The 284,278-nt window shown below is 38.1% G+C and overlaps 5 protein-coding genes across 5 annotated transcripts in view; 2 read left to right on the plus strand and 3 right to left on the minus strand.

The window, feature by feature from the left end:
- prkacbb (protein kinase, cAMP-dependent, catalytic, beta b) overlaps nucleotides 1-7,651 on the minus strand; it is a 14,113-nt gene extending 6,462 nt beyond the window's left edge. The window contains exons 1-8 of the mRNA XM_062428639.1: nucleotides 7,346-7,651; nucleotides 3,346-3,407; nucleotides 1,845-1,973; nucleotides 1,465-1,563; nucleotides 1,293-1,375; nucleotides 997-1,123; nucleotides 817-912; nucleotides 1-85 (exon numbers count right to left, since the gene is read on the minus strand). The exon at nucleotides 1-85 is cut by the window's left edge and continues 38 nt beyond it. Coding sequence (XP_062284623.1) covers nucleotides 1-85; nucleotides 817-912; nucleotides 997-1,123; nucleotides 1,293-1,375; nucleotides 1,465-1,563; nucleotides 1,845-1,973; nucleotides 3,346-3,407; nucleotides 7,346-7,391 — 727 coding nt within the window. The 5' untranslated portion in view covers nucleotides 7,392-7,651. The remainder of the gene's footprint in view (nucleotides 86-816; nucleotides 913-996; nucleotides 1,124-1,292; nucleotides 1,376-1,464; nucleotides 1,564-1,844; nucleotides 1,974-3,345; nucleotides 3,408-7,345) is intronic.
- A 22,580-nt stretch (nucleotides 7,652-30,231) lies between these two features.
- zgc:113531 (uncharacterized protein LOC541359 homolog) lies at nucleotides 30,232-32,426 on the plus strand. Its single transcript, XM_062428208.1, has 3 exons — nucleotides 30,232-30,588; nucleotides 31,904-32,033; nucleotides 32,236-32,426. Exons 1-3 carry the CDS (start codon nucleotides 30,232-30,234, stop codon nucleotides 32,424-32,426), a joined length of 678 nt encoding a protein of 225 aa, XP_062284192.1.
- A 7,258-nt stretch (nucleotides 32,427-39,684) lies between these two features.
- On the minus strand, nucleotides 39,685-184,715 carry b4galt2 (UDP-Gal:betaGlcNAc beta 1,4- galactosyltransferase, polypeptide 2). The gene is made up of 7 exons (XM_062428799.1): nucleotides 184,367-184,715; nucleotides 124,813-124,931; nucleotides 123,589-123,705; nucleotides 73,694-73,881; nucleotides 68,061-68,183; nucleotides 48,962-49,066; nucleotides 39,685-39,835 (listed from the first exon to the last, which is right to left on the minus strand). Exons 1-7 carry the CDS (start codon nucleotides 184,713-184,715, stop codon nucleotides 39,685-39,687), a joined length of 1,152 nt encoding a protein of 383 aa, XP_062284783.1.
- A 30,277-nt stretch (nucleotides 184,716-214,992) lies between these two features.
- On the minus strand, nucleotides 214,993-222,889 carry atp6v0b (ATPase H+ transporting V0 subunit b). The gene is made up of 8 exons (XM_062428800.1): nucleotides 222,632-222,889; nucleotides 221,744-221,792; nucleotides 220,305-220,388; nucleotides 218,652-218,729; nucleotides 218,311-218,380; nucleotides 218,046-218,097; nucleotides 217,373-217,563; nucleotides 214,993-217,165 (listed from the first exon to the last, which is right to left on the minus strand). The coding sequence occupies exons 1-8, from the start codon at nucleotides 222,714-222,716 to the stop codon at nucleotides 217,139-217,141; spliced, it is 636 nt and encodes a 211-aa protein (XP_062284784.1). The 5' UTR covers nucleotides 222,717-222,889; the 3' UTR covers nucleotides 214,993-217,138.
- A 21,163-nt stretch (nucleotides 222,890-244,052) lies between these two features.
- Nucleotides 244,053-260,559, plus strand: kiss1ra (KISS1 receptor a). The gene is made up of 5 exons (XM_062428641.1): nucleotides 244,053-244,308; nucleotides 246,351-246,475; nucleotides 258,190-258,325; nucleotides 258,471-258,709; nucleotides 260,179-260,559. Exons 1-5 carry the CDS (start codon nucleotides 244,053-244,055, stop codon nucleotides 260,557-260,559), a joined length of 1,137 nt encoding a protein of 378 aa, XP_062284625.1.
- The last annotated feature ends 23,719 nt before the right edge of the window (nucleotides 260,560-284,278 follow it).

Genomic DNA, 284,278 nt, shown 5'->3' on the forward strand with positions numbered 1-284,278 from the left:
GATCTGCAAAGAATGGAGGGTAGCCAGCTGCCATTTCATAGATGAGGACTCCGAGGGCCCACCAATCCACAGCTTTGTTATAACCCTTAAAGAGTCAAGTTAGACAAAAGAATGAATGAGAAGACTAAAAAATGTAAAATGATGCTACTACTTATAAAACTCAAAAGTCATTCTTGACTTTGACCAAGATATTTATACTTATTACTTCAATTTGCTTCTCATGTATAACTCCCTCCTTCAATTTTAGTTGAGAGGAATTTCCAAATACCTCCAACATGAAGTGAAAGAGTTTGTTTCAGCAAGCAGTCGTGCTCTTTGCATTACAACAGCACAAACCTGCCATAGCATAGCATGAGTTTCCAGTTGATAAAAAGTTAAATTTATAGCCCCTACACAAAAACGCATCATGTCTATTTGCTGTGTTACAGGTATAGTCTACTGTGACTGATAACGGTGACAAAATTAGTATTAGTATTCTTGTCACTTGTAGAAAGACTTTCTACCTTTATGTTTAGCTGTGGCTGTAGTGAAGTCTGTAAAGAAACCTGACTCTTACTGTTGGATGTTATTAGTACCTTAACATAATATTGTTGCCAAAACTTCCCTGTAGCTGCACTGGAAAGGGTCAAAATTGTCAATGTTTAACCAGTTATCAAGTGGAGGAAGAAAATGACACAACCAAACTACAATGTGCTTCCAGTACAATACAAAAAGAAAACTGTTAGGGTAAACTTTTTTTGGACATTTCAGCATATCATGGACATTATCACATTTGTATATTTATAGCAACCAATCCACTTATTCAGAGCTCCGTACTTTGCTGAGAATGATTTCTGGCGCCAGGTACTCCGGTGTCCCACACAACGTCCAGGTCCTGCCTTTTACCCGCTTTGCAAATCCAAAGTCTGTCACCTAAGAATCAAACACTACACGTTGGCAAAGTGTGAACATGTAAAACGCACGGCATTAAGTATTTATTGTTTGCGTCTTGCTCACCTGAATGTAGCCGTGGTGGTCAATGAGAAGGTTCTCAGGTTTCAGATCTCTGTATATGAGATCTAGTGAATGGAGGTACTCAAATGTCAGCACTATCTGGGCGGCATAAAACCTTGCATGTGGTTCACTGGGGAGGAAGAGGAAATGTGTTACCATTGTAACCACTCTTCAACACTAATCGATGTGTAAAATAAGACATATCAAAACAGAAATGAATAAACTATGGGTTGATTTAATTATAAAACACTGTTTTTGATCTGTGACCAGCTGATGACAGGTTTAATACAGTTTAATACCTGAACCTTCCGATTCGTCTTAGGTGTGAAAACATCTCTCCTCCGGGAACATACTCCATCACCATGTACAAATTGGAGTTGTCCTAAAAAAATGACAGTAAAAAGACTCTAATAACTTCTTCCTAACTTAATAAGGGAATTCCAATTACTAAATTAAAAGAAAATATCATACCTTAAACGCATACTCAAGTTTGACGAGAAAGGGGAAGCTCACGGCCTGCAATATCCTCTTCTCATTTAATGTGTGTTCTATTTGCTTGAGTTTAACCACCTGACAGATAAAAAAAAAGAGAGATAAGAAGACCTTGTCGGGTAAATCTCACTTGCACTAGCTACAGAGATAGCAGACGCTGAAAGGAAGTTGGCTGCTAAGATATTTAACCCTGTAACGCAACACAAACAAGTTTTTAGAGCGATAAGCATTTGTTAGATATATAAAGTGGCTGCAAACTTTTATGTCGCTTACATATTAACTATATTGTTCAGGCCTGATATAGTACATCCTGCCGCATTTTTTTTTTAAAAACAAAAAAACAAAACATGTCCACTGACCTTCTGCTTGTCCAGTATTTTCATGGCAAAGTATTGCTCTGTTCCTTTGTGTTTCACCAGCATGACTCTTCCAAATGAGCCGGTACCCAGAGTCTTTAATCTGTCAAAGTCATCTAGGCACGTTGTGCTCTGTAAAAATAACAGCATGTTAGCTCACAATGTATGCAGTTACCGAAAACGTTAACTTGTTGAACTTTTCATCTTTAAGCTTTTGGTTGCGCTTTATCTTATAAGTCTCTTAACTTCATACTAATTTCCTGTGCATTTTCTCTGCAATTGTGTGTATGATGGTTCATTTCCAGGATGGTTTACCATTCTGGTGCAATTTGGTACAAATGACAAGGAAATGGTAAAAAGAAAAAAGTTGGCTGAATTGTAGTTCATAAATTAGATTCTTAACTATTCTTTAACAGACTGAAAAACATTCTTTTCAGTGTATAGTTTTGTGTTTCAAACAATGTATTACTTATAACAAGGGAGCAAATATATACAATTGTGTTGCACTTCATTACACAGATCTCTTTCTTTCCTATTAAGGACATTGATCCAGCAACTTCCTCAAATAGCTTTTGTGTAAAGTTCTGTTAATACTAAGGATATTTCTTTGAAAGGGTTATGTAATCTGGTTGTAGAGGAGAAATGTGCTTATTATACATTTTTTAAGAAACAATCTAATATGCTGATGTGTAGTTTGACACATACTAAAACTGAATATTTTCTTTCACTTTGAGAATTGTCAATAGCTTAATTTGTAAAGAACATTTGCAAATAAGCAAACAAGTGGGCAATTATCAGATAAACCAACTTCACACTTTTTTCAGTTTTTTCATATAATTTGTACCAAATTACAACAGTTAAATACCAACTAACACCACTCAACTATCAGGCTCCTTTCCTGTGGGGCCATCTTCCAGTTTCGGTCCAGAATCTCTACATTTAATGATAAACTTAAGTTTCCTCTTTGATAAAGCTTATAGTTAAGGCCTGGCTCAGGTTTGCGCGGGACTTCCCATGATGCACTGAGCCCCTCTATCTCTCTCTGTATGCTTTCATGCCCCATTAATGCGTGTTACTAACTTGGCTTCTTCCCCATTTTTTTTTTAACTTTCTTGTCTCACAGGTTTCTGTGGATCGTCTAGTTGCAGGTCTTGAGCTTCTGTGGGTCATGGTTGCAGACCAAGGGGAGGTTAGCTCTGAAGTTAGCAACGATGGATTAGCCTAACCGAACCAGGCTTACTTCAGGTGGACCAGCTATTCTCATTTTAGTGTCAATCTCAGCCACTTCTAAACAATAAATGGAGAAATGTGTGGAAATGTGCCACCCCAAAGCAATCAACCTATCAGAAACACTTAAGTGTCATGAGATAACTTTTGTTGTGATTTTGTGCTAGGTGAATTTATTTGACTTGACCACTGTTTGTCCTAAAATGTCCTAAAAAGTATCGGTCAAACTCAAGAGACTTGTAAAATAAAGTGCTACCAATCTTGTCTTCTATCTGACCTGTGGTGGGCATTCCCATTTCCGTAAGAAATCTTCTTTGGCTTTGGCTAGAAACTCTTTCACTAAAAAAAAAAAAGAAGAGTGCAGACAAATAGTTAGCATACACTTCTTTGGCAACACAATTTGGATTATTTTCAAAAAACACACATTTGGGTTTTTAGGCAAAAATACTAAATGCTATATTACCAGAGGAAAAAAAACAAGGGAAAGTGTAACTTAAATTGTAAATAAATGAAGAATAGGGGCAAAGTCAACTCTCATCTGGATATAAATTAAATGGGATGTAAAAAATATAACGTATTTTTTTCTAAAGATAAGAAGATACAACTCAAACACAACACAACAACATCCAGGACAGGCAGACTAGTGATGCATGCCAAGACACTCAGTCTAGTTTTCTTTTCTGTTATTAAGCCTTACTCAAAAGGAAAGGAGGGACACAACACTCAGAAATTATGGGGCAGGTTCATCTGGGCATCTTGTTCATCACTTGATAGTTATTAGGGAAGGTTAACAAACACAGCATAAAAAATGGTATGCAAAGACAAACCAATGTATGGGAAACACATCAGACAGCAGATATCCAGATTGAGAGAATGTGGATAATAAAAACACTGACTTATTATCAAAGCACACACCAAAAAAAAAAGCAAGCACATCTAGCAAGTTTTCACAGTGAGACCAATGCCAATCGCCATTCTGGTCATCTTTTGGAGGAATAAGCATACCAAAAGTCTCTATTGATCACCAAGGTTTTGCAGGAACAATCACCCACATGGATGGGATGATACGGAAGAGAAGACAGAGAGAAATATAGAGTTCATGTACATAACAACAAGTATAACACATCAACAAACATGAAACATATGTAGTGAATAAAGCAACAGGAATGAAAACAGAGTCGACCTTCACTTGAGGAATTTAAACGGAGACTGACTGTCTACTGAGTTATTGGAAGAACAGGTGTACCAAAATACCATGTAGTAGAAATTCAGTGGAGCATATGAGGTCAGATAGAAATGATAACTCTCCGCACTAGATGGAAAAATACATTCAAAACCTGCTGTTATCTACAAGCGCATACAGCTGTCTTAATACCAAAGATTACATTTTAAAACCTTTCCCAACAAAATATGTTTGAAATCATGATGAACAGAGCTGAAGCAATCTGATTAATTATTGCTCCAATTGTCAGAAAATTAATTGTCAAATATGTTAATAATCATGACGGCGGCAGGTAACTTTTGCAAGCAAAAGCCAAAGATTTCCAGGGTTCAGCTTCTCAACTTGTAAGGATTTGATGCTTTTTTTGTCTTATGTGATGGCAAACTAAGGATCTTTGGGCTCTGGACAAAAGAAAACATCACCATACACTTTCAGAAATGGTTCTAGACATCTCTCATTGTATTCTGACATTTTATAGATAATCTAGTAATCAAGAACGTAATCTTCAGATCAATAAGTAATGAACACAATCATTGCTGCCCTCACTATAAATGCGTTGAACAAAATTGAGCTGGAATAATTAGTGAATTAACTGATGAGTCAATCGACAAAAAAAACCCAAAACAATTAACAGTTTAAATCTTATTACAATAAAACATAGGATTTCCTTTTCATAGCTTCTAAATTGTGAGGATCTGCTGCTTTTCTGATTTTAAACTGAATATCTTTCATTTTAGAACTTTTGGTTGAACCAAATAAGAAACATGAAGATGTCACCTTGGCCTGTGATCTGCATGTGTTATTATTTTCTGACATTTTACCGTCTAATTGTAAATTGCTTATTGTTTGATAATGAAAATAATCACCAGTTGCTTCTCATGAACATTACTTTAACGTTGACTAAATATTCCCCATCTCACTCACAGAATGTTTAACAGCTGAAAAATATCAAGTGGACTTGTCCTATCCAACATTTTGTACCTTTAAGAAAAGTTAAATGGTCCTAAGCCAGCTCAGTCAGCCAACACTTCCTGACAGCAATGTCAAAATCCAGACAAGCATAACATGGTTGAGCTATGTCCAGTTACACTAGAGTGTGAAACATAATACATGGGCACAGTGAAATAAAATAGGCATCATGATGGCAACTGTTTAATCTCCCTGTGCAAGTGTGACTGTGCTGGTGCTGGTCCAAGTGTTCCAGCTAATGGCAGCTATATACAGTAAACACAGCTACTCTAGTGTACATACAGCACTGTAGGTAACCTGGTTATCTTGTCAGAGCAGCTACACTCCAGACAAATCTGCAGCTCAGGGCACAGTGTCAGCTTAAACAGGTTTAACAGTTAGCCACGGCCCAAGATCTAGGGATCATAGTTACACTCAAAAGAAATGCTTGGCAGTATGGGAACTATTGCTGATCTGATCATCTGTCTCTGTGAGTGTCTCTGGTTGGCAGTGTTCAGTATGTCTGCCTGGTCTCTCTCAACAGGTCAATAAATCTCAGAAGAACGTATTCACTACATCATAAAATGACGCTACTTTAAACAAACTAAAGTGCACAACAGAACATGGAGGGTTCTCTGCATGATTTTAAGAGAAAAAAGTGCATGACAGTAGTTTTGGATTTCGGTGCATACACTGATTTTGACTGATTTTAGGCCATCAAGTGCAATCAATTCTGCAACAAAAACCAAACAGTTACAGCCTTCATGTTTACAACCAGGCATAGGGAAACATTTATGATTTATCACATGGGATGTTCACTGATGACCAGCTGGACACATCAGAGTATACGAGCACAGCAACACTGGTCTAGGGCAAGTTACGTCAAACCTTTCAAAGCTCGTAATACCCCTTATCCTCTGACGAAGGTCTGATGACAAGCTGCTCCAGTCAATGACAAGCTGTGTGTGAGAAGTGAGCCTTGATGGGCCTTTACCACAGCAAGATTAGAAAAGGCCTGAAAATAAATATAGGTGACACAATACTAGCATGTTTGTGTATGTGTGTGCATATGCAGGGAAGAAAGTAGTAGGTCCCAGTTTTATGAATGGAAAGAGGGCATTTGTCATTTCTTCACCATATTTGGTCACAGTGCTGTACAGAAAGGAAAGCTTTGTTTATGTAGCCGAGAATAAAATGTGGCAGCAAAGCCTGGGGCAGAAACAGTTCCACACTGCCTTCAAGTAAAATTTATTGGCTATTTATAACAATTACTCATGGGTTTGTGGTTTATCGTAGCAGATTTAAGATCATCACTGCAAAGTTTCTCTGTGGAGTAGCTAGCTGCAGCCAAACATGAGCACCACATCCTGACTGTTTGTTCACAGGAAAGATGATAAGGAGGGGGGGGGCTGCATGCCTGGAAGATTTTTAACCATTAACCTCGCATTTCAGTTGAAATAGGACTACACGCCACGACTAACTGTATGTGTAGTGTATGTGTATGTGCAGGCCTGAACAGCTACTACCATCAAGAGGCAATGAAATGACAGGGGCCTTGTGAGGGCTAATCCCCCTCCTCCCCTCCCCTCCCCTCATAGCTAAAGTTAGCAGGCTAGCTGGCCATCAAGCTCGACCCTTCGTGTGATCCAGATGGCATGCAACCAGCCTTTTTAAACGAGTCAAATGATCAATACGGGCGATTTATCGATAAGCATCGCTTTCTCAGCTCTGTAAATAGGCTAAAATAGGCTGTTATGTTGCCCCTTCCCCAACCCCCTTTTGCAGCCAAGATAACCACAACATCCACGGGGTCTTCTTGCTGCTAGCCAACTCAGCTAAGCATTTACATAATTCCCCAGTGCATAAGAAAATAAAAAAATCGCACAAACATACCCCTGTGGTAATATATCGACAAACAAGTGTTTTTTGGGTGGGATAGATGTGTGTGGAGGATGGCGACGGCCCTTCCCTTGCTTTAGCTGCCACTTAGGACAGTTTCAGTGTTACAACAGGCTAGCTAGCGACTCTGTGGATGCTCGGCTGAGCGTCAAAACGACTAAAATACACCATAAAACAACACTGAAGCCCAATAACAGGTAGGACTCACCGCTCTCCAGCTCGTTGCCCTTCTTGGCGGTGGCAGCGTTGCCCATGGTGCGGAAGACACGGCGGCCGCTGCGACGGAGAAGAGATGGCGGTGGCTAGCTAACCTTCCTACAGCTGATATGTTCCCCCGAGCTCCTTAAAATAGATAAAGAAGAAGAAGAAGAAGGAGGGGGAAAAGAAAAGCCCCAATCGATGTAAACCTTTAGTCGGTGATAAACGTGATAAAAATAAAAATAAAAATAAAAAAGTCCAGTATCCCTTCCAGCAGCAGCCCCCCTCTCGCTCTCTCTCTCCCTCTGTCTCTCCCTCTCTCCTTCTTCCCCTCTGAAAGGTTTCCGCTCCTGCTAGTTCAGTAATGTCTGTATGGTTGACATGAAGCTAGCGGTCACTTCTGTTCTGACTGAGCTGCCCCCCCTCCTCCTCCTCCTCCTCCTCCTCCTCCTCCTCCTCTCTCCCTCTCTCCCTCTCTCTCTCTCTCTCATCTCTCTCTCTCTCTCTCTCATCTCTCTCTCTCTCTCTCTCTCTCTCTCTCTCTCTCTCTCTCTCTCTCTCTCTCTCTCTCTCTCTCTCTCTCTCTCTCTCTCTCTCTCTCTCTCTCTCTCTCTCCTTCCCTCACACTTTCTCTCTGCCTGTCACACACTCACTAAATTCAACAGGCTGTGTTGGCATGACATTTGACATGTGTTGCCAAAGCACAACTACAATCATGAAAGACAATGTAAAGGAATTAATGAACAAAAAAACAATGTGAATAACATTATTAGTTAATAGAATAACATAGATAATTAAATACATTAATATATGATAATGGGTCAATGACGGGTTTTTTTTGTGGTTTAGTCAAATTTAAAAGGGTTCAAATTTGTACCCAGCATACAGTTTCTATTTTTAAACCATTTTGATAAAATATATTAGAGGATTATAGCAAAAATGTCTAAGTGGTGTAACCATAAAAAACTTTGTACCAAATAATTAAACTTGCTTTAAAAATGCTAAATTCTCAATGAAAACCCTATTTTAATTATAGTTTGGCATGATCTTAGATTTATTTTGACTTAATATCAAACAAAGAAATGTTAATGGTGGTGATAAAGACAGCCATTAGGCTATAACAGGTGTTTTCAAAGTCTGAGACTTTGGGCCTCCCACAAGACAGAGCTTGGAAAAACGCACCCCCTCACTGCACCTTAATTTACTGGTTTAGTTTTACTCCATTCCTGGATGCCTATGGGATTGTGATTATGTTATTTGATCATATAGGCACTCAACAATTCAGCCAAGATAGTCTAATTTTACTGTTTGAATTACTTCAGACTACACCAAATACGTAAAAGCTCTGTCTGAAGGCATTTATTAGTTTCTGACTATGGGAAAGTGGGAAAAACAGTGAAATTCCCCAAAACTACTGTATCTCTGAACTATATCTTTATCCAAATCACACACATTTAGACTGTTCTATGTGATCTCCTTTAGATAACTAATGTAATAATAACTAATAATTAACGTAAAATTTGTTTCACTTCCATTTACTTCCACTTCCAACTTTGAAAACCTCTGGTCTATAAGTAACAACAAAAAAAGAAAAAGAAAAAGAAAAGGGTGGTGGTATGTAGAATATGTTACAGGTGTATTCATAAATGTCTGCATCCTACTGTTTGTCTCTTTTGTTGTGACAGGAAGTAACAAGTGACTCACTCCCTTACTCAACTGCATTCATTTAGTTTAGCTTTTGGATTGGCCAGAGATGTCAAGATACAAAGCATGACTTGTTTCCGCATTTTTGGAGCATCACAATGGCATTCACAGATATGGGATGACATATGAGCTGCACTCGCTTGCCCATTCTTTATGCAGGCTAAATATAACTTGCAAAATGTGTTGTCTTTGTTTGATTTCTAATCCTGTACAAAATCTAGCTGTGAATTGGCACACAAGGAACTTAAATAGTGTTTATAGGCTATAGCACAGACATGTTCACTATTGGCTGCACATATGCTTTGACTTTTTGTGTATTTCAGGTTTTTTGTATTTCAATGACAAGCTTGAAGGCACTTGAATCTGAGAAACAGACAATATTTAGGTACAACTTAATCATCTAATAAATTAATCACAAGACAAAATATAATATAAGGCCATGAACAGAGGTCTAAACAAGCCCATCAGTTAAACATAATGATCTGTTTAGCAGTTGAAATATTAATTTAAGGACTAACTTGGAGCACTGGTTGGACTTGTAAATGCAAGTTCATCTGCTGCCTTAAAAATGCAAATTAACTCAACTTGATATTGTAGTTGCCTCAACATTGTTTTTCAAGTTGTAAAAATTGATTCACTGTTTAATGACTCATTTCAACTTAATATTGTAAGCTTAAACAAAAAATAGTTTTGCATTATCAATAAAAGGAAACTTTCCTTCGCTAGTCTAACAAATATACATTTCTGTAATATTGTAACTTACAGTTTCAAGTTACCACAACAAATACTCCCTATTTCAAGTTAAGACAATTTAAAATCCAAATGTGTTTCAATTTAGATGGAACATGACATAACTTCTCACTTAATTCTTGCATTTGTTAAAAAATATTTCATTTATTTGAAACACATTTGAAAACAGGCCCCACATATGTTGTGTGCTAGGGAAAGAAGGACAGTGAAATCTGAGGCCTCAAAAATGTTTTGCACATTTGAACTAAAGCTGTGTGAGGTTTTTCACCTTTTCATCCATACTTGACTTGCTTTGTCTGTACTTGACCTGCTTTGTAAAAACTATACTGATGAAAACAATGAACATGAACAATGTTTGTTTGAAGAAGAATGCATGAGTCCCAAATAACTGCTGCCTACTAGTAAGGGGTTTGAGATGTGCATTAATTTGTTTACAGGCAATATCTAAGCAGTTTATTTCTGAGCCAGTTTAATACTAATGATGACCCTCTGAAGGAACTCGAAGGAGTACTCCATCTTGCGTGGGTACTCAAGATTAAGGCAGTAGATTGCACCCATTAACATGGTAAAGCCTGTAGGAACATCTCTGAGGTCAAGTAGCATGATCTCCTCTACTACCACAGCCACATTAAAGACTTTCAAAGGGAATGCATCATGCAGAGGGCCTTCATGTCCAATCAATAGTCCAACTATCACAAGGGTTTCTCCACGAACCTGAAGACATTTAAATAATAAACATCTTAAGTAACATCTCCAAGTTTAAAACTTCACTGCCATTTTAATAAGTAAACTTACCAGCTAACGTTAATTGTGTTGGTGAGAGTCCAGGGCTTAGGCGATTGGGCTGAGAAGGAAAAGAAGAAGCAGAAGAAGCCAAAGGAGCAGAAGAAGAAAAAGCCACAGAAGAAGAAGAAGAAGAAGAAGAAGAAGAAGAAGAAGAAGAAGAAGAAGAAGAAGAAGAAGAAGAAGAAGAAGAAGAAGAAGAAGAAGAAGAAGAAGAAGAAGAAGAAGAAGAAGAAGAAGAAGAAGAAAAAGAAGAAGAAGAAGAAGAAACAGAAACAGAAACAGAAACAGGAGCATTATAAGAATAAGAAACAGACAAAGAAGAACTTTGACAGCATTTCGGTACATTTTAGAATGGCTTTGGGTAATCTTAATACCTCTAATGAACATGAACAATGTTACCAGTTGCATTTCAACTTGAAAGAAATGTGTAAATACAGTGTTTTACATCACATATTCTGATTATGTTGGAGGAATCCTCTGAAAGGTAGTGCGGAAGATCAAGTAGGGCAACTGCTCTTCTGTTTTGATTTGTGTCCTACAAAAACAGGCAAGAGTATAGTGAATGTACTACCTAAACTAGAATCCAGCAGGTCTTTGGTGACAATTATACTAAACTTGGCACTTAGCTGAAACAGACAGATGACAAAACAGCAGATAAAAGGGCATGAGTGAAGGAAAATAAGAGCAGCATAGAGTTGTTGGGGTAGAAACTAAATAATCACAAATTGCAAACAAAAAATAGTATTTGCTTTCTGACTACATCAATGATGAAGTAACATAATAGAGGATTTCTATCTTGTACTCAGTTGGCAAATGATTACCTGTCTCTCACTAAACAATGCAGGCCATCTGTCCATGACTGCAGAGATGAGTGGCTCATCACCAATGATCTCTTGTCCTCACTGCGAAAATGTTGCAATTCATCCAGGAGCTGTAAATCTGGATCACTCTTCTGCACTTCTAGATGCATGGTCTCACGATCGTGATGTGATTTAACAGCTGACTGGCCCTCGGATGGCTCTGGCAAGAAGTAGATCTCTCCCTTTCTTGACTTCTTGACTGGCTTGCTGTGTGCCTAATTTTTCGGTGATAAGTTTGTTTTCTTTAAAGTATTCACCATCTTGAAATGAACTGTAATGACCTTCCTTTTCATTGCTATTTGCATATGCAATTTTTGAAGAATCTCATTGCTGTCCAACAACCTACTTAACAAATCCAAAATAGGAACATAAGCACATAAATGTTTTGGGTTTTTTTGTGTGTGCATTTATCACATACTCAACTGGTAAATTTCTTTCTGTAATAGGACTGCCCTTTCCTCTCATCTCAATTTCAAGTGTAGTCATATATTTTGCCACAAGATGACGCCAAAATACTCTTGTCACAACAGCTACAAATTGAAGTGAAACTAACAAATCTCTACAAATATGCAATTACACCCAATATGACATGAGGTGTCACACTTCCTGCAGAAGGAATTTTACTTCAAATATTTGATACAATAAAATATAACTTTTAGCATTTTAATAATGCTTCATGTCTACGCCAACAATGATGAAATATCCTTTATGTGGGTCAACAGAGTAGGTTATCCTCAAGTTTGTGTGTATCAGAGAGAGTGATAAACAAGTCATAAGATCAACTTCTGAATGGAGAGCTAAAATCAGATCGAACGTCTGAGATCTTGCTCATGTCTTCAAAACTCAACTCTGAAGTGAAACATCTCACTAAACAGTTGTGTTTTCTGCATGTAAACACCTACTTCCCTTCTTAAAGCAAGAACTAGTGGTTCCCAACCTGGAACATTTTGAGAACCATCCTTATTTTTTCTTGTAAATTAATGGATAATTGTATTTCTTAATGAAAAGTACTGACATAAAACATGTAAGAATGGTCTTAACTGGTAGAAATACAGGTGAACATTTCTTCGTTTTATGGGGTTAAAAGCAAAAGAGGTGGGGAAGCACCGATTTAAACTCCCCTACTAGGATTTTATTGGGAACCATTTGAGGTTTACTATTCCGAAATTCAGACTGTAGATAAGTGTCTCCAAGGCTGTCCCCTGACGTAAAATGGACTTTCAAGAGAGAATAACCTGGTGCTCAATTAAAAAAGGCCAAGACTGGAAAACAAAGCTGTTTCCAGTTATAGGCTAAAGATAGACGTAAAGATCAAATTGTGATTGAAGGCCCTGGTTCAACTACATGGATGTTATTTTGATTGGTTAGACCTCTCAGGACTCTGAGGAGTATGAGACTACATGTTTGACATGTGGATGACTCTTTGGCTTATTTAAATGTATCTATTAGGATAGGACAGACATCTTTGTACATGATATAATACATGAAGTCTGGTGACATCATCTGAATCCCATCAAATATCCAGCCATCTTTAACCTGACCAGGGGTCTAATCAGCAAGAATAATTGAATACACCTTTGTGGCCTCTTACTGTAAGCCTAATTCAGAGATCATTGCAGCAAATCGCAAAAATTCTGTCCAGTGAATATTGTACTTCATTGTCTACAAATATGTTTGGCCACTGACTTAATTCAGAAATAAGGTGAAATATCTAGTATATATTTAAAAAAAAAAATAGTATCTCAGTTTTTATTGCAAATTTTCACATATCTGTATCCCTGGTGATTTATTTCTAACTCTTCCCTACACTTCTGGAAACATATTGCAAATCAGAACTGCTGTGGGACATAGTGTCATTGCCTAGAGTCCCTCAGTAAGTACAACACTTTTACTGGTTTGTAGAGGTACAGTTGTTTGTCATTTTTAACAATTTCTTTATTTGAATCATACATTTAGACACTGCAACAATTACTCAACACTCAGGTCACTGCCCCTCTCTGTAGTTAATATAGAGCTCTAGTGAATTTTTATTTGTGCTTTACGGAAAGGAGAGGACAAGAAAACTGTGAATTATTCCATCTATTTTTGTCCATATACACTGAAGTTCTGTAATTTTCAATTCATTATGCAACCAAATATAATCAAGCTTCTGTGATTCCTCAACACAATGTAAAAAGGGGTAACAGCCTTTATTAGAAATGTCTTGAAGATACAATATATGTCCATCAACAGCTTACAATCTCTCAAAAAAGAACTCATTCCAGACATCCCAGGTTATCTCATTTATTTAACCCCAGCTGTCTGGTCAGTGGCAGACTTTAAGTTTGTACTCTTGCTGGAGGGATTGGCTGAAAAAACCTGTTGAGAAACTCCTGGTCCGCCTCTTGGAGAGTTTTTGGCTGACTTATACTGCCCCCAGGTGGTCTTTTTGGGGAAGTGAATAACTGTCCATTTATTTGTATAGGCTTTGGCTGGGTACCACTGCTTTCTGAATGATATGAGGAGCAGTTTGTCAAACAGTGCTTACGTAGGTTCAGGTTCTTGACATCCTCCCCAAGATGACTATTTTTATGTCTATAAATTCCACTGTTGCTCTTCATGGTGCAGTTTTGTGCAGGAAGGCGTCCAGTTTCAGACATGACTGATTTTCTTTCTGTAACATAGGAATGACAACTCTCAGTTGTACTTTTGCTGCCATTATCTGTCTGCTCTGTAGGTGATTCTAAACTACCTCCACGGGTGCTATTCTGTGGCCCTTTTTGTGTCGTTGATTTTACTTTTGTTGACACAGAAGGGACAGTACTATCGCTGCTGTAACTGCCTGCATCACGGAGAGGGCTGAGAGCAGGAACGGGTGAAGGGATAATATTGATGTTTCCTGACCTCGGGGTGAGGTTGCTGTTTCTCTCCGTCTGTGGTGACAAATCACACTCCTTGCTTGGGTTTTGGATAGCAAAATGTGATGATAGATGGGCTTCTCGGAAGGGTGAATTTCTTTGAGTTTTTATCTGAAAACTAGGGCTAGAAGTCGGGGTCCTGTGGTGGACGCCAGCACTATCCCGCTCTGGAGTGCAGTCTTGTAAATGTTTAACCATTATCTTGTCAGAGCCAGACATGGTAAGAAGAGTATTCCTGTGCCCATAAGTGATTATCCTGTTGCAGATAGTTGTTTGTGTTTTACTTGATCCAGTGGAGGCTGATGTGCTTCTATGCTGACCATGAGTCCGAAACAGCAAGGAAGTATTGATTGAGTTCTTAATGAGAAGAGGCCTAACTGGTGGGATGGGTTTTGCATGGCGCAGAGCAGGAGGTGGATGTGGTCTTAAGACTGATGTAGCAGTTAAAGCCTGCAAAGTCTTATCAGAAGCCTTGTGTCCTGCTGACAGTCTGGAGGAGAGGAATCAGAATAAGAAATGTTTTCTTGCATCAAGATAAAGAAAATAAGTCCAGTACAAATGTGCTGAATGTTTTTATTGAGATTGTGTAAAATAAATTAATATTAACATTGCTTTTACATTTAGAGAGCTTGGAATAAGAGGGCACAAATCACAAACAAAAGTATTTCAGTGACAACAAAACATACTAACCTGAATCTGTTTTTCAATGCCTTCACAGGGAGATGCGAGGAAGTTGAATATGACGAGGCAAAAGAAGAAGGGTAGAGCTCTAAGTCTGTTTGTATAGCTCCTCTAAGCTCTCTCAACTCTACAGATAAACAAAGATTTGAAAACATGTTGCAATGTTCAAGTTTGAGTGAAACACACTGTCAAGCACTTAAGAACAGAAAACCATCAAAAGATAACAATCACCTAGAGGTTAAGAAAAAACACTATTACTCATTTTTGAGTACTGAATATGTGCTCAATTAGTTTCTACGCCATTTATCCCATAGTGGAGAGATTAGACTCGAGCCATCAATTTGTCCTTTTTCCTTCCTAGATGTTTTTCAGGATGAGATTTTCCAGCTAATAGAAAGTGGGTAAAACTATTCACTGTTTATCAGTAAATGTATTCACTGTGCTAAAGCTTAAATGGCATGATAAAGAGATGAGAGATGTCCTCCCTTTCTTATATACAGTCTATGGTCCTCACACACCATGTGATGAACAACAATGTGCCACCAGATGGCAGAAGTTGCCAAAATGTTTTTTATATGGACTCACCTGCAAGTGTAGGTTTGGTTTTATCAAATTCACACTTTTGTTTAATATTTCCCTGCAAGAAACACAAATCACAGAACAGTAAAGGACAACGTTTATTACAGTTACATTTAGCATAGCAAGCTCTTGAGCATATGTATCTGTGCTTATCATATTATCAGTGCATTATGGCACATATAAAGACATACTAAGCCTAATGACAGTAAGGTTAGGAGAAAAATAGGAGGCAAATATATTAAACATGTCCAAGAAAGCCTTTGGAAATAGCAAAGGAACAAGGAAAAAGGATAAAAATAACAGAGCGAGAAAGAGGAAAGGAATGTATGTATGTGTGTGTGTGAGTGTGTCTCTCCCATCGTGTGTGTGTTAGTGTCTCCCTCTGTGTGTGTGTGTGTGTGTGTGTGTGTGTACGTGTGTGTGTGTGTGTGTGTGTGTGTGTGTGTGTGTGTGTGTGTGTCTCCCTCGGTATGTGTCTGTGTGTGAGAGGGAGACCGCTAAACGTTTGAACAGCAGTGTTCCATCATAATTTGGCCTCAAACATTTATATCCAGAGTAAATGAAAACCATAGTGCTCTGTGTGTACGTGTATGTGTGTCTGTGTGTCTGTGTGTGTGTGTGTGTGTGTGTGTGTGTGTGTGTGTGTGTGTGTGTGTGTGTGTGTGTGTGTGTGTGTGCATGCATGTGTGTGCATCAGTAGCTCACAAAACCAAAAACCTGATTGAAAAGTGTGTCTTTATGTTTTTGTGTGTGTGGTCCAGGTATTTCTCACGTTGTGGGGACATAAATCTGTTTACACAGTCATGTTGTGGGAACTTGCCTCCCTTATGGGGACAAAAAGGCAAGTCGCCTTAATGTAAATCATTCATTTTAGGGTTCAAAGTTAAAAGTAAATTTAGGATTATGTTAAAGTTAGGGTTAGGTATGTGGTGGTTATGGTTAAGGTTAGGATAAGTCTCCAGAAAATTAATATAAATCAATGTGATGTCTTCTGAAGTGATGGAAACACAACTCTGTGTGAGCGTGTGTCTGTGTGTGCGTGCATGCGAGCAAGTGAGCGTGTGTGTTTTGAGTAAGTGGCAGTCTCCTCTCATTATACACCAGCTCAACCTCTAATGGAGAATCTTTATAGAAACCACAGCCTATATAGTCCATTACACAAACAAACACACACATGCATGCACACACACATAAACATATCCACAGGCCTGGAAGCTGACAGTTAAAACATATATTTTTGGACTATTTTCCCAGTGGGACTCAAACCCAAACCTCCTTGTGTTGTCTGTCAGAGCTGAAATATGTGTGCCGTCTCTGACAGTAAAGTGACTGAAATCCTAAACCCTAAAGCACCCACGCTCTGAAAATAGGCTTTGTGGTCAATGTGGGGTTTGAACCCATATAGCTACAGCGCTGATTTTCTGATATTTTAGGAAGGCCTACATGTTACTGTCATTATTCTTATACATGAATCTCTAGAACCAAAATCCACTTGTGGCCACCAGGCTCGTACACAGCATCTCTTTCTGCTCATGGAAAACTAGAAACATAAGAACATGGATCACCACTCAAAAGTCAGCTGAAACAAACTTAAGATGGCTGATATTTTATCATCATCTTAGGCTGGTTTTGGTGCAAAAACTTTCAACATCCTGGTGAAAAAACATATCATATGCCGGTTTCATCAGCTGTGTGACCAGATTTTATATGTTTTATTCAATAGTGTTGTATTTAACCAATTTATATAGAACACCAATGCATGAGTCCATTCAGAAAAGCATGAGTGCATTCATGTAAACCAGCCCTAGGCTTGTATCTGGATATTGTTAGTAACCTTACCAGAGTACCTTTAAGAGGAAAGCATTGATTGGAGAAACTCTAGCACCACATCTAATTATAGAAGATGACATTCACCAACAGAGATGAGAGCCTTTATGTCGGTAAACCGCCAATTCGTGTTCAATCAACTGGGTTGAAAAATATTCAGTTATAGTAAATTTATGTGTTAAGCTGCAGTAAAAATGCAGCCTATATTTTGGGGCCCAGGATATTTGATAGAGGATTACTGGCTGATGACTATGGACAGAAATATGTGTCACTAGAAACTGAATTTGGATCATATATATTTGAATTTGAATTGCTGTATATAAATTCAACTCTCTCTATGCTTCCACATTCACTTCTTGCAATTAAAATTCAGTTCTGCAGATGTGCAAATAAATACGTATCTGTTTATCGAGAAGTGACAAATATTTCTGCACATAGATGATATTCTACAGTTTTCTTAATGGACTGACTTTACTTTCTATACATACTTTAAACAACTGAGCCTGTGTACGTACAGTAGGCATGTGCCCATTACTCTGACTGATGCTGAGTCAAGTCCTTTTGAATCTCCCTCCTGCTAAATATAAATGGGTCATTACAGTTGTTTTAGGACCCATTTATGAATGGCTGTTTCATGCTGCAGTACCAGAGGAATTAAATTGCACTTTATCAACTGCTAAATGCCTGATTTGGCTCAATTTAAAGGCTGTCACAACATATACATTTTCACTGCACTGAATAACACTGAATCAATACTAATCTCAGCTGTGTCAAACATGATGGTGGTGGATGAGACAGACCTGAGGCAGAACACTTACTGTAGCTGTTTACCTGGCCACATACAGTATGTTACTCCTATCTATTTTCCAGCACCAGCACAGTCAACAAAAAACAGCAAAAATCAGTTAATAATGACATGTCTTGAAAAAAACGAAGCAGATGTTAAGAATCAAAATCTAAAAAAAGGGGTCTGAATTGGAAAGTTTGAAATATTTCCTGCTTACTCTGTCACTCTGTGTCAAGTCTTCCAATTTGGATGAACAACCAAATTCCTTTTCTCTTCCAAGCACCAGTGAAGAGGTGACTGAAGGAACATTGTAGACATATTTCTTTAATACTGTATATAAAACTAGACTTTTGTATATTTACAGCATATTTGCTTTATTTACATTTAATTTTTCAATAATTTTCTTAAATTTAGGATCTGATTAGACGCTATGTAAGACTAAGAATCTACACTCATGTTAGCAGCTCTGTGAGCTTGTACTTAGACACAGAAGACGGGTTTATCGTGGTTACTGTCATTTATCGTGTTAGCTTGCTAACATTTGCTTGCTAATGTCATAATGGACACTACAAGTTTTCTATGTTGCAGGCAAAGAAAAAGTGAAACACTAGTCAGCCGGTAGGAAAAAAAGGTAAAAACGGCAAAGTATGTCTGTAAAGTTCACTCGCTCTTTTGTACCTTTGTCTAAATTACTGCATACCTGTGGATACACGGATATACTGATTGTGGAATCCTCTAACAGCTGCGTTATAGTAAATCAATACTTAGGTACTAGCCTGGTCCCCCATAAATAATATTTGGATTTGGATCGCTGTTTGGCAGACGAAAAATCAAAGAGGATTAAAGATTAAAACTGTATTTGGTGATTTTCCATCCAGTTCTTCTAACCTGTAAATGTTGTACTTGTTTCTTCAACGCTTCACATTCCTCTGCTAGGGCAGACCTAAAGAAAGAAAGACAGAAGTATAGACAGACAGATAAAAAAAAGAAAGAAATCAGTCTTGAAGTTTATCACCAGTCCAGTTGTTTTTCATTAAAAATCTGTCGAGCCAAACTCTAAAATCAAGGTCAGAGTGGAAACTATGCGTTTGACAGTCACAATGCAAACACAACCAAACACCTTGGTTTAAAGCATTCTTCTTATAAATGGCTGTGGTTTTCTGTCTTAAATGTATTTAAACCTGCATGGACAATTGTATGAGCATGATCAATTTGAACAATGTGAAATTTACTTGTATGGATTAGCAATAAAGCAACTGACGCTGTGACTTTAGAATAGGTGCACTTGGTGTCTGCTCAGAGTTTATTCTCTGTAGCTTTCCTGAAGTACTGAGGAAACACTGTCCTATTTTTCTCTTTCCTCTCTTTCCCCCCATACACTTTCTCCTTCTCTGGTTACATAACTGTAGTAGACTTTATTCACTTCTTTAAAATGAAAAAGAATCTTCTGCCTACTCTGGCCCGGTCTGGGATCCATTTTCTGACAATGGAGCCTTTTGTTCTGGTCGAGTCAGGAAATGGGGGAGAGAGAGGGAGACAGAGGGGGGAAAGAGAGAGAGGCTCCCTTCCAAGGTAGCCCCAGTGACTGCATTGCCTTTGGGCCTCAAAGTGAGGGATGAAGGAAGGAAAAGAAGGATGGAGTGTGAATGAGGCAGGGCAGCGACAGGAGCCACAGAGGAGAGCTGAGGGGACCTAAAGGAAGAAAATAGGAGGAAAGGGTGAGAGGACCATTTAATGCAGGTTTAAGGCCTCTAAAGACATCTGAGAAGAAAATCACTCTTTGGAGAACTGCTCACAGCTCATTGGGTTGGGAACCATTGTTTTACGCAACTTACCTGAGGCGGTCCACCACTTTGTCTATGTCAGTGACGTTCAGTTTGTCCTTCACTGCGTCAATCTCCTCTTCAGCATTGGATTGGACTGAACAGTCAGAGCTGGGTCTAGAATGGAGGAGAGTAAAAAAGTAGGAAAAGAGTGGGCAAAAGAATACATTCTCCATTATGAGAGACACTCTTATCGTTTCAGCAAAATATTCAAATTCATTGTTACAAACCTGTTTTCATTATCGTTGTCTCCAGGGTCGGTACAGCTGTCAAGGTGACCCAGGGCATAGTTCACAGTCTCAAGTTTGTACCGAAACAAGAACTCCTCATCATCTCTATAGCAACAAGATATAGACAAAGATCAAATCTTCATACGAGTGAGTTTATCTCAAACTCTTAAGTGAGCATTTTTGCAAGACCATCCTGTGGTGCTTTCTGATGGTGGTTATATTTTCTAAATGATCTCCAAATAAACAAGTGAACAAGAAATAAGCAGCTGGTGTAAGCAGCTGCAGACGGGGTGACTGCCTGGTCAATTTTCTGCTTAATTTTATAGTCCCTACATGAGAGAAAATGCGTCTTTTCTAGCCACCAATAAATCACACAGACAATGACATGGAGGTATGTGTGAGGGTGGGTATATGGCTCGGCATCAGGACCACACAGAAGGAGGCCAATAAGATGGATCAGCTGATTTTTACAAGGGACACACCCACCCACGCCCTCATACAAATGGTTCGAATCACAATAAAAATCTGTTATGAGGAGGAGAACTATTTTTACCCCCCTTGGCTACCTCTGATGTGGCATCAGTTGTGTTTGGACAAATATAGGAGAACATTTTTGGCAAACAAGTCTGGTAGATTAGGTTAAAATAGTGCACACATATACATAAAATAATTTCCGGCTAGGAATATAAGAAGTAGAGAGATGCTGGTCTCTATCTTGATGCCTTGGCAATATTTCTCAATTTCCATGCCAACGAAGCATATTAAGCTAAACTAAATTGACAAACAGAGAGTCCTGGAGCCTTATTAAGTATAAGTGTTATTACGGGGAAGTGTGTTCGGTTCATTCCTGAAAGCTATTCAGCTGATACACACTTGGGGCTGGCTTAACTGAACAATCAGAGGCCTGAAACACACACACACACACACACACACACACACACACACACACACACACACACACACACACACACACACACACACACACACACACACACACACACACACACACACACACACACACACACACACACACACACACACACACACACACACACACACACACACACACACACACACACACACACACACACACACACACACACACAGTACCATGCATCAAGGTCAACAAGTATACTGAAGCCAACTTCAAAGAGAAAAGGCAATTTGTGCTGGCACAGCCTGTGTGGCACCAATACTTTTTTTGGCAGTGTTCCTACAAAGCCAATAACAATGGGCTACATTTCTCCAGCTGAATGGGACTTTTTGTAATCCATTTACATCCTGGCCGAAGCACTTTACAAGAGTAAGTTATGATGTGCGAGCAAGTAAGGCTTCCGTTCGTGTCCTGCTCAGTGACACTTTAATAAGACACAGTGAGAGCTGTTGTGGGCACTGGACCTGCGCCCTCATGGATTTTGGATTGTCAGCTTAAACATCAGGCCTAGCTAACTTAAGAGAAACCTTTGTAAGATTACTTCAAAAATAAAATCCCTGTCAACCGAGCTGTCATAACAAGCACCACTCATAAATGTATGTTAATGCCCGAATCATCTTCGACTCTTTAAGTCAAAGTAAAAACACACACAACAATGTTGCAACTGTTAGTGCCAGTGGTAATGGAACATTTTTGGTTTTATGATGTGGATGGAAAGGGTCAAACGACGAACACAGGAATTGTAAAAACTAACAGTGTTACAATATTGCTAAGCATATTTATTCAAGAACTGCACTTAAAGGATAAGGCGTGTGATTTTCTATATTTTTCTTATTGTCAACAACATGTTGTGCAGAGCCACACCAACAATGAACGGATCCTACTTGCAAGTATTGTGTGAGTATCCAAAGCCTGATATATTGTATTCCTCTGTGCTGTAGACCCCCACTGTTGTCCAAAAACTATTACAGTGCTTTTCTAGCTTCTTGTGTTACATATCACAACCTCTCAACTTTGTATTTAAGTTCTTTGAGAGATTTACAATATAGCACGAAGAACTGTGTTCCTGTGCACGCCTTGTCTTCAGGGTGAAGGAACATGTCATCCAGTGCAACACTGTGCTTCACTGATGTGTTTTTAATTTTTCTACAACAATGGGATGTCTATGGCACAGAGAAATACAATATGTCAAGCTTTGGGAACACACATAACACTTGTAAGTAAGTAGGACCAGTTCTTTGTTGGTTTGTCTCTGCACATCAGATTTGTTGAAAATATGAGAAGAATATAGAAAACTTGATCCTTCATGTAAAAATATGAGGCTCTTTATTTGATTTCATTCCACTTATTACTTTTACTAATGTAAACATTTGATGATCCAAATAAATGAAACAAAAAATACATAAACAAAACATACAATAAGCTTATAAAAATTATACATGCTAACAGTATATAAAATGGTTAAAATCTGTGGGACAAATTATAGTTAAATCCTACTTACACAACAGCATTAAGTGATTTAAATATATACAATAAAGTAGTGGTGGTGGTTGTAGTAGTGTAACACTCACAGGTGTCATTTTTCTTATAACTGAGTGTTTTTACGGTGTGATATTACTACTTACACTTGAGTAACAGATCTGATAACAAATTGTAGTTTAAGTTAAAGTGTATGTAGCTACTAGCTTCTACGGCTACATTAACATGGCACAAATTTGTGGGATATACACAACATACCACTAAACAGGTGCCTGCACCTTTTAGCTTAACAAAACAACAAAAATGGACACAGAAAAAAAAGAGAAAAAGATTGCAGTCGACAAATTGACAGGCAATAAATTGTTAGTGAAAAAGACGGAGATCAATTCATCTTAAATTGTGCTCCTTCAAAAAGATCTCCGCAAAACCAGAGTGGTGACATGGGGCAACATTCCTGGCAGCAGCGAGTTAGTTGCTGGGATAGTAATTAGCTCAGACTCTCACGCACTTACACATACTTGTACATCTTCACACGCAACCACTTTGATATACATAAATCAGGCTATTATGTTGTAATGTAATGATGTAGGACAGTTTTACAAGCCTGAAATTATCCTGCCAAATGTTTTTATGACACTCTTCAGAGAATTTCAATAAATGCCACTAAATCGCTAAGCGCTACAAACCCATCCCTGACCTGAGTTGTAAGATTAGCTGCAGAAATTAAAAACCAAACAGCAATTAGGAAGTTTTATAACCACTACTTGAGAAAATTATAACTCCCTGATGACTTCATAAAAAACAGATACAGTGTCAAGTTTCAATCTCTCCCTGTGAACACTTCATGCAAAAACAACTGAATATGTCAGGCTAGCCTTTACAATTTTTTAAACTGTGTATTTTGCTGCCTATTTAAGCTCAAACATATCCGTACTCCAATAAACCGAGCAGTTACTGGGCCTTTAAAATCGATGCTAGTGTTTGTTGGCATTTGGTTTGGAATGCATGGATCTTTCCCTCCTATAATTGTCCTATTGTTCCCAATTCCCAAACCAGTTAGCAACATCTTGACACCAAAAACCTTTGTTCCTCTGCTTTCCATCCCATTTGTAACTGACAGAGGAACACAATATAGCATTTTATGGCAGTCTTTGTTAGGGGAAAAATACGCAAAGAGTGTGAGAGCAGGGCCTTAACCTACTTTCCCATCCCACCTCTTGGCTGGACAAAAAAATCCAAAGTAGTTGTGCTTGGTTGAGACAAATAAGAAAAAAAATGCTCTTGATCAGGAGAGGAACTGTATTTGCTTCTATCATTTATTGAACTGTAGATAAATGAATTGTGCAAATGGTGTGTCTAATGGCTGTTTATGAATGTGGAATTAAACAATTTAAACTAAACTGCTTTATCAAGCCTTTAGCTGTCAAACATTCAGACAGACTGTTTGAAAAGTAAATATATGCTAGATAAATTCCAATTCCTGCTGTCTTGTCAGCTGTCATAATGTTTTACTAATGACTGAGAGCTGACTGATAGAACAATTGTGTCACAAAAGCTGCGTGGTGTAATACAAGATTGCTTCCACTTTGGTAAAACCATGTTCCTTGTCAATAATCAATGGTGGAATGTGGGGTTTTTAATCATATTTGTTTAGTTTGCACAATGACTTTTTTATTTTATTTTATTTTTTACCATGTTAGTTAATTCAACTGAACACAATCCTGCTAAAAGCTCCACATGTCAGAGTTGGATTGACTGTGCTTGCACCTACCTTCCTTCCCTGATGGCTCTTTCTTTGAGATTTTGTAGTAACATCCGGACCTCGGCCCTCACCAGCTCTTTGACTACAGGGGGGTCGGCCAGAGGAAGCGGGGTCTCTGCTCTGCTGCCACAGTTTCCACTTTGCTGGCTCCCCTGCCACATCTTGTACCACATCATTGCCTGAAAATGTTTGCAATCATTAGTAAAAACAACTAAATTATACATTAACATTTTCAAGATGTTCAAGGCTCATGATACTGCATCAAGAATGGTATACCTATAAATAAAAACATGTTTTAGAGTGATTTAGAGAACCATTCTCTTCAAGCAGAATGGACAGTCCACTTGCAAAATTCTGTAAGCAGTGATGCAGACATCCATCATCCAGTGACTCTCCTGACAGCCTCCCAGACGAAAGGCAATGAATATTATCTTATTTCTTTCAAGTCTCTATGAGTTTAAAACATGATTATAATCTATGAAATAGCAATTATACTGCGTACCAGTGTATACTCCCATGATTGCTGGTAGGATTCTGTATTCTTATGGCAGTGAAGGTGATTTACTAAGAAAAACACCTCTAGTCAAGAGGCATTGTTGACCAAATTAACTCCACTGTACAGTTATCTTGGGCTGATTAGTCAGTGCCAAACAATGTGTATATGTTTATTTAAATAATGAAAACAAACTTTAAGATATATAATAAAAAATATATATAACTGGCATAAAATGTTTTGGTTTTCCACTTATTTTATGAGACTACACTACAATTTTTTCTCTTCACATTTAATAGTAAATGTGCAGAGCTATGCTTGTTGTGAGAAGACTTTGTTTACTGTAAACTAGTGAACAGTGAACAGTTGACACTGTGTTCTTGGAGCAAGGAGCAACACAGCTTTTAGATCTTTGGGGACATTAAATCTGAATGAAACTCTCTGTTAACAACCATATTTTCTTTATTTCTTTACTTCTTCTTGTCCCTGTCACACCACATTATCATGCTTTCACATAATTTTAGGCCTGTAACTGAAACACACAGGGAGCAGAATGAGCACAGTGACTTTTATGTTATCCATGTCATTAGACAAACAGCCCTGTGTGCATCGCTTGTAATTTTGCTGGGATTATGACTGCAGATAAAGGATTTGTTTAAAAAAAAAAAAAGAAAGAAAAAAAAGTGAAAAAGGTCAGTCTTTATGCGTGACTCCCTCACTGTGATCCGGTAGAAGGACTGAGTGCCCAAGATCGTAGGTGTACTTTACAAACTACTTTTTTCTGCTGCACAGAACTTTGTGTGCTATAAACAAAAATGTCTGGGACAAATGCAACGTAAAAGCCAGATGGAAATTACAAAGGAAAATCCGAAAGTGTGCTTATTTTTTTCAGGGTTCAGGGTTTCTCAAAAGGAGAGACAATGAGAAAAAGTGATAAAGTTTGTGTATAAGCGGTTGTGTGTGTGTGTGTGTGTATGTCTGTATGAAGTCTGGATACCATTAACACCTCCTCACCTGTTGCCTGCCAATCATGTCTGTCCCCTTTCGGTCAAATCTTCACTTAAAAGGAATACACTGGAGGATGTTAAACACATGGCTTGTTTTTTTTTCTTCTCCTCACTCAAATTCCAGCATTCATACAATATATTAAATCCACACATATGCAGCCCTTTTCACTAACTCTAGCTTCCTCTGTCTGTCTTGGGGTGTTGAAGTGTTTATGTTACAGGATTCATGGCTCACTGGCTAACAAGTTGTTCCGGGATTTTTTTCTTTTCACTCCCCCTCCCTCTGCTGTCAGACTGTTGATCTCATCCAGGGGCTATTTTAAGGGAGTACCGTTGTGTTGAAACCTGTCAGTAGAAACTATTATGTTGAATATTTTAAATTGGGCTTTATAATAAATTTAACTTAAATGGCTGGTTTTCAATCAGCATAGAAAGAAGGAAGGAGTGGAGAGGGAGGTGCAGAGAGATTGGCCTTGTAAAGAGAGGCTAATATTCTCTCTGATCTAACCGCCGTAGACAATGGAGACCTTGATCGAGGGAGGAACTGTGGTGCTGAGGAATGGAGGAGTCGCCTGCAGATCAGCTATTACTTTTCACAGTGGCTCACAAAGGGATGGAATTCATTACATGGCTGCAGGAGAAAAAGACAGGGAGAGAGAAAAAAACTGAACAACAAAGACATGGAGATAGGCAGACATGGAGAGAAAAAAAAAAGGAAAAGGAAAAGAGGAAGTGATCTGAACCTGCATGCACTAGCCTGAGAGTTGAATAAGGTGCTCTGTGCTTTGTTTTTTTTCTTCTTTCCTGGAAATTTCTTAAAGCTCTCAGCCTAAGTCTTCCTTTCCGTCTGGAGGCTTTACACAGAGCCACTGCATAAACAGTGTCTGATAATATATATGAAGAAAACTGAAAGTCACACACACCAGCATGTGACACACATACATAGAGCATATGCACACACACACTTATTTTCTCTCTGATACACACACACAGACACACACACACACACAGACAGACAGACAGACACACACAGACACACACACACACACACACACACACACACACACACACACACACACACACACACACACACACACACACACACACACACACACACACACACACACACACACACACACACACACAATCGAGTTGAAGAACCTGTGTTGCTAACAGTCTTATCAACAGTTGAGGATTAGCCTCTTTAACCCTGTTATACCGACCTCCTGACTCACTAAGCTTACTGGGCCTCTTTCTGTGTGTAAATATTTGTGTGTGTGTGTGTGCAGATGGGAGTGTGTTTGTGCTGTGGATGAGTTGTCTTTAGATTAGTCTGCATCATTCAGATTCAGTTTTTTTGATTTGTTATATGAAAGGACACTTTTGAGTCCTTGAGGGTCTGTGTATGTACTGTGTGAAAGAGAGGGAGTCTCACTTCTGTTTCCATACGAAAAGTAGTCTGTGCGTGTTTTGTCGATGTCACACTTGAACTGTCACAAAAGCAACATGTGGTAAGCTTCAACATGTCATGGTTTGAAATTTGAGACAAACTATGTCCAAGTATTTTTCTGGTCCGTTGGCTCACTGCAGGCAGAGATGATAGCATCTACAGATGGAGAGATTTGGATGCTGAACAAACACAGCAGAGGAAAGAGAAAAAGAGTGGCAGAAAGTAGGAGAGAGAGTAGAAAAGCAAAGACAAAAAGATGGAAGGAGAGATCGTTGGTGCAAGAAAGGAGAGATGCAGGGTGTGTACACTATGTGAGAAAACAGCATGTACAGAGATTTTTATATCACACAGAAAGTGCTGATAAGAAGAATGATTTGTCTCTATGTAATCTACAGCTACAGACTTAGTCTTTAGTTCATATGGTATGACCTAACTTATGTAATACAGTTTAAGAGGAATGTTCCCTCAGTAGACAAGGCCACATGTCCTCATATTTGACCCATTTTCAATGCACTTAGTTTCAGTTTAAGACAATTCTATTTGACTGTTTTAATTCATGGTTTGTGACACAATCGCTCTCTTTTCCTTTTGATATGTTTTCCCCAAGATTCTCTAAAAATTGAGTTTAACACCTTAATCTTGACCTATTTCGTGAGGTGTGTGCCACTATAGGTACCACCTTAGCTTGGGATTTCTTGTCAGCCCTGCAAATTTTTCTTGGGTGGGGTCATCTTGCCCGAGCTCCTAGAGTGCTCTCCATGCTAGGGGCTTTGGGGCTGAGAGTTTAGCCGGCCTTGAGTAAATATTGATGTCTGTCTGGCTCACATTTGGAGTTCACGGCCGCACAGTTCTAGTTTACCCACATTTCATTTTTATTAGGGAGATTGGGGATTGTAATATCTGAGTTTATGCAGCCAAATGAACCTACTTACACAACATAACACCAGACTTCTTAAATTGTTTGGCCAGGAATGCTTTTTTTATTCACTCTGAGACTAAGAATTAAAGGAAATTTTGTAGGTTGTATGGTGTGCTAGTGCTGTGACCCTACTAGAAAAAGACCCACTATCTGAATTATTTGAAAGGACATAAGAAAGCATCAGAAAGTGTGAAAAATATGAATGACGAAAAAAGCTTCACCCACTAAATGTGAAGGGGAATGTGCCAAGTAAAAAGCCAAGTAGAAACATTTTGCCTGAAGAAATATTAATAAAGAAAACATTAGAGTCATAAAACCCTCTCACCTCATCATGTACCTCTGTGTACATGTCAATCAGGGAACAGCCCAGTGCTGTACGAATCTTTGGCACCTCTGACCCAGAAACATGCTCAGCAATAAGGCTCCACAGAGACTGACCAGGGCACCAAAACTGGTTTCCGTCGGTAGACTGCATATGAGTGGCAATCTATGGGTGAAAAAATGGAAATCAACTGTAGTGACATAACAGTAAAAACCACATTAGGAGACATTAAGGAGTATGTCAGCATTTGCTGTTATGACGAAGCTCCTTGTTAGACAAAAATAAGTGGTGGAGTACATTTACTCAAGTACTGTTCTTGCTGTGAGTACAAATGCTAACTCTCTACTTGCACTCCACAACATCTAAAAGGGAAATATCGTACTCCTCTACATTTATCTGACAGCTGGAGTCACTTTGCTGATTAAAGATTTTACACACAAAGCAGGCTTATAAAATACACCTTAATAGATTAAACAGCCCAACAGAATACAAAGTAGTTCATAACGGCCCTACCCTGATGAGCTAAAGCAGTAAAATGATCAGTAATAATTGATCCAATCATATAATACAATAACGTTAGGTAAGATTCAAAGGACTTTATTTGTAATGGAGTAAGTTAACATTCATTTTTAACAGATTCACTTGCTGTATTGACACTTTCTGATTAACGTTAAGTAAATTGTCTGAATATTTTTTCAACTACTAAGTAAAACTTAAAATATCAGCAGGTTACTGGGGTTTTCAGACACACTTTGAAACTGTTAAATTAGCGCTAACTAGTAATGGAAAGACAACCTAATTTAGTAGTCTTAAAGAGGAGAAGGCTACGTTAGTAGAAAGCTAGTAGTAGCAAGACAAGCTAATGTCTCTCTCCAAATGTGGACGTTACACCAAATATTTCACAAAAAAGTGACATGTCCACATGGCAAGTTCCTGACATTACCGATACAACTACAAAACGAATTGATAAAATGTGTTATATGTGTTGCTAAAGAGCAGAAAACTCTCACCTCAACTTGTACCTAGCACAGCTGTGGTATCCAAGTCAAACATTCCAGTTGCTATGTAGGGGGGTGGGATTGGAGGGGGGTTTATCGCGAGATCTGGATGAACTCACCGGTGGACATTTAAATCATATAAATATACTTTTACTCATTCTTCACAGTACATGTTCTTTAAGTTGGAAATTATGTTGCAATAAAAATGCAAAGCACAGTGTGACGAATTAAGCGAAACACTCTACCATCTGTTATTTGTACACTCAAATCATTACCAACAGTGGTAATCTGTGCTCTTATTAAAAGTCTGAACTGCAGTCTACTTCAACATGTTGAACTGGGAGGTGACCAAAACTTCAGCTGCAACTGGCGTGTGAATTCTTAGAGGTGCAGTGAATATTTCCCTCTCAATGCCCCCAACCTCCACCCCCTTCCTGGCTCTCTGCAGAAGTGTGCACAGCACCAGTAGACCGCTGTGGAAGGAGTACAGAGGTAACATCAAGGATTTTGCGCTCAGTAGCCCAACAATGTAACAAACTATTTTGTGAGGTCTTAATCTGTCAAGAAGTCCCCTTGTTTGTTAAATTGTTGTAATCATCAGGTGCATTATGGCAAAGGTTTTCAGTGAGCGCCTTTCCTTGGAGCGCAGAATACGCACCGCCGTTTTGGCACTACTGCTTTGCGCACAGGCCGGTTTTGGCTTCTCAGTCGCCGGACAGCAGGAGAGCACCTGCCAAGCCAACGGCAGCATATACTACGTTGGGGAATGGTACTTTCTGGATTCTGATCACTGCACCCAGTGTGAGTGCACCGCTGAGGGCTCTGCGTGTGCCCGCACTGAGTGCACTTCTCTCCCGGCTGCATGCATCCATGTTAGCCACTACCCCACCGACTGCTGCCCCAGGTGCGAGAAGATCGGGTGTGAGTACCGAGGAGTGGTGTACGAGCTGGGGCAAAACTTCCAGGTAAGCTTGGAAGTAATGACACATATGGCAGATTGAACATTTAGTTGATAGAAGGAACATTGATTTTGATATTTTGATAATTGATAAGTCAGTTTGCAGTTTTTCTTATTTGAGTTTTTGACTTTTGATTTGTCAGGACAAGACACCAGCAAAAACACCAAAACATCAAAAACATCATCCTGTACTCTGAGAGAGTGTGATGGATTTTTTTTTTTTAACTGAAAATATCATAAGTTAAAACCTACATGATAGGTTGCAAAATAGGAATGACCAGTGTTTTCCTCTTACATGGGAACTGCACCAATAGATAAGGCCTTAGAATGTGCAGAGATTACTTTTCTTTCTTCTTTTTTTTTGAAAGGCTCACAACTCTCATCCACACTGAAGCTGTAACCTTTAATGAGGGATCTTGAGAAGACACTGTTTCATTTTAAGGGGTTACAAGTCAAAAAGGTTAGAGACCATGGATTTACTGTAGAGTATAGTTTAGTTTTGCCATTACTGACAGAGTGCACAAATACAGAGGTTGGCTGCAGGCCCTCTGTTTTTATATGGGGCCTCCATATTACCACTGAGTCGAATTGTCTGCAATCTCCAAATAAAAAACTATTTGTAAAGGTTCTTATATGTTCTTATTTTAAATGCCACTGCAAAGCTATGAACTATAGTCTTTATGCAGTATAAGACTAATATCCAACTGGAAAATATAAGAATACCACAAATTATTTAAATGTGTAAACTTTGGATCTCTTTGTTTCATGCAGGTCTCATCCTGTTCTGTAACTAAAGCGTAACATTTTAATGAGTAATCATGCACCACACTTTATAATAAACTTATACCTATAACACAGTATTTCTAAATGTACTATATATATTACTGTTTGATAATAAGCCTATATGCATCTCTTCCAGTGAGTTTCTTTCCAAAACTCACTCACATTGTGGTATGTTGGTATGTAACTTGAGTACTCAGTTGGGAATTAGAGGTAAATAGCGCCCCCTTTTGAGATGGCATGAGGGGGTCTTGGTGCTGGTTAGAAATATGACAGCAATTTGCCATTCGCTGCTCAGTATCAACAACTAACAACCCACATTTCAAGTTTCAAGTTTATTTTATTTATATAGCACTTTAAAAAGCAAACAGATTTTGCACCAAAGTGCTTTACAATGGCAGGCATATGTATGCACATACAACCATAAGGACATTTATTTGCATAGCAGATTGTTACATTATCAACTTTTTAATACTTTTTCTTTTCCGTTACACAGAGTCTCACTCTGTTTGTATACATGTTTTTGTGTCTGTGTTTCCCAGCCATCAGAATGTGAGCAGTGTACTTGTGACAGTGATGGCATCGCCCGCTGTCTAGTTGCAGATTGTGCCCCTCCACCATGTGTCAACCCTGTCTACCACCCTGGGAAATGCTGCCCTGAATGCAAGGAGGGTAAGTTGAAATGATAAATTGAAAGTAGGAAAAGTCATTCTAAATTGAAAAAAAACCCCAAATATACCTGAAAGGCCTCTCAGAGGACATGTATCATCTCAGTCGTAGCACAATGCTGTACACTTGATTTAATGCACTTACCTGTTTGTATTATCTGTTTGGCTGCAAGTACACTCACCTCTGTTGCTCATCTTCCCTCCAGGACCAAACTGCTATGCTAACGCATCGCGCAGTCAGGTGATTCCTGCAGGAGAGCCTGTCTGGGTCGACTCCTGTACCAAGTGTCGTTGTCATGACGGTCAGGATGCAGGCTACTGGGAGGGAAACCGTCTCGCCACCTGTTCCCGCCTCAAAAACTGTACGCCGGAGCAACCATCCATCCAGCAAAAGTGATTCTCTCTGTCAGCAGAGAACCATCTGGTATTTTAAAATACACAATCCTTGATGGCTGATCAGCTATACACCATCCATCTTTACTGATATGCTGCACCCTCCTGTGCCTCAGAAAATGTCAGCGGTCTAGTCAAACATAACAGATCATCTGCAGCAACAAAAAAATCTACTTTTTGGCAACAGAATTGAATAAAGAACCAATGAAGGTATTTTTTAAAATGCCACAGGCCATTAGAACAGATCAGCTACCAATCTACAAGGATTATCCATCAAACATTTCTTCTACTGTTGTGAGACCCATTGAATTTGTCACTTTGGTGGACATTGTTGGCCCATCATCAGGCCTTACTTGCTCTGTATATCACAAACAAGGACAACATTATGAAAAGACTTTAAATGTCACAGTTGAGAAGATGAATTCTAGTCCTTGAAAACCACAGCAAACAGTTAAATTAGAAAGAAAAATAGGACTAAAACTGTATACATTTTGAAATAGAGACTGCAGTTTTTAAACTTGTTTTAAATTTAACCTCAGACACCCACAAATATTGTCCCTAACGTTTTTACGTCTATCTAAGAAACCAAATCTGACAGGAACCGGAAAAAAACCCTTGAAAACTGAACCTGCCACAGATATTTAATATTTCATCTGCCTGTACACCATTATTTCTAAAAGGTTAACTGGATTTGGTCTGTTTGTGTTTTTTTAAAGATATGTATTTGGGCATTTTTTCCCTTGATGGAGAGGTAATAGTGGAGAAGCAGACAGGAAAACAAGGGAGGAGAGAGAGAGTGATGCAATATGTAACAAGGAGTTGAACCAGGGATATTGCACTCCACCCATTCAGCTACCAGGGCACACTGGTTGAGTGTTACTTGAGAGAAAGTAGTTAACTTTAAAAAACCTTACTTACCCAGGAGTTTGTTTTTGTTTGTTTTTTTTTAATTTTCAGACACCTGCTTTGGGAAACGACTAGCAACGTAACAAAGCCAATGAGATTATTGGATGATAAGACATTGTAATTGACCTGTCACAGATTGATGCAGCACCAAAATACATGCACAGCTGTGATGTAATTTAGACTAGGAAATTCCTTAGCAAAGCAATAAACAATTTTGTAGCCGTTTTCTATACATTTTGTTATTCAATTGCTATGTTAATTGAAATATACTGCATTTGACTATGGCCTATCACATCAGTACTGGAACTGTAAAAACGGGCAGTATTTGAAAACAGGGTTTCATTTCACCTGTGTTTGTACACTGTAGTGCAGGAAAAACAATCTGTCATTAACTGCTTTATTCATTTTTCACAAGCGAGATAGACATTCATAAAAACAACCTTTCTTGTAATTACCACTATTATCAACGTGTACAGTTACCATTTACCACCTTTAAAAATCTAAATTTAAGATGAAATGTTGTACGAAGTTGATTGATGCATACTCATTCTATATAAGTTCATATGCAGTCGCCCTTCCTACATAGTTATTTGTCATCATCTATCACTTTAATTATGAGGGACCTCTGAATGAAAACCAAAAGTCATTATGTGTTGTTTTGTATGTGTGCAGTGCTGCTGCTGCTGCATGAAGTATAGCATTACTGACAACTTGACATGGTTTCACTGTCTGTCTGGGATTAAGTTTAAATTTAAAGATGAACACCTATCAAATGAATTACTGATAATCATAAAAAATCAGTGTAAAGTGCAGTTTCAATTGACTCACTGAAACGAAAAGGGAACTGATGTCAATCATACCCCCATGCAGTGTCATACTGCATGTACTGTGAAATATTCCTAATTAAAACATATTTCCATGTCCAATAAACATCTCTGACATTGTGTTCTCTCTCGAGTTGTGTCTTTCCACTTTCAGTGAACAATTTGTGCTTTTGAGAACAGTTTGGCTTCTGTCTGAGAAATTAACATCCTGATTTCCCTGCAGAGATTTTCTGTTGACAGATCGGGACCAGTGATCCTCACAAAACGATAAAAGAATAACAAAATAAGTAAAACGTAAAAGATGGATAGTGCTACTGTTGCAACTTTATAGATATGTTATTGGGAAGGTGAGAAAATGAAGGACTGCAGAATACAAGACAGATTCAGTCCGCAATTCAACCCAATTTAGTGTCACCGAGACCACACAGCCAAAACAGAAGTAGGTTTATTTGGATTGTCATGGCAACAGCAGACAGCAAACAGGGTGGCCAATAGTCATCAACATTACATTAAAAAGCTCTGGGATTACCTCAGTCTGCAGGTGAAGTTCCCAAGGGCTCAAAGAATAGCATTGTGCTTGGATTGCTGTGAAACTGCAATTAGTGCAAAAATGACAGTCATGCTACCCACAGGATAACATTTTTATGACTTATATGATCCACTTACCTTTCCTGTTGTGCTACCAGCAGCTCACAGTTTCCATATATCCTGTGAATGATGTCAACATCTACCAGATGGACTGGCAAAAACATTTGTACAGATATGATTTACAAATTACGTACCCTAATGACTTCGGTGATTTACCATTTCTCCGTCTAGCACCACCATTAAATTTGCTGTTTTGAGTGAAATGTTAAACATTGGATGGATTGCAATTCAATTTGATTCAGACATTCATACATTGGTTTGTGACCAAATGATGTCAAAATGAATGACATTCCCATCAGCCTCAGACACACTTTAAATTTAGTGCTAATTAGCAAATGTTAGCATGGTCCCATGTTGAACTAAAGCTACTTAGCATTTAGCCCAAATAACTGTTGTGCCAAAGTACAGGCTCTCTGAGACACCATGGCTGTAAACTCTTAGTCTTGTTTTACATTACATTTATAAGGCAGATGACTTTGTTTCAAGTTTTTTTTGGGTGCATTTTTGGGATTCATTGTTTTGCTTATACATTGACACCTGGACAGGAAGTGCTTGGGATTAGGGTAAGGGTTAGGGTCTCATTCATTTTCCAGACTTTGACAGTTACTGTACTGGTCAGTAACCTAGAGGAAAAAGATGATAATACAATAGTAACACATGTGTGCACACAGTAAAATAAATTGACAACACCATCTTACAATCTTTAACCAGCAGATTTATTGATTGTATAGAAAAAGTAGGTTTGATATGACATAATGCATTCTATATAAGATAACATTTTCAACATTCAATGTACAAAAAAAACATAGCTAGAGATACAGTACATTTTTAAAAATGCCCACAGGCCTGAAAGTCCTGTCTGCTCTCTGCAGCAGATGAGCAAAATATATTTGAAAAGTCGTTTCAAATACTTCTGCAAAAACTACCAACTGAGGTGTGCTTGATAACTGCAATGGCCTCAAAAGCCGAAGTACTGCAAGTCCATTAAGAAACATCAAGCACTCCTCATGGTTGTTCTGGTTCTCAAGTAAAAGAAACGTTTCAAATACTTTTCCTAAAGTTTCTGTTGCTGATCTTTATATCTATAACCCTCATTACTGTTTATACACAGGGGGGCCATGCCTCTCCCTCCACATCCATCCATTTTTTCCATCAACTAGTCACTCTTCAGCTAGTACTTTTCTCATGTATCTGATCTCATAAAAGCCTTTAAGATATTAATTTCAATTGTAATACTGAACCGGAAAAATCCAATCTAATCCAAATCTATTTGGACATAAAACAGAAAAAAAAAACATGATATGATTTTTATCTTGCTGAGAGGTATATGAGAAGATAGATACCACTTAATTTCTGTATGGTAAATATGAAGCTAAAGCCAGCTAATTTAGCTTAGCGGAGAGACTGAAAACAAAGGGAAAATGCTAGCTAGTATGGCTATGTCCAAAGGAAACAGAATCTGTCTACGAGCAACAGTAAAACTTACTAATTAACACAATTAGAACCGCTTTCCTGGCAAGAGTTAGACAACAGTTAGCGCATACCCTCCTGTAAAACCACCACTTGCTGTTTTTACACCACAGTTTTGGTATATATTAAACACACAAGAAATAACATGTTAAGTAGTGAGCTTAAGAGGAGTTGTTAGGTCGATTTTGCTTCTGGGGGTTAGAGTGGTCAGAGCTAGGTGAGCTGTTTCCTGATGTTCCCAGTCTTTATGTTAACATAAGCTAACTGGCTAATGGCTGTAACAGTTAGCTCTGCATTTACAGATATGAAAGTGATATTAACACGTCAAACTGTTCCTTTAAAACATTTTTATCACCTTATATCCCACTTTAAAACAGTGGCTTGTCAAATAGTGTAGAGGTGGAGGAAACTGTATTGCACAGGGTAAACTGTAAACAGTATAAGGAAGAGATTGTATTGACCTCTCCATTTGTAGTCTGCCTATTGAGGACACTGAAACTCACACCAGGAGAGTATAACAGCAGGGAGGGTGAAGTGGAAAAGGAGAATCTGATGAAGAGGAGGAGAGAATGAAAAAAAAGGAGAAACATTCACCAATGGGGATGTTGCTCAGTGAGGGACAGAATAGATGGAAAAGTAAAGATACAGTAACTGGCATAGATTCAGAAACACAAAGAGAGCCCCTGTCGATATCTATTGAAAGAAGGAGCACTCTTCTGAGACACAGCTGTGCCTGAAGTGGGCCCACCGCACAGCACAACAGTGTGCCATTGACACATACAGCCTGGACTGGCAGAGTAAGAAAGAAAAGGCAATGAAAGGAGAGACCATGCAACAAATAGGAGAGGCTGTGAATGTGTGACTGGGAGTGTGTGATGAAGAGGCGAGCAATCATACCTTCCAACAAGCCTGAGGCAAAGATAATGAAGAGCCAAACAGATGGGAACATTTTTGCCTCAAGGCTGATCAGGAGAAGGCCAACAATACACAATTTTCACCAGGATAAAAGCCCAAATTTGCTCTGCATGATAGAAAATCGAAACCAGCACGCAAAACTTTTTTGCGTTAGCTGTCTGATTCAAATGTCAAAGGTAGGATGTAAGAAATATGTTATGTAGGTTTTTCATTGTTTAAAATGTTTGTTAAATCTAACCAGTTTACCCATCTTGAAACACACATTTTCATCAAGTGATTTTACCCCCAAAAGGAATGAGATTTCAATAAAAAATAATAAAAAATAACCTTCCCTGCCCCTTAAGATAACTATTGAAGGCATCAGTTTGGTATTTAGGCGTCAGCAGTAACAGCTTCAGAAGTAGACACGAGGAAGAACAAAACAAAGGAAGAAGAATGATGAATTAGATGTTTCAAAGCATAAAACAGTCAAAGGCTTCAATAATGATAACAGATGGAATCATGATAAGATATTTTGTTGTTTCATGTGTCACATAGGGAAAGTTTATGAAACTCATCAAATAAAAAAGTTTTAAAATTAAGTTTCAGTAAAAAAAAACAAAAAAACAAAAAGTGACCCCAAATGTTTGATTCATTAAACCCATCGCCTCTGAAGTCTTTAAGTGTTATAAAATAGATTACAAAATAAAACTGACAGCTGATGATGATGATGATAAATTCTGAAGCAGCAATAGAAACGTCAGTCAAACTGCTCAAATGATAACGTCTCATTACTGCCTTAAAATTCGCAATTTCCACCAGCAGGTGACTACGACGTTATAATTTCCTCCTACAGGATATGAGAAACAGATAGTGGGAAAAAATGGTATAGTAATAGTATTGATAGAGTTTTAAAGACTTGTGATAATTATTTTTTTTTAAGTCTGACTTTCAGGTTACATTGTAGGCTAGTCAGCTTTTGTTCCCACAACTTTCTGCCTACAAAAACATGAGCCATGAATCTATCCTGACAACTCGTTTCTGATATTTATCCCTATGAATAAAAAAGTGCATATTTCTACTTAAACAAACCCTTAACTTAAAGACCAATGAAGTACCTCAGCCCATTTGTATCTTTTGTATTTTGCAGAAACAACACAAATGTATCACTGAAGCACCAAAATTAACCTTCATCTTTCTTCAAATGAAAAGAAAAAAAAAAGTTTCAAGAAACCTAACCTCCAAAATGTACCACATGAGGCTAAAATCATAACTGAGCTGTCAGTATATATCTGGCCTGTTGTCAGTTCATCGATTTGATTTCAAATGCATTTCCAAGGTAGTTCCACCAAACTGCATCCAGAACAGGAGAAAACGTTTCCCTCACTCCAGTAAATCCATTTCTAAAATGTTTTAGTTTATATATATAAAAAACTGAGAACAAAAACAGAGTTCTCAGTTGTTTGTTGCTGTTGACGATGATCAAACACGTTTTATCAGCGGATCCCAGCGTTGGTTTTAGTCTTCTGCGGTAGATGCAGGCACAATACACATTCATTAATTGATACTGGAGGATTTGATTGAGTAATTAGATCCAAACAGGTGACTCCCTGACAAAAAACGTAAATATGTGAACTGTCCAATATCAGCATTTTTCAAGATATGATTCAGCAGATATCTCTGATATGCAAACTATCTGACACAATTCAATCCATCACTGCATGTCATCATATTATGTCAATTAGCCTCCAAAGGAAACCTTGTTCTACCGACCATTACTGTAAATACTGAAAGTTGGCGTCTTTGATGGCATTTGTAAGGTCCACCAGGTTAGTTTCCTGATATTTCTTTTCCCAGCCAGCAGGTACCACATCTTGTAGCTATCTGTTGCTCACATTGTCTAGGTATCCATGTAGTAAGCCCATTTTCTCATGGCTACAGTCATTGGTTTATATGACCTTGGATGCTTTCCAGAGTTTCAGAATAGGCCGTGAAAACTTTCAAAGTTTCAAATGATGGTACCGTCTCATATCGAATCTCTCAGCAACACTTCCTGTCAACCTTCCCAGTCAATATGCCACTAGACATTCTCCAGTTTGTTTGTTAATAAAAACTCCAAGTTTCAACTCCAAGTTTGACGCCAACCCTTGTTAGCGACTGATATTTGAACTTATTATATTTGGTCCCCACACTTGAATTCGGAAGTCACTGGTTGGTAAAGGTAGGAGGTGTGAAGCCTGCCACTGGCTGTTTGAAAAAGTCGTAGGTGGAAAGAGCCTGCGTCCTGGTCACAGATATGGCAAGCTGAAATCTCAAAGAAACAGAGAAATGGGTAAAGAAGAGGAGAGAGGGAGAGAGACTATCATGTGCTTGTGACTTTTCCCTCTCTCCTCCACTCCCACATCTGTTTAAATGTCTAGGATATGTCTTCTCTTTCATTCCTTTAAACTCTCCTAAAACTTAACTTTTCCCCCTGTCTCAACTGAAGTCAACGGTCATCCTCCTCCTCTCTCTCTCTGTTTAGCCCTTAATAGGCCGAGGTGGTGGTTTGCCGATCTCCACAGAGATATTTGTGTAGAGAGGGTACCTCTTGACCTGAACCACTCTGTAGGTCAAAGAACTGATGCCATCCTTTTTCATTGTGTTCTTCGTGTTCTGAATTTTATTGAATCTGGTGGGAGAGACAGAAAGAAATAGAGAGGGATGGGAGAGGGAGAAAGGGAAGCGAGGAGACAATTAGCTTCAACGTGGTGCAAGTAGAATAGAAACAAAAGTGCCATAGCTTCCAGGTAAATTAATTTCCTCTATATCAGTACATGTTTGTGCATCATTGTGTGTTTTTATTGGTAGGACACAGGAGGTTTGGGGAGTTGTGCGTGCCCATTAAACATCGGGAAATGCAGATAATTACAGGACCGTGGGCTAGGAAACAGACATCACTATTAACCATCTTTTCTAGGGGACTGTTTTACTTAACAGAAGAGAACCAAACTCACAGAATAATGTTAAAGAGCAAGAAGACCAAAAATAATCAAGTACGAAGGACAGACAGCTCGGCACACTAACGTCAAAGTAGTGAGTATTTAAACTGAAGCTAGGACACTGTGGCATGTAAACATCTCATCCAGGTTTCTGACTCTTCTCTACCAGCTGTGCAGGTGCATCATCCATTCAAATTTTCCAGCAGTCGCTAAAGCAAAACATATAATGATGAATAAAGTAATAATGATTAAAGTGAAAGTCTGACTCTGGTCACTCTATTACAGTTGATCAAACAGAGAAGTTTACAGTACATTGTATTTTTTTTTAAAAAAGCGATCAGTGTCCAGGCAGCCACAAACCAACTTTTGTTTATCCCCAACTATGTGTAGCTTTAAAACTTTTACGGTCAGTAAAGCAGAATAATTGAAATACATATAATTAATTTAATTATCTGATCAGATAAATCAGAAGCAAAACTAGTTTGGTTGCACAGTGACAACTAACACATAAGACACAAGTAGTAAAAGTCACAGCAGACAGCATTTGAAAGATAGACTGCTAAAATAATAATAACATTATCAAACAAACTGATGTAAACACATGCAATGCTTCAAGACAACATTAATGTTCTGGTCAGTAAATCAAAACTGTCTAAATAAGAAGTGAAATAACCCAGACATCAGGACAGCTGTTATAAAGTGCTGCACCTCCATGTGTGAGTCATCTCCAAAACTCAATTTGCAGAATAAATGCTAATAACAAAATCCACACACAACACACAGGATGTCCAGAGCACAATATGTAATAAATTAAGTTTACTGACAAAATACTTTTTATGCTTTCTCTTTCTTTGCATTTGTATATTCAATATCCTTAAAGCAGAAAGTTGAAACTCTTCTGTTGAACTGTTAAAAATGAAAAAGTCTGGTTTCCTTAACTATGCGAATCACAACCAACAGGTGGTGCTAGGGCATTACAATGTGACTCAGTGGACAGCATTATCCATCCTCTCCGCCTAGGTTTGCTGAATTATGCTGGAATATCCTTCCCCGATTGGCTGCGGTTCAGCAGTTACATCAGAATCTACTCTTACGTGAGAATCTGCTCTGATTTTAGGAATAAAGATGGGAAAATAATTCAGTGTGTCAGACCGCTTCACGGTGCTGCTGCTCAGTTTAGTTCAGCTTGTGATGCAACCTCTTGCATCAAAAACAGACTCACAACACAAATCCTCCGTCACCCTCGTACTGTAGCAGCATCAATTTGAGGCCGCAGTGTGTGATTGTTTAACAGCATGCGTACTGTACTGTGCAACACGCTTGTCTTGAAATATCTTTCTTCTGGCTGTGGAAAGAAAAAAAGCTGATGTGTGCAAGCATCCAGCTTTGTGCATTGACTTTTCAAAAGACAGCGGTGACTGATTACAACAAAAGATGTCTTCTTAATAATATGCTTGGACGTACAAGTGGAGTTGACACTCCAGTCTGACATAGACCACTGAGTCTACAGAGGCTTGTCAGAGCTGACTAGTGAAGATCTCTCTCCCTCTCTCAGCATTGCTCTCTTCTGTCTCCCTCAAATCAAATCAAAAAGAGCTTTATTGGCATGAATGGGCGCAGGAAAAATGTTGTCAAGCATCTTTCCCTTGAACAATATAATACAATAATATAAAAATAGAATTAAGTGTGGTTCTGGCTCCTACCAAGGATTTGCACTTATATATAAAAGTAGTAGTAGCAAAGAAAGTGCGAGAAAAAGGAGAGGCACAGAGAAAAATGGAGGAGCAGGCAGCTTAAACTGAAATGAGGGCTGGATGACAGGGAGGAAATATGGAGGATAGATAGGCAAAGAGATAAATATATATATCTGAGAAAGAGAGTGACAGATGGAGGGAACAAGATATAGTGATATTAAAAAAAAAAAATGAATGAAAACTGGGGGGGTTCAAAATCTTTGGATGAATCTATGAAAAGATTAAAAAGCAATAGACTAATCCCTGCATATGTATAGAGAATATCAGATGCATGTGCACTCAATCTGTATGCTGTGTTTCATTTCAAATCTACAGCACACTATGTTGTACTTTAGAAAACTGGAGGGCGAAACTGAGACAATCCTCCTTGCGTATTCATTACCCTGATTTCCAAACTGAGTCCTATAACTGGGCTAAGAAAAGCTCTTTTTTAATTTCACAGAGAGTCTCACAGGAAAACACTTCTGGTTTAGGAGCACAACAAAAGCTCGTCATGCTAAGCTACACAGCGTTATTTTGTTCGGGAATCATATATTTTGAGTTGGCCTACTTGACCCTTTTGTAGAAAAATGTCTTTAAGGCTTTGAAATTAGAAAGAAAGTCAACTTAAAATCAGACACACATACTGAACACAAACTCACTCTGTATCTGCTCTGTCCCACGATGATAACATATGAATGGAATATTGAACAATGTGTGTGAAAGTCATTCATTTGCAATGCACAAAGCGCTGTTTGCTAGACAGAATGTGTGTGTGTTAACTGATACCCAACTGGTGATTAATGTACCTCTTTCTTACTTCCGCTGGCCCAATATCTCATTGCAATGCCTAAGCAATATCTCCAAAGGGCTGAAAGAAGTGAGTGAATGTATATGTATTGTATGTGTGTGTGTGTGTGTGTGTGTGTGTGTGTGTGTGTGTGTGTGTGTGTGTGTGTGTGTGTGTGTGCATGCAGGGGAGATAGTAAACATTCATTGAACAGTCCAGACAGCGCTTCCCTTGGTAAATACTGGACATTACACAGGTACTCGAGATAAACTCTCCCAAAAGGCCCCAAACAGAAAGACAAGCGTGCACCTGAAGGAAAAGCACGGAGACAGAAGCTGAGTTTATCTGTGTAATTTAGTGACAAACCTCTGTGTGTGTAAAGCCAGGCAAATAAAGAAGGGGGTTTTAAGTTATTTAGTAAAGACAAATTGATTTAGTAGGTTGTTGCTAGAGGTTTGGACAGTTTTGTAAAGTATTTTCATATTTTTAGTACTTTTTGGAAATCCAAAGTTGTGAATTTGAATAAAAGAGTCGTCCTTTAGTAGATTTAAGCAGTCTGTTATCCCTCATAACAGCCAATCAACCTTCAGATGTCTTTCTGGCAATGTGTCTGTCGGTGCCCCACTCTACGGATCTTTCCTGTCGTGCAGGTTTATAGAGCAAAATATCTCAACATCTACCAGATAGTAGGGATGTTACAATCCAGCTTGTTCAGTCCTGATACTAAGATCTGGGCTTTGGACCGATAGTATCACTATTGGTGCATCTGTGACCGATGGATTGGCAAAAAATATAAAACAATTTAAAAAAAATGTTTTCCCAAACAATGAATCCTAATGACCTTGACCTTCATCTAGGGCCATTCTGAGTGAAATGTTTCGACAACTTTTGAACGGTTTGTCACATACTCTGGTGCAGTCATTCATGCCCCCCCCCAGGATAAAGACAATTGGTGATCCTCTGACATTTCACCTACAGCACCATCATCAGGTAAAAATTTGAATACTTTGGTTTATGACTATACCACATAACTAATTACATACCCATCAACCGCAGCTGTACTTTGTGTTTAGTGCTATTTAGCAGATGTTATCTAAACTAAGATGGTGATCAGGTCTCAGACTTTTGGACCTGACTGTACCTGCTATGAGTCACTGTAAGTATGTTGCATGCTGATGTTAGCATTAAGCTCAAAGCACTGCCTCAGTTCAGCCTCACAGAGATTGATCTGCCAATTAAGTAGTTGCTTCTCACAGTCAGATACCTCCCTCAGTTCTCACTGAAGTGGTGTTACCTTGGTAAACAAACTACTTTTTATCTTGTTACCTAATTTTTTCCCCTGACTTTATCAATCATAGAAAAGACCAGATGTCTTAGTAGACTGAGGGTTTAACACTCTCTAGCAGAGAAATCAAAAACGCTTCAAAAGTGTACTGAAAAAAAGTAAACCTCCTTTCAGGAGATGAAAAGTGATGAATTAAATGTGTCTGACTGAAGAAAGATAGAGAGAGTAAGAAAAAAAGACCTCTTCACTCCTCCCCCACTGCCTGAATACTGCCATGAGGTGGCCATTCCTCTTTTCACAACCTCCTGATTATCCTGAGCCTTATTTAAGCCCAAATCCCACTTCTTTTCAAAAGATCCTTTTAAGTCGAAATTTCCGGGACATTATAATGAGTGTCCAGAAGGGATGTAAAATTAAGTTTTATGCCGACTAATAGACCACTATTTTCTGCCCCTCAGTTATGAATAATGTATCGGCCCCAAATAAATAGCGTCCCTGTTGGTGTCACCTCTTATTGAGGAAGTCTGGTCCACCAAGCAGAGAGAGAGAGAGAGAAAGAGTGCAAAGCGATGAAAACAACAAGAATTGAGTATCAAGCAGACACACGCACACGCACCCACACACACACTTTCTTTCAGTCTAGTGGCTGATTTATTGATTTTGATTAAGGCAACTAGACTAGTCTGACCTAGCTGGCTCCCATCTCTATTGGTGTCATTTCAGCAGGCAATTACTGAAGGATTGTTGAATCTCTCTCTGACACAAACACTCTTTCACTCACTCACACACACACACACACACACACACACACACACACACACACACACACACACACACACACACACACACACACACACACACACACACACACACACACACACACACACACAAACGATGATGGATGACATATTATGCATGATCATTGAAGTTATTACTGCCATTTCACACTATAGTTTGTTCAATTTAAAGATGAACCAGCTTCAGATGGATGTTTGATATCTAACTTGTTTCAGGTAAAAAAAACTGTCTGTCATTTATTTTAAGTTCATGCCACAGGCCCCACTTGTGACTAATTTGCCTCATTTATCTATATCTATCTATTAACATGGAGAAGGGGACAATACATGCAACCCAATCCATAAAAGATCAATAAAAGTGTGACGCCAAGAGGAAAAGGTTTTCTCTCTTCAAGCTACACAAAATGTTTTGTTCCAACCATATTTAAAGATAATTAAGTCACTACAAGGCTTTTAGCACTGAATGCAGATCAAATCAATCCTCTGTAACACACAGCTGGTGCTTGTTGCAGGTCATTTCTTTTCACTTGATGTATCAGGTCACATTTGTGGCTAATTTGCCTTCTTCACAGACTTGTATTTCGGGGTTATCTTTAATTGTTAGAATAGGGAAGGGCACACTTAATTTGATTTTGAAGAAATAAGGTGTCACATCACATCAAAATGCTCTCAATAAAAGGTGTATACAAGGCCAGTGATGTGAGCAACATTTACACTTAACGCATCTATTAGCATCACTCAAGAAGTCAAGTTTGCCAAAGAAACAAAATATGGGGGAAGGTGTTAGCTACATCATATCATCTAACTACATGGGAAGGAGTCTTTGTCTGTGAGTTTGTATGTCCTTCACTTCTTTAAACAACTGTTTCCATCTACTTCACACTTGGCAGGTGTATTGCTGAGGATCCAAGGAAGTGCAGCGTTGAGTATTTTGCTCATTATGACCAATAAGTGATTGAGAATTATTACATTTTGCTACAGCTTTTCTATTTTAACTGGCACAGCTTTTTTAGGATTTATGGCCCTGGTTTAGTGGCTCAGAGAACTCACAGATGACTTGCATTGAGTTGATGCTGCAATAGCAGGTCACTGCACTAGTAACCTTTAAAACAATACAGTTTGCTCCTGAGTCTCAGTTGCAGTCATTCACATAGCATTTATAATTTTTCATATCAGTAATGAAAATCTTACATTCAAGCTCTTCAAGTCATGCATGCATAGCTGAACAATCCATCATAAGTGTCAACCTGGCCATTTATTACATTAACTTTGTACTTATAAGCAGTCAGAAGTGTTGTACAGAATGAATGTGCACAGACAAGTTAATGGATACAAAGATTAGGAGATATGCATGCACACGCACACACACACACACACACACACACACACACACACACACACACACACACACACACACACACACACACACACACACACACACAGACACACACACACACACACACACACACACACACACACACACACACACACACACACACACACACACACACAGTACATCAATCCATTAAGGATGTTCTGGTTGCTTTTGAAAACTGAAATGGAGGGACTTTCTACGAATAAGTACTAAAGGTGCTGTGATTTATGTTTTAATTGAAAAATTCAGCATCAGTTTTAACCAAATCTCCATCAATCTTTATTACACAAGAAAAAATTAAATACAAGTTTCAAGATCAGTTTTCTGGGACTAGTGTGCACTTTTCCCAACTTCAAAGACTGAACTTTCTATAATCTTTAAACAAAACAGTGTGTGTTATTTATTATATTTCATTTATCAGAGGCTTGGACAACATCGGGTCAGTAGCTATATGCAAAATTCAAATTAAACTCGCAATTTATTTGGCTGCATGAGCATTAACTGCAGTAAAAACAGTCACTACTCTTTCACACATGACTCTCGTTGCCAGCTTTTAATCCTCTTATAAACCAATTTAGGGGCTACAACTAAACTAGACCTCAAATTGTGAACCCTCATGCAGTCCTATCAAAATGCTGTGATGTAAGAATGTCACGTGAGATCAAACTAAAATAATATTGGAATAGGGAACAGTGTTCACTATATCTTCATTCTGCCCCAGCTACAGCAGCTATCAATTTTTGTACTGAGAGGCATCGTTGCCCGGCCCGTCCAGGCATGAAAACGGGGGCTCTTAAAGGAGAATAAACAGTGATAATCCACGTTTAAGCAGCTTACTGTGAGGTGCTATACTCCTGGTGATTAATGTGTCTAGAAGGCTCATCTCTGCATATTGGGTCTCATTCATCAAACCATAAAATAACACATTTATACGGAGATATATATATTTTTTTCTTTTACACATTTGTCTGAAAAGCAATTTAAATGTGTACAGCCAAAAGAGCAACATTTTAACTCCCCAGGCTGCATCTCTGAGAAGCAATTTTTAGTTTATTGAAAATCTTCTTCAAATCTTCTAATCTTTCAGTGACCACAAATGCCATGTCATGGTTTTCAGAGGACTGATTTATTTATATTGTTCTCAGTTATCTGATACTTCCTCATATGAGCCCTCACTTGCATCTGCAGCCCACATCTAATGCTGCAAACATATTGTACAACATTTCACTAACACTACACAGTGAACCAAGATTAAACATTCAGTAGTTTCTCTATTTATATAACTATCACATATTAGCAGAAACTGAATTTTAATACACATTGTGAGGACAAGAAAACTACTATGGCATCTTTCATATGCATGTGTGTTATTTATTTAACAAGTCTTCATGTACTCATGCATTTCAGTAGCTTCTTACATAAATCTTTCAACATCCTGCTAGGACCGAAATATTTGATCAGTTATAAGAAAAATGTTTCTCTGTCTCTGCTGGATAGTTCGCAGCTCCCAGAGCATTAAAAATACTGGATTTCATATCTCTCTTTCTCCCATTTACTTTGTTTTTCCTTTGAAATACCAGTAGCAGCAGCTGTAATAGATAATAGTAATTTTACTGATGTTAGACACAGATGCAAGGCTGTAGCTAGCACTGAGGACCAAGAGGTCATGCCCTGAGTATTGTGGGTGTATTTAACAACCTTGGAAGAGTTCTACAGTTAAAAACATACACATGATGGGAATTTTATAGGCGGATTTTAGTATGACTACTTTTAGGCAGGCAAAAAAAAAAGAATATATAAAGTATTCTGTACATATTCAACAGCAAAAAACTATATAATATATAATTTTGGACATTCGTGATGTGAGTTGGGGTGTGTTGGTGAAATTAAAACTCATGACCTGTATTTCTAAAATTCTGGCCACAGTCATACAAAGCTACACTGCATCTATCATTTTTATTATATGTACAGACTTGGCGTGCCTGGAGAGATACAAACAGAAACATACAAACATATATTAAATTCATAATATTGCTGGTAAATGAAAAGCTTAAATGTCTGCTTTGTGTGTGGAAAACTCATTTTTAGGCATCTAACAGTGAAACGGCATGAAGCAAATTAAGTAAAATAATGTAAAAAATGTTCTTTCATACCTCAGTACTAATTAAGGGACAAGCAAATAACCAGGTATTGCAAATCTGGCATTGATATGTGTAAGAGGATACTGAACAAGGTTAACAGCAGCAAGCCTAACTGGACTGCAACTATTTTTGGGTGGTGGCGCAAATCAACAGTAAAAAATGCACATGGCTTATGGATTTAGGGTGGCTATAACTGAAACCTAACACAGCACAAACACACAAACCTTCCACAGAGTGCATCTTATCTCTATATGTCAATACTATAGGAACTTCACAGGTTATGGTTAGACATCTGGGCATAAAAATATAGCCAGCTAGTGAAATAAGTCTATAATAATACACTTAAACACTGTGGGTGTTTTTCTGTTAGCCACAGTTTCCAAAGAGTAGCTGCACAGTAGCCAACTACAGGAGGTCAGAGTAACAGTAGGTAGCTCCCACTTGTGAATGTGATAAAAAGGGCAAAACTTATCATTTAACCATGTCTGGTTAAAGTTTAAAATATCTTAAGCATGTGATCTAAGCGAAACTGGACAGAATGAAAGTAGATAATGTGGATGGCAAAGAATAGATGAATCATAATTAAAAGTATTACTTCTCACTGCTGGCTTTCTATTGCCTTTATTGTTCATGTTTCAGTTTTCAATCAGAGTGAATGTAAAGCTGGAGAACAAGTTTGGACAATGATGCAGTACCTCTGAGGGTTGGGCTCGTTGTGTTTGTCTCTCTCGTGCTTAATCATTCTGTAGCGACCGATGCGAACGTCTGGCCTGGACACCTTCATCCCATTCAGAGTGATCCTGCAACACATACACATACAATATCTATTAGCCAGTGAAGGACAAACAAACACAAAGACAGAGATAAAAAAGAGACAAAGAGAAGAGGCAGACTAAAGGAGGAAAAGCTAAAACCTGAGAAGGAAGGAGTACATGGAGGAAAGGTAGGGTTGCAATATCATATAATCTGTCATTATTGTTTTAGTTAATTGTCAAATTAATGTTAAAAAAAAGAAGAATATCCCTTACAGTTTCTCAAAGCCTAAATTGCAAGGTGACAACTTCAAAGTACTTCAAGATCCATTTATATTTCATTAAAAATGACATTAGCAAACTCTCATATTTGAGAAGTTGGATTGTTGTTGAACAAAGTTTTTATTTTTTTAATTTACTGATCTAAAGTGACATAAAATATTATATTAAGGTATAATATCCCCTACACTCAGTCTCCAAACAAGTGAATTTCGACCACTTCGGGGTAGCAGAAGAAGCTGTTAAAAATACTGACACATCATTACCTTATAAGTTAGTATGCCGACCTTGTTAGCAAACAGTTGGCTATAAACATCTAGCAAATAAGGAGCAACTAAAGCAATCATTTGAAGTTGTGCTTGTGTCCAACTGATGACTGTTGGTCCAATTTTTACCCTAATTTTTTGCTACGATTTTGGTCTCCAGCTCAAATGGAGGTAGAAGTATCTGGCTTTTTAGTAACATAACACTCCATTAGCTTGTCATTAACATTGTCATGCCATTTGGTGCAGGACAGATGGGGCACAGTGGGTTTTTATAATTTTTTCGCTCAAAACAGCTGCTTACTGTGGTCAAAAACAACACTATGAAAGTAGTGAGAGTGGATCAAAAAAGTAATGTTGCATAAAAACAAAAATTATATTAAAACATAGGGAAAATGTAGAATCAGATGATAATTTTTGTAAATTTTACCCTCCCTCTTGTACAATATACAGTTGTTGAACCAGGAGGAGTTCATTAGAAATGATTACAGCGACTAATTACGCTTCCAATGTACATTTGGCAAGTGAGTATTACATCAAGATTAATTTGAAAAACTGTAAATCTATCCTTAAGATGCAAAGGTAGAAGAATCGGTAGGTGGTATACATAAGTAGAGTCAGTAAAACTTTAAAAATATTCCTATTAACACCAATAAATACTAGTTAAACTCTTACAACTGACTTGGTGTTTAAGCACACACTGAATTCTCCTAAACACAGCACAGCGCATGAGAGTGATACACAAAAACGAATAAACAAACTTCTCAGACTTTCCTAACATCGTGAGAAACAAACTGTTCAACTTTGGGGGCTGTAAATTTTACATATGCTACCTAGCTGGGGAAAAAAGACAAAGACTTACAGCATGTCTTAGTCTTAAGCGAAGCATGAGATCAGAACAGACACAGTGGTACCGTTGTATTACCACAAAGATGCAGATTTATATCTAATACAAGAACAAATGGAGTGTAGGCAACACAAACAACAGATCTGTTCCACATAAAGCCTAGTTTAAACCCAGACGTTGACATAATCATTGGTATTCATACCTGCAATGATATATAGGATTGTCTATGAGTCTGTGTGTGTGTGTGTGTGTACTGGATGAGCATTTTTTTATTGGTTGCAACGCTCTGATTCCTGCAGTCTCTGTCTTAAAAAGCATCCATGCCTGATATTGCTCCTCAACAACACTACACTCCCACTGCCTCCTCTTGTCTCCTACCTCCTCCCCTTTTTCTCCTTTCTCTTCCTTTATTACCTATTTCTTCACCTCTTCTTTCTCTGTGTTGGTTTTTCTTCTCTGTTACCCCCAGTAGGGTTTTTGAAAGCAGATAGCAGGTTTACACAGTATATTGAAGGTTTATGTTCGTTTTGCTGTTTGTGTTCCTGTAAAATGTCAAGCATATTTTTGGCATGCTGGAAAAACCTCTGCAACTGTATTTAAAACCCACAGTAAGTTACTTAGGGTTGATGTAGGGTGAATTAATGTATATCAAAAGAAAATTACTAAAAATTAAATTGAACTTTGTTCAATTAATATAAATATGGGTGAAAACAGTGTGTGGTGCTATGGCTAAGGAGTACACTATATTGTCTCTCATGAGTACTGTTCAACTGTGTCAAATGTTGAAATATGGATGAGATGAGAAGATCAATATCAATCTCATGTTTTTACCAGAAGTCGGCGTTAGGACATACATTAGCTCTGTGTGATTGTGGGCAGTGCATTGATGCAGAAGGGGTGCCAACAAAGAGAGCTCCAGCAAACAGTTGAACCTGGTTCGACTTTTACAACAACATGATGTCATCTACTAAGACTGCTTTGTCCAATCACATATATGCAAGCACACATTCCTGATGTGTTACTTTCACATGAACACTTTTTACATTGCAATCCTCCCAAGGAGAGATAAATAGTCACTGCCACAATAACTTTCCAGAGTTGTTAAATTCTTTCCGTGAGTATTATATGCAGGGAAATGTCCTGGCGCCTGATAAGGCTTTGAAAGCTTTAAACTATAGCTCCAACTGCATTTCCTTGATCATATTTCATTGTCTCACTGCTAACTTAAACACACAAGGTAATTGCCTCCCGGCTCCAGCTCCAAACTTTAAGCAAAGACATGACAGTGGTATCAATATCCTCGTCTTACTCTCAGTAACAACACACAAATATATTGTCCTAAAATGTCAAACTATTCTTTACTTAACAAGACGTAGGCTTGTTTTTTTTTTTTTTTTTTTTAACTTTGAACGAGTTATCTTCTTCCTCTACACTATCCTGAACTGTCCTTACTCCTCTATCACTTTTCAAATGACTTCCTCCCCTATCAGCCATGTTTTAGGTGGCTGTGGCTCAGGAGGTACCTTGGATAAAAAGCTGTATCGCTCCTGATGAGCAGGTTGGCACCTTGCACGGCAGCCTCTGCCATCAGTGTATATGAATGTGTGTGTGAATGGGTGAATGTTGGCATGTAATGTAAAGCGCTTTGAGTGGTGCTATATAAATGCAGTCCATTTACCATTTAGCTTCTTCATGCTTTTTCCCCTCATCTCCTTTATTGTTTTCACCTCTCCACCTTCTTCCATCACATTTCTCTTCATGGCTTTTCACTTTTCCTCCTCTCTGCCATCTGCTCTCCTCTCTCTTCCCATACTCCCTTCACTTTCCATTTTTCTCCTCTCATCTCATCTCCTTCACAGACCAGTGAAATGTAAATAACCCTGAATGCAGGCGTGTGCCATCAAAAGCACGTCAACCCGTAAGAGGCAAAACCCAAACTCCATCAAAACAACCCTCCCATAAATAAATTCATTTGAAAACTAAATAACAGATCTTGGCCTCTTGGTTCTTTCTCTCTTTCTCAAGTCTCAGTGACTTTGCTGACTTGGCACACATGCACCAATGATTTCCTTTGTCAGTGTGTATGTGTGTGTGCACATGTGAGCATGTATTTGCATAATTTAGAGCTTTATTATGGTGCAAATAATGCAAGTGTGAAAGAGTGAGCAAGACAGCTTCCCCTTCTTTTCCTCAGCTTTTCAGTGAGCTTAGTTATACATTATGCACAGTTCTGCATCTTTAAAATAATTTTCTTTGTGCCTGCTGCCCTGCAGAACATGTAAGGCCCGACTATAATGATATCAGCTAGAACTGTGAATCTATCTTTAAACTGAGTCTGTATGAATCTGTATCTGCAATTTAGTCAAGATATTCTAGAGCAGATCAATGATTTATTTTCTTTGTGAAGAATCACTTGTAGTTTACTGTGTCTTGACTATTGAGGAATAGTTTTGATGACCATCAACATTCCATCATCATTGAACAGCAGTGACAAAAAGAAAAACTAACAAAATGTAAGAGTCTACAGTGATGGTAATGGTAACTTAATTTGCAGCTAACATGCATAATACAAATAGTTAAAAGTTACCATGGCTTCACAAATTGCAGTTGACAGTGTCCTGTGCATTTTTCATTTTGACAATAGGAGCATTTAAAAACTGTGTGAAAAAGGAAAAGAAATCCTAAAGAAAGGTTCCAAACATTGACATAACAGATTACAATAACAGAATAAAATGCACTGACAGGACAAAACTTTTTACCAGTTTTCAAATAAATCACATTGTATATGAATGTGAAGTGTTCAGAAGGTGAGGAAACTGAGTCAAAGTCTACAGACAAGATAATTCATGTTGTTTGACAGCTTTAAAAAAAAGTGTTGAAAGTGTGAATGCACAAAAACATCAAAGTGTGTGAAATGTTTTCTCCTTGTCCCAAGTTAAACCATTTTGCCTAACCTATAATCCACTAACAGTTATATTGATACATTATTTTATTTGTGCTATTTATGTTTGTGAAATTATACTATTGTGAACACATAATGAGCAGTCAAGAAGAAAGTCAGAGATGCAATGAATGAACAGTTTTCATTAGAGGGAACAAGCCACTATGTTTCAACACCATCTATTGTTTATTGTATCCATAGCTACAATGGGGACATTTTGCTATTGGTTTTATTCGAGCAGTAACTGTAGTGGCATTGCAAATTGTATGAGAATGACATAGGCTGCTATGAAATGATAAGAAGCAGTTTCAATTCAGTTTTTAGTTTGAAGGATCTGAAAGCTTTTGAGGTTAACTAAAATCTACTAAGCATCCTAAGTGTTCTCCATTGGTTGTAAATAAATAATCCCCAGAGAAAACAGGAAAAAAAGTTGATCAGAGTGTATTCACTTGTGTAAAATATTATCACTGCTTTTCTTTTTTGTTACCATATTGTATCTCTGCCAGTTAACATCTTTCTGCATGCTTTCAGAACCCACTTTGAAAGTCTTGTACATCGCTCTCTGAGGGTGGGCTGTCTTTCCATCCACTCAACCGTCAATATGAAACTTTGCACAATGATTAAACGCCAGTCTGAGACTCTTTACCGCAAAAGGAACATGCACTGTGTGTGTGTGTGATGAATGAAAGTCAGGGTTGTTATGTCTAATAGGGTTTGTGTGAGTGTTTCAGAGGGACACAGTGTGAAACAAGAAAGTCTAAAAGAAAACATCCTCTGCGGCTACGAACTTGTGCGTTTTTGTGTATGCATATGTGTGTTATAATGAGCTGCGTAGTAACTCATCAACTGGCTTCTCCTCAGTCTTGCACAGAATTGCATTCTTGGCCAAAAATAAAATACATCAGGACAGTCATTATTTTTCACCACTGTGACAGGCAGTAGGCAGTAACATAGCATGACAGCGTAGTGAGTATTATGTATTATGCAAGCGGGAGGACACACTAGGGATACGATGGAGCTGCTGCTCTACAGAGGATGGAAAGCTTCAGCGTGGTCGTCCCTTGTGTGATGTATGTAATCCGGAGCCGACACATTCGACAGCCACCTCCACCATAAAACAGCAGGTGGGTGGCTGCTATAACATTCCCCTCTGTGGGGGACCTTCAAGCATTTTATGGCCATTTTTTTTGAGAGTAAAAAGAAGACGAATGGGAGCAACAATGGAGACAGATGTAGACCACTGTGTTTCAGAGACTAAGTCAGTATTGCAAGATTACAGCAACAGCCTATTCCCATTGTCATCCCTGGTGTTTACAAAGTCCACCAACCATTATTAATAAAGGCATTCATTGTCTGACAGTCAAAGTGCTAGAGAACTGAATCATATGAACAAGCATGTGACAAAATAATTACAGTAATGAAGTAAAAAGTATCATAGACAAGATGGAGAAGGACAGCCATAATTTTGTGCCTTTGGGGACGATTCTGAGGTAAATGGTGAAGAAAAGTGTATCTGTTGATCATATAAAGTAAGAAGTAATGGCCACAAAATGGAGAGAAATGAGAAGACAAATTGAAAAGGTGGATTAAAATAATACATGAACTAAAAGACACCTTCCTGTCCCAGCATGTTCAAAAACATCCCTCACAGCCAGAGGTTGTTATTGATGCAGAACCCAGCAGCGTGTTTTGGAAAAATTCACAAATTAGTCTTAAGTAATCCAAGAAAATCAGTTGATCTACATAAATTTGACGCAAGATGGTGCAATGCCGTTGTGGTATTATTTTAATTTCTTAGTTTTATTGGTTCCTCATGATGTTGGAGGAGTTTCAAGATGTCATTAGATGTCATCTCTACAAACATCCCATCTCAAATAAACAGGATTTTTCAAAGAACACAATTATCTGTTTATAAAATTCACAGCAAATTATCAGAAAGAAAGGTTTCCAACAGAGTCAGTCAAGAGTCAGTCAGAGTCACTCCAAACCATCACGGTTCAATCACTGAAATGCAGGCTTAGAAGTTAGCTGCTTACTATAGTTATTAATATTTTAGTATTTCCAGAAAATTGATACAGAAGCCCTGGCTGAAGCTAAGGGATAGAGATTGAGCGTTAATGAAAGTCTATTATTTGGAGTGAAACCAACATCTTAAACATTTTATGCTTCAATATTGTATGCTTCATTTTTGATCATTTATCTTTTTTTCTGTTCTTTTTTGTGTGTACTGTAGTGTACTGTATACTTTTTCATCCCAGTTCTATCTATATTTTATAAGTTACACTCTGTCCATCAGGCAATAAAGTTGTATTCTATAATTTTCTCCTCTGATATAACATACCAAATATAGCAATACACCACAGACCAACCAATGAACAGATGAACCTGTTATTACTGCTTTGCTGCTACTGTAATATCAGGTCTGTCAAAACACACTGCTGCTTCCTTTAATGGCAGAAAGTACTTTTCCTTTATTCACAATCTCACGAAAAAACAGCCTGTCCTCACAAGAATAAACAAAAGTATATGTCAAAATTTCAGCCCGTTATGTTTATGCCACCTATTGGCCGAGGTAATTATGATCTGAGAAAGTGACGAGGTTCAGATGACGTCCATATATGGTGACAAACTTTCATATTAGGAGGAGGTGGTTTGGGTGGGTGGCTAGATAGACTTTACTGTTCCGACTGCGAGTCAGGACAGTTTTTTATAAATAACGTAACTTCGGTTGTTGTGGTGTATACCGTTACCATGACGACAAGGATTGCGCAACTTATTGAAGTAACTTTAACCCACACCGAGTGATCTATTTAACCCAAGCCATGATCTTTCCCTAACCCTGTGTTGTTTTTGCCTAAACCTAACCAGACCTTAACCACCTTGTCACACCATAATTATTGTTTACAATTACTGCCAATAGAGGTGGTATATTAGAAAACTCCCATGAGTCATTCTGGAGTGCAAGTACAATCAATCTATGAGGTTGTTTCATTATGAGGATGTGTGTAGGTGTTGTGTAGAAGGTGTTGTTTAGTAGGCTATAGAGCAAAGTATAGTAATTTACCGTGAAATGTGTTTACATGACAATTTTCAGCTTTCAAAGGTGCCTTTATACTCTGACCAAACTGGTTCAAAATGCCATTTTTATTCTGATTAGACTGTTAGTCTGCTTATTAGAGGAACAAAAAGCTCCACATACTTTAAATGCAGCTACAGCTGACCCCTGGAGTGAATCCATTATAGTACAGTGTACTTCACTAACGTGGCACCTTGCCCATTTGAAAAGACCCTAACTCTTTGAAGTAGAGTGGACTGCAGCACTTCCAGCACTTTGCTTTTCTTAGAAAAATATCACCCTGCTTATATGATCTACCCTGAAAAAAGTTTGATTTGCAGCCTGAGGCAGAATCGTACTGTGTGTGTGTAAAAAAGGCTGTGATCCCATGTAACGTTCGCTTGAGTCTCTGTTTTCCGACGCTGCTCTGTGTACATGAATGCATCACTCACTCTGCGTGCCTGTACCTGTAGAGCGCGTAGGACAGAGAGACGACGACAGGACATCACTGTTTCTAACCATAGCAACGTCAAACGGACTTTTTTGTTGTGTGCGTCCATGAATACGTAAGCTACAAGGTTCTTTAAGCTTGTTATGTTGTGTGATAGCTTATTTGTCGCCATGAGTGCAATAAAAGGATTAGTTAATTGGTGTTTCTTCCATCCAAAATATTTCACCATTAACAGCTAGCTGCTGGATTGTGCTAATTGAGAGTTATGCTAGCTAGTTAAGTCTGTAGTACATTGTATTTGTTATTTTATGTTTTAATATAAACATAAACACAGTAAACAGTGTAAACCTGTTGACTGTTATTGAGCATTTATTCAGTGTTTCTTATTTTATCTTTTACGCTAAGGTTAATAGCTTTCAGTCTGATGTTAGCTGTTATATATGTGTAATTATGTCTTGTATTGATGTATTGATAAACACAGAGATACCTATCCCAATGACTATATAAACAGTCAAATCTGTACATGGACTCTGCATCCCTTTTCCCCCCACACTCTCACCTGAATAAGTTAAATTAGTGTCCTGACCCGACACCCTGAAGTGTTTGCTGCCACACCTAGAGATTTTTGACATTCTTCCACACAATTTGTATGTCTGTGGGTGTGTGTGCGTGCGTGTGAGTGTGCATTTAGGAACATTATTATAGCAGTCTGGACATTGGTCTGGACAGCTTTGCAGACCCACACACCCACACATGCATGCAGGCCATGGATCTATTTGATTGGATTAATCAGGAATTTCTCCAGCTCTCTTCTACTATTCCCACCAGTGGAGTTAATTGCATTAGAGCAATGGAGTGGAGGAGAATTGGAAGCTAAGTCCAATGTCCTGCCTCAGTTGCCAGTGCCTGCTGAAATGAGACGGGAGAGAAAGAGTAAGGAGAGGATAGTGATGGTGGTGTATGGAAAGGTTGGAAGATACTCAACAGAGACAGAGTAACACAAAAGTAAAGTGTGTGAGTGTGAACTTTTTGCTCCGCAGTAACAATCTGGGCACTCACGGCTAGTTGCTTATCTTTTTATACATATTTTAACTGGCATTACTCACTTTTTTGGTAATATGCCAATTTAATGACACTGTAGTCCATGAAAATAACTCAAATAGAATAACCATATACCTAAAAAGAAACATTTTTTTCAGAGACAAATCCAAGTATATAAGGTGGATAAATTATGACCTCCAATTTAGTCATTCTCAAACCCAATAAACAAAAATCAATGACATATTAGATAAGTCAGAAAATTGTCTAGCCCTGCAGAGATTTTATTTATTTTTTAGGAAGCAAGAAAGAAAGGACAAAGTTTATTTTCTATTCAGATAAAATGTATGAGGATGACACTTTACTCTGAGGGATTTGTGCCAGAAATCCAATTGTTCCAGCTGGTATGATACAAGCAAAGTATTCCTACTTATAATGCAGGTTTTTATGTAAATGATTTGTGGGAGAATGCAAAAGAGTATTTATTTTCCCCTTTATATATTTTTAAAAAGTATACATTTATTTGTTATTTTACGTGCTTCAGTTTAATATACAATCATATACTGGATTCTTATTGTAATTTAAATTATCCATGAGTGTATACAGTGGCACACTAACTATGTATCCAGTTTTAAAACTTGAACAAAAGATCTAGCATCCACAGGGAAGGTCACATCTAGGATCACTGGCTAGGTCACATACATTTGCAATAGAAATTTAAGAGCCTCGGATCCATCTTATTTCTCAGTGACGAGTGTATGATATATTCAGAGACCAAATTTAACTTCATAGGATAACAGATACCAGGATCAAATAAATCTGACATGATGATTGTGAAAAGCTTCTTTGTGACAGCTTTTATTCAGTTGTGAGGAGGTCACCAAAAGACATTGACAATGAACCAGGTTGGTTAAGCTTAAATAGACAAAAATGTCTTGAGTTTATTCTAAAAACGTCCTCTCAAGAAAGACAACTTGTTTCAGCAAATGGCACAAAACAACATCATATTTATGTTCAATCAACAGAAACCCTTTAGCTGCTTTAGTAATTATGATGTGATCAAAAACGGAATCAGGTGATGTAATTATATAACGACAAAGTCTGCATAGCGTCAACAAAACATGACACTTAACCACTGTTTTTTTCCTGTTTTTGTGCACTAGTCAACTTTTTCTCATAATTGTAACCATGACAAAATTCTCCAACGTGGAGGAAACTGATTTTAACCTAATTCATGCCGTTTCCATTATCTTAACAATGCATTTATTTGAAGTGAAACCCTGATCAGCTGAACCTAACCAAGCCTTAATCATAGTGTTGTCACATCATTTAACATATCTATTTTTCAATAGTGATATGTAATCTTTTTGGGAGGTACAGACAAATTATGCTGTTAGGGATCATAATCTGGGGCCAGAACTATAAGTGTTTTTTAGACCATAGGCAAAGTCTTGTGTAGATTTTGACTGATATATATATATATATTTTTGGTTTGCATCGAGATATAGAGAGCTGCATTGTGAATTAGCTAAAGGTGGTAAATGACTTTTATAGAAAAAACAGCAGAAAGGGCATTAGAGTAATATAGTCTGCTGGTGGCAAAGGCATGAACAAGTGTTTTTTTCATATCTGGCTTGAAAAGAAAGCACTGATTTTTTAAAGAAATTCCTGAGAGGATGTAAGGTTATTTTGGTGATGCTGCTGACGAGTGAGTAAAAGGCGAGCATCAATAATAACTCCAAGGTTTGGGACTGCAGTTTGGGACTTGGCACTGATCTGTTGCCTCTGAGGTTTTTCACCAAGCACAAGGTTTCAAAACAATGGGGTAGCAGTGAGGATCCCTCCACCTTCATGCTTCAACAGCCTTTAAGTAAAATATCTGAGAGCAAAATCGAACCTAAGAAAAGACACATTTTGTTTTCCATAATAACCAATATTTAAGTTAATGGAGTTCACATGAGATCAAAAAGACACATTAAATTATCAACTGATCTATAATGCCACAACAAGAAGACTAACAGTTAGACCAGCTGACCTGCCAAACACTTGTCTCAGCTGCATGCTCACACTGCTCTGTTTGTTTCCTGCTGCTGCTTCCCTCGGTCACCTCAAGTTCATCTTACATTGATTCCACTCCAATATCAAGTAGATGCTCTCTGTGTCATGTTGACTTCTCCTCTGTGACTGTCATAGTAAATGTGTCATATCATAAGGAAAATGTGCCCGCTTGCTCTCTGTTTACCCAGGGGGGTTATTTGTTCTTCCTGCCAAACCTTGTGGATGCATGATTTTTATTTGGCTAGAGAGTATGTTAGAAAAATTAGACTTCAACAGCAGATATGACTGAATTACTTCTTGCTACAATTAAATGGTTGAATCATAAGAAGAGTGCGTGACTAAACAGGAATTTTCTACTTACTCCTTTAGTACTTGTGACTTATGAGTGCTTTTGATGAAATCCTGGAAGAAAGAAGTGAATTAAATATGTTGCTCAGAGGAAATATTTTTGAACCACATGACATTCAAGAGATGAATACAACTCGAGGAATGAGGCAGAACTGCACCTTGAGTGTAAGAAGTTCACAATAGTTGAATATTTCTTTTAAGAGAGCGGCAGAAATGTCGGGAGAGTTTCCGATGTTGTTACGCCAGATTTATGCAGCAGTCACACCACAGATACCATGGCAGAGCTTTTAAATCATAATTCAGCACTGGATTTCACCCATTGATATCACTACAGTAACACCACAATGATGTATCTGACTCAGTAAGGCTGTATTGATATAGAGCAAAGCATATACTTACAGAATACTATTTCACCTTCACCTTTCACTGTCTTATTACCAAACTATTCAGTATTACTATGCAGGCAGGATTACATTCATGTTTCATTCATTCATATATTCATTAATACACAGCACTAATCACGGTTAGCAGAAGCTTTGCAGTGGAGATTTCTTTGCTAAATGTGTGTAACTGAAAATGAAAAGATAACTGAGTTGTTTTTCCCTATTTTAATATACATACTAAAGCTCTGAGTGTTTTCAGTGCATCTCACATTTCTCTGTTTGAACATGGCCTCATATAACACATTTCAACCTTTACAAAGTGCTTCACAACTGCAAATTATACAAAAAGAGAAGAAACAAACAGAAAAAAAAAATCACTGTGATGAAACAAAGACAAGTATGTTGAGACAAGCATGTTTATAAAAAGCCTAAGGACTAATGCAGGGCAAGTCAAAGCATCAATAGAATTTCTTAGAGAAAAAAAATAGGTCTGAACGTGAAATTTAAAGCACTTGACAGTGTTTGCTGACCTGACCCAAGGGTGCAGACTGTCTCATAACCTAGAAGTGCAATAGTGTGATTGTACTCATCAAAAGCTTGGCATTCTGAAAGTGTTAAGTCCAAAATATCCTGACTTTTACACCATTGTCAAGGCGTGACAGATACACGTGTGGTCCTTGAGCTTCTGTGGCTGCATGTGTACATGTGTACTGCTGGCTCAGGCTCTGTTGAAAAGTTTAGAGCGAAGAAGGGGAAAGGGCAAGGGAAGAAGAGTGGGAGCAAGGCAGGAATGAGTTAGTGTGTGTGTGTGTGTGTGTGTGCTGGATGCTGGTCTTTTATGGAAGCCCTTGGGAAAGGTACAGTCTTTGCCCAAGGCTACTGCTGCATGTTCAGAGAGGGTGAGAGGATGCTGAGAAAGCTCTGTAATATTCACCAACTTTTTTATACAGGCGTCTGGGGGCAAGTGGCACTGGCAGTTGCGGAAGTGGCATGTGTCCTCTCCGCCACCGGCTAAGGCCATACTGAGCAGCAGGGACAGCTTGTTCCCCTGGGCTGACATTAAGCTTGCAGGACCCATGCGGGCACTGGCCATGCCATGGTCTGTGCCATCAAAACCAGCATAAAAAAGGAAATCGCTGGAGGGAAGCAAGAGAGGGAGATAGGAAAGAAGACACAGAGAGTTAGAGGGGCAGAACAGAGAGAAAAACTTAGTGAGAGTAAAGGAGCGATTTAGTCATTTAGTTCATGCCCCCTTTTCCAGAGCAGCTTTCAAAGAATGAGCAGATGGAGGTTCAGTGTCGGGATCAAGGAGACTTTGACTGGATGCCATGCTGATGGACACATCAAACCTATGAACCCTGCCACCCTTTAATGGCAGAGAAAAAACAAGGGACACATTTCATAGGTGCCACACACGGATCTATACTGCTGCTCTTTTATCTCTCCATCTCTTTACCTTCTCCAAGTAGTTTTACTGAGTCTTGAGAGACAGTGCAGGCTAGCTTGTTAGTTCACTCAGCTGAAGATTCCATCCTCACCTCTGCATGCTACTGTAGCTTCAGATTTCAAATAAAATAATAAGCTCATAAGCTTTTTTTTTTTCAACGATCCCTGAAGGGGGAAAAAAATTAGAGGGAAAATGTTTGACTCTACAGAAACAGGACAGAGCATGTTTTCCCAGCCTGTATGTTCTGCTATGATTAATCAAACATCTTATTGAGTTATATTGTTCTATATTGGTTTGCAATAATGAAGACAAAAACAAGCGAAAGATGATCAGTCTTGGGTGCACGGACTGTGTGGGCGTCTCCACACGCAGCTGCTATTTGGGTTCATGTATGTGCAGCAGCACAAAATGCACAGGGCCTGGATGAAGGGGAATATAGAGGGTGTGGTGATTATATTCCCTCAGGCAATCACTGCACTGGTCTCAAGCATGACAAAATTAGCTCCACAAATGGAAAGGCATTTCTTAGGAAATCATATTGTAGCCTATAGTCTGGAACGTGCAGAGCATTGCATTGTGAACACACAACACCATAAATTGCAGCCAAAGTCAGATGGTGGGGGATCTTAACAGAGTTATGTATAGTACAATTAATTCTACTGAATTTCAAATTGGAAATGATCACATCATATTATAATGATGTGACAGCTGCATTTCGAAATGTGGTGCATTTAAGGAGTAAATCATAACTTTTCTAGAAAATCAAATTGGGATGGAGGCAATGGTACAGAACACCAAGTTATAACCATCCAGTCTGATATGTGTATGTGTTTGCGTGGTTATTTTGTAGTAGCCTTGCATGTGATTTAATCAAGGTAAACACAGTGGATGTAAAGGGACTGCCATTTGAGCCAATCCATCAGTTAGATGTTTACATATCTAACAAGGAAAGTGAAATACTGTAATTGCTGGTGACACTACATCATAATTGAAGGGGCTACCATTGTCATAAGGATTCATCATCATTCATTCATCCTGTCCCAGTAATGTCTGTGCAGAATTTCAAGGCAGTTTATTTGATAGTGTTTGAGATATTTGAGTCTGGATCAATTTCAGAACTCATCGGCTATAGTCTGACACCAATTTAACCTCTGGGAGTAGCGACCAATGTTTCAGAGCTTCTGGTGTAGCCAGCAGATACCCGGGACAAGACTTCCTCTTCCATGTGCCTGTCATTGTTTACAGTCCAATTAGCAACTTGAGATTAAATCAAATTTGAGTTGAGATACGACATCTATAACCAGATTATTTTACAGGCAGCCAGTTTATACTCAGTTACCAGTTTAAAACCAAACAAACATTGATATCTTTGTAGCTGTTTTAGGTCCAGAAGAAATGGACACGGAAAACCATAATGTTTCGTTCATATTCAGATAACTGTTCAGAGAGATTCAATCTGGACCAACCAACCACCATGCTCGGTGTGGCTAAAAATCCACAAAAATTCAATTACAAGATTTTACATGACAGGAGTGAATAGGAGATTGTGTGTTTTCAAGGGCATTTCCCTTCAGACTGCTGTGTGAAAGGCTTTAAAACAAGCCAGCCCTGAAAAGCGAAGGTGGATGGTGTGACGGGGTGTGAGCAATGGTGTAAAACAGGACAAAACCTTCATGCTCAGCTTTTCTCCAATGTTGGATTCTTTAATTTATTATAATATTAACTGTGGGATTTTTACAGTTTTACACTGTAATAAACAACAAGGATAATACAAGGAGATATGAATACATAAAAGGAAATAATACAGATGTTCAGAATGCAGAGTGACACAACTCTCAATAGTCTCTGCTTTACTTTCTTCTTGTGCTGAATTATGTTAGTCAGTTAGTCTGGAATATGCCACAGAGACAAATTACTGAGGGCTTAGAGCAGCAACAAGTTTTGTCAAAAGCGACCATAAGACAAAACAGCTCTGATGCACTAATCAAATTTACATGATAAATCTGCCTACTTACAAATCTAGCTGACAAAACAACTCAACAACTATTCACACACACTTGTTCAGGCTTCCTCTTCATCAAGAGGTGTTTCCAATTATTCACACACTCACACACCGATGACACACAGCCTTTGGGAACAATTTGGGGTTCAGTATCTTGGCTCAAGGACATTTCGGCATGAAGAGCCAGGGATCGAACCGCCATTCTTGCGATTAGAGGACGACTTGCTCTAGCTCCTGAGCCACTGCTGCAGTTGTTGACAAGTCACCTGTACAATCCAAAAAAAATTCCTGACAATTTAGCTCTGGTTTTCTGTCCACTAATTTCTAAGAAAGAAATTTGGATTTTGAGCATCTTGAATGTTTTCCACCACATATTTTCTTTGGTTACTTTGGCTCTCTGCTCATGCTAGGCAGGTGGCATACACCTGGCTGGGTTAGCTTGTACTGTTGTCTACAGTTTTATATGAAATGGTTAATAAAACAATACACATGCAAGCATGCAGAAACTGTACGAAGCAGCTAAAATCTACAAAGAGCTGCAGAATTGGGTGTTAACTCTCTGAGGGTTTGGCACCACAGCTATAACATTTCAAATGATTTAATGTTAATATAGAAATATAATGAAATGCCATTTTTGACCATCAAATGCAAATTTCCTGTCAGCTTAAAATATGGCATAAAATGTTGGAAGCTTCTTTTTTCAGGGAACAGCAGTTAGTCAGCTTGGATTTACTATCTTACAATGACGGTGACCCAGATTTATGTTGAAAAAAGTCCAAACAAACTCAAACAACTTCTTCACTGTCCATCTGCATGCACAATATGTTGTAAACACTTTAAACACTCTACTCTATACAACTTTTTTTGGGTGTACCTACTTTCACTCAACTCAACATCTGGTTAATTATTATGTGCCTTGCCTGCAATCACTTTAGAAAAACAGAAGTGGTGTGAGCTTTGTAACAGGTGGCGATTAAGTACATAATTGCAAATTGATAGACATACTGTGAACTAGGATACTGCCAGTTTTTACAGTTAACAAGACTCAATCAAAACCTAGTATATAGCTAGATCATGTATGGTCAATGTGTGAAATTGTGGACAATTTGTTACAGGGATAGTCACTGGTAGTGTCAATAATGTAATTCCTGGATATTAAATGTTCATCAGCGATTTTCTATAGTGGTCCCAATAATACTTCATGTTAAAGTGTACTCAAGTATCATATCAAGTGACATAGTTAAGCAATGTTTGAATCAAAAAATAGATTATAAATGTAGCCGCAAGAACAATACTTTCCACTCATATTGCGGGATGTTTGATTTGAAAGATAGCTTATTTTACTTCTAATTATGACTACTCTAATTATATAATTAACACCCACTGCTCTTTCATCTGTTTCTATCTGCAAATGTCTCTTTTTTCTAAAACGTACTCGGTAGAGTTTTTTGTCAGAATGATCATTTATTTAGAGTGCTTTAAATGCGCACTCTTCCTCATGCCTCCTGGTGCCTGGAGAGCTGTTTTCTCTCCTCCTCTTTGTCCCAAACAAACTACCCTTGGTGGTTTTTCAAGAGCAGCAGCCCCAGGTGTACCACAAGGTGAGCTGCTGACATCATCCTGAGGAGTGACATGACACTCCCTGCAGGCACTGAGGCTGCAGACCTCACACGCCGGTTCAGCCGCAACAATGCCTCCATGTGCTCCTACGACAGTCGTGCAATCATGGCGTGGGAGTCCAGGTGCAGTCTGAGGTAGGGCATCTACTGGCTCGCCTGCAGGCTGCTCTTGGCATGTGATACATTTGGAATGACGCCCCCCCGAAGACATGTTTGCAGAACCTCCAACACTCCAGCTGACCAGTAGTGTAAGTTCATCACTCAGTGAGTCAGTCAGTGACTGAGAGACATTCATGTATGTAGGGCTGGCTCTGCTGTTGTAATCCAGTCAAAAAAATGAACAACACACTGACCACTACCTCAGACTGCAAGGTTGTTAAATTGTATTATGGTCTACAGTGCAAAACACTACAAGGGAGGGAAAAAACTACAAAGAAATTTGCTCTCTAAGGAGAAGATCTACATTTTGTAGCTGTGCTGGAAATATCTCAAATGATGTCAATTTGTTAATATTTCACCTCTTACTCAAATCAATTTGTAAAATCTACATATCTTGACACACTGTACACATTTAGCAGGGTTTACATGTTCAGTGGAAAATATCCCCACCTGCATACATTTTATTGTAACTGTATGTATGCAGCATGAAGGTAAATGGAGTCTGCATGGGGGAAAATCTGAATATCAGAAGTCAATATGTGAGTGATGTACAATAAAAACAAAGCAAAACAGGATTTTAATTGTATTCCTGCTCGACACCTCCCATTTCATAGCAGTTGAAATAGCTCAGCTGGAGTGCAGTAAAATATCTCGAGGGAAATCTGCAACATCTAATGGCCTACTGCAGCTATCATCCAATAAAAAGTTAAAGGACTAACTTTATCCCTCATCTTTGGTCTCATAATTGCAGGCACGCACACACACGACACGGCTATTCAGTGAATCACACATAGATCTGTTTTATTACATCTTGGCAGACGCTGACAAACAACAGTAATCTCGCGAATACTGTTGTGACTGACACAGTCCATTCTCAAAAACACCAATCTTCAAATAATTTTCTTATAATGCTATTACACTGAAAAGGGAGAGACAAGTTTCAAAGTGTGAAAATGACAGCGGGACACAGAAAGAGAGAAATACAAACAAATAGTAAAGAATAGAGATAAAATAAAGACAGAGGTAACATTTAGTGTGTGTGTGTGTGTGTGTGCGTGTGTGTGTTTGTGTGTGTGTGTGTGTGTGTGTGTGTGTAGGTTGTATACTAGAGCTGAACCTGAATACAAACAAATGTGTTTATGTGACTGAAATATAATTTCTCTTAAAGTTAATCTGACATGACAACCGACAATTACTTGAATTGTCATCTTATTTTAGTTGTACTGCAATAAGAAGGCGCCTTTTGTAGTTTGTTGTGACTGAAGGAGGAAACATGCATAACATCGACAATATTGGGCAATATATTGAGGTTTGATGCCATATAAAGTTGCAGATTGGTTATTGATATAATATAAAACTAAATCATTATTTATTGTATTTAGCCTTCATGATTCTCTAGTTCCTATAGTAGCTAGCACTGATGGAAGACTGTATATTGTTGCAGTATGCATTCATTTAATAGTCAGATCATCAATTCACCAGGTAATTAAACAATTATCAGTCCAAACAACCATCTGGGTAGATAATAAATTAAACTAATGGCCCTTTAAGTGGTTCAATACATTTAAGCTGTATTAAGACATCTTTCTGTCTTCCTGTCAAATAGATATTCTTCTCCCAGATTTGATTTCAGCACACTTCAACAGTAATATCATTAGTAAACTTGAGCAAGTCATTAAAAGCTGACTGAAGCACTTCAAGAGGTTAATTTATTTGCTAATCATTCTCATTTTATGAACAATTATAATAAATCACCCACGCTATGGAGAACTTCAGTGTCGCTTTCAGTTGAGACACTTGATTTCACCCTTTTGTTTCCCTACTGAAATAATTTGAATGTATGTGCACACATGAATGCGTGTGACTCTGTGTATATGTGTGTATGAATGGCATTTGGTGTCCTTAAACTGAGCTGGTGGTCTGACAGGTATTTTATTCCAAACTGAATCTAGACATAACAAACATAAACCCTGGCAGATGGTATATAAAAGTTTATTCTGTGTGCTTTTCTCATTTCAAGGCGCCAATCTTGACTTAGTCAGTATTTTAGCTCAGTTTTAGTTTCTCTAACTTTCTCTTAAAGGAAAACAACTCAACTAGGTAGAATAATAGTGGAGAAATGAAGGGCAGAACCAGCAGCCTCCACACTTACCTATTGTAGATGTCGTCGTCCTCTCCTCCCCAGCCCCAGTACTCGTTTGGAAAGCCGTTGATCTTCAGAAACTGTTTTTTACTGAGGCCTGAAACTCCTCCAAAGTAGCCAGCATAGGGCAGCCTGCAGAAGACGAGAGAAAAGGAAAAACAAAGATACAATTGAAAAATGAATAAAAAAGATCAAAAAGATAAAAGGAAAAATGGGAAAGACGAGGGGAAAAAGAAAGAATGAGAGAGGGGTTACAAAGGCATGAATCAAATGATGCCTAAACAACACAAATTGATATTCATTGTATGGCAATAAAACCAAAAGTGTCTGTTTTCTGTGCTTTATGTGCAAACTGAAAGGAAAAACCAAAGCAAGGTCACTTTTACACATATTCATTCCAATTAGTTGAGTCAGAAAGAAGAAATGTTCATTACAACAGGAGGAAACAGCATTAAACACACATGCAGTGTAACCTGTGCAAATTGGGATTACAGTCCCTTCAGTTCATGATGTGACACATAAATGACATTGCTACAAACACAGGAAATAGTTAATAATGATAATAGTGTTCCATCTTTCATTTTTTTAGTGTAAGATGGAAGCAATGGACTGTGCAGCAATGAATGGGTCTGACTGTCCTTTTTTGTGCTGGCAGAGGTTGCAGAATTTACATTTGAAAAGCATCTTAGGCGACCTGAAGTGGTTTTAGGCTTTCAGACCTCGTAGATTTACATTTAATCAGTTGACTGGTAAAATGATCTTGTCTTGGATGGATTTTGAAGTGGATAATATACTATATTAGCATATAGAAGACACATGGAAGGACCGGGTGTTATCAGGGGGCAATGTATTTCTGCACACTGTAGGCATCTGGTAATAAACATTTAACATTCATGTTCTTCCCACTGTGTTAGTTTGAATTCTACAAAAATATTAAATGACAAGTTGTATTGGTCCTTTGTCTGGCTTAACATCAGAAATGTCAGATAATACTAAACTTAATTATATAATTGCCCCATTATGAATTTTTACATTTTTTTCCTCTTAAGTCGTGAGCCTAGTGGAGTGGGACGGACGTCAGCTGGGAATGTCATGACAGGCGCCCAGAGTCTAACCAGAGGCTGATGCACATGTGTATCTGTGTGTTTCCATGTTCGTGTGTGTATGTGTGTGTGCGCGCACAGTATGTGTTGTCAAATGTATGACATCTCCCTGTTGAAAGATGACAAGCAGAAACTAATGAGACCGTCTGTTTCTCCACAAGTTTCTCCCAGCAACAATATGGTGTGTTTGCATGTGTAGTATAGAACTAAGTTTAAAATTGTCATTAAGTTGAGTTATAAAGAGAAAGAAAAAAACTCTTATATGATACTTTCAACAGTTGTGGCTCCATAAACATAATTTCCTCGTCTATATGTGACATTCAAAAATAACCACCAAATGATAACTGTCACTACTGAGGTGCAGTAAAGGCATGTTGTCAAATTTTGGGACAAATAAAAAGGAAATCTAACTTGTCCTGGTTTTATTCATTAAGTTAACATTGTTTCTTGTACCACCATTCACTCAGTTCTTACACTATTGCTTTATTTTTTTTACTTTAGTTTATATCCTCCTAAAGGTCACTTATTGAATGACTGACGTGTCAAAGATCACCTCACAGATACCAGTGAAACATCAGGGGTAGGTAATGTCTCTCGTAAATAGATTATTATAATATCTCTGTGCAATATATACTGTTTCACATTAGAGGGTAAAATGCTATTTTAAAGACAATATCGGGCAGCAAATGTGACGATAAAAGCAGAGATGACTTGTCACTTATCACTGTATTCTTGCATTTAAACTACATTGATTAGCTGGAAAGGGCACCTGCAATTAAAGGTGCAAATCTGTAATATTGGAAGGTCTGAATTACTAAACCTTATGTATGGTTTACACAAAATGTTTTACTCACATGCAGATTTCCTTACAAACTGCAGTGATTTGAAGTCCAACATTATGCAAAATTACAAACGTGTTGTGTACTGTCACTGTATTTACACTTTTTTAAGTCTTTTTTAAACTGTGAATCATGCAAAGATATTCCAGTAGAGTCCCCCGAATAAAAACACAGAAAATGGAAGTCTGCATTATACATCCTGACAGTAAATGTTGACCCACATGAGTCACTCAATGGAGCACTAACGTTGTCAGAATTAGATCAGGACATTGCACATATGTGCTCTCTGTAAAGGTTAAAATGGGCTTTAGATCACACATCCTGTGCTTACCTACAGAACAAGTACTTCAACATCCACAAAATTATGTACAAAATAATGGTAATTCAATTTAATAGACACATTATATAAGTTCCCTACAGAGACTACAATATGTGGGATGTGTTTGAAAGAGCCGTGTTGTGAAATGAACTTTAAGGCGACCCTCTGTGCTCAGAGAGCTGTTAGGTGTTGTGAGGTGTTAAGTTAATGGAATGGCACTTAATGTGTCCTGATGTTCACTGGCAATGTGTTTACCATTTATCAAAAAAAAAAACCCAAAAAAAACAAATAGTGCTTTTACATTTGGAAGCAGATGAAGATCCCGTCCTCAGATGACTCAGCTGGACTCAGTCTCCATGACACCTGAACTTAATCTTCCATTACTTTCTTTCATTAATGCTGGCTTGTTTCAGCTCGGGAGCGTCTAATTCTAAAGTCTGAACAAAAAATGTTGATATGCAGACTCAGGCCACTTTGACCTTGGGAACCAATTCTCTATAATGATCAGATTTTTACATCAGCAATTAACTACAATCAATTATGTGACCTTCCACTCTCTTTAACCACCGGCCTTTACTTTTATCCCCTATTCCTTCATTTTCAAGGAGCCAGAAAGAGTCTGATGAACCCTTTTTCCAGTCCTTACTGATTCATTGCTAATAAGAATTGTATAGCCTTGTCAGTTAGCTACAGCCTTGCTTACCACCTGGTGTTTTATTTGTTGCCAAATAACATTAGCTTATTGAGCATTATATCAGAGAACTGCTGTGTCCCTGCTCTGGGTTTTCAGTAGGATAGGTTTCGTGGATTGACAGCTTTTGGAAGGGTAGGTTGTATTCATTGGCCATGTTTAAGCCATTAATCAATGCTTCCAGTGCTTTCAGATAATTGAGGGCAAATGTGGTGTCATTATGCAAAAAGACACCACTCAAACAGGACCCAAGCATTCAGGACTGGCTGTGAGGATCTCCTTTGACTCCGCAGCATGTTGATAACATACATATACTCTGTATATGCATGTACTACTACTTTTGTCATGGGTATTTCTTACATTTGTGTCCATGCAATCTTAAGCCATCCTGGTGGTAATTTCCTACAGTACTTAACATCAATGTTTTCTTGGGAGTTTTACCTCCTTTGCAGACAGGGGGTTAAAGCTGGATTGATACTTGACACAAGGGGCTAATGAGATTCCCACGATAGATAACTACTGCAAGTTTTGATTAACTGTTCATTGTAAGATTCCTCATGTTGATATCACCACCACAAGACAGCGTTGGCCGTATCGTGCTTTGATTATGGTCCCAACAGTAACTGCGCTTGCTTTCATTCGTTTTGTGATACAAGTGACAGTGCAACAATCTGCCGTGTTTCATTAGTGAAGATGACACTATTTCATAATCTTGCAGTGGAATGTCTTTGTGAGATATGTCATCGAAAAGAATAAGAAAACTGAGCCTTTAATCAGCTTGCTTCATGTTGTCTTCACTCTGAAAAATCTGAAAACATAAGCAGCCCATACTGACCCATCACAGTGGGTCCCCATGTAGTGTCTCTATAACAACCACAAGGTGATATATCCGCTTACTGCCGATGTAGGTAATCCCTCAATGCAGAATTATTAATTGAGCTCTTAAAGGTGGTGCTGGGTGTAGCTATATTATTAAGTTTTAGGAGGCTCTGTTTTTTTATCATGTTGTTTCATTTAGTCACAAACAGTTGATTAGTTAGATTTAGTCAGGGTTGTATTTTGCTCCTGTATCACTTTTCTTTTCTCTCTTTCTTTTTTTTGTCTCTATAAAATCCTTTGACACTTGTAATGAATGAAGGGCTTTAAAAATGAAAGCCCTTGAACTTTTACCACTGCACAAGAAGCCAAGATGTGTGACCTTTTGATCTTTTGCATATTTTAAAATATGCAAATGTGTGCAAGTGCTTTGTGATGGAAAATTAAGTTTTTCTTTTTCCATTTCCAATTAGGGAATTGGCCTGGAACGGTGTCACACTGCCAACTTAGTCAGTGCCTCCATGAAATAAAATATAAAAACTATGGACAAATAATGCTAAGTGTTTCTTGTATATTGCACCTCCCTAATTCTATAGAAGTCACAGTATACTGCTTATTAACTTGCTGAATACAGGGGGGTCAAACAGGTCTAGTGTTCAGTTAGTAAGGGTCCTGGTACATGTTGTACTCTTGACTTGTCAGTTACGCTTTTTATCATGTGTCTTGTTTAGGACTACGGAAGCGTGAGCAACCAAAAATTGGCACTGAACTGTGGCACATTTTCATGCTAATGTAGGCTACTGACAAGGATTTAAAAGTATAATAAGATTTAGTCAAATTAAATACTGCTCTGTCAATTGTCTGTCAGAACAAAGACTGTAGGCCATTTCTAAAATGTTTGTAAGGCAGCCAACTGCATATTTGCATTCTACATATTTATATTCTACAACCAAGTGTAACAAAGTGTGAAAGTGATAAACAGCAATAATTGGAGCAGACAGGCAGGTACAGAGCCCACCTACAAAAAACATCCTTTAAGGCATGGCTGGATTAACCTCTTATGGGGCCCTGAGGACAAAAATATTATTTTTGGGCCCCTGCTAACCCACACTAAATGATAGTTTTTACTCTAGAGCTGAAATGTTTCACAGAAACTTACTTGGTAACAGTTGCCCACCTTCTCAGCTGTGAATATTTGCAAATTTAACGTGATAGTTAACTTAATATCTTTGGGCTTTTGACTGTTTCTCAGGCAAAACAATTTATCTCAGCATATTCATTTAAGATTATTATCATTATATTAACTTAAATTAAAATTAGAGAGAAGAGATGAACATGTTTAATTTCTATTTTCTGACTTGTATCAGTCGAATATTAAAGAAATTCATTTTTAAAACCATCTGATAATGAAAATAATTGTTGGCTACAGTCTTTCAGTACTCCTTTAATAGAATACTATGTGACCCCTATTTTTTCATGTGCAATTTGATAAGACACAGTTTAACAACAAATGAGCAACACATAAACTAGAACTTTTAAATTTAAACTTTAAATTCTGCAGCCCCTGGGCAGTTGAACACTTTGCTTGGATCCAGCCTTGCGTTAAGGTACAATCATCCCTGAAGTGTTCTTCATCAATGTGTGTGTGTGCGCGCGCATATGTGATATAATTTATTCAGCGAGAACACTATTACCCTGAAATGAGCTCAAACAAACGTATTGAAATTAGACTTTGGCAAATACCATAACCCAAATTCCATTCAAATAGGTTGAACCGAAGTGTTCCCAAGCATGAAGACTTTTAAAGGTAAATTAAAGCAAAAACTGCTCATTAACTCTAAAATCACCCACTAAGGTGGGAATTATCACCTCACCTGAAGCCAAATTTGTCCATGGCAATTGCAAAGTGTCTCGGCTGGTCGTAGCAGTGGTAGAGATTGCGGTCGTCCATGGGGATGAGGTCCACATCGCTGAAGATGAAGCAGTCATATTCTGCTTCCTTCAGAGTCTCCGTGTAGCCAATATTCAACAGCTTGGCACGATTGAAGGTTTCCTCACCCAGCTGCAAGAAAACACATCGAACACCATTATTTCATTGCTTAAATATAGATGACGAGGGCAATTTATGTAGCTCATCAGTGTCTCATCTGCTTGAGAGGTTTTCTGTGAAAAATGTGTAGCAGCTTGGAATGTGTCTTCACTTTGCTGGAATATGTGTCATGGTAGTAACATGTTCAATGAACTGGATAACAGAAACTGTAACTGTGTTTCTATAATGTATAGAACTGAATAATAATCTGCCTCTTTGTACCACAGATCTAAATGTAGACTAATACAAGAAGTACTGTAAAGAGGGCACTGTACGAGCACAACATGTGTCAGAGGGAATCAATGAGGCAAAATATATCAAATATACTATTTTCTTCATACTAAAATTCATACAAGTGGTATAAAAAGCCAATCACAGTTATTAATCAGGCATTTCTAATGTTTATGAATGGAAACAACAGCCTACGGTAGTATAGCCTTCTCCCACAGCTCCACAGTTATCCAAAACTTAGATTTAATCTTCTATACATTTCAGTGTTTCTCTGTATTCAGATGTGAATGATAAACTATGTACTTCCATAGCATGCATCCCAGGTTAATGGTATCAACATATTAACACATTTCTGACCTGCTTTAAGTAGCTCTGCCTCTTCGACAGAATTTGTCTGGTGGTTTACTTTGGCTTAGTTGTAAGTTTAAAAAAAAAAAAAAAAAAATAGGTGTCATTTCCCTGCAAGTGTGTGTGCACAGCATAGGAAATAAATGTTCCAATAGCAAGCAAAAACAAGCAAGAAGAAACAGCTTGCTTCACTGGAAAATTAGTCAGACTAAGCCAAATAAGGTCATATTAAATTCAAATGCGTGTTTTATGCAATAATCCAGTATGAACCAGTGTATTTATTCACCATAAGACTCTGTCTGAAGTTTAACATTTTAATTAGAAGAGTATCACATGCACATTTCCATGTCGATATTTATATTCTGGGGCTCCGCTGGTATAGCTCTACATGATTTACAGTTTAAAAAAAACTCCTTTTGGAGGCTACATAAACAAACAACAGCCTATTAGTAGGATGTCATTTCTTTTCTCGTTCTTTACTCAAAATGGAAACTTCTCAAGTACATCCGTACATGTTTGAGCTCAAATTCATTCTGAGTGGACAACATGAACAAGCCGTGGAACAACCTTAACAACAAAGGCCACAGAACAGACAGCTATTTGTGGTCATGTGCTAACAATATGACATCATCGCGAGGAAGAAGCAGAGGTAACTTCTTCGAAACTAAGCATTCAGAGCAGATTGAAGCGCCTGCTTTTAATTTTCAGGAACTATTTTTACATAATGTTCATCTCAAGCTTTGGAGATCTGACCATGTTTAACATGGACATCTAACATTATAACAGTATAAACAACATATGTCCCCTTTAATGTAGCCAAACAACTAAGTTGGCACTTCAGGTTTGGAGCATCACTGACCACCAGTATTCAGTGTCTGCAGTGCTGGTCTGTAATCTCATCATACAGTATGAACCAATGTGTGTATTGATCCCAGGAGAGCCGGCTGCTGCAGTGAAATGCGTCTGTTTTTCAGACTCTGCATGGCCCAGGTTCAACACTCTGGCTGAGATGAATGCATTCTTGCCGAGCAGCACAGCAGTGTGAGATAGCTGAGGTTAATATATATGACAGTTATAAATTCAATAATGTACAAGCTAGTGTATCTCTTTCTGCAGAGCCCTCATGTAACAGCAAGGTAAAATCCAAGTCCTTGATAAGCTGCCAGAACGTCAGCAAGCAAAAACTGATGTTACTGTGCAAGCTGACACTCTTTTGCAGAGTCTTTTCTGACACATGTTGACAGTACATCCTCCACTGAACATTTACTTTTCATGACAGGTACAGTGAAGAAACCCATGATGTAGAAGAAATCAAACTTTAAAGCCTTTTGAACTTTCAGGACCTGGTACATGCATTAACAGACTGAGTCATCAGTACAATTTCCCCTCAGGAAACGCTTTTATTCACTTACTGTACAAGTCAATTTATTTCAGTACAAATGGCCTCAGTCCCTTAGCAAGGGGAAGTACAATCTTTGTGTGGGCAAATTACTGGATAATGAAAGTATATACTAGCTGCATCCCTTGTCACATGTAAATATAAGAGTTGCTTCATTCAAAGTAAAAAAATCCCACAGTTAAGTAATGCTTGCAGCCAAAGATCGCTATGGTTTAATTAGAACTGACACTAATTATTACTTTCAATATCGATTAAACTCGAAAACCTCTATAATCATTTGGTCTATAAAACATCAGAAAACCCTGAAAAGTGCCCGTCGCAATTTCTATAGCACAAGGTGATGTTAAGTTGTTCCTTGTTTTGATCTACAGCCAAAAAAAACAAAATATTCAATATATCTCACTCTAAGAAAAGGAAGAGCAGCAAATTCTGTAATTTTAAAAGGTGCAACAGTCAAATGTTTGGCATTTTCACTTGATAATAGAAAAGGAGGAAATATCAAGTCCAGCAGGGTTAGAAATTACAGTAGGGCATTAAATAGCACAAATATCAAAACTGCAATTTAATGTCCACACATGAAAGTCAGAACATCCCTTTGTAAAAATTATTCAAATAGTTCTTTATCTTTAGTCCTTAGTTTGTTTTTCTTAATATTGTGGAGTTCCAGTCAGGGTGTAGTTGACCAATTCATTCATTATGCCATTGTGAGTTAATGTTCTTGAAATACAGTTCACACTATTGCTAAAGTATGAAGAAATCTACTCACTGTCACTGTATTTACACTTGGAAATTAGCAGTTTGAGCTATCAGAACTGTAATGTAGACTTTCATGCAAATTGACTGCTGTTAAGTCCTTATGCAAAGTCTGTAAGATACAAGAGGTCCCCCATGACAAGATTACATGTTTATGTTAATTAGACTGGGTCCCAGTGCAAAGCTTAATTTCCAAATCATAAAAAATGACTTCCCAGTGTGAGGAATTCTTTAGTATCTACAGTATGCAGCAGAACAATGACCCACTGTTATAAATTTGCTGCAGTCACATATTCCTCAGCCATTAGGGAAAACCACCCACTTTTGACAGAACCAAGAATTCTAAGATGATTAATGGATCTGCTGCCTGTCCTTACTTTTGCTGAGGTTCTATTTTCTTTTCTTTTCTTTTCCTTTTCTTTTGGAGGTACACTTGTTTCCTGTACCGGTGCATTATCTGTCAGGACCGACCGTGACTCAAGTACAATGCGTAATCCCCCTAGTAAACCTGCTAATACCTGAGATTTGAGAGCATAATCCCCTGTGCAGGTAACAAACAAATCTACTGTCACAATTCCACTATGTTCTCCAAATATCAGCTCAAGTGGTCATCTGCCTGTTTTTGAACAACAGTTGGTTTAGCACATTGGTGCAATATCATATGAGGTTAGGGCAGCAAAACATAAGTCAGCCCAGAACCTGATGTTAGCAAGATTCATAGATGATATTTCACAACCCAAAAGTTACAAAAACTTCAAGTAACGTATTATACAACATATAAACATGAATAATGTATATATAATATTTAAAGTAGCTTATATAATTCATAAATGCTCTGTTTTTACATTTTAAGTTCTTCCTTGATGTGGATCAAGTGTTGTTTCTTGTGCTGCAAGCTACAATCAATATGGACATTGGACATGCTTGAATTTTCTTAAAAAGCATGTACATTGCTTGTATGTGCCTCAGAGAGATTGAAAAATTAAATGAAAGGGTAGGGGAAAGAGGGATAAACAGAGACAGAAAGAAAGAGATTCTTAAATGTGTTTCTCTCAGCAGATAATCTTATACATCTTTCTTTTGTGCTGCTATCCTCATTAAGCATTATTGCGGTCATTGTTTATTATTATAATAAGAAGTCTGTGTGAACCTCCCAGCATTTTTGCTTTATGGCAGTTTGCATCTTTCCTAATCGCTTCCTGCCATTAGCAACTTCCGATCAGTTGCAGTATGTGAGGTAAACTGACACCCATTATATTCAACAGGCCATTTAAAGTGCGGTTATGTGAGCAATGGTATTGATGGATACTCTACTGTTGTTTGCAGGGTAGTGCTCTACATGTGTGTGGGTTGGTGTACTTCTTATTCTAGATGCCACAGTCAGATTTTAGCTACACATTGTTCATTTTGGGGGTGTTTTTATTGAACTTTTTGAACTGAATATTAGGCAACAACTCAACACTTTTACATTTTCTTTTTTTTTTACACAAATTAATTTCAAATGTACAAATTATGAGTTTGAGCCCAGTTTGGGTTCAAATATAGTTCTTAATGTGCAAGAAATCTTAAAATATTTGACTCTTAACAGCTGCTTATCAGACAGAAAATACTTTCTTTTGTTTGAGCATATTAGACTGTTCTTAAAAACGAAATCATTTAAAATCTTTTTTTTTACTGGAAATTACTAGGAAAGTAAGGACTCTGAGAACTCTACTGAATATGAATATATTTGTAATATATATTTGTATTTGTGATTCAAATTAATTAATGTCAAAGATTGCCTTTAATCTCACAACATAAACAAGCAACAGGCCATATGGATGAGCATGATGCAGTCTTCCCCTCTATGTTCACACCAGTCCATCTCCAACCACTCCATTGTTGAGTTTTTCAGTATTGGTAGCTGTTGACACAGTCTTTTCTGTGGACTCTGCATATTTCACCTGCTGTCGGCTGCATTTCACAGTTTTTTTCCCGTCCTACAGCTCCAGGCTGTTGTTTCCTGACCAAAACTACACCCATTATTTCTCACCTAGAATGCACCGGAAAGAACTGCTCAGCCACAATTGGCCTACGGTGGCCCACAGGGGACAGTAAAACTGTTCATTTGTGAATATATGACAAATTAACAAATTGTAAGTTGACAGGGTGAAATCCAAAAAGGCTATTCCAATTTAGCAAGGTTGATTTTAGGCTCCTTGTTTGCAATTTCACTGGCATCGTTTAACTTTCAAGGACATTTCTGCTCCATCAATTTTTGATCAGGTGGTATGTAATACAGTGAGCATATGCATGTGAGCATTCAGTCTCGACTTTGTGTAAATGAGTTCACTGACAAAGGTGACAAGTTTGTATGTGTCACAAATATAGTTTCCTTGAATAAGCCAAAAGAAGATCAGAAGATCTATGACCTACGTGCACACGTGCACTGTAACACTGGTGTCATGAGTGTTGTGTGATGCAGCAGCTTCGAGCCAAAGACAAATTTCCCTTGCAGGATAATAAATGATATCTTATCTCATCTTGTCTTCTCAGAGAACAAGCACAAAGATTGATAAACATTATAAAAAACTGGATACAAGCTCCTGAGACAGTCATTAAACTTGATGAATGTTTGAAAACCCAAAGCCCCAGAGTCATGAGTCAAGTGTATTTCACAGTCCTCACTGTGTTTCTGCAACTTCCCTGCATTTGTCATATAATTAATTTAAAAACTGAACAGGTACCTGTCACCATGACAGATTTTGTTCTGCAAGCTTCACTGCCCTGCAGGGATGCTATCTGAATTAGAAATTGGCCAGGCCTATTTCAATTTACACAGTGGAGGCTTTTATTATTCATTGTATCGTAATTTGCACTGATCAATAATCAAGACCTTTGTGTTCTGATTTTACATAAAGGTTTTATCCAAAGTGACTTACAATAAGTGCATTTAACCTCCACAGAGACAAAAACTGGATCAGTCATTTTAAGTGCATGTAGTTCATTAACTCTATTGCACAGTCAAATTTCGACCTGAATTTTAACTGCTAGAAACAAAACAAACTGCTGTTCTGAGAGTGTGTTTACTTCTACATGGATTTGGATTTTTTATTTTTCATTTGTATGTTTGGATCTGTGTGTACCTGACGCAAAGTCGGACAACCAAATGCAATATTTATAGGCTGAAGTGTAACAGCAGCACACAGCACGTGTCCTTTTCTCACTCACTTTCTTTGATGCTAGATGCTAGGGATGTAGTTGGTTTTTAGAGCTTTTTGAAAACAGCTGCTTGATTAGAGCATCCAGAATAAATCAAAATAGCAAAGTTGCGGGCTGTAAAACCAAAACAGTTAGCTGAAAGACACAACATTTCCTTGGTTAGCGTCCTTGAAGGTTTGGTAAATATTCTCTGTGCATTCATCAATACAGGTAACCCCTTTCACATTAGGCATAGAGTAGTTATTTGACACATTGTTAATATAAAACTATTGATCTGAGCAGCTTTTTGTTTTTTTTGATCTGAGCAGCTTTATACAAAACAGTTCTAGATACACCATATACACCATATACGAAGATTTTACAGACAAACCTTGCATCAGTACGGATGTCTGATACTGAATACATCGCGGCTGCTTGACAACTAGAATTAAGTGCAGGGAGCGATTGGGAACAGTGACCTCTGACTGGAAAACCACTGGGATGAATCACTAACTGCCTGGGAAAATATGAGTGAGGTAATTGAATTGAAAACACTCATCATCTGCCATCAAAGTGTCCAATTGCTCCACTGCAGCAGCTCAGTGACTGACAGCAGGAAACTGTGGTTTTAGTGCTCCCTGTTGTGGTTTTTGGCAGCTCCCTGTAATGTGTGCAACAGTGTGTGCAAGGCTGGCATAAATTTGTGTGTAGTCAGTCCTGATGGGAAATATTTCAAAACAAAACAGGATGTGAGGAACAATGTGAAATGATACCAACATTGATGAATATTTCAATGTGTCCCAATGTTGCTTTATAATGAGGTATTCTAATGCAAATGAGATTTGGACCATCTGGAGTTCTACTTAAGTGAAATCGATAATTAACCATCTCAACAAGCCTGAGGATAAAATCCACTGTACAACAAAAGCTGATGAAAAATTCATGCTATCAACAATCTCAGCTGTCCTGACAACTTGATGTGCTCTTCAAACCAAAGCAAGGCCAAAGCAATCCCTGAACATACAACTGTTGAACGTGAAGGGAAGTTAAGTCACCCTGCTTTCAGCATTTTCACAGCTGTGAAGTTGTGTACATTTTGGCTGTCTGAAAAATGTGTTGCTCAGTTTTTGTCAGAGGAAGAGAGAAATATGAAACAACACTATTTCAATATGCAATTTTACAATTCAAAAATAAACTTTCCCTCCCGAGGACAAACTATAATGAAATTACTGTTTCCAAATTACCTCAAACTTGACCTTGGAACTCTCGGTCTTGTGTGGGGTAATTTATATCTTTATTAGTGAGTCAACAGTAGAGAGATAACAGGAAATAAGATGAGTGTGCCTTGAGGGGAGACTGTTGTGTCAGCTACCTCAAACATACCTTTGGCATGTTTTACTGAAAGTTTAATTGCACGTATAGTACGAATATACTGATATAATGTATCAGTTGAAGTCTAATTGAAGCCCTATGCATCCAAATTCAATTACATACTATTATGGCTGTATGTGTCCTTTCATGTCTCTTGCTCCACCCAGGTCTTCTACACCTGATTAGTCCTCAATGAGTTGCACCTGGCCTAGGAAAGGACGTGGTTAAATGCTCCAGGTTCTTGTTGCAGGGAGAGTCGTCTACTGCTGGTCTGGACTGCTGGTCTTGCTGGCTCTCAACCTGGAATTGTATTTAGTGTTGCTGTTGTCTTTTGACTGTCGTTTATAGTCTTTATTTAGTGTCTTGGTTGTTTTGTAAGTATTTGTGTTAATAAATCTCATGGTTTTGGTATTTTAAAAGGTGCTGTTAGAGTTTTACTATGGGTCAATAGTAGAGAGTGTTGTTCACCCCATAAGGTAAAGGAGGGGTGAAGGGTGACAACTATAGATAACAGTAATGTCAGTCTGATTAAGGCTGAAACAATGGGTTGAAAAAGCAAATTTAAATTGTACATATAATGTAGCTACACAAAAACAAAGAACACAATTACGGACGTAAACAGCTGCAATATTCAATCTATTTTTTACATCTTTCATTCTTGCCTCTTTACCCCCTGACTTCTTCCACCTTGCCTCCATCCAGCACTTCCTGCTTTCATGTCATCACTTACATGTAATTTCTCTCTGCCCCTCCCGTTCTTCATGCTCTCTCTGTCTCTGGCAGTTCTTTCCTGGTGTCTCTGCAGTAATCTGGTCAGTGTCAGTCTCTCTCTCCCTCTACATGCCCTCTGAAAACCAATTAACCCTATCAGCCATATCTGAGTATCACAAGATAATCCATTGCTGCCCCCTCTGTGTGTGTGTGTGTGTGTGTGTGTGTGTGTGTGTGTGTGTGTGTGTGTGTGTGTGTGTGTGTGTGTGTGTGTGTGTGTGTGTGTGTGTGTGCTGATGAAGAACAACATATACGTTTCTCCCAAGTCTGGTCATTGTACATACACACTCACAACATACCTGGACTGTTGCCATGGAGATGGATTCATGAGCAACCAGTGCTCTGCCTGAATGATTGTCACCAGACGACTAGCCTATGTTTGTGTGTGTGTGTTTGAATGTTATGTGTGCATGTCTGTGAGCACATTTTCCGTCTCCTGCAAATAGATGGAGGTGGCGCCTCTCATCCTATCATTTGGCCGGTCAGTCAGTGCGGGGGAAAGAGAGACCACAGGAGAAGTAGAGAGATTTCACCTTATCTCACAGTTGAATGCGTGCAAGTGTGTGCATGGTTCCCTGTGCATATATGTGTGTGTGAAAGCTAGTTATCTTTATGAAGAAAAGTGAATACGCTGTTTTCAAAATAAAGGGGTCAAGACTCCAGCAATACTTTAAGTATAAAGAGCAACGTTATTATAAGACAAATGTGTTTCGGTTTGTGTCCTTCATCACACTCAGCATACAAGACGTTACAAAGAACATTACAATAAAAATGTATGGACTTATATTAAAGTTGTTCTGTACACGCAAGTGTTGAGAGAGTTTGACCTCTTCAGACTTAGATGAAGTTGTGCCAGAAATTGCAACTAAGCTTTGGATTTCTCTCATGAATGTACCAACAGAGCTCGATAAAGCGTGGCCACTCAGCATTGATACCAATTTCTCCTTGTGGACACTTACGGTACTGCACTGTAAAACTGCAAACCTCGAACATCAAACAGTCAGTTATTATTATTTATATTATTAATTTTTAATCTGTGAGCGTTTTATATTTTTTAAACTTTTCCTGAGATGAGTAAATTCTAAATTTTAAACTGTGTGACAACATCTCAATGTAAAGTCCAGAGCAGGAAACACTTAAGCACATGTGCAGTGGGCCGTATAGCACAGGAGCAAACCCAGAAGCTAAGAAACTGATCTGGCTTATGCGCTCAATGAGCACTTTTCAAAGTTAATGTGTCCCTTCTTTGAGTATCTTAGAGTCCAGTTTCTGTAATACATCCATGATTGAAGCAATGTGCCTGTGAGCTGCAGTGAAAGTGAAATAGAGCAAAAGTGTAATGACTGGATTAAACTATGTGTTTAAGTTGTAATCAGCGTGCCTGGCAAACTGCCAACAGTAATACCAAAGACTTATTTCCAAAGCACAGGAGCATGTCATTAACTACCTACATTTGATTTTGGGGTTACAAAAAAGCTCTGTTCATGACTAACACATCCACTTGTAGTACACTATCTGAAAGCCAGTTTCTATAGAGAAAGCAGGGTAATTTATGTGACTCTCTCCTGCTTTTTATTGGATTTGGGGACGTTTACACTCCAGCAACCTCAGCAAACCAACTCAAGAAGGCTTTAAGTTTGCCAAACATAGTTAGATCTCATCCTAAAAGTGAAAACACAGTTACCTTACGCTAATTAAGTTTAACAGTATATTATAACAATGTAAGCTAAGCAGCCATACAGGTTTGTGTTAGAACAAAACAGATCTTACATGTTTCTGTATCATATTTATAGCACTAGGACTAAGTAGCTCTACAATACAATATAAGAATTAAGCTGCCCCCCCCCCCCCCCCCCCGCACTATTGTCATTGTAAACTGCTATGTGCCATGTGAGAATATAAAACTTGACAGTCGTAGCAACAGTAAGTATTTTAAAGGGTATCAGGGCTTAACAGACAGCCAGCAGGTATTTGAAAAGTACATAAATAGAGCTGCTGTTTTCATTAGCTGCTATATGAACATTTGTGACTAAATGCACTCGTCCATGCGTTCTTCATAAAAGATGACGATCCCTTCATTCCATCGCCACCTGGGAAACAGGAGGCTCATCAAAGCTTGATTAGATAATCCATACACACACACACACACACACACACACACACACACACACACACACACACACACACACACACACACACACACACACACACACACACACACACACACAAACACGCACCAGCCTATGTAACTCTAATTCATAACCTTACAGTCTTCAATCATATTCGCAACAGTGTGTTTCCTGCTTTATGAGAGCTTGGCACAGAGCACAAAGAGTGAGGAGGGAAGAGTGTGACAGAGTTGGCATGGGGCCAGAATAACTAATTTGCTGTAATGACTTTCTGGCAGTCTGGACACAGAGGAGCTTCCACATAAAGCAAAAGGCCGGGCCCCGGCGGGCAATTCAATTACCATTCCGCCTTTGTGAAGTCAATAGCCACAGATCAGGGCAAGATCAACACAACAGTTGGTGATGATATTCTACTCTGCTGCACTGAAACAATGAAGCAAGTAATTTGTTGTAAGTAAATAGGTACAGGACAGCACTCCGATATACACTGTATACAGTAGCTTTTGTTTTATTGCAGGGACCTGGAACAAGATGCCCTTATGGAAATAAAAAATCAAACAACTTGAGTTATTGTGTGGAGGATTCAGCACATAATTACACATTTCAGAGGAGAACACACCACGTTGTACTGTTCTGTGTTTCATATTTCATATTAAGTGCAAAAGAGTTGGGGGAAATAAAAAAAATATTCTGCCCACTGCATGATACACTGATTCATATGGTTAATGTAATTTTAGTCCTAATTATAGGTTATAATGATTCAAAAAGTTCACTAGAAGAGCCAGATATTCCCAAGAGACAAAGCTGAAATACTACTGGAAATTAAAATCTCACTGTGCTATGTGATATATTGTACAGCCAAAATGCACACAGACTACTCAAAGAAGTAGAAAATATAAAAAATGAAATGCATTTTGAGTATATTTAATTACATCTATAAAAGTCATAATCTGCACGACCGTCTGTAGTACCTACATACAATATACAACCGAATATAAATACACACACATTTTTGGAAGATTCTAAAGATATTATTTGTTTTTTTGTCAATAAAAATAACATTTACTGTTTTGTATTCTCTGTGCAGTAGAAATGTATTTTTGTCTAAAAACTACTAAAAACACAAAATTGACATGTTTCTTCATGGGCCTTGTAGTTTACTTATGTATCCTTTCATCTTTTTTTCCTCAGAGTAGCTCTGATGTACTTTCATGTTCAACTGATTATATCACATAAAACATATGCTAAATGACTATATACCATCAGAGAAATACATAGGTTTATATGAAATTGGTTTGGTCATGAAGCCATCATGGGCAATGTTGCTAATTAATGAGCACAAACCTTTGTGGCAATAATTGCTTTTTATGAAGTGTATGTCAGGTATTTAATTTGCTGGATTAGTCAAGACAAAATTATGTGTTTCTTTCATTTCTGTATGATTTCTATGATTTTCTGAAACATGTTAAAGCAGACATTGCCATGGCAATATAAAACAACACAATTTTGATTGAGGGTTTTATTCCTATTGCCCATTTCTATATTTCATATGTATATTCTGTATCAGCTTGTTCCAGCTCTCAATTTAAGCTTCATGATATTAACACTGAGTGAACTCTCCTAAGCCACGACTCAATATTTTTATGACTTTCCCCAAACTCAGCCTTGCACATTTGGTATCTTTGCAAACATTGAGATATCCCCTGGAAATGAAAATAAGGTTCTATGAGACTTGAACAATGTTTGTAAAAGCTGTCCCTCTGGCTGGGGAGTGAGGTTTGATAGTTTCTGGCTGAGCACTGCTATCTTTTCAGTGCATCATAGTCTCCATTCTGTTAGCATCAGCCTCCCACGTCCCTCTGTATTTAAGCACTGAGTATATTTTGGCCCGTTAGGCTGCATTCAGACTGAAAACAGCCCTGTGTTAACACAATGCAAGGGGCTGCGTTGGTGGGGGCGTGTTATTTAAGATACCGGTGAGACAATGAAATGCGATCCTGGAAATCCAGCTGGAGCTACAGATTGATGAGTTTAAAAGCTTATCAGACAGACAGAACAGTCGGTAACACTCACAGACAGGATTTTAAAACAATGGACAGTTACCGCGGCAGCAACTGTTTTATCTTTCATTGTGACAGATGCAAAGTAAAGAGATGAAACGCAGCGTTCAAGTTACAAAGCAATCCACCAGGAATGTGTAATTGCAGGAATATGATTGACCAACCCAGCGCCTTTCCAGATGACGCTGGTTGCAGTAAAAGACTAGCCCGGCTCAACTTCTTTGCCAGACCACCCTGTGCTGTTTTGCCTGAGCTCTCCTTGTTGGCACAGTTCCTGTGTTTTCATGCAGAGGTAATGTCAGTCTGAAAGCCGCTAGGTGCCCCAAAATCTGGGTTTGTTTTGCTGTAATGAAGCCAAGAAAACAGGCTGCAAAGTCGCAAGTATGAGATACAGAGAGCATATTGTGTGGTGTTAAACAAAACAGAATACACTTAGTGATGCCCTGACATGACAGTTTAAAGTCAGGCAGAGGAAGAGAGGAGAAAAAGAAGGACTAGCATTGAAACGGATATATAGACATGACAGCATCAGTCAAAGAGGAAGTTGGTGGAAAAGAGAGACAGACAAACAGAACAAAAGACTGATGGACATAAATAAGGGGGGAGAAAGAGAGAGAGAGAAATATGATGATGATGATGATGATGATGATGATGATGATGATGATGATGATGATGATGATGTTGATGCTGACAGAGTAGCTGCCGAGACAAATGACAGCAAAGGTTAGTACTGCCCTACAGGAGTTGGCTGGAATGTGTCACTCAGAGAAAAAGCACACACCAACACATACACTCACACTCACAGATATTGTACTTAGGACCTGCCACCTGACATCTGCAGTCAAGAAGAGTGGCAGGGAGGTGGAGGGCAGAGAATCAGACCCACCTGACATTTGACAAATACGGGGCCAGATGGTTGCTGTGGCTTGCTGCTCTGACCTGCTATGCTAGACCTGCTCTCATACACATATGGAGCTCTGGTTGTGACAAAAACAACTGTGATGCTGTAAAAACCAAAACGGGGCACTCTCTCCAGAGGGAGAAGAGTCTCTCTCTTTCTCTCTCAGGCTTCACAGCCCTAGCGTGCCTCATCACAATCTAACCTTTCCAGCGTCAAGGGCAGTCAGTACACACAAACTCTAACACTCTCAGCTGGAAACTGTAATCCACCAAACCACCTTTGTTGCAGTGTTGGGCATCAGGCTGCTGGCTGCACTGACTCATTTTGAACATGAAGCTTACAATGGGCACTAAAAAAACTAAAGAACAACAACAAAACAACAAAAAAGACCACAAATGCTTTCCCAATAACAACGCATATCAAATATCCACTGAGGAAACACAAACAAGTTTATTACAGTGATGCAAACAGGTTAGGGATGAAAAAAAGAAGGTGAAAACAGTCTGTGGATAGAGAAAACCTGCCATAACTAAAGGGGGTTCGGATGCTCGCTCCCCCAGGAGAAAAATTGAAAGAGATAGTTGCTTTACATGCTCATTTATAGTTACTTTTAAGTTTATTTGCATCTGCCTGAAAAGTAATTCATTTTGGGGTAAAACGACCTGACAGATAAAACATATAAACGGAATCAACAGATGTGGGAGCTGAATGCATTAACAAGACAAAAACAAGAAGACAACAACAAGATAAAGAATTATTCTGGAAATCAGCTTACAACAGCTTCTTTATTGACACTCTTCCAAAGTCAGGCATGTAATTGGTAAAATTCATAAAAAGCTTATATCTTAATCCATGTGCATAATTAATTATATATGACATGACATAAATGGAAACTGGATTTCAAACATTTCTCTTTGTTTACTATAATAAAACTACTATTCATAACACACTATTCATTCAATGAGACGTTGAAATGTCTGCATTGAAACGGATCTATACACTCATGTAGACCTTCAATTAACTTTCTTATTGCAGATAAATCATTTTCCTCTGTGACCTGACTGATTAATGATTAAGGATTGATCGACTAATACTAGCTGCCACTCACTGTCACAGCTCCAGCAGAAAACCTCCAAAGCTTGTGTATATATAGAACAGGGGTGTCTGTAGTGAACGTAACTGCATACATAATCTGGTTCAAGTCAAGACAGGAGTCCTCTATATCACCTTAGTGCCAGATAAAAACTTGAGTACATGTTGAGCTCATTTACTGTACAAACAAAAAGCCATATGATGTCACATCCCCCTAAATTGTTACATGAAGTAGGATGCACTGCATGCACTAACTCTCATTTTATTTTATAAAACAATTCTGCAATATGCTTAAAACAGCAACATAGAAACATAATTTGATGCTCGTATCAGACTTTCCTGCCCTCTTCCTGCGGATTCAATCTTTCTCTCTCTGGTTCCCACCTCCTCTTCATGTCAGGTCATACACACACACACACACACACACACAATCACACACACAGGAACACACAAAGGCTGGGTTACACGCTGCATGTCCCTCAAATCTGCAGCTCGATACAGTCAGATGACTCATCCTTCCCCATTTCCCATCAGGACCAATATGGGACACCATCTGCCTCGCCCTAATAATGGCAGAGACTTCTCCAATTTCTCCATCACTTTGAGGTATTGCTCGGCCTGTGTGTGTGTTAGTGAGTGTGTGTGAGTTTGTACTGAAGCAAATGAAGAATGAGTTACTGTATGTCCCAGTCGCACTGGAAGAATCTGGCAACACTTTTTGGTTGGTATATGGACTAAGACGAAAATATCACATGCTGATAATGAGAACATGGTAATATCATTTTCCTGCCATTTTTCATGCTGGGTTCGCGTAAAAAGACTGTTTCTTGAAGACAGACACTGCGGTAGTGCCAAATATCTTCAACTTCAAGCAGCTGGAAACAATAACATGAGAAACAACTGATGAAAGCAGAAAGTTGCAGGTTGTATAACCAAAACAATGAGCTGAAAGACGCTAAAATGCTGAGGGGAACAGTAGGGTTGCATTATGTGGGCGAGAAGTGTCTCCTTTGACATTACACATCCATTGTTTATATGAAAATATTGATTAGTGCAGCATGTTGACAAGTTGAGGAACCAACTTGGACTCATGTGGATTCCAACACAACATCTCAGATTATGTTTTTATTTATTATTTAAGCCTGTCTGAGCGCGTACCTCTGAAGCAAGACTATATTTCCCATTTGACTTGAAAAAATGTCACCTTGGGCCTTCCCTCCACATGCATCCAAATGCCTGTGTTGTGCTTTTTACCAAATCACATAATGAAAACCCGTCCAGTGAGACGAAACCCTGTGAAGAAGGGAGCTCTTCATTTTTGTCAGCTGGAGTGCCTGACATTAGAAATGTAGTCTCGCCCCAAGACCCGTTTTTTAGAGCTCTTTGGTTTCATCCTGTGGGATTGTGTCCCGTGAAAATGTACCTTTACTGTTTTCAGAGAGGAAGGTGACCCAACAGTGAGAAATCATATTTCCAATTGAGAATCAACACTGTGAAGAAACCCTGCCACACAAACAACAAAAATAGATGATCTAGTGGGAATGAGACTGCAAAAGAAAATTATATTATATCATAAAGATGGGGATAAGGCTGTATGTATTACTCCACGTATTTCCTTTCTCTTCCTTCTTTCTTTCTCCTTTTCTTTCCTAACCTTAGGCTGATGCTATCCTGGGTCAAGAGCTATAACCTTTAATGTCACAAAATCTTTAATGATAGGGATGCTTCATCAGACAATTAGATTTTGTCTCCCGCTTCACTGGTTAGACAGCACTTATTTGCATATCTTTTTTTACTTGCAGGCATTGTCCCTTGAAAAAGAGTAAAACTATTTGTTATTCCCAGCTGCTTCTGAGCTCATGTTTGGCAGCCAACCTATGACATCTTTCAAAATCAATTACGTTTATTTTTTTTTATACTTGAAGTACAAGTTGCACCACTTCTAGACAATTAAATTAAGCTTACACTGGCTGTTCTTACCATCATGAGGTTGTAAGGACAAGTATGAAGATCTAATCAGAGCCGATAGCTGTCCAAGGAGGATTTATTAATTAGTATGTTGGTTTAAAAGGAGGGAGGCGTTGAGAGCCTGGGAGTTGTCAAGGTTTTTTGGTAACATGGCTGCAGTGTAATGCGGTATGAATCCTAATCAGCACTAATTAAAATATTTTAAGTCACAGCAGCCATCAGGAGCTTCCTCATTCATCTCTTTCCTTCCTTCAGTCTCTTTCTACAGTACATCCTCTTTTTACTTTTTATCCAGTGATTAGTGAATGGTTTACTTCACTTATTATCAGCCCGTCATTGGAAGCAGATAAGCTCATGAGGCCAAGAAACATAAATCAGACTTTTATAACAAATGTGCGGTGGATGTACTCTGAAGAGAAAGGCAGTATGATCTATTGGGATGTTAAAGCTGCTCCATATTATTCATAGCCATGTATAGCTGGGGTCAACAACATGGCCGCTCTGGGAATGAGAGGTCTGAAAACGCAATATCATTCTAGATAAATTTTACTGCCTTCAACTGAATCTGAATTATGTGCCATATGTTAACTTGATGTATATGGAAGGCCAAAAGGGTCATAAACTTCATTAGCGTGGATCTCTAACCCAAGCTCAATGAAACTGCTTAGCTGAATATTGCTCATGATATGGAGCATTCATGCTGCTTGATAAAGTTTCACATGCTAACTGTACTTTCTTTGCTGCTATGCTAACTGCTGTAATGAGAAAGAAGGGTCAATCATCAGGAGTCCACACATATGTCCATGAGATGGGAAACACAGTATTTCACAGCCATCATTCACCCATCAGTCATACATGGACATGACAATGTTTTGGCCACAAATGATCCTTTTCAGAGGGAGAGATGGGGAATGACATGCAACTTAAGACCCTGACTGGACTCAAACCATAGATGTTGTGGTTTATGGAGATCACCTTATACCCCCAGCTCACCAAACAAACAATATTATCACATGAAAACTTTGTCTTCTTCAAAAACTCTGTGAGGTTGTACTTGAGCTAAATGCTAATATCAGCATGCTAACATGCTCACAAAGACAGTGCCAACATGCTCATATTTAGAGGGTATAATGTTTGTAATGTTCTCTATTTGTAGTTTAGATAGTCTAGACATTTTGCTACAAAAACACCAATGTCAACACCATGGTGGCACTGGAGGAAATGTCCTTACAAAACTTCATCCAATAGTTATTTGGGAGATATTAACAGACAAACAATGCCATCTCCCTGAGATGATTTCAAAGTTTTCTTGGTACAAATGCATGGACGAAATACACACACTACTAAAAAAGATGAAATGTTCTACAGCCAGCCCTTATGGCCACTGTTTTAAGTTGCAATGTCATTGTTGGTCTTCTTTCCTGTGATTACATATAATTTGGGTACTCTGTGCCGTATAAAGCTGCTTCTCTTTACAGTGAAGCTCCCATTTCAATATCAACTGAAAATACCACAATTTTCTTTGTATTTTTGATTTTCATAAAAAGAAAGTGGTAATAGGAAGAAAAATAATTTATTTTGATGCGTTTTGTAGTGAATGGGAGGGCACATAACCTTTGGCCCATAACTGGATGGAAGCAGGTTGTTCTGTCATCCACTAAAGTAATATGCCCGCGGTTTGCCCTTGCCATAGCTGAGCATAGAGCTAAGATAGGAGACAGAGTGGAGATAAAGAGTTTTCAGACTGAGCAATGCGAGGATAGAGCCCCATGGGGCACGTAAACCCAGATTGTGGCCAGTCAGCTTACTGCACAGCAGGAATGATGTGTGTTTGTGGTCTTGTGTGTGTGTGTGGTTGTGTATTAGGGATAATGATGCAGTGAAAATATAAAGAGGGGATCCCATCATCATAGAGCAACAGCAACAACACACCATAAACCACAGCAGCAAAACTCAGAAAAAGATTTTTTTAAAACCAAATAAACAGGAAGCTTTCTCATGAATAATTCTGTGAATGAATAAAGTTGTGACACAAATACACAGTTGCTACAGCAGCATTTGTTTGATATTAAGAAGGATATCTTTAAATTAGTTGACATTCTTCAGTACAATATGGTAAGAAGTTAGGCCATTGAAAAGAAAAGAAGTGATAAGTCTTTGGTGCAGATCCAGTTCCAGAAATCATCCTAATGAGGCTATTTCAGAAGAACTTTACATTTCAGCTCAAACGTCCTGATCTGTAAGTTGAAGAAACCAACATTTCCATTTCATGGATCCATTAAGTAATTGAAATCCGTCAGCAGAGTCCCCTGCTAATATTTACAATTATTTTAATTAAACATAACATTTTAATTAAATCTGCTATTTTTGGATTATTAAAAAAATACTATGGTCTTCTTTTCAGGACATTAAAACTATCTTCTCATTCTGCTTCTCAGTGACAGGATCCTATTTGAACACAGACTTCTCTGCAAAAGTCTGAACAGTTTTGGTTATGTCACATGACAGATGTCTGCGTGTTTGTCTGTACTTTCTTCACTGCTTTCAAGTGAGCAAGAAAAAAAGTGATATTACATATCCCTGCGCAGCCATCACAGTTTAGCAATATTTGAATCAAAATGCTGTGGGAGTTGTTTGCATATGTTGGCTGCACTACCAATCAAATCTGATCAAAGTCCTGATTAATCTGATTAATGTTTTTGAATGTTAAACTCCAGTGATTTCTTTTTTTGCAAAGTTAAAATTCAATTTCTGCTTATTCAGGCATGCATATTTCACTTAGAAATATAGATAAATGCAGAGATTTTGGATTTTGGAAAATGTATCCTCGTCCAGAGCCTTAACAGTCCAAGACAGGGTTTACACACTACACATACTGTATCATTGCTACAATTACCCAATCAGCATGATTGCCTGGCACAACTATATGTGATAAGATAAACATTTTCAATTTTTAATCATAAAATTACATGAGTGTGCATCCTTAACAGAGTTACTTCATGTTCTGTATGTTTTCTAGTTTAGAAATGAACTTTGCTGTTGGGGATCTAACCAGGACCACAAATACAAACAGCTGCTCCAACAGTGAAACACAAGAAGAGAGAGAATCTGAGAAATATTTCTGGTAGCACTAAAAACTTTTATGAAACAGTTTAATTCATAATACTTTCCCGTCAGCATCTTTATTTTACTTTAAACCTGACATAGTGCTTAGATCTTCTACTTGAGGAATAACTTCGATAAAATATGAAGTCTCTAGTGATGCAACCAGGGCATCTATAACAGCAATACCAAAATATATCATAACTCTTTGATGATATATACAGGTTATACTTTCTTTCAGCACCTTTTGTTCAGCAGGCTCTTCAAAATACAGCTATCTTAGAAACTATTTTCTGACATGTAACCAGAGGAGCTCACTCATGCAATATGCAAAAATCACATGGCAATAACATGTATGATTCATGCATTAGTCTTAAAAATAGTTATATTTCTGCCAGCGTCATTTTCTATGCTGATAATTTTACCGTAATCCTGTCCCTCTGAGTATGTTGAAGAAATGTACTTGCACTCAGCTCCCTTTGAAGTAATACACTTAATAAGTATGCAAACTCTTGCGTCAAAACACGAAGTAAACTTTAAACTTGACAACATTTGCTAAGTAGTCAGTGCAACAGATTTTCCACTTTTCATGCGGTCTGAGAAATCTGACATTTTTTTTCTTTGCGACTTTATACAATCATCTCATGTTTTATACCAGTTTGGAAAACAGTGATTTAATGATGTCGATGATGGAAATCAACTTTTATGATTGGCAGATCAAACTAGCAAGGATGAGAGAGAAACGATAACTGGCTTCACACACTGTGAAATGCAAATACCCAATTCATGTTCACTCAATCGTTAAAGTAGGTTCATCAGATCATTTAGCACTACTGATCATAGAGTATTGGCCATGTTTTTCAGAGATGCTGCCATGCAGGAAGACAGATGTTTAATGATGGAAGCAGAAGGTGAACAGCAACTCTTCAAAGACGTTTTGATGGTTGACAGACATCAGTGATGCAAAAACAAGCTCCAGCACTAGCAAACAGGACTAAATTGTCTCAAGTTAACTCAGAGTTGGACAAGTTAGTGGTGCAGAGTTTGAAAGAGACAGTTTGTTCTATGACAAGAACATCTGTGAAAACAGAACTGATGAACTGGAGTAGATGCTTTTAGATGTGTTGAAAATGAATATGACACTTCCTACAAATCTCAATGAGCTGTTGAGCCAATGTGTCTCATATAATGACATGATTATATAATATAATCCAGTGTGTTATTACCCTTTCATTGTCTTACACATTACTATTCAGGTTTTTTTTTTTTTTTATAGATAATGGTAGCTGCTGTTGAGCAGGCACAGCTGTCTATTTGCGCTTCAACTACATAATATTAAAATTGTGTCGCAGCCTAACGTTTGGTTATCCATTCTTTAAAAAAAATCGTATTAAAGATGCCCTGTGGAATATTCTTGCAAACAAACAAAACCTATAAATACATTCAGTGTTTCTCAGCAAAATATGTGATGTGGGGTGCACAGGTGGTCGAGTGGTTAAGAGCGCATGCCACGTATGCAGCGGACCCCGGTTCAAATCCCAGCTGGAGGAACTTTGCTGCATGTCACACCCTCCTCTCTTTCCCATGATTTCCTGTCTCATTATTGTTAATAAAGGTGTCTGTATCCTTAAGGTGATGACACAAAATATTCAATCCTTCAATTGAAGATTTCTTGACAGCAGTATTCTTCTTCACTGCCTTTGTTGGCATATTGCTCATTTGTTGGCACGTTACCGCCACCAACTGTTAATGAAATAGCATAGCATGAAATTAATGACAGAATGTGAATTTGCTTGCATGTGCGTCCCATTGTGGGTGCATGATACAAACAAAGCGTGGACCCACTTTTAAAAACCTCCAGTGCTACTAGTGTCTAAAAACTCCACAGGGTACCTTTAAATTCACCTATTCCTGCTGTAGTGACATATGCTTACAAGGATTTCAGCATCGACAACTTGTTCTCATTTCATTAACAACATTTTGGTCCTCAGAGGTTAAATATGTAAAAATGAAGCAGGTTACTGTTTTACATACACTGAATTGTCCTGCAGGATTCTCTGTGTCACAGTCAAATTGTTGATCACATATAATTTTTAACTTCATTAAACAACTTTGTGAATTTTGACTTCATCAAAACAAAAAAATGGCTTTCTATTCCATTTTAATGAAGGACTAATTGTTTGAACAGCTTACCTTATTAAGGTAAGATCAAGATGTAGTGAGGTACAAAAGAAAATGCCACAACAACACTGCTGTGATCACCTTGAAAATTATAATACGAAAGAAAAAAAAAAGTAAGAACAGAAAATCCTAAGTGATGTCATATAAACCCCTTTCAAATACGATGTTTTGTTTTGCTCTTCAGGAGAATTATGTCACCTCTTTGCTTTTTAGGTCTGCATTTATTCCAAACTATAAACCTTTTTCATCCCATAAACCTCTCAAACAGTCTCAAGCCATTTTCCCTTGTACTTGTACTTTCCCTTCATTCCTTTACGACACCCCCTGAGGAAACTGGCCAAAATACATTTTAATACTTGAATATATTTTTTTCACTTTGCTTTTCCATTATGGTGTATAACACTTTCACATCTTTCACTTTGACATTTCATGTGGTTTATGACACTTTCACATCAATCAGGTGAGCAAGTAGCTCAAGCAGTCGCTTGGTGCTTTGATAACAACCTTCAGCTCAACACACCTAAAAGACAAGCACTCATTATAGACTTCAGGCACAGCATCCTTCCCAAAACCCTTATTCATATCTGTGGAGAAGCCATAACCATCAGTGACTCATTCTCATTTCTTGGCACACACATTAGCAATACACTTAAATGGAACATCAATTGAGACTAAACTACCGAAAAAAAGCAAGAAAAAAAAGCCCAAAGACTGTTTTCCTGAGACAGCTAAAACAATTCAAAGTAAAACAACACCTCCTCCTTCATTTTTACACAGCCATCATTGAGAGCATACTCACCTCATCCATTAAAGTCTAATAACAGACAGTCACACTTGCAAAAAACTAGAGTGCATACTCAATAGATCATCCAGGATTATTAGCACCTTCCTCCCACAATCAAAACAGCAAAAAACAATCATCTCTGACCCCTCTCATCCTGCTCACCACCTCTTCCAGCTGATATCCTCTAGGAGGCCATTTTTTTTGCCCACTGCAATAAGAACTCTGAACTCTTCTCACTAACCCTGACAGATGTAACTGCACTTAAAAGCTCTTTATCAATCTTGTAAATACTGTCTGTGATTTTTGTCTTTTATTAATCTGTGAATATCATCTGTTATGCTACTCATGTGCTTAATATGACACTGATATCTGTCTATGTTTGATGTCATTGACACTGTTAAATCGAGTTTACTCTCTATGCTGTACTGAAAGCAAATCCCACTGATCTCGTTCATGTGTACATTAATAAATGATTGGTTAATAAATGATTGATCACATTATTTAGCATATTCTCATATTTTTCACTGGTGTTGTACTCAGCCCATAACTAGAAACATTGAAGATGTTATGACAGATCTACTTTTCTCAACTTCCTTTGTCTTTGACGGTAAACACACACACACACACACACACACACACACACACACACACACACACACACACACACACACACACACACACACACACACACACACACACACACACACACACACACACACACCCCAACATATTTATATAGAAAAATAATACTCTACTGCATCATTTGATCCAACGCTGGAGCTTGATTACAAACCCTGTAATAACTGCCTCATAATATATGCCTAAAATGCAGCAGAGGCGTTCATCACATAATTTTCTGACATAAAGACACTCACAGGAGTTATACAGCACAGTAACAAACATTATTATGACAATCAGCGCTGTCTCAGAGTGTTTTGAGACTTAATGCTATTATGAAAGACATGCTGCTGTGTTGGAAGATTGGTCCCCTCAGAAAAGGATAACATGATTTTTCTTTTTTTTTTACTGACAGAATAAATTTAAACCCCATGTGGCCTGTCCATATTAACGGCAACCAACAACTCTATTCATCCCCTTTTATTCTGCCTCGATATTAAGCTTACTAATAAAAAACTGTGCCCTCTGTGCTCAATTTGGTCAACGCTGTATGGAGTGACGGGGGGAAAAAGCTGATTTGATCCAACACCTCTCTGCCACTGTGTCACCAAAAAGTAATTATTGCAGGACTATTGTCTTGAGCTGCTTTATATTGCACAGGTGTTCGTGTCATTGTGTCCACCCCCTGCACATGCAATAAGGTAGAAGAAAGTCATCCAACATGTTGGCAGCACACTGTAGGTTGATGTATGAGCTTCACCTTCACTCATGGAAAGATAATCAAACCACTGGAGTGTTTAATCTCAAAAAGGACCGCTGAACCACAACCTACTTCTTTTAACTGCTCTGCACTGCATTATTGTACTGCACGTATTTCAGTCACTGACAGGCAAGCCGACCCCTCTGTCTCGGATTCGTTTGTGGAGCGCTCCGAAACGAGCCGCACACAGAAGACCTACTGTAACGTGATGTTTTTGTATTTTAACTAAAACTCCTCTTGAGATGATGGAATTGTTTCGGCTGATGGTTACGTTCGGCTGCCAAAATGCTCCTGGAGGAATGTTCAGTCAAGTGGCTCAGATGTGAGTTTGAACTCCAGCTGTCAGCACCAGTTTACAGACCCAGTGGTGGAAGCAGTGGAGAGGAAAATGCTATCCATGCGGTGAAGAACAGAAAGCTGAGCTGGAGGTACAGTAGGAGGGAAAGAGGTAAAAAAAGAACGAACAAAGGAGGTAGACAATGAGAGAACTTCAACAGGGAAATGAGCTAGAAAGTATATATAGAGTTCAGTGGTTCATGGGGGGAAAAAAACTAAAATGTTCATACTTCATATCATAATAATATGAATTTAGTTGGAAATGTGAGAAAATTGTCTCTATGAGTGCACGGTACTTAATGTCTGTAATTTCTCCAAATAATGTATATCAAAAAGTGATAGATATTTGGTTAAAATACAATCAATAGTACATAAAAACTGAAGAAAAATAGCTCATCTAGCATATGACCAACAGCTAGCAATGGAAAAACTGACATATACAGTATGTTGTAGTCCCTTAATCAAACAACACTATTAATCTGCAAACTTTTTTGAAAATCAAATGATTTTTCAACAAACTTGCTTGTAAAATATGAAGATCACTTGTTCCTCGGACGATTACTTAAACCTGTGGTGAGGAACTTTTAAATATAAATTAATGTCTGTTACATTAAAGACAACTCTCCTAGACTTCCCAAATGTTATTGGATCGATTGGATCAAATTCTGATGTTGAAACAGGTGATTTCGCTTGGGGTGTGTGAAGCTCTAAACAGTTTATCCACCATTTTACAGCTGCAACAGTAGGTTACAGCCAGTGCTATACTGGCATACTGGGACATATCATGGTGGGCTGTCAAAACAAATATGGCCCTCTCTCTGGGTGCCTGTCATTCTGGGTGCTACAGGCCTGTGTTAGGCAATCCCAAACACTTCCCTTGACTCTCACAAAAGTCCCACACTGCGGCTGTAACTTGCAACCAAATTTCAGTGAAAACTGGAACTATCTTTTAGGGATATCTTGCCAGACAAACAGACAAACAAAGCAGGGCCAAAGCCAACCCTTCTTGGTGTAATGATGCAGCAGAAACACTGGTGCACATTTGATTGAACAAATCCAATGAACACATATACACATACCGACCGTCCCTAAAAAATTATCTCACATTTACACAGAAATTCTCACTGGTTAAAAATGAATTATTTTCATTTTGCAATTCTTAGTGTCCAACCTTTATCCTTCCATTCACACAGCTTCCCCCTTATTATAAACAGAGAGCGGCTGCTTCAATGCCACCGGTGCTTTGTGGCTTTTTAAGGTGCCTTCTTAAGCCTCCGCCTATCTACTGTCCTCATTGTACCCTCTCTATATGATAAGCCAAATCGGACTGAGCCACCGCTGTGAGATACTGAAGGCCATTTGACTAAAGGTTATTTTTAAATGAAATGTCACGGTAGCAGGAAATCTGGTCCAAATTTCCTGTCTTGTTGCGCTGACAAGAGAGGTAGAACGTTCTCATGCTGCATATCACACCAATCCACCACCTGCAAAGCTTCAACGGTCATATTTCGTAGTAACTGCCCTGCAAGGAGGCATTTAGTGGAACACAGCAGAGATAACCTGTTTGGAATTTAATTTCGAAGGCATTCAATACCAAGAAAAACTCTGATTGAAAAATATGAACCTCGCTTCTTGCTTCTCATCAAACCTAGCAGTTTGATATGTAAATGTACCAAATGGGATTCAATTAATAATTCACAAGCATGTCATTAAGGTCAGTCGCCCCTATGTTTTCAAGATAGTTTAACACCTGGTGAGTGGTTGTTGGGGAAGCTAACGTTATTAAGCTCTATGTAGGAAATTAGAGCACTGGTCCCACCAGGGTTGGAGACTTGGAATGTGATCAGGACCAAATGAGAAATTAGTTTGCAACCATCTGCCTGCTCTTGTCTCAGTATGTTCGAAATTGTGCAGAGAAAATGATTTAAGAGTCATGGCTATAATATATCTCGAGGTGAGCATAAAGAGAGTATCACTCATTTTGAGTAATCTTTCTGAATAATCCACTAGCACACAGCTTCAGTATGTTGGTGCTGTGCGCATGGAGCTGTAATACTGACACTGTCTCTTGTTTTTATCCTAACTGAAATTAAAAACATGAGCAAAATTATAACTAATGGATTAAATGATATGTTTATCTGCTCTAATGTAAGCAGCTAACATTAACACTGCAACTAATTTGAATCCATGTATTAATGATTCAGGCATTTTTTTCTCAGTTAAATACTCCTCCAGTAAGTAGAGTTAAGGTTAAAAGGTGCATGTGGAGACAATTTGCTTTCACTTTGAAACATTAATGAAAACTCATCTCCAGCCGAAATAAGATCAAAACCCTGTTTTGAAACCTGATACTGATGTTTCTTCTGCAGAAAGTTTGTTAGAGTGGATTATAATGGATCTGATTTAATATTGTTTTGGAATTAGAGGATCAGAATTGGTTTGATCTTAAGGGGATTAGAGTGAATTAGTTTATCTTCGTAGTAGAACCTGAAACAGGCTGAGAAAGTCTGTGGATTTCAATATTGGGCGCAGATTTGGAGCCAATGTGACATATTCCTTATATTGGCCTGATATGAAGCATTTATCTTTCCTTTTGTGTTGCTGCTTCACTCTGTCATCTGTCTGCTTGCAGTCGCCTGGCAACAGCGCGTCATTGGTCAAAAATCTGTGAATAATATGCAAGGTCCCTTACAGATATGACGTGACCCGGGGTCAGTTTATAATTAAACCCCAACAGAAGCTGCCCTCCATTCTGCAACGTTTTAAAGGTCATACGTATGAAGGGGAGAAATAAAGAAATAGAGGGATGATGGAGGGAAATAGCAATATCCCACTGAGCAGGCTAACACGGCCTGTGACCTGCTTCTCCTCAGTGCATATTTACAACAAATTAAGATCTTTCAGAGGAATGTACAGTACATGGCAGTGATAGCTCAGGGAAATTGGAGTACTGTAAGGCAACATAAGGCAGTCTTTACCTCAAATTAACTATAAATGTGTCTTACTGACCTCAATTTTCACTACTGTTTAATTTAAGACACCGCATATGTTTCAAAAGCTTGAAAAATTAAAAATTGATTATTTTGGATGAAAAAAAGAAACAAGTGTCCTTGAATTAAGTAGTTATTAGATAGATAACAGGATAAGTTGAGTTAAGTGCCTTACAGGTTTGTGTATGCAAAGCTGCTGTATATAAACGTTAATTCAATTTCAGTTGTCTGGAGTGCTCTTTATCTTTTATGCAATGACATGTGCAATATTATAATGTACTTAATAGGAAATTATTTATGTGTACAATGTGTGTTGCAGAGGGAAGAGGGAACAACACAAGTAAGTGCCATAAAGCTAAGTAGGTAGGACATGGGTGACAGCAGGCAATGCATAGAGTATTTTATACGGTATGTTTAGACAGCAATATGCCCAGGAGATCCATTCTAAGACCAAATAAACCTTCAACTTGCCTTTACAGTGCTAAAATACCTCTGAAAGTAATGATACATTGAATAAGTAATAATGTTTGGCACCTGCATTCAATGCACCTTTCAGTGAGCATTGGAAAAAAGAAGGGCTGTTTAAAAAAAAAAAAAACATAATTTTCTCTAGAGGATGAAAGAAGCTTTGTGAATATCTGCTAATCTCTTATGACTATCTCAGGTTGAATCTCTCTTCGTGATTAAATCTCTCACATGAAGATAATTCATGACCATAAAATCATTTTGATGACTATATTTCTAAAAAGAAAACGTGAGTATACTTAAGTGAAGCACAGTGAATTTAAAAAGCTGCTGTGTGAGAGGATTTATTCTTTTTCTGTCTTTATTATTCACTGCTTTTCTGTGCAATGATGATTATATATTTTTTAACTCATCCATATTTATATTTGTCCATTTCTAATATGTTTATTTGTGAATATTTTTTTCTTGCCTAATTAAATCTGGTTGTATTATCTCTGTACAATAGAATAAATTTGGTTCACATCTGTTGTCTTTTAAGTGTGATTTATAAATAAATTCCCTTCTTTAACTGAGTTTTTGATATGTTATGTTACGGCTGCTGCTGACCCCTGCCCTATGTGTATAACACTGTTTAGTGCTCCTTTTGTGACTGTCAAACAGTCTGTGTGGTCCCAGGGTTCGGATGCTCCTCCCACCTTCTGCTTAGTAATTTTGGTGATCCTGATTGGAGTGGCACCTGGCCCAGTGCTCCAATCAGGACAATACATCTGGGGACTAAAACTACAAATGCTTGGCCAGCTTGTCAGTCTGAGCGGCTGTGATTCTCTCAACAGCTTCGCCAAGGTTCTTCTCTTTGTGATTAGTCAAGGTTGTTAGATATCCATTATTTGTGAAACCAATAAAAAGGTACTCGTTAACTACCTGGGAACTGGGCCAGGTATAGTTTTTGTTGTTTACTGATAACACACACTGAGAATTTCCTTTGTTAGTCACACCAGGAGCAGGGGTGCTGTTTGGACTGTGTTTGTGTTGAATGAAATGGTGAGGTTTTATTTTTGTTTTGATTTCTTTTAGATAAAGTTAGGATCCTCTTTTGGTTATATTTGCTTATTTCATTTGAACAGAACCCACAAGCCCTTTCTTTGTAGTTTGCCTCTTGTGTTTTTTTATTTAAAAATGATGATGAAGTTCCTTGTAATAAATAACTTAATTGTACCAACTACATCTGGTGTTATGCTGCTTCCTCTTCCCTTAGCAAGCTGGGTTGTAACACCTTGACATGTAGTCTCTCAAAATGCTTGAATCAGTTTTTTCTTCAGTGCATGTTTGTTTTCTTAGGGAATGTTTTTCATTTATTGAAGGCTTGCTTCAGATATGCAATTCCTGTTTTTAGAAAGAAAAACATTTCTAAACCAGGTGTTACAGCTTTAAATATAATCTTCTGAATAATGTCTGGTTCGATCTGTGCCCTGAGTGGCCCCTTGTTTGATGAATTGTAGATTTGGGCAGTCCTTGGTTCTCTGGACTCCAGGAGTATGCACCTGTTGAAGTCCAAGTTACGCTTTTCTCCTCCTTGCAGCCACAGAAGCAAGATGTCTTAGCACGTCCAACAGCAACCATTTACTTTTTTCTAATGCATGCTAAAAGCGAAAGTCAGCCAACAATGTTTGACCTACAGCAACTCAGAGGGACACAGTACCTCTTATACAGAAACACATCGAAAAATACAGGGAAGTCTGTTACAGTAGTATACCTGTACAAAGATCCATGCTTGTGTCCACCACATGTCAGCTTAGGAGTACATCAGCCTTGACATTGTAAAAAAAAACAAAAAAAAAACATGTCCTCTACAGTATAATGTGTGCATAGTATGCATTTTAAGTGAAGACTGCATTACTGAGTTTATCTGAGAAATCCAACCAATAAAGTCATTAGAAAATTTCAAAAACCCACCTTCCTGAATGTCCTAAATCTACCCGTAACAGATTTGGGGAGATTGCATGAAAAGGAATCACATTAATGATGAAATATGATTTCCAGTCCACCAAGCCTGCAAGTTCGGGGACGTTCAGACATTTTGCCTGAGCCACAGCATTTTTACATAATACTGTTTCCGTACAGTACAGAAAATAATAGATAATCTATTTGTGCAGCTTAAATGTAAAACATTTAAGATTGACTGTTATGACTGTTACAGTTATTGCGGTTGTAGGTTGTCCCAGTGGTAATCAACACATAGGACCTATAGTATGCGACCCAGGGTTATGCTGACCAAAGCAATAAACAAAAGGGGTTCACAAGAAAGACACAAAAATCTATTAGCTGTGTTTGTCAGTTATTTAAAAATACTAGTAATACAACACTAGTGCTGAGAAGATGATATGAGGGTTGATGTTTTGTGGGATAATGCGACTCACAGATTCATACTCGTTAAGAAACCATCTGTGAAGTAACCATGAACTCTTGGTTTCTTGGTTAATTTGTTGAATAAAAAGCCCATTTTATGGATTTGTGGTACTGTAAGTTGGGTATGAACGCTCTGTGAGGTTTCTCCCCAGCCTGGTAATCCATCATGTGGGAGGACGGGGGAGAATGGCCATGATTTCCTGAATTACCTCCCCTCCAACACACACACACATTCCCCTGAGCTTTCAGCAACCACCACTCTCTCTCTGGGAGATGCCAAGTGGTGAAGAATCATGGAAAAGATGATGGGAGGAAGGACAAAAAACACAGAAAGAAGAATAAATGTAAAGCATGAGAGGGAGAGAGACAAGGGGATAGAAAGAAGAAGACAAAAGGCAGAAGGAGGAATGGAGCGTGAGGCTACACAGAGATACACTAGACTATTAAACACAGCAGTCAGGGTTGAGCGCCTGCTTCCCTAGCAACAGACAACCCGTCTCAAATTGCTGCAAGTTGTTGAAATAAACAGCACACAATTCACACACACTCACAAACACAACAAGTATATATACAAGTATCCTTTTTCTTTGCTTACATAAATGTCTCTGTACATCTTATAGTATATTTCAGCCTGTAGCATGGCTTTATGAACTAGCAGGGGAATTAAATGTTATCAGTGAGGTCAAAATGCTCGCCCTACTTTAATCCTCATTAGCCCTGCATCACTTCTACTCTTTTTAATATCAATGGGTGAGTCAAATGTCACTGAGCTTTGGCCTTGCAGGTATGTGTGTTTAAGCATAGTATGTGTGTGTTGGGGGGGAGTTAAGAACATTGTTGTAACAAACACTGGAAATATTATACCTGAGAAAATACACCATTTTTGGGGTTTATTCATATATTGACATTGACAGGATGTTTGTCCCTCAACACTGCCGGGTCAATATGGATAGAAGGAAGAATTATTGTGACCAAGTACCCTCCCTTAATACATACAGGAAAGATAGACTGCAATTATTCCAAACATATCCGTGATGAGCAAATAAACTATCTGCACATAGAGTTGAATTGATGTTTTATTTCAAATTCAAAACAGAGTCAGAAATAAAAATAAAAATAAACATCAATAAAGTTCCATAGGCTATAGAAAATATATTTCTATTCCATTCAATACACACTTTATACTACAGGAGGTAACAGCTTGATGAGCTGACAGTCTGAGTTCAGTGAAAGGCTAAGCAGATGACTAGTCTGTGGCCCACTTGGACCTGTTCCCAGCAAAGTTCCTTGTCTTCTTAATTCTCACCCGGTGATAAGATGATTATCTTTGCTAGTTTGTTCTTTCGTTTAAATTTTTGGATTGGACACCATCATACAGGTACTACATACACTAGAGTATCAAATAAATGTCAATGAAGCAGCTTACTGGAGTTGAAACAATGAATCAATATGTTATGTCATTAGTCTGTGATCAAGTTGACTAATTTAACCTAAAAACACTGACATTTATAGAAAATATACACTCAGTGCCCTTTTTAGCTTGTGGGTGGCTAAAACAAATCAGGTTATAAGGTTACAATGAATGTACAGGCGACTGTGTACGGGAAACTGATGCAAGAAGAAACTTAAAAGCAAGAGCAAAGCTCTTCATTCACAGTTATTCACAGCTCCACTGTTATTTAATAAATGACACAATCATACAGTGCAGTTGTTAAAAACTATTATTAATTTGACAATGAAGAGGAACATCATATCACTCCTTTTGTACCTCACCATCATGCAATTTTAGTTTGCCAAAAAATGTGAAGATAAATTACATTAAATGCATTTATCAGATATATTCAAACAACTTACTGCACAGTGACTTAGTGTAGTGTAGTAAAACCATAGAATAAAAAATAACGGTCCTAGCCAACGTGACTTCAGCCATTGGTTTGTGGACTCCTATTTTGAAACCTCAGGTTTCATTTTGACCGTTGCCATCTTGGATTTTTGCCAGAGGTGACCCTATTTGGATGAGGGGGTGGGGCTGAACCCAATACTAGCTGCTAGCTTTGTTAGTTATATTAATAGTAATAACAGCAATTTTCACCAGTGAAAAACAGGCTTAAAACCATAAAACACAACAAAAACTGAACATCCAACTTTGATATTTGAAAACACACTGAGACAGCTACGGGCAAACCAATACTCTGTAAATCTGGGGTTACACCATGGTTACGTTACCTAACCAACATTGTCACTGTGGTAGCGACTTCCATGTGACAGCACTCACCTGTAACTAAAAATGATCACGCCCTTAATTATGTATAATTTTAAGCCTTAATAAAATCTGAACAGGTGAGTTATAAAAAATTCACCCCTTGTACAGGTGTCATGAATGGGGAAGCTACAGTATAGAGACCAAAACCATTTTTTGTACCAGACAGTAAACATCTTCATTTCTGCTGTAAAGTTGGCTATTTAAACATGGGGGCCTTATGAGGAGCTATGAACTACCTTGAACCCACTCTTATTGACAGCTTTCTTTTACAGCCTTGTGAACACTGTTTTGTTCTAATTAACATTGTGAAAGCAGGGTTACTATTCAAACTCTCAGATTATCCATTCACACTCTGGTGGTTCAATAAAGAATGCATTCGCTCTGTATATTTATTCACCAAGTAAAAGTAGAAATAACCAGAAACAACAACTTACACTCTGTTGAACCATCACAATTTTTCTCATTTTTTGCTTTCTTTTCCTAGCACAAATTGAAGGTAGCTTTCACTTCTATACTATTCAAACTCTCTCTAAATAATAACTGGAAAAAACACACAGAGAATGGTGTCTCTCACAGGGCAAAGATCATGTCAGAATTTTTGGCAGCACATAGTACAATTCCTGTCTTTGTTTAATTTTTCAAAAGCTTTCACTGTGCCACAGCGCTGAACAGGCAACCTCGAGAAGAAGAATATCAGGTCAATTTTGCCAGATCAATATGTATTATTTTCAAAGATGTGTTAGCTATTATTGAAAGAGATTTGTTTTCTCTAACAGATTTAATATGGTGCTTTATCCACGCTCATATCCTCTTGGGTTTCCTCATCAAGTTGTCATATGCCTTTTCTCATGTGGACGAGTTTTACTGGGCTGCTCATACAAAGGCAAAGATAAACAAGTTGAAGGGCAGTTCTCTATAATGCCAACTATCAGACTGTCAGACAACAGCCCATCATGCAGATGCTACATTATTGACCACATAAACATCCATCATCAACACTGGAGACAGCACTGTCCTTGATGTCTTTGATACTTTGTCCTTGATACTTAAAACTTTTTTCTTTTTTTTTTTATATCTTGCGGTAGGTCACAGAGATGAAAGTGCATCATAAATAAATGGAAGATATAAAAAACCTTTTAGAGTTGCCTGACAAATTACATTGTTTGGCCATTTTTGGCACTTGTCAGGTAAATTGTCCATGCAGTACAACTAAAACTGAGCTATGCAATTACGTGTCTGCTTTATCTTGTTGCCTGCAAAATCTAATGACTAATAAAGGATGATTCTTGTTTATTACAACTAGGGAATTACATTAGCAGTTCAGTCAGCCAGCTCATATGGAGTAGATGAGTATGTGAGTGTAGAATATCTACAGCATCAATGTTTGGTGTCAAACTCAACACAACGTTGGATTATCAACCAGGCAAAGCAGGCACCTGCCAAGGGGCCTCGAACCCCCGGGATAATCTGTGAGGAAATACTTTGTGATAATTTAACTAAACTAATTCATACTTTTTAGGGACACCTGTGTTTTTAGAGATACTTATTCCTCTGAGCAACTGTTAAGTTTTACTGATGAAGCTGATATTTTCCTTTTGTTTGTGATCTAAGTAGTGTGTCTTGAGTGTGTATGATTGTTTCATAATTGTGACGTGGATGAACCTTCCTATTGTGATCCTGTGTATATGTAACCTGTTCTCAGGTCACTCTTGCAAAACAGATTTTGATCTCAATGACATTTCCTAAATAAATAAAGCTTAACTAAACTAATGAAAAGACTCTGATGACTGTGAAGATCTATTTTCCTCCATTTTACGTGTCCTTGTGGATTGGGCTCTGAGCACTCAACATTGTACCTGAACGCCTCCTGTGTCAACACACAGACGGAGCACTCACTGCTCTGCTAAACGTGCTGCTCACGCTACATTTGCAGTCTACAAACGGGGTAGCAGTAGGCAACATTTAAACCAAAACTGCCTGTAGTATACTTCCATCACAGTTTACAGATAGTCTTGATTCAGCTTCAGTGTTCCTGTAAATGTTTGACTGTGCAATGAGGAATTATAAGCTTGTGTTTCTGGCCTTGTCAGATTTCATTTAGTGTTGACACCTTGCTCCCAGATTTCAACACTTATGGTAAATTCATGAGTGGAAACTGACAGTGTAATGACCAAAACTACAAAAACAAGACTCCAGTTTACTCCAGATAAAGCTGTCATCTTTTAAAAGAAATACTTTGGCAAAATAGGAATCTGATGAAATTATTCAAAACGGTGCAAGACTCATATCAAAAAAGATATGTTCTTCATTTATCTCAGCTTGACAGCTGTTTAAATATGTTTACCTTCTGTCAAATTAAACTACTTTAAACATTCATCAAAGTCTTTTTCATATGCAGATTAGTTCCATTTACTACTTGGTCTGACTGCATAGAGTGCTGCAGTAAAGTAATTAATTTCACAATGTATGGAGTTTATCTCATTATCGCATGACAAAATAAACATTTCATTATAATAATCACTGCATAGAGAAAGGCAGTGGTTTTTGTATGTTATATATTATGGACTACGTTCCTCTGTAGAGGAGGCAGCTTTTGATCAACTAAACCACAGAGCTGGCATCAAATGCAAATAAATTCATGATAAACAGGCCCGTGTGTTATTGGTAAAAATGCATCATGGGACCAATTACACTTCCTGATGATGCTGTCACACAAATGAGATGTGTTTGCAGAGCTTGATGTGCTTGAGAAATGGGATCACACACACACACACACAGACACACACACAAACACAATATATTCTCAAAAACAGCAAATGCATTGACATAGGTTTGTCTGGATGTTGAGAGAGAGGGAGAGAGAGAGAGAGAGAGAGAGAGAGAGAGAGAGAGAGAGAGAGAGAGAGAGAGAGAGAGAGAGAGAGAGAGAGAGAGAGAGAGAGAGAGTAAGTGCTTCCCTTATAACAGAAAGAATTGAAAGTTACAGTACGTCTCACTTATCCCCATCTTGCTTTGGAATCACACGCTGCAGCCATTAGGTGGAAACGACAATAAATGGGAAGCGTTTTGGACCAATTTTCTCACCAATTACGACTAACAGTATTTTTTTCCTCCCTCGTCGACTTTTATGCTTTATAGCTCACCGCAGTATGTTTTACACAATGATCTTGTCCCCTTTGGTAATTTCTAATACTCCTGACATTATTATAACCCATCTTCACTGCCTCATTTTTGCCAGCACAAGGCTCAAGGGATGAAAGGCTGAGTAAAAAAAAGAGAGGGAGATATAGCTAAAATGGGATGCCTTTCTTTATAATTAAATGCATTGGAAGAAGTGCAAGCTGCCGAACATTAAAAACCTGAGGGTTGTTTATAATGTACAAGCATTATCCCTATTGAAAGGTTCTCGCTATTTCCATCTGTTCAGCTGTATCTCTCTACCTGAGATTAGCATGTGTCATATCCACACTGTGTCTAGCCATTATTGCATTCATACTCCACATTAATATTGATTTCCTGTGCTTATACTGAAATTAGATTGAAGCTCATGTTGCCTAGACAATAACAGTATCATTTAAATCCTTGAGACTCAGGAAATGGAGTTGTAATATATGGTGCATAAAAAATAGTCAGTGGCAGGGCAAATTAATGCATGATATAACTATTAAAGGCACCATGAAACAAAAAAACCCTTTAAAATCATTTAAATGTCTATCTGACAATGTCCAGATAGACATCAGAGCCCCCTCATTCATTTCAATGAAGCTACTGCAACAACACAGCAGGGTGCCGATGTAGAGGACTTGGACATAAAACGTTTTACGCTGGTCAACTTTTGTTGGCATCCAGCAACACAATCAATTAGTTAAATATGTGAAAATGCAAAACAAATTTCCTTCGTGCATCATTTCTGCATATTTGACCCCTAACCCACTTGTGTTATTTGCACCAAACAGCCAACATACCAGCTGTACATTAGCTCTAAGCTAGCTGTGGGAGTGTGCTTGCGTGTTTGTCTCTGCTTTTTCCTCTCTTCTCTGTATGTCTATGAAGCATAATCATAAAGCTCCAGGATACATGCCATTTGTTCCCTCTAGTTGAAATGATCAACTTGCATGGATGCGTATTTGTGTACATTTCATTTCATTAACTTTTTATACCGCCACCTTTAAAATTTGCTTCAAGTTCTGTCAGAAAACACAGTCATAGTCATGATAACTTTCAAGAGTTATAAAAGTAAAACTGTATTATAAAACATTATGCAGAGTTTCAACATCTGATACGCTTTCAATCGAATTGATTTGTTACTCGAAGCAACCTTCCTGGATTGTATTTTATTGTCTCACCAGGACCTTAAAACTCCCAGCCACGTACAACCTTGGTTTTTTAAGGCAGTGCTCTTATATTTCAGATTTGAAGGCTTTGCACCCTTATTTATTACACGTACAAATACATACATATTTAGAGTTTAGTTTATAGCACAAATCATCTCGGGTAATGTATTAGTTCTCTCTCTTGCAAAACCATTACTAACATGACTTATAAAATGCCAATTTCATGTGTGAAAGTACCATTAATATATCACAGGGTTGTAACACACTGGGTTCGATCCCAACAGTCTATCCCAGCGCTGACAAATAAAAACATTCACACCTACACACAATTGAGACCCGATTAACCTAACCTGCATGTTTTCAGAAACACAGAAAGGCCCTAGTTCAGGACCACCTTGCTGGGAACAAATAAATAAATTGCCACAGTTTCAAAATGAGATGCACACTGTAAGGTAATCCCACATCTCTTTAACTTGTATACAAAGGTGAAAGTCCATGTATGAAATAGTATTTTTGAAATATGTGTTTATAAACTGCAGGGAGCTGTCATTACCTTTCAGATGAACACAAAAGCAAACGTTACTTTTGCTGAATGTCAGCAATAATCCACCAGCCAGTGAAGCCGCCTACAGGCAAACTAAAATCTATTCAATCACCATTAAAGCAGGGGAGTACGTTCATAATTAATCTCTTCCCATAACCTTTATAAGGGGAAGGAAGGAATGAAAACATTTATTTCTCTGAGAGGCAGCACGGGCCATTTCTGCCAAATCAGTGTGTGAGAGGGAAACATAACAGAGCAACAGCCGAACAGCTTCAATGTGAAGGTAAGCGCTGCGGGGAGAACAACAGAGGAAGGAATGGGTTTGAATCAGAATGACATTTCCAGGCCGTTTTAACGAGAGCTTGTCAAGGTGGTTAGAAGGTTTCATACAGCTGTTCTCAGCTCTCTGAATAGCAAGGTTGTCAGGTCTGGCTGTTTAGCTGACAGCACAAGAGGGAAGTGAGGGGCTTCTGTCCAAATATCACAACGCTCTAGCCCTGAGCAGAGTAAAACAAAATAAAAAAGGAAGGACTAATAGACCTAATATGTTACTAAAGGTGGATATTACCACCCCAGACACAAAGAGTAAACCTAAAACATAGAATCCTTGAGTAAAAATATTATAAAATATATAAATATATAAGGTGTTGTCCAATATAAAGCATGTAAAAACACAAAAACATGCGTTTGGTAAGCCGATGTTTCAAGGCTAGTTTAGTTGTTTAAGTTATTACAAATGTAAGGGTGGTATTGTATGAGGTTTCCTACCTCTAGAACAAAAACTCCAAGTTGCCATTTGTTCTTTAGGTCTCTAAACAAGTGATACTCATCACATCTATTCTGATTTATCAGTAAAACAAAATAAGAAAAGTAATTAAGTGAAATGTTTAGATTGTGGTTTGCAGTCACAGCTTTCACTCAATAATTTAGAGCAAATGTTGAGCTTTTTATCGAGTGACTATTACATGTTACTAAAATATTTACTAATTTATAGATGATGGTCATTATAATGTATGAAGCAGTCAGTTCTAATGTTGGAGTGTGTGGGTTAAAATGTATTTAATTATAAATATTTGGTTTTCATCATTCTCAGTGTAACCTCTCAGGATGAAGCACCAACATGCTGACACTGTGGATGATGAAAACATATAATGATTAACTTGTGCAGTATCGCATGTGGACATAAGAGTTTCACTCATAAATATTGATTGGAGTTACTTCCTTCATGTTTGTTATGTTTTAACATCTTGTTTAGTTTAGTCTTGGATCTACATCGAGTGTGTTCATTTTTGGCTGGATCGGCCAAAGACCAGCTCGATAACCCTGAATGTCTGTCACTGACTGACTGACTCACTGAGTGATGAAGGCTGGAGCTGGAGTTTCCTTATTGGTCGAATTGATGTGAACGGTTTCTATTTGGTCAGAGAGTGGTTACAGCAGTGCCCCTGAGCACATTTACTGACCAAAGTTTTTGCAACTGCATTTATAGCCTTTTTTAAATTATGTTTTACTCAAATGTTGCTTTAGCCATGCCATATGATATGCTTCTTCAGTACACTGACAACAATTACTAGGACCACAGAAAATGTGTGAATGGATGCTTGATTGAAGAAGAAGCTGAGTGAAGAAAAGCACGTTCAATCATGCATCACAAAAATGCGGAAATGTCAATTCAATTTTGCACAATGCCTCAAATTACGTCAGAGCTCTTTATTAACGTAGACATGCAACCAATGTTGTGTATTTTATTGCAGGGAGCACCTATTACAGTACTTGCACTGGCTTTGTCAAATGTGCATGATTTATTTTTTTGTAATTTTATTATTTATATGCTTGATCAGATATTAAATGGACCGAATTAAAGCTATTTCTGGGATGAAATGAATAGCCATCCTGCTATACATACAAAGGTAAGGTATCACTGCAGTTATGTTTTCATCTTGTCTCATTGATTAAACCTAACAATTTCTATGGAGTCAATCTGCATTCAATTCATTTTTAAAGGATTAGGTTAAAAAAAATGAAGTCAAATAACAATTTTAGGGGTCCTGGGCTGAAAAGGTCACAATGTCTTTCTCTTGCTAGGATCCACTGGACGTGCAGTCACGTGCAAAATCAGTAAAATCCTATTAGAAGCTGCAAGTACTTATTTTAACAAATAGTACTTTGAAATATAGATATTTAGGTTGCCGGGAGAGGAGAGGAGAGAAGACTGCGACTGAATCCATAATTCATCACAGCAACGACTAGCACAATCACATCAAGCACTTTGCACCTGGGACTCAATGGGGTCTAAGGGTATGGCAAGAATGAGAACATTATTTTACTGTACAGTTCCTCTACAAAACAGTAACAAAGCTCCAGCAATCACTTGAACATAAAGTTGCAGAGGGAGTGGAGGGTGGAAGAGGCGGAGAATGAAGGGAAGCAGGATGAGGACAAAGAAAAAGAAGGGGGGGGGGTTGTCGCTCATCAGATCAATATCCTATTCCATGGTCAACTGCACAAAGGTCCCACATTTCCTTTGTCTTTTTTTAACATTATCAATGTGTAGCAGAAGATGGAGAGATCATTAACCATCCATGAGAGAGAGTGGTGATTAAAGTGAGAGGGAGTGAGAGCTGGAGACTGAAGGAGAAAGAAAACGAAGCTCTGGCGCAGATTTTTCTTTATTGTAAGAGGTTTATATCTAAATATTTCACCCAGGCTTGCACCCTTTCTGAGCAGATAAGAAAATAATGAATGTTCTAATTAAATATTCTGTCTTTTCATCACCTGAATAAAAAAATGCTAATATGAACTAAAGATAAAAAGCACCATTGATTGAATATTCTATGTATATGCTTGAATTTTCCTATCATACTCTTTCTATATATCAAGCTGAAACTTGAACATATTCACAAAATACAAAGGTCTACTAATTTTATGCACCTCGGCTGTGTGAGGTGATCTAAGAAGTCACTATGACATGGTTACAATAGGGAAAATAATTCAATACTGTTGTGTATCAACTTTCACTCGAAAGGTATTGTGATGATATGATTTTACTGTGCCCATTGTTTCTCAAAGTCAAGGTGTGCAAATGAATAATTTCAAGCAAATATTATTAAAATGATTCATTAAATACTTTTATATATAAACCCCTTCAATGTTTAGTTGTAATAAAAATGTTCTATGTTGACAACCCATCGTCATTTTAAATAATGTATATGTGTATTTCTTTCTCATGCTGATCATATTAAAGAGTGACTCACATCTTCTGAATATGGAAAAAAATGTTTGAATACACCAAAACATCTTGAAATGTAAACACATTTTTATGTGTCAAAGCAGACCATTAGACTAATAATTTAATAGTCGTTCAACAGAGAAATGATCAGCAGCTATTTCGCAAACTGATTCATTGTTCAAATAGTTTTATTTTTCAAATTAAAATACCAAATATTCTTTCATTCCTGCTTTTCTATTGTGAGAAACTGCTGCTTCTTGGTCTAAAACTGAATATTTATAGATTTTGGGGTGAAGGTTAGACAAATGAAAAGTAATTTGGGGATGTCATTTTGGAGTTTAAGAAACTTGGATAGGCACTGGTCAGTACTTTCTGACATGCTATAAACTAAACAATTAATTTTTTTTTAAAAACAAGAAAATACTCTTGTTGGTTCTTGTTTGAATTATAAATAATGAAAATAATACTTTGTTGGTATATTGCAGTTTTGCACCACAATAGCAGGGTATGCTAAGCACTCCAGTGTGACAGCACTGATTTCATTGCAACCATCTCATCTGTCGAGTCAGCTTCTAACGTAAACCAAACACCTGTGGCAGGTTTCCAAAAAAACAAGATGATTGATTGTGGAGAAATGTCTCTATAAAAAGCAGGTGGACAGGATTTGTAGCATTTTGTTGCTTTGGCTTGGTTTGTCATTATTATATGAAAATTGAAAAAAAACAACAACAACACAACATCTTAATAGTCTCTCGCTGTCTCTCTCACACAAACGCACACAGACACAGACACAGACACACACACACACACACACACAACACACACACACACACACACACACACACACACACACACACACACACACACACACACACACACACACACACACACACACACACACACACAGACTGTCTGTCTGGCCATTCCGAGACCAATGAACTCCTTAGTCGGACTTAATGTGACCTTCACCATGAAGCCCAAACAAATACAGATAGAAGCATACAGAGCCTAATCCATCCTGATCCTTTGTCCACTCAGTGATGGACTCTGCTATAACTGAAGTGTAAATGAGAACAAACTGTGTGAAGACTGGCTAGTGGCTAATGGCTAACCATTCCGGGTGTCTGGTCACGAGATCAATGGCCGTGGCAGCGTGAAAGTCTATGAGCTCAAAACACCCAAAACAAAACTTCAGCCTCAACATTACAGGCACCAACAATGGTAGACATCTGTGAGATGAAACAAATAATTGTGAAGCTGAAGCTCTCCATTTCTAGAGAAATGTAAGACTTTAGGGCAGATTTCAACAACTTCTGATCTAACACAGAGTGGAATATAAAAATTAAAAAAATGCAGCAAGTGATGGATTTACAACAAGATGCGTAGACAATGAACATGAGATCATCAGAGCTAGAGACCAGGGTAAGCAAAGATGAAAAACAGCTGCATCATTGAGATGAGTCCTGATGGACTATATGGAAAATAAATCCAGGCAAAATAAAGACTGAATTTACAACATAGTTGAACATTGTGAAGAGAATCACATGACTGCATCATCCAGAAACTGTATAAAGATGCTCTGCTGATGGAAAATGAATCCCAACTTACTCAAGCACATACAATAGGCACATTAAAGGAAGGGGATTGGTTCACAAGACCATTGATTGTGCATCTTGTGAACTATGACAATAAGAGAGAGGTACTAAAGGCAGCCTAGTTAAAAAAAGAGATCCACCTCAAATGGTGCATGCATCTACCTGGACCATGATTTAACGATTAAAGTGAAACAACAGCGGGTCTTGTATAGACCTTTGTGAGAACAACTAAGAAAGCAAGAGGTCATTTTACAAATCATGGCTCCAGCAAAAGTCAAAGTGTTTACTAAGAACAGCTTTGCAACAATCTAAAGTAGTACAGAACTAGTAAGAAAGGACCTGGAGCAGAAAGGCCTCTACAAGTTGGATGGAGAAACAGAAATGGGACGGGAAAACACCACAAGTGCAACAGTGGGAAATGGTCTAATGAGGAGTAAAAAATAAATCTCACATTCAAGACTAACAGACCAACTGCTGAATAGAAAGTGCTGAAATTATCTGCCTGAGGGACCTTTTGTTGTTCTCTTTACAATGATATAGGCCTGATTTACTGACAGATGGATAACTTTATTTTTAGACTAATGGATGGTCTTTCTTTCTCTACCTCTGCCTGTGTGTGCGTATGCGTGTGCGTGTGTGTGGTGGAGTGGGATAGGATAGTATGAGATGGGAGAGGTGGGGGGACATGGGATATGGTGGGAAGAAGTACTGGCATTTCAATACGTCTGCTAAAGATGTACATACTGTGAAAAAATAACTAATATTAGAAGTGTGTTTATGAGTTAAATATAAAGTGAGTTTGCAAAATACATAAATGTTTAAATAGAAGATGGAGAACAGTAAAAATTAAGGTGTGTTTTCTTTCATTATTTGTCTTGTTTTCTTCTTATAGGAAAACAAAAAACTTTGCAAAAATTATGGACTTGTTAATTAATAAACATACTATCATTGAATGTTAATGGACTGAATAATGTAGTAAAGAAGGACAACAGACACATTTGAGAAGACAAGAACATGAAAAACTAAAGATAACCAACAAACAGCCATATACACTATGGCTCATGTAGCTCAGCTTACAGAGGAGTGGCTATGATAATTAAATCTGATGTAGGCTTTGAAAAAGAAAACTTAATTATAGATAAAGAAGTTAGATAGGTCAAGGGATCATCACATTAGGAGGATATTTAAAACTGATTGAACCCAAAGCTAGACTCCTCCACTATCAAGATACACAGAGAAGGAAAAGTGCAAATATCGTGAGGAGAGCATGCACAGAGATTAGCCTTGTAGTCATATGGGGAACGTCTCATCCATATAGGAGGGAATATATATTCAGGAGACATTAAACATTAGTAAATATAAAACTATTTGGAGATTAAAAAACTCGCTTTTACGGGATAAGAAATTGGAAGGACAATTCAAAAAGACACCTATTTAATATGTAATAAATAAAACAGAGTACACAGATCCAATTATATTATGGGAAGAAGCCAAAACATTTATGAGGGTTCTTCTTTCATATGCATCTGCGAAAAGGCCAAGGAAACGTAACAAAAACATCAAATGAAACTAATGGAGGATAGACACAGGAAGATGAGTAGCACTGAAGATGAAATTTAATTAAAGGAAAAGCATCTTGAATTAGAATACATTTGTGATCGATAGTTATGAGGGACCAACATATCTAACAATTTGGACCTATAAACTTAATAGACAAATGAAGAAAGCTTGGAACACAATCTTCCATAATAACTCTTATCTATAAAGACGAGAGGGATGCCACAAAGTCTTCCTCATATAGGCCAATACTGCTGATCAACAGACTATAAAATAATATCAGCAATATTAGACAGTAGATTAAAAGCCACTATTATAGATTTGATTGATACAGATCAGTGTGGCTTTATTCCAGGAGGGCTCTTGGCAGACAACATTAGGCAAACAATACATTTAATTGATTATGCTGAGAAGCAAAATGAAGACTTCCTCCTGATAACATTGGAGAGGCCTTTGATTTAGTGAGTTGGCCTTTTATGTTTGAGATGTTTAAGAGTTTTGGCTTAGACAAGAAATGTAGCTTTTAGTTAAAAGCAATTTACAGTAATCCAATTTCCAGAGTAAAAACGAATGGTACACTGTCAAGAAGATTCAAAATACGAAGAGGACCGAGTCAGGTAGACCCTTTTCACCATTTTTTATTTGCTATATGTATATATATATTGAAGTGCTAGCAGTAGCAGTTACACAAAATGCAGACATAAAAGGAAAAGAAACGCATAAATTAGCACTTTATGCTGATTATATAATAATTTTTTTCTTACTTCACCAAAGCAATCAGTGTATAAATTATTGACAATAATTGAAGAAGAATATAATAAAGTCTCACAAATTAAATGAAAACAAATGTAAATCATTACATTAGGAAAACAAGTTAAACAAGCTTTGAAAGATTGTTATAAACTTCAATGGGACATTTATGCATGACATTTAAGCAAAACAGCATGGCAGTTTTTGGTGTCTAATATTAATATCTTTTTGGGAACAGGTTGAGAAATAGAAAATATGTGGGGTATTAATTTACTAGGAAAGATACAAATTAACTTACATGTATCTCTTTAACATATTGTGTGTTACAGCAATGAAGGAGTAGACAATGATGTTGTGTTAATTTCCTGCATTTATTTATGTGTTGGTTAACTGTATAAATATTATAAAAATGTGCAATGGACTCTGGGGTAAGCAATGATCTGGAAGTTGATGAAGGAAACATTGCAATGAAGTATTAAAAAAAAGATACAAACTAGAACTTTGATTCAGAAGAGTTACTGGAAAGTCAGAATGTGTACGAGGGGTTGGAGAAGGAGAAAGGTGGTGGCAGGTCATGCAGTAGCCCTATCTTGGTGGATTAGTGGAGCAATGCACCCAGCAGTAGCTTATCGTGTTGTGTGCATTGAAACCACATGTCAGCATGTTGCATTTTATCCTGCCTCCCAATTTTCTGCTGGGTCAGAAATGCCACAGAAATAGAGATCGAGACTACTTAAGCATCTCAAAAGCAGCACATTTTGCTTAATGATTTGTCTTTTGCACCTGTACCTTTGTGTATTCCTATGCATATTAGGCTGCGGATGAGCTGTTTAGGTCAGAAGGTGCTGTTGCAGTGTACAGCAAACAGTGCACAGCATTCATAGGAATACTGAAGCTCTACATTTGAGAAGATGTAGTGCCAAAGGAAAGTTCTGTCTGTTGACAAATAAAGTCGTAAAAATATTCTCAATATAGCGTGCATTTCAACTGATATTGTTTTTTTTTGGGTGGCTAAAATATGTTTTGCTGCTGTCCCCGTCCGCAGCAGTAGCTCCCACAAAAAATCATAACAGCAGATGGGGTTTCTTCCTTCATCACTTCTGTCACTCACCTCCCTCCTCCTCTCTCTCTTTCTCACCTTTTCTTTTTATCTGTCCCTCTCTCTGGGCTCTTCTCCAGTTTACATGATGAACTGATGGCCAATAAACAAACATTGGCTCCAGACCTCTGCAGTCAGAGAGGACAGAGCAGCAGGGCAGAACAGCAAGGTTGCCATATCACTTTCCGCATGATCCCTCTGCAACGCCTACTCACTGTACCTCACCAGCAGCACAACTTTTCAGAGCATGATGATAGCTGCTTAGAAATGTCCAGTTAAGGCACAGGAGGGCAGCAGGGTGGTGTAGTGTGCAGAGAAACTACTTTTAAATATTCAATTTAGTTTTAGTTAGTTTCAACTAAGAATGACAAGATGTTTCTGATGTTCTTGGTAGCCAAGACTGTGACTTCTGACCTGCGCCCTCCTGAATAAATCATCATTATCATTCTATTTCCTGGACAGCACAAAAAGGTGTCAGACAAGGCCAAACTTTTCAATATGGACAGTTTGTAATAAGTTTTAAAGGGAACCTATCATGCACATTTCCAGGTCTATATTTACATTTTGGGACTCTACTGGAATATTTTTGCTTTGATTCACAGTTAAAAGAAAAAACATTTTATTTATCCTATAATGCCCCTTTATGCAACCCCTCAATTCAGCATATGTCTGAAACAGGTCAATATAGCTCCTGTCTCTGAGAACTTTCAATAGTATCCACTCACTAAAGAAGGCAATGGTATGGGCTAAAAGCTCCCCATAAATTAAGTATTTTTCAGGTTTCAATACTTTTTAAGGATATAATAAAAGTGAAGAAGATCAGACACAGGTTTATTAATCAAGTCAGAATCGTTTGTTTGCTTTGTAGTAAACATTATAATTCAAAGTGACTTAGTGGTTAAGACCAACATTTATAGTTAATCATTATATTCTGCAGAGCATTTCCCCCTCAGCTCATTCATTATAACTACAAGAGCAGCATTACTGGATTTTTGCAGCTGAGGTTAATATTTTAAAGTAAAAAACAAAATATATATATTTTTTATTATATCAAAAGATAAAAACAAGGACTTCTTAAGATCTCTTAAATGTAATAGCAAATGTAACATTTCTGTACTGTCATTTCTTGTTTTTTATAAGGTGAAACCAACATTACTTAGTAATGTACTAAGTTTTAATATACTTGACGGAACCATTCTAGCATATATATAGAGTACCAGTGAAAAGTTTGGAAACACTTTCTCATTCAAGAGAATGTGAAGGTGTGTCCAAACTTTCTGAAAGAAAACACTGACATTAGTCTGTATATTTACATGTGTTCATGCCTGTATGTGTTTTAGGTGCAGATATATCTTTGACCTTTTTAATCTCCAAAAGGCTCCTCTTGAAACAAAATGTCTGTTTTGAGTCTAAGGACATGACAGCCATTATCTGTTAGCAACGATAAGACTGGAGGGGGAAAATTATCACCACTCATCCCCCCACACACACACCTTGGTCCCCCCTAGTGGTTTTGTGTTAAAAGGTTCCAGACTTCCACTCATTTAACACTTGAGTGAGCGCTATAGAATTGTGCTCTCCGCCGTCCTCTCAGAAACTGGCACCGGCTCTGTAAAGGTTTAATCGGCCATCATGTCAGATACATTGGAACTTCTTGTCATCAAAATCCCACGTCTGTCGCTTTGATTCAGTCCCTCTCAATCTGCCTGCTTGTCTGTCCTGTTAGTGTGTCTACCTGCCTTCACCGTCTGTTAGTTTGTGTCAGCTTATCTGGCAAACTGAGTTATCTACATGTCCTTCCTGATCTCTCTAAATGAAATCTGGGAAAGAGGTTAGAGAATTTTAAAGAAAGTAACAGTGAGTTGTCTTTTCTTTTTTGTTTTGATGTTCAGGCAATAGTTAGGGAGGCAATGAGGTACATATAAGGAGCCCTTTTTTGGATTTTCCTAATTTGGAGCCATATCTTAAATAATGCTATTCTTAAAGTAAAGTATAATCGGCTGTCATACTTGATAAATCTCAGCTCTAAACTACATCGATTTCAAACTACGTAAAAGTTCAGACAAATGTAAAGGGAGCATTTGGTCATGGCACATTTCTAAAATGAAACCTGAGCATACAGATGCAGCTCAAATAGGGAGGTAATTGCAAAATCTATAAAATTATAATGCATTTTACACAGTGATGATATTACTGCTGAATATAAGATGTATAACCTCAAGATGCCCTTCCTAACCAATTAGTATAAAATTAAAGTTTCAATCAAATTAATAAGAAGGAGGAAACTACCAGTTTTTACCCTCAAGCATTTGCTAAAGTCAGTCGTTTTTGAATTGCAGTCTATCTTCGTTTAGTCATTACTACTTTTGCTACTTCACTTTTTGCACCTGAAACCAGGAGGCATACATTAACCCCACTACAAAACAAACCTGCATAGATTGCTACATACTGTAAGTATACTGTATGTCTGATTTCAAGACTCTCAACAAATACAAATACATTTTTAAAAAATACATGAGAGTAATTTCTACTTCAAACAATGCCCTCTTTGAACTTACAAACCATAGAGTGAGATAGTTTTGAAGGTAATTACAGTCAGACAGAGAATCAGTGTCCATTTGAAGTGGAGGTGAAGATACTACTGACGTCCACTGTTAAATCATATATCTGACTTTCGTTTGTAGGAATATGACACAATATTCACACTCTGGGGCAGGTATCTTTCTGAATAAGTAGACTGTCCTTCTGTGGGGGGGTTGACCTGCTCAGCTGTCGTTGAGCAAGGCACGAAAACCCTTTTTGCGTCAGGGCTGATGCTATTTTGCTAGGTAGCTAAATGTACAAAGAGGATTTTTCTTACATTTATTAACTACAGTAACTGCCATGTTTTAGATAATAATCATTGTCATTCAATAAATCTGAAAGGCCAGAAAACAACTTCAGTCTCCACTAACTTTCTTAATAAATTGAAAGGAAATATCAGTCATCAAAGTAGTATTTATATTATAAATATTTTACACATATTGTAAATACACAGGCTATTTATATGTAACTGTATATTCCTTATATATAATGTAGTTGTTAAGTATTTATTTAGTGCTACTTTTATATACGTTGTTCTATGTTCTAGGGAAATTAATTGTTTCATTCTTTTCTAATTTGAAATATTTTAATATTAGTTGTCTATGTGTGTAGCATCGAGGGACTACAATTAAATTTAATTGTGCAATTGTGCATTGTCTAATGACAAATGAGATGATCCTTGAACCTTGTTGTAATGATGTAATTTCAATGAGAAATGAGCCCATTCCTGAAGAGAAAGGGAAGAAAAAGGAAGGCTAGGTTGAGCCGGTTTTAACAGCTGCACGCACCCTTACCCTCACTTACAGCTTCACATTTGAGATAAGAAAGATTCAGAGATGCTCAGAGAGAACATGGGCGTTTTGTGTTTATGTGTGTTTGTGTGTGCGTGAGTGTGTGTGTGTGTGTCTATGCGTGTTAGACGAGAAAGCGAGAGAGTAAGATACTGGAACATCGCCATATCAAGAGCAGAGCACAGCAGGGCAGGCGGAACCAAAGGTCTGTTCCAAAGGGGGAGTGATTAAGGCGTTGTGCAAGGCCCACAGGGGAGAGAAAGGCCAGAAAGAAGAGCTCATTACCCATAATATAGACGAAGAAGAAGAACTCTCACCCAACACAGGGTGCAGACACACGCACACGCACACGCACACACACACACACACATATTTTCACAACAGTGCTTAGTAATTCAAGCTTCTTGAGAACTGAGTGCTTCTTAAGTGCAGCGAAAATAAATATGTTGTTGATTTAAATGATTTTTTACTGCATTAAAAGGAAAGAGACACACAAACCAAGTAAGTGTAGATCAGTTAGGGATGGGTGAGGAGGACGGCCAGCCTTTAAGCACCTGAAAATGGACTTAATTGATTTTTTTCCACCATATTAACGAGTTGAAACACCTGACAATGGCTGCAGTTATTCTTTCACAATGCTTAGAACATAACATAAGCTGACAGATCTAGTTCATGTCTTGTCTTGAGCTTGGAATAATATTTTTATACAGGTTGTTACTTGGTCTGTAATACAATTTATCATAAAACAGGAGTCTCTGCATATAATTATTAATATCTTTGTAACCCATGATCTAATTTGCACTCAAACTCGAACTGGGGTTTAAGAAAGCAGACGCTCTGGTTTGAATTTTCAGAATTTTGACATTTATTTAAGCTGAAGGAATAATTCTAAAATGTTTTGTGTTTGATTTTCTTTGAGTTTTGGACTGGTTGTCAAAAACAAAACAATTTGAATATGTCACCTTGGTATCTACATTTTTCACTATTTCCTGACATTTTATTGACCAAACTAAATGGGCAGATTAAATGATAAGCCCTTTATCTGTTTTACTTTACTGCATGTAAGATTTCAGGCCCTCGGCTGACCTACCTGGTTGATGATGTAGATGCCGTAATCAATCTTCTGACGTCTAAGTATAGGGTGGAGGTAGTGGAGCCAGTACTTCAGGTGATTTTCCCTGTGACGGAACGGGATGATGATGGCAACCTAAAGAACAGGGATGCTTTTTTCAGTTGGTTAGGGTTAGGGTTTGTTTGTACTGTAAAAGGAACATTTACTGTAAAACATAATTTATCCACTTTATCCATTAAGTTTCATAATTTATTCAATGCTTGAAAATGCACATCTGAATCTCTTTCTCTGTGAGAGCTCCAACGAGTATTTGTAGGTGTAATTACGCACAAATGAGCTTTCTTCCATCCTTTGGTAAATTGTTCTTCACTGGAAAATAATTTCCGTAGAAAAAACTCCCTGGTTAATGTCACGGTGTACATGAAGTTGCTTCCCACTCATTATGAAATAAGTAGCTGAAGGAAGGAGCTCTCAGTGGAACTGCAGATTAGAGACAGATTCATGGTGTCCCTGTATCTCTGCCCAAACAGTACAAGGTTGAACTATAATTTACTGTGAAAGGTCATGGTAAGTTGGCACTCAGATGAAGATTGGCGTCAAATTGACCTTGGCTGCTTTATAGTTAGGCACTGTGATAGGTGCGTTTACTTTGGTGTTATCTTGACTGCTGATGGAAACACCCTGACCTCATTGAAGTGTCAGATGGAGGAGAAAACAACACACTAAAATTGACTAATTCTCTTTTTAGCTTGCAAGAATTGCCCCGTTTAATGTAAAAAGGTGTTTGAAGCTGCCTTCTAGACCACTATTGTATACAGATTTATGATTTGCTTTTCTAGATTGAATCGAACACTGTCCCACTGAGACAAAACAGAAGATCATTTCTACCAGTAACAGAGAAAAATGATTCTCATTCGCACAATTCTGTCATAATATGTCTTAATTTTGAACCAAGTATCCCTGAATTTTCAGTAAATACCCTGGAAAGTTGACTTAAAAAGTCACTGATAAAAAAAGACAAAATCTTTTTGTGACTTTTGTGATCTCATAATTTTGCTTTAATAACATAACTGTATGATTTAGAAACTCATAATTTGGCTGTATCATATTTTTTACTCATTTTAATTTTCATCATGCATAACTTCTCATCTATTTTTTCTTATACTGGAAATAGATTTCCATTAACAATGTGTGAGCATATGTGTTATTTTAAACATGTGAAATACAGACAGAGACACAAACCTTCCATCGAGGCCGACAATCGGGGGGTGTGTAGCGGCCTCCCTCCGTCACATTGGGGTTTTCTTTCTGCACTCGTTCCATCGTCATCTGGGAGCTGAACTCGATCAACAAACGTCCCACTGAGGAGAGATGGAAAGAGAGAAGAGTTAGCAAGATGAAGAGGATAACGGCAAAGACAGTGAAAGGAAAAAAAAAGAAACAAGATGATGGAAATAAAGGAAGCTGGAGAAGGGAGCAGGGGATGTAGGGAGTGAGGGACATCAAGAGAGGGTTTTAAGCTTCAAAGCAACACGGTATGTGTATCAAAGCAATCTGTGCAGAAATAATGGTTTCAAGGGATATGCCCTGCATAATGCAACAATTAATAAGATGCACAGACTTTGGAAAACATATATTCCTAAAAAATAAACAAAGACTTTGAAGTCAGTCAGAGTAAACACAACATGAAAGGTAATTACTCATTGCTCTTGTGATGAAGTCACACCATATGTTATATCGCTACAAATCTATCCATCATTCCTTTGAGTGCTAACAGTATGTGTGGATGTGTGTTTGTGATTGCAAGTAGCACTAATTTAAAAGAAGGGTTTGCTTTAAATCTCTGGCCCAGATGATAAATACAGCCACTTGTTCTGGGGCCAGGATCATTAAAACATAAGAGCAAGACTTGCTGTTTGGGCTCCAACCAAAGTCTTGCAACAAGATCCTCATTTTAACAAACCTGACTTTGAGCAGTCACTCATTAGTGCATGTCCTTCACATCAATGTCAGACTAAGAAGTAATTAAAAAAACATTGCATGTTTATTATTGGAAATACACAGGATCATGTCTGTAGAAATGTTGTTTTCATAAAGGATGATACTCGTGGAGGTTACCTCATCATATTTATTGCTAATTGCATTTGTGTGTAATAAATACCACAAATTGAATATTTATTCAAGGATAACACTGCTGATGCACTATATTTTTCTTGTTGTTAACAAACAGGGGTGGCTTTTTTGTGTGTGGTTGTATACAGCTTTTAGAAGTATGCACTTGTTCACCCTACTTAATGTTTTTGTCTCTCTCTTTTTCCCATTGACTTGCATGGGTTTTCATCTGGTTTGTTTTTCAAAGCCTTTGACCGACAGCCATCAAAGTTCATGTGTTACCTCAGGCTATGCCATCAAACACTATATGGTGCTTTACCCTCCATTTGCCTGTATCTACACATAAGATTTGTTGATGATAAGAAAAATATAGAAAATCGCCAGTTATATCCTTACATCTTCAGTAGCAACAACTGGGCTTGTTTTTTTTAAACAAAATAGGTTGTATGAAGTGTTGGGCAATCACGTCTACAGACAAATGTACCTATAGCTGTTCCTTATGGCCACACTCAAATATGAGGTGAAAAGGATCATAACAGAGATAGGTTAGATGAAATACTGCTGCACTGCTGGATGACAGTGCGCTCTTTCGTATAGTCTCTCATTAGAGGGATTCATGGCATTGAACTGACTGATAAAAATGAATGAAAATTGTTTTGTAAAGAATGAAAAAAAGGGCATAAATCCTTCTTAGTTTCTCAAAGTATTTCATGAAGTATTGTGAGATGGACTCTTGGTTTTGGTATTTTCAAGGAGTTTGTTGACAATAAGTAAACTATAGAATAACATCATCATTTTTAGATGAATACAACTACCAGGGCAATGATTCTGCTTTCATTGATCCAAGGCAATATATATCTTGTGTTGAATGATATGTGCATGAATACACAGCTTGAGAGCACTGCACTGCTCAGGAGAGAAAGAGAGAGATGAAGCCCATACAGGTATATGTGTGTATAATCCACTTAGCATTGACGTATGAGCTTTGTGTTGAGAGGTCTCCTCCAATCAACGCTCCAAAGGCGGGGGGAGCATGATCAATGCCAACAAGGTTACATGTTCATAACACACCTCTTTATCATACCACAAGAGCTGAATACAAATCATCCCAACAGCTTTCTCCCCTGACCGCATCTGTCAGTCACCCTCCATCTTCTCCACACACTCATGTCTCTCCTTTTTTTCTCTCTCTTCCTCTGTTGCATTAATAAGAGTAAGTCTAGGCTAAGTCAGTTAGCTCTCAGACAGCAAAAAGAAAGGCACACTAAGAGAAAATACACGATCTAGCACTAAACGGGAGCTATGTTTAGATTGCTAGTTGGGTTGTTGTTTTTTTACACTAAAATAACTGATTGTGCAGTTACCTTTGAGTACCAGGTAAATGGCATAGAGGTGTATCTTGTAAAGCAACATATTAAATATACAGTTTCATCACAGTCTGTCCACCATCTGTTTTAAATTTAGACAAATAACCCACTTCGGAGTCCTTTATTATGCTTTATTTGGGGCAAGTCTTAAATCCAGTACAAGGCTAAAACAGGCATTGTATGTTTTTAGTGCACTTTGTCTCTGCAGCAGACGAGGCTCACCGACTACACTGTGATATTGCAGTGCTGTGTCTGCTTCTTGTAGGTTTACGAACTGAGTTGTCAGTAACCACAAATAACTCTATTTAGTGTTAGAAGTGTTTCTCTTCTGGATTCAAAGCGAGGCGTGTAGAGCAACATTTATGCAATGACTGTATGAAAATTTAACAACATCCAACAAAATATTGGATTGTTGTTTTAAGGTCCTATTAGTTGTGTGTTGGTTGGAACAATATTTGAGAGTTGACTGCCCAACATCAATCATGCACAGTAATGTTTTAGGGTATAGGTCTGAAGATCAATACCACTCTTGTGCCTGTGCATTAAAATTGGAGCTGGAGCCAGGAGACGATTAGGCTAGCTTAGCATAAAGACAGGAAGCAGGGGTGAACATCTAGCCTGGCTCTTCCAATACCTTTAAAGCTCACTAATCAACACAGTGTATCTTGTTTCTTTAACCAGTATGAAACTATAAATGGAGAAGAAAAAAAAACAAGCTGTGGTTTTTGTGGAGTTATGTGGTATGACTACTTCTTGTTAAAAAACAAAAACAACAACAACAACAACAACAACAACAACAAAAACAGCCACACAAAAGGCTTTTTGGAGTCTTTTCATCACCAGGAGTTTCCAACATTTAGAATACAGATTCATTAAAAAATACATAACCCCCCCCCCCACTTGATAGTCGTATTGATTATCTCATTAACTCGCAGCAAGATAAGCATATTTTTCCAAAATCTTGGGTAGTCCTTTAATGAAAAAAGTTACCAAATTCATATAATCCGAGGTTGCGTTTGACTTCCCGAAGAAACACCTCATCAGTTGATTGCGGTTTGACCCTCAAATCTAGTGTGGTACACATGAGGGCATTGATTTTGTTGATAGCAAAAAAATCAAAACAACTGGAGAAAACTAATTAGCTGTACAGCAAGTGATGCACTTTACTCTGCAGCATAGGCTGCACTGGTGGAGCTCCAACACAGTGTTGTTGTTTTGACTGTGAAGATGGTGACAGGTAGAGGTCAGCGAGCTTCCAAATCTAGTGACATGATCATAGGAACCTTTTTAAAATAAACACTCTTCCTGTTGTGCTCTGACACAGCAGACATGAATAATACAAAGTGTGCGCATGCATAAAAGGGAGAAGGTGGAAAATGTGCGCGTGTGTGTGCAGGTAAAATGAGAGAATGATAAATAAGTGTTGTAATCTGGGTTAAGACGATCGCAGTGCAATTATTACACATACACATACACACCCAGGCACACAATATCTCATGCTTCTACTGTATGTGGTGATATTAGAGTAATACATTATAATCACAGTGCTTTTATTCGCTCAATCTAGGACACAAGCTGCACTTTGGGGGATACACCACTGCTTTGTCTGCAAATATACACAGGAATCCAAACACACACACACACACACACACACACACACACACACACACACACACACACACACACACACACACACACACACACACACACACACACACACACACACACAAACACAAGACCTCAAATTTCCCACACAATATTAATGAACCAAATCTCAAAGTTATTAGGTTAGCAGCCCATGTTTGACACAATGCACTTAGAGGTGACATGTGGCTGTAAACACTCTAAACACACACACATATATATATGTATACACACACAGACACACACACACACACACACACACACACACACACACACACACACACACACACACACACACACACACACACACACAGTGGCATAAACAGAGCAAGTCAGTGATTCAATCTAGGTCAGACTTGATAACAAGGAAACAGAAAAGAGTTTTTTGTTGATAGTTGGTTAAATAGATCACACTACAGTAAGTATAGTCAGTATTGTTTCACCTGATTAAACCAGGTTTACTGTTCGCTTTCAATTTTCTGGCTGAGGATGTGTTTAAAACCTGTATGATCATCAGATTGTTCGTGACTTTTGTTCTGTATGACCTCTTTTTAGTAATGTTGCAGGATTTCCACACCTCACCAATTAACCCTTCCCCTACAGACTGGGGTACCCATAGACCCCAGATGTATACTTTTTGTCTTTTTATCTCTCTTTCCCATTTTGTATGACTGTGTCTATCAGTTGTTCCTAATAACTTTATATTATTATTTTCTGTTGCATTTTAATTGGTGGTTTACATATACCAATGTATTGGGGTCCCGAGGGGACAGACACAGAGTTCCTGTTTCCTGTGTTTCTGAGAAGAAATAAGTTTTGAAATACATTTTACTGTGTTGGTTGTTTCTTACACTAGTTTATTCTTGGGTTCCCCAAGGGCCCCAGTCAGTAGTGCTTGTATATTAAATATGCTGGTAGGATGAGGGTTAACTTCGTAGAGACATAATAGTAATTGATAGCAATGCTTACCAAAACACTAAAAATGCTGCTAGACCAAACTTTTAATCAATTGAAATGATCATTTTCAGATGGTTGTACAGCAAGAACATTCACCAACTCAAATGCAAAAAAGTGAATCTATTGTGCTGAATATACATAATCTAATCTACAAAAACACTGATAATATATCTAATAATATGTCTTAATTTCCAAGCAGTGTTAACAGTTAAACAAAGTGCAAAATTAATACTAACAAAACATCTTACTGCAAAGGTGCTCAGGGTCAAATTTGGCAGTCTGTGTCATAACTAAACAACTTAATCTTACCTCTAAAGTCTGAGCACATACCAACAGTGTCACTGGTCAGACCATCTGACCGAATACACGACGCGACAGGCTGGTTGTTAATCAGGACTCCTGTTCTGAGACTTTCTGTGCCTTGATGTTACTTATGTGACAACTGAAGCGCTGCCAGGGTCAGACTTGAACGAAAAGTTGTGAGTTTATAATTGAGTTTGGCTCTTTGGCCTCAGGATGAGGGCGGAAATGAGAGTAAGAGAAAGTGAATAAATGAAGAGGGGAGAAAGGGAAGTGAAAGGAGAGAGAGAGAGAGAAAACACACAAGACTCTGTGACAATGCGGACGTCCAGCTCTCTGAATCTTATTATCCTGTCCACTCTCTCCTTCTCTCTTTCTTTCTCTTTCAATCATTTACAAGTGCCTCTACCAACTGTGGACCGTAATTGGTATTCTTCCAGAGATGGGCAGAAATAGAGAAAAAGAGGAATATGTGTGAGAAAAAAGGAGGAAGGGAAAAGTCAGCAACTACTTGTACAAAACCTTTTTCTCTATCAGATCTTTAACTTTCTTTCTCTCTTGCTATTTTCTTCCCTCTGTTTCGTTCTTCCTCTTCTCTTGTCACCTCTTTTCAGAAGTCCTAATTGTGAATATATCCTCTTAAAATCATTACTGGCAAAAGCTTCAAGTATGAAATCCTGTTTGTGTGTGTGCGTGTTCGAGTGAATTTACTGGATCGGAGGATTATCGGTATCTAAGAATCTCCTCGATACATGCAGCCACAGACACGCGAAACATCCACTCATCCGTTTGTGCGTGCACTCAGTATGTGTGTGAAAAGATAAAGAGTTAACGGCGGTGTATTCACAGCTCACAAACAGCAAGCACAAAAGGCGCAGAGTGCGTTGCAACATCCAAGTACTGATAGCTGTAGTGTTGCAAGCCACGCTGCTGCTGGAAAATAAATTCCAAAATGACGAAAAGAAAACATGAATGTCACGGAAAGGATCATTGAATTCTTGTCCATTCTTGAGTTAAAAGGATTGCTGTTCTGCATCCATCTCGCGAGTGTCATGTGCCAATGTTTCCTCAAGAGCAACAACAGAGACAGGTTTTCCAAAAAATAGTCCCATGGTGGCTAAATTTCTGACGGATACTAAGGTAAAGTAGTGTTAAAATTGTATATATTGCAGTGAAATGAACAGAAATTAAAAAGCATTTTGAAAGGTGAGAGAAAATTACGGCATGTTTTTACAACTATTGGAAGTCAAGATCTAAATCCAATATTCTGTCAGAGACACGTGCATCAAAGAATATAAAGTAGAACCAGTTCCAGCTTTACGTCAACCAGCAGATATGATGCAGCATACAAATCATCCACAGGTCAACTGATGCCACCACATTATACTGTATGGCAACAAGAACAATGAGACATGGGGTGAAGAAAGGAGAAACGGTTGGAAATAGTTGTAATGGGAGGATTATTTCTGGTATCCAGGGTTTCAGAAGTAGATGCTCTGTTCATTTTCAGCATGGACAGTTTTTAGGTGACTCACAGTTGGAGCACGTCCAACTTGGATGGGCATGACACTCCTGGTCAAACCATCGGAACCCCCTTTTCAATCTTCTTATTTATTTATTTATATTTTCCTTTCTCTCTGATTTCTTTATCCTGTGTTATTCTATGTTTCCCTATCTCTTTTTACATGTTCCCCCTGGTTCCATATTGGCAATGGTCTTGGCCCTTAATGCCGAGTTGATTAGTGACTTTTTGTGTACCGCTGTGCGGACGTGTGGCCGGGTGCCACTTGCTGGATGTGCATCTTTGATATCTGGATCTAAACGTTTGTGCATCTACCACATGGCAGATTGTTCCACAACTTGGGAGGGTTAGGGTCTGTGTGGAGGGGCAGGTGGTAGGGTTATTTGGGTTGAATAGTGTGCTGAGTACAGGGTGGGAGAGATGCTTTTTTGATAGAAAATATCTGGTTCTTTGATTACAAAGTCAGTATAAGTCTTTGTATGTAAAGATGCACTGATATAATTCAGCTATGACTCCCAAGACACATTTCAGTAAGAAACATCAAAAAAGCAAAGCTTAAAATGATGTTGTGTGCAATGATAACAGTGAGAGAAAGCTAAAAATAAGTTTTGAAGAATACATTCAGCAGCTTAAATCTATTCACAAAGCTGAAATAATTGGTGATAAGTGATGGCCATAAAATAAACCTGCAGTGTTGCTGAATTATGCAGGAGACTCCCATGTTTATATCCTGAAAAAAACTGATGATAACATTAAAAATTAAATCTTTCAAATGGGAATTTAAAGTGGCAAGAATGTCCTCCAGAACCAGCAGTGCCTCCATTAATGACAACTAGAAAGTACAACATGGAGCGAGTACAAAGACCTTAAGCAGCAGTATTATGAGGAAAGAGTGAGAGCTGGTCACATTATGAAGACTGATTGAATGTGACTGTTGAAGGTGTTCTGGTCATTTAACTACAGCGTGTCTATGTGTGTGAATGTGTGTGCAAATAAAATGATTAGATGAAATCATTTTACAAGCTCTCTTTGTTTTGGTTATTTCTTTGATCATAAATTCCACTGAAACATATTATAATGTGAAATCAAAGAATACAGCTCTGCCACAGGCATTTCCCGATGGATTTGTTTTGTTCTTACATTCAGGCACATTACTGCAGCAGCCGTAAATAGACAGACAAGCCGTAACAAGAAATGTCATTAATGAGAGTGAATTTTAAGCAAGCTCATGAAAGTAATTTGAAATTTCAAATACAAATCCTAATTCTTGAAAAAGTCTATGATAGCGTTGCGTCTTACATCAAGTAATGGAAGTTTTATCAGCATTTATTACAGTGCTACTCAAGGTTTTATTCAATATTAATATTGCGCATCGTTACACAAACAAGCAAGGCAAAAACCATTTAATGGCTTGAATCCATGTGCACAGTGTGTTCGCTGGTGTGTTTTGGTTATAAGACGGAAGAGGCTGGAAGTAGGGGGGCAAGAAACAGATGGGAAAAAAGCATGTAACACAGCATTGTTTTCTGGCAGGAGAAACAGGGTGAATAAAAAAGGAAGAGAGGTGGACAAAGATGTTGAAAGACTGAAGGAAAGAAGAGTTTGAGATATGAAGGGACAGCCATGGATGGAATAAATACAGTATAAAGCAGCTGAGGAGACAGAGGATCATTAACAGAAAATGGGGTGCCAGATATTGTGCCATTGCAAGCTGAATCCCATGGCAACACAACACCACTGAAATGAAGGTGGTGTTTCACTACACTGCAGTACCATTACTGTAATTGTTTTTAATTAGCTTTTTATTACAGGCTGACATACATCAAACATCCAGAGAAATTTAATTTTCAATACAACACACAAGCATGCAGTGCACATAGTGAAGAGACTGCAGTTTACGGTGCCTTCAAACTACTCTTCAGTTGTGCTCAATTCCATGAGATATTCTCCATATAATACTAATTATAACTAGTTGAGAGTAAATACTGTGGTGACACAAATGCACTGCAAGTGTGCAGCCAGAATTCACCAGATTTCTGTGTTTGTTTTTGTTGTACACAATAGTCCTGAGAAAAATTCAGATTCCAATTCTCACATCTGAAAAGATTTTATCACAAACTGCAGATGGTGGCGAGACTAATCCAGGAAAGTCTTTGGAATTTTTTTTTTTTTTTCTTTGAGTAGCATTTGTGTTTAATTAGTGTTCCAAATCATTTGCATGGCATACTCTAAGTGTTTGTTCATGAAAACCAAAATAAATCTTACATATAGTGGCTTTAAGTTTAATTGACAATGACTTTCTAAAGTTTACTTATATTATTTCCTACCAATACAAAATGGTAAAATACATTAATTTATTATATAGTTACTGCAACATACAGTATGTATATTACAGTTTTAGGAACATATGTAAGGCAATGGGTATTTGCTTCATACAGGTTAAAAATACTAGTAGTGGAGCTTTCCTTTTTCTCTCCCAGATTAAGCATATAACTCCCTCAATCACAAGCAACAAATGAAGAGCAAATCCTGTGTTGTTTTTAAAAACATGAACTTTTGTTAAATTGCCACTTAGAAAAACAGATTATGTGATAATCCTTGATTATCATCATCCTATTAATCTGGAATTAACCTATTCCAAGTAATTTAGGGACAGCAGCCACAGCAAAGCTTTGGAGGGGAAAGCTAATGTTTCATATGGGCAAACTTGTGTGTTTGCGTGTATGTGTTTCCCTAGATACTGTTTTTGGCATGATTACGACTGTTCTCCCCATTACATGATATGAAAGCTGGACCTACCCTGCATGACTGGCAGATGAAACAACATTAGAATGCCAGCATGTGTCTCTGTGTACTGTATGTAAGCATGTGTGTGTTTTTGGCAGTACGACTACAGGTCTCACTGCCACTGTCCAGCTGGCAACCTGATGTGGTAGTTGGCACATTATGCTGAAAACACACACACACACACAAACACACACACACACACACACACACACACACACACACACACACACACACACACACACACACACACACACACACACACACACACTCACACACACACACACATACTATAAACACTATTCTCAGAAGAGTCGGTATTGTGGAACAGCCGTAGCCAAGTACATGACAGCTCCAAGGTCATGACGCTGTCAGAGCCCTGCGTGGTTTAGTGTGGTCAGGCTGCACAGTCATGTAATGGTGCAGGGATATGGAGTTCTTTTTCCTCACTTTATTCAAAGAGAGTCTTTCAATTTGAGAGCATGATTGATTGATTAGATTTTGTTATTCTATCGCTCAATCCCTGCCCTTGCTTTTTGTACTTAGATTTGCCCTACTTCTGCTAAAACTGTACCATATGGCTATCATGAGACTTATATGTAGCTATTATAGTAAAAGAAAATATACGGACACGGAAATCTGTGCAAGCAACAATATATCTGAGTGCAAGCATAGAGCTTGAGCAGAAGCAGAGCAAAGCAGGGGCTATTTTAGCGTGAGGGCGGGGAATGAGGGGAAAGAATTACAAAATCTGAACGTGAAATCAATAAATCATGCTCTCAAATTGAAAGACCACACTCTTGAATAAAGATAGGAGAAAAAAGAAAGAAAACCCATACAGGAAGTTGATCCAGGCTGACAGAGGATTACACTCAACTTTTCATGCTGCCAGGGCACTTCAACAAGGAATAACACTGAAAAATGAATTCATCATTGGTCCAATAGTGGGTTGTAAAATCATATTTTAAAAGTTAAAAAAAACTCAAATGTCCCAGGAGCACAAGGCAGCTTTAATATTCAGTCTAATACTAAGCTAAAATGATTCAGTTATGCTAGCCACTTTGCTGATCAGAGAGGCATAAATGCTAAGCTAAAAAGAAATATCAGTTACATTAGCAGTTTATTATCATCATATATTAAGTTTCAATGGAAAATCAACAACATTAGCGGCTAACTTTGTGGCTAATGTTCCTAACTACAAACTAAAATGAAGCTGAAAGGCTGAAAGCAAAGCTAATTTTTAGGCCAACTGCATACCAGGTCAATGGAAATACATAATGGATGGACATATATTTGTCCTGGGCAGACAGTTCAAAACATTTCGACTTAACAGAAAAAAAATGCAGCTGCAGAGGAGGGGAAGCTGGGGCAAAATAATAGAGGGAGCACAAGTTTGTAGTAAACTTGTTATTTGTCAAAGTCTGAGCTGGCACACAAACCCAGCACATGGTCATTACATTAATGCTAAGCAGCAAACAGCTAACTACAGCTAACATACTATCTGGATGTGAAAACTCCTTTTACATCTCATGTCCTTTAATATCTGACCTTTTTTCCAGGAAGAATAGAAAGAATGAGGAATGACTGTCTGTCAATATATTTACTGTCCCTCTGTTCACATCCATCTTGATCTTCCTCTGCTTTAATCTACTTTCCTTCTTTTGTCCTTGGAATTTCTTTCTTCTGTTCGTCATCATTATAGGCTACTCTTGTGTGGAAGCAAATGCTAAACGCACATAAACACACACAACTCGGTGTACCTGATTTCTTGAAAGAGTTAGGAAATTCATTCAAAGCAGTCATGTCAAACTGTAAAGATGGAGGTGGACAGACACACAATAACTGGGACAAATAAATACATGCAAACACAAATTAAGTTAAATCTTAAAAGTGTTGAAAAAGTGGAAGGATCAAATTTGGTCGTTTTTGGGCAGCTAACAAGAGAGACTGGATCTTGCAACAGAAGAAAGCTTTTGGTCAGAATATCTCAAGTCTGCAATAGTGAGGACAGGAGTTCAGAAATGTAAAGAGAGCATTTTGTGCTTTGTAAACACGAAACAAAAATGTCTCAGGAGCCAAAGAGGAGGGAGGAAAGAATCAAACTAACGTGTGGCTGTTTTTTTTATTTTGTTAAAAGCCTTGTAGCAGCTTTCTGATCTTGCTGAAGGATGGAAAAGCACAAGTGATACTAAAACAAGGAGTTACAATACATCCCAATTCCCTTAATTGTGTCCACATTTCCCTCACTCACATCTTTGTCTTGAAAAAAACGCAGCAATGTACTATTGGCACACCCTGATAAACTGCAACATCCAACCCCTGACAGATTTATAATAAAAGGGTGTGTCTGTCTGGCGAAGGACTGGTCCTGTATGCTTGCTCAAGCCTCCTCAGGGATTCGTCTCCACTCCTCTGAAGAGATAATAAGGGAGCAGGAATGGCCTTCATGATGGCGGACCAGATCGATCTCAGGGTCAAACAAGGAGCGAGGAGCGAGGTGCGATCAAATAAGGGAATTGAGACGTACCCACACAGACAGAGATGTTATGTACTTCAAATGAATATGAAATGTGGAAGAGATTTAACAGTTTATGCCCGCAAAATTAACGGGATCCTGGTTAAAAATGTAGGTAAATCCTCAAATTGAGTGTAATTCTCCATTACATCATAATTGAAACAAGAAAACCCTCTTCTTCAACTCCTCTTAACTACAGCAAATAACTTGATTTGACCTCTGAAAGTGCTTGCAGAGAGCCTCATTATTCAATAATTTTGCACTCTATTGTAATTACATTGGGTGTAAAATGACTTAATGACTGTGAGGGTAAAGTGCATGCTATATGTTTTAATTTAAGCGCCTTGCAGCTACAAGATATGAACAGAAGAACAACTGTTTTTCAACTCTTCACCATATGGTCTCTCGCTCTCTTTTTCTTTTTGTTACTCAGCTCAATTAGGAAAACAAGCAAAGAAAAACTACAATTGAAGTCACCCATCCCTGTCTTAAAATTCGAAGCAACTGTAGCAGCAACACACAATGAATCAAAAGCAGCATGATAACTCAGCCCCTCGTTTACTCCGCAGTGCATCACCTTAATTGGGAGCCATACAGAGTCATGGATGAATCCTCACAGAAAATAGCAAGACTAGAAAACAACAAAAAAACAACAACAAAACAGATATTCAAAATGTAATTTTACCATTAGAAAGTAGAAGCACTACAGTTAGTCGAAGCTTTATTAATAGTTTCAACAATATTTCAAATCAGCTTGGAAAATGTTTCGGACTGATTGTGTCACGGTCAGCTTGTCCTTAGAAAAAAAAATTATGTTTATGATGGCTTTCACATAATTTCCAGATCCATCATGTTTTGGTTTTTATTCAAAGCTTTTTGAATAAAGCATCACCTGCATGTCCATGAACTCTCCTCACTCTCCTCAATGCTTACTATATTTTTGGCCTTGGCAACACAAAGATTCGTTGCTAAGGAAGATGTTAACATTACCCCAACCACAACATCACAGGCTCCTTGGCTATAGAAACGTTTTCAAGTTTTTTTTTTCATCTTCTTTTAAGATATTGTTTAAGAACCAGCACCGGTTCTGGGTTATAGGAAAAAAAGCTTTGTAAAGAATACAAAAAAGGCCAACATTTCAACCCCCTTTCTAAAAGTCCTGATTTTCTGTCAACACTGCACTACTAAAAAAGCTTAACATGTCAAAGGGTTTAATTCATTTTAACAAAGGAAATTATTTGGTGGAATAGGTCTACCTGCACATTTTTTGCAGAATTTTGTGGAAATGTAAAAAACATGACAGATGTTTAGGCCACAATAACTTAGTGTGTGGGCAACTACAGCCTGCCATTTCTTTCTTTTAGTTAGGGTTAGGTTTAGTTTTTTTTCTTTTCTTTTCTTTAGCTGTTAGGTCACATAAAACATTAGTACATTTATATTTATGAACATTTATTCATTTGGCAGATGCATTTGCCCAAAGCAACATACAAATAAGACACAAGCCACAGTACATCAAGTAGAAACCAAGTCTAAATCTGTTCTGATAGAGAGGCATAGATTCACTAAAAGCTGTATTTTGCCTTTTCTGAAAGTACTTTGGAAATTAGACATTCATTAGATCAGAGTGCCTAAAGTAAGTAATAAAAGCATGGACTGGATAAAAAAATATGAACATAAGTATGAAGAGGCCTTTTAATGGAACTGAACTAAAGAGGAAAATGAATTCAAATTAGTACTTTAGAGACTACCTTGTCCCAGCTACTCACAATAGGAAATGTTATTTATGTGGAGCAGCAGTTAAGAAAAACAGGAAGACAGAGAGAGATATAAAGAAAGAGTGACTGAAAACACCCTGAGGTATGAAGGAAAAGCCAGACTGTAGAGAGACAGTGACAAACACAAAGAGAGAAGGATGCTCTCAATCTCTCCACCTGGTGGTGTTTGCCCATTGCCGACAGGCCGCTGAGGACTTCCCCACAGCTGGGGTCTCTCCCACTCTACTTCTAAGATAAAGCATGGTCTGCAGACCCGAAAAAAAGGCAAATTTCTCTTATTCTGTAACCTCAGCTGCAGCATACCTGCAGATGTTAATGATTTATGCTCCAAGCTGTAGCTTAAATCAGCACTCAGCAGCTAAAAGCTGTTTGCATTTGATGTGACAGCACATTTTTAGTCTTTGTTTGTTGCAGCATCTATATTCAAATGCTACTGCACACTCTTCTGTTGGGTCACTTAAATGAGGAAAGAGGGAAAAACGGAAAAATCTTTTCTCCTCCAAAACTTTGTTCCTGTTACTTCTTTGTCCTGCCAAAGAACTATAAAAAATGACTCTAACCTGCATACCGAAACCAATAACCTGCACCCCCCAACACACAGACATGCACACACATACACAATCACAAACAAACAATAGAGATACAGTAGAGCAATAGAGAGAGTAAAAACTTAGACTGATACAGAGAGATACGATGCTCACAGCAGGTCCAACATTAAAAGCATTCACACACACATTTGTCGCTCTATCATTGTAAAGGACCCTCGTTGAAATAATGCATTCCCTATCCCCTAACCATAACTTAAAAGTAATACTAATGCCAAATTTAAAGCCAAGTCATAAGCAGCCAAAATGTCCTCACAATGCAGAAATGTCCTCACTACTATGGTTTCAAAGATAGCAATACAATCTCACACACACACTCACACACACCATGGCTTGTGTGTGTATACGTATCCGAAGCTGATGATGATTTCTATCTGTAGGAATGAGAACGGACAGCGATACTCCTTTCAGCTTTGACAAAACACACACCTTAGCCAATTCAATTACAGACACACACACACACACACACACACACACACACACACACACACACACACACACACACACACACACACACACACACACACACACAGTAAGCTGCTCAATAACAATGTATCATAGACTCCATAAAAAGCTATTTGTACTTCTTTTTATTGTATGTTTTGCCTCAAACAGTAGCAACCACTGATTCAACAGAACAAAATACAATAAATAAATGTTAGCAGTGAGATTCAATTGGACTACCTGCTAATTAAGCAACATGCCAGAAAATACAGGAATAAAAGATGAGGAATGCTCAAAGAAAAATGAATTCAACAGATGAAGAAGAGCATTATATTTCCAAACAACAGTCAAGCACAACATTTGAAGTGACATGGCATATTTTTTTAATTGCCTTATTTAATTAGCTGCTCTGGTGTAAATTAAATGGCTCCTCAACTTATGGAGAAGAGAAAATCTTTCAAGAATTAATTTATTTTCAGCCACTACGACACTGACTAATAATTTGTGAACTAACAGTTATTGTTTTTTTGTTTTTTTTATTGTGCTTTTACAGTATCTCAAGACTATGCAACACCCAGCCAGTTCCTCCTAAATATAAAAAGTGCTATTCTTGCTCATCAGACCCCTGCAATGATTTTAGACAGAGAGTTTTCAAAGATTTGTTACATTGCTGAACTGGTTTTGTTTGTTTGGCTACACACTGAGATACACTAAGTATCAAATTTACTACCAGTAAATATGGTGCACACATTCATGTTCCCCTAAAATTGAATAATAACACTTTTGGTGTTGTTCTGACTTTTCATTTTGCATCATCATCATGTCAAAATTTAAGTTTGTCAACTAGTTTGGTTTCTGATGAAATACCAAAATGATTGTGTTTAGTAAACAGTAAAGACGATAAACATTACTTGCAAAACATCAGCATGTTAGCATTCTAGTCTTAGCTTAGCTTAGTATTAGCTCAGGGAACTTCATGGATGTAGACTCTTAATGCTCCACAATAAACGTTAAGAAAAAGGAGAGAGACGGGAGAGAAATAAAAGAAGGAACGAGAGTTTCTGGTTCAGTCAGAGGCTGAACTGAACTCAAACACACAATCCTACAAACACAAACGGTGTGTCCATTTCTAGCTAGTTTACAGCTAATGCACAGTTGGTATTTTGGCTGACTGGGTAAATAAACACAAACTAGGACTGTCACTTTTGTCAAAAATCAAGTTCGAACGAATGTCAACAAATGTCATGCAATTCGTTCACATGTATTCGAATATCTTCAGTTTTATGCTGCTTTGCATTGTACCTGGATTATTTTCATGCCAGGGCTTTCCTTTTGAAAGTGACCACAGTAACAAATATATATAAAGTATGTTATATCTTCATTTTCATGTAGCCAGACTTGAACTGTAACACTAGCAGGCTGTTTAAGTTCCACATTCACTTGTGTCTCACTGGCAGAATAGTAACATACAATATATTGAGAATAACATAAAATATAGGGCCGGGACTTTAACGCGTTAATTAAGATTAATTAATTACACAATAATTGATGCGTTAAAAAAATTGACGCATTTTAATCACACTTTTTTTTGCACCGCGGAACGTTTCTCACTGGATGAGTTTCAGGCGGACCGATTATACTGGAGCACCAACTAGCGTAGTTCAGACAACAACAAACCACAGTGAACAAGAACAAAGTAGCTGATGAGACCGCTTTGGTTGGCCCCGTGGATGGGAAATTGTGTTACAAAAAACGAACGGATGGAAGTGTCGATAAGAGCATGGTTGTGTGCAAGCTATGCAACAAGGAATTCGCATATCACCGCAGCACATCGAGCCTCAAGTATCACCTCAATGCAAAACATAGCAGCTAGCGTGGACGCTAGTATGGTAGCTACCTAATTTCTGAAATGTACTATATTTCTAAATATGCTATTGCTACACTTAATGGCAAAAATTGCACTGGTCTGTTGGACTTGAACAAAAATAAACAATATTTTTGTTGCTTAAGCTTATGTATTCAGTCATTATTCAACGGTATACTAAAAATCCATGTGAAAAAAATTACTTTTCTCAGGTCAAATATTTATATGTGATTAAAATGCGATTCATTTCGATTAATTAATTACAAAGCCTCTAATTAATTAGATTTTTTTTCAATCGAGTCCCGGCCCTAATAAAATAATAATAGAAAGCAGCAAATGTTACACATATAATTAATAACATGATTATATAGAGCATTTTCAAACCCAAAGTGCAAAAAATGTACTAGTTAACTCATGATTCCCTGCTTAAAAAACCTCTACCATGGAAAAACATGTTTCTCCTTCAACTTCAAAAAATCTAAAACTTGGCACAAACTCTCTAAAAGCCACACTCTAATAATGAGACACACACACACACACACACACACACACACACACACACACAATGTTCGGACTTTGGCCGTGGCTCAAATGGGAGCTGATTTAACTGATGTAACTGCAGTTTTGCTTTTCTGCTGGGTTGAAACCCTTGGCAACCCAACTCTATCTGTCTCCAAAGACACAGTGACAGATCCCATTTCAACAGAGTGCACTGAAAGACCTGAAAGAAGAGAGGGACGCAGAGAATGCTGTAGGGAGGAGGAGGTGAAAGGAGGAAAAATAGGGAGCTGAGGGAAAGATATCAAGTGAGACAGTGGGAGAAAGTAAGGACTGACAGAGAGAGGGGGAAAATGCATGAGCAGGAAGGGGGGAGGTTGGGGGAAGACAAACAGAGAGAGAATACATGGAGGAGGAGAGAGGAAGGACAGAAGGCTTCTTTTGTTTCCTCTCCATCAGCAGCTGTCCTCTCCTCCCTGTTCAACATGCTCTTTCATCTCCAGCCATGCAGAGATAAAGAGAGAGAAAGAGAAACAGAGAGATCATCAGCATCTCTCAAGGTAATCTGCCTTCTTTATCCTCTCTCTCGCTCCTCTGGAAACCTGACCAAGCTTTACTGCATCTAACATAATATGATGTCACTCATCTAGTGAACCTGTCAAACCGGTCAACATATAAATAAGCCAAGTGCTGTGCTTTCCCTGTATTTCATACATTCACACATATTGTATCATACTGGAATGTACTACAATGTTGTTTAGAGAATGGCTACAAGCAAAAACACCATACAGTGTGTGTGTGTGTGTGTGTGTGTGTGTGTGTGTGTGTGTGTGTGTGTGTGTGTGTGTGTGTGTGTGTGTGTGTGTGTGTGTGTGGATGGAAAAGACTCATTGATTCATTCATGAAATTACAAAGACACCCACGCCTATTGTTTTCTGCTTAAGCTCGGACACCAATGACACCTTGACACATGTGAACTCATCACGTTAGGCCACCGTCTTATTTCCCAGCGTGAATGAGCATCAGCTCTCCAGATAAGTGGTAATGATGATTACTTCTTTTGTCTGCATGACTGATGTGGTGTGTGCTATGGGTGTTAATTCAAATCTGCCAAATAACATAATGCAGATGTGGCTGTGTGTGTTACACTATACTGCTACTCTTAAAGAAATGTAATGTTTAATATTCAAATCTTGAAAAATATTTTCAGCTCAAGTGGTTGCAACACACACTGATTAACCCTGTAAAATCTGCTAATATAATAGTCATTTTGTGCTTTGCCAAATGTAACGACCTCAGACAGGAAGGAGGACTCAAACGCTTAACTCGAAGGGAATTTATTAAACAAAAACGCTCTCAAGGAGGATGATAAAGGGGAACAAAAAACGCTCACTTGGAGGACAGAATGAAAAAAGGCTTCTCGGGCTGCATGACGGTGACGCTGACAAGACAAAACGAACTGACACAAGACAAGGGAGACAAGGACTATTTGAACATGAGGTAAGGGGACACAGGTGGAACCAATCAGGGGCGGGGTTGACAATCACAGCGGAGGGAAGGCACACAAAGGGAGGAAGTCAGGATCTGAAACAAGAGGGAAAAGGTGAGTACAAAATAAAACAGGAAGTGCATGACAGGACGGGACATGAGTGACTTGACTAAATTAAAACATAAAGGACCAACACATGACACAAGACAAGACATTAACAAACTTGACGAGACATAACACCAAATGCATTTTGGTGAGAATTTAATCGCTGCCTGGACTATAATCACTGGAAACACTTTTTCCAGAAAGTGTTACGTTCTTATGCTGCATGTCACGTGGAAGAGATTAGGTGGACTTTTGCCTCCTGTGTCCCATGTGTTTTATGTTAAGTCTAATTGGCACTTTCTGAAGGTTACTGAAAGATCACATTTTGGGTTGAGAGTTGCCGTCTCTTACTTCACATCAATGTTGACTTCAGAATTTAACCAAGACATATAATCGGATGTCTTGGTTAACATATCTATTAAACGTGGTCAAAGTTTGAAAACCTGAGTTTGAAAACCTGGGATCAATGTATGTGACAATGCTCCCTGTGAGTCAACCACGGGTTGTTGGATCCACTGTTAATACAAAAATATTGATTAATGCAGCTTTACACTTTGATTTGCTGTGTTTAGCTTATGCAGACAACACCAGAGTTTTGTGTGGTCATAACTTATGGTGACGTAATGTTCTTCTGTATTGCAACCCTACTTTTTTATTCAGGCTAATAAGCAAGATCTATTTTTGCATAAAACTTCTGGCCTTGTGTGGATTTCATATAAAAAAAATGACCTGTATCAAGCAAGAAATCACTGCGAAGATATCTGGAAGTCACCTCTAAAATATTTATCATTATTGTGCTGCAGCTACGACGAGGGAGAAGAAAAGGTGAAGGGTAAAGAAATGACAGAGTGTGAAGAAAAAGTGAGGGGAGAGGGGGAGAGCATTCCAACTACCAGCACATCTCGTGGTAAACCGATCTCTCTGCCCCCTGCGCTGCGAGCTACAGTCGCTCCTCTCATCGACTACAAAGCCTGCAGGTCTCGGGCCTCTCTTGTTTGTACAAAAACTGCATTCAGATACACAGTGTGAGGGTTTGTTTATCTGGGACTTTACTCCTCTTGTTTCTTCTCTTTTTCCCCTCTCATGGTTTTGATGAATTATTAATACTGTTTCTTGTATTTTCTTCTCACTAATACTATTTTCAGTAAATGCATAGAGCATTACAAGGCAATACAATGCAGCGCTAGCTGTTTAGAAGACTGACAGACTGACTAGGCAAGATGGAGTATATGTGAGATTTCATGTGAAACTTTCTGAATAAATTCGAGCCGGATTTCAGAGGAAGTCATTAATCTATAGACAGCCAGGGGCTCTTCATAAATTGAAGAATATGAAAACTCAAAACACAAGAAAGTGTAATATTGAGAGAATTATAGTTTTTGTGTTGCAGCATATTTTGCTCATTATGCCAACTCAGAGGACCGGTCAACTGTGGTTTAAGAAAAATTAAAGAATGTCCATCGTCATATGAAATCATATCGTCATATGTGAGGCAGCAATACGATAAAGAGGGACATTTTGAACATGATGAATTGCCAGACATTTGCTGACACAGGTGTTATGAGGCCGATATTCAAATGCCAGCCTGCCACCACTGCTGGAATACTCTAAATCATTTTGTTTGTGTCCTCTAAAAACCTTCTAGTGAAAGATTTTATATTGTACAGTATTTCTGGTTTGTCATGAGGCATTTTTGACAGTGTAGCTTCATCTTAAATGGGGGTCACTGTCAGCTCTTATGTGCAGTATAAAAAAAATATGATTGAACAGGAGGTTATTGCAGGACGAGTCAATAGCTCCATACAAACAGGAAATTTCTGCGGCTGCAAGAAGAGCTTAAAGAAAAAAATAAAGAAAAGAAAAAAATCAACTGAAATGTTTCCATCACTTCATAAACAATCAGGGGTGAAACATCTGCATACACGCTGGGAATGAATGTAACCACTGATGCGAAAGCAAACTACAAAACCATAGCTGGAGGTTTGAGGAAAACAGATGCTAGGCATGTGTGGGGTTGGTAAAGGGGCATCACTCTATGCCTGCTAAGCCATGCAAACAGGGAACACAGACTGTTTATGTCAGCACAAGCACCACATTAACATAGTCCAAGCTCTGTGAGACTCGATAAGCTGCATGGCAGACGCTGGCTGCATCACAGATGATGGATGGATGGATAGATGAGAGGAAAAAGTGATTGGCATGGAAAAAAGAAAAAAGGGATTAGAAAGGATGAAATGTGTAAGAACAGAGAGAAAATGAGACAAACTGGGAGCAAAATGAGCATGAGCCAAATTCAAACCTGACTGTCTTGATGAATAAACTGATTAAAATGCTTAGTTAAGCCAAACACTTATTATATATACATCAATAATTTTCATTTATTGTATATTTCAACCATCTACCTCTACCATCGCTGCTTTGAATGGAGCATCACCTCTAAGTCTATTGCACAGTCTCTATAGTGAATATAGTGGATGTCTCTGCAGGGTTGACAGTTGACAGTTTGAAACATGATGTTCAAAACTCATGCAGCAAAAAACTGAAGAGGAGGCAGAAACACCAACCTCTCCACAGACAGCGGCCTCAATCAAACAGCCATAAGATATGGGAGTATTTTGAGTAACATGATTGATTTAACTATAAAAAACAGTTTGTTATGACCATCGATCTTTCCACTTTTACACATAATTAGTTGCCAAGATCAACAAAGTTCACACCTGTTTTTTGGGAGCTGTACTGTAAAAAAGTATGCTCTCAAACTGAAGTAGAAATACATGAATCCCGGGGTGGACATATTTTCGAGAAGTAGATGTGTTCACAACATCAGATATTCTTTCTGAATGGAGAAAGTACTGAAAAACGGCCATGGATTGTTTGTAGTCTTAACGTTAGCCCAGTCTAACTTGCAGGAGTTTCTGAAGGCTTGTGTAATGTGTTTTTTTCTACCATGGAAGAATCAAGTGGAAACAGGAGATGGGTGAAAACGAATCCAAGGCATCTCCTGACACCTTTACTGCTGAAACGGACTGCGTGCTGAAGCTGTCAAGCTGCCAGTTACCACTGTCACAGCTCAAAAAGACAAACAGTCTAAAAAATGTTAACTGCCAGAGAAAATCATTTTGTCCGCTTCCAAGAGTGTGACAGGAAAGTGTGTGAGTATTTGACTATACTGTGATGTACCTTCAAAAAGTCTCTTTCCAACAGGTGTTGATGGGGCCAACTTCATACTTCGGCCAATTCGGGAAATTCCCTCATCATACAACATCCAAGAATCAATACTCCTGATGATTTTTCTACTGTAATTTAAATCTGGATCTCCAGTTTGAGTAACCACTCTAGTTTATGATACCATGAGGTACATTAGAACAACTTAGTTATTGCAGCAATGATATTTTCCCCCTACATCTGGATAGTTGTGTCGTAATAGTACTGGAAAATGCAGTTCACATTAGAAGTCAATTAATCCTTACCTTTTTGGTTTCAACTGCGCTTAATCCTAACCTAACCTATTTTAACCTAATCTTAAAGTTATGACTTCAGCATTAACATGATCAGCTTAACTAAAATAATTGAAAGATTAATAATTTTTCCTTCTTTTTTAATTTGAAGCATTTTTAAAGGCCAGAAGAGGTGGAGGATTTCCCAAGAACTAAAGTAAAAATATTTTATAAATATCTTTTGTCATCTTGTGACCCTTTAGATTTATGTTGGTTGGCGCTCCCTGTACTGCGATGTTGTTTATAGAATGGAAGCAAGCGAAAACACCATACAGTGTGTTAATGGATGAAAAAGACTAATTCATTCATTCATTAAAAGAACACACATCTTTGCAAGTTGGAAGCGATAATGAAATGCTGGAGTTACAAAGACACCCACACCCATTGTTTTCTACACAAGCCCACACACCAGTGGCACCTTGACACATGTGAACTCATCAGGTTCGGCCACCGTCCTATTTCCCTACATCAATGAGCATCAACTCTGTGTGCTGCTGCTGCTGCTGTGGTTTCTCAGCACATGTATCATCAGCCATTTATTTTCTCATTCTGCAAAGGCAAACTGAATCATGCCATTACGATGTGTACTTCAGTCATAAACAGAGAAAAAAAACAAAATGTGATTATTTAATCGCTCTGCTGCTTTAATTTGTGTCCTCTGGCTATAAAGTTGTATAACAATATCAAAAGCTTGTGATAATTCAAATAAACACTGACTATTAAATCAAATTTTGTTGGATAAAATTCCTTCACTTTTAAGACTAAATACAGTTGAAGTCACGGATTTAATTTATTGTTCCTCCTCATTAAATTTGTGTCCAAATAAAACCAATATGTCCACTCTCAGCAGAGCACATGGTATCTGGTGTTTTACAACTAGACAGATACCTTTGAGGAGATAATGATTTTGCTTACAGTCAATATTAGTAATTAATACTGATCCTTGTACAATAGCAGGGTGTCAACTTCATGTCTGCTTTTCTTTGAAGCCACACAGTGAATCAAATAGGAATGCAAGGTAATTTTAATGAATTCATTAATTTATCTTATTTAAATTTTAATTATTGGGAGATCCTAAATAAATTCATTTTCTTGACAGAAATTAAAAGTCAAGTTGCCCCAACTCTTCCCATTCTGTAATTCATGAATGCATGTACATTTCTCCATCTGAATGTGTTTTTTAAATAGTCAGCTGCTAATAAAGATGGAATAACTTTATAACTTATCAGACTTGTGCATTTATATACAATTGTACAAACACAAGAGGAATCCAATCATATTAATCAACACAAGAGTGATGACATCCGGGCTGCGTCTATCGTTTTTCCAACCCAGTTCAGCTGAAACCACGCCCACTTTTGCCCACTTCCGTAGTACGGAAGCCTCGTCGGCTGCTCTCCGCTGGAAACCGCGCTCATCTTGTCATACGAAATATGACAGCCACAGTAGCATGGAAAATAGTGATATGAGGAATTCAGTTTGATCGGTTTACGGTATATCTGACCACAAATGAGAAAAGAAGTAGCTAGCCTATGTGCTATATCTTTACTGTGGAAAGCAGTCTGTGGAAAGATTAATGTTAATTTATTGTCATGAAAGCAACTGCATGGATGTTATTACCTACAATCTTATCACTCATTGGTCCTCTAATGCTGTCAATCCATTATGTTGCTTGGTGTACTTGACTGGTCACTCTCTGTTAAAGATTCTAGGTTATCTACCTGAATTGCAAATACTGCTTTAGCCTCTTTTTAAAATTTACTTTACTTTATACCTTGGTGACAACATAATTGTTAAATATCCTTGAATTAGTTTTGGGAGGCAATTAAAAGATATTAAAGGCAAGCATTAAAGCAATTAAAAGAAATGTACAAAATATGTATGTAAGTATATAAATTTCACTTTGAGGAAATGTGGGGAAATGATGATGGTCAAGACATCCAGAACATTTGACTTTTATGGAATTACAATAACATCATATAGCTGCAATTAAAGAGACAAAACAAGCTACAGTATGATATTGCTGTCACATGAAACTCACTGTAATCAAAAACAGAACTTTTCTTTCTTTTGTCTAATAAAATAGAAACAATTTATTTTCAATCACACTGAAAAACAATGAGTTGTGATTCACTTGCAATATAAAGATATACATTTTGCTACAATTAATTTCACTTAACATGCATCAATCAATCAATCAAAGTTCTGTTTTTGATTACAGTGAGTTTCATGTGACAGCAATATCATACTGTAGCTTGTTTTGTCTCTTTAATTGCAGCTATATGATGTTATTGTAATTCCATAAAAGTCAAATGTTCTGGATGTCTTGACCATCATCATTTCCCCACATTTCCTCAAAGTGAAATTTATATACTTACATACATATTTTGTACATTTCTTTTAATTGCTTTAATGCTTGCCTTTAATATCTTTTAATTGCCTCCCAAAACTAATTCAAGGATATTTAACAATTATGTTGTCACCAAGGTATAAAGTAAAGTAAATTTTAAAAAGAGGCTAAAGCAGTATTTGCAATTCAGGTAGATAACCTAGAATCTTTAACAGAGAGTGACCAGTCAAGTACACCAAGCAACATAATGGATTGACAGCATTAGAGGACCAATGAGTGATAAGATTGTAGGTAATAACATCCATGCAGTTGCTGTCATGACAATAAATTAACATTAATCTTTCCACAGACTGCTTTCCACAGTAAAGATATAGCACATAGGCTAGCTACTTCTTTTCTCATTTGTGGTCAGATATACCGTAAACCGATCAAACTGAATTCCTCATATCACTATTTTCCATGCTACTGTGGCTGTCATATTTCGTATGACAAGATGAGCGCGGTTTCCAGCGGAGAGCAGCCGACGAGGCTTCCGTACTACGGAAGTGGGCAAAAGTGGGCGTGGTTTCAGCTGAACTGGGTTGGAAAAACGATAGACGGATCCGGGCTCCAATCAAGTTGTGACTGTTACTCGAAATTTAATTTTCAACCAATTCTGAAATAATTTTTTCAGAATTGCATTAGTTGCAAAAGGAAGTATGACAGCCTTTACGCTAGATGACTACAGAAGAGGGAGAGGAAAGGTCTTGTTGAACAACCAAAACACAATGTTACAGTGTGCTGTTTCTTTTCCCTCACAAACAAGCTTTGCCTGAGTAGAGATGCTGGCTTGCAAACAACACATTAACCAGACATCAGCAACATACAGTAGGTTCATTCAAGCCACTGTGTAATTACTTTAACTTTAATTAGGTAGAGCTGAGTCGTCAAATGGAGTTGTCCTCAATTCTATTTAAGCAGAAATTAATCAACCATATATTTATATATTTTTGCAAAATTTGAGTGCAATTTGTTTGCAAATTTCTCCCACCACAAACACACTTGTCATGTGAATAGGAATAAATGAACTGCCAATTAATTTGACAATAAACCTATGGCTGGATATACCTTTAAGGTATCGACTGGAAAACCCAGTACCAAGTAGTATTGAAACTTCTCCAGTCAAACAATACTGCATTATTTCTGTTCTGTACTGTTTTGTACAGTTATTGAATAAATATTTCAATAATTTGAACACTTCCAAAATGTATTGGTGTAAGAAGTAGAAAAAAAGGTGAGATAAGATTACAAGAAAGTGTTGCAAAGTAATAATAATTCTAATAATAATAACAATATTAATAATAACTGTATCCTTTCATACAAGAAATGCAGAAGTGCTTTAAAATAAAATAAATTACATACAAAATAGCTGCCTGAAAGACCCTCTAAAGTTTGTCTTGTTGTCTATCTGATGTCAAATTGACTTCTTTGTAAAACAACATGTGAACTGCTGTTGAATTCAGTGCTGAGACCACCATTACTGTATCTACACAGGTTACATGTATCTGTTATTAAATTTATTATATCAGGCCATTAAACATTTTTGTTGTCAACAGTTAAAAGAGTATTTAACCACCAGTTACTTGATCACATTAAATTATCTTAAATGTTAAAACAGATTTTTAAATGGTCTTAATGGACTTCTCTTTTATTAATGAACTTTCTGTATTTTCTTTCTTTTATGCAACCTGATAAAAGTCTAACATTTCACACATTTCTTTTTCAAGAGTGAAATGGCAGGAAAGCGCACACACACACACACACACACACACACACACACACACACACACACACACACACACACACACACACACACACACACACACACACACACACACACACACACACAAACATAATTTCAACAATAAATACAATACAAATAACTTTAACTGGCCAGTCACAAAACAGTGAATTTCATCCTTTTCAAGCCTTCAGTCATTTATAACTTCCTTCACAAATGTTCACCTTGTATTTCTACTTTTTGTTGTTTTTGTTTTAATCTCTCTTTTACCCTTTCCCTTCATATCTCACCTTCCAACCTGTCCTTCCTTCCCTATTTGCTCTTACATCCACCCCTCCTTGGTCATCTTCCCTACTCCCCCTTTTCCTTCCTTGCACCCTCACACATTCCCTCCTCACTAAGCCACTCTTGCCTGGGAGCTGGAGCCTGACCCTGATTAATAATTAGCGAAGCATCTTTGTGAGCTTTGAAAACTTAAAACCAATTCCTGTTTTCTTAGATCAAAATAAATAAGTAAATGAACTAACATATGTCAGACTCTTGGCTCATCTGCTTTAAAAGGCAAAGTCATGAAAACTGCATCCCTTTTTGAAATTTACACCAAAACTGTAAACATTCCTCTTGGCTTAAGAGGGTTGTTTTATGTTTTATGTGTAGTTCTACTTAAAAGTATGAAAAACATCATCACACCATTAGATTTATGTCTCGGCTTCAATTCATACTTAGCAGTAGCAGTGCTTATACTTCAGTCTGCACAAAAAAAGAGACTAGATTGGGAAACTAAACATATTTAGAAAGTTTTAATGATTCGATATTAAATGTGACACATGACAGAAGGAGAAATTCAAAACCAGCGAGAACTTAAGGCTGTACTGGAGTGTTGGAGAACACACACCAACACAACACAACAGCCTCTGACAGAAGAGTCGTGGCACAGGAACAACTCTGCTGAACACACAGATGGCTCTCAGCGTCCCAGTCCAAATGCTGCAAGGCTGATCCTGTATCTCTGCCTAACTGGGGCACAGGAAAGAAGGATCAATTCCAAACCAGACGCTTTTGGCCAGAGCACAAATAAGTCCCAAACCCAAAAGTTTAGTCCTTCAGTGGACAGGATCCAAACTAACAAACTCTGTAGCGTCCCAACTGTGTATCATAAATTCAATTCTCATGATTTATACCTTAATCATTCCTCTTCTTAAATTATCGTAGTCCTTAGTCCTTCTGTTAGACCTCACCTGCCCTCATTAACAGAACTTTTTGAGTTTTCAGATTTTCTGCAGAGTCATACACAATACAGAAAGTGTGGACAGGAATGACACAATGCAACAGAGGAAGTCAGAGGGTCTTAAACTGCAGTTGAGACGCTACCACTGTTTCACTCCATGTTCCTCTTCGAGACTACCATTACTGATTGCTACCACTGATTGTTCGGGGGAGGTTTCCAGGGAGTTGTATCCCCTGTGGCATGGGCCCAATACATGTGCAAGTGTATGCATCCTTTGCATCTGTGCCGCGTACATACTCATGATTGTGTGAACGAGAAAGAGTGAGAGGGTAAGATAAAGACATTCCACAGTTCAAAGCAGTGACCTAAATACAGGTACTGTGGTAATGTACCATACTGGATCTTTTTTTCCCCCCATAGCCTGCAAAAGAGATATTGAAATAAACCAAAATTGGAGCCATTTTGTTTGGACCAAGCACTCTTCAGTGTTTTCTGCACTGGCAGCCTGTTCACCAAACACGTTGGTGTACAATGTTTTATATTTCTCAGCGTTTCTATTTAGAGATATTCACAATATCACAGGAGGTGTTCTCAAATGATTAAAAACACGTCTGTAGTTGAAAACTAGAGCCAAGAATAAAATAAACAAAGAATCACACGTGTTGTTTGTCAGGTCTTATACCAACTGAATTATGTGCGAAGCTAAATCTGCCAACCCCTTTGTCAATCGAAGGAGATATAGAGCACAATCAGAGACGTAGGACGAGGTGACAAATCACCACTTAAGCTTCTGCTTCCTGCCCACACTGCAGAACAATGTAGACCTGGCCATATGTGAAAACCATTCAACACCATGACAACAGTGGGAAAATATGGCATCTTTTAAATTGTTGCCAAGCAATATACTGTAAATATCTGAAGGAGTTTATTCCTGCTACATTGATGCTTTCAGTTATGGTTTTCCCTTATGACAGTGACAACAAACCACCAGAGAGTTCAGGTTTCATGAAGTAAAGGAGATTTAAGTTTTTTGGTGTCTCTGCTACAGGACAGCACATTGCAAGATATAAAATAAGACCGTATGTCAGCATTATTGACAATAATTAATACTCTGGGAGCCAGCTCAACAGATATACCTGCAGATTCTATGTGATGTTTATTAAAACTGACTCATGGGATGAATTTAAAATACACTACATAGCTGTAGTACAAAGCCCCAACATACACATATTTGACACATATTTGAAAGATACACGTTCAATACAAAACCTACAAAGAAAACACATTCAGTCAATAAATGTCTTCTCTCAGCCTGTTTTTGGATGCATTAACTGATGATGCTGATTCTAGTCAAGTGGTGACAAGAACCGAGGTGACTGACCGTTTTACTGAAGACGAAGATTCACCAGTACTAAAACTAGCGATGCTACAGAGAAAAATCTCACTATTAAAGCCCTTTAAATATAATTTAATTCATGACTGGTGAACTGTACATGAAATTAAAAAGCTCTGGCAATACACAGCTACAAGGCACAGCACAGCAGCATAGTGTGTGTGTGTGTGTGTGTGTGTGTGTGTGTGTGTGTGTCTTTTTTAATCTCTTCCCCACTTTGATTTGGATGAAAGTAATAGGAAGAGGACTGTTTACCCAAAATATTGTTTTGCAGTATTTGGAGCTCAAACAAATGTGCGAGCAAACACAATCCAGGACTTTGAGCAGAATGTTTGAATAAAATGGGGGGCACAAATAAGATGGTATGTGAATATGACAGTTGGCACATTTTCTGTCAATAATTCATTTGCTTTGTGATCCTATTTTTCTCATCTCAGATCATTCGAATAGTCGACCGTTTTTAGATGTTTTGGTATCCATTTGATATTTTCCAGCCCTGTAAACATACAGATGTATGTGAAAAATGCTTCTTATTTAAAAGTAATTAAACCCAATTAATCAATGCTAAAGACATCAAATAAGATAACATTAAAAAAGTGTAACAAGCTTAGCCCACCCAATCTCTTAGATTGCTTAGAGAACTGTTTCCTCACCCACTTTATTCCTCTGACTGACACTTACACACATACACAGACTCATCTCACCCACAAGTCAGCTGAATTTTAAAGGGATCATCAAAAGAGACGGCCCTAACAGGGTGCCTGGTGGGTGCCAACAAATCCTTTAAATGTGCTTAGTTTAACAGATGCTCTGAGCGTCTAGCGTTTATACATAAATAAGGTCTTAATCAATGAGCTATGGTGTCTTTGGAGGGATAATTTGCAGAACGGCATCATTTAAACATCTCTCCTCCCTTATTCCTCAGGTAACAATTCAAGCAACAGGTACAGCATCAAACTGAGTGTCAAGCTATGATGTGGGATGATCTAAGCAAGGGCCTCTGACTCTTGCTGACAAGTGCAATTCTTAATGATAATCAGTTATTTCTATGCAATTCAAGTTTAAATTCAATCTTTGTGTAGTTTCATCCTTATCTGAAATGGATTAGGAGCCTCAGCAGACAAATAAACATTTTTTTTGAAGTACCAGACACAAGTTTCTGTCATGCTCATGGAAAGGGCAGAAAAAGCCATGTGCTGACTTTTATTATGCAAATAAAAAGGTGTGCCAAAAACCTTGATTGTATCCTTTGAGCAGTGCATAGCGGAACAGCAACAGCATACAGCATACTTAAAGATCCAATCTTACACTTAAATGTTGCTATCATCCAAAGCTTTAAGAAGCTATTTCCGTCCTACACGCTTTAAGCTTCATCAGTTCTAATCAACTCAAATGCCAGGCTGACCAGACCTGCCTGCTGCCTTGTGCACCAGCTTGTTCTCTTCCTGATGCTGAAACATTTGAAAATGACAACAACAACCCCTGGCTGTCAAGCATGTTACAGGCTAATTTCTGATTAAACAATGTTGCACATGTCAGAGGCAACTGTCAAGCAACTGTGGCTGATCATCCACAGAGCAACATGAAAGCTTCACCAAAAAGAAAAAAACAAGGCATGTGGCGCAGCAGGAGGGAAACTGAATTTTGCCGGCAGGGGGACAGAAGGCATAAGAGGTTTATGAGACAGTTGGGATGCAATCTCTCTAGCTAGCTATTTTCTGATAGCTGACAGGGGATTGTGAGTTACAGCTGCACTACATTAAAGATATTTTAAAGGGTGAGATGCAACCAATGGCTTTTGTATACACACCCATGATATGTTTTAAACATAAAAAAAAGATAAGTGAAAATACGACCAAAATGTTGAGACACGACTGCTGAAAGTCACGACAGAATACTGATCAAAGAATCCAGAACCAGCGTGCGCGACACTAAACTCACTAACTAATGACTGGTCGGTTATGTGAACTCTAACTCACTCTGACACAATGATACGAAGCATGGTCAGATGATGTCATTATGATGAAACGCACCCAACGCAGCTCGTCTTTCTGAACTGGAGCGTGAAGGGCAGAGGCAGTTTTAATTTCCCCCTGTTAGAAGATCAGATGTGGTAAGACGAGAGGAGTATGAGGGCATATGTTGTTGCTATTGCAACGGCACTGTATTGATTAGTTCATGCCGGTTTGTGTTTTTTTTCTCGTGAAGTGACAGGTCTTATAAATACAGCAAAATGTTTAAATTTCCACATTTGTTGGATTTCTGTTTTCTTTCACTTTGATTTGACTTATAATTGTAAATAACCAGACTACGATTGGTTTTAATTAAAGCGCACAATTTCACCATTAATTTGCACAAGCTATTTTAAACCAAATTATAGCCTTTCGCTTACAGTATTTCTGGTCACACCATCATCATTTTCACAATCACCTAAATTTCTTCTTAAAAAGTCCAATAAAAATGCTAAAATCTATTTTTAGTTTTTAATGCTTTATGCCAGGGGCATTTGTACACAACTAAGGAAATGCTTTCAAGAAAACAGAGCACAGGTTTAACTTCTGTTTTGGTCAGGAGGCAACATTAATAATGAGGATTATAATGACCAAGCAGTGATGATAAACACTGTGTGCAGCAGCGCTCCCCAGGACACCGCCAGCTAAAAGAAAACCATACTGCTAAATAACTGTGGACTGTTGGTTGTATTCTGTTGCCCATCTGTGATCACGGGGGGCTCAAAACTTTCGTTTAAGCTGGTTGGTGTCATATTGTGCCGGGGGGTTGGATCTTTGTAGAGGTTGTAGGGTTATAAGGAATGATAAAACCAGTCTAAACATGACTTTAAACTGAAAATTATTATTAGCAGGTATATTTGGAAACAGTTCAATTAAACATTTTGTTTTATTGAACTTCTGTATGTTATACATACCTTTAAGACTGAGTTAAAATTCAAAGTAATGATGGTCAAACTCTCCTGTAACTTGTAATTGCAGTCACATAAGAGTAGCTTACTGGTTTTAGTGTATATTGGACTGTAAAGTGAGAAGAACCAGAGAAAAGTCTGAAAATAACCAAAGCTGAAGGGAAGTAAGTAAATAATTAATGGACAAGATTAAAAAATGTTCAGTTTTATGATCAAGAGACCAAACTTTTAAATAACAACCACCTGAACTGGCAGCCTACAGTAACTCAAGGGATATAACTGGGTTGTTCAGTACATTGATTTCCCACTGTCTGTGAGTCAGTCAACGTGTGTGTGTGTGTGTGTGTGTGTGTGTGTGTGTGTGTGTGTGTGTGTGTGTGTGTGTGTGTGTGTGTGTGTGTGTGTGTGTGTGTGTCTGGGGAAAGCAAGAAGGCTGTGTCTCACTAACGCCCTACATGAACTCCTCACAGGTAACTGAAGAGAGATTGAGGAGTTGTAATTGGAACTCTAAAGGTCTGTCTAAAGCTCTCTCTCTCTCTCTCTCTCTCTCTCTCTCTCTCTCTCTCTCTCTCTCTCTCTCTCTCTCTCTCTCTCTCTCTCTCTCACACATACACACACACACACACACACACACACACACACACACACACACAGGTGGCTGAGGCTCAGCGAGGTGAGAGGGTAACAGTCTCAGGGCTTTTGCCTTTGTCTGGAAATTGAACTGCTCCAGAACACTTCCTCTTTAAATTCAGGTTCACTGACAGACATCTGTGAGTAAATCTATTGATACACATATTAACATGTGCATGTATATGGTATGTGTGTAACTGTGTGTGTATGGATGTAATTGCTTAGTTGTCGCTGTACACAGTAAGTAAGAGAATATGCCAGTGTGTCTGCAGCTGTGTGTGTTCACAAGAGTTTTAAAGAATTTACAGGAATTTGCCAAATTTTAAGATTTGTGTCAAAGATAAACAGTCAAATGACATACAGACAGCTTTGGTTTTAGCTTGTTCATAACAATTTGTTATGAGCACAACAATGTGCTGAGGTCATGTGGAACATGTGGAATGTTCATGCTTATTGAACAGGTGGTTTGATAAAGTACTTATTGGCGTTTTATTGCACTTACATTAACAAGCGTAGTTGTCAAGTAATCTCTGAGTTATATTCTCTTCACTGTGCCCACTCTGTATGTGTGTGCGTGTGTGTGTGTGTGTGTGTGTGTGTGTGTGTTTGTGTGTTTGTGCTTGCGTGACTAACAGAGCAGTCAATGAGCCTGTCTCTAGAGGAAGCAGCAACTGTGCTCTTATATAAAGTGCTGCTCAGTGGTAGCTGTGCACTATACTGTACTGTAGGTACTAGTGCATTAGTCTTTCACAGACAATGATTACTGCTGACTATGAAATGCTTGATATACAACAGAGATCAGATCAGATCAGTGATAGTACACTTCATGTTTGAACTAGCTCTTTGAAGAGTTGAAGGTTACAGGTCTTTCCTTCAGTTTGAGTAAACCTCATTGTGTCATGGAGGTGAAATGAGGGCTGTTCCTGTTGAATGGAAAACCAACTTCACTGCACCAGCATCAGATTCTGCTGGTTCATGGTGGTTCGCACAGTGGCGGAAGAAGTACTGAGATGTTACTACAGTAAAAGTACCAATACAGCAATGTCTGTGGGTAATGTCAAAAGGGTCACCAGATAAATCTGAGGGGTCATGAGATGATCCAAAAATCTAAAAAGTAACTGGGTTCACAATATGCCAGGATGTCACGCTACCTCTGCCGTGTACTGTTCACATTGTGGAGGGATATCAGTAATGAGTACTGGAGGTACATCATTATACTGCGTTGCTAGGAATTATTTTGCTTATCATTTCAAGAGCAAATGTCCCCTCACCAATGTCCAGATCTGAAGATAACAACAGTTAAACAAGATTAACTGTGTGTTTAATTTTAGAGACAATTGCATATAAATATGAATGTGTGGCAATGCATCAAATAGTTGTTAAGGCGTTTTACTCAAAACCACAAATGTCAACCTCATGGTGCTGCTAGAGGGAAGACCAGGGAATCACCAAAGTCAGTAGGATACATCAATCTAGGAATATCATGAATATCCATAAAAATGTTGTATGTTGAGATATTTCTGTGTGGACTGACTGATACCACTATACCTGCTAATGTGGCCAAAACACTACCAAAAGGAACATAAGTCATAGTGAATAAATAAGTTAAGAAAAGAAGCTAGTCTTCAAAGTGAAGAAGATTTAACCTAAAAATATTTTTTTCTTTTTCAAACTAGTGAAAGCAATTCATTACTTAATAAAAATGCTCTGATTAATTTTCTTTCTTACAGCCAAATTATTAATCCTGTAATCATTTCAGCGCTGGTATGAACCTGTGCAATTTCTGAGTAAATTAAAAAGAGGAGCAGGTACTGTATCCTCATGTTTGATGTTTTGGCTCAATTCTCTTCATTGTGTGTGTGAAATGATACTTCATGCTGGTGGTGTTAAAGTCTGCTGTTTCTGAAATGGATGATAATTTCATCCACACCAGATGAAGCGTTGCATGTCTTTTTTCAGGCTCTGGGGCAGGAGTGCAGAGACTGGAAGCAGGTTTGATGAATCACACCCTGATGTACTTGCATTCCTTCAGCTAATCATGTACACCATGCTGCAGTAATTTAACAGCCTGGGGAGTCACAGCTAAATCCTCATAAAGATACACTCAAACATAAAAAAGGCTGGAAACGGAAAGACAGATAAGCAGAGGTATCAAGAGGAAAGTGGTGTTTATCGGATATGTACAAGTCATTGCAGAGCAAGATTTTGTTTATTGCATTTTAATAATTTATATATCTGAGTAAATATGTTTGGCTGTCACTGAATGAAGGACATTGAATAAAAAGGACTATAAGAGCTGAAAATACCATCCTTTAACTGAAAGCATGCTTTTTAATTGAGCTGCATCATTTCAAATGAGGAATGAAATGTGTCATTAACTCCATGCAGCTCACTGTTATGCAGCTTTATCATTACGACAAATTAAGCATTTATTATCAGTCTGTGATATTGCCTCTTATTGCCACTGTGTCATTTGTTTTTACACTGACAGCAGCAATGAATTCATGCCGTATGTTAAAGTAGCTGCACCATTTCTGCTAAAAACACCAAAACTGCCTCTGGCTTCTCCACATACTGTATGCACCTCCACATCTGTACACACACAGTATCAGTAGACACTGTGCATGGTCAAGAGCCCAACAGATACAGTAAATATAAGATTTATTATGTTGGCTTTCTAATCATCAATAAGAAACAAGGGATTTTTTCAAATATTAAACATCTTGGCCACAACTTTTAAATAGAAAATTATTTGTGTTAAATTGTTTGCATTATATTATTAGTGTAGAAAAATAATCAATTTAGTTTAATTTGGCTCTAGTATATTCAACAACACACACATCAACCCACAAATTAGGTGCTACAACACTCTGGAAAAGCAGCATTGTTATCGCATTTGCTCCACAGATCTGTACAATGTAGCTTGACTTCTTCTCCAGTCTGTGTGACACATCTGTGGGTGTATAATGGTGACACACGCCAAATAATTCAGTGCTTTGTGGCACGGCCAGTGTGTGTTGCACTTAAGGGGTTGGTTATTATGAACCACTTACTGCTTTCCAATGTCTACAAACCATATTTCTGCATAAATAACATGCTTTTAAACTCCACTTGTCGAGTCCTGAAAGTGCTTTCCTCTACATACAGTATGCTGTATGTCAGCATGTGGTTAGTCTTTACAATGGAGCGTGGGAGTATGCTACTCACCCTGCAAGAAAAAAGTAATTCAGTAAAATGAACTCACTGTGAAGCAGTAATTTTATACAGAGAAAAAATAATAAATAATGAGTCTGATTGGATCCATTATATCGTTGGTTTTCAAAGTCTGAGACTATGGGCCTCCTCTCAGACAGAGCTTGGAAAAAGCCTCCTCTTAGTTGCTTAGTTTTGCTCTATTCCTGATTGCCTACATAATGATGTGTTATTTTGAACCCATAGACACTCAACAATTAAGTTATGATAGCCTGATGTTGCTGTTTGATATATTGCAGAAGACACCAAATACATAAAAAGCTCTGTCTGAAGGTATTTATTGGTTTCTGACACTGGGAAAGTTGTAAAAACAGTAAAAACTACTGTATATCTGAACTATCTCTTCAACCAAATCTCACACATTTAGGCTATCTTATATGATTTCCATTTGATTACTAATATAATAAGTAATGTCTTTTTTTTCATTATTCCATTCACTGAGCCTCTCCAGAAATTGTTTGGAGCCCCCCTGAGGAGGCCAACCTTACACTTTGAAAACCTCAGCATCAGATAAATATTATTTGGACACAGTCCGCCTTGCCTCCCAGATCGAGTCTTGGGTTAGACCCATGACAACTACTAATAAGAATGTAGTGCTTCTTTTAAATAATAAAAATAAAAACAATAAATCTAGTTGTACTGCTGTTTTCATGTGCAGTGAATCTCAAAGTGCTACAGCATTAAAAAAAAACATACCATTAAACATATTTGACTGTGTGTCCACAATCATAGATACAATATAGTGTTGCAAAATCCAGTAATGTTATTAATCAAGTTCAAATAAACTCAAGTGTTTTACTGCATGAAAATATACAAAATCTGCATATCTCTTTATTCTAACTTTATTTATGAGACAGAATCATCTAAATAAAAGTGTTTTTTATTAGTAGTAGTAGTTTTTATTTCTCTTTTTACTCTGATTATGCATCAAATTTGACCACCACTAATAAGAAGAAACTGGTGATATTTAAATAAACCCAAACTAAATCAGAATATAATTACACACTCAGTCTCTCCAGTTTTCCTCCTGCTGTGACACTTTCGTGTGCCCACATTCTTGTTACTGACTAAACCAAGTTATCAACTTTCTCCCTGCGCCGTCTTTGACTCATCGGATAACTCTGACTGCGATCCAACTAATTTGCCAGACGGTCTGTTGACCCATTCAGTAAATCTCGAACCTTCAAAAGCGTATGGAGATGACACACCAAACAATAGCTTCCTGTCCAAATATTTACAGAGCCCCGCTAAATAAATCATCTTTCATCCTTTCTCTGCCTTGGCTGGGCGTCGTGTGAGTCACCTGAATAAAGGTGTTAGCTGATGCATTAGCCTGTTCCATTAAGATGAATCACCAGATGGCACCGCGGGAGAAAAGCTAAAACGCTCAAATATTTCAAATCAGGAATAATTAACAAGAACTCTTCAACTAAAACTGGTGAAAAGGAAGATTAGATGATACATGCATGCTGCCAAGTCAGTTTTGTAAGGGGAAAAAAATCATCTACAGTTACTTTTTAAATTGTTACACTACTGCAATGGTCCAATTAAAACCTTCTTGACTCCAATGAACTCAAGTGTATGCTCTTCTTCCTTTACAGCTCCTGAAGTCATTCTATTACTCAGGGTAAAAGGGTAGCTAGTGAATATTAAGGCCCACTAGTTATCAATTAAAACAAGTATCCATTTAGCTTGTTCTGTGTCTGTGTGTGTGTGTGTGTGTGTGTGTGTGTGTGTGTGTGTGTGTGTGTGTGTGTGTGTGTGTGTGTGTGTGTCCTCCTGACCCTCTAAATAGATCTATTCATCCCTCAGAGGATGTGGCTTCTCCACAAACACCACGCTGCTGCTGCCACTGCTGCCTCTGGCATACTAAACTCTTCCTCAATCTCCTCCTCTTCCTCCCCACCACCTCCTCCTCCTCTTCCTATTTATCTTTAATCTATTCATCATCAGCTCATCTCTTTCCTCCAGCCCTCCTCTACTTGTCTTTTTGTTTTCCTGCTCATTTTTTTTCTCCCCGTTCTCATTTGTTCTGTCTCTTTCTCTTCCATCGCCTTTTCCTCTGTGGTGAATTATTAACCTGAGAGGTCTTTGGTCTTCCTTACACCTAACATGTAACACAAAGCACCAAATGACACAATATATTATCTGACCTCATATATCAGGTCCTATTATACTGCTAAATCAGCACAGAAAGCACACCACTGCACACAGTATAGACAACCATATTATGTGGCTGCAGTACAAAACAGTCACAACTACAGCTGTTCTGTTTATTTTTCAGGATTTGACTTCTGCTACAGGAGAGGATCAGTGCCTCTGCATTGTGAGAAATATTTAAAGGATATTTCCGGTTTATTAAAACTGGAGTCTTGTGTCATGGTTTTTGCCATCGCTTCTACTCTATTATGACAGCATTGTACACTCTGATACACTTCAGAGCTGTCACTTTTTCAAAAAATCAAGTTTGAACAAGTTTGAACTGATGGGTAATTTGTTCAAATTAATTAAAATGCAAATCACATAATCTCATCTTGAACTACACTGCAACATTTAAACTACACTGTTAAGTTAAAGTGCATCTGCTCCCTCTCTTAAAGAAGTACTCCACCAATTTAGCATTTTACTTAAGAGCCTTGAGCCCCAAACTTCAAGCACTGATGAGAAGTGGACTACAGCGGTGTGATAGTCATCAGTCTGAGCTGATGCACTTTTGCAAATTTTAGGAGCCACAAATGTCTTTATACAACTTTACTCACATATGCAGTAGAACTACACCAGACATGTAGTAGACCTGTAAAATCAACTGAGTTCCCCTTTTAAGTGACAAGCTAAAATTACTGTCAGCGCACATTTTGCATCTACCTGTTATATCCAAACTGCTTCCTCGCAGTCTTAGTTGATTATCTGATCATTATTATGGTTATGATGTGTTCAGCATGACTTTTCTACATTTTGCTCCAGCCAGCAAAGGTCTACCATGGATGCACTGGGTCAGACAAAGAGTACTGCAGTACATGACTGCTCACGCTTACAGATTATGGATTCAACATTTGAAGACATCATAAAGATCAAAAATCATATTTTGTCCCAAGTTTGAATTACATTTTTTGAATAAAAGCAAGAGACTTACTACACAGTGACATCATGACAGTGAATTGATGGTTGACCAGGCAAAATATTTTAAACACCTAATTTAAAGTTAAATTTAATATCAGTAATAATTCCTAATTGCACAGAAGAACTATGTCAAAGTTGTAAATTGTTCTGTAAACTTTGACGGGTGTCCAAATAAGTTTGGCTAACCTGCAAGTTTAATTAAAACTGAAATGATTGTCTGATTTTTTTTGAGAACAGCTGCCACATAGTGAGGGCATTATTATTACTTCTAACAGGAATGATTGCAAGAAAATAAGGCACACATTTGACTAAAACTGGAATTACTCATTGATTTTATAATTTAAAACAATCAATAGATGACACAAAACTTTAATAAGACTTTTTTTTATTAAATACTTTGTAGTTGTTACTGTTGTTCCTATAGTTTCTATAGAATTTATTACTAGTTTCTTTATTTAAGTACGTGAAGTCTGGAGGGAATATAAGATAGCAACAGAGTCCGTGGTAGGTGGTTGTAATACAGTGTAACTCCGCACCACATATGACAGAAATAGAATAAGTAGGACAAGGTGACATTTCAATTCAAATGTGAATTCTTTAGTAGATCATTTTCCCTGCGATACAGCAGCAAGTTCTCATCCCATTCATTCAAATTCCAAATATATCCATACCCTTTATTTGTAGTCCAGTGGTGCACCACAACTAGTAATAATCCTTTTAACTAATCCACATCAAATCTCTCACAATGCTAATCCATAAGGCATGATGGTCGGCGGCAGCCATTCATCTGTAAACACTTCTAACTGCGCCCTGGCATGCATAATTAAATTGTGATGGTAATTTGTTATATTGCCGGGTTTGGCAACAGCTTAACTATTCATGTGCTGAGGGTTCACACTTTATACATAATGGGGCGGGACGTGGCTCGGTTGTGCATTATGTACGAGACAAGCATAACGTGACCGAGGATGAGGAAATAGAAAATTACATCATGCTAAATTAAAGACGCCTGTTTCAGTGTGTATAAAAACACATGGAATGGAACATACACAATATAACATATAACACATATGAGAAAATACTGAGAGCAGATGGCAAGGTTGCTATAAACAAATGGTTATAGACAAGCAGACAGTTAATTAGTTATAAAATGTAGACAGTGAGATAAACACAGTACATCTGTTTTATTTGGTGCCATCAGCAGTGATGATGCATGCTAAGCCTGATGAGGACAACCAGTTTTGATACCTGACCCTGATTTAACAGGTCACTTGAGGGTCATCCAAAAGGCTTACTGTTTGCCATCATGATGCTGCATATGTTGGGTGTCCTGTTGATGTCTAAGATGATGACCACGTAACCTCCAATGCCCCTGTTTAATGTCAACCCTTCTCTGTTTCCCTTCATTTCCTGTCTACCCTTTTCTGACAAATACTTATGTTAAATGTCAGTATGATCCAAAACATTAACCACAGACTCATGTGGTAAAGTCACTGCTTTTTTGACCCATTCATCCTCTCTGATTTCAACACTGGAGCTGAAAAAATGATTGGATTAATCATTGAGCCAGCCGTCATCAACATTTCTGGTTTACGCTTCTCAAATGTGAAGATTTGCTGCTTTTTCTGTTTTATAAGACACTTAAGCCCACCTGTGGCTTATTGCCTTTATGTCTCCATCCTCTTTTTACATAAATTCTAGAAGATTACTCGCCAAATTATTCTTCTGTCCTAATCATAATCAGCACTAAAAGCTCTTAAACATCACAACCAACTTTACAGACTAATCAGGGTGGCTACAGGTCATTTAATTTGCTTGTATCATTAAAGGGCAAGCTGCTCAAATACTGAGAAATATGTGTATTAAACTATTTGTCAGACCTGGTTGTGATATTATAAATCCCTCCTTTCTTCAGTTGTACATTCTGCTAAGATACCACTCCAAGAGGCTCAAGCAGGAGCCTCAAATATAAACTGAAATGCACATTCATGAGCCTCCCTTATTTTGCTGTACTGAAAATACACTGAATTATGACACTACCAACTGGAAGAGGTAACTTTTGTAACTATAAAGCTATTCTAATTACTTCATCAAAGTAAAGTATCTCATTACATTTGATTACTTTTTGATGACTTTTCTAACAAATGTTTTAAACTGGACAAGAAAGCTGAAAAGTCCAAAAAAAAATATTTATATGTATATCAGGCAGTGTAAAGCTCACTGTTAACCTCATTTCCTGCACTGAAAGGCATTTGTCCAACATGGCCAAACACCTTGAAGTCTGGGGCTGTGCAAATTCAAACAAGAAAACTAACCAAAACTATTACTCAAAATTTGAGTGCATGCTGCCAAATGAATGAAACCTGTCTAGATGTACAGACAGCTCCTTGTAAGCCATACTATTATTGATGGTGGTGCACTCAAATTTGTCCCAATAGCTTTGCTGACCTGAATTGTCCAGAAATATGGCAAAAGAAGGCATTCCTACACAGCGAAAAGATACATATATGCTTTTTACCGAAAATAATATATTCAGATGTAACTCCTTTGTAATCACCAATAACTGTAAAGGATTGCATTACTTTACAACTGAGTTATCTAACGGTGTTACATATAAGTAGTAGTCATATGAAATAAAACAATGAATTTTGTAAAGTGTGCCACCCGTATGAGTTGATGCTGATTTTCTCTGTCTGACCTCATTCCTATAATAAAAGGTCTCCTTAGCGTGTTGATGTAACAGTCTCACAGGTTTTAAGCTTACATCATACTATAGACCTATAGATTAAAACAACTGATAAATTCTGCCTGCTTGTTCAGCATTGCATAACCTGTGTATTGCAGTTGTGCCACCGACAAACATTTTCTACATGAAACACATCCAGCCAGTATTCACTTATTTACATGTGGGAGCTTTACGCTGCATGTTACTGCGGCGAGCGTCTCCATGGCTAATGAATATATGCAGAAAGCATGGTGAAACAACACTCCTTTGAAGGCACAGCAATTCCCTCGTTGAAAACACGGAGATCCACCTACTTAGGCACATTAAAAGCTTACCTCACAGGGTGGTGAATATGACAAAACGTTAGCCCACTCAACGCATTTGTTGTCTCTCTAAACTACAGTAGCTGCATGAGAGCGCTGGGGATTCAGCAACATGACGTGATGTGATTGATGTGAACACAAGATTTGACTTTTGAAAGGTTTGGCTTCTTTCCTGCTGGTGCTCTGTCAGTGTGCCTGCTTCTTAAGATCATGCTAATCAAACCGTGGTGAGGTCAGTGTATGTGTGTATGTGTGTGTGTGTGTGTGTGTGTGTGTGTGTGTGTGTGTGTGTGTGTGTGTGTGTGTGTGTGTGTGTGTGTGTGTGTGTGTGTGTGTGTGTTTTGCACAATGTTCCTGGCAGAAGGGCTTAATGCATATTACAATCTCAGCTATCATGCCATGTCTCTGGCATCACTGTGACAGCAGTGATGGGTACGTACTGTACATTTCCATGTCAAAGTAATAAACAAACATTTGACATTATAAAGGATTTAGCCAACATGATTTAACAGCAAGTATTTCTATATTTTATCAACATATTATTTATTATTCGGGAGACTTTTTTCAGGAGAAGGTGTAGCAAAATAAATATACATGAGACCATATTAGCTGGAATATAAAATGAAATTATGAAACACTTTAGATTTAACTATTAGTACTAAGTAATAGCAACTCGAAGTTTCAGCTCCCTTCACAGATTTTTTTATGGGATTAAGGTCCAGAGACTGCCTAGGCCACTACAGGATCTTAATGGGCTTCTTCTTGAGCCACTCCTTTGTTGCCCTGGCCGTATATTTTGGGTCATTGTCATCCATGACCCATCTTCAGTGTTCTGGCTGAGGCCAGGAGGTTCTCATCCAAGATTCTACGGTACATGGCCCCATTCATCGGCCCTTCAATTGGATGGTCTTCCTGTACCCTTAACAGAGAAACAGCCCCAAGGCAGACCTCCATGTTTGACAGTGAGGATGGTGTTCTTGGGGTCATATTCAGCATTTTTCTGCCTCCAAACATGGCGAGTCGAGTTGATGCCAAAGAGCTCAATTTTGGTCTCATCTGACCACATCAAATTCTCCCAAGCCTTGTCTGAATCATTCAGGTGTTCATTGGCAAACTTCAGAGGGGCCTGTACCAGAGCTGGGGACTCGGACTCGCGACTCTGACTCGAGTTGCACTTAAGTCTCACTAAACTGTGACTTCAGACTCGACTTGGACTCGACCTCAAAAGACTTCAGACTTGACTTCGACTCGAGGCTTGAGACTCGCGAACAACTTTTATTTCATGTTATTATTATTATTCTCATTATTTATCTGTCATTCATCTTTTTGTATGATCTCTGGCTCTGAGCTAGATGTACACACCAACGTCATGCCACGCGCATGCGCCATGTGTGAAGCGCGCATCTTCAGTATCAGACATTGACAATGGCGAGTGCGACAAGTTCAGCAGGAATGCCTCAGATCATTACGTTTGGATACAATGCCTTCACATTCCCGTTTTTCCCTGGTTCTCCCATATTTCGAAACCATCTCCCGCCGCCCTCCCGTCATTTCTCCCGTAATTGACAAGCCCCAAATTTGTTTGATAATAATAATAAGAAGCGCACAATAGCAAAGGTTTTATTTTGAAAGCTCAGACAGGAAACCACTGCAACTCTGTTATTTAGTGCCACTAACTTAGTGGCTCCGCTACTAATTATTAAAAAACACAACGTTGCGTTAACTATGGTCATTTTATATATATATATATTTTATAATATCCCCACACATTCCCTGCTGTGTGTTGTGTTAAGCAGCAGATAAAAGGCAGCTTGGAGAAAAAAATAATGAACATCTGTTTGTACCACAGTGCTAAACTGCAGTGTTTCTGTGATGTTCATGTTTTGTTCATTTTGTTGTATTTTACAACATTGTTAAAATAATTATTTTATGGTTGAAGAAAATACAGTTATGGAATTGAAATAATTCTTAGTGTATGTTTCTTCACATCACATTGCAGTAGATTCTCTATAGTGAACCTACAATTGATACATTTTCATACTGTCCTATATCAAGGTCTAGGTCAAGGTAATAGCCGAAGGTAGATTTGGTTACAGTTTCAGGAGAGGGCATCTCAACATACAAACAGATACATACATACAAACTTCAGTGACAGCAGACAGTTAAAACACCACAAAAACAGACATGGGCAGGTGCTCGCAAGGCTAACTGATCAGGATGAAGGATTGTACAGCTCTAAGGTCAGAATTTGAATTTGATTTAGTGTTGGCGAGAGACTTGAGACTTGACTCGGACTCTTGACCAGAGACTTGAGACTTGACTTGGACTTGACCCTCAAAGACTTGAGACTTGACTTGGACTCTAGCTCAAAGACTTGAGACTTGACTTGGACTTGTAAAAAATGACTTGTGAACAACTCTGGCCTGTACATGTGCCTTCTTGAGCAAGGGGGCCTTGTGGGCACTGCAGGATCTCCATCCATTATGGCGAAGTGTGTTACCAATGGTTTTCTTGGTGACTGTGGTCCCAGCTCCCTTAAGTTCATTAACAAGATCCTCCCGTGTAATTCTGGGCTGATCCCTCACCTTTCTCAGAATCATCTTTACCGTTGTTGATGCTAACTAATTATTCAAAGTATATTTGACATCATACCACAAACTGAAGAGTTAGTAAGAATATTTAAAAATGTATTATTATAGTTGATGCAAATAAATAATTCTCTGAAGAACACAATTCACAACTCAATTTTATCAAGTCTGAAATAATTCATATTTTGACTTTGATAAAGTAGGTTGAACTTATTTTCCTCCTTTACTCTGCTTAATTGTTTAACCTTAAGATTAGGGGGGATGCAAAAAAGGGTTGTGTACATGCATAAGCCTTTGTAACAGATAAGTCATCAGAAAGTAATAGGTTAGACATTTACGTATGATGAATTGTTTACACTTTAGATTAATGGGACGCAAAAGCACTTATAAATGACTTATAAACAAGAGTGTGATTTGTGATTTATATTCATAAAAATAAATGAGAAACACAGGGGCCTATATAGACTATAAAACATATTAGGCTATTTCTTGCAGCTGTTACAGTAGCATTTATAAAATAATTATGAACTTTTATAACTTTTACAGGAATATTTCAAGCCATTTTTCCTCATACAGATGAACAGGAGATGTGATCATATACAACAAAACAAAAGAAACACAGACTTGTATATCTGTGAAACTAAACAACTATTAAGTCAAAAAATGGCTCAGCACAGGAGGGCCAACTCAAGACTGAGCAGTTTAGCTAAACTTGAAAGATAAGACACTTTTTTGAGGACATGGAGGACAGATGGTTTGAAAGAAGAGTGAAGGAAGCCATCTACGTCAAAGTAGAGAAACCATCTCTCAGCAGAGGAGGAGGTCTTTGACACCACTTATCACACGTCTACAATCTTTTCCTTTCATCCCTTCCCAGGAGACTTAACAACCATTCACATTTGGCCTCATGTGACAACTCCAATGTCTGTTGTTTACACTTGGCCACAGGTGACTCCAACCGTTATAACATCCAGGAGCACTAAGCAACAAAGTGGCAATGACCCTGGTAACAACCCTGCAGAGGTTAAATACCTGGGACTCCCAACAAGCCAGTTAGAACTGAAGAAGCCCCTGGGATAAGTTCTAAACCAAGTCTGGGTGCCCCTGATTCAACCCTCCATGGAAAACCATGACCTGGATGACTGAGACTCTTTACAGACAAAAAAAAAAGGTTAAATGTAAATTTAACATGACAGAATCAATTCCCCTCAGACGTGACAATACACTTAATGTCATTCTTGCACCATTTAATTCAGCACTGTGTACACTTGATGGTCTACTTTGATGACGGACTTCTGTCTTCTTTGTATAGTTTGCTGAGGGGTCATCCCTTCATATCACCCCTCTTACCCACATCTCTGCAAATTGCAATCCCCTGCTCCATGTAGGCTACTATGTCATCACATTGCCAGACGCGTGTCATCTCTTTTATCACACAAGCGCAAGCAATGACGGTAAAGATTTTAATGTCAGCACTAAATACTTCTCAAATTGCAGCACTTCACTTAGATTTCTTAGATAGCTTAATTTCATTTTAAATATTTTATATGGTCTATGGGTGAAGCAGCATAAAAATCAGTATAAGCTATAAGGGGGATACATTTTTGTCCCCACCAGGAATCACTCAGCAGAAGCAAGGATATATAGACCAGAGGGGGGAAATCCCCATCATTCCCCCCGGGCAAATTGCACCCTGCTTATAAATGATTTATTCACACATTTACACATCATTTATAACTGATGAGGATGATGAAAGTAGTCGGGGATGGTATTGGCTGGCACTTGGAGTTCACCTGCATGAGGAGCTTCACTGGCAGGTCACAACATGCATAGGTTCACATTATCCCACAGACCCACAAACACTGCCACCTGGCCAATACTGGAAACACTAGAAAGTGATTCATAATATATCAATACATCATTAATCAATCATCTACTAACAATATGTTCATGACCACTAACTAATAACAAACAATAACTAATTACTCATTTATAGATTACTTATAATACATTTGTGATATGATAACACAACATGAATTAATCATTTACAAATGTATAGTTTATGATTGGTTTATCATTAACTAATGTCTTATCAATGAGTTACTACTGATCGTTATTATTAAGTGTCACTGACATACTAGAAACGTTTTTACAAGAGAATCCATAATAATTCACTGAAAAATACTTTTGACTATTTCTCAGAGATGTTGACGGAGTTAGGATGGGGGTCAATTAGAACCAGGGATTTTTTGGAGCCAGCATCTAGCAGCTGTGGCATTGCACTCTAAGAAACTAACACAGTCGCTTCAGCTTCAAGCCACAGTGGTTGACATTTAGTTTATAATGCGTCTGTTACTCAGTAAGCCCCAAAACTGTTAGCCTTGTTAACCCCGCAGGACTTTATGAGTTTTTTGGAGAAATAAATTCTTAGTCAGGGAAAGTGAGTAACAAGTGTCTCCCAATGTCTTGACTGCAAAAACTGACTGTGGACTGATTCATCTGCTGAGCAGCCAAGAATTATCACTGTTACAGAAGATGAGGAGCTAAAAAATACAAAAATACAGTGTGAAAAATCCTAACTGCCGGAGAAAACAATTTTGTGCGCTTCTAAGAGCCTGAGAGGAGAGTGTGGGAGTATATGACTGAAAAACAAGCTACACAAATGTGGGGTTGAAGTTCCTCTCTAATGGTTTTATTTCATTTTTATGAGTCACACAGCTTATTAGATTATTATTATTTTAGGGAGCCTTTTCCAACAGGATGACTGTGAAAGTGTGTTGCATCTCCAAAAAATCTTCTTCAAAAACATGTTGGAAGAGGAGGGATCTTCTTCTTATCCGTATTGTCTTGTATTTAGCAGAATACAATACTTTGATTATTTGAGTGGGAAGAAAGTGGATAGGACATTATCTACATGCAAAGATTTCATGGTTTTATGATTGTTGCAACTGTTGGGTGACCAACAAGTTGTGTCATCTTTTTTCTCTTCTTCGAAACACAATAATCAGCTCTTAATAACCAAAATAATGCACTAATCCTCCCCTACCACCCACTCGGAGAAACAGTGAAGCGTTGTTATGAATCAGGGGGAGCCTCATCATAACATGACAGACAGAAAGAGGACAGATAAAAGAATATTGTTTATGGTGTAAATGTTATCACGAGTACATTTTAAACCATAGCTGCAAACCAAAAAAGAAATGAATGTTACAGCTAGTGTTAAAGTTAATGTTTTTGAGCATTTCTGACTTCACAAAATGATTTCCAGTCTGGTATTCCTGCAGCAAAGTAGAACACTCTAACCATTTAAGTGCTGAGGAGGAAAATAAGTGGCTAAAACTTCAGAACAAAACAACTAATTGCTTTTATGTCCCCATCCTCTTTTCTAATAATTTCCTGAATATTGTTTGCCTGGCACATGTGATTATTCTCACCCTGATTAGTGGCCTAATTAATGAAGTCAGCAACGGCCAGCTGCAGCATCAACTCAAAAAGCTCTTCAACATCCACACAAACTTTGTAGACTAATCAAGACAGCTAAAGGTCAGCTAATTTCCTCACATGATCAGAAGACAGCTGCTACAATTTTGAGAATTTACGCCAATAAATTTGGTAAAAGTTTTGTGTTTGTGACAACACATTAGATGACTGTAAACAAATTATAGAGCAGCTTTTGGCTCACCTCTTTTCATTCTCTTTCTCTGGCCTATTAGCCAGTTTCCATCCAGTAGCAAAACATTTTTAATGAATTTCCAGTAAATTGGTATACCCGTCCCCTATAACTGCAGTTTAAATTCTACCAGTTGGTTAATCAAGACAAACACCTGGAAGCCTTAATTTTCAAGTCGGGTACCTTTAAACTATTGCAGAAGAAGACAAGTGCAACAAGATGACATGATAAAAATAGCGCCAGTCATGCTTCAAACAATGGATAACAAGGCGAAAATGTGATTTATTTTTGTTTTATATGTTAGCATGTGTTACAGTCTCCTCATCAGTCGACACATACTGTAATAGATGTATTTTTTGCCACTTCAGTGGAGCAGAAGCTTCAGTGGATCTTTAAGACCACTTGAGGCTCACTTGTATGTCACCAAACCTGGCGTGTCAGGTCATAATAAAATACTCAAATATTGGTCCTATTCTTGTCTCTCCATGACCAATCAGATAAACGTCCTGCATTAAAAGGTTGAGGGATTATCCTGTATGGATGTCAACAAATCCCTTTGATCTTTTTAATCCGTCCATTGTTAAATGGACATAATACCTACTGTACTGTACTACACACAGGCAGTCGCACATTTAAAAATACTTGTAGGCAAACAAAAACTGAGCAAAGAAGAAAGAAACCACAAAGTCTTACAATATGTCCAATAAATCATCAGAAAACTAAACTAAACTATACTCGAAGGGATGAATGCATGCAGTTCCGATCCAAAACAATAACCTCTGTGATTTTCATGGACACAAACAGCAAGCAAATCTGCAAAATAGCATTAAATTTAATGTTGGCCCTGAGGTTCCAAACACCAAATTTCACAGAAAAAATTTACAAAACAGAAAACAACACACAATTCCACAAACCAGGAATAAAAAAAGAAAAGAAAACACAAAAAACAGCAATAAACACAACAGAAAACAATAACAAGATAAAATCTGATTATCATCCATTTGGATATTTAAGAAGTCATTCGTAGGAGTAGGAAAAAGGATGGGCTCATTTTTCCATTATGCACTTCTTCATGCTGTGCCTTTGTAGAGACACTAACTCGCTCTCCCTCTGGGATTTATAATAAAAATATGCATTTCTTCTTTCTCTTTTTGTTGATTTTTTTTCCTACGCAACAGAAAACACCTACAGCAACCTTTTGTGACATGGTGCTGGTGTAGCAGGAGGACTGCTTCTTCTCAGATCCTGCAGCTAGACCTCAAAATAAGTCGGCTCTCTCATTTTTCTACCTCAAACCTGCACTAAGGTGCGCCAAGAACATCAAAAACAGGATGTAAGTGTGGGAGTGGACAACTAAAGGCCATAAAATTAGAAGAAATATGACTTAATTCATTTGTTGCACAGTTAGTTTCCTGTTTGCTTACTGTGTATCTGTATAGAAATTTAGTTTAATTTTGATTCTATTTATTTTCCCCATTTTTATAGTGTTTATTCCTCTTCTTCCTCTTTCATTTAAATACATATACATGGCCTTTTTTCTTCTTGTGCTGCTCTAACACCACTTTTCCCCCCAGGGATCAATGAATGTTATCTTAAAATGCATCTGCCTGCGTATACCAGCCATTCTTCTAATGCTGCAGAGTTTTAAAGTGTTTCCTCTGGCGAACAGACCTGCCTGGCTGACAATAAAACCTTTTCTGTCTCCTGCAGGGAGTGCCTCTCTGCCCCTCATAGTGATGTGCCTATCTGGAGCCTAGCCCCCATGTGCTGTGTTGCCTAGCAACAAACCAAAACAGTAAGCACCACCACCAAAAGTATGTGCCAGGTCGGACCTTACTGTGCAAGGGAGAGCCTGTTTTATTTTAATTTTTATTTATTTGAATAACATATTTTTAAATGCATTTGGAAATAAAGTTTGAATAACTACATATCTTCTTCAATTGCAGACCACCTGCCATACATGACAATACCCCCCCATTGTTTCTTTCCTCAAAATCAGTTTCTCCATCTCATCTCCCCATTTTCTATTTGTACTTGTAAATCTGTGTGTGTGTGTGTGTGTGTGTGAGTGTGTGTGTGTGTGTGTGTGTGTGTGTGTGTGTGTGTGTGTGTGTGTGTGTGTGTGTGTGTGTGTGTGTGTGTGTGTGTGTGTGTGTGTGTGTGTGTGTGTGTGTGTGTGTGAGAAGGAGAGAGAGGGACAAAGCGATAATGTTTTGCCAGATGACAGCAGTGTGGAGGCAGTGGGTTTTGTCATTTATCATTTGGAGAGTGTGCCTATTAGAGCACACACACATCTTAATAGTCACTCTGAACCTGGAGAACCAAGATGAGAGGAGTCATTTTATTACCACGTCAAGGCGACAAAACATGCACAGCATGCAGTATAATGTGAGAGACATGCAGTGGGTACATAACAAGTGAACACACAAAAACACAAAAGAACATACACATAAACATGAACACATCCTCACATAGACAACCAATTGAAACACAAACACTTTTAAATAAATAATAGGTATAAATATACTCAATGCATATATGTTGGCTTTGCAAAACATGTCTGCAGACACACAGAAACAGACACTGTGCCCACAAAAACACACACATGTAAAGCTTTTCATGGAGCTGGCATGTTTTAAAGTGGGTGTGGTGTTTAACTGCTGTGGTAAAATAATAAAAAGTTAGAGGATTTTTAAACAAATTAAAAATATATTTCACACATTTACACTTGATCTGAAGACTGAAAATGCCAGATTTAATTCGATTTCTCAAGCATCATTACTTCTTAATGTACCTGAACTCTGAAGGCAGTTGAATCCACTTGCTGAGTCATTAGCAAACATCTGTTGGTCCAGGTTGCTCACTACAATGAACCACTGTAGTAGTGTTTTATTTTTCTTCTTTTGCTCAGTACTACGATCAGGGATGAGTGATGCTATCCTTTAGCTGAACATTTTAAAGCACAGGTAACATGCCATGTAAATACTGTAGAGCAGCACTGGCGGAAAATTATTAAGTTAAGTCAAAAATAAATAAATAAATAAATACAATTTAAAAATGCTGGTCTTTTATCAATTCTTACAGTGACAAATACTTTTCGACATGTTGCGGCATATTCTATCTCATTGTTCTGCAGTCTAACGGCTACCTTTCCTAATTTAATCATTTTCTATTGCTTCAGTGATCCATTCTCTCGGAGTTGGCTTATTTAAAACAATCTAGTTATTGGTGATTACATGAGTATATATACAGTTCTCTACTGTTTTGTTCTGTCCTTGGATCACCAGCTGAACAGACAATCAAGTGCATTCAACCACCAAGTGACCACTCCTGAGCGAGCCCTGAAGGTGTCCTCTGTAGCCTCATATCACATTTCCTGCATGAAGAAGCCACACTGTGTTTGCGGAGGTCTAATTTTGCAAAAGACATCACTAGGGATGATGAGACTGCTAGGACAGCAGACACAGTACCTCTGTGCAGCAATACAGGGGCCTGGATGGGACTCACAGATATGGCCTGGGACATGTTGTTTCACCTTAATTAGGTGAGTTCCAGATCATATTTCACTTGATGAAAGCACATACACTGCTCATGTTGCACAACTGATTGTATATATTCAGCTTCTCAAGAAGAACTTGATGTCATTTGAAATAATGTACTTTCAGAAAACAAAAAGGGACAACGAAAGAACACCAAATGTCCACATAGATCCAATGAATGGACAAAATAAATAAAGAAATAAATTATGCATCCCCACGTGGATGGAAACTCACACATACAGCAGAACGGTTCTGTGGAAGGGAAGCAAGGCCATTTTAATGAAGTTATGGCGGCCATTATGTTGTCAAGAGCCCTTTGCCTCCGCGGCCGTGCCTGCGTCGGCTTTCTTGCTGTGTGGGAGTGCATAGCAATGTGTTTTTCTGAAGGGAACGACCTTGTTTATTGGCTTGATTGAAAGGACAGAGGAAAATAGGCTGTTTTGCTACTGATGATTATTTCCTTGCCTAATAAAAGCTGCGATAGGTGAGGAAAAACTGGCACAAAACATGAACTTGAAGGAATGTTTTTTTTCTAATTTACAACATTTTACTGTGGGGGTAAAACAGAATATAATGTCAATAATGTGGTTTGTTGAACTGCTTTAATTTAAGGAAAAACGTTGTTTTGGCTGTACAGTATTATTTCTGGAAATAAAGCACAAATACATATAACATGAATCATTCATATTTATCAAATTAGAAGTAAATGAACCCAAAAGTCTGAGGAAGATCGAGATAACCTTATCTATCTATTGAACAATCCCAATGGGTTTCATATTCTTTTCATGAGTATCCGAGAAGGTATGAAGGTTATACACACAACAAGTCTACTTTTTTAACGAATAAAACGTTTAGTGCACTTTCTAATCTGTTTGGTGCAGTTCAAACTCTAGAGGTTCTGCCTGTTGGTTTCTAAAAAGCTGTCAGTCTCTATTATGGACTAAGACAGCTTGCAAAGGTGATGGGCACGTCCTATTCCAGTCAAATTCTTTTTGGTTTGGTTTGTCTGTGGTGTAAAAGCAAAGCAGACCAACCATAGGATGTTGTGATAGAAGACGTGACTTTAGAATTAATTCGTATAACCCAAAGTAAAAAGGATTGAAAGAGGTAGGATGTACTGTATTTGCATCCTATTTAATGTATTCTAGATCTTCCTGATCAAAAATTGTGTGAAACATAGTGACAACACAGTAATGATCTACACTGTAATATTAGGGTACAAGATGCCTCATGTTCACAACCCTATCACCAGACAAAAACATCAACATTGGACAGATTGACTTGTTTTTTGTTTGTTTGTTTTCCATCAAATACAGTACGGGGAAACAATGAATACACTGCGGTTACAATATATGTTAGGCTATCGTAGAGGTAGAATACTTGTTTATAGTTAGGAAAAGATTAATGTCAATATAAAGGACAGGACATGAACTCTGCTTTCCAGCATAAAATTCTGACACTACATGCTCATTCACTCTCAGCCATAGCTACATGAAGTGTTTTAGCTACTTTCTATTAGCACTGAACATTAGCATCACATATAGATTGCAATTTGTTTGCAGTTTAAACTAAAATGCTCAATGCTCATTAGAATTTTTTTGTGAGCTACAGAAAGGTGGTGCATGACTTACTGTAAACATGGTTTGCTTGTTAGTGGTAACAAAATACAGAAATTATATTATATAATATATAGTATATTATATAATTATAGTATATTTAGTTCCTCGATTTGGACCAAATTAACTAAACTACTGTTGTCAAAGCGATCCAGTATTCCTCTGTTACTTCTTGTCTCGCAAGTCAAAACACAGCACATGAACATAATCTGACTTGTTTCTCTTTAATAACAAATATAATTTCCTGGCAAGAAATCAAACATATTGCCACACATCATCAATCTTAATATATTTTACTTGTTTGCAGTTTTACGTATTACTGAAATACCTTTTTGAAATAAAACCACCTGTTCTCCAAAAATCTGTAATTACATATGGGTGCAGAAAAGTATAAAAGCTGCTGTCCAACTGCAAGCTGTGTTTACTTTTGACACTATAGCTCATTATCTTACTGCTGAGCTTGGATTTCTGGATACTGTGTTTTGATCTTCACTGACAAGAACTGACACGGAGCATTGTCCTAAGTCTAAGCTGTCCTATTGCCTGTTAAAAAGGTCAAAACAGATTCTTTGCCATGACCTCACCGGTCGCTGAGCATTGGCAAGGTGAAGGTGTTGGGAGGACAAGAGGGTCTGGGCCCCACTGGATTCAGCACAGCTTTAAAAGAGGTTTTAACAGTTTTTTCACATTTTGCCAGGGGGCAGGGTGAAATGGTTCAGGGTTCCCAGCGGTTTCCCCCGCAGGGGACACATGTGTGAAGCTCAGGGTTACAAGGGACGTGTCATTCCATTCAAATTACTCTGTGGCTATGAATTAAACAAGGCCACACCTGTCTGGCCTGGAGATGGAAAAGTGGTGTGTAAAATGTGTGAATGCACTGTACGTGTTAGTGTCAGGACCTCACCCTGGGCTGGCAAACAATGACCAACATTTTTCACCATTTGTAAACACTTTATAGACCAAACAACTAATTGAGAAAATAATGTATGGATGCATACATTTATGCTGTATAATATTATGTTTATCAAGCTTCAGATTAAACAAGCAGTGCCACAAAATACCACAGCAACAAGGCAACATATTCAATGAGTCATCTACAATATGTAGTTACTTGGATTGGATTAGTCTGATTCAGCTCAAAGCCTCGTTAACCCATTTCCTCAGGAAAACCTGATATGTATGACCTGACTATCTGAACAGGGTCTACATTTTTGAATATAAATGAGTGACTACAAGAAACGTTATCAAGCATTAACTCCAACCCTCACAGGTGTCACATGCTTTGGGCAGTGACTTGATGATTGACAACCAGCCAAGATGAGATTTACGGCCGGCTGATGCAGGAGCATCACTGAGCTGCTCGTCAGGATGTCAGTTTTGGGCCACTGCGTTTTCAGTGTGGATACGTAAAGGACAGCCGACTCACTGTGTACTTCATCAGGGCAGACCTTCATCAGGGCAGACCTCCATCACAGGACAGATATTACAGCTTCCGACTGGTCTACCCTTGAAGGATTTTTTACTGTAGTTTTGCACTTATTTAAGTAGTGAATAGGGAGGGTGATGACAGGCTGTAAAATGTAAGTCTGAGGTGGAAAGGCTGAGGTACTGTAGTAAGCAATTTAAGAAGGAAGAAAAGGTGCAGCTTTTGAGTTCCAATGGTGACGGTGATACTCTTAAAATAAACTTAACACTAAGTTAAGAAAAAATAAGGATGACAGAAAAAACTGCTACTCCTGAAGAAGTAGAGAACGTAACGATACTAATGAAAGTCCGCAATTCTTCATCTGTCCAGCATGTATAATGCACTGACCATTACCTGTGAAACACCTGGGTTGCTAGGTGACTACAGTATGCCTGGAGATGACACAGGTAGCAAAAAGAAAGTAAGGCGTGCAGCTAATTACTGTGAAATAGTTCTGAAGTGCCTCATTTGAAGTTTCATTGTGATTAAACTACAAAAAAAATGTATGTTCAGTGGTTGTGTTCACATACTTCACAATAAGAGCGGCTCAGGTACATCCTGTTCTGCATCTGACATCCTCGGCTTTGTACGATACAAGATGACAGTTCATTCATGCTAATTACATTTGATTGGGAAAACCCTGTAGAGCATCCAATTAAAACAAGGCCTAGAAAATTGCTTTTAACCTCCCACTGAGCTCTATGCATGTGTGTTCGCTCAAGCATCCATATGTTGTGCGTGTGTGTGTGTGTGTAGGACAAAATGATTAATAGCAAGAATAAATAATAGTGTTCAAGCCTGAGGAGAATTCACACACACACACACACACACACACACACACACACACGGATGTCTGAGCATGAACTGGCTACAAGTAGAAAATTGCTTATTTAAAACCTGCAGATCAAAACTGAACACATTAGAGCTTGTGACACAGTCTGGCGCAGGCAGGTCTCACATCAGTTGACGTCCCAAAAAACAGATGAACACATGTCAACAGAATTAATTTGTTTGCAATAGTGCTATTTAATTAATCTGTCGAGTATTTTTTTCTATTAATTGGGTTAAAACATGTCCATCACAATATTCTAAAGCCCAAGGTATGATGTTATTTTGTCCCACACACAGTCTAAAACCCAAATATATTCAGTTTACATACATATAAAGCATGAACCAATGAATGTTTGGCATATTTGCAACAAAAAATAACTTAAATGATTACTTTTAAATTGTTTTTATTCAATTTTTCCACCATTTTATACAACAAAATGAAAAGACACTAAAACACTAACAAACATCCGCCCAAAGGGGAACCACGCCCACATCCAAAGCGTCCAAATGATTTTCCTGAAAGGTCCGAGAGGCACAGCTGATCAGCAATTATCCAAAGTCCAGACATAATAAATAAATGATTACTTTATTATCAAAATAGTTGCCAACTAATCAGCTCTAGTTTCCTTCCAAATGTTTCCACTTTCACTGAGAAATACGTGTGAATGGCTAGGTTACATTCTTTGATTAAAGGCTGATTTGCATATCCCACACACCAGCTCACAATAACACGCACACACATGCAGCCAGGATACAAACTGTGGATGCTAGCCACTCATACAGGCAGCACCTGTCAGCTGGTGTTCTGGGACAGCCATGGGCTTGTTTGTTTGTCCCCCCAACCCACCCTCGCTCTCTCTCTCTCTCTCTCTCTCTCTAGTGTGTATATGTGTGTGTGTGTGTGTGTGTATACCTCTATCTCTGCTCTATCTCTCTTTTCCCCTCTACACCCCCTCACCTCTCCACCTGCTGTTCCTTCCTCCACTCCATCCCGCCTTTCTGTCTGTCTCACTTCATACAAACCATACATACCACAATCCGTAAGCTCTCTCTCTCTCTCTCTCTCTCTCTCTCTCTCTCTCTCTCTCTCTCTCTCTCTCTCTCCTCTCTCTCCTCTCTCTCTCTCTCTCTCTCTCTCTCTCTCTCTCTCTCTCTCTCTCTCTCTCTCTCTCTCTCTCTCTCTCTCTCTCTCTCTCTCTCTCTCTCTCTCTCTCTCTCTCTCCTCTCTCTCTCTCTCTCTCTCTCTCTCTCTCTCTGCACCTGTGACTGAAAAACAGACTCACTCAGTCTTTCTCTGCCTTCCTGCTCATTACAGCCCCCAGGCAGCCACTCCATCACAGAGAAAGGGGAGAGATAAGCTACAAGAGTACACCTGTGCCTGGTATGAATGCCAAATCCAGAGTCAGTGACAGCCAATTCCAGGCCAAATAATGGAATCAGCGAACCTCAGCTTCAGACAAATCAAGCTGACAGCTTTATCTTCCACTCCCAATTTCAAAGTATGTTACAAACCTCATTATGAAATGAGAAAAGCAATCAGCAAAAAAAATTTAAAAAAAGGGAAAAAGAGAGAAAAAATATTGACATTGCCACAATACGGCTTGCAAAGGATTACGTCTACAAAGCTCATTTACAGATTGAACAGGTGGGATGAAAATAAGACACACATTTTCATTTCATCAGCAGAATGCTGCCGAGGGTTATTTGACAAGAGAAATATGAATCAGTTTTATCAGCAACAACATACACTACAGAGTTAATATATGAATAACACATTTTAATAAAACTATTTCTCAATTAATGATTGAACGTATGAATAAAAGGTATAAATTGAATAAATATAAATTCATAGTGCATCAAATATATGTATCAAATCAAATCAGGTTTATTTATGTTTCCAAATATCAACAAGAAAAAAGGTTCAGTTTATCCAAAAACAGAAAAAATAAAAGATAAATAGATCAACCTCAATTTTCTTTACGAGATAAATTAATCTTTTAGTGATTGGAGACTTTGGTGAAATAAATTAATAACTGTGCTTCTAATAAAAGTTGTAAAACAAATATATAGAAAGTAGATGTGTGGCTGTACAGTAACCATGTCCCCATATCAAGTATTTCACAGAGTACTGCTTGACTCTCCTTATAAGACATACTACTGCCACTGTAAAAGCAGCTTAGAAGTATTAAACATGCTCCCAAATATGAAAACTAATTACAAAGTCATTATGTGTCCAGCAAAGTGCAGATTTTTTTGATTTTTTTTATCCTCATTGGTATCGGTAGTCAGGTCTATTTTAGCTTATGTAGAATAACGACAGGAGTTAGTTCCTCCTTTCTGAGCTCTATTATTTCTGTGAGTGTTAATGACAGAGAGGAGAGCTGGAGAGAGAGGAGAGAGGGTGTGTGTGTGTGTGTGTGTGTGTGTGTGTGTGTGTGTGTGTGTGTGTGTGTGTGTGTGTGTCCACTATGTAATTATAGATTTAGTAAACCCGAGGCTTAGTGTGACTCAATCAACCTCTGATTTGTTGGGTGGATGGATACTGATGATAATGAGGTGAGTTTTTCATTTGTGTGCATGTGTGTAGGTGTGTGTGTATATTTACGTGTGTTTTCATGCGATTGCGAGTGTTATGTTGCCAAACCAGCATGCAGGGGGATGTTCATACTTGTTATATATTGATCCATCCTTTTACCAAGGTATGTATGGCCAGTGTAGAAGTGTGTAAGTGTATTACCACTGCAAGTTAATTAGAAAGCTTTTTGCTGATGAAGGCAATTCATATCAAGCTAAAAAATAAACTGCAATGTCACATGATGCATTTATAGTGATGATGAATAGACTTTTTATGAATACACAAAGAGGATTATGGGATTTGTTCAAAAACTTGGACTTGTGTGAAGTATACCGTTTTCAAAAATGCAGAACATTATTTAATTTTATTCTTTATATTCTAACATTAAATCTTAAATTAGATAAATGTAAGATGTTGAAGCACTGTGTGGGCTAAATATATCACAATGGAAGAAAAACTGACAGCTACTTTGTCAAGTACAGTGTAGGATCAAAGTTTGCACTTTATGAACAAAATCCCTACCACCTGCCTTTAAATTGCATTACTGTAAGTGTCCTAATTAATTGAATTATTCAAACTTATGTGTTCTTTCAAGAAGTGAAATATTCTTGTGAAGTGAAATATTTTTAAAGCTTTGTTTTTTTGGTATGTGTCTTCAGCAATGTGCTTATGTGTCTGGCAGCATGAATCTCTGTTAATAGCTTCACCGCAAGTCTATAAGGTTGAAATACCACAGTGTAAATCTTTGACACTAAATCCATTTTATGTTGCAGGCTGACCCGGAAAAACTAAATTATGGCTACACTTGCTGTCCCACTAATTGGAATAAGACTGGAGATGATGCATTTATTTACCAAATATAAAATAGTACCCTCAAGCTTCCAGCTGAGATCAAGGTCTCATCTCTCCTACTCATTACACTAATCAATGATGTGCAAATCCTCTAGGTTTACGTTACTGGGCAGATATTATGTACCGGCTGTAACAACAAATACAACAAACTGACTGAATAAACAAATCAAGCAAATAGGTCATCAGAAAAGGTGATTAAGCAAGAAACAAAATGATTAAATTGGAAAAATCCTATTTGAAGCTCAGTCTCCCAGATCAAAAACGTATATAGAGTGGAGACATTCAAACAGTGCCGTCTGTTTATAATGACACTCTTACCAAAACATATCATACTCAAAACATGAGACATAAGGGAAAAATATCTTTGCTTCCATTTAGTGTCACTAAAGTACAGTACAGTTTATCAGTAGCACTTGGTAATGGTCGAGGAAGTGGGGAAGTAGTCTAAAATTATTACTCACCCAGGCCAGGCGGGTTCTCAGTGCAAGGAGGCAGCGGCTTCGGCGAAGGCGTCTGGTTGGTCTCAGGCTGCACACTTGGCACCAGCTGCTCACCTGTGGCCATGTAGCTGGCTAATGTTGCATTGGGCCTTGAAAGGTTGTAATAATAAAAATGATGCCCGCTCCCTGCCGCTCCACTAACATTATTCCTGGATCCATTGCGGCCATTGTTGAAGCGGCTGAAGAGGTCGAAGCGCTGCGAGTAGACGTCGAAGTACAGGATCATCATGATGATGAAGTGGAGCAAGCAGAGCAGCAGGACGCCTTTACAGATGCGCTCCAGAGTCCTGCCCAACATCAACCGGGTCATGGCCGAGGAAAGTGACCGGCCAGCCACGACAAAGCTGGCGTGGCGCGGCTAAGGGCATGCACTCATCCCAACGGCCATGTGAGCAATATCTGCTGCTATTAGATGACTGATAAGGACATGTGGTTCACTGATACCCAACAATCTGACTTCTGCAGGGGTCATGGGGTCATTGATGAGGACAGGGAGGCTACACCGTCATCTAAAAATTGATCTGCCACCTTGTTTTTGGTAAGTCCCAAGATTCCCAGCATGACAAAAGTACTAAAATATTTTTATCAGCATTGATCCCAGGAGGTCCTTGATCCAAGAATCAATGTACTTTACTGTAAATATGACAAATATGAGCTAATGATAAATTCAATGTAATCTAAGACATAAGGCTCCGGTACAGGTAGAACTTTACTTATACAGGCATGTGATCATATTCCAGTATTACGTAGCTGCTGCAACCATCCTAGTGTTAAAAAAACAGCCCGATTTCCATGCAAGAAGTGATCCAGGTGATGACAAACATTCATCAGTTTGTAGAGACAGATGACATTTCAGCCGAGATTCATGTGCAGAGATCCTTGGTTGGGGATCTTGAAGATGCTGGCCTCGTGGTTGGTGGTTTTTAAACCAGGAATGTCTCAGGCACCTGAAGAAAAATTAAAAGCAAAGATAAGGGGAACAGACAAAAACAATTATTAGGACGAAGCTAAATCAACATTAAATACAATTTAATTACACTAATTTATCAAATGCTTAATTATAATGCTGGTTGTTTGTAGTTAAACAGTGTTAATGATTTGACTGCTTACTTAAACAAATGCAAGTGAAGTATCATTAATTACAGTCGTGCATTTTCACTCAATACATTTTCTTGCATTCTTGCATTCTTTGTAAAATCAAGCTGAACAGGTTCGATCTTCTTCTGGCATTTTTAGAGTATCCAGTGACCTTGTTCTCATTCGATGTGGTTTAACAGCAGTGAAATACATTTAGAAGTTCACTCTCAGCAGAAGAAGAAGTACACATGAGAATTTGCCAGAAACAGAATCAACAACCAAAACATCTACAGACGCAAACAAACGAGGGGCCCTGACTGGGACCATTCTGCCGACTTGACAAGCCAAGTCAATTTTCCAGTCAAGTGGTTTAAAAAGCATTTATGATGGAATGAGATGGCAAGTGGGAATACACAATGCAGCAAACATACAAGCAAAGGAGAGAAGGAGAGGGCTCTTAGAGCTTTCCCACAGGCGATGCTTACAGCAGATTTATGACTTTTCCAATCAATGCGAGAAAAGAAGATGAGGTTAAAGACGATAAAAACCCTGAAGAACACCAGAACCGAGAGAATCAGAAAGAAAGAAAGTGGGAGTAATACTGTCAATGTTGAAATACTAATGCATGCATCAGCTTCGATTTTCTCAAGTGGTACTTACTGTATTATGCCTCAAAACGCCTCAAATTTGACTAATGCTACAGTTTTGCCCTACAGAAATATATTGCATACCTGGAAAGATGAAAGATATTCCTGTGGTATCATTTAGGATGAAAAAAGCATGATCTTTAACTTAAATCTGTTTATTTTCATGCTATTTAATGTTTTATTCCATTTCTGGTCACTTTTGTTCATGCATACATTGTATATTCATAAGCATGTCAGTACCAAGAGCTAGTATTGAATGCATAGTTAGATTTGCAAATCATTTATACATTTTTTAATTGAACTAGTTTGTGAATAAATAATAATTTATTATATCTAGACAAACTTCTTTTGGCAACATTTTCTATCAGTATGATAACAACATCAGCATTAAGGATTGGGATATCAACAGAACTGGCATAAGACGATGTCACAGTGAAGTATCACGATAACCATAATATCGACAATAACTTCTTGTCTCTCCTCTGCGGCACTGAAGCACACTCACACAGAGTGCTCAGCCCCGCCTGTGGTGACACAGGAACTCAGCGCTATCATAAACACAGCAAAACGTAGTAGAGACTGTTTATTTATCATTATTATTATTTACCTAATTTATGTGCACTCTTCATTTCAGCCCAGTGTGAGCATTTACTGCATTTTGCTGTCACGTATGATGGTGCTGAGTTTCTCGTTTCTCTCCTCTCCTCTATTTCACTATGGTCGGGGTTGAGTGGTTCGTGTGTGTGTGTGTGTGTGTGTGTGTGTGTGTGTGTGTGTGTGTGTGTGTGTCCGCGCGTGCGTGTGAATGTAGAAGAGGAGACAGAATGAACTAGGTTAAGTTGACAACAATTAGCTACACTTGCCACATTACTGTAAGTGCAATACAAACTTCCTGAATAAGCAGTCAATAAGAGCAATTTAATCTATGCATAAGATGGACTGATGATGGGGAGGGGGGGGCACTTTTAAATCATGATGTAACGATGGTAGAGGCTTACTGGTCGATGATTGTCTGCCATTGTGATGGCAATAAAGACTATTCTATGATGGTATTGCCCTTCGGCCTGGCAAGTAATCTATTAAGGGGGAATTTTTCAAACATGCAGACAGACAGAAGAGCGGTGCCCCATTTTTCTGCTTCAACAGTGGAGTTTGGGGGCAAGGGGGTTACCGTCAGCATCCAACAGCTGTTCAACTGTGTGTGTAGTGTGTTACTGGTGAGAATCAGCAGCAGAAAAAAAATGGAAAAACAAATCCACTGACAGGATGGAGAGCCTGTTTTGACCCGGATGACCAGCTGCACAGGACTTATCAGAGATCAATGCAGAGAGAACACATCAGTGATTTTTCTTATGTGGGCTACAAATACGAAGCCCACAGATGCTTTAAACCTCTGCTTCTTTATTTGCTGGCATCTTGCTCAACTGACTTTTCTCAAGAATACAAGAATTGTCTTGGGATTTCAGGTTTTTCATCTTAAAAAAAGGTCAGCAGGCCGAAACAAAAGACAATAAAAAGGTTGCAGAGGGAATCTCTGTCTTTCACATGCTCTCTTGTTTCTGTCTCCATTTCCTCTCTTTCTCTCTGTGGGACATCTCACAGGAATCGTACACGAGGCGGTGCAGTGCTCACTTTCAAGTTAATATGTTAATGTCATCTACTGTAGGGAGAGACAACAAAGCCGTGGATGAGTCTATGAAGTCTTTGAAGCTCCCAAGTGAGAAAAAGAAGGAAAGAAAAAGGAGAAAAGGAGAAACAGAGATGGCCACAACGACAGAAAGAAATAGAGCCTTTATGTAACCGGTTTATTCAAGGATTCCTGTAATTCCCTTTTTAACAACAGCAATAACTTTCATAACAGTCCAAAATCATATAATGTCTTCCTGGGAACCCACAGAGAAATGCTATTAAAATATATATGACTGTTACCATCTCCATTTCAAGGCTGAGGGTTAATAAGTCGACTGGACACCCCGGATTTTTCAATAAAGATGATCATCATCACTAAGCAAGTCACAGCCAACCAGAGAAGGGGGGGGGGGTGAGAAAGTCAAAGAGAGCAGACATAAAAACAACAAAGAAGAGGTGAAAGAGTGTGGCTAAAGAGGACAAAGGGTGTTGTGTGAAGATGATGTTACCAGTGAATAGGGTTGTCACAATCTCGACTGTAAATTGGAATCGAGGATTTAGCCACAGCCCCAATGTCACATCCAGCAGGCTGTTGAAATGTAGCGAGTCAACATTATGTCTTCTAACTTGAACCTGCAGCCGGTTAAAAGACACCATGGCAACCACTGATATGGGAGACACATCAACTGGACTCGAACCCACTCCTGCTTCACTGAAGTCACCGGTGTGGAAATATTTTGCGTCCCCCGTGAGTTATGTCAACAATGTTCGCATGTCGATAAGAAAACCACAGTCTGTAAGCTTTGTCATGTGCGTGTAGCTCAAACTTAACCATGAAAACAACACTGTTAACACAGGCAACTCTTCCAACCTCATTTGGAGCTAAACTTCAACAAAATTCAACTCACGCTGAAGCAATAACCAGCGCTGTTATTCGTCCGTAGGGGTATTTGTAGCATCAGAGATGCTACTTCTAGGAGTTTGTTAAGACACTTAATTGTTCAGTGATGTCTATGGATATGGCTGTTTTAATTTATTTTTTGTTTTATAGTGAATTTGAATATCATCTAATATTAAGAGTGCACACTGCAGTTACAAAAGGGTCACTAGATGATTCTTTTGTTTACAGTAAGTTTCTAATTGACTGCTGAAACAAGTTATTGTTACATTATATTGCTAATAAATAATTAAATTTTGACAGTATGGCCTTAATGTGGTATATTACAAACAACTGATGGAGATTATATCACTCATGAATAGTCTAAAAATGGCGTAGGAATCTATGATAAAAGGACAAAAAAAAGATTGAGAATCGAATCGAATCAAATCGAATCGAATCGAGGATTTGGAGAATCGTGACACCCCTATCAGCGAAGGATCATCACAAATTGGGGAGCAATCAAAATACATCTCACATAATATCTCCAAGTTTCCTGGAAATTAGACCAGAAGTATGGCCCAATGTGGCCAATCTGTGTAATTTGTACGGATTTGTGTAGCACTCTTCAATGTTTTCCCTACCACAGAGATTAGTGAGCCCACTAATCTGTGTGAAGCTGTTACAGGAAGTGCAGCTTTAGTCACAGAGGTTAACAACTGTGCTAACTCATTGTTCAATTGGGTTATGCATTAATTATAGTACTGCAAGGGAGAAATTGTGTAAGAGTGTGTGCATTACTTCTCTTTTTTCAATGAAACAGGTAATCAAACCTATATTAAAATTTGGCATGTGTGACAAACTTACACACATGAAAATAGATTAAAAAATGATTTGTCTTCAAACTCAATCAGTTTCATAAATTCAGTTTATTGATAATCACAAATGTTTTTCAATATCCCTTTTGTATGATCAAAAGCCGAAGATATTCAAGCAGCAAATCTTTACCTATGAGTAGTTGGAACCTGCAAACGTAACCTGCATACTTGAAAAATAATTAATTTTCTGTTGATCAACTAATTAATTTGGATAATGCAAAATTGGAATATCACAAAATGATAACACACAAAAATCTAATTTTTTTTCTGTTTATATTGTCTATGAAAATGATCCTTTGTTTGAAGCTTATTACAAATCCACATACTGTACTGTAGTAGTTGTTCCTTTCTTGAAGCCAACATATCTGTATTACAAATAATGCTAAAAAACGAAGTGAATTAACTGATTAGCTGAAACATTAAATCAATAAATTTTTATTATTATTATTTATTCAATAAACATATCGACCAACAGCTGATTGTAGCATCCCAAAAATGAGTATTTGCTTCTTTCATCTGTTTGATGTTATAAAAATTGAACATCTCTGGGTTTTGGGACTTAATAAGAAATTTCAAGACATCACTCAGTGCTCTGGAGGGTAAGATGAGTGTTTGATTGGTTTTCAGTACCTGAAGGAAAGCAGCATACTGGTCTTACATGCCAATGTTCGCTGTTTTGAATGTGATATCCCAAACTCCAACTCTGACTCTCAACTTTAAAGTATCTCAAGATGGGATGATATTTTGGCAGTTTTAAGATGTACAAAATAAAAAAGGAGAAAAAATATGCACATCCAGAGTTCCAGGCACTACTTCAACCAGAATTTGATATGCTGATTGACCAAAACTAAAACTTTTAATACAATATTAAAATACATAAGATTGACTGACCATAAAAAAATAGGAGTGTAGGAAGGCTACACAGAGAAAGACATGAAACTAAACACAGTCATTTTCTTTTTCATTTCTTCAAAGGTAAGTTGATCATATTTTAATGTTGATGTCACTTGTCTCTTGTTTGCCTTTGTTGTTTTTGATAATTTTATTCCTCAGTTCTTGACAGACGAAATGAGTTCTTGCTATCTGAATATGGACAGGTGATTTGATGCAATAGTTTCAAATGCAGCTTTTCACTGGTTCAGTTATGGTATAAAATTGTCAAATAACATTTGAGGGAAAATGCCTCAACAATGCATCTGACTGTCTGACGGACGCAAGAACAGTAACAGTATGTTAGGCAATGATAAGTGAGTTGAGGAATGAAGTATACTGTAACTTTTACGGCAACCAAAGCGCATACAAAGGAAACTACAAACTATATTTTTGCATTCAACTTGTCATTTGCTCAGGTTTAAATGTTGTTTAGGTCAAGAAACTCAAGTATGGACAGTTATGGACATTAAATGGGTATTAAAGTCTCACTGAAATATATACTTATATCCCTATTTGTTTGGTCAAAATTATCATTACCAAAAGAAGACTTTTTTTAAATAAATGTATTTTTTTATTTTTTTTATTCCCAGTGATATTGTCGCTTACATAGTTCTCCTGGGGTTTTTGATTTTTGTTCCCATTATGTCAGTACTGGAAATTTGATTGGTCCAGTAACTGTGTTGGCAGGCACTAAAACTATCTTAATAGACTTTTCTCAATACAGAGTGTGCCAAGTTAATAATTGGTTACGTGGGAGTTCAAATTTGGCAAGTTCAACTCAAGAGTCCAAACTCCTGTGAACAGCTGCTAGCAGTGCGAAATGCATTCTGGGATACTTGGCTATCCCAAGTCTGCACAAGTCAGTTCCCAAACCATCCTCTATGAAACAGGCGGAGCTAGAACACTTCCAGTCACTGGGACTGTACTTTGCTAGATGCAAACTTTAATTGGGTTCTGGCTGGTGAGGTTTGACAAGTCCAAAAGAACAGACATGAACACAGAGAGCAGAGAGAAAAGGCCTTAAGTTTCATCAGTTGAATTCCAACAGCTACATAGCCCCATTAGTGATTTTAGCACTTGAGACATTACTCAGTGACTGCATATTTCTTCTTTGTGTGACTCGAGTCACTGGGTAACATATATAGCGTGTAGGCAGAGGAGTCTACCTGCTGCTGTGAAGTTTGACAGTGATGTCATTTGGCATCACCACAACTATGCCCATGAAAGAGAGACAGCTAATGCTAGTTACAACTTCTGGAGCAGAATCTGGAAGTCCATACTTGAATCCGGCTCAATGTCACCACAGTGCGTCTCCTAGCAACACTGGGTCTCTGATGTCAGTCAACTGCTGCCATGGGAAACACATGGCCGGAGGCTTGATACATGCACCCTGTTTCCACCAATAGGTCCACAAAGGGATTTATCCTCTTGAAAAATGAAAAAAACTATGCACAACAGCTGCATTATCATCAAGGCTGATATTGTACAAAAAGAACAAACAATTCAAATATTTCCGTTTTATTTTACTAACCAAAGAACTGAGCTTTGAACCTCAATCATCAAGATTTAGCCAATTCAAAGCCAGACTGGCTGTTCTTGATATGAGCATCTTTTATCATAGTCTGCATTAGTAATATGTTCATTTAAGAATAAAGATGCTCTACTGAGTGTTTAACTTTTTTTTTTTTTTTTTTTTAAACCAAAGTCCATCCTTTAAGGTACAGCTCTGAAATTTACATTTTAATAACTCTGCAGGGCTTAGTCGTAGTACTGTGATTTCTGGCTTTTCTAGAGAGTTGTTCATGTACACAATTACAGATGTGACTCTCATAGACCTGAATAATGTCGAATTGTACGTGAATTCTTGAACTTGCGGAGGATACACAAGACGATGGATGTTAGATAAAGAAGAAAGTGCTAACACATGTACATGAGTTGATAATGGTGTGTGTGTGTGTGTGTGTGTGTGTGTGTGTGTGTGTGTGTGTGTGTGTGTGTGTATGTGTGCGCATGTGTGTGTGTGTGTGTGTGTGTGTGTGTGTGTGTGTGTGTGTGTGTGTGTGTGTGTGTGTGTGTGTGTGTGTGTGTGTGTGTGTGTGTGTTAAAACCAATCTGTCACAAAGTGCAGTCAGTCAAGTCAAAGCATTATGTCTTTTAAGTATTCTGTGTGGCTACATGAACATTTGCAGTCTAAAGGAAATCTTTAAGATGTTGTACTTGTTTAATAATTTCTGTCTTGTCACATAAATGTAATGGATGTCTCACTTTCAGACTTAATGCACACACACGCATGCGTATTAAAAAGTATATTCAGATCAAGTGCCAGCTAAAGCTAGCAGAATGTCTTCAACATCTGTATCTTAAAAATGTAATTGCTTACCAGACGGTTGGCCAGACTGGTAATTTGTGAGGGTACATAATTCATTGAGTCTAGGCCAAGCATATGCTGGAAGGAGCCCACTGAACTGTGGCCTTCTCATTTGAAGGCAAAACTCAAAACAAAACATCATGATTTATCATTTATCATCGCAATGTTTGGGAAACTCAACAATATCTCTCATATATTGTCAAATTAATGATTTCATATAAAAAAGAACATATTTGAGTGAGAAATTACAATATCCACAACTATTCCTTGAAGGCAAAATTCTTATATCATCCATGTCTGTCATCAGGGTATCAGGATGGCGTTGACTAGAGTTTATAGCTGGTGTAAAAACCTTTCACTTGACCATTGGTGAGCTCTACTCGAACATCTGTGTGTTGGGTTCAGCTTCAGGTACCATTTATGCAGGACCAAAGGGTCAAAAACAAGCCAGGGAATGTTAACCAGAAATGTTTTAATCACCTGTTCCAAAGTTAAGTCCAGTCAGTCTGCAGTGCAGCTCAGATTCAGTAAATTTCAGTGTGTGAGGTCGAGGAATCTCTTAGATGTAAATGAAAACATTTCTAAATTCTTCATATTACTTTCATTGTGCAGCGCCGCTTCACTTCTCATTCCAACCAAGCAACCTGACTTGTCAAATATTGAAAAATGCAGTCGTGCTTTACATTCCCCAAAGACGGAACACAAAATGAATGACCAGAACACATTTTCAAACAACAATTATTTCAACCACAGATGTGAGATGTGCAGCTTTTTTGTATTCTATATGTGGTTTCATTTTTGAGCATCTGCAATAAACAATCGGTGTAAAGCAGCCACCGCTGATGTATTCTGAGACCAAAGAACTAATGTATGTTTTTTATTTTTTGATAACTTTCTTTATTGGAAGCAATTCCACAGGTAGCAACACATCAGTACAACGTGACATAGAGGACTTCCATTCCAACATTTTTCCCCATTTTTTACCCCTCCCACAATCCCGACCCACTCAAAGGTGAACAGTTCTATGAGTCCAATAACATGTAAACAGTACAGAGTACATACAACAAATACATGAATAAGGAAAATGATAAGGTAGGCAAGTAAATGAAATTAAAATGTTAAAAACAAGAAGAAAAAACAAAACAAAAACCCCAACAATAATAGAATAAAATAAATGAAATTAAAATAAATAAATAGGGGGGGCTCAGTCGTCACAATCAGGCAGAGATGTCAAAGATTCAATATGATTTAAGAGAGGTTTCCAAGTCTTTTCAAAATGACCTAAGGAACCATTGAGGGAAAATCTAAGCTTTTCAAGTTTAATGGACAGTAGCACTTCTTTCACCCACCTACTATGGAGGTTGAGGGTGTTTCCAATTAAGAAGTATGAGTCGCCTAGCCAACAGGGTGGCAGGGAAGAACAGTACGGAAAACTTTAGAGGCAAGAGGCTGCAGGGGGGAACCAAATAGGCCCAAGAGAGGATCAGGAGATATAGTAGTGTTATATGCTGTGCTAAGAGTATTAAAGATTTCAGACCAAAAAGTGGCAAGCTTGGGACAGAACCAAAACATATGGGAATGGTCAGCTGGAGATTGTTTGCACCTATTACATGAATCAGTTACATTGGGATAAATCCGAGATAGCCTCAAATTGGTGTAATGAGCTTTGTGCACAACTTTACACTGTAGGAGGCCGTGTCTTGCACAGATTGAAGAGGAGTGAACCAACCGTAAAACTTGTTGCCAATAATCATCGGGCAAAGTGGTCCCAAGCTCTTGCTCCCATGACTCTTTGGTACCGGAAGCCGGGGTGTCAATAGCAGAATTAATGAGACCGTAAATATTAGAAATTAGCCGCTTTTGTTTAGGATCAAGAGCCAGTAATGAGTCAACCAAAGTTTCAGGGGGACGACTAGGAAATTTGGGGTTCTGGTTCTGAATAAAATGCCTTGCCTGGAAAAAACGAAAAAGGTGGGATTTAGGCAGGTCAAATTTTGTTGAGAGCTCAGAAAAGGACATAAAGGTCCCTTTGTTGTAAAGGTCCCTAAATTTAGTTATCCCTTTGTCAAACCAAGTCCTAAAAGCCAAGTCGGTGCAGGAGGGCAGAAATAGGTGATTGTTTACAATGGGGGAGAGGTCTGAGGCTCTATGGAGGCCTAGGCTTTTCCTAAATTGAATCCAGATTCTAAAGGAGTTACTTACTACTGGGTTTGAGGTAAAATTGGAGGCAGTCAAGGGGAGTTGGGAGCAAGCCAGGGAATGAAGGGAAAGTTTAGAGGATGCTAGTTCCATATCTACCCAAGCAGGGCGCTCTTCATCTGCTGTGTTGTTAATCCAGTATAAAAGTTTATTAACATTACAGGACCAGTAATAGTGTAAGAAATTGGGCAACGCTAAGCCACCTAGAGCCTTTGGGAGCTGTAGGACTGATCTTCTAATGCGTGGGTTTTTATTGCCCCAGAGGAAGGAGCTTATTAATTGATCAAGCGATCTAAAAAAGGACTTTTTAATAAGGACAGGGATATGTGAAAATAGGTATAAAAATTTGGGTAAAACAACCATTTTTAACTAAACTAGCACGACCTACTAAGGATAGAGGGAGACCAGACCATCTGTCAAAGTCTTGTTTACACCTCTCAAGGAGAGGAGCAAAATTTTTGGAGAAAAGTTGATTGATTGAATTAGTAACATGCACCCCCAAGTATTTAAATCCATCAGTAGCATATTTGAAAGGGAAAAAATCGGGGGGTATATTTCTGGCCAGATGATTGATGGGGAGAAGTTCACTCGTGTGGAGGGTAAGCTTATAACCTGAATACAACCCAAATCTGTCTAAGATATTTAGAACCACAGGGAGAGAGGCAGCTGGATTAGACATGTACAAAAGGAGGTCATCGGCATACAAAGATAATTTATGGACTGTACCAGCTCTGGTGATGCCCTCAAACCCACCCTCCTGACGTAGCCAGATGGCTAGAGGCTCAATAGCCATGGCAAATAGGAGGGGGGAAAGAGGGCAGCCCTGTCTGGTTCCACGATAGAGTGGAAATGGGGCGGACTGGAGTCCATTTGTGTGGACGGAGGCGACTGGGTTGGCATAAAGCAATTTGATCCAAGATATAAATTCTGGGGGGAAGCCAAATTTCTGCAAAACAAAAAAAAGGAAGCTCCACTCCACCCTGTCGAAGGCCTTTTCTGCATCTAGTGAGATAATCACTTCCGGGATAGTCGAACTGGGAGCACTAATGATATTTAAGAGCCTCCTTGTGTTATGAAATGAGTGCCTTCCAAGCATGAAACCTGTTTGGTCAGTAGATATTATATTTGATAGGACTTGTTGTAGGCGTTGGGCTAGGATTTTTGACAGGATCTTTAGGTCAACATTTAAGAGAGAAATGGGCCTGTAACTACCGCACAAAAGAGGATCTTTATCACACTTAAGCAACAGAGAAATAGAGGCCTCCGACAGGGTGGAAGGTAGGCGACCCCCAGCAAAGGATTCATTATACATTCTCTGGAGGGCTGGAGCAATGGTAGCAGAAAATAGTTTAAAAAACTCAACAGTGAACCCGTCAGGGCCTGGGGTTTTACCATTCTGGAGTGACATAATCGCCTCCTGTACTTCCCTGGCCGAAATTGGATTTCCCAACTCCCTACACAAATCCTCATTTATTTTAGGAAAAACAACCCTATCCAGAGGGTTGTCTCCATCCCAAACATCTGAAGGGCATTGTGAAGAGTAAAGGTTAGAATAGAAAGAACAAAATATTTTATTAATCTTGATAGGATCTGAGGTAACTTCACCTGACGCGGGTTCGATCTTGGGGATCAGTCTGGACAGTGCGGCTGCACGTGCCTGATGCGCTAATAATCTTCCTGCTTTGTCTCCAGTCTCAAAGAAACGTTGTTTAGCGAGGAATAACTGCTTCTGTGTTTTGCTAGTGGACAATTAATCAAATTTAGACTGAAGCTGAAGGCGTTCTTTATAAAGAGCAGGGGTTGGAGTTGTAGCATACAAATTGTCAATTTTAAATATCTCTTTGGTGAGTGTCTCTAACTCCACCCTTTCTGCCTTCTTTAGGGATGAAACATATGAAATAATTTGCCCACGCATAAACACCTTAAAGGTTTCCCACAAAGTGCATCTAGAGATCTCTGGAGAATCATTAGTATCAAAGAACAAGGAGATCTGCGTATGAAGGAAGTCTTTAAAGGAAGCTTGAGCTAGCAAAGAAGAGTTAAGTCTCCACTGTCTGGAGGGGGGGACCCGACTAGGAAAGTTAATATCCACAGATACAGGGGCGTGGTCCAAGATAACAATGCTATGGTACTCACATGAGTGGACCTCTGGTAAAAAATAATTATCCAGGAGAAAAAAATCTATCCGCGAATATGAATGATGGACATATGAAAAAAAGGAAAAAGCTTTGTCTGAATGGGATTTAGCTCTCCACGGGTCAAATAAACCTAAACTGGTCCTATATGTGTCAAGGACTTTAGCTGACTTGGACAACACCTGAGGATTAGAGGAGGATCTGTCTAGGGAGGAATTTTGAATCAAATTGAAGTCGCCACCAATTATTAAGTAATGGTCATCAACTTTAGGAAGGGAGGAAAAAAAGCTTGTAATAAATGTATCATCATCCCATGTAGGTGCATAAACACAGGCCATTACCACAGGGATTCCACATAGACTACCAGAAATAATTACAAATCGACCATTAAGGTCTTCAATGGAGTTTGACAACTCAAACGGAACGTTTTTATGTATGAGGATTGCTGCGCCCCTCGCCCTTACTGGGAATTTAGAATGAAATAAATGCCCTATCCAAGGTCGCTTAATACGGTCAACCTCTGAGGAGCAGAGGTGAGTTTCCTGTAAAAAGAAAATATCACCCCTGAGTTGCTTTAAATGAGTCATTACCTTGTTACGTTTAATGAGCTGGTTGGCGCCCTTCAGGTTCCAAGAGATAAAGCGAAGATTCTTACCCAGAGTTGTCATATCATAAAGAAACAAGGAGCTCTCCACGGGCCGATGCAACTCCTGAGCCAAAGAAAAAGGGGGGAAAACAAAACAAAAACACAGGCCAAAAACACATATACAAGAATACCTGCTTCCATAACCTTCTCTCGTTCAAGAGGTCATCCAAATGAACAATATATAAAACATACACCACGTTTTAAAGAACGACTTGAGATTATAGAAAGTCAACATTAGTCATGACATTTAGCCTACCAAAGGTGAACAGGCCACTTGTGAGATTTCTCAATATCTTCCTCAATAAAAAAAATAAAAAAAAACACACAAAATAAACATCCTACTTAAGTTCTGCCACAAAACAGAAAAAGAAACAAAAAGGGGTAGAGAGGATAGAGGAAAATATATAAATAATAAAATAAAGTGTCTAATAAAGCAATGTTTCACATATGATAAACACGAGTGTATCTGAGGCATATCAGTCAAACAAAGGGCTCACTGAGATTAACTTAAAATGTTTACCATCAAAATTAGGACAAAAAAAGATAGTGATGCCACCACATGATAGTGTTACCCACACTACACAGTTGGGGAAAAAAAGAAAAAAAGAGAGGAGTCCCCAACGTAAAGTAAACAGTTCACGTGTCTACCCGTTTCCATGGTTACCATGTCTCTCGTTGAAGATGTCCGCAAAACAGTCAGTCCACAGGGCAGCAAACAGTGGCAGGAGTAGACAGCCTCATTTAAACAAGCGGGGAAGAAAACCCCAAGTGTGGGTGACAGCGGGGAACACTTACTGCGTCTCACTCTTTATCCATCACTCGCTCGTTGTAGAATGCGTGTGCGTCCTCCGGAGTTTCAAAGGTGAACGTTTCATCCTCGTATGAAACTTGTAGACGAGCAGGGAAGAGAAGCCTGAACTTAACTCCTTTCTGGTAGAGAGCTTGCTTGATTTTGTTGAAAGCGGCTCGTTTCTTTGCAGTAATGGCGCTGACGTCTGGGTACACCCGGAGCGTTGTTTCGCGGTGCTTAAGCTCATGTTGCCTGGCCCAACGAAGCACTTTCTCCCTCTCCTGAAAACGATGAAAGCATATCACAAAAGGCCTGGGTCTGCCTCCCGGTCCAGGTTTAGGGGCCAGGGAGCGATGTGCTCTCTCGAGCTCCGGGGGTCTGGTGAAGATGCCGGGGCCGAGGTTTTCCATCAGCAGATCAGATATGAACTCGGTCGGGTCCCGTCCCTTTTCACTGCCCTCAGGGATGTTAATTATCCGGAGGTTGACTCTACGGGACCTGTTTTCCAGATCGTCGAGGCGGTCTTGAAGAGACTTGTTTTGAGCTTCCAGCATCTTCACTGTTTTTTCCGTGCTCGTTATGCGCTCGAAGTTGTCCCCGGCCAGGGTCTCTGCAGCAACGAGGCGGCCATTAAAGTGATTCACCGTCTCACGAAGTGCGTCCACCGAGGACTGTAATGGTTTAACAGACTCCTGGATTAAGGTTGACATGTCCTTCAGTAGCGAGGCTCGTTGTTTCTCCAGTTCAGAAACCAGCTGGTCCGTTGATAAAATGTCCGGCGAGGCTTTGACGAGACCAGGTGCGTCGCTGGTATCCAGGCTTGCGGACGCCATTTTAGCAAGTTTGCTAGCTACAGTAGCCGTCGCGGAGACGCCACGAGTGACTGGACAGTTAGAAGTACTCACTTTAGTTTTAGTCATTTCACGACTGGGTTTAAGTTTAAACTGCAATTCGCAACTTTCCCGACTAAATTGTGGTGTTTACAGGGATATATTAACAGTTCAATCGGGAGACCTCTTTCGAGCGGCTTTCTCCTACATTGCACCACCGGAAGTCAATGTATGTTTTTTAATCTAAATATTATTATTAAGAGGAAAAGACCAAAGGTAAGCAAAAATCCCAAATGCTCTGTACTGAAATTTCGAACTATAATATAGCATATGTATAGAAACTAGACTAACGGTGTCCACACAGCCTGCCTAACCAAAGCAGCACATTAGCAGAGCCACAGCAGCAGCGTCACCTCCGTCAGTGTGTAAACCTGATGCATTCATTCACAGTAATGAGTGTAGGTCATCTGTGTTTTGGCAGAGCTAAGAGCTCAACACACAATCACTGTAGTTATGTGAAGTTGTGAAAAACAGAAGAAAATACAGTAACATTCACCACAGCACAGGAGAAACCTGAGCTGTTACGTAGCATGTGTAGACAAATGTATTGATTGAAATAGGAGGGTATCTGTTGTGTCAAATCATAAACTGTATATAAAGACGAACATAGCGTTGGTGTGTTGTGTTGATGTTACTAGACAGGACCTTCCCAATAAAGAGTAGCCTACTGGGAACACGAAGCAGTGCATACTTGGGTTAAAATTAGCAACTTTAGATAAATTATGCTAATGGGGCAGGCTATCATTATCAACTACTATTAAACTTAATTAAATAGCGTGACACTAGTACGACAAAGTGCGTGTCCCAGTGCCAGGGAGAGCATCAGGTGAGCAAACTGTCAATTATTGTCAATCAACGCCCACATCAGCAGACATCAAAGCAACTATAAGTCTTTAAATCGTATTAACAGAGCAACAATTTCCATCAGCAAACTTATGAGGAGTGCCCCAATTAAATGATCGAAACCATAATGACAAAGAAGTTGTTGATGCTTCGAAGGATGATAGTCAATTGGAGGCAGGGTTTTTGGAGCCATCGGTGGCATTGCTTCAGCTTCAAGACGTGGTAGTAGTCACTTGGGTCAAACACACATGACACGGACAACTAAAAAATGTGACTGACACGTCTCATTGGTGGACAAGGGTATACAGCCATGCTAGTAGCAAAAGCACAGCAGGGGCTCAGGGAAATGTTATTCATTTTGCAAGTTTATGGTCTAAAAGTAAAGCACAACACAAAATGAAATTTTAACTGAAATCCCACCAGGTGAGTCTGAACAACCTTCACACGTAGTTCATTAAAATAAAAAAGAGACATCTTGGTTTTGTTTCTGGCTACAAAGCAGCACCACTGCCCTAGAGTGTTGCGCTCGAGAGGATTCACCTCAGTGGAGTGGACTCTCAAAGACACATGACAGCATGACTTTCTGCCCTGCTGAAGCACATGTCGGAAGATCAAAGAGGGGTGAGGCTTGGGGCACATCAGTGAGGGATAGCTGCATCAGGTGCATCTATGGTTACAGTAGGGTTGTTTGAATACAGTAGTACTGTCTGGGGTCCAGGGGTCCCCCCCCCCCCCCCACACACACACACACACACACACACACACTGTATATACACTCCCAATCTCCAGCACTGTGTGTTTCTTTAGCAGATGTTCTCAGTGGAGCCCTTGGGCTACAAACCTCATTTTGTTTAATATATATACTCATCGTTACCAACTGATGTGGAAGACAACAGATATCTAACTTCCATTTTGAGCCCCATGTGAAGATCTACAGCTTTGACCACTTGTATTATTTGACTGTACTGTAATAATTTATATTCAAATTTTGACTCTAAATTTCAGCCAAAGCAGCTAAAACAGACAAAAAGTTATTGTATGAAAACTGGGCATACAGTAGAGGCAACATTTTGTTGGATGAAGATCACAGTCACAGGCTCTCTTTCCTTCTTTCCCTTCTTCACTCTCTCTCAGTCTCTTGAGCCCCAGGCCCATTGCGTTTTAACCTACAAGCCAGCCCTCCCGGTCTTATAAAAAATGCATTAGCCATGCTACACTTGATAGTATGGAGCCTCAGAGCTCTCTCATGGCTCCAGCACTTCTTGCTGTAGGCAAGTTCATCTCCCACAAACCAACCGATGCACAGTGGGACGGACAGAAGTTATCTTTGGCTCGGCACCACCAGCCTCAACACTGAGTCTTCTGTATTATGAAAAGAAGCCAAATTTACATTCACTGCACACAGAAAGAGGTCACTTAAAATGGATCATGTCTGATCACATTACAACCTTTTGACTTATTTATCTCTATTCGCAATTTTAAGCTTAAGTCAAGAGGTACTACAGTCTATCTAAAGTCAACAAGAATGCCCTTTTTTAACACTACAAGTCAACCACAGTCTATGTCGGTCTGCGCTGAGGATTATATCCCCTCACTGAAAGCAGAAACCAATGAGTGATATCATAAAAGATGGAGAGAGAGGGGGGAGGAGAGAGGATAGAGACAGAGCACACTACACACTGTAACTATGAAGGATCTGGGTCACGTCACTAAGAAGCAGGGCATTGATGGCAACCATACAATGTATTGTGAAGGAGATACAGTCATAATGTACCATTGTTTGATAATGAAATAAGTACACAATGTACGCAATAAGAGGTCTTGCAAATGTTTAAGCCTAAGCTCCAAAGACATAATGATGTACTCTGATATATAAAATATAATTGCTTCTTTCTTTTTCTTGGAAAGGAAATCATCAAGTTATACTGCACTTGATGATTTCCTTTATATCCGCAAAACTATTGAACCTTTTTGAGTAGCTTTGATGGTAAAACAGAGTGAGTTTAAGTGAACAACAGTATCCTGGCTATTATCTGGGTTTTGGAGTGGCCCTGCTTGTGGTTTTAAAAAACCTGAAGTACTCAAATAATCAGGATGTTGTGGCATGTAAACATCTTGTCCCCGTCTGCCATGTTCTCAGCAACATCCTCATCTATGGTTCTGTAGTGTTTAGTCATTAAAACTATACACAGACATCTTAATTGCCACTTCATAATAGGAGTAGGAGAAAAAAAACGCAGCTTTCATCTCTTTAAAAGACTTATCTATTTACACAAAATCCAAAAATGTTTTATTAATAATAATAATAATAATAATAATGATATTAATAAGAAAAAAGAAGCAGAAATGTACGATTTATATAAGTCACTGAGGAGCTCTGAAGGCAAAAGCACCTTTAGATCAAAACCTCGACCCAGGAACTACCAGAAGGGCCCACCTGAGGGTCCCCAGCTGCAAACTGGTTCATAAGGGGTCAACATTTCTGGGGCCAAACTCAGAAGCATTGTTAATTTTGTCAACGCAGATTTTGATCATAAGTATTCATTGACAATATTTTATTTCATGACTAAATTGTAAGAACAGCATAAATTAAAACAAATATTTACAACAACAAAAACACATCTCAAAGCCCTGGCTGCCTGTATCATTTATCTGCCCCACCCTAGCGTCACGTTGGTATCCCCCCACACATAACTAATACTTGCAACACATACACACACTTTTACATACACACATGCTCGTTTGTTCTCACACACACACGTATACCATCCTAAACTTCTTATTAATTTATGCATGTTCTTATTAATATTCATTTATGCAACCCCTCCCCCCCAACCACATAATCGTCCGCTTAACGGGAGAAAGGAAGGAGGAATTTAACTGTAATTAGTTTAGTCTAGTCTTTTTTACACTAAGTCAACCAGGTTTTGCTCACAGTTAAATTGGGGTTTGAAGGGTGTTCTGATGCCCTAATAACACAAAGGTAAATAAAATGGGCATGGGTATGGGTGTTTTGATGCCTTAATAAAAAATGAAATGGGGAAAAAAGTACAATTATGTGTTGTAGATATAAGCAGAAAACAAATACGATTTTGAAGGAAATATTATGATTGTATTGCACTTGTTTCTAACAAGCTTAAGGCATTCATTTTTATATGAAATACAACAAGTCAGAAACACATTCATCTTCCTTCTCAATGGAATTTTTTACAGCCACGAGAAATATCCTTCAGAAAAATCCATTTCCAGAATCCAAAATCCAGAATCATGTTACTGTCTGAGAAAATTATGACTAAAACATTGCTGAAGAGTTCCACTCACTAAATCCTCACTAAAACAAATCAACAAAAAAGACTGAAATATATCTTCAAGCCAACTACAACTAAAAACTAAAAAACTAACTGTAAAATTCTTGTCAAAATGAACACTGCCAAGACGCTGATCACTTCAGTAAAATCTATTCTAAAATCAGACAAGGAGCCAATTAAGAGAATTGTGATGCCATCTGTTCAAACCAGTAAAAAGCCGAGCTGCTGCATTCTGAAGTATTTGGAGGTGATAGGTAGGTAGGTAGGTAGGTAGGTAGGTAGGTAGGTAGGTAGGTCGATCCACGTTGTGCTTGATGGATCTCATTTGCATGAAGTTGAGGTCGAGTCGTGATTATGCAAATTCAGATACAGCGGTTGGTCCGTCAATTCGCTGTGTCGTATCGTATTTCATATCTCCTGTTCTCCATGGAAATTGAATGAGATCCATTGACTTGACTTGACATCAACTCACACCATAATAGACTAAAACTAGTGCCCCCTTTTTTAATTTATTGAATCAATATCAGTTTTGAATCGAGAATCAATTATTAAACGAATTGTGACCCTGACAATTGTGATCAAATTGAGAGATTCACAAAGATTTCCACCCCCACTACATAATCTTATGTATTTGTTAATGGTGTACTTAAATCATTCTTGTCTATACTTTTATATTATATGTTTTTTTTGTACACAAGACTCTCTTGAAGAAGTGTGCAGGCAGCCAAAATTTGAGGTTCATCCTTAATTGAAGGACATAAACGATAAAGACGAGCTGAGATGTCCCGGATTCAAACGTTTGATATTGATAGAAACATACATACACTGAGCTGAGCTTATGTAAGTATTCTAGACCAACTTTTGAAGCTACGTAAATAAATAAACAGATTCTATTTTTTTATGACTGTATCATTATTTAAAAAGGTAAAACTGTGTTATGTGTCATTTTAAATGTCTTTCATGGAACTGAGCGGGACATCTTTGGCGTCTTTGGAAAACTTCTGGAGATCAAATAAAACTTTAAATGAATTTCTGTGGTTTTGGACAAGTTTTCAGTGCTGATCCCATCAAGTGAATCTGTTATGTAACAATTTCCCCATGAAAAACCCGCTATCACCTACAGTATGTCAGAGCACTGATATGTCATTCAGGCCCAGAAAGCACTGAAGCTGTGTTATTTTTTTTCACAGTGAGCGAGCTTCAGCCACGCTGTCGTGGAGCTACACGATGGCGCGTCACAAATTCATCAGTCACTCAACTCCACTCCATCACAACACTGACCTTTCAGTGTCTGTTAACTGACTGAATTCAGCAGTTTGCAGAGTGCATCCCTCAGCCTCACAGAAATAATGTGTCCTTTGCCCTTTGAGTGAACTTACAAAGACATGTGAAATAAAAACAGGTGATATTGAATGGACCAGACTGTTATGCAAGCGGCAACAGATGCACACAGCTGTACTACAGCGTCTGTGTAGCATTTTTACATCAGCAAATCCATAAGGGCTGCAACTAACAATTATTTTCCTCTGCAGATTGTTTTCTCAATTTATCGATTAATCATTTTGTCTATAAAATGTCAGAAAATAATAAAACATGATGACCTAATTTCCCAGAGTCAATAACATTGCCGTTCACAAACTATTCACAACTTGCCCATATCACTGAGCACTTTCTATTCATGATAATAATAAAATAATTAAAATAATAAAATCTTTTTCACAGAATTTGGATTTGTGGTCAAGACAGGTCAAAGAAGAGAAGCAAAACTTAACCAGAAAGAAATTTGATATTAATCACACATAAGCCCAAGTAAAAGCCTTTTTATAAATGTACATTATTGGAATGATTTTACATTAGCTTGCAAATATTTTGATAATTGACTAATAATTTTAGTCAATTTTTTAAGCAAAAATGACAAACATTCATTGGTGTCAGCCTGTCAGATATGAAGATTTAACGCTTTTCTTTGTCATACATGAGAGTTAACTGCATATCGCCACACAAAACAAAACATCTAATGATATCTGGGAAAATATAACAAGCCTTTTCACAATTTTCTATAGACAAAATATACACTGAACAAAAATATAAACGCAACACTTTTGTTTTTGCTCCCATTTTTCATGAGCTGAACTCAAAGATCTAAAACATTGTCTATATACACAAAATACCTATTTCTCTCAAATATTGTTCACAAATCTGTCTAAATCTGTGTTAGTGAGCACTTCTCCTTTGCCGAGATAATCCATCCCACCTCACAGGTGTGGCATATCAAGATGCTGATTAGACAGCATACATATTGCACAGGTGTGCCACAATAAAGGCCACTAATCAAGTAAACTAGACATTAACCACAGCGTCACACCTTAAAACATCATTATTTTCACTCCCTAAAGTCCATGGACCAGTCTGGTCCATGTGTGAGGGCAGCAGTGTAAAATACAAAACAAAAGAAACTGTGAAAATACATAATTGTTCATCAAGGGTGGAGATAATCGTTCATTAATCGTAATCAAAGATAAAAGTTAAATTAATCGTGATTTTGATTTTTGCCATAATCGCCCAGCCCTATCACTAACACAAAAGTGTTGCGTTTTTATTTTTGTTCAGTGTAATTAAGAAAATAATCAAAAGGTTAATTGGTAATCAAAATAATCATTAGTTGCAGCCCTACTAGTTTATACTGCATTTCATTCATTTAATATATATTTTATTGTATATCTGTTAAACTGTTTCATTGGACAATGTTAGATGAAGGTGCAGCAACACAAACACAGATCTCAGTTTCTCAGTTAGGATAAATAACTGCAAGTCAGGTGGATACATCATTTTACACGTTCAACTGTTTCAGCAGTGAAACCTCAGAGCAGAGCAGCCCAAAGTGGAGCCTGCAGCAGAAAGTTGTCCCATGATAACCTTTGATTTTTTTTTTCATCCTCCACCAGACAGGTTTGATAAATCGAGACCAAAGTGTAGATTACATGATCGATAGCAAGTCTCTCCACTGGCTGTGAGTTTGCACGCCAAAACCATGTGCCCTGCCTGAAGGAAGGATTGAGACGGCACTCACTACACTGAGACAGTCCTTCATGAAATGTACTGTCATTTTGAAACATATTTCATACTGTAAATGTGATACACAGGTCTACATTTCTATATGTGTGAAACAGTAAGAGGAAGGCAAAAAAACAAAGTGTTAAAAGCAAATAAACTATGGAAAATTAAGAAATGAAGGCAGGAGAGGATAAAACAGGATAGAAGAGAGGGGAGAAGAGGAGAGGAGAGGAGTGGACAGGACAGGAGAATAGAGGAAAGGAGAGGAGAGGAAAGGAGAGGGCAGGAGAGAACAGGAGACAGGAGAGATGAGAGGAGAGAACAGGAGAGAAGAGAGGAGAGAACAGGAGAGAGGAGAGGAGAGACAAAGTCTGTTTATCTGTTAGGCCTGATCGATTAATCATTTTTAAAACTGATGAACAGACAAGGTTGACCATCAGTCTCTCTTTGTATCGTGAATATTTAAACCATATCAATTTTAACACATTTTTCCCATGGCCTAAAAATATGTTATTTTTATATGCATTTCAGAAACAGCTCAGGTGGTAGAGCAGGTTGATTGCCAGCTCCTCCTGTCTTGAGCAGTACACTAAACCCCAAATTGTTCCTGTTGTGTGTATGGAAGAACTGCAAATTGCTTTGGACAAAAGCATCTCCTAAATAAATCTAGGATAATGTAATTTTAATGAAACGAAAGCGGAGCAGTTGTTCTGGATGCGTGTCAATAATCTGAGCAACATGTGCAAGTCAGAAAAGTACTGTCAGTGGCCACAGTATAAAAATAAACAAAGCCTAATTGAAACATAAGTACAACTATCTCTGAAATGTGTTAGGTTGTGATGATTTTACTACACCTGTGTAAAGAGTGTGTTTTTACAAAATAATTGCATTATTAGCTAAAAAAAAAATGTTTTTCCTGAAATCACTCAGCCCTAGTATCCATCCATCTTTTTGTATCAGTCTATAATTATCTGATTATTGTGACCAGCCTGTGTGTTTTACTCTAGCTACAAAGATGAAAATCTAAAAACAGAACTGAGCAGGAAAATAAAGAGCAAAGATGAAAAGAGCCGAGCGGAGGGAGGCAGAACAGAAGAGGAGAGAGTCAAAGCGACCAAATCAGAACAAAACTTCAGTGTTCTCTGAGCTCAACCCTCTTCTGCTCCGCTCTGCCCATGCGGATATTAAATTGCCTCTCAGCTGTCTCTGATCTGAAGGAGGTAGGACTGTTGAAAAGTCTGATATCACATTACCTCCCTGCTCTTCCATCTCCCTTTTTGCCTTCTGTTATCGAAGAGCGAGCACCCTGCTTTGTTTTAAAAGGTCCGTTCCTCTTCCCTTATTTGTTTTTCCAGATGAAATTGACACGAAACTGAGAAATCAATGAGACAACGCGCGTGTGGAAAGGTATTTGATGACACTCCAGACACTGGAAGAGAGTATTATCGCCTTATGTCAGACTCTGAAATCCATTCGAGGAATCCTCCTTGCTGTTTCTCAGCATGCACGCTGCACTAGTGTCATGCAAATACAACAAAGCCCCGTCTGCAGCTACAACCCAGAGATGTGAAGACTACAGTGAAACATCACCATCTCTCTCTCTGTCTCTCTGATCCAGCTGCTCATTTGGCAAAGAAGCAAAGAAATAAATGAAGTGCTTTAGCGGAAGTAAGGCTTCACTGGGAGAAGGATTGTAGAGTAGAGGGGGTGAGATGAGGATTTGGTGCAGGGTTTTAAAGACAGTTTATTTAAACTTAAGTGTTTTGGCTTAAAAACATCAGTAGGACATTAGGCTAAAGGCCACTACTGTCCAATTATGATTTCAATGGCTGTCTGATTAATCAACTTGTGTCCTTGGATGGTTTTTTCTAAAAATGTTTTGAAGTTTGAAGAGCTGTTTATTCTTTTATGTGTCAAAACAACATGAATTCTAGTATCTGTCATCAAGTTGAAAAGAAAAGTAAACCCTAACCCTGAGAGTGAAGGGCTGCTCATCTGCCACATCATTTGAGTATTGAAGAAATTTGAGTATTGAATGAAAATAATAACCAACTCTCAGGGTCCATTCACACTGAAAATGAGATTAAATGCACTTTCACTGAAACGTTACGTCACATATAAGCGTCTCCATTGGTCAGATTACAAATCTGATCTCAATCTGTCTTTTGGTTTTCATGGGCACCATGCAAATAAGAATCGCCCCAACTTCAGTTCAGAGTGTGGTGGTAAAGCACCCGACAAACAGCTGTTTAATATCTGCCAAAAAGCAAGAAGAAGAATAACTTCTGCACTTCAGCAGTTTAGTCACAACAATGGCTAGCTTGCCAACAACTATCCTTAAACGAATGAATCGCATTTATGGACTAAGATCGAGACAACAGTTTTACCATGTTCTCAGACTCTCATTCACTAATGCTGCTCCCTCATTAATACAGATCAAAGCTCTCCCACTCAGACACATCACTCAGTGGTTGAACTGATGCAATGCAACAGTTTAGTGTGCCTTATTTTTAGTTGCTGGACGCCTTAAAGGGACGTTAAACAGAAGTTAGAGCATCCTAAGCCTTACTGTAACGTATTTCCCAGTGAATCAAATATTTAAGCAGTTAACAGTTACAAAATTAATTTAAATCAAATGCTTCACATTTGATTGGGCCATTAAAAGTGGGTGGGGCTTAGAGTTTAGCATGATATGGAGCTGCAGAGAGAAATGAGGCCTACACACAGCATGCTAAGCATAATAACTGCCTTTTGTGGGTGATTCCTTTCATTTAACTTCATCTTTTAGTTCATTACTCCCAATATAAATCTTGAAACTTGATATTATTGTTGTTTGTTGTGTTTACATAAAACACAACAAACTGGCTGTTCATAAAAGGGGTTTTGTTTTTTCAGTTAAGGCAAAGAGCTGAACACAAAGTTTCTTAAAACATGGCGAGTGGCCAGAAGGCGTTGGGTTTCACATACTGATGGTGAATAAACCTTCTCACCTGAGTCTCCTCTGCTCTGAGGCCCTGTCAGCCGGAGTGTTATGTTAGAGAAGAAAACAAAATGAGGGCAGCGTGTGTGTTTTTCTTTCAAGAGCTCCTCAAAAGAGCCTTAAATCTTTATCTTTCATCTTGTAGGTCCCACGGGTGTCATGTTTGGAGAATAGAACAGAACAGAATACAACAAAAGCAAATCAAAGTCTGAGGAAGAGGACCATTAGATATGGCTGAATGTCCCAAGGAAGAAGGTTACCTAAATCTTAAGTCCTAGTTAAAACTTTTTTTGTCAAACTAGAATAAATTAGAAGAGAATAACACAGAATATTCAATGACAGACAGAGACAACTCCATTGCTGAGGGAGACCATGAAATGTGTTTAAAGGCTCCAATGAAAAAAATAATAAGCAGACCTTCAAATTTTAGGGAAAAGAATAGAATAGAATAGAATAGAATAGAATAGAATAGACCAAGCTTGGAGCAAACTCCAAACAAACCAAACTCTAGGATGACCATGAGATGTGGTTAAAAGATACAGGGAAGGAGGACCTTGGGTTCACATTTTTGGGGGGTATAACTGAACTGAACTGAACTGAACAGGTCCAAATGAAGTAACAAAAACCTATACACGCATATATGTTCACTGTACACAAACGCATTTATGTACAGGTGTCTGAACTCAGCCCCCCACCCCCACCCCAGTTACTCATGGCTGGCCTGGTTAGTTCCCATGACAACAAATCCCAACATGAAAGAGTGATCAGAGGAATCTGTAGCAGCCGCTGCTAGTCTGCCTGTCAGGGCCGGCGAGTTGACCAGAATGAGTGAACCTGAAGAAACTAACGTGAAACACGCTGCTTTACTTTACTGAGCTTCATGAGAGATGCGATCGAGTTAATAAACAGCAGTGTACAGATAACCTGCTTATTGCGTTCTCATGCTAACCACAGCACCTTCTTCTGTGCAGAGTGGGAAAATGACTGAGGAGGATCTGATTATTGTATTTACACAACTGTGATCCAAACATGCAGCTGCAACAGTGAGCAAACACACTCTCGTCAACCGAGCTTACAGAACGCTGGTTTTGGCTGAGAACATTTTTTTTTGCATGGTGGGCTGCGACTAACCATCATTTTCATGCTTAATCAATTATTCGTTTGGTCTATAAAGTGTCGGAAGATAGTGAAAAAGGCCCATCACAATTTCATCAGTCCATAAACACAAAGAAAGTCCATTTTCAAATACATGTAAGAGAAAGAAAAGCTGCAAATCCCCAGTGAGAGGCTGAACATCAGGGAATGTTTGGTATTTTTGCTTTTAAAGAATTACTTTAGTTGCTGATCAGCTTTAGGTCGCTCTACTAATCAATTATTCAGCTAATTGTTTAATCTCTACCACAGTTATTTGTTTCTTCCATTTGATCAAAAAGCAAACATACATTATATAAACTCAGCCAGAAGGTTTATATAAGTTACATACATACTGTATAAGGCTTATGGGACAGCACAGTAGAGCAGATTGCAGTTTTGAAAAATACCAACTGAGAAACAGACACGCGCGTTGTCATATCATCCAGATGTATCAGCTTTCATATCAGATATTAGCTTTTCCCAGGTCTGAAACCGTGTGACCTTCTGGTTCCACGACAGCCTGATTATCCGCAGAGATCAACACGACACCTGTAATTAAACAGCCTGATACCATAACCACCTCTCTGCTATCTGATAGGCCTCAAGTCAAATCACAGATAAGACAGGTTTCCACAGCAGATGGTCACAAGATGCTTCTGCTTCCGTATATCACTGCACATGAGTGAACTTAACTGGTCTGAGATACTGAACTGGTTTATCCAGACAGTGAGAAAGTCCAGCTCAAGAGTTGGAAACAGCTGTTCAGACTCCATTGACTGATGACGACCATGTGATACAGTCGAAAGCTCCAAAACAGACAAGCAACGGCACCTTGAGTTGAGATTGTCATAGTGGGAAACTTTCTATCAGGCTTCGTTTACATAAATGATGCAGAGTGCATTGAGTTTACAATTGATAATTCAGGTATTGATCAAGTTAAATAAACAATTACTGCCTTACTATTTGGAAAAATGTTTTATAATTGGTATATTTACTTGAAAATATATTGAAATGATCAACATGATGAACATTCCCTGCTTCCAGCTTCTTAGTTGTACATAATTTCTGCTTTTTTCTTGTGTTATGTGATAAGTACACATTAGTACTGAGTAAATACTTTGAGGTGTCACGCAAAACAAGCAATATGATAACAACACTTGTCCCCCGATTAATTCGATTGATCAAGAAAACAATCAGCAGATTCACTGATACCAACTATTATGATAATGTATTGTTTTTCGTTATATTTAAAGAAGAAAATGGTTCCAGCTTCTGAAATGTGAATATTTGTCAATAATGTCAATATTTGTTAATCCTCATTCAATATCTCTGGGGTGTGGACTGCTGGTCCGGACAAGACATTTTAGGCTGGGCTTTGGATAAACAGTGATTGATATTTTTCACCATTTTCTGAAAATGTAAAGATCACATGACTAATCAATTTATCGAGAAATAATCGACAGATTAACTAATAATGAAAAGAGCCGTTAGTTGCAGCCCTTGAGCCAGTCTTCAACCATAAATGTGAGTATTATGGACACACTGAATAACAATTTAAACCTCACTAAATAGCTCTATAAAATAAAAATATGAATAATGTTTTCTAAATTACAGCATCAATAGGAAATGTAAAAACCCTACTTCACTGATGCACACACTCTGCACTGCACAACTAAAGTTTCTTCATAAAGTGAGGTACAGTAGTTCCAGTCCACTTGCTACTACTATGGCCTCTGTAGCAGCAGCCCTAAAGAGATACTGTGTCATAAATGAGAGAGATGTCAGACTGGATTATGATCTATGTACAGAGCTTCTGTGTAACTGCCTGGTTAGGTTAAGCTTCATGATGAAGAAGCCCCCTCCTCCTCCTCCTCTTCTTCTTCTTCTCCTCCTTTCCCACAGTAAAGCCTGGCAGTGCACACTGGTCCCCTTTGCTCTACGGTTACCAGACCATTACACATGATGAGATATTACAGTCCACAGACTTTGCTTCCTTTCTTTGGGGAAAAATAGTGCCAACATTTTTGGGATGATTGCAGCTGCAAAAGTGGATGTTAAGAGCTTTTATAAACCTCCAAATGCATGGTTGACCAGTCCTCTCAGCAGTCCTGTATGTAGGCTGTGATGGTTGTTGTACTGTAGAGGAACAGTGCAGGGAGGCTGAGTGAAGCCTAGCATGGCGGGTGTAAGATGCTGCTGGCTCGTGGAAATGTGCATGATAACAAGAGATGGGTAGGGGGCAGTGCATGCCAATATTAAAAAAAAAAGCTCAATAAAAATGCAGAAGGTTGCAGGATAAATATATGCAGGCTGGATGGAAACAAAGGGAAAGCGTGGATTCGATGCTGAATGAAACAATGCACCCCAGACAGTTAAGACAGAGCACCTACCTTAATGTTGTCAAGCCCAAACACTTTCTATCTGTGCATCTTCTCTGCTGGAGCACCGCTGGGGGTTTTTAATTGCAGGAGACGACGAGAAATGTAAAATAAAATCAAAATAAAAAACTGCCACTGAAAATGTTGAAATGTGTAAAAACAAAACAAAAAAAAACACACTCAAAAGCTAGAGGCTCAACCCAGCTCGCTCCGCTAAGGGGAACTATTCTCCTCGTTTCCACAGACAGGCTGTTCTTCTGTGCTCGCCAGACGGACAACCTAACGATATTTCTACCGCAAACCGGGCAGCAAAGAGATGCTATCCTCCTGATTTTCCGTCATCCTGCTGTGTGTTGGTGGTGATAATAAGAAGGCAAAGAAAAGGATGCTCTCAGGCTGTGGCAGCGAGCAGGTTCCCCTCGCTCCTGCTGCCTACGGAAGCCCGGATGGTCCAGAGATTGCTTTTTTTTCTCCTCCTTTTTTTATTTATTTATTTATATTTTTATTTTATTTTTTTAAATCAGCTCATCTCAAGGGAGTAAGTAATGTGATAACCCACTCAGCCAGTACCCTTTTATATTTTCAAAACAGATTTCTCACAGAGCATTAAAAAAGCACAAGTCAAATAAAATATGTAAACATGAATACTTTCACTGGAATTTGTATTTTTAAACCTTTGAAACTGTATTTTAAAGAAATGTTAAGACAGTTTGTAGTGTTGCTACTCTACTACTCAACATGTGTAGTCTATTAGTTTTTCATTATGGCCTCTTTTAATGAGAAATAATTCATTAGTCATTAGGGTGTTAATGTAAAATGACTATCAAACATTGGGCATCATTTTTGTCTTTATTACTCGATTTCAATATGTCAAAAAGATAGATATATTCAGACAGATTACATTCAGTTTCACATCTTTAACAGAGGTTTTTTGCAATACTGTATTAAGGATTGGTTTAATCAAGCTTGTTATACACTTTACATTGTGTGTTCATACTTCCTATGGGGAAAATGCATGTAAAATAAATCCAAACCCAATTTTTACATACTCAAAGGACTCCTCCAATTCAATTCCCTCATCAAAATCCTTATTGTGGCACCTACCTCATTAAATATTCAGAATCTATGACTATGCAAATATCTTTCTTTTAAAAAGTTTAACTGCCGGACACAATTTGTCTCCTACTTCACTGAAGTCATGTTCATGCATCATCCTGCACAGTGACACTCAACTATCCAAGTGAAGTAATAATAAGTGGAGGTGGTTTGAGTGGAGGTGGTACCTTAAAAAGAAGATTGATTTGTAAGACTGTAAACAAAACTACTTATTAAGAGCCAACAAATGCACTGTTCATCAAATGTAATGTCAGAGACTTGGTATATCTTCAAACAGCACAAGTCATGTATATGGTCACAAACAAATACTTTTAAACATCCAAAATTAAGGAACAGTTGTAGCGACGATCTAAAAATGTTTAACACACTGTAAAAAATGTGTTCTTTCTACTATACTAAATCATATATATCATAATGTAATGACCATATACAAATATATACTGTATATAATACATATAATATCCATAAGATGTGTTAACAGATGAGTTTTCAGAGTGCTCCACCAGTTTTATCAGCAGATGTTGTGGTTCTTTGCTCCATCTAGTGGAAACAGCTAAATGCTGCATGTTAACTACTGTATGTAGAAGCAATACCTGGCTAGTGCGTTGATATTTCAGCATATTACAAAGCATTATTTATAATGGTTAGACAATGGATAACAACAAGACTTACAAAAAGAAAAACAAGAAGAAACGAGACAGAATATCTAGATTGGACGATTTTATTTTCTCCAAGGACATTAATGAAGCCAGAAGGAAGATTTGTTTTGTTATTATTATACACAATGTCAAAAACAATGAGTTGTTTTCTGATCACCATCACATCAACATAATGCACACACGGTACCAACTACACTCACTGAAAACCTGGGGTTTGGTACGCAGCCTGATTTACCAAAGGCATCTCGGAGTTACATCTTGGTTTATTCATCATCATCATCATCATCATCATCGTCATCATCATCATGACCGCAAAGATTACTTCGCCGCTGTGACACCTTTGGGAGGCCAGGTCTACATATATTTAAGACGATCCCGTTTCCCCATGTTAGTTATTAATGTTTATAATCTTTCAGAACAAAATCGGGTCAAGGAAAATTTACACGGAAAGATTTGAGACGATTCACAATTAGCCGTGGTCTGTCAGCGTAAAATGTCCAACTTATGGAATGATGAATCAAGAGCAAATGTGTTTCCATACTTATCAACATCAAACATTTAGACTACAAATTAGACTCAGGATAGCAGCATTTAGCCGTCAATACCTACATCAGCCTTTTTTCTAGCGTCAGCTGCCATCCTAAAAGGTCCAGATGCTTCAGAAAACTCAGATTTACAAGTCGGCATTTACAGGAAGCAGCTGAAACATTGTAAACACATCAGCTGACAAAAAACTAAATATAACGATGAAGCAGGAGTCTAATTTTGTCCACCATTCAGACTAACCACCACCGACATACTTCGTTTTACACACATTAAGCTTCTTTGAGGAATGTTACAAAATAATTTGGGAGCAGATTTGAACGGACAACATTTTGAGCAAAACTGAAACGTCTGATGATGGACATTCAAAAGAAGACAGAAACTAATGTAATAAGATTTGAAAGATGAGGTGTATTTGTAAATAAGGAAATTCAAAAACCTGTAGTTTAGCAGTTTGATTATGTAATGAGTCCACAGTTGCCCAAAGTTTTGGGTGCCAGACCACCTGAGATTGGATGAAACAACTGTGTTTATACAAAGTTCTTCCCTGTGGTTCAGTGATGGAGATGCTACAGCACATAAGAAAAGTTCATCTCGAGTATTAGGCAATACTAGTAATTGTGATGACTCTGTGTGGCATATGTAGAGTGACCTAATATTTCCTAAAAGCCAGCTCCAGGCCATTTTCTAAGATGACAGATCTTTATGCACAACACATTTGGAAATTACCTCTTATAGTATTTTATGCTAGTCAACACTGAACAATGAACTTTTTGTCCAAATCATTCTCATAAAAACTGCTGAAAAGGGATAACAACTTGTTAAAACTGAACTCAAAAATTAGAGGAGAGTTCTGGCTGGGAGCTATGACCTAGCAGATCATGGGTTCTAAATGTAGATGATATAATGCCATGACTTTTTGGGGAACAGGAAGTGAATGACATATTTAGAGCAGATATATGCTGCCGACTCCTCTCTCTGAATAGTTTGTCCATCTGTCCTGTGACACTCCTCATGCTTCCAGACCAGTAACTCTAATTCAAAATCTCGTAGATTCTCCATCACTTCTACAGTAGGAGGTCCGACTAAATACTGTATTGGGCCACAGTTTGGATTTAAGGGCCACTTTCTTATTAGCAGAGAAAAGTTTAAAAAAAACAAAAAAAACAACAACACACTAAAACAAAACCTCTGACAGACCAGGCTACAGTAATAAACACAGTGATAAACACGCTCATGCTTCACAAGGAAGAAGAAAAAAAAAAGACCACGTGTCCAGCAATCACACACACGCACACACACACAAATATTTTCAAATACTCTAGTGTGATTTTTAACTATCATTCACCAAGAGAGGTCAGAAAAAGCGTCATGAAAATGTGCCAACCTGTATGAATTGAACCTGTCTTTAAATTTTGAGAGCGATTCAAGTGTTCGCTGGTTTATTGTATGACGTGTGAACAAAATTAAAAAGTAAGAATGTGCATGAAAAACAGACCATCACCTTTAAAGCAACTGTACCACTCTTCCGTGAATGATGGTTAAAAACAATACCAGGCAAATAGAGACATTTAAATAATTTACGATGTATTTACACAATAATCCATCTTATTTTCCAGCAGTGTGTTCTCAGGGTATGAATGAATCTCCTAGTCTCCCATCTTTACTTTCGACGTCTGAGGGGGGAAAAAGAAATCAGTTATCGCAGAATTTTAAACATAGGCACACCTAAAATCATCAAGTCTACACAACATACTTATATCTAGATGTTTGTGGAAATAATTACTCTCCTTGTTCTGTAATTTCTAAGAAATGCCAACAACAAATGGTCACTTGAAAAGAAAGATTGTCATGATATTAGAAAAGTTGCTTGTCTCATTCACCTGCAAAATGGCTACGATGACACCAAACAGGCCGATTGCACTGCCAAAGATTTCCACGATGAGGATCTTCACGAAGAGGCTGGCGTTCTGGGCATCTGCCAGTGCTGCTCCGCTGCCCACGATGCCAACGCAGATGCCGCAGAAGAGGTTGGAAAAGCCCACAGTCAACCCGGCTCCAAACATGGAGTAACCTAGTAGGACAGAAATCAAAGACATTGATGAATTATCCACAGTGGAACTGGCCACAAAAATCACAGCTCTTCGTAAGACAGTATTCAGAAATTATGTTTTAATATAATATGTTACATTTCAAACTACTGATCTTTTTCAGTTCCAATATTTCAGGAGTTAAATTTTAGATTTCATAAACACAATGAGCAATTCATACTTAATATTTTAAAAAATATCTAAAATCATTAAGAATAAATGCTGCAAGATTCTTAAGGTTGTCATTACTGCTTGCAACCACAACCAATTAATCAAATATGTGTACAAGAAATCATCAAACAACATATTACAACAAACATACAGTTCATCTTTGTAGTAGAGACACTCATCTTATAAAAGTGAGAAAAATCCAGCTTGAATTTTGCAATTTGACCTAATATTCAGCGAACTCCAGGTGTCATTTTATGATTAGTCGCGATTAGTTACTTCATGTCTGTTTTCTCACCAGCTTGGTAGTTCCTTGCTCCGATGGTCTCTGGGGTTGTTCCACTGAAGTTCTACAAGATGAAAGAGATTATTTTTAGAACCAACGCACCATGCTCTTTCTGATATTTATACATCATGTCACACGTCTTTCAGTTCCAGAGTACGATTCAAGTTTTAATTCTTCATCTGATATTCTACATGTGAAATTCCCCCTGAAGACAAAATGGATAACAGTGCAGTTGTCTTGATCATTAACAAAACTGTGAAAATAAATGACTGCTTACCTCAGCCATGTTGCTGATGACAATCGCCATGATGATGCCGTAGATCGCTACAGCTTCACAGAAGATGATGCTAAAGAGAGACATTAAAAAATGAAATAAAATAAAAACAACACAATGAGAGAAAATGATTAAGTTTCAAACAGGCTGCCCACACAAAGTGCTGCCATGAAATACCAAAAAACACTGATCAGAGATGCCTAGTAAAACTGTAATTCATTGTTCAAATATTAGGAATGTAACAATAAACTATATGTAATCTAGGATTTCTTGGTTTAGCTGCAATATTTGGGTAGGTTACAGAATAGAGGAGAATTGGACATTTTGTTCTTCGGTGAGCCTACCTGACCAAATTCTTGGTTTTAATTCGAGGAGCCTTGACACCACCGCCAATGATGCTCGAGCCGGTGATGTAGATGCCCCTGGAAAACAAAAACACTGATCAGCACATCATAGAAAAAAACCGGGTGATACGATATGGATATGAAAGCATAAACAAAGAACTGATCATTTATTATTTCACTCCTGCTCTGGAAAAAAACTGTGAATGATCAGAAGGCCAAAAAAAAAAAACTGTGAATGATACATTCCCTGATTAGAGAATAAAGTTGAAAAATAAGCTGAAAACATAATGAATGAGGCCCCTAAACACGAATATTAGCCCACACTGAGCGAGAAATGGTCATATAAAATAATTTAAACAGCAGATATTAAATGAAAGCTCATATAGGAGCTTGATTGATGGAAATAAAGACAATGGATATCTAACCTACACAAAGCTCTTAAAAGCACTAACAGCTCAGACAGTTACATCAAAGCAGAAAGGGATTTTCAGGACACTAGTGAGCAGATAAGAAGAATACACATTATTATAATTAATCAGTGTCAGAGGAAGACAATTAGAGAGCGGTTATCTGACCGGTTGTTTCCAAATCAGTGATTTTAGCTATTTTGTAATTTTTTTTCAATTCTTAAATCCATTTCTTCTTTCACAAGCAAAAAACACTGCCAAAGCATAACTTTTTGGTGCCGGAAGCAACTTTTTAAAATCAGAAATATTCTCTATTTCTACAACAATATTATGAGACTGTTTAATAAGCTTCACTGTGGTGTGAAAAAGTTTTGTTTGGATGTTCTTTAGAGCGCAAGCACATAGTGTACATGCAATTGGGAGTCTGCAGACCATGAGCTGCGATTAACAGTAAAAAAATTTAACACAAGATGTGACGGAATGAGACTACAACTAGGTGAGGTTGGCCCAGTCTGTCAGGGTGAGTGTTCAGACTGAGAACAATCCAAGAGCTGCAGTGTGGGGGCGTCCTGCTTTAGATAAAGGTGAGACATGAAATACAAGGTGGCCAGTTTGAGCAATGAGTAAAAGAGCTTTATTATACTCAGACAGGATTTTAAGACTCTGGAAAGTTGTCAAGTCAGCAATTATTGTAACTTTTGCCACAAGGATCAGGAGGTAAGCAGCAGACATACAGTGTTCATGTTAAAGTAATCTACCGGCTTGCTGGATGATGTGGAGCGGTCTGGCAAAAGTGGATCCAGGTTCAACTTTTTCACCCAACAACTATTTTGTCAGAGTCTTCTGTGTCGTGAAACTGGCCTCATTGAAATTAATGAGAGGACTGCCTTTTTTCAGGCATGGTTAAAGTTGTTTTCGTTTCTGAACGTAGCCTCATTAAAAGCTTGTTTGTTTTTGCAGCTTTGATTCTCCACTTAATTTCAGTGCTAAAAGAAAAAGGAACACAACTCGATCCCACAGACACTTGAGTGTGCTCCTTATTACCTATTCTAAGATTTTCCAGTTCCACTGTTACACATCATGTTATTTTCCGAGTGTTTCAAAAAAGAGGAAATGATAACATGAAAGACTGGACCATTTCATGCTCTCAAGTACCATCAACTTTGACTTAACACATTAAAAATATCAGACAGCTGTCTGTAGTTTGTACTTTGAGTCACATTTCTTTTTATGATCAGATACTCACCAAGCTGCTCCAACCACGGACAGAGAGATGGCCAAGCCAATGCCCAGATTGGCCCACATGAAAGGAGAAGTCTCTGTGAGGAACCTATGAACAAAGAGGTACAGATGATTAAGAATACACTTTAAGAGGATCCTCTTCCCATTTTAATACCACACTATTTAAAAAAGGGTGTTTAAAAGGGGCAAATCACTGTATTCTTTCTCAAACTTCAAAGTTTTTCTCCATTAAGTATTATTGCAGTTTTTCAGTTTAAAGCAGGGTCAAATATTAAAAAAATTATGTTAGTCTTAGGAATAATGTGCAAAAGCTAAAATCATGTAATGCAATGTAAGCATGTTTTAAATGTGTTGTGAAATATGTTCAATTTCAAGCAAAGTGCAGCTTACTAAGTTTATCTTCAGGTCTACATAATTCTTTCAGCCAGTGTGTTACCACAGCTAATGAATAAGGACCAAAACAATGGCAGACATTAACTTAATGAAGGCGTTCTTAAGCTGTGTTCACACCAAAAGCGTCTGACGCGAAAAATTGCTTGAATCGCGCCGCTTGATCATAAATATCGATTTTGGATCATCACTTCATTTTGCTTTCGTCACGGATGTGACGTCGGGAGAAACTCGCCGCTGATTGGATGTCGCGGTGCGATGTCGCCTGAAAAGTTCAATTTTTCCAACTTTATTCGCGCCGCTTCAGACGCTTCATTCGCGCCGCCTGATATGAAATTGCGTGTTATCGCGCCATTTAAGTTGATTTTCTATGTAGACTTGCTGCTCAATTCGTCTCAGACGCTTTTGGTCTGCCCCTTTATAGAGGAAACTAGGGGAAACATCACAAATGATCTATTACATCAAACCAAAAGTGCTCCTGCACACAGAGCAGTTACACACCAATGGAAATCATTACAATTATAATTATTAACAATTAGAAATGGAGGGTCATTACTTCCAGTAAAATAAAAACAGTTGACATTTGACTCTTCATGTGAAAACAGATTAGTGCTGCCACATCAAATAACAGATCAGGCCTTGTCAGTCACAACATCTACAGCAATATTAGGAACAGCACTGCACTGTTGAACTGACTGAAACTCATAATTGTGCAATCTGGGAGAAATATGTGGAGCTTTGTTACTTTCATTGTTTGGTACTATTATTAAAAACAGCCCCAAACCTCATTGTGTACTTTTCTACAACAGGAAGGCATAAATCACTCAACTTAAAAAGGTAGATTAACTGTCAAATCAAGCAAAATATCAATAGAGAACCAGGGTGTAGCATGACAGGTGAGTGACAAAATAAGAAAATCCCTTATTGAAGTTTGGTAGTCTTGCTTGAACCAGTGTTTGAGCCCAGAATTGAACAATAATTTGTCAAAAAAAAGATAGCCAAAACATGCCTTTTAACCTGCACAGTGTCTTCATGTCATGACTATGTACTTACCATGCTATGTCAAAGCGAAATCCAAGGTCGAATATGGTATAGCAGATACCTGTGGAAACCAAAAATATAATAGCTCAGGTACAAATGTGCAAAAACTGCCTTACAAGTTGTATGTTGACAGCTTAACTTAGCACAACCTATGAGAAAAGAAAGAGCCCTGCAGACGTGTACAGTGTGTTACTGCATTTAAAAACCTGTTCTCTGTATCGTGTGTGAAACTGAATCACATTAATACGTTAAAGTCATGTAAAGAAGTTTGAGCTTCAGTGAGAAAGCTCACTCTCATGTGAGATTCATGTTCCTGATCGGGACCGTCTCAAATCAGCCAGCGATTCAGGAGAACAGCTAACGAGCTAGCGTTAGCCTCCACATTTCTAACATCTTTACACTAGTGACAAAGTTGCAAACCAGCATAATATCACACCTCCCACAAAAAAGCGCTTTAATGTGGTTAACATAAAGAATCAATACTGATGTCCATCGTCTAAAGCTCTGAAATGTCTGCTATGAGCTAACGCTGCTAGCATAACCTTACCATTAAGTTAACGCTATCGACATGCTAATTGTCAACACATGAAATTTCGATTATACTAAGGAAAAAAATGCGTTTGCGTGTCTTCAGAGTTTTAACTATTACAGTGTGTCTCCTATTATCAATTGAATCTACCCAAAGTAACGTTAGCTAACGAGACGGAACCAGCCGCAACCACTCTAGTCCCATGATTTAGCCGGGTCCCAAATATAGCTGTCAAACGCAGGCTATTGTAATTTTCCATTCAAACAGAATTGTTTAACACGGTGCTATTGTTGCTCATGTTTATGAAATAGACTATTTCATTCATAAATGCGTATATTATGACTTTATTTCCAGGGAAAATCTAATCTTACCAACGACTAGTATGGTGGTCCAGAAGGCCAAAGTGACCCCCGTGTAAAGAATGGCGTGTCCGTTCATCATCCACTCTAACAGCATCTACTCGGCGGGATTTCCTGCTGGGTCAGGAAGCTATCCTCGGCTCAAATCTAAAAATTTGAAGCCAGAACAGCCGCAGACAATGAAATATTACTGTTTCAGAAGCGCTGCCCGTCGACGGAGGATGAAGAGCATCAAAAGGAGAAGCTGGCTGATGGTGTCAGGTGACCCAGCTTGACTAGCATGTGACCGGGAAGTGCAGGGCTGCGGTCGGTTACTTATTTTTCTTCACCTTTTCTCAGCGGTGGCGCCCTTTAAACTGTTTTTGTACTCTTCATCTGTTAACACAGTCTGTAAAAAAAACTAGTATGCTTTATCATGTAGAACACACAGCAACAAAATATCATGCAGCTAAGCCATTAGAGGTAGCATATAATTATTGAAACTAATGTGTGCTAAAAAAAGGCTGCGTCCCACTCCGGATGGCAGCTCACTGCAGCGCCCGCAGTGGACACGTGATGTCACTCTTGCATTTGTGAAGGAGTCACAGTGATAAACCTGCACTATGCAGTATGAGACTGCTCAGTTCATAAAATCAATGTTTTAACTTTCCAGCTTCCAGTTATGCAGACATTATCTGTTTGGTTGCCATTGTATGATCACAATTTGTCAGAATGGATAATACAACAAGCTTTTAAAAATCTTAAAAAAGCAGAGCAGTGCAGGGTCAGGGTCTCAGATGTCTATGAGTAGTTAACAGCTCCACCAAATAGTAGTTTCTCCCTCTAAACTTCTCACATGGTTTCATTTTTTTTTTTTAAACTGAAAACAGATTGTGTGACTTTGTTTTTTTCTTTTTTCCTCTCCCATTTATCATCTGAAGACCCCTCAGATTCATCTGGTGACCCTTTGGAGGAGCCCGGCCTCTAGGTTGAGAATCACTGGACAGTCGCCCATAAAGTTGGAATAATTTTGGTTTTAGACACATTCCTCTTTTTATTTTCTATTTATACACATCAGTAATCACCTTTGACCAGGTGCAATAAGATTGATCAATACAATTTTGAGAATATATACACTTTATCTATCAAGAATAAATCACATTTTCACAATCATTTCATGGAAAGAGGTAAAAAATATTCTATATATTCTCTGGTAATTTTCCAGAACTGTCATCATTTCTTTGACCTCTCACACCTGCATAGGTCTTCTTTCAGCGGAAATCCAGGAATCACAGAGCAAGATCACAGACATTGACAGAACTATGTCTTGAAGTATAAGAATGAAGTTGGTGGTATTCCCCCTCAACTTCAATAAATTTAACTTCAATGAATTCTGCTGTCAGTTGTCTTATGCAAAATAATGTACTATTTGTTTGACAACCTAAAAACAGCTGTATCAGCAAACACAGGAGTGCAAAGACAATGATCCTGGAAGAGGAAAACAAGTATTTTGCATCAGTGAGTCAGTTTTAAGGAAAGAATTGTTTATTCAATCATGTTGTCATCATGAAACTGCCCATCTGTACCTTTACTGATCAGCCAAGCTGTAGTTGACTTTAAATGAATGCAAAGATAGGAAAAGCTGTTGCGCGCACAAAGAACTCCATCTTTGGACAGAGCCAAGTGTGGTATAGATAACAATCACTACAATAACAGATAAAAAGGGTATTTTTCTCATCCTGTGAAAATGGTCTTGGTAGTGTGTAGATTCTCTAAGTCATTGTATCTCTGGACATATCAACAGTCTCAAAAGGTTTCTTTTCTCAAAAATATATAGCCTCTAAGTTGTATGCCTCCAGAATATGCTCTTCCGACAATCCATTCCATTAGAGCTATTGCTAAAATTAAAACCTGTTACCTTCAGCCATCTAATGGCTCTTTAAGCATGAGAAGATATGTAAGATTCCCTTCACATGGGTTTTTTTTGCAGGGCTTTTTTTTTGTTTGTTTGTTTTTTGTTTTTTGCAGGAGATGATTTCTCCCATATTTACTCACAATTGCTGAAAATTATGACTATACTTGATTGGGTGTTTATACAACTGTTGACATTTTTTGCATCTAACCTTAGGCTGTTTTTCTCTCATCCAACATCCTCCATAGTCTTAACTTGGCTGTCAGCCTGACTATACTGGTCTTAAGTACTGAATAGTGGAAAAACAAATACCTAAAAATGTTCCACACTTAACAATTTGTGAAGATCATGATTATCTCAACTCATGAACTCTGGCCAAACAATGTAATGTTCCTTCTTCCATGCCCTCCATCTCTGCACCATGGAGGATCAGGATTTTGTGTCTAGACTGCTCACTGCATGAGTGACGCACAATGACTAACCACCTGGCAAGAACTTAGAGGCTGCATTCTGCTAATTTCAGCAACAAAATGTGAACTGTGAAATTTGTAAGATAATTACATACAATTCATGTACAATTACAAAACTTGAGATTGTTTGGACATTTTGTGCAAAAAACAAATAATTACCTTAATTTTCTGTTAACATGTTAATGTATAAATGGACCATTTTTAAGTTTCTATAGCATCTAAAGTAAAACTTTGAATACAACTTCACAGTATTTAATAAATATGCACTTCTCCAAAATCTATCCACCCATTTTTTCCACCATTTTTTGTCCTCACAATGTTTTTTCTCTCTGAAGGACTGTTTCTCCACCACTGACTGGGAGGTGCTCTGTGAGCCACACGGACAGGACATTGACAGTTTAACGGACTGTATCACAGAATACATACATTTCTTTGTAGATACCATCGTGCCCACCAGGAGAGTGAGATGTTTCTCAAATAACAAGCCCTGGGTGACTCCTGAGCTGAGAGCCTTGTTGCTGGAGAAAAGAAGGGTTTTAAAATCTGGTGACAGAGAGGAACTGAGGACGGTGCAACGGGATCTTAAAAGAAAGATCAGAGAGTGCAAGGCCAACTACAGGAGAAAAATAGAGGACCAACTGCAGAACAACTCAAGTCTGGAGAGGACTCAAAACTATTTCAGGCCAGGGCAAAGGCAGGAAGAGGGACCCTGAATCTGGGGATAGAGACTGGGCTAACAAGTTAAACCTATTTTTCAACAGATTTGATTCTGGTCCCATCCCCTCTAGCCTGAGCACAGTCCAGCCTACCTCCAGCTCCCTTTGCCTGCTCGCCCCTTCACCTCCACCATCATCTCTGGGGCTCTCCCCCTCACCACCACCACCTCCAACCGTGGGGCTCTCACCCTCACCACCACCATCACTGCGGCTCTCCCCCTCCCCCTCACCACCACCATCATCATCCTCCCCCTCACCTCCCCCATCATCTCTGGGGCATGTGTCAGAGGGGAACGACTGTGAGTACAGGAAGGTCATCATGGACTTTGTCGACTGGTGTGAGCAGAACCACCTACAAGTCAACGCCAGCAAGACAAGGGAGATGGTGGTTGACTTCCACCGAAAACCCTCCAAAATTGCACCGGTGAACATCCAGGGACTCGTCAATTCGAGAGAGTGAGAACATACAAGTACCTGGGTGTTCACTTCAACAGTAATCTGGACTGGTCAGACAACACTGACTCCATTTACAAGAAGAGTCAGTGTCGTTTACACCTGCCGAGGAGGCTTGCATCATTTGGTGTGTGCAGGCCACTGCTGAGAACCTTCTTCGACTCTGTGGTGGCATCAGTGGTCTCATATGCAGTGGTGTGTTGGGTAGGGGGATGTTCTGTGCGAGACAAGAACAGACTCAACAGACTGATTAAAAGAGCCAGCTCAGTCTGTGGCTGCCCCCTGGATCCCATAGAGGTGGTGGGAGAGAGGAGGGTTTTGGCCAAACTGTCCTCCATCATGGACAACACCTCTCATCCTCTGCATCAGACTGTGAAGGCATTAAGCAGCTCCTTCAGCGACAGATTAATACACCCGAAGTGTAAGAAGGAGCGCTTCCGCAGGTCCTTCATTCCAACTGCAGTCAGACTGTACAATGCTGCACTCTATATATAGATATATATATATATATATATATATATATATATATATATATATATATAGATATATATATATATATATATATATATATATCTATATATATATATATATATATATATATATATCTATATATATATAGATATATATATGTTATAATTTCACTTTAAGGTCCCTTTTCATAGTTTATAATTTTATTGTTGTATATATATATGTTATAAATGCATTTTAGGGTTCTTTTATTTAGTTTAGACATGCTTGTTTTGAAGATCTATAAATAACTGAACTAAATGTCAGCAGAATAAATGTTCCCCATAGGAATCAATTTCAAAAGCAGCATCAATCAACAAAACACACTTATGTGTAATTCTCAGACATGCAAGATCCAATTGGCATTAACATACACATACTCCTATCAGTGTATGAAATATGTCAGTGTGTCCACAGTACAGCATATTAATCCTTGTACATTAACGCTTTAATCCTTTTACATTAAAGCCACCTTAAAGCTTGTTCATGAAGCACAAGCACGCAACATTTTTTCTGAAAATAGTCAGTGTACATGTCTGTGTACTCTACGCTCATGACATTTAAGGCAAATAAAATTAACTGTTTGCGAAGCTCTCAGTCCTCCTTAGTTATGTTGTTGCTACATCTGTCAAGCTTTCTGTTCTGGCATGGTAGTTTACAATGACTACGTTTACATGCTCAAAATATGTCGTTTTTTCCCCTTATTCCGAAAAAGACAATATTCCAACTAAGCTGTTAACAGGACTAATGAAAAATGAATATTCCGCTAATATTCCCATTTACATGCAGAGGGTTTTCAGGGTTTTTCTGTGCTTCAGTGGGAACAGGAATCATGAGATCTCTGCAGGGGGTGCAGTAAACAGGGAAGTGAAAAACACTGATATAACTGATATTATACATTTATAGTTGCAGGCACAGCCAGTACCTAGGTTATCCATTTATGTTTACTACACTGAGTGTTTTTTCATACCAAGTCGTCATAGTCAGTCTATGGCTGCATGCTAGGATAACAACCAATCCCCTTCCATCCACGTCATGGTGAAGGCACAATCTGCTTTTCTAGCCCGCCCTGAACAGCTCTCCACTCTCCTTTCATTCCTCTCCTCTGTCTGCTTTCCTGCTCCACCACATGACATGCATCTCTATCCCATACTTGCAAACTGTAGGCTAGTGTAATACAGGACATCCAAAGGGAATATGCTGTTTACTTGACTCGTATCAAATTTGGAATATTGTCATAATTGGAATAATAGTGAAATATTAGTGTGCATGTTAGTGAATGATTTACAGTGGCCTCTTATTTCTATTCAGTAACAATCAATTTTGGCAGCTGAAACAACTATCAACTCTTGCTCTGGCCAATCAAGCTAATGTTACAATAGCTCCATGAATTGGTCACTGACTGGCTTTTCCAGTGGACTTATTTTAAAATGAGAACAATAAAAGGGTTTTATATTTGCACTTCATAAATTATATTGTCTTAAACCTGTAGTGTGAAGTACTCCATCACCTTGGAAGTATATGCTACCATTTAAGCTAACATGGATTTTAACATTTGCAAATATACCTTAGAACAGATACATAGGCTGTATCGTTTATTACACTTTTGCTATTTTGGTTTTGGAAAAGCTAAAAAAATTACACTCCAAATTCATGTGAACAGCCTCCCTAAAATGTATGCAATACTTGTAGCAATATTGTAGCCTATTTTGGTATATTTTCCGGGTGTTCTTCCTTGGCACGTGCACCTCCATGGGTAGGTGTTTTTTATGTGTGCATTTTGTCAAGCCTTAGCCATCACATACAGCTGTGTTCTGTTAATGCTGTAACACCATGCTGTTCATTAATGATCCAGAGTACACATTTCTCTTTTATCCCACCACAGGAGACAGAGAAGCTGCTTACAACATCTGCTTCAGATAGAGATATCTTTGCATAGGCCATTATTTCTATGTAGCCTTCTGAAAACCGACCAAAGGCAAATGGTCTTTGACTTTGCTGAGCAACATGTGCCTACCAATTAGACCAGATATTGTGACCTCTGTCTCGTCCATTAGGTCTGTTCGTGCTTATTCCTATCCATGCTCATCCAGGGTCAGTTTTACCTCCATCCCTTTCAGTTTGTATGTTAAAATGATGTTTGATACAAAATTAAATAATATCAACTTTGGCCTATGTTGCTGTTTTCATACTAGAGGATTGATTTTTAGAATCTGGTGACAAAACAACCTTAACTGGGCTGTTTTTCAAGGTTCAGGCCATAAGCTCTTTCTCCTGCCTGCAGTATGTGTGTATGTGTACAGTATGAGCTGAACATGCTTTCAGTAAAGATTGACAGCAGCAAGTTTTTACTTGGAGCAACTGTGAAACTTTGAAAACAGTACTGGACATAAAAATTCAATGACGCTGCCAAATCAGTTGTGTTGTGATTCATGTAAAGAAGAAACAAAGTGACCAGTCACCAGTCACCAATGAGCAGTAATTATTAACAGTTATTCATTATTTTTTAAATGTATTATTATTATTTAGTCTGCTTGGTGACCAAATGTAACAATAGGTGATTTTGGACAGGAGAAGCTTTATCACAGCTTTAAGAACTGTTGGAGGAACTACCCCCTTTCTATTATGTCCGCACTGCAGGAACTTGGAATGATCGTAGTTCTTAAAACGCCGTTTTGAGGGACTTTTTTACCTCCTACTTCAGGGTTGGTACTTTCCCAGCACAAGAGGAACCCTGAGTGACATAAGTGCACAGTGATTGGTTGAACACGTGAATCATTGTTTCACTTCATGTATATGTTTGTTCATTGCTTGTTTGAAAGTGTATAATTCAGGGACCTCAGATACCAATACATTTAGCTTCTGTATTATTTCCGTTAGTGTGGTTTCTATGGGTGCCACAGTCACATGGCATGCCTCAATGGCAAGTTGATAAAGTTGAACATACAGGCCTATTTCTCCTTGCCATCGCTGCTGTTGTGTTTACACTCGCTGTCTGAAAGTGCCTGTATTTCGAAATTAAGGGAAATATTAATGCTGCCATGCACCAAGTGAAGTCTACAAAGAAATAGTTTTCAAATGGTATGGAAGAACTTGACTGGCCTGCATTAGAGACCCAACTGAAAGCACTGAATGGGGTTGACCCATTCAGTGCTTTTGGGATTAATTGAAAGGCAAACTGCTATCCAGGCCTTATCGCCCCAACATCAGCGGTCGACCTCACTAATGGTCTTGTGGCTAAATGAGAGAAAATCCCTTCAGCCAGATTCAAAACTATTTCCAAAATAGAAAACCTCTTCAAAGGACTGCTGTCATATCAGTCGACAAATAAACATGGTTTTGAAATGAAATGTTCAGCAGTCACATATGGGTGTAATATAGGGTGCCAACAAACATTGGCCCTATTGTGTAAAAGAAGACCCACATTGTTTGCTTGGATAACCACAGAGGTGATTGCTTTCTGACTTATTCATAATGCAAACCTATTCAATCACCATTTGGCATCTAAAGAACAAGTGACTGTGAATGTGCATGCCTTGCTGATGTAAGACTGAATATTATCATTATGACATTACATAAAAAGCAGAACATTCGTTTTGTTTTCTAACTGACTCTATCAGCAGTAATGTTGTTGCATGCCACTTAAAACACATCCCTTCATTGCACTAAATGACATGTACTCATTCAAGGCATATTTCCCCATATCAATGTCCCCAAGGCCTTTGTCTTTGAATGTGTTTACATGCATGCACCATTCTGTAAAATAGCCCAAAACCAAGTCCAGTATTATTTATGTTGTGCTGTTTACACCTGTCCTGATGCCCCAAGTATAAATAGATTACTTCAAATATTGCCATGGAAACGCAACATGCATGCGATATAATACAAAGTGGTTATGTATGTATGTATTGCTTAGCATTCCATGTTTTCTTGTTCCATCTCATTTTATCTTTTTTCCAGTACATTTTTTTATTGAAAAAAAAGGAAATATACAAAATGGCATCATTGACAAAAGTGCAAATTCATTTACAAGCAGTGATGCATTTCACATCACAATAAGAGAAAGCATTCGTTGTTCTCACATGTTATCACAGATATCTCCCCTCTTTTCTCCACTTTGTTTCCATTACACGTACACACTTTAAGTAGATGTTCCTTCTTTAGCTGCTGACAAATGCCAAGGGTTAATCAAACAGACAGGACAGAAAGCATAATGTTCAATTCTTGTTCATCAAACTCGATTAACATTAAGCACAGCTAAGTGTGTTTACATGCAATGCCCTGTTATTCTCTGATAGTCAGGGTTTGTCGTTTTGCATCTGATACATTTATAGCAATATTATATAATACTGATTAGGAAAATAGTAGTAATGAGCTAGAATACGCCATATCATTATATAAATATTTATTATATAAATATGGATAGATATTCTTGTCTACTATCATATATTGGGAGATTTGATTTGGGTATATAAAGACCATAAAACGGCGGCTCATGAATAAGTCCCTAATCAGGATGAAAGCTCTCATACAAACTGTTGTGTGCACATAAAATTGCCCAAAGCTCAGTTCTCTATATGTAATCATCACTTATTGACATCAGTGAGTCTATAATTCTTTCTGAGGATGCTGCAGATGCTGCTTCCCTTTGCAAAACAATAATATGTCCACACAGCTCCAGCCACACAAATTAACTGTCTTTGGAAAGGTACATAGAGTCTCAATAATAGGCAGGGATTACCAGGAAATAATATGCTTTTGCATGATTTTCCTGCTTGCCAAATGTGCTCACATAAGCTTGTGTTGTATTTCAACACATTTTTGTATTTTTGTTAATATTCTGGCTCTGACATAAAAGATTGGCACAATGGGATTTTTGTTCTTAATATTCTCTCACGTAAACATATCATGAGTGTCAACATAGTAAAACACAGTTGTGGTAAAATAAAATGTCTTCATGACAGTTAGAAACTAATTAGGCAAATTATAATTGCAGACAGATATAAACACCTAAAAACATCCTTTATTTGCTTATAACTACTGAATTACAGTGGATTATGAACCATTTACTATATATGTATATTGCTTATAAATGCTAAATAGGGAGACTTTAATTCAAATGCTACAAATTCAATGCTAAATACAACTTATAGGCACTCTATCATAAAGTAAGGACTGCATGCAGAATGAAACAACAATTTACTTTTCACAAAACGTTACCCACTGTGTATAATCTATAAACCTGTTCCAACTGTTAAATGGCATAATCAACCATCAAGTCACACATCTAACAAACCAAAACCTTAATGAATAACCCACCATGTATAATTTATAAAACTTTTCCAACTCTTTAATAGTGTAATCAACTATGTGCTCCCTTCGGCTTGGATACGGTTCCTTGATATATCATCTACTTGAGTTCTGGTGTTTTGGAACAACAGACAGAAAGAAGCAAATGGTATTGAGCTGTCTGCGCTGGGCAGCCTGATGTTGATGGTGCAATGTTCCCTTTTATTGTATTTATCACAAATGGAGAATCTTTTGCATCTATGCCAGTCCATGTTTTGCTAGAAATGCAGTTCATTTCTGTGTAGCCCTATACTGTACATTGCCATGTTAATTAATGTATTTCTTATCATTATATTTGTAACCTGTTATCTTATCCCATATGTTCTTGTTCTTCCTGCACCGTGACATACGCAACATTATGTCAGTCATCATTTTAGTATAACCATAAACTAAACTTGTTTTACAGTAAATGTAGTCAATAAATATGTATATGTATATGTACAATATGTATGACTGCAGGCATAAATACAGAAAAACATATTATGTATTTATGGATTTGATTAATTGAGAGAGGTCTCTTTTTTATTGCAAAAATTGACATAAACCTTAATTACACCGGACAAGAAACTGACTTGGCACAGTCCATTCTCTACCGTTGCTCCTTCCTGCTCTGCTGCATGTGCAGATTTCAGCAGGTAGTAACAGCGTGAAGTATCTAATCAGTCATCATTGATTTAAATGGGCTTGATGAACCAAAGTCATGCTTTAAGCCTCCAGTGGCTGATAAGGGATGGCAACACCACTGTGCTGGTAATCGTTCACAGCAATCATTGGCCACCTCTATTCTTAAAGGATCACTGATCAAAAATGGACTGGCATGAGGAATTTTCAAGGTCCTGTAAACTCACCAACTTTTAGTTGTTTGCATTCTTAGAGAGGATAACATTGAAAATGCTATTATGTATGTCACAAAGATGTCACAAAAGTTTTTTAAACCAGCCTCATATGATTAACAAGCTGTTTGTATGTATCTTCTAAAGAAAGTCATTATGTGAGTATTAAAAGCCCCCATTTAGTTGAGTCAAGTGTATAGGGCAACATTACAGAGCTTTGATGCTGTTCAAGTGGAAATTTCCAGAACTGTCTTTTCTTCACTTCACAGTGAGCTGACTTGAAATTCTGTAGCAGTACCGCAACAAATCACACTATAATTTTCTGTCCTTAGTTGTCAGTCTTATAAAAAAGGACAATATCTTTGTCGTTATTTAACACAGTAGCAATTAAGGCTTGAAACAGCTTATCATAGGAGACTTTCCCCAAAAGAAAATGACAGAATAACTCGTTGAAGTTCCCCAAAATGACACACAGTATAATTATGTTCAAATGACAAAAGCCCTTTGCAAAGGCTTTCCTCAGAGGCATTCATGATGTTACATTACAGTATGTTTTACATATAAGAATTAATGGAAGTGGTTGTATGAAGAATGAAGAAGAGTTCAGATCATGTTTACGTTCTCACTTTTGCACAAAATGTCCAGTAATTCCTGGAAGTGGGCACAAATATTGGATCATAAGTGGTGAAAAGTTACAAAAATTGTTCTGTTGGAGAGGTGTGTGAGGGTGGAGGGTGGTTGGACTTAATCCCACCAGCACTTTATTAACAGCATACTGACGCATTTAGTTATCTATGACTGGATTGAGAGACGCAAAGACTGAAGTGGTTCAGTTTAATTTCTCTCTCTGAGTTCAGTGAATCATTACCTTTAGAGTGCTGACATGGACATAGAATATAATGAAAACCATTGAAAAAGGTTAAGTAGATAGTTTTAACTGTTTTAAAGTGTAATTCTTTTGAGAGCCACGCTTTATAACAATTAAACTGTAGAAGGGTAAAAAACCTTGACTTGAATATTTTTTAACAAGGTTAAATATCTCATCAGGTGCTGACACTAAAACATTAAGCTCTTAACAGATTATGGCTGGAAAAATCTGAATTCATGAAAACACAGCCAAAGAGAAATAACACTTTCTTAACCTTTATGCTTTTAGTAACCCTGATTGTGGTTACTCCAGCAAAGTTTTAAAAAAAACAAGCTGGGTCCAGTCATTCATTATTTTTTTATTCAGTCTTTGCCTTAAAATAAAGAAAAATGACCATCTTGTCACCATGTGGGAACTGAATACACAATCATTAGTGCATTTATGCAACTGTTCAGTTGGTGTGTCATCATTAGTTTATTTTTTAATGAACAAGAGAAAGCAGTAAAGGTTACTGCATGTTACTTAGCGTTAGTATGTGATATATATATGAGACCGAGACAGAGAAAGAGAGAGAGAGAGAGAGAGAGAGAGAGAGAGAGAGAGAGAGAGAGAGAGAGAGAGAGAGAGAGAGACACAGAGAGAATATAGCATTTGGAAAATCACTGTATGGTAACCTGGGGCGGTATCAGTAATAACTGTGAAGTCGGATCAGGAACCTAAAGTTGCCTTAGAAAATGTGTGTGTGTGTGTGTGTAAATACAAAAACAATATTAAGGCAAACAAATACAATGAGTAACAGATTCAAGAGATCAGCAAAGATATACAAATTAATATCCTGAAATAACAGTCCACGCTGTGAATGAGTCTGTGTCCTCATGGGGTGAGTATGAGTGAGAGTGAGACAATGAGTATGCTACTTCAAGCATCAGGGAACTCTATGTTGGTGAGAACTTGTAACATCTCCAGTCTCGCTCTGGCCTTCTGCCTCCGGTCTAAACACCTCACTGCAAGTAGAGCTTGTCTTCAACTTGACTTGTAAACTGAGATTGGAGATTTTCAGTCATCTCAAGGATTCTTCGAGGATTGAATCAGTCGAGGGAGGTGGCAGGGGTGTTAGATGGGAGAAATTGGGCTGGTGTTTGCTGTTTCAGATGGGTGTGGCTAGGGAGAGTGATTCGGTATCAGGGATGGCTGGGGTGCATTTCTGGGTGGCTTTGGCTGTTGAGTTTCTCCCCAAGGTTGTCCAGCGCCTCCTCTATCACAGCCTCAAGGTTTATGACACCAACTTGATCACCATCTTCCTCTATAGTCATGTTTCCACTTGTTGGTTACTCCTGAACATATTACTCAAGGCACAGCATTTTGGTGTAATACTTCTGTGTCTTTTTCTAGTTGTGTTGGCTAATAAAATGACAAAGAAGAAAGGCACAGATTAGGCACAGCAAAGATGATAGTCATATAACTATATATTTTTAAAATATTTTTTAATATTTCCTAACTGAACCTTTTTTTCAGATTCCTGGCCATGGGGGTCTCCTTCACTCCAGTCCCCTACAGCTACAGAGTGGGAATCTCTACTGTCTCTAAGATAGTGGAATCGGTGACCCAGGCAGTTTGGGAAGCTCTGTTCCCTGACTTCACGCCTGTTCACACAAGAGAGGACTGGCTCTCAGGACTTCCAGAGATGGAATTTCCCCAATTGCACAGGAGCCCTGGATGGAAAACATGGCTCTGCAGGCACTACTAAACTCCTCATCTGCACACCACAATTACAAAGGACCTCCTCCATAGTGCTAACAGCCAACTACATGTTCCAAGTTACTGATGTAGGAGCCTTTGGCAGGAGCAGTGACAGTGACATCCTGTCCAGCTCCCCAACTGGAAGAAGTCTGAGTCAGGGCACGCTCAGACCTCCATTGCCAGAAGCTAAACTAATGGGACCAATGCTCTTTGTGATAGTGGGAGATAAGGCCTTCCCTCTCCAATGCCATTTGATGTGACCATATCCTGGCCGGGACCTGTTTGTGTGCATGTGTGCCTACTGCCTCTCACAGTACCCGGCATATCATCAAAAATGCTTCTGGCACCCTGACCCCAAAGTGGCACCTGTATCATCAGGTACGAAGTATTGCCCCTGAGAAGGCAGTAAAAGCACTAAAAGCTATCAGCGTACTGCAGAACTTCATGAGGGGCATGGAGAGACCAGATGAGGCTACCATGAGCAGACCAGTTTCACCAGCTGGCTTGCAGCATATTGCCAAGTTTGTTTCCAACATTGCCAGCGAAGAGGCCTGGGACTTCTCTCATTGAAAATAATTACTTAGGCACGTCAATCACTCCCCACCTGAAAAGAGCATTAATCTTCCCTCAGTACAAATGCTGTGCTGTGCTGATATGCAAAACACTGCCTTTTTGAAGTGTTGTGCTATTCTCTTGTTATTGACATAAATTTAATTAAAAAACCCATATCTGGTTTGTTGCCTTCGGTACTTTATGACTGTGTCCTCGTCTATTCAATCCATTGTATTATCTGTAGAATAGAGTAGAGTAGAGTAGTGTGGAGTAGATGAGAGTAGAGTAGAGTAGAGTAGAGTAGAATAGTTATCTTTCAAATACAGTGTGTTTGGCTGTGTACATCCTGTATGCATGATTGGGTGTTTGTGTGCATGTGTGTCTGAAAGTTTAAAAAAAAAAAAAAAAGTTTGACACTAAGTCCTGAGAGTAAGATGAGGAGATTGATATCACTCTTGTATATTTCCTTTGAAGCTGGACATGGTTAGCTTAGTTATCTGATGATAACTGTGTTAAGACAGAATGTGAGACAAATTTTGGACTCACAGCATTTGCACGAGTTTGACCGCTGTGTGTCTGTGTGTTTACGTTCAGTTCAGTCTCTGACTGAACTCAGAAACTGCCACCTGAATTTCTCATGTCTTTTCTTTGACTTTGTATGTCATTGCACCATGTCTATGATTTGCTTTGTGCCTGAAAACAGCAAGACAACAATCTTCAAGGCTTGTTACCACAGTTTTTTTTACAGCCTATTTTCTGCCCTCTAGTGGTCATAAACAGCTTGATACAGCTTTAATTTTTTCCAACTTGATTAATCGTTTTTATATTTGAAAGGGGGAAAAATAACCTAAAAGATCTTTTTGTGTAGAGAAATATTTATTGGAAAGATATCAGCTTATGTTCATATTTTTCCATTTTACAAAAAAAGATAAAAACCTGCTTTAGGGATATTTGTGAATACAGCAAAAAGCCTTGATCTTCAGTGGGGCTACTTTCCATAACAGAGTGAATGACTGTGGAAATGAAGAGACATAAAGTATTTTTTTGCCACCAATCAAATAACAGTACGAACACGTCAGCTGGAACTTAAGTTAAAACAAACACCAGGGGGGACATCACACAAAAACAGTTTCACCACAAGGTCAATTCAGCAGAGGTTCTGGAGCTTTCCATCGTATCACTCAATCTTCCTCAGCATATGGAAGATGGATGGAGAATGAAGTTGTGCTAAACAAATAGGTCGAGTCACTGTACTTGTTTCTTGTTTGTAATACCCCTGGTCACACACAGACCAGCATGTATATAAACATTTTACCATGCATATCACATCTCTCCCTCTCACTCCTTTTGTCACACTCACACATGCTTTAATATTCCTACTCATATACTGGATGCTCATTTCATATGAGGACCTGGTGCTTCATACGCACTCGTCATTTTAAATCAGAAACAGTCCTTTGGGACTGGTGTAAAAGGTCATCACAGGTGCACAAACACACACACACACACAAGACACTTGAGAATCTTAAAATTCCTCACACGACATCTTTTCATTATTTTTCCTCTACTCTGCTCACATGAGTGTGAACCTGATAATGTGCTCTCTCTCTCTCTGTGTGTGTGTGTGTGTGTGTGTGTGTGTGTGTGTGTGTGTGTGTTTTGTATACAGTGTACTCACTGAGCCTCCAAATGAAAACTGTCCACACTTGATGCTAAATCTGAAATGCATCTTTCACACTGCAAAATGGAGTCCTTTGAAAATGAGAGAGTGTAAATCTGATAACAACTGTCTCACATTTTAGTGTGGATATATAAAACTGAAATTATGAAATGAGCCTGCTCTGGGAAATTGGGATAAGTTTTTTGGATTCATGCATAATGTTAATACACCAAAAAATGAATGTATTTATCAAGAACACAATCATCAGATTCAACTATTAAAATAAGCATTTGTTTCAGTCCTAAAGACCACTGATAACATTTATTTACTACTGTATAACACCAATCACACCTCTACTTCTCTTGGCTGGCTCCAAGATGGTTTTCCATTTTTGTTAAGATTCAATCTTCATTAGTCCTCTACATCAAGTAATTTGTGTCATTGGAGTTGTGTAAAATAATTTTATTAATTACCCTTTCGAGCAGAGTTTTTACAATGATGTAAAATGTATTTTAAAAAAGACAAAACAAACTGCTGCCATAGATTTGTAACTTGATTTAAGATACTGGCTGAATTCTTTTAAGAACAGAACAATCTTAGTTCTGTTTGATTCCCAGTTTTAAAGTTGCATTAATTGATTTTTTTGGACTGTAAACTGTAAACACAAAATTGACATATTATCACCTTTCAAGCTGATATGGTGACTTGTGAGCAAACAGTTTGTTTACACATCCAACAGCAAAGGAGCAACATTAGCATCCATCTGCGGTCGTGTTTCTGGCCATCCAATAAATGTAAGGGGGTTTTCACTTGTTTAATGTTTAGTTTGTTGAATTGGACTCTGGTTTGTTTTCTGCCTTGGTTGTTTGGTGATTGGTTTAGGCAGACCTGAACACAGCAATCGTACTTCGAGCGGACCAAAACAACCAAGGCCCTTTGGTCTTGGTGCTGTTTGCAGTGGGAATGTAATCTGACCTCAATCTGACCCAACTTCAAAGTGTATTCATATTCTGCAAGTTTAAGGTAAACAGCCACGATGTGCTTTGCATCCTGGGTTGCAGATTAGCAAAATCATCAGTTGCTGACAGCTAGCCGGAGAATGAATTGATGATCTGATCATGTCCAGCCTTGACTTGCACAACTAAGCACATATTTGATATTTTGGCAGATAAGATCCTCTTCGTGACCTTTTTTCAATGTTAACGTTCTTGCTTTACCCCAGACACATCTGACTAATGAGCAGAGTGAATGTTCTCAAGTTTACCACTGTCATCAACTGACTCGGACCAGAGAAAAAAAACTACAGATTAAAAAGACTAAGTCTGACATTTGCTGTCCTTTTAGCTCTCTTTTGGTCCCCACCACCTCCAGAGGGGAATATTTGTCTATTTAGTTGCTTAATGCTCCACTAGCTAGTTGCTAAATATGTTTGCATGCTGTTTGGTGCTGGGTAGATCATTTGTTGCAGCTGTATATGAGGCTTATGAGAGCCTTGAGACTGAACCAAAACGGTAAAGTTGTGTGCCTTAAAACCAAAATGAACTAAATGACCCTGAGGGCTCCACCAAACTACACTCTGGTGCTCTGTGGATTAGCTATTTAAAAAGCAAATCATTAGAACCAGTGTTAATATAAAATATTGATTGATGCAGCTCTAATTAAACTCTATCAATAGTTTGTGATTAGTTGATTTAATTGATTTAGTCTCCAAGACACAGCAACAGAATGAAGATACAGCAACACAGGACAGCTAACACAAAATGTACAAGGCCTGTAGAGTGAGTTACATAAAAGAATGAATATAAGTAAATATTAAAATTCAGATTTACACTCTGTGTGGTTAAGCACATCTTTTGCTTGGGACATCAAGCCAAGTCAAGTTGTTGAATGTGCACTTGAATGTTTATCTGCAGTCTGCTGGTGTTTCTCTGCTCACAAAACAATCACCTTTTCTGCAACAAGCAACTAAAAGTCAACCATTTTCTCTCTTTGCAGCTCTGTCTCTCTGTTTTCCTCCACTCCGTCTCCTCTTGCCTCTGACACTCCTCTCCTCCCCTCTACTATCTTATTCTCTTTCAGTACCATTCTCTCTTCCCCACCATCTCTGCTTACTCATTCCCTTTCCATCTCTTCCTCGATGTCTTCAATTGATGAATCCTAAAGTTCAAGTGCTCCGTCCTGAGAAAGCCAAGTAGTGCCTAAGCAGTCCTCACTCAGAGCTCAAATCCTCCACTACAAAATACAAAAAATCCATTTGATGTCATTCATGATTTGCTACTTTGTCTTTCTTCTCTTTACTAATTCGATTAAAGCAGTGGATGACATGAGGATTTGTCCTAAATGTACGGCAGGATTTGTTGCTTTGAACTCTTTGTTTAGTGGTTCAGTTAGAAATAATGCAGGGAGGAATAGTACAACAGAAACAGCGTAGTATAGTGATGCTGATGTTTGATGAAGAGCTGCACACGACCAGCACTACTCCAACAGGTAAAGCATTTTTTTTGCTTAGCTGTACTGTGTAATGGAGGCATGGCTCGGCGTTGTTTTTATGACTGGATTTTTAAAAATGCTGCATTGTCATATGTGCGACTACATACAGGATACAAGGTATACAATATTAGGACTATTTTTTATCCTGTAAACTTGTGATGCTTACTTTTTTCAATTTTTTCAGCTGTGACATTTGCTTTTGGTTTGATTCGCAATTTTTGTTATGCTTATGTATTTTGTTTACATCAGCAGTCCTGGGGATTCAACTAAACATTGCACATATGCTGCACTTTATGTACCTACCACACAATCTGAGGAAGTCTCAACTACAGAACAATTTTCTTTTGCCTTCCCCAGTTTACTTTAGACCTACGGTTGTTTTGCAGCACAGTCAGCACCCCCCTGTTGATTGGAAATGGACACTTTAAAATCAACTCTAAAATCTAATTGACTGCTCACTCACCAAGCCGACAGGCGAGCAAGTTATAACTCTATGCAAACAATGACATTCAGTTTGCTTGTTGATGATAAATATTGTGTCCAACTGTAAAAAAAAAACTGTTGGCGCTATAGTTCAACTGAATGCGATTGATGTAAGAGTAATTAATGGCTGCATTATTACACTTATTTAAGAGGAAATTTCAGAAAAAATTGTTCTCATCTGTCACACAATACCAGTAATTACTGGTCAACAGTTGCTGAAAAGTATACAAAACACTCAGCTGATCCAACAAGAGGCTCCACTTCACCCATGATTATCTGTTCTCATTATGCCTACAATAGACAACTGCCACTTTGATCAACATGATTGCTTTTGTTTTTGTATGAAAAAAGGCCATCAGAAAAAGTCAAGTTTCACCAAATGAAAAAAAAACATTTAACATAACTATTTCAAACTTGCCAATGAATAAGAGTTTTGTTCTAAACTAAGAGAAACTCAAAACTGCTTAGTTTCCACTATAATGATCTGTTTTCTTTTGGATTATGTGTGCTCCTTTCAGAAAGAAAGAGTGACGTCAGCTAAATCTGTCAACTAAATCTGATTGACTCAATGTGCGTCATCAGAGGAGGTATTGTGACCCTCCACTTGTGTTGAATGCATTTTTGACACTTCTCGCTGGTGATTAACAGCAGTTTCTGTTAAGGGTTCATTTTTTATGCCTAAACATTCAACTTTGCATTGTCTACAAAGACTACACAGAAAGAAAAAGAGCACTGAGTGGGTGTGCAGAGAGAACTGAAATATTGCTTTTACTTTGTACTTATATAAGGCAAGTTTAGCAGTAATGTTCAGGTACATTACGAATCGCTATAGGAACAGGCAGGTTCACTGGTCTCTCTGAAGAGAAGAGACTAGAATTAGAAGTTTTATTTAGTTTTATTGATCATTATATGATGATTTTTTGAGAACTAACTAACTAACTAACTAACTAACTAACTAACTAACTAACTGACTAACTAACTAACTAACTAACTAAGTTACACCCCTGGACAAAGGGAACTGGGATTTTGAATTACTTAGGTGACTGTCTATTGTGTGTATGAGCAGGGCACCACTCCCAGGTCAATCTGTGTTGCTCTTGTCAGACTGTAAGTGTCTATGGTAAATGTAAATGAACATGAATAATGAATAATTATTTGTGCAAACACCTGCATCAAAATAATCTGGTTATACTCTACATTACAGAATACAATGGGCACCGACTAACCAATCAGAATCCAGAATTTTCAATACATATTGATGTTCAGGAGCTGAAATAGTACACAGTACATCTAGATCGAGATGTATTCCTCACCAAACGCTTGGTCGCATCTATTGCTTCGGCTCAAGGCAGCATCTGGCAGTACATTCTGACCTAATAGTCTGTGCATAATGTACATTTGTTCATTTGCATTGGACAGCAGACCTGCTGGCAGGCATGGTGGAGTTATCATGTACAATTTAACATCAAATGCAAAAAAATAGATGATTTTAAAAGAGCTTCTTATTTACTTGACTGCTTTTTTTGATGCTGAATTTGATTTATGTATGAAATATTTAGTTTCAAGCCTGCTAAAATTTGCATTAAGACTAACACACAAACTGATTTTTAAAAACATCAAAAAAGACAAATCAAAACTGTAATGGATTGATTAACCGGGATGACTAAGCAAGAGATACATGCAAATCCTTAAATTCTTTGCAGGTGCTGCGCAGAAAATATTCACAGCTCTTCTTTCTATTCTGTGTAACAATCACAGATGGTCTACTTCAGGTCTAACATATAGATACAATTGATATGTTGATGAAGTGAATTTTATAACATGGATCAAGGATCTCAAGGTGATGTTTTAATGTCACATTATGGTATTAATGGGCACAAATTTACTGAATTTCATTGAATGTCTAATTTGATATGAAAATTATAATAACATCCTTGCAATTTTTTTCTTTCTGTGTAAAGGTATGTTATCTATGTTAGCTGCAGGTGTTAAATTATTGTGATTCCCTGGGGAGCAGAATGAGAAAAAAGAGCGAGAGAGGGGTTTTTTTGTCTTTCTTTCTTTTTGGGTTTAGAAAATGATGGATTGAGGGATACCGTTGCTAGGAGACCCTACATCATTTATCCTAGAATCATGCAGTAACCCACATGCATTCAGACTCACTGTGTGTGTGTGTGTGTGTGTGTGTGTGTGTGTGTTTGTGTGTGTGTGTGTGTGTGTGTGCGTACCTCCTCTCCCGACTGCGTCTGTGTGTCCTTGCTCTTGCTCTAACTATAAAGCTGCCAGCATCTCCTTCGCTCTGCTCTCTCCCCGAGGGAAGTCAAGGCAAACTGCGACACTGCGCTAGGAGAGTGGACTACAGTCAATGCTTGAGGTTTCTTTCTTTTTCAATACAAAGCATTTTGACAGGCTTACTTTTGTCAAGGTTATAGATTAAAGATTCCCTGCATCTTCTTTGAATCAAGTTACTTTCCCCTTCTCCTGGTTGGAAGAAATTGACTGAAAAAAAGAAGCTCTACTCACACTACAGAGGAAAAACAGCAGTGGAACAAACAGAGGCAAAACTCGAGGAAAAGAAGCTGGATTGATTACCTTTGGGTATTTGATGACCGAGCTCATAGAAGATACCTGTCTGTCCTCTCAGCATACACTCTGCTGCTTGTGAACAAGTCCCCAAGGCTGCCTGGAGGCTTGCTTCTATCTACCAAAATGAAACACAGCATGCTTTAAAACTGTGAGGTGGTAGCGAAAGGGGGCAGTTTTCATCCAACCTGATCTGAATAATCACTTTTTGCTCTCTCCTGTGCCTCTTCTTTCTTTGGCGTCTTCACTTGAACACATTTTTTTCTGTCCTCCATACTCCTTCACTGTCTCCCTTGTGTTCCTATTTGTGCTCTGGACTGCAAGGAATTAAACAACTCTCTGCAACTTGATGGGTATTTGTCCCATCTTGTCTGTTTCTTTTTCCCCTCCATCCCTCCAACCTCACATTTCTTTTTATTCACCTTGTCAACTTTTGATTTAATAATCGCATTCCTTTTTTTTCTCCAGTTTGTCCCTCTAAATTCAGTTTTTCTTCAGACACACTCACCTTTCATGCCTACCTTCTGTCTGTCAACTTTTCCTAACTGGCACCTCTGTTTCCCACCTCTGTCACACATTCTCTAATGCATCTTTCTTTCCTGATTTACCCCCCATCTCCTGTATTGGACACATATAAATTCATCCCTTCTTTCTCCATGTTATGCATCTTTCTCTCCTAGCACTCTCTTAGCCTGGTAGCAGACTAGATCCAGCGGCTGAACGCCTCACATGCACACACACACTCACACACCATCAACTTTCTCTCCTAATTTCCATTTCTTCCTCTCCTTGGCGACTATTCTCTTGCTTCCCTCACAATTATCTCTTTCGCTCTGTCATGATGTACTCGTCCGAGAGGCTCTGGAACTCCACCGAGCAGCTCTGGCTCAACGGCTCTGAGGCAAACTTCTCTAAGGGAGAACGCAGGGATGAGGAGGAAGAGGAAGGGGATCAGCACCCCTTCCTCACAGACGCCTGGCTAGTCCCCCTCTTCTTCTCCCTCATCATGCTGGTGGGACTGGTGGGCAACTCTCTGGTTATTTATGTCATCTCCAAACACAAGCAGATGAGGACAGCGACCAACTTTTACATAGGTAAGACAAAAAAGTTAAAAATGCAAATGTGTTTAGTAATTTTGGATTTCTTGTGATTTGTAGAAGATACGTGTGAAAAGACAGGTAATGCAAGACCTGGAGATCACTGGGATAAAATGTGTCTTGTATTTAGGCATATCTCTTTCTCTTTCATCTATCCAGTAACGCTTCATTGCATGTCAGTTGTTGGTTCAAAAAACCACCAGGGGTTAAAAAGGACACTCTTCATTTCCTCAATTAGCACACAGCTATGTGTGAGAATGTCAGTGTTAATTACAGGTTTCACTTTTCCCTCTTAAGCATGAGGCAGGTATTAAGGTGTGTGCTGAATCACAACTAAGTGCAAATCGTTTCTAAGACAGGACACCTGAGGAGAAAATATGATCAAACAGGTATGATAATTACTTGCTTGGGGTGTTTTGAGAGTCTTGTTGAATACAATTTGATGGTTTGTGCAAATAAGCAATTTTCATCGCTCATGAGCTCACAGCTTAAAATGATTTCTGAAATTTTAATTTTAATGTAATCAACAATAGGAAAAATAAGTACATTATTTTTTCAAAAAATTAAAACAGTAAAACAAGAGAAATCGAAGCAGTGCATCAATCATTCTCCTGTCTTTCATCCTCTTTGGTATTCAGTGCACACTGACTTAAAATGCGGGTGATTGATTTTTTGATCTTGAAGTCAATTACAGCACCTCTGGTGGAGCAGTGACACATAGGAGAATTGCAAAGGTGATTGATTGACTGGTATTTTCACAAAAGATAAAGATAAAAATAACAAATGTGCGTCACTTAGATATACATATTTACAAGATCCGGTGTGTAAATTAGGCAAAGGTCTGAGCAATTTTGTGATTTATCGAACTGTCAAAACTATTTATGTCTGTGTGTGCATAGTGCATCGCGGATGTGACATGAATTTGATCTTGGATAATATCCCAAGGCCACAGCATTCAAACAGTTTAATATTCAGCAACATTAGATTAGCGCCTGCACCATCTGCTCACCCTTTCAGCATTATATTCCAGCTACTAGAACATGATTAGATCAGCTAGTGAAACAAATAGGAAACGATGTGTGGCATATTTATCAAAGTGATAGATGAAACAGAGAAAAGGGAAAGCCAGATCACACTACCAAGGCTATCATAACAGCGTCTGCTTAGCGTAATATCGAAACATGAATTTATATTTCTGTGTCTACTCTGAATTGAATAAGGAATGTGGATTCAAATCAAGCATTTCATTTTTGTAAGAATGTGTGAGCTGGTGTTCTGTATGACCCGTTGTCTGTCAGAAATGATTGGTTTTCTAAACACACCTACAGCATGTCATCAAGAAAACAAATGCTGATGCTTAGTCTCTTAGTAGTTGACATGAGATGCACCCAATTTACCCAACTTATCATTAACCTTTTCAATAGTGTCATCAAAACTGAACATAATAACCTTAAAAAAACTAGTATTTGTTGCAGGGAAATTGCACTGCATTGCAATTGATTGTGCAAATGCTACAATTCTACGTTCTTATGTCAGATAATGATACTGTTGGTACAATGACTGCAAATATGTGATTTTTACTTATATCAGGACATTTAGATTCATGAAATGTCAAGGATTATGTGTCATGTGTATCACACATACGTTACATTTGTCACATCCTATGATCAGTGGTTTTATTCCGTGAGTTACAATCTCTATAGCTTGTTAGTGACTTTTGTTATCTGTGTATCTGTTTTCTCCTGTTTCCAGTCTTTGTGCCAAACTGTACAGAAATGATTGTGGTAGTAATCTTCACATCTAGCTCTTGGCAAGAAAGTAAATATTTCCCAAAATGTCAAACAATTCTTTGAAGAGAAAATGTCAAGCTACCACCCCTCTAATTAGTAACTAGACTGATAGTTTATATTTTTCTCTGAAGAAAAGAGGTGGTATGCTGCATTATTGTACTACATTCACACCTAATCTTCACACATCTGCGGATACAGCGCCTATTAAGTAACACCAGACATCCTGCGTGTTGTTTTCTCTCTGTGCAGCAAACCTGGCTGCCACTGACATCATCTTCTTGGTGTGCTGCGTCCCGTTCACTGCCACGCTCTATCCTCTGCCTGGATGGATCTTTGGCAACTTCATGTGCAAATTTGTTGCCTTTCTACAGCAGGTAAAACCACAACTCTCCTATCACTATAATATATCAGAAATGTGTTTTCTCGTACACAGAACCTCACTGTTCTTTCTGCATTTAAAGTACAGAAAAACATTTATGAAACATGTCTGATTTGCTCTTAACTTGAACAAAACCAAATAATTATTATGATTTAATAAATCCGCTCAAATCAATGACATTAAGACTATAAGTACAATCAAATAACATTCAATGACAACAGCTAAATGTGCGCTGTATTCACAACTCAGCTGTGTGTCAGAGAAAAAGCCATCTTTATAAACCGCTCAAGGAGGCCACAGCTTGTCCTTTTACAGTTAAAGACTGTCTCAAGAACGCTCTAAAGACCGCTCTTACTTTTATGTCTGGATTTTATAAAAAGAGTTTATATAAAATCAAACCTCACAGCTTGGAAAGACCTTCTGGAGATCTATTGGCAAGCTGCATCATAAATACACAGTTTACGAAGTACATGTAGAACTAATTCAATGACATCCAAACTCAATCAAAAGGAGTTAAAATTAGTCACCATGATTACATAATAATTGGAATGAGCTGTTCTTTTGATCCTGTCCTTATAATAAAAACAACACTCTAGCTCAGAGCAATTTAACATCAACAGCAAGAGAGCCAAATAGGAAAATAAACTGAGGTTATGGGCCACACCGAATACCTTGTCAATTAATGGCTACAAATTAAAAATAAAAAACTCTTACAGTACAAGGTCAATAGATATATTACACGGAATAAACTAGTCGTGCACATTTTCGTTCACTTGGTGTAATGGTATAATTATGATCAATTTCAGTCTAGTGCAAAAAAGTAGGAAAGCTTGATTCAGAAGTGCAAAAAGTCTAAAAAATCAAGGAGACATCGGGCGTTTTCTGAGAGGTCAGTATCTGTCAGACTAACAGTAAGTAGGCCTGTTTGTAATATCCTAAACAGCACTTCCAAGCATACACCAGGAGCTTTTGAAACAGTCCATATCCATAAATGATAAATGCAAAATGAACATAGTAAATAAATAGCCATCAGACTAACAATAAATGGGCTTGTTCATGATACTATCAAAAACAATTCAAAGCAGACACATGGTGTTTATAGCAGGTCCATATTAATATTTGTTAAAGGCGAAAACAGTAAAACAGTTTCCAGACTAATAACATGTTGTCCTGTTTGAATCATGATAAAACAGATTTTACATAACTTTTTTACTACATTTTCACCAAGGTAGCATTACAGGCTTTAAACAGGTGATTTACTATACTACAGAACTATTGCACATATCAGACTTATGTCATTTTGAGCCTGTTTGAGTTAGTCAGAGAAATCACACTTGTTGTTGATTTTGCTCTTTCAACATAGTTTCTCATGCAACTTCTTATTGGGCATGGAACAACTATGAGTATATCCAAACAATGTCAGCATTAGCAAGGCCACTTTCCGTATTGATATTGGCTAACATGGTTAGACCAAAAGTCCACTTCAACCTCAGCCTGCAAGTGTTGTTTTAAAGCAAAGGAAGACTCCACAGCAATCAAATACTTCTAAAAGATGCTCTCATCAATACAACACATTACCTCTTCTGCTTTTACACAGGGGTTTGCCTCAGGTTACGTGCAAACTACAATACCTCAGTGGGAATGAGGAAGCCTCTCAGTAAATTCACAGTCAATTTTGTCATGAAGTCTGTCATGACAAGTGTTTTGTGCTGTGCTCATGAACGCATGAAGTTATGGGAAGTGCAGCAAATTTGTTGGCATTAGTTTTGTCTTGAAGGCACTAAGCCTCTCAAAAAAATCAGCAATAGACGTTTTCCACCCCTGCACTTTGAGATTCAAAGTGTTCAAGTGTCCAAAAATGTCTCACAGAAAGTAGACTTCTGCCATAAACTGTTCCAACATGTGCTCCGAGAGGTTTGTTGCCCATTTGTGTTTATACATGTGAAGGAAAGACACAATCTCCTTGCGGAGTTCACAGAAACTTTGCTGGGCCATCTGCATTGTTATGAACGAGTAAGTCTGTGTGTTCAGCAAACGTGTCAGCAAGCAGCAGATGGAAAAGGCAAGGCAAGGCAAGGCAGCTTCATTTATATAGCAAATTTCATACCCAGGGGCAACTCATGTGCTTTACATAAAAACAAACATTCAACAGTAAGAATTGAAAGTCAGTCTGAGTTAGTAGATCTCAGAGCCCTACAGGGTTTATATTCTACTAGCATGTCATTCATGTATTCTGGACCTAAACCATTCAGTGATTTGTAGACCAGTAGCAGAACTTTACAATCTATTCTATAGCTGACTGGGAGCCAGTGTAAAGACTTTAGAACTGGAGTAATGTGCTCTGATCTCTTTGTTCTGGTTAAAACTCGAGCTGCAGCGTTCTGAATGAGCTGCAGTTGTTTAATGCTTTTTTGTGGGAGTCCAGTCAGAAGACCGTTACAATAGTCGAGTCTACTGGAGATGAAAGCATGAATCAACTTCTCCTGGTCTGTTTGGGACATAAAACCCTTCACTCTGGATATGTTCTTAAGCTGATAGAAGGCTGTTTTGGTGATTGATTTGATATGACTGCTGAAAGTCAGATCTGAGTCTATCAGCTCGCCAAGGTTTCGGACTTGGTCTTTAGTATTTAGAGAGAGTGACTCGAGGTGTTTACTGACAGCAATCCTCTTCTCTTTATTGCCAAAAACATTTACCTCAGTTTTGTCCTGATTTAATTAAAGGACATTTTGGTTGATGATGATGTTGAATGCTGAGTGAATGAAATTCATGATGTTCATTATAGTGTCCATGATGTTTTCGAGATCACCACTAAGCTTTGCACACAACACAGACTGATAAATTATACAGTGTAAAACTGCTTATGTGCGGCTATGGCTGATAACATCACCACCAGCCCTTGTACCGATCATAGTTTGAGCGCCATCAGTAACCAACCATGTCTGTGTTAAACACTAAACGTTGTTTCTTTTTTGCTAAGGTTGTTGCACGGATTGCTCATGTTGTCCACTCACATATTTCTGATTATATTTGTGCTCAGACATATATGGATGTATTTGAGAAGGGTCCGTTTTGAGTAAATAATAGTTAGAGTTTATAGTGAGCAAAAGAAGTGAAAGCTGCTGGAAGCCTCATCAATCAGAACAGGACAGGACAGGAGCTAAAACAGCCTGTTTCAGGCTTAAGTAAGGTGCTGCATACAGGGCCAGTTTAAAAAAAAACTGTAAATCATATTACAATAGAGCCCCAAACTAAAAATATAGACATGCGGAAATGTGTATGATACATCCCCTTTAACACAAAAATACAAATTGGTGCACCTGATCATGAGTAAAACATACAAAAGCAAAACAAGCATAGGCTTCAACCTGTTTATTCCGTGCAGCTTATTCAAACATACATTACTCTGATCTTAAAAGGTCACTTTCCTCTTCTACACTGTAATTACGTCGTCACTTAGTCTTGAAGTAATAACTATAAATTACTCTAAAAAGCTAAATCTGCATCCAGACTCAAAATGCTCAAAAAGGCTTCACTGTCAGTGAGGGCATAAAGGAAGTGGAGGGTTGCCACAGCTACTGTTTAGTTAATAAGCAAGCTGTCAGGTTCAAATGCATAATGTTAAACAACACTGTCTCAAAGGAACAAAAAAGGATGCTCTGGAAAACTGAGCTTGACCAGAATATGCTGAAAAATTAATTACATGGATGTTAAAAGCCTAGATAGTTGATTTGGAGATTGGGTTAAAGTGTAGCCCATTATAAAAATGGAAGGGAGGAGAAGACGATCTGTCAGGCAGATGAAAAGAAAAGTCATTTTCTTTTGAATGCAGAAAGACGTATGTGGCTAATTTAAGCACTGAAAGGTAAGACGTCAGTCTGAGAGCCAGGCGAGCAGAAAGGCTAAAAGTATTTTTAATTGTGAAATAAGAGACACGATTTACCTTATTCACGTGGACACAGAGACTAATACATTAGAGACAGCAATTGTATATCAAGCAAGTCTATTTTAGCTTTGTTTTTTTTCTATTTGCTAATTTCTTTTCTTTTTGAAAAGGAGCTGACCTTTATCATATAACCCTGTATGTTTAAAATGTTTTAATCCGTTGCTTTGAACGGAGACCTGCCACCATTTATACAAGAGTAAACGATAATTCGGTTGTTAATGATTATAATGAGACATTATTCAAATGAATATAGACCAGTAACTTGAGTGGTGTCTCAAAGTTTGTATAGTTCGTGAATAATAGCTATAGAGACACAGCATGGGAAGTCTCTTTCAAAACAACATGTTGTCTGATAAAGGTACCACCTCTACAATTTCACATAATATAACTTGATACCACAGCAGAGAATGACTCAGGGCTCAATCAATACTAATGAGTTGACAGTCACCTTTTCCTTGGAAAGTACTTTTGTTTTCATTAGCTTGAGGAGATAGGGCAGTGTAAAAAAAATACTGTGCAAAAATACTGTGCACAAAATACTAATACTAATACTAATTTGTTTAAATAATAAGTATAACGTGCACACGAAATAATTAATAATATTAATATTAATATAATTTCTGGTTGCTCAGTGCACTCTCAATGCCTCCCGTATTTCTGGTGACAGCTGCACATTGTAGAGCTCTGAAACTTTAAACTTGATGCAGCTGATTTAAACATTATGCTCAAGCTCTGACACTGTCCTATGAAATCACTTTAGTCTTTGGCAAATCAAAGTGGAATGATTTTTATTGATCAGATATTATCTGTGGTAATAAAGGATTGCACAATTTTCTAATCAGGGTTCTATAAGCTGTAATATAGCAGTGTAAAACGGACTTCAGCAAATCAGGACCAAGCATGAAAAAATCATCAAAGTGTTAACATAATGGTTTAAAGGAATTATAGCACATTTCGTCAGACTGATCAATAATATAGTGAACTTTTAATCTTCTGTGATTTTATTGAAGAACAAATGTCCAGAGAACACTACAGACACATTCAGTAGTTCAATCAGAGCAACAACAACCTGCAAATCAATACAAATTAGACTCTGCTCATTAGACTCAATTTATGATCCTTTACAGTCTCCGTAGATTTCTGTGATTTTCTGTTATTTTTTTTTAACTGTTAAGATTTCGGATGTTTATGTTAAACATGGTCAAAGTTCCAAAACTTGATGTGAATGTATGTTAAAATGCTCCCTGTGTATCAAAAGCCAGGCTTCAGGCTGAGCGCTCTTTAAGCCCAGTTACCTCACCATCTGACAACTGACCAACTAATATCAGACTGTTCCCATACGTCCGAAAATGGCCATTGATTCCGCAGCCTTTTTCACATTTTCCTCTTTCGTATTTCGGATCAGATTCAGATTCGAACATGTATGGATGTATTTGGAAAGTTTCCATTTCGTGTGAAGAAAATGAGAAAATAAGTGAAAATCCTACTTATAATATTTATTTACATAGCCTTCCAAGCTGCCATAAATCTTACAAGCTGGCCAATAAGAAGAGTGGGTTCATTTGGAAAGGGGAATGAATATAAGTGTAGACTTGGAAATGAGCATGATATGCCCCCATTAAAGTGTTTTTGCACTACAGAATGTGTATTACTTCTCCATTACACATTTATTTGGATTGCAGCTGTGATTATCTACTGTAGCATAATGTGTCTCTTGTAAAAACCTGATTTATAACTCCTGTCATTTGCAGGCCTCTACAGATTATATGCAATAAACATTTGACACCTGTGGGAACTTAATTCATACTTGCATGGCTATATCATGCACGGCCAGTTTCACAACCTTTCAATGACATACATTGAAACAGCATTAGGGATCTTGGGCTTGATGTGTCCCTTTAGTGGTAATTGTTAGTTAGCCCAAAGACTCAGAGGAGCAACAAGGATCCTTCTGGGAGAACTAATGCCTTCTTAAGAAACATACATAAACATTACATTTTACTAAAATCAACAATACTTAAAACATAGCACATATGGAAGAGGTTGGGGCGGTGGAGGGAGCTACAGCAGTAGACAGTGTTGGCAAGAGCTTGAGCATGAGCAAATCAGCATAGTGAGAGAAGTGTTAGGGTAAAACAGCCACGCTGCACACCTGCATGAATATGACTGGATGTTACTGGTCAGCTGATAGCCATGCAGCTTTTTGAAAACATTATGCAAAATTGAATGAAAAAGTAGACTTCAGTACTCTGCCTTAACTAATGCTCCATTTAGGTCAGTCAATTAAAACTTTTTTTTAAAGCTGCACAGGCTTTGGGCTGTTAGAGAAAGTCTTAGTACCTCCAAAGTGGTAAAAGAAACTTGTAAATAGACTCAAATCCTTGACTCATCCAAAATTGAAATTAACAAAAAAAGACACACAGTGTGGTTAAAGGCAAAACACACTGTCAAGTTTTCAGTCACCATAGCAACCACACAAGAAAATGAATGAAATAATCCTTGTTTTGTAAGTCACAAATAAGGTCTCATAAAATGTTTCACTAAAAGCGAATCACAATGGTGACACTACTAACTTACTATAATAATGGACCTCTATTTGTGTACAGACTATGGGCTTCATACAACCCCCAATCATCCAAGTAGTTTACCTTAATTCTGTAGCATTTTTTTTTTAAACATCACTGTAATGGCACCACATCTGGATTTTCTATTTCCATGGTTTTTACCTCCTAATTCAGTTCTGTTCAGTCTGTTTTTCTTCCTCTCTTTTCTCGCACATGTCTCTTTCCCTCTTATTATTAGTGAGAAAATAAGAGAAACAGTGAGACTGTTAGTGACAACAACCCATGTCAAATTGCATTTCAGGAATGTTAACTACCGATTGTTTATGCACTCTATAAAGCAAATCTTGGCTGGAAAAAATCCCCTCTCTCAAATTGCTCTAAGCCTTTCTAATCTTTATACTTTATACTCCTTGGAGGACAAATACTTTGCTCCTACGAATGACCCAATGGCTTTTCCCTTTGTACCATCCTCCAGACGGATTTGACTTTACCTCAATTTCTGGTAAGAGATTTAGCTAGCTCAACATTTGTTGGCATGTGATGAATTTTGCAGCCTCTTGGGGCGACTAATGGGGCTTTAAACTGTCAGTCGTACAACTCGAGCTACAGTATATAAAATGAAAGCCTGCTGCATTAATCAAGGCTGATGAGTTTATAAATTATGCAGAAAACTTTTAATCTGTGACTCACTCATCCTTCTTTTGCTGCAAGAAATGCGAACACATGTCAAATTCAACATTTGTTGGAACAGGTGGTTCTTGGAAGATAAAATGGAAGCAAAACAGAAAACGGACCAAAAAAGTTCAAATTGGCCTTCTGTCTTTAAATTAACTGATGCGTAAGACAACCTTGTAAGGCATCATGTTTTTTTGTCCAAGAATAAAGAACCACATGTTGTTTCTTGTATATATCATGAGGTTATACTCAGCATGCACTGAGTAGGAGAAGATGCAGACAGCACATTCTGTACATCCCTTTGAAAGTGTTGGGCCACATGTCTCCTTTTCCTTGTCACCATGAGCAACTATCCATCTGCACCAAATGAATCAAAGTCAGTGGTTTCTACTTTTCACACCTTTGACAAGATACTCTCTTTCCTTTACCACCCATGTCGCTGGGGTGGTGTTGAAAAGTCGAGAGGTAATAGGTGGTAATTTCAAAGAAACATAGTGGGAGCTGGGCAGAAAGATAGAGAGACAGATGCCTCTTCTACATCTTTGAAAAAACTGAGAAGCACATAAATTATATTAAATGCCCACTGCACATTTGACTGAATGCTATACTTCTTGTAATTAATATTTAAGGTGATTGCCTGAATAAATCAGAATATTTATTTTTCAAAGATGCATTTAATAAAGTTCATTTTCAACTACAGTAAAATATATTAAAAAAAAAAAAAATTCTGCTTCCTTCTCAAATAGATGCGTCATAAAACAAGGATGACATGCAAAACATAGGGCTGCAACTAACAATTATTGTCATTATAGATTATTCTTTCAATTCATTTTTTTGATAATTGATTCACATTTTGGTCTATAAAATATCATAAGATGATTAAAAATGTAGATCACTGGTTCTCAAAGCCCAAGGTGATGCCTTTAAATGACCTGCTCTATATGAATAGTGTCATGATAACTTCTGTTATTTGGCACTATAATAAAATTGACTTAACTTGACTCAAATGTCTTGTTTTGTCCTGACCAGCTGTCCATAATCCAAAGACTATCAGCTTCTTTTCAAAATAATCCACATTTGAGAAGCTTAAATCACAGAATTTGAACATTTCCTATTAAAAAATGACTCAAAATGATGACAATAGTCTAAAATTATAATGTTAGGTTGATTGACTAATTAAACAGCTAATCTTCACAACTGTGTTGTATACCTAATCAAATTCACTTCACGCTCTGTTTAAAAGTAACCTAAGACAGAAATGGATTTTGAAGGCAAGAGGGGGAGAAAATCATTGTTTCAAGTCTATTTTAAAACAACAGTCGGATGCCCACATGTACACTGAAGCATGTTTTTCCTGCTTTAATCATGCCCCCTGTTCATACTGGTCATTAGAAGACCCCCTTCATAATGCACTTACAATCTAAGTGATGGGGGACAAAATCCACAAGCCACATTTTAAGCAAAGATGCATTTGCATGTTGCATGTATTTTCCACATTTACAGTCTTTTAAATAATAAAAAAAATTCCCTCTTTATATCTGGGTGGACAGTGTTTTCTTGTGCAGCTGCTAGATTGTAACAGAAAGGGAATTTAGCATTAAAAAGACATATTGACCTTATTTGACTAATCTGGATGGCTATGGCTTCATAATAGCTTAAAATAAACTTTAAAACATGTTTGCAGGGCAGGAGGAATGTTGATTGTGCCCCCATCACTTACATTATGAATTAATCTCTTAATGGTAAATATGAGAATGAAGAAGTATTACAGCATGAAAAAACATCTGTCAGTGTTCATTTGGGTACCTGATTGTTATTTTAGGGCAGAAAAAGTCTGGAAATTGTGAACCTATCCTCAAATCAAAATTATTTTCACAGTTTTGCCCTCATGTCCAACATCCACAGCCTGTCAAGACACCATCACATCACCCTATATTTTGTAAAACCCAATTTGATGTTTCCTTATCTCACCAAAAGAAATAAGAAGAAATAGAGGTTGTGTGCCACACTGCTCATATCGGAATATATTCTCTTTGTGATATCCAATCCAGTCCCTTTTGAATAGACATGCATTAAAGATATCAAAGTAGTGCAGTCTTAATGTGCCAAGCTCCTTAAAAATTGAGAAATCGCTGTATCCACTTCCTCAGTGGTATCAACACTGAACTTATCATGAACCCTCTCTGTCTCTCTCATCATATCCTTTGAAACACTGATGTAGTGCTCCAAACCTTTGGAGGGTAATGGGTGCTGGCTTCAGAGTTATGGATAAGCGGTGGGAAGAGAAAGAGAGAAAGAGGATAGACACATATACATGATGGACACAATTAGATCCTATTTGGAACGGAGCATAGAGGGAACTTTTGACCCCTTATCTCTCACCCTGCTGCACATGTTTCAAAACAAGTATGGTAAATTAAGTGAACAAAATGTCTTCTTTTTTTTATTTTTTATTTTTTACAGATAATTAAAATAAATGTTATGTCCATCCTGCTCTACTTGATATCAGTGTAGAGATGGAAAGAGAACATTTCCAGTCAGGCTGCATTCTACTGCAGAACATAATGAATGTGAGAATAAAGTAAAGTGATGTGCATTATTTTTTTATAATCAAAGGCTGGTTTTAGATGAAACACGTCAAAATATGAGACTGATGCACAATGCTGTCAGGCCTTTTTTTAAAAATGTTTATATTCGGAATTTTGTCAAAAGTTGAAGTCTACATACTGGAATGTTTCACCGCAACATGAATTCTCTATTTGGCTATACATTGTCATTCCTCTGATGTCTCTGAGTTTAATTGAATCAAGCATCATTGAACCCTATTAAAAATTAAATTGAATGATTTGTTCGTATGCTAATTAAAACTACTTATCGCAAATGCAGCCTCGTCTCTGCTTTCCGTCTTCCTGTTCCTCTGTACATTTCCTCTATCCCTCACTCCTCTCATCCCACATGCTCCTCAGTTTTAAAAGCACTAGAGCTCATTTGGAAAACCTCAGGCGAGTTGGAGAGCTCATCTGAAACAAAAGTTGTGCAAAACAGCTGCTCGAGTTTCTCCTCCCCCTTGTAATGTAATGTAATTAACTGAGACTGGAAGCACAGTACTCCATCATAGAGGTGGTGGTAAACTTTTACACCACCTAAACTAGTGATATGTGCTCTGAAGACACAAATTGCTGTGATAGTTTGTATGGAAACTGTGGTACTTAAAAAAAAAGAAAAAAAGAAGTTTATACAAATGTAAAGAGCTTGACTTTATAGGAAATGCAACCTGCGTTAGTATTTAATAATCAGAAACATTTTTATTTTTTTTAGATTTTTTCTGGCATAGAGACCTTTATTAGCAGCAGAGATAGAGGAAATCAAGGGAGAGAGGGGGGTGTGACATGTAGCAAAGGTCCTCCGGCCGGGATTCAAACCGGGGTCTGTTGTGTATGTGGCATGCGCCCTAACCACTCGACCACCTGCGCACCATCAGAAACATGATTTAATGAAAACTTTACAGATTTGCTATTCACATGTACAACTGTTACATGTGCTTTTGAAAACACCCTGTTAAGTTGAGTCTTTCCATGAGTAAATCCCCTTTCCCACCAAATGAAATTGTTTATTTTCAGCGAGAGACAGTGATGTCAACAATAACAAACAAAAGCACTAAAGCTAAGCAACATCAACACAAATAGACGAAACACTAACCTAACTACTACTGATTAACAAAAATGTTGTCCACCCCTACCACTTCCTGATATTCCACATGAGCAAAACTTGCTACAACATTTTACCCTTAAACAGGAAACTGGCAGGTTGGTTCATTGGAAGTGTGTTGAAGCTAGCCTTAAAAATCAAAAGCCTGAAGGCGGGACCAAATCAGCTTCCTGGAACAACCTGTAGACTCACAAACAATCATTCAGTCAACCCAGCTCACCAGCAGCCCATCACATACACACACACAGAGGAAAGGAGAGAGAAAAAGAGATCTATGGCAAATGCATAAAATCAAAACACATACAAATACAAAAAGATACTCAGACAACCTCTGGATTGTGACAATGGTGAAGCCTATATGAGAACATTACTTATGTGTCATAACTCCAGATTCTGAGTATATGCGTAGCTCTCCAAGACAGGCCCCATGCTCCACTGGCATTAGCTGAAGAAAATACTGGCTATTTGGGAACAGAGTTCATGTCCTGATGGTGTTATAAAGTGTAGATTGGGACCTGAGAGAGACAACTATACAGTGTGCAGTGGCAAGAAAGACAATCTTCAAGACTGTGCATTTACGTGGGGATGAAACCCAATAACGACAGCTCTTAAAGGGCTACAACTATATTCATAGAATCTGGAGTTACGATACTTAATTAACATTCATGCTGCATACATTGCTTTATAAACCTAATTAAAAGTTTGTCTTCTGTTCTGGGCTTTGATTGCAGTAATAGCACTAACTTCGAGAGACCTCGTCTATGACATTTTTGGAGTACACACTATGTGTTATGTATGTTTCTCTGTCTTCCTTAGGTGACAGTTCAAGCCACCTGTATCACTCTGACAGCTATGAGTGGAGACCGCTGTTACATCACAGTCTACCCTCTGAAATCCCTCCGCCACCGCACCCCGAGAGTAGCCATGATAGTCAGCACCTGCATTTGGATCGGTCTGTCCTGCTCATTTAATAAAAATTACTCATTTTCTCATTGCATTTGATCTTTATTGATCCATTCATTCACCACAGAGTGTAAACAAAATCTATAACAGTTGTGTATAAAAATCATTTTTTGATAAATTGCTGTTCTGTCCAGGCTCCTTCATCCTGTCCACCCCAATTTTAATGTACCAACGTATCGAGGAGGGTTACTGGTATGGCCCCAGGCAGTACTGCATGGACAGATTCCCCTCAAAGACACATGAGAGGGCTTTCATCCTATACCAGTTCATTGCTGCCTACCTGCTGCCTGTCCTCACTATCTCCTTCTGCTATACTCTGATGGTGAAGAGGGTGGGCCAGCCCACCATAGAACCTGTAGACAACAACTATCAGGTATGGACAAGGTTTGTTTCATGCCTTTAATTGCTTGACTCAACTTTAAGATATGACTACTAATGCTACTAATTTTCAGCAAATTAAATGTTAAAAAGGCTCTTCTTTTCTGTTCTCTTCATATGTCTTTGGCGGTACCTGTTCCTTTATTCATTATCTTGCTTTTGATGTTGACTGTCTCTGAAAATGTGTTTTAAAGCACCTGTCTTTACAGCAGCTATAATAATTAGTTTTATAATAACAATGCTGACTATGCTAACAAATGACTATGTGTTATGTAAAAGGTTTTGCTTGTAGTGAATCTCCTAGCTCTGCAGTCCCCCTTTAGCTTCATGAGATTTTTCTGTAGTGTCTTTTAGCACATATGTTCAGTTTTTGGCCCACAACTTTACTGTTTTGGTTCACTCTCATGGCTCACTCTCAAGCCCTTAAAAGTCTTCAACTTTATGCTAAATACCCAGCATTAAAATGCAGGCACACAAAGTTAGTGACTATCTGGTGAACATAGTAGAGCATTTAACAGCAAAGGAACCAGGGCCTCATTCGCAGATAATGATGGATCTTAAAAGTTATGACTGTTTCCTAAGAGCATCTCTCCAAATTTCTACATGCATTTCCCAAAGTCTTATTTAAAGCAAGTGCATGCCATTTAGAGATTCTTAATGTCGACTGTGATGTTGAAGGTGATGACGAATACATTTGAACTTAACTTTGCATATTTAACTGTCTGTAAGCCCAGCTTTACAATGAAAATACACACATCACAAAACTGATGTTGTAAACTACGCACGTACACACACACACACACACACACACACACACACACACACACACACACACACACACACACACACACAAAGCTTAAAGTGTAAAAGTCTACAGTCTTCATTATTTCATTTAAATGAAGAAATTGGGGTTCCGATAAGTTTCATGACTATGTGTGTCAATCTGTCAACATTTATGTATTAGACTTGCTGTATGTAACAGTGAGGTAAGCAACATGCAAGCCAAAAATAGAAAAATATAGCATAATGGCATTTTGTAGATCAACACATTGTGCATAAGAGAGAAATGAGGACATCACCATCACACATTTTATGCCAAATATCACTTAACAAAGAACACCAGTGCTCATGAAAAACAAAGACTTAAAAATCAATTAAATAAATGAAAACCAAAATAAAACACGCTTCTTTATTAATTCCTCATTAATCTACAATCATTTCTAAAAGCATCTTCAGTCGGCTTTTGGAAAACACCTCTGGATTTTATGATCATTTTAACCCTTAAGAATCTTTTGGGAAACAAGGCGGAGATATTTCCCTCAAGAGTTAGTGAAGACAGAGTGGATATTGGACTAGACATTCATCAGTCTTAACTGTTTGCTAACAAGATCACCATATTAACATATGATGATATGATACTATGTGTTGCATTTATAGCTTGCTTTTGCTACTACTGCTCCTCAGGTCAACCTCCTGTCTGAGAGAACAATCAGCATCAGGAGCAAGGTCTCCAAGATGGTGGTAGTGATAGTTCTCCTGTTCGCCATCTGCTGGGGTCCCATCCAGATATTCGCCCTCTTCCAGTCTTTCTATCCAAACTACCAGGTCAACTATGCCACGTACAAGATAAAGACATGGGCCAACTGCATGTCCTATGCCAACTCTTCAGTCAACCCCATAGTCTACGGTTTCATGGGAGCCAGCTTCCAAAAGTCCTTCAGAAAAACGTTCCCCTTCTTGTTTAAGCACAAGGTCAGAGATAGCAGCATGGCTTCAAGGACTGCCAATGCTGAGATTAAGTTTGTTGCAGCAGAGGAAGGCAACAATAATGATGGAGTGAATTAATGTTGACAATTAACAATGGGATGTATGATTATTGTGTGTATCTCAAGACATTGCTGCAGAAGGAGATTAGAAATATTGATACATGCCAATCATAGAGTCATTGTGTGAAAACATTAATATAGCAAATGGCTTGTTTCAGAGGGAGAAACACATTTTAGTTACTGTATTTTAATGAATACAACTAATTAACAACATGATGTGGAGAAACAGACACATAACTTGGATGGACACCAACAGCGTTTGCACAATGTCACCTGTTCCTCTGCCAAGGCTAGGCAGTGATGGCACATAACCTCATCCATCGAGCTGCCAAACACCACAGCCAAATAATAGAGGTCAGAAATATAGATGTGGTGAAGAAAAGGAACATTTTGGCTCGATAACTGCACATGGGAGTCCTACTCCCTATGAGATTATGGTTGAAAAGGTCGCCAGTTTTGGTATTTAGCATTAGAACAATTGATGTTTTTAAGTAAGCAAAAGAGAAGGACACATTTTTGAAAATGACAGTGAATGCTGATTCATAATGGACAATTTATACTCTAGGGGCCTGATTTACTAAGATCCCAAATAGTGGGTACTAAATTGCGTGCACGGTGCAATAGATTGCGCGTGCCGTTTGCGTGCGTTTTGCGGGTGATCTATTAAGAATAATTGCGTAAATGAAAACAGGTGCAACGGGGTGGAGACAGCAGTATTTAAATGAGGGTTTTGCGTGTCTTTATGTAGAGGTTGGACAAGCAGAAAGCCCGCAAGCGCAACATGAAATGTGATCAGGTTCTAGTGGAAGAGGTTAACAAATATATTGAGTTATAACAAAAACAAATATTACCAGAGAAACCGACATATGGGAGAGTATTTGTGACGAAGTCAATGCTGTTAGTAAAACCAAAAATATTCCACTCCAAAATTATTAACACAGGTGGAAAAACTCCGTCCTGTGCGTATTCTGTCATTGTGCCTCCGTCTCCTCCTCTCCACAGTGACAAAAGTCATCTGTGCCCAGTGCACAGCCGGTTAATACCTGCCCTTTAAAGGTATTATTTATAGACGCAGTTAGCGTCAGAAAAAATACCTTCAGGTTTGGTCAATCACAATGCGCGTGCTGAATAATATATTTGCATTTTCTCCTCCCTGTATTTTGCGCACTGGGGTTGAAACGCCCCATATTACATATTCATTATGGCAAACGTACTAAATGGACAGCACGTATTATCAGTTTAGTAGATCAGATTAGTAGATCAGCTTGCACATTTTTTGTGGGTGATGTCAAGTTTGCACACGTTTTTACACACGACTTTTGTCACTGTGGAGAGGAGGAGACAGTGGCACAATGACAGAATACGCACAGGACGGAGTTTTTCCACCTGTGTTAATAAATGCAAAATGCACGCAGACGGCACGCGCAATCTATTGCACCGTGCACGCAATTTAGTACCCACTATTTGGGATCTTAGTAAATCAGGTTCATAGTGTAATGACGTGACACTTATTACGTTATAATGTGAAATGGTGTGCGAAGAACGGATGGGAATATGGCTCATTTACACTATTTGATTAAGTTGTACTTTATGTTTGGGTTGAGACATGATGAGATTCTTCTGTTATTGAGCGCAGTGGATGATAGTGTGATAATTATGCTTACATTGATGAGCCACCACAGTCCACAAGCACCAACACATACATCAAGGAGCGCACAGGTTGTGATCTTCTGATTCCTTCTAGGGTGCGCAAAGACAGATTTCTAAGTTTCACTTGTGATACTGAAGCTTTTTTCTTTTTCTGGCGTGGCAGCAATACATTTTATTATTAGATGGTGGTTTTCTTAAAAATATTCTAATATCATTGTAAAGTTGAAAAATTACTTTAGAAAAAAGTGTTGGGGAGTTTTTATGGATATAGACAAAACCATGTTTCGTAGATGAACATAAACGCACTTGTAGTTCTTTTAATGGTGCGTGTATTTTTTTCTGCGCACGGAATCAAAATGTTATTTAACTCTGTTAAAATAAAAAAGGTTTATGTCTGATAGCATCTGCTGTAGTGGATACTGAGTGGCATCTTAGAATATGGAAAGTAAACCCCAGGCACACACTGAAAGACTAATGACAGAAATGCTAAACAAGAGATTACATTTAGTTAAAGAAGTTAGCGGAACAGAGGCTACCCAAACGTAACGTCATGACTTCAGCTCTCTATACCAGTACCTCTATAAAGCTCTCTATAAATTCTGTTTAGTCCATACACAAACATAAATATAGAAAGAACAGTATCTCATTTTCTTCTGGTGGCAACCTCATGTTTATGAGAATAGAGCAAGTACCTCTGCTTCCAGCCTATATGTGAAGTTAGTCACCTTTTGCCTCTTGCTCTCTACTTAATGCACAGGACACAAGTGGTATCAATCTTCTCATCTAACTCCTGGAAAAAAAAACAAAGAAGCACATGTTCTCAAAATTCTTCTTCTTAAAATATTACCTGAAGCAAGACTAATTGAAAACCTAGCAATTGTCTGGAATGCGTATGTCAGGGATAGTCAGTTGTAATGTCTATAATGTGAATTCTTGCATATTAAATGTTCATCAATCATTCATTGTTCTTCATTTTCTGTAGTGGTCGACCAAAACACCAAACCCAATTCAATGTTTCTGCAAGAAAGTTGTTGTGTAATTAATGTTTTTGTCAAGGCAATATTACAGAAAAACATGATGGAGTTGGCGGTATTAGAAAAACTGAACAGGACATTTGTTTTTTCTTCTTTAACCAGCTGTGAAACAGTTAGCTCAGGGTAATACAAAGCCATCATCTGGTTGAATGAGAGTTTATTTGGTGTCAAATGTGAAGAGTGGGAGCTGACTGAAGCAAGGGTTACAACCAGTGAAGCATGGACAGTGTTTACCTTTCTTTTGTGTCCCACAGCTCACAGCTTCCTCAAAACATGTGCTGACACTGTAGAAACGTGCACAGGCACACACAGGAACATTTACTCACTGAATCCAGGTGTTGTTTATTGGACACAGGTGTCAAATCATCACTGAGAGACATCCTCAATTAATTTTTTTAGACAGACTTAATTCCAAGTGGTAGATGTGACCTGCATGGCCTTCACCTTGTTTTGTGAGTGTGTTTTTTTTTAGTTTTTTTTTTTAAAGATCTTGTTAATGGAGCAGCTGTTTGGGGATGGAAATGAGTAAGTGTGCAGAGTCCCTGCCAGCTCTCCACTTTCTCGATTCAGTTCTTTTCTACCCTTCCCACACAATGATATTCAAAATCAGATGTCCTCTCTATAATCCATAGAAAATCTGCTAATGCAATTCTCATTTGAATTGTAGATACTGCGGGACTTACTGTCATCAGGGCTCCATTTGAATGACATCAAAGTGCTCTGAAAGGAAAAGACTATTTTTATCCATAAATAAATGACAAAAAGGTAGTCAAAAGTGACCCATGAATTAAAGTATTTTGTGCACATAAACCTTAAGCTATGGCTGCCTTAATGTTAATAAAAATGACATAACCCAACACGTTCAGTAGTAGATACTATGTAGAAAAATATGTACCTCCCTTACTTACTACTCTTTAAAAAAAAAAAAAAAAAAATCATTAAAACTATTTTTGACTCAGCCTATTTGAGCAGGAAGTGATACTCCCTCCATGTGTAATTATAATTTTATAAAAAATCACCTACAACAGGAATGTAACTCAGTGTCATCAGTGGGAATAAATGACGTGATATTAAGGATATGAAGTGCATTGCAAAGTAATTTATGTTCAAGCAGAGTGTTACTGTAAAACATGTCTCGTAACATGTTTAATTTACTGCTAATGCTTATAGCTCTTCAATGTATGCTAATTGTGCCGCATCTGCTCCATGGAGAGTGATACAGCTATTAGGCTAGTGTCTTTAATAATAGGCCTATGTCTGTGTTCAGCTTTATGTTTAAATATCCTCTTGTATCTACATTTGCGTGAGTCTGTTTTGTACCCGTTCTTAGTTCAACTTCTGTCTCTTCAGTTCACCTTCAACCTTGTGTAATAAACTGTCTTCACTGTGCAGCTCTCACACTGTTATCTTCGCTCTGTCTTTCTTTTTTCCTTTTGTATGTTTTTCAGTCACTAAGAAACAGAAACCATTCAAACATCAAAATGTTCTGCTTTTTTCAGGACAACGCTGCCATCAATCAGGGTGGCAGCCGCAGCTAACAAATATTAAAATATTAAAGGCAAAGGCTGCACCCCTGGTGCAAATATCAATGAATGCTATTTGCACCCCAGTACAATTAGAAGTGGATTCCATTTGTACCCTGGTATATATAGCAAAGTATTCTATTTGCACCCGTCTTGGTGCAAATATCAATGTATGCTATTTGCACCCCAGTACAATTAGGAGTGCATGCTGCGGGACTGAGTGTCGGAGGGGAGCGTCTGGAGATACGGAAGTCTCCCATATCCCACCGGGACAGCGGGATAAATATACGTCGCTGTTCTCTTCTGTATATTATATAATAATTTCTCTCCGGTGAGATCACTTCCCGGCGTGAAAAAATGTGGCGTGTTAGCGTGAGAGCAGCTTGAAATGCGTGTCTCATGGCCAATGCCTGAGACTTCAGAGGTCTGAAATGTATTTGGTATACACAGCAACCATAGACTTATCTGTCAAGATTTGATTTCCATCATATAACAACCTGGAGGTTGTAAATTCAGATATTTTCGGGTTGTAAATTCAGATATTTTCGGGTTGTATGCATTTACTTAACACAGTTATGAAAATGCAGCAGAGTTTTTCCGCTGAAAACATTATCAATATATAACTGCTGCTGCAAAGACTCGAATCTGAGTCCCCTGTACTAATGACGGACACGTTGCCCATTACGCCACCGCTTCGGTTCTATGTAGTGACGTGACAGCCCAATATGTATGCTATTACGGAAAATAGATACTGGCGACAAATTATTTCTAACTGACAAACTGATGCTTGTATGCATTCACTGAGGAAAGATTATGAAAATATAATACAACTTTCCCGCCGGAAATGTCTTTAGAACAAACATTAGAGATGAAACCTAAATTCGCCCTTTTCTGTTGGCGTGGAAGATGAATGTCCGCCATGTTTTCACATTGTTTTACGTCTAGGGTGCAAATAGCTCAGCTGTGTTGCCGAGGCTATTTGTACCAGGGGTGCAAATAGACACTCCGAATATTAAAATTAAATTAGAAAGAAATAGACAAAATTGGAGGAAAAATAACTAAAACAGGGCCACAAATGGGATAAAACCTGTGGGCAAGTGCCTTTCTGTGCCAAGTTTATTTTCTCAAGATTAATGAACATCATAAAGTCTTTGAGAAGGTAAGCCATTTTAAATTGATAATATCCCTGTGGGGTGAAATGACCTCCAGATGACCAGTAGTGATGATTTGATCATTTGTCTAGGTTACATGAATTAATGTATCTTGTGAGCAGAGGTAATGAGAGATAATATTGTAGGGAACAGTCATGTTATGTCAATCCACAAAAATACCCGCATGTTCCTACCACACTTTTATAAGCTGTAAATAGTGACATAATCTCTTTCCTGTTATAGCTGTCCTAATAACACAGAGAAATACCTGGATGCCCTTCCCAACAGCTCCTTCTCAACGGTGCACATCTATGTCGCACCAAACCCTCAAGCACCAACCTAGTGAAAATTGGTCTGACACAGTTAGTCCCAGTGAGACCCAGACCTGAGATGATGAAGTTTGTACTTTAAGTATTATATCCCTAAACAAGATGTCTTATATTTATGATTTAGTTTCCCACAATGGTCTTAGCTTTTTTATTTTTAACTGAAACCTTGCTTACTTAACTGCTTCAGCTGCATTGTTAGTTTACCCCTCCTAATTTTGCCTTTTTATACTCCAGTGGACAAACGTGTTTATGTACCAGAGACTCATTGTATTGAACATGGTATTCCACAAGGAAGTATTTTTTGGTGCAATTTTTAAAAAAATGATTATTATCCTACTTGGAAACATTATTAACCCATCACAGATCACCATTTATGCTGATGACACTCAATTATACATATCTGTATCGCCAGATGATCACAATGCACTGCATGCCCACAGTGCATCTCACTGGCATTAATGAATGGATGGGTAAACTAAACAAGGGGAAAAACCCTTTCCTATCATACACCATATCACACCCTAACCCATTTCATACAGGTTAACAGAGCTACTGTAGAGTGTTTGCATAACCTTATACTAGCTGTTGATTTTTTAACTAGTTGATTTTACAGTTTTGCAAATTATTAAATTGCATGTAGTATGCTAAAAAAAAACAATAACAAAAAACTGTCTGCAGGGCCAATCCAGGATTAATGAGGCATACAGACAACTTTAGAGTTTCTAACTAGAAGCTGAATTAAGCCGGTAAGGTTGACTTTGACTGACTTTGGTGATCCCTGAATTTTATGAACTACCGTAGGAAAATGGCGGTGCAACACAGCAGGCTCTGTGGAAGACAACCCGCTTCCTATGTAGATATAAAGGTAAAGGTAAGGTAGAAATTCTTATTGTCAGGTGCACTAATCAAAGCATACTTATGAATATTATATTCAATTTCACTAAATTTTACCCACTAGACCTTGAACTTTTTCTTCAGCACCATCATCAGTCAAATTAAAATTTTAATCAAACTTTATTTGTATAACCCTAACCCATTTCATACAGGTTGGTGCTTTACAGATGACTGACAACTCAACAATAAGACAGAGGAAATGTAAACAGTAGAGCAATTTGAAACTAATAAATTACAATTTTAAAATACATTAAAAGCATCAAAATGTAATAAAAATAAATAAATAAAAGACGGTTAAATAAAAACTAGATGAAACAGATAAAAACATGTATACAATAAAGTAAATGCTAAAAAATAAGTGATGTCAGTAAAGCATTCTTATCAAAAGCCAGGTTGAAGAGATAGGTTTTAAGTTTATGTTTAAAAATACTAACACAGGATCATCAACATTATCATCGGGTGAACTATGTCCAATACTTTGGTTTATGGCTAAATTGCAGCAAAACTAATGACATTCCCATCAGCCTGATTAGACATAAGCAACAGCAAGTTCACTCTCACATAGTCAAAGAGCCTATTCAGACTCTTATTCTTGTTATAATATCAGGTAAATCCCAGCATGACAAGGAGGAGGGTTTACTGTAAGAGAGGTGATATAATCCAGTCAAAAGACAAAGACACAGTAGTAGGAGCGAAGTACATAACCCATGACAGATGAAGTGGAATCACAGCCATTCTAAAACATGAAATGCTACAAATGTTCTTGTCATTTCAGAGGCATTCGACCTTCAACTGTTGAGTGCAGAGCAGTCCGTAGAATACAATGAAAGGCTTTATCTTCAAATGTCAGGGATTTACAGTAATGTCATGTTGAAGGATGTGTGCCTTTTATTGTTTTTACTTTGCGCTCACTCTGTTATAAGCAACTGGGCACATTTAAGATGTCCGATGGTGTTCAATGGATACATTACAAAATAACCATCCCTGTTGTTGATTTTGAGATGCAACAAAAAAGAGAGAGTAAAGCAACAATAACTGTGACTCATCACTCCTGAACAACAGATCTGCCCACATGGTGTACCAATGCACTTGGTGATGATGACATTAGTAACAATGATGAGTCTAAACCCCATTGTTGTCCATTTTGCCACTGACATAGCTGCAGTGCTGAGCACATGGACAGGACTGGCGGCTTTTACATCATTCAGTGCCATGTTGAGCTAAATAAAGGCTGCAGGAAACAGCAAGTACTCAGAATGTGGGAGGATTGATTCACTAACAAGGTTTAAGCGAGTAACACGAAGGCCGGAGGGTATTCATGTATACTCATCATTGTACTCAGTGTATTGTGGCTTGAATCCTCCTGTATGACACAGCTTTAAATGTCAGCCATTATTCATTTACCCACAGATCGTCTGTTTTTGTGGGTACTGCAGCCTGTCTGTCTGCATCAATTAAAGCACGATTAAAGTTCAGTGAATAAAAGAATCTTGGAGAACAGAAGCAACAGAAGTTTCTGCAGAAAATAAAGAATATATATAAGAGTTAATCAAGTAAGTATCATAAGTAAATATGCATCTAGTGCTTCATTTTTTAAATAAAAATATTGTTTTGCTTTGAACTGTTGGAAGTAAGCGGTCACTAGCGGTCGCTCGGCTAGCTTCATTGGATGTACGTGGGTTGAATGACACACGACAAGAAATCCTCTGTTTACGAGGTCTACTTAACTTCAGCTGGTGAATACAGAGCATAGGTCTTCTACATATGTTAAGTTGGTAATCTTGTTTGGTTGTGGACTCTGGCTTGGGCACAAAACAGCAAACTAACTGTCCTGAGCTGTAAGTGCCATTCAACTTAAAAACAATAACAATAATGTAACCCTGGTTTCTAGATAGGTAACGTGCCAGGGCCGTGGGTGTTGCGGGTTACAAGGCTTAATTATTCTTCCATTAAAAAGACACCGTTACGGCAGGACAGGGAGACTTTATTCTCTCACTTACAGACAGTTCAACGTCGAGGCAACCGCACTCAACACGAGCAGGACTCCTTCTGTCTTTTTCCTTTTCCGGTCCCCAGTCCCCACCAAAATAAAGGTCACGTGGGACCAACTTCATTCAGTACAGAGAATCTTACTGAACTCAACAAGAGCAGGACTCCTTCTGTCTTTTTCCTTTTCCGGTCCCCAGTCCCCACCAAAATAAAGGTCACGTGGGACCAACTTCATTCAGTACAGAGAATCTTACTGAACTCAACAAGAGCAGGACTCCTTCTGTCTTTTTCCTTTTCCGGTCCCCAGTCCCCACCAAAATAAAGGTCACGTGGGACCAACTTCATTCAGTACAGAGAATCTTGTATCAACCTTTTAACCACTACGTCTTCAAATCATCTATAAAACAAAACACTAAAGTGATAATAAAATATTATAGTCTAAATTAAATAATTAATAAAATTAACAATACCGCACAACTTAAACACCAAATAAAACCAATATCATCATGTAATATAATAAAATTCATTGCTAATGGCAACAACATAAAATCCATAATTAAAAATAATAAACATATAATAAACTACACGGTTACAATAACATAAATGCCCTCTTGTGAACTTACGTAAGGCTCTCCTGTGTGATCGCGTCACGTTCACTAGCCAATCAATGCACACAGAACATGTAACCAGGGAAGAGATATGCACATATACACTATGAAATGAGTGAACTGCCTTACACTACCCTCCCTTCAGTACGGCGACTCAAGTGAACATGTCTAGAACTAAATTATTAGTTAGCTTACATCACTGTTTTAACTTATTCAAAATGCTGTAGCTAATAGGCAATAAGAAACTCTTTTCTCTTGTAAATACTTGTTTTCTTTAATCAAAAACATTGCAATTTAAACATACAACTTAAATGAATTCGCAAATCTGTGAAAAAAAATATGTCAAATAAAGCCTCTCTTTTAATTAACTAAACTAGTTCTTGAACCTCTCTTGCTTGTTGACTACAGGTCCACTGGCAGTTAAAACAGTCTTTTCTGGAATGTCCTGCACTTCTTGTCCTCTTTTCTGCTGACACTTTGGAGCTTTGGGCTGAAGTGCCTCCTCTTGACTGCATGGCTCATGAGAAGCTCCTTACTTGGCTTGATATTCCTTTTTGTCTTTTTGTAGTGGCAGCTCTCGTGCCAGCTGGAAATCCTCTCCAAGCAGCTGCATAGCTGGACCTCCTTGTGCTTGGACATCGAGCATCTTTTTCCGATGTTCTTGTGCAGTGTGGAGATGCTCTCTCAGTGTGCTTTGGGCCTCCTTGAGTACTTCCGCCAAGCTGTGCAGGAAACCTGCTACCTCTGTTTGGTCAGAACTGAGTTCTGCAGCTACAGACTGGATACCCTGCGGCTGATGAACTTCTCTGCCGAGCATAAGCCTGTTAGGTGTGAACCCTGTGACAGCAGAGAGGTAGCCCAGGTCAGAGTCACTCTTGGCGAAAACAGACTGGTAGGTGATCAGCAACTGGATGAAATGTTGCTGCTGTTCTTCATTGAGGATCTCACCAGCACCAACCAAGTCTTGGAGATGCTCAAGCACATCAGAGATTGTTGCCACTCGTCCAACCTTAATAATCAATTCCAATTTCTCAGTTAGATCCAATATTTTCCAATATTTCATATTGATATTTGTAAGTGTCACTCTCATGTTTATTTTCACAGGGCTTGCTGTGGGGTGCTGACAATGATGAAAACAGGCAACATTAGCCATATCTGCAAGTGGCCCAGATTTGATAGGAAACGATCAAATCTGGTTTGTTCACTTCTGTGAATAGAAATCACATCTAAGTCAAAAAATTTGATTAGAGCCACTTCTGCATGTAATATGAACATAACCTCTTATACAAGACAAAGAAGACAATGATCCAATTCCACACATGTGTACAGGAGAAAACACCAAGAACGAGTAGCAGAGTCTGAATGCGACACACAGTCAAGTGAAGGAAAAAAGGACTAAACAATGTCTGCACTAAACACTAAACAGTAAACTAAATAGCAACCTTAATCAAAAGTGTAAAAACATATCTGTTGCACAGGCATTTGTGATATCACATCCTCTGAAGACACTTAAGGCCACAGGAGCCATTTAGCTCAAACTTTCCGAATCTGCCTAACGGTTGGGTCAATACCCACCACAAATGAACTCCAGAGTTTGCTTGGTACAGTTGTTTGTTTGTTGTACAGTTGTTTTGGTCCTCATCTGAATGCAATTAATTATAATTTCAGCAGTGTGTTTATTTAATGTCTTACACATGATTTCATTGTCCTATGCAGCCGCCTATAACACTTTAGACTGCAATAATTGATTTTTGGCCACTTGAGGGCAGTGCAACAACCAGAAACACAACATTAGCATTCATTTGGAATCATGTTCCTTGCCCCCCCCCCAAGAACCTGTTTTTCTCTCTTCTTTCTTTGTAATATTTTGAGTTAATGGGAATCATTGTCCCCAGACATAGAACATGAGACTGATAACTGTGGACTCACATCTTCCTAACAGATAATCATTCAACAAGATCTCTTTACCTGCCCACACTTGCTACCTGGATTTCACTAGTTGTGACAGACTAATAGCTGCTGTCCTGTTTCTGTGGACTGAGATATCTCACCTGTGTCACAGCAGCGACTCCTTCTCAGTTACCTTGGCAGCAGCTCTGCAGCCGGCTGATGAGGGGAATCAGTAGTCTTTAAGTACCTTATCTGTCTGTTGGGACACACCTTCAAAATAGACTTTTAAGATCTCATAAACCTCATCTACTTCTCAATATAACACAAACTGTTCTACATAATTAATAATTTCACCTAGCTGTATGTGTGCCTCCCACAGGAAATTAACCTTCAGCAGCAGTGATGAAAAATGGTCTGGAGAGAAGCTGTGAGAGATGTGCAAGCTGCCATTTACTAACCTGTTTAAAGCCACTTGACAGTAAACTGAAAGCGTGATAGACTGTCACTCTGACATGGCCTTTATTTTCTATCAGTATCTCCTAACAGAGTTGTATTTATGGCCCCATGAGTTTGGGGGCTCATTATGTGAACCGGTCAACTGAGACAATTCATCACCGATTAAGGGAGACAGGCAATCAATCAAAGTTCAAAACTCTTATTGCTTCTGACAGTTACTTCTTGACAACACAGTATGACAACCTCTGGAGGAATGAAATATGGTATATTGGTTTTCCCTTGCCTGGTGTAACTGTTTTAGCTAACTTAACCAACTGCTAAAACTAAAATTAGATTGCAAAAAATGCAAAATATGGTCGATAGAGATGACCAGACACTTGATAAAATACTGTTTAATATTGATGTAAACTGTAATGATTTTAAATTAAATTTCACAACAACAACACAACATATCCTTTCCCTCCTCAATCACTAATCTGAGTGTTAGATTTGACCCTCAATTTACTTTTGATGACCATTTAAGACATGCATGCAAAACCTCTTTGTACCATCTCAAAACCATCTCTAAACTCAACTGCCTCTAAACCTTTGTGATGCAGAGAAACTTATCCATGTCTTTATCTCCTCAAGACTTGGACTACTGCATTGTGCTCTTCACGGGGATCCCTGGCAGGAGCATCCAGAAGCTCCACTACATTCAGATCAGCGGTGCCAGGCTCCTGATGAAAGAGAACATATAACACCAACGCTTTTTTCATTGCATTGGCTCCCTGTCTCCTTCAGAATTGACTACAAAGTCCTGCTACTCATTCAAATTCATCAACAAACATGTGCCTCCCTCTCTACTGATCACACCACAAACCTCCACCCTCAGATCTGCCAGATCTGCCCCCATTACTAAGATCTGCACCATGGGGGTGGGGGGTGGCCCACACTTGTGAAACAGACTTCCTGTTCAGGCTTTTACATTTGAACTCTTATTAAGTGTGATATTATTATATTTCAAAAAACAAAATGTTATGTCACGCAAAATGTTAGCTACAGTAATTTGCTAGAAATACTACTAAACTCTGAAAAACACATCTCCATGCATGTATTTACAACTAATTGCAGTAACTTTTAATATAGAAAACCCCAAACATAAGATTTCTTAGTAAGGTGTTGGTCCACCACGTGCTGCCAGAACAGCTTCAATGTGCCTTGGCATTGATTCTACAGTCTCTGAACTCCACTGGAGGGATGGACACTATTCTTCTTATGTGGTGTTTTGGTGATGGTGGTGGACAGTGCTGTCTAACAAAATCTCCAATGGGTGTTAAACTGGGTTGAACTCTGTTGGCTGTGAAGGCCACAGCATATGATTCATATTATTTTCATACTAATCAGACCATTTAGTGACCCCTTGTGCCCTATGGATGGAGACATTGTCCTGGAAGAGACCACTCTGATCAGGATCGAAATGTTTTATCATAGGTTAATGATCATTTAGAGCAACTTTGTATTAATTTGCAGTGACTCTTCCCTCCAAGGGGACAAGTGAACCCAAACCAAGCCAGCAAAGTCCCCCGCAACAGCAACTCAGGCACCAGATCTCCTCACTGTGGGGGTCAAGCATTCAGAACTATACTATTCTCTTGATGTACGCCACACATACACTCATCTACCTGTCACATGGTAAAGGATGACTCATCTCATCAGATCACTTTTTTCCACATATTTGTAAACTAATGCCTGTCAGTCTTTTACCACTGAACTATCAAATGTGTGTTCATCTTTGTAATGAGGGGTTTATGCACTGCAATCCTACTATAATATCTATATTATATAATATCTAATATTATTGATCACGTCCTGCATTGACAGTTTTTGTCATCTGAGGAAGACTTGCTCTTCTGTTTTTCCTTACATATCACACTAATGCATAAACATCACGGCCTGATTTATTAAATTTTAAATGGTTTGGCCGCTCATCCGCTATGTGACTTTGGGTGCACTCGCTCAGTAAGTTCTATTAGATCCTCCAGAATATCCTCTATAAGAGATCGTACCATACCATTTTGTTGCACTATACTTGGGCAGTCAGCATTCTCTGTAAAAGCCACAACTCAGTAGAAAGCCTGACCTGATGACACAAGGAGCCACAAAAGTATGTTTCTCAGCACTGTAACCATTGACTCTACTTTGTATGTGGTGTGCTTTTGTGTGTAGCTTTGTATTTTGTATGTGTCATGTATATTTTTTCGTTGTACTGTTTGTTATTGAGCTGTTATATTTTTTAATATCGACCTACCAAATGAAAATGTACTACTGCTATCAAATGCGCGTTGTCAACTACAATTTCCGACCCTACTTACTGACGTCTTTTCCATAGATCTAAATGCAGATGTCACTTTAGTCACTGTGCCTATTGAAATACCAACTGAGCAGTCTTTGTGACTGAAGCTCATGCCATCTGTGCCCCAACAACCAACCCACCTTCAAAGTCACTTAGATATTTTCCTCTTGCCATCTTTATAAAATCAGAATCAAATGTGCCTGTAAGCATTTTTATACATGCCACAAAGCATGATATCATGCAGTGCACCTATGTGAAAGCATGTGCATTTGTTATGTCTCTCCACTAATTTATTCAAGTTTTTCCTTTAATTTGTCATACCATTTGTACATATCCCCCCTAAAACTGTAATTATTTGAAGTTGTATTACAACTTTAGGCTACATGCTGTAAAAACTGAGATTGCAGTTAATTAATACTCTCAATAAATATTAGCAATTTTTACTTAATAGAAATGGCTTCAGGTAGTATTCAAGATGTCTAATTTTAAATCATTTTGTAGTATTTGATTTATTTTTAACTTTGTGAGGAAAATCTGAGAAAGCTAATTGATCAGTTTGAAAGTATGTGGAACCAAGTCCTGTCTTTCACATTTCATGGACTATAGTCCCCTTTCAATTTTCCCACAAGATAAGACTAATCTTGTCACAGTTAGGCAAACAGGTGCTAACGAAGCATTTGTCTAGTAGTTAAATATTGAGTTTCCAAACACGGTTATCAGGCATGTAACTGTTGAAAGGTATGTTGTTGAGGAACAAAAACTATTACAGTTGCAGTGATTTCTTCTATACTATAGATGTCATGCCAGATATGTTTCTTAGCAACCAATTTACAACTTACAACTTTACTTTGTTTACAAGCTCAGACGTTTCTTGAGCATTACTGATGGAAACCAATTAATCAATAAAATTGAAACACACCAATAATCACTGAAAACTGAGAATGGCACACAAACTCAGTGTGCCTGAAATACTAACAGACCACTGTGAAACAGTTACAAACTGTACTGTCAACGTTACACATTACTGTATTGTAAAGATTACAAACCACAATTATCAACATCAAAAACCGCAGCTATCGACATTACACTTCTACCTGTTGTGTTCTTTTATGCAGCAAACGTAAGATTAAATGCAGGGCAGCAATACAGTTCACTGCTTATTTCCTGCCATGGAGTGAAGTCAGATCAATATCAATCACTCAAACCCATGAACCAGAATCGTCCTCACAGTGGGATTCTGGGGAGCTGCATGTGTCACAGAGATCACTGATCTCTTGTCCCATTAGTGGAGCTGTGATGTGTGGCAGAGCTATGGTTGAGTTCATTCTTGGAGCACACACTCAGATTGGATACCTGGGGGGGAAATGTGATAAGAATCTGACAGGGGGCATGTGATAGGAATGTAGAGGTGAATCAAAGCAAAAGTACTTCCTCATATATTCATGGTAGAAGGTACCACTGAGACAAGCCAGGCAAGATGTAAACATTAGAGGCATCATCTCCTGAGAGCCGACAACCTGTTGCTCCTGAAGAGGGAGACAGAGAGCCAGAGTCACTTGGGGAAAAACTTTGGTTGCAAAGCAGTAAATCACTGTGAGAAAACTGTGTGTGTGTGTGTGTGTGTGTGGGGGGGGGGGGGGGGGGGGGGGGGGGGGGGGGGGGGGTGGTCTGGCAGAGATGGCTAATGATCCATAGTAGTTTTTTCTTGGCAACGCTGTGCATGCTTTGTGGAAGAAAGATGTTGTGTGTGTGTGTACTTGTGAGGACAAAAAAAAATTCTTTACGCAAACTGCAAGAGAAACACCAGTATGACTGTTGACAACACTGCTTCTGCTCTGGCCCCAAAAACCACATCAGATCATTTGGAAGACCCCATGGAACGGGGCCAATGATGTGTAATGGAGCAACTGGACTCAACTGAAACATTTCTCAGCTCAGAAGATTGTGGCATATGTGTATGATCTGGCTGGTGATTAAAATTTGGGCGTCACATGCTAAATGTTTTCCTTGTCTTGTGGAGATGAAAATTGCCTTGTGGTCTTTGCCTTGATGACCTTGCGATAAATATAAAATAACAAAAATTTAAATGAAAGTCGTATAATTCTCGGTGGCCTTGCCCTGGTCTGGCAAAATGCAGCATATACTGTAAAGCTGTACAATGATGAAAAGTAGCCTCAGCCAAAACAGTTTGAGGCGGTTTCCAGCTTGTGAGCCCTCCGAGCCGTCGTCGCACTTAAAGCAGCAAAAATGAAAGGTGCAGCTGCTGAAATCTAAACCTGCAGTTGTTGCTCTTTTTTCTTTTCATTCTTTCTTTCTCTCTCAAATATCAAGATGAAGAATGACGACAGCGGCTTAACACACCAAATTACCAGCTGAGGGTTGAAGGGGAAAATAATTGTCAGCGGTGGAAAGAGGGGAAAGGCAGAGACGGTCAGACACAAAGAGGCCTTTCTACCAGTGAGCAGGGCTACCTCACGTCACAACGCGGGCAGGAAACCACACCAACACCACCACCTTGCCCCTGGGACTGAGTGTGTGTGTGTGTGTGTGAGAGAGGGAGAGAGAGCGAGAGAGAGTGAGCTGGAGGAATGGTAGGGGAAGGAGGGAAAAGAAAGGGGTCTGGGACATTTAATGAAACCCAATATCCTGCCTCTGGTCTAAAAATAAATTAAGAAATGAGCACATAAACACAACTCAGTATGTGTGTGTTAGCGTGTGTGTAAATGACGTATAGAGTCAGCAGTGCAGAGGAGAGGTGTGAGAGAGCTGTATTCATTTCACAGATTTATTTGATCTGAAAATGAATATTGTGTCACCCCACTGCTTCCATTGCCCCATTATAGTACACACACAAATTCAACAAGATGAGGTACCATCAAGTGGTGCACAACTGCATGTAAAGGGGTAATGTCAAATAGATTATGGAAACTATACAGACCATCGACTCTCCGCTGTACAGCAATTAACTGGTAGACTGGTTGCAAGCAGTTAAATGGTAAAATGAAACTTTCAAGCTGCATTTTTTCCTCAGTGTTATTCTAAAAGTGTGTATACATGGGTGTGAACTCTGATAATTACTGCTTACTCACGTAAAAATTTGTCTCCACCATGCTTTGTTTTCTCTGCTGGAGTTTTTATGCAACAAGGCAAAGGTGTCACACAGATGGAATTAAATTAGGCTTAATAAAGTCATTTGCTACAGCAAATATGATAAATGTGGAGAAAATCATATTGCAGGAAGCTAATGGTAGCTCACTTATGTGGTCTGAGTATATACTGGCACAAAGGATGTGAAATAAACAGTAAACTTTATACACTACAACATGTTCAACATGAAAAACAGCATTTTAAGGTAGCAGTTCATCCTATTTAACGTCACACTGAGGCTCCACCTCGCCATTATTACCCAATGATTTCACTGGGATTTGTCTGCAGGTTTTTCTCCATTGTCCAATCGTCGTCTAATCTAAAGACAATTTAAACCACCTTAAGGTGTGGTCACATTACATTTGTCGTACAACTTTGTTTCCCACTCATTTCTATTTAAACCCGTCCAACGGACTAATTCTAGCGAGTTCAGTCGGCTCACCCTTGTTCAACTTTGACCGACAGATGTTTCTCGTTGGCCAATAGAAACACTACTGCACTGTGTTATTGTTATTATTCTATTTTTTTCTACACTATTCTAAGAATAGTCAGCAACACCTTACCAGACTACAAACTGTAAGGTCACTCATACACTGTTTACAGTTTGTGTCCGCTATGATCATAATTTATTAACAGTATTGGCCACATCCTTTCTCAGAGCCCAGTGCAGGGAAACTTCAAAGGATACGTCATGTGACCGCAACTTTACTTTTTTCATTTTGTCATTGTAGATAGCAGTCTATAGTGTGGCTATAGGTCTATGTAAATATAAATAATGTCTTAATTATTTTTTTAGGAAGAAATTAAAAAAGGATTGATCCATCCAAATTCCAAAAAACAAAAACATATTTCACATTTGTGATACTTTTGGTTTTATTTGTCTAGATTTTCAAATATCTGTCTCAGAGATTTCTGCCTTCACTCTATTACAATTGAAGTTAATTGTTTGTAGTGCAGAAAAGCATTATTATTATTGTTATTATTAACAATTGTTTTAATTGTTTCATTCATTATTATTGTTTATTCTTTCATTTTAAAATCCAACAGTAACATTTCTTTCCTGAATCAGTGTCCCTCCTTATACTTGATAATCCACAGACAGATAATCAACAGTTTTCATATGAAATATTTTGGGTTTGACAAGAGCTGGGTTTTTATTTTATTTCTTTATTTACAGGGTTGTGCCTGTAGTCTTAAATCTATGTACTAAGATTAATTGCTGGATGTGGGCAAGCGTTGGAGTGTCTAACCTGTCCTCCACGCTGTCTGCCCATCCCTCGCTGTCTGTGAACTGTGTAATGCTCCTCACGAGAGATTCTTCTCATAAAAAAAGTAAAGGGAGGTACAAATGTTTGGTTTGGCTGCACCGTAAAGAAAACAGTGAGACGTACGTTCCATTTACATAGTATAGGTCAAAAAGCATCCAGAGAGATTCAGTTTCAAGATACATATAGTATGTTCACACACATACATGTATATACACAGACAAAAAGCACACCTATGATCATAAATCACACTAACAAAAGAGAAAAATAATACTTTCATTTAGAACGTATTAACACTGATGACACTCAACACATCCATTCTGGGCACCCTTGAAGGCAGCATGTAACCTCCACATCACTCGATGCTATCAAACTGTCACACGGCACTGAGAACATGCGTGTCTGTTGTCTGCATTTTTGTGTGCGTGTGTATGTGGGAGCAGAGCATGCCAAGCCACCTGGAGCAGGGCAGGTATTATTAGTGATGGTGCCAAGAGACACTTAAAATGCAGCCATTCTGTCTAGTACAAACACGCCTGTCTGGGCACAGATCAGACATGCGTGTGTGATCGCACCTTTTGTGGAAGTTTGACAAAGCCTGTGCATTACACCCCTGCCTTTGAAAAAAAAGGATGTTCAAGTTCAACCAACATTGTGCGTCAGGGCTGGCCCTGATATTTGCACATTTGATGCCCTAGGCGAGCTTCACTCCAGGCACCCCGCCCCCCTAAAAAATTAAATAGATAAATAAATCAATACATGTGCAGCAATGGTTCCAACGAAAGAAGAAACATGCTTTTTCTTTATGACAGTATTTACTAAAACAAATCTAATTACAATTACAATATATGATATCATATAGGCTTTATATGTCCTTCAGAAGTGAAGGCCAGTCAGCAGGATCAGCTGAAAGTGGCTCATCTATCTCAGCAGTAGCAGGTAGAGGAGGCTGTATCTGGTGCCTCTGCAGGTCAGATGATGCACTTATTCTCACCTCATGTCCCCACAAGCATCACATATTAACACAGGTCATAATATAACCTTTTATACGAAATTTACTTTAATCAACTGACTGAGAATATGTGTGACAATGAGTGTCTTGACAATTACCGTTGTACAAATGAGGTGGCTTTTAAAGTTGTGCATGTTTGTGTTCATGTATTCACATATCTAAGAAAAAGTAATCAGTGTTGTGCTCTCATCGTCTGAAGACTTGGGATGTTTCTTCAAGCGGTTCTATAGATGTACAGAGAAAACAGGAACAAGTTCATTGATTAAATTTGTATATAGCATCACATTTATTATTTACATGAGAGTATTTACATCTGGAATGTCTAAATTGACATGTTGTTCTCACTTACTGTAGAAATAGGTACATCTATGGATGGACGTGGGCCTTCATCAGTTGTGACAGATTGTGATTGTGAATATTTTAAAAATGCATCTGAAATGATATGAAAGACAATGTAGTGTGCTAACGAAGCCAGTTAAACTCTCAGTTTAGATCGTTAGATGCTGAGTTTATGCTAACTAGCCAACTTTGTGAGCTAACGTTAACTAGCCCTTTTCAATGTAGTTTATCTGGCAATAGCAGCAATAGTGTTAGCTAGCCAGCTAACCACATTAGGAGTTAGCTCGGTACATAACAAAACTTGTGAAACTACATACCTCAATGTTTGACACACTTCTCTTCTTATCTTTTTGTTTTCTGACGTGTTCTCCCATTGGGGTTTTTTTTCATCAAAATCGGCTCCTCTGACTCTTCCAGTCCCTGCACCTTTTGTTTTAATTGCTGTTTGTTACGTGTGATTGTTACATCAGGATTGATACTAAATTTTGTTGCAATCTGTGCGAAGACAATAAAGGGAGTCTATTTTCCACTTGCTCAACCCTGAGCCTTCGTTTCAATTAAGTTGTAAAACAAGGCTAACCTGACATTATGTAATTAATGTAGCATATTGTGCAAACCCCCATAAACTGTATCAATGCTCTGGAAAGGCGCTGTGTAGGGGTGCATTTGAAAGGGGTGCTAGGAGCATGTTAACCGCAGCTCATTTTAGTGCACATTGAAATTCACTTGTTATATCGGCTCCCATTAGCTGCCACCCTCGGAAGTCGCCAAGATTGTCTATAGCTAGGACTGGACCTGTTGCGTGTTGTGATTTGTTATACTATTAAACTTAGAAATGCAAACAGAGCGGTCAGTCCGGTCACCTTCATTATTTTTTCATTGATATTTAACCAGCAGGAGTACACATTTATTTGAGGCAGTGGGAATATTCGCTCCTTTACTTTGCTTCTCCATCTCCTAAACACCAACGTGAAGTGTTGCAGAAAAATGCGCACAGCTGAGGAAATCAAAACATGATGAAACGTAAAAATGCTCCAGGTGTTATGACTTTCTTGGATCTTACTAATCACCTGAACTTCCTTTTACTTGTAGCCTACTGCTGCAAACAATCAGTATGTACTTGCTGCTTCAATAATTGCACTCATTTGCCTCTGTATGCTGCATTAACTAATTGCTTAAGTCGCAGATAGGGTTGCTTAAGGGTCTGTGTGTGTTGAAATTTGTTAAATTTTTCCATCTGCTGTGTAATCCATCAGGGTGGTTTTGATGATTGCCTTATTTGTTTAGTTGCCATCAACTTGATACACTGTTTTATTTTTCATCACACAATGTACCAAACATTTTGTGCTCTAAGTGCAGACAGGCTGTGGTGTCAACTTTCAGGTAACACTGACACTGAGAACAGATCTAAAGACTTTTCCCCCCCATCTTTTCTCTATGTAAAGAGGCTCGAGGGAGGGACGTGGGTGTACATGAGTATCAAGTGTCTGAGATGACAATTACATTATTATGTTTAAAAAAAAATTGTGATTAGATCAGCAGCACAGCAGTATGATAAAAATGTTTACGTATAATGTCATTATATTAGTAATATTGTTAAAATCTTAAGAATTTTATTGAATAATATTTAATATCAAACGATATAAGAAAAATAAAGTTTTTAGGAGAAGTTAGTTTAAATTTTCACTCAGTTAATTTAGTGAAATATACAGTAATTACTGCAATATTACAGATCATTATAAATTATTATAGATGTGCTTCACACACCTTATTATTGGTGTATCTGAAAAGACAGATCATATAATTTAAAATAGAAATCTGTATTTATTTTGCAATTAATGTTCTATATCTATTTTTTCATTTTAATTTATGTAGTAATATAAGTAGAGAAAATCTTGGAACTAAATCTATTCATACAGTAGTTATACATATTATATACTGTAGTGTGTAAGTCAATAATAAAAAGTAATAATCAATATATCAAAAATAAAACGGTCATGTATTATTTTTTAAAATGTATTTAAAGGTCATTTTGTGAAATTGGTATTTAAATAGCAGATGTCTGTCAGCTAATAACCTGGACACAAGTTAAAAACGACAATAACTTTGACTACAATCGTCTATAAAATGTACTGTGTGAAGATGCTTGCCAGAAAATTCTGTATTTTTGTGTCTTGAGCACTGAACTTTATACAGTGACACCACATTACTTTGATTTGTAATCTGTCATCTCATGTAAGAAACTGCCAAGAGGTCTGAGATAATACCACTTGGGGATGAGAATTGATTTTAGGCCCAGTCAAGTATTTTATGGCAGATGGTGTTTCTGTGTAGTTGCCAGTGTTTAGAGAGCCAACTTTTCTTTTTCAAGCAGTGTTTGTTATTTAACTGGATAAACTGAGGCAAAGAAACAAAAAAAGCTCACCTGCTGTAACATGTGATACATAAATTTGGTTTATTGCTGGACAACGCCCCCTCAAAAATATAAAATAAAATTTTACAACCAAAAATTAAAATGTACAAATTATGCAAGCTTATTTATTACAAACAAGAACATAAAAAAAATTTGATACAAATAAACAACTAAACAATATTTAAAAAATAGGACAACAGTATCATATATCGACAAATTGCACTCACCTCAACTGTTCCTCGTCATTTGATTCAGCAGGTGGTCACAGATATTTTAAAAATGTTAACAAAAAATGTACACTATATACATCTGAATCATTTCCATTTGTTTAATGTGGCTATTAAGCGTGTTAAGTGTTAAGTGGTGTATTTGGACTGTGTGGGAACATTTACACTTTTTTAAGTCAATTTTTCTGCAATATGAGAATTTCTTTTGTTTGGATTATACGACCATACCTGTGATTGCTATTCATTGCAATGGTTATAGATTTTCTTTGTCCATAACTTTTGTTCATATGAGCACAGGTTAAAACAACAACAACAACAACAACAACAACAACAAATAGCATTGTATACAGTTGTTTTCTAAATGATCATAAATTCACCAGCGAGTACACATGTATAAAATTAGGATAGGGAACATGTACATGAATGTACATGTTCCCTATCTTAATTTCAACAGCAGAATAAACATGCTTGAAAAGTAGCATTTCCAGCTGAACTGAGCTAAAGTTGACCTTATACCACACACACTGGCTATAGCTCACTATACTACACCAAAAACTAGACTAACTAGCCTAACAATGTTTACTCAAATTTAATTTTAATATCACACTGAAAATGACACAAATTACTTACATAGCTGAACTTGTGCTTTATATGTTTTTCTCCAAATAGCCTGACGACAGTCCGTCTAAACGGCAGCAAGATTTATGTTGTTAGTTAACGTCACACCCACCCGATCCCAGCACTGGATTCATTGATCCATTTGGTCAAATTAACAAAATGCAAAGTTAAAAGTAAAGATTTGCATACCTTTCTCCTCGGCACATTTGTCATCTTCTTTTTTCTTTTACCTCTTTATTTTCTCTAACACTCCACAAACTCAGGAACAATTTTGGCGCATCTTTGTGCTCTATTATAGTAAGCGAACCCCTGCTCTCTCGCTCTAATACACACATATATACACTAAAGAGAAGGATTGCAAATGAAGTACTGAGAGTAAAACAACATGGATGTCAGAACAGTTAAAGGGTTAGCTCATCAAAAGTATAATTTATTTATTTATTTATTTTTCCTGTTTACACTTAGTGGTATTCAGCTGTGTTGATAGTTTTTATTTTTAGATATTTACACTAAATACCTCATGTCTACACAATGCAGGTGTAATTTTTTTTCTGTATTGATGAAACACTGAATTTTATTTGAAAAACTTTTAGATAATGAAAAACATTTGCAAACAGTTCTCACTATTTATACTATACTCATTCAGTTCTGAACAACACGGTTTTCCTGTAAAGACACACTGCTGGTGAATTTTTTGGATGGTGGCAGTCTCATTCGTGCCTATCTCCAAATCTCAGTGAGTTAACTAGAATCTGCATGCATAGATGAGTGCGCTCGAAGTGAGGTGAATTTAGATGAACTGATCCTTTACACAACCTGTGCTATTTTCTCATGTGAAGAAAATAACAAAATTCAACC

This window comes from Scomber scombrus, chromosome 11, assembly GCF_963691925.1.
Source record: "Scomber scombrus chromosome 11, fScoSco1.1, whole genome shotgun sequence".
Classification (NCBI taxonomy): Eukaryota; Metazoa; Chordata; class Actinopteri; order Scombriformes; family Scombridae; genus Scomber; species Scomber scombrus.

Coding starts and splice junctions, on each gene's coding strand:
- kiss1ra (XM_062428641.1), top strand. CDS start 244,053: ATGATGTACTCGTCCGAGAGGCTCTGGAACTCCACCGAGCAGCTCTGG. Junction 258,326..258,470: donor CAGCACCTGCATTTGGATCG/GTCTGTCCTGCT, acceptor TGTTCTGTCCAG/GCTCCTTCATCCTGTCCACC. Junction 258,710..260,178: donor CTGTAGACAACAACTATCAG/GTATGGACAAGG, acceptor ACTGCTCCTCAG/GTCAACCTCCTGTCTGAGAG.
- atp6v0b (XM_062428800.1), bottom strand. CDS start 222,716: ATGCTGTTAGAGTGGATGATGAACGGACACGCCATTCTTTACACGGGG. Junction 220,389..221,743: donor TTTCGCTTTGACATAGCATG/GTAAGTACATAG, acceptor CTTTGTTCATAG/GTTCCTCACAGAGACTTCTC. Junction 218,098..218,310: donor TCATCAGCAACATGGCTGAG/GTAAGCAGTCAT, acceptor TTCATCTTGTAG/AACTTCAGTGGAACAACCCC.
- b4galt2 (XM_062428799.1), bottom strand. CDS start 184,715: ATGACCCGGTTGATGTTGGGCAGGACTCTGGAGCGCATCTGTAAAGGC. Junction 73,882..123,588: donor GCATCTACATCATCAACCAG/GTAGGTCAGCCG, acceptor GTTTTCTTGCAG/CTGGGTGAGGAAACCTTCAA. Junction 49,067..68,060: donor GACGACGACATCTACAATAG/GTAAGTGTGGAG, acceptor TATGTGTTGCAG/GATCACTCTGAATGGGATGA.
- zgc:113531 (XM_062428208.1), top strand. CDS start 30,232: ATGGCAAAGGTTTTCAGTGAGCGCCTTTCCTTGGAGCGCAGAATACGC. Junction 30,589..31,903: donor AGCTGGGGCAAAACTTCCAG/GTAAGCTTGGAA, acceptor TGTGTTTCCCAG/CCATCAGAATGTGAGCAGTG. Junction 32,034..32,235: donor CTGCCCTGAATGCAAGGAGG/GTAAGTTGAAAT, acceptor TCTTCCCTCCAG/GACCAAACTGCTATGCTAAC.